Consider the following 288358-nt stretch of genomic DNA (forward strand, 5'->3'; position numbering starts at 1 on the left):
GTGTTCCTCCTGAAATCCAGATGCATCACCACATTATTTTTTTCAAAAACAGTTTCAATATAATATTTCTATCTAATTGCAATTTATGCATTTTTTCTTCATTGCATGAATGAAGGGAAAAACATCTTCCATGTTTACCTCTTCCCCTTAAACTACTTTCTCCAGAAGCTCATTCAGTAGAAACACTGAATTTCTTGATGTACAATAGGGAGATGGGTACAACATGCTTGTATTGTTTGAATAAAAAGTTCACACCAATACAAAACCATTACTCCGAAATCTTTATGATGGGCAGTGCAAAATCAACACACAGAAAAGTGGCTAAGCACGCTATACAGCCTCAGGGTGGAAGAGGAAGGCGCTTAACCTAACGCTGTGAACTGCTTTGCAGAGGCTGGCTAGGACACCCTCACAGTGACTGCGTCAGTGTCCTGCACAGTCTGTGTTTTGAAACTACAAAAAAGTCCCATAATGTAACACTAAAGGAAAGAAAATGATGGTGTTTCTGTGTACTCAGCCTTTCTTGTAAGAATCTGTGAACACCGTTAGCAACTTGCGTTTGCCTTTAATTCAGTTTCTTTCAATTGCCAACATTGCAAAAGAAAGGAGAAATAGTTCTGGGTACCCCACACAGCAGAACCGTAAAGAAACACAGATCTTCTCAGGTGTAGCTTATGAGTTTAGTTTGGAAGAACTTTACCATTTATCCAATCTCTGCAGGAGGAACAAAGCCCTCCTGGACTGCTACCAATTTCTATTTGCTCTGCAACGAGCCCCACGCATAGCTTGTGTTCCAGCTTTCTCTGAATTTCCCTTTTCGTTGCTTTTTTAGCTGGCTACATATACTCTCTGAAATTAAATGTGACTACAAGCATACTCAGTAACAGAATCAAACACCCATTGAATTTTCTGTTATCTACTTACATTTTATTACAGACTAATATGAAATCATCTCATATTCATACTAGAATTATTTTAATTACTCGTGAGCAAACTTAAACCGGTCTTGGATGTTTATATTTATTGCAAGCAGATTCATGTCTCCTGCTTATATATTCTACATAAGGATCCAAAATGTGACTGAATATAAACAAGTTATATTTGGTTATCTACAGAAATAAAAGTTAAAAATAGCACTGAAAAGAAACTTTACAGTAATGCATTCACACACTGACTCTTCAAATCAAATAAATGAAGTGGTATAGGATAATCTAAACATTCGATTTGAAGGCTGATTTATTTTCAAATAAATGCACCTATATTTGTACAATTAAAAATAAGTGTCAGAATTTGGTGCTGATGACTACAGACATCTTTAATGTTTAATGCACAGATAACTACCCCCCAGCCCCCATACAGCAACTTTCGCAGATTCTACTTTACATTAGATCATGAAAGGACATTTTAAATGCAATGCGTACATAGCACAGAATTTGTGTCAGAGACAAAACAGATTGAAATTCTGTGAATTTTCATAAGGTAAAAAATTAAAGCTATATAAATTGATTTTTAGGTTATTCTGCAAAGTAGAATCACGCGCTTTTTCACTTTCGTAATACTTTCACAAATTTCCATTAAAGCTTTTTTTAACAGAAACAGTAGCATGAGCACAATGATCCCACTGGCTTCCAAAAGAAAAGTAGCGCTGTTGCTCAGTTAAGCTATGTTTCTCTTTTTACATTTGCAAGCCAGTTGGGTCAAGACAAACAGGCTAATGCAAGCGAGAAAGTAAACTGTAAGCTTTTATATTAAGTGGCTGAACAAACAATTATTGTACATGGTAAAACAAAAAACTTTCGCCACAAGCCACTGCAGGAATATATGAACTTCAGTGGCCGAAAAGCTTGAAATACTTTCTAAGTAAGTCTTCACATACATTTGGTTAGCGCTTACCAGTTTCAAGACATTTATAGAAGCAGTTATGGAGACACTATGCTGTTAAAGCTGCAACAGTTTAAACAAGGCAAGTTAGGAAGTTACATAGATTTTTATATTTTTCCTCTTTAATTCTTTTTTTTTTAATACATAAAAATCTGTCTCCTTTCAGTGTCCCATCAATAATAAAACATCCTAATGCATTTTGATCTAACTTCTACTGTTTCATCTTTGTATTGGCTGATCCACTTAGAATGAAACTCCAAGTTAACGCCTGCTGCAGTGGACTAGGTTTGCAAGGCAACAGTAACAGGGACCAAAGCAAAAGCACATCAAGCACATTTGAGTTGGTTTTACATTTTTGCCATTAAACATTCTACTTTAACAAACAAACTACCAACTTTTAAAGGTAAAAGTATTGCTAAACCAAAGCAGAAACTTCCACTTGAATTCAAGCATTCTTTCTCCTCCAAAAAATGACATGCTCAACTAAAATTTCCCAAGCAGGTGTTTCAGCCTGAATAACATCATCAATAATTTCTAAGTGCAGGGCTACATGAAGTTTGCAATGAGCTGCTTTGTTAGTAGGCAGAACAGGAATGCAGCATTTTCAAAAACATCAAGCAAAAAATCTCCTTATTTAAGGCTAAAAGATGGAACTCAGAAAAGTAAAAAAGCAGGAGGCTTTACAGAGTAAAAAAGCTTGCAGTAATAGTATAGCACTGGAAGTACAGTGCTCTAATCGCCACGATCACAAATACCAATGAAACATTAACAGTTTGGGTGAGACTGACAGAGCAATAGACCTATATTTCTTATTTGACATTCATTAGAATTTTAACATTCAGCCACAACTCCACTCTAAGCTAAATTTAAGTGGCCAAAACTCATAGGTATAAAAAAAGCCTTCAAAACATATACTTAAAAAAAATAGAAATGGTGTGTTAACAAATGTATGCGTAAAACAGATTTATAAATAGCTACAGTATGAAAAATATTTCAGTGCAAAGGCAATTTTAAGATTTCTAAAAAATACATTACAAATAATTTGTTAACTACACACAAGAAATTTGTCACTGCTACTGGTATAAAATTTATACCCATATTAACTTTTTAAAAATATATACACCAGTGTTTTATGTAGGGGACAGTTCTAACTGACCAACATTCAAGTCTGCAATGGCAAGTATATGTACACACACCCACACACATATGTATGTATTTCAAAATGTTACTGCTAAGAGGACATTCTTTGAAACTTAAAAGTGCTACATGTTAAATGGTAAAAATACCTTCATCTGTGGTGCTCATCATTAGACTTTTAAAAATTCTCTTATCTTTGGTATACTGAAAATTTCACAACTCACTTTATCATCTACTTGTCCCAGGGCATTTTAATAATAGTTCACTGTTTGTTTAATGTGAAGATCACTCGAACTATTGTGAGGGACGTTTCCTAGTAAGTGCATTCTTTTTTATTGAAAAGTAAATTGCTAAGTAAACTGTTTTACCTCTGTTGGTTTTTTTAAACACAAAACGGGAAATAATTTTTCTCTGCCACCCTAGTCCATTCAAACGACAACTAACTATATCTTGGCCAGGTCTTCCAATAGAGTCTGCAGATCGGACTCCAAATAATTTGTTTTCACATTGAAATAACTTTTTAGCTAATGTCCTCCCAGAGGTATTTAATGACTATGGTTATTAACCAGTTCTAACCACCAGGCTGAAATTGGTTGAAATCAGATTACTCCTTCAGATATTTTTGCACCCCGAAATAAAACACTGGACTTAAAGAAACAAGACAAGGACAGAGCTAATACTTGAATTAGTGCAAGGTAACATAAATGTAGCAGAGAAAACAGAAGTGCAAGTTGGCTGTCATTCTTAAAGTAATTCAGACAGAATCCTTGCAGTCAAACTACTTTCTGTATCACAACCACAGCTCAACTGTTAGTAAACAGCCGTGTGCCACCTCGTGGTTTGCTTACCAAAGTTAACAGTTGCGTGCTTTGTAATACATCTACCAAGCCAATTAGCCAGGATTTAACCATACACACAACAACAACAACAAAAAAATAATCAAAATTCAGAGGATGAACCCCGATAGTAAAAGATGATTACTTGGAAAAACAGCCTTTCTTTTTTTAAGGAAAAAAATGTGTCTAAAAAGGCTTAATATATAATACTTTCTGCTATGCATATTTTACAATCATGGGGATAGAAGCGGGAACACCGGGTAATCTCCACCTTTGACAAATTCACAAAGACCTTTTAGGCATTCGTTTCTAGAGCAGATATCAACATTGATGATATTTACCTATTTAACAGCCAACTTGACTTCATAAAGTGTGTATATACTCTACACAAGGATTGCTTTGCCTATCTTTCTATGGGGGAAAACTAACTGAAAACCAGACACAGCCCTGATTTGGCCACTTACAAGGAAGTGAACATCAGAGAGTGTTTCTTGAAAGCAGATTTGCACAGAGGAAACACCAGTTTGTTCTACAGAAAGAGCAAAGAAAGAAAAACGACAGAGGAAAATCAGAAACAGCACTTGTTAAATACGCTTTAGGAGACTTTCATGGGAGATAACTGAGGTCATTGCTTCTGGCTGAAAATTAAAACTGTTGATCTCAAAATGTAGGTCACTGACTGAAACTATACACTTCAAGTAACAAAGAAAATTACTAAAGATGACAGAAGCAGTAAATGCACAGAAGTCTTGACACAGGATGAAGAGAATTTTTAGTGCTACCAGTCTCACAGTACCAGACTGTGCAGATTGATCATTGCTCCAGTAGTTCAAAACATAAAAAGAGGCCTATTTTCCTGGAAGGGTTCATACTTCTAGCTCTTGATCCTGTTTGTCTGAACACTACCTCAGACAGCCAAAGCCACATATAGTTTAATATATTTGTGACATGTTTGTTTCCTGAAAAAAGAAATAAACAAAATACAGTTTTTAAAGGCTTGACTTGGTGTTCTGTCATACAGATGTTTCCAAACCTGACCCACTGTAGCGGTAGCCTGCACTGGGACGGCAATGCTTATTTGAATAACCAAAGACAGATGGAAGTACTGAATAATCAACGCCTTTCCAGTGCGTAAACATCATTTTTTTAGAATGAGAATTAGACCTTCTTGCTGGGGAATTGCTGCAGTCACTGCTCCTGTATCTTGGGCTTTTCAGACAGGCAAGAGGTGTGAATTCCGAGATGTGCTCCTGACAGTGCCTCGATGCATTCTGTTAAAGGGAAAAAAAACCCAAACACACAGTAAATAAGATGATCTCAGAGCTAAAAGTCTACAATTACACTCTTTCACAGGGCCACTGTGCTTTTTCACTGGATCACCACTCAGGCTATTTGTTTCATGCAAAGGTATAACCCTTCATGTTGTTGAGCAATCAATCACTTTCAACATGATTATTTTTACATTAAGGCCTACAGAATCAGGCATAATTTTACGTAAAATCTCTACACCTGATAATGGCCTCTTTAGAGAACAGATGAAGACGCAGAGGACTGATTTCAAGTTGAATTGTTACAGATTGTTTATCTTTCATTTTGCCATCTCTCTTGGTACATCTTTTTATCTCTGAACTTCTTTAGTCAAGACTTCTTATGGGGAATTTTAAGGCAGGACAGATTCAAGTACTTTGCCCTGTACTTCCAAAGAGAGGGTTGTGCTGATAGATGAAAGTACTGGGGGTTTAATGCACTCGTTTTTGCATTGATTTTGGACTTGCTTAGGTTACATGTTGCATCTATACAGGCAATTTATACTACACATCACAATACTATTTTGGCCTAATTGTCCCTCAAAATTTATCTGTACCACATAATCAGTCCACTCTCGCAGAATCAGCACTTCCACTCAGGAATTACTCACAACTACAGTTAACACCACAACTGCATGAGAAGACCCTGGAACATGTGCACAAACTAACAGAAAATCAGCACAGCACCTTTCCCGATGAGTTTATCTAATTCTTCTCACTAAATGTACATATCATTTCCAGGTATAGAGGTATGGAGGTTATGTGACAGTATTTAAGATATAAATGCATTGTAAGTGTGATTCAAATCAATGTTATCAATCACTCTCTCCATGAACGAGATATAAGCCAGCTGATCCTCTGTGCTTCATCGCCCCCTTTCTCCTTCTCTGTTAACCGCAAAACAGTAGCAAAGGGAACAAAATCACAAAATAAATATTAATGATATAGCTTATAGAAGTCTGGCTGACATTTAATACTACACTTCTAATGCCAACCACACGCTTAAGACACTATTCTTCCATAACCGTGAGCAATCAGAAAGCTCTTTTCAATGGATACTCTTGGAAAAGTCAAACTATACCGAACTGCTCACCAACAGTGAGGCCTATGTTCTTTTAAATACATATATAGACCAAATACCACCATTAATACAGAAAAATATAGATAATGAAGTAACAGAGAGACTTTGTTTTGGAAATGTCAGAGGGAGTAGTCATACACTGTACAGTAACTACTTTTCCTAGTCTTCCAGCTAGAAAGTGAAGCATTTTAGTTACCATATGTATTTCTAAAAATCACGCTTTTTCTACACATAGCTCCAAGGCAAGTGTTTTCAATCTGCCGTGCCTGAAGCTACTCAAGAAAGCTGGGGGTTTCTACTAATACTTGTCTAGTAGTCATTAAATCAAAAGCACCCCTCAACCTCCTTCAAACCTTAGAGCCCATTACACTGCATTTGTCCTCTTCACATACTGGTACTTTGCACCTTCACTTGATTCCTTGTGTGCTGCTTTTGTGGTCAGGAGAGCATGAAGGGACTGGAGCAGATACAGCATCCAGGTGGGAATGTATCCGAGTAAAAAGTGGACCTTCTTATAGTTGTTGATGTGATCAGTGGTGTGGCAAGAAGATGAAGTAAAGCGGAGAACTTCATTCTGCTGCCCTAACGTTTGGAGGACTTAGGAGCTCACCACTCATGCTGCTGTCTGGGGTGTTTGGCAAGACTGCCATGCTTTTCATCCCAGGCAGTGATGCAGCAACGCGCTGGTCTATGCAGAACACATTACTGTGGTAGGTACCATCAGGTATAGAGCCCCTGTCTCCTGACCCAAGATCCTATTCACAAGTAACTCACTTCCTTTGTCTGGTTATCTTCTTGTTCTGCCACTTGCATTTGGTCTATATATGTATTCAAGAGTATGAGAGATGATGGATAAACTGTTTGGGTGTGAGAATCACTTTGACTTTATGTATTCTACACTATGGTGTAATGTGAGTACACTGCAATGACAACTGCAGTTCTTACAGAACAAATGTCACACCACACCTATATGTAACACAATCTATTTTTAGATCTTTAATAAGGGTATATTGTTTCATTGTTTTGCCTTACGTGAGGAAGTGTCTGAGAAAAAAATCTTACCTGTGGCATGGAACATCTCTTGCAAAAACTAGGCTCTCCAAGTGAAACATAATGATTTTGTATCAATATTGAAAAAGTACATCAAAAACTCTGGAGGAAACAGTTGATTTGTAAATAGCACAGTTCACCAATAGAAATTAATCCAAACTGGCAACACGTACAGTACTGTTACCTAGCTTTGATCTAATTATGGCTCGGAAGCTGAAAGATTTCCTTCAAGAAGTGGCCCATCGCTGTTCGCCAGTGCATTTAGGGCTGTTTTATGTCTCATACTCTTCTGCAAGGATGAGGAAAAACAGTGAGACTCTTGCTGAATAGAAGAGGGAAATGTGAATGAATTGTACCATTTAGTACAAATGCACTACTGTAAGCAAATTCCTGTGAAAGTGACAGATTTTCTGATAGATTTAAAATGGAAAGGTTGTCTGGTGTAAAACAAGGTTTCTACTTCTTGATCCTGAGGCTAATTAACCCTTTGAGCCACCCTGAGGATGTTTTTAATTCCATTTCAAACTCTGTTTTTAAGTAAAAATACTTAATTACTCTCAAAAGCACTTAACTGTACCATGACTAAGCACCATGGGCTTTGTGTCCTGCCCCTCTGACAACAACCTGTACTCAATGGGAGAGGTCCCCGGGATACAATGAGGCCAAATCGATTCCAAATTAAGGAGCGGACATCCCGCTTCGCTGCTCCCCAGAACAACTGGCCCACTGAAGGGGGTGCTACACACTGAAGGGTGATGGGGCCAGCGCTAACGAAGGCTGACTTACAGCTTAGTCATTACACCCTGGGGAGAGAGGGCAGGGGAGTTACCAAGGCAACTTCTTCCATGGGATTCAAATATTGCAACAGCAAGATCCATTTCTTTGTTTTCCATAGAAGAGGAGCCTGACACATGACAAAGGCAACAGTTTGCTGGTGACCAGTTTTCTAAGAGCCCCGTGCAGTTGTTCAACAGCAGCTAAGCCCATTGAGGAACAGAAGAATGATGGATCCCCAGAGAGGCTTCCCCAGGCAAAAAGTACCAGTCTGGGTTTCCCCAAGCGCAGCAAAGCGTAGAGATCTCGTAAGGAGGCTGATGGGCCAATCTTGTGGCTGAAGTGAAAGTGAAGTAAAAAAAACATCCATCAGAAGCGAAGAGAAAAATGTTTCTTATAAAGGGATGAAAGCACAGAAGTTATTTACAGCTCAGAATCTAAACACCTGGTATTTCAGCCACAAAATGCTTGGGATTGCTGAAACCCTGTCAATTGAAGTGACAATTATAAAAAGGAAAAAAGGATAATTTAAAGTGAATTTATATTTTCCCTAACAGAGCTGCTGAGCTTCTGTTATTAATGAAACAAGAATTTGAAAAAAGGAAATCTAATCAATTAATGTAGATTGGACACATTAAAATAAATACCCTACTGCTTTTTAAAGGTAAAGGTTGAAAGAAACCTCACAGCTGCACAATTTCCAGCGAAAGCACAAAATTCAGATTGTTTCATTGAGCCGCAGAGTCACTGGGACTACATGTATAAGAAACGAGCAGATTTTTGACTAAAATTACCAAAAGGCAACAGATTCCTCCAAAGCTTTTGCAGAATTCATGTTCAGAATTCATGTTTTAGCCCAAGAAAGACAACAGTTCATACTTGTGTGTATGCACATATATGTATATATAAAAATACACATGCGCATATATATACATGTACTTGTATGTACATATACGTATGTGTATACACATGTATGTGTTTGTCTCTGTGTGTGCATATATATCTGTCACTAAAAAGCTCAAAAACCCCCAGAGCTAAATCTGGAATGTTTAAAAACCTCTGAATGGTAATGATGGTAAACGATCATCCACCAGAGACTGGAATGACTTGCAAATAATTGAAAACTTGAAAGGCATCCAAATAGCTTCAAAGGCTTTATGTGATCTTACTGCCTGAGGAGAACTGATATAGTAACCTGGGAGGTGGCGGCTAGTCATGCGTTAATCTCTTTAACTGTTCCAGAAGCCCTTTTATTACAAATAAAGCAATATAGCTTATAAGAATGCAGTAAGTTTAAAAAGAATTGTTTAAAAGGTCAGCTCAAACCAACCCTAAGGCACTTAAGAGCCAATTTTAGCCAGAATTTTCAATAGTGAAAAAACTGTGTATTTTCCCTGTCACCTATGTAATTACAGCCAATTTTATTGACTATACATTTTTGAAGGGGGAAAGAAGAAGGAAATGTATTTTTTATCTTAACCAGTAAAGAAACAAAGATATAAAATGTGCAATGGAAACCAACAGTCTCCTAGTATTCAGCAAAAAATAATTTTCTTGCAGACTGTAGGGAAGCCAAGATTTACTAGCATTTCTTCTACATTTGTATTTTATCAAATGCCATATATTTCTGGATCTTGAGCTGTTTTTGTGCTAGAAAGAGCACAGAATGTCATAAAATGGAATAAGGAAAGCTCAGTTTCAAAATGCGTGCTGGAAATAATATATTAATAAAAAGTTGCATTTTCTTTTATCACAGCAGAGCAAATACATTAATGAATTCTAAAGACCACTTAAATGGTTTCCAGTACCACATTTTCTGTATGATGCTAGTTAACATCAGCATAATCAGAATTATCACTTCTTTGTGTGACAGCTATTCAATTGACTCGGGTACAATGCAAACATGACATGCATTCACCTACAGAGACCAATGACTAAAATGGGTATCTAAGAATCCTAGATTCTTGAGGCAGAAACATTATGTAAAATACAGTAACAACAGCAACAAAAATGGTAGTGATAGTGATGGATTCTGACAATGATTCATAGACTCTTTGAGATAAACAAACAGAAGAAGGAAAAAACTACGCTAAAAAGTATTCTTCAAAATATGAGTTGATGTGAATCAGATATGGAGATAATGAGTACGGTAAATAACTTCTGATGATAAACTTTACACTGTCCTTTGAATGAAACGGCCAAGCATGCAGAAAGGCAGGAAAAAAGTCACCTTTTGTTCCATTAGAAACTTAGACTGCTTGAAGTCTGAGAAAGCATAAAGATGGTGGACTGCTCAACAGAAAGGCACTGATGTTTAGTCTGATTTCCCCAGGAGATTGTACGAGGTAACCGTGCACATCATTTATGTTTAAAGCAAGGTAGCAGTAATTTAGACAAAGCAGATTGGAAGACAGGAAGAAACAGAGAGAGGAAAGAAGAAACACAAGGGATATATCTGGTTAAAAGTCAAAGATTTTCTACGAAACATTAAAAAATGAATACTGCCAATGTTAAGCCCACAGTCTGCTTTGCAATTGATTCATTTTCCAGCACTAATATACAATGTCTGTAAGAAATGCTTTCTATTGCTAGCTTGTTTCTTGCATTAACCCATCCTCATTCCCTCTCTTTAGACTTCTAAATTAAACGTGCAGAACCTATACCAAGATCAACTTCTTCCTCAAGTAGCATACATGGCAAAGAGATATCCATTAAAGACATCAAAATAGAAAACCACTAAATACTGATCTGCCTGGCAATGCTTTTCTGTTATTCTTTATTCTTTTCTGTCCTCCTGAAGTGGGCATTTTCACAACTATACATTCAAGGTACAAATGTCCAAAGCAATGGCAAGGGGTATGGAAATTTTACTTTCATTGGAAGTGAAGTTCCTTTATTCCTTTCCTCTTAATGCAAAGTATCTTCTCAAACATCAAAACGCTAACTAATCCCTACCCACACAGTTGCTGGTAAACTCATTACTTTAACCTACCAGTGGTAGTTGATGGGCTGAAAAGGGCAAGGGCAGTAGCATTAAGTTTTAGGTGCGACACCTCTACTGTCCTTCACCTTCTAACATATACAATATATGAAAGTTTGTTGGGGTCAAAAATACAGGTAACATTTTCTGTTGAGGCTGGTCTGATGGCCCCCGAATAGTACCATGCTTCCCACAGTTCCTGGCTTCCCTTGCAGCCTCGGCAGGGCAAGCCTGTATTTACACAGCAGCTTCTCCTTTTGGGCTCATCAGAAGAAAGGAGACTAGTACTCTTCCCATTGGCACAGCAAGGCACATTTAAGTGAAACAGTGTATCAGAACAGGCAAAATGTAAGTTGAAATATAAAAAGAGGGAAAAATGATTACTAGAATGTGAATAAGTTTTAATACATGTGTTTTTGTAACAGGCACAGCATCAGTAAAAAGTAGTGTGCTAAGAAAGTATCATATGGCACAGATCATGCAATATAAATGTTGGCATGAGTTTACTATATATTCCTTACCAACTTACTATATATTCATCACATTTATTTTAAGCGTATAAATTCTAGATTTGTTCAACACACATGCAGTTGTAGAGTCCCTTGGTATGGGATTGCAACTGCTTGTGCAAAGCCCTACGTTAAAGGGGATTTCAATAAAATCACACGCTCCCTTCCTATTAGTTTTATTTTGAGCTTATCTTATTTTAGCGGTTTTCCATTTCAGATAAGTATGCTCAGCTTGCACGGTAAATGCTAAAATGTCCACGTTAGAATTACATTTAGGCAGTAAAATGACTTGGTGTGAAAGATAATTACTTCAATTCAGGGGTGTGGGCAGTGCCTCTGAATACTCCAGAAGAGCAGGCACACTTGCTGTCCAGACCGATGGAAGTGCATCCGATCCATCCTCACGGAGTTCCCAGTCCCCTTGCCTTTATCTCCTCAAATCAGAAATCATGTTGAGCCATGTACCTGCCTCCCACCATCCTCACCAGCTGATTTCCTGGTGGTTGCTGGTCCAGAGGCGCAGGGTTTGCCCCAGGACTCAGGTAAATACCACCTGGCAGCATGTTTTACTGTACTGCTCAGAAGGGGCTGGTGTACAACCAGGGAGTGATATACACCTGTACTGGCTTCAGTGGTTAAACCACAACACCACAGATGGGGAACCTCTGTTCTAATCTTGTCTCTAATCTTGAAAGAGGTCTAATTATTAGAGAGTTGTGATACAAAAGACTAGCTTCACAATGAAAAATATTTTTACCTGGATTCTTTCTGTTGCTGTAGGCCACAACTGTCTGCATAAGACCTTCTTGAGAACATCTGGAAGAAGGCTGACAGTTATGAGCAGAATTATACCCAGCCACGCAGGACCACTAGACAGCATTTGCATGAACACATAATACATCCTCTGATAATTGAGAAAAGGCCTGGCAGGAAAAAGATTAAATAGATATTACACTTCAATACGCGAGACTGGCAACGTTAAATACAAAAGTTATGACAGTGATGAAATATTTCAGGGTCAGCTTCCCAGTTTGCGGGAGTTCACCCATCCCAGTTTTCTCAGGAGATCTAAACACGCACTGGCTAAGATAACTATCTTCCTCTTGACTTCCAGGCTGCAGGAAATACCATGTTGTCCTCTCTCCCATGCTGCCTCTCCCTTGCAAAGACAAACTAAGTCACATTTGTATTCTGTTTATGCTCTTCCATCTACTCCTTATCTTGCCTCAGATATTTTCCACCTTTCTTCTCAGTGTTCCACCCATCACTTCCCTCCTCTTTCCCAACGCACACTCGTTTGCCTGTATCCTCAGGGTAAGGCTTGTTGACCACACCTTTCTTCATAACTCTCAAGCTCCCCAAAGCATCTCTCATGGTGTCATGTTATGCTCCCTAACCTGTTCACCACGATGGTATGTGCCCCCACTGTCACTACCTTCACTTTTGTGTCTCCCTGTACCTCCATGGCAGCTGTGTGGTCATTAAAATGCCATCACTGTACAGTAACGGGAACCGGAGGCCGAATTTACTGAGCGCAAAGACCAAAGCACACTTTGCAGCAACACTGCAGTATAAAGGCCTCCTACCAGTAGGGCTGTTTCCTGCTAGTTTCCAAAATTTGACAGAATCTTTGCATTCTAAAAAGGTGGCCACATTAAACTACATTGCTACATGTAAATAGTCACATCTCTAATACACAGCAAGGCTGGCTGGAAAACATTATCAGGAGAATTCGTTTTTGCAAACTGTTTTCATTCTGAAGCTGAAGAAACTGAGATCTGATCTTAATGGGGGAAAAAAAAAAACCAAAAGCAACAACAAAACAAAACAAAGAGGCTACTGAATATCCAAGGAGTTGACAGGTGGTTACTCATTTGCAAAGGACACATTGAAATACAAATCCTTGCTCCAAATTAGATGGCACCTTAATCACCATGCAACAGTTAACCTCTGCTTTCTCTCTGGTCCCCTAAAATGTTTACTTATATCTACAAAGCAGAACAGCTCCAGCAGAAGAAGTCAGAAAAGGTAACCTTGTAACTTGGCACTCTACAGGTGAGAAATGCAAATTAAGTTCCTGATGGCTATCAGGCATAGTAAGAACTTGAATTTGTTTCAACTCTATCTCCTTCCCGAACATTTCTCTTTCAAGTAAACGGAATTTTTTAATAGATTAAAAAAAAAAAAATAAGGCAAACCAACCACTTTCAATCAGCTACATACAAGAGTTTACTAATTCTTAAAAAGCTTGTTACCAACAGTAGAACAAGTAGGTGCTCCGACATTGCTCATACAGTAAATCTACTTTGCTAAACAAGGGGACAAATAATGAGCTCAAACACAAGGACTCCTGGTCATCCACACAGCTTCAATGTGAGTTCCACTCCCTGTCTCTAGTTTACACTGCTACAGCTAGCTCCCTCCAAGACAAGCCCAGGAGGCGGGTGACTGGCCCCAGGCTGCATAGATGTGACCCACTCCATGACATTTTGCCTCAGATATGCAGCCTCAGCTCCTTAGACCAACCTTTGCACTGCTTTCCACTGACACTACTGAGTAGCCCCAGTAGCAGCCTGAAGTCTGATATTCTTCTCCTCATACTCTTCTTTAAGAGTATTTTAGCAGACAGTCAGTGAAAGAAGAGCTGAGCATTCTCTAATTACCATTACTGATGTGTTTAAAATGTGATTGCTATTGGGAGTTCTGCAGTATATAAAAGCTAAATTTAATTCTGTTTGCAACAAAAAGGTGAAATACGTAATAACTTTGTTTCTGAAACAACTTTTGCAATGAGATTTAGATTAGGGTTCATACCAAATAATTCCTCCCCAGAGCAGAGAAAAGATAATGTAGAATACCAGCGATCCCCAGATCATGAAGTGATTTATCCATGTCCAATAGTGAGTATCTAGTGCAAGCTGAAAAAAACCCAAATGAGATTATATGGTGTTATTACTATCTAGAAGCAACAGAACACTCAACAGGAAATGAAATAAAATGACATCCTTTGAAAAAAGGGAAGGATTCTGCACAGAATTAGCTAAAAAAAAAAGTTTTTCAATTTTGAGGAAAGTTAAGAAGGCACAAATAGCAAAATCTGTATATAAACTAATATGACAATGTGTGGTTGTAGAGCGAAACTAATATAAGTAAGCAGCAACTAGAAAACAAGCTCTAAGAAAGTTTCAATGGATAATACACAGAATAACTTACCTTCAAGGTAACCGTGAATACGAGCACAGTAAACACCAGTGTTCCAAAGGTCCAGTTTCCAAACATCTATAAAAAATGGTCCAAAGCAGTTACAGGTAATATTGCCCAATACTTTGGTGAATTGTACAGAATAACCTCTTAAAGCTATATATTGCTTTGTATCAGGAACTGACACTTAAGCAAAACTACTGAATTCTTACATCATTCTACCCATTCTATCCAGTGCAAAGTGTTTTGGTTTCTTGCCCTTGGGTGTACACACCTCAGATTTCATTTTCAGACAGGAAAAAACCACAATCAATGCACTCAAGCTGAAGATCACAGGTATGTTACTTAATAAGAATCAAGTGTAGCACAGTTAATGAATCACTGAGATTCACAAATTAACTGCTGTATTTTCATTAATCTTCTTGGACATCATCTTTTCTCTGATCTCCCTTCTCTGCTGTCCTTGGTACCCCAAGTTTCTTGGGAGGTTCAACAGCATGTTACACAGATGAGTAACAGTACAAGAAAGAATGTGATAACCATCAAAGCCAGGTAAGTACCTAAATGTTCTACATACATTCTAAGACAAAACACTAATACTAATTGTGGTTGATTTTCTCCCCACCTGCATAATGAAATAAAAACAGGGGGGTTTTTGTGTTTGGTTTTGTTGGGGTTTTTTGTTGGTTTAAGTGGGCAGAAATGATCATTAATGCTGATGGAGGGAAAAACTAGTGGTGAGTACGGTCAAAGAGGAGTGCCTGGACTGCAGCAGTTTTCAGATGACAAGGTTCCGGATCCAGAGGAACACTGGGAAAGTAAGCAACAGAGTTAGGTCACTGTATTTTAGGAGAAGACACTGTTTGATTCAGAGTATTGCATCCATGAAAGACAAGGGTGCCCAAGACAATGGAAAGATTTTGGAAGATACAACCGCTGAGGTCTCACGAACTCCCTTCTACAGGAAGACATGGAATTTCAGCAGAAGACACAGTTGGCCAAGCAGGATGTTTCTCAATGAACAAAAAGGCAAAATAGGAGCATACAACAGATGACAATATGGGCAGGCAGCAAACAGGTAGCATAAAATCATTACTTGGGTACAGAGGAACAAAGACACAGGGCACTGGGACAGGCTGCCCAGAGGGGCTGTGCAGCCTCCTTCTCTGGGGACATTCAAAACCTGCCTGGACACAACTCTGTGCAACCTGCTGTGGGTGACCCTGCTGTAGCAGGGGCTTGGACTGGATGATCTCCAGAGGTGCCTTCCAGCCCTGGCCATTCTGCCATTCTGTGGAGCCCAGTTAGTGTGGTTAGTGAGGGATGTTGAGGGTGACAAAAAGGATATTTACAGGTATCCTTGCTTCAAAAGGAAAAGGTATGTCCACTGATGGAGTGGTAGGACAACCTAGAGGAAGGTGTTGAAGTGCTTAAATATTCAATACTCTGGATATTAGTCTTCATGACCAAAACCTGCTCCTTGCATTTAACAGCAAAGCTGGGGAAGGAGCAGCCGACAGTGTGGAAGCAACAGGTTAAGGAGTTGTTAAGGAGGGAGAGCACTGGATGCAATGTATTTTGAATTTAACAAGGTGTTTGACACTTGACTTGGACAGCATTCTCATTTGGAAGGTTAGGAAGCAGGGGCTGGGCAAACAGGCTGCTACTTGAGTTGAAAACTTTCTGAACCACTGGACTCAAAAGTTTAGTGGTCAATGTCCTTGACGGTTGGCTGCTCTTGATCAGTGAACCACACTAAGGACTGATGCTGGGGCTGATATGGTTGAATGTCTCTGTCAGTGGCCTGGTGGTGACACAGAGAACATCATGAGCAAGCTCCCAGGTGATACAAAAAATAGAGAATAGTTGACAGTGAATGGCAGAGTTTCCATCCAGGGAGACGAGACCTCCACTGATTTGAGAAGTGGGCTAATAGACATAAATCAAACAAGGAAAAGAGCACAGTTTTACACCTATGGAGGAGTAACAACATTATATTGGAACTGACTGGCTGAGCAACCGCCCTGCTGCAAAGGAAGCTGCAGTGGGGTTACAGTGGACTCCAGGGTGAATACAATCCTATACTATGTTCTCTCTATACGTCCGGGAAACTGCAAACTGAGCTGTACTGGGAGGAACATGGTCACTAAAGAAAGGTTATTACTCCCACCTACCCAGCTACAGGGAGGTTGAACCTGGAATACCATGCCCAGTTCTGGGCCCCTCAGTTCAAGAGGGATGTGAAAAAAATTGGAAAGGATCAAGTGGCAGGCAACCAAGGTGGTTAGCAGTCTATAGCTATCCTGTGATGAGAGGTTCAAGGACTTATTTACTGTGGTGGAGGGGAGGTCAAGGAACAACCTAGTAGCTACCCACAATTATTTTAAAAACAATTACAAAGACGAAGAACTGGAACAAACCTCTCTTCAGCAACAAGAAAAAATCTGCTTAGGTATCAGGGTAATTTTTTTTACCATGAAGGCAGAAAAACATTGCAACAGGTTGCCCAAAGAGCTTATGGAATCTCCATCCTCAGGGATATTCAAAACTTGAAAAAGACTAGACAAAGCCTTGAGCAACTTGATTTTGATTAGCCCTGAAGAACGTAGGGAATTGAACTGGATCACCTCCAGGGTCCCTTCCCATCTACATTATTCTGTATGAGCTCACCCAATACCAGATGACAGGGGATCCACACGGGCAAGTGACCACATGAATGTGCTGCAGCAGGAAAAACTCTGAATGGAGACTACAGCCAGCCACAAGACAGAAATCTGTAGGAAACTAGGCTGAGATAATCTGATCAACTGGGAAAGGAAAATGATTTTTAAAAATAAACAAATGACTGGCTGAAGAAGATTCATTATTCTGAGTAACCATTTCATTATTTTAAAATTACTCAATGTGTGACCGAGTGTACAGAACACAAGATGAAGTGGAGAAAACCTTCAGCATTTTGACCTTTTGGTTTGGTATGTAATACAATAATTTTATAGGGTCATGCCATCACTACAGCATTTTCTGTGCCCTGAAAAAAAAAATCAACGCAGTTTAAACTGGACAGGAATCTGGTTCAGGAACTTCAAATTATGCCATTTACTGGCTTTCTTCTGCAGTTAAATTTTACAATACTCTCATGTCATATCTGGCATCTCTCAGAGAGCCTAGTGTCAATCTAAGTTTCTGCACACTGAACTGATGTGTCCGTACTTCCAATAAAAGCTTTGTGTGTCAGGCTAGAAAGCACCGGGCTGCAACCAAACGCTTCACCTACCCAGCTTTTTAGCTCAGAAAATGAGGTCATAGCACAGGGTCACCAGACTCCGTAAGGCTGCTAATTTGGCACAAAGTTAAGCAGAGCAATATGGGATGGTGTGAGTTACAAAAACTCACAATGTATTTTTTCAGCATTGAATATCTCAAGATACCACTCATGTCTTCAGGCTGTGAATCAGCCTTTTGTAAGTCTGTTTGTTAACAGCTAGTTTATTAACAAATATTTTTCTGTGCTCTGCTCCCAGCCTATACAAGACTTCCCCTCCTTCTTCTGTGACTGTATTTGTTGATCTTCCATGTTCCAATTCATCATTCTACTCACCTTTCATCCTTGCTGTTTTGTATTTCCCAGTCTGTTATTCCTTTTAACTCAGTTTCTCCTACCTATCTCTGAACCCAGATTAACAATTATACTTAATCCACACCACATCAAAAGTTAAAATAAAAAAAATCACAGAGGAAATACATATTCTCATGTGGGTAAACTAAGATCACATTGTCAACCTGCAATTACTTCTATGGGGCCTTCTTTTCTTCTTACCTTCCTTATGTAGTTGGTCTCTGACTATATGTTTTTATACCACCAACCGTGATGTCATATCCAGAGTGGAACACCATACACACAAAGCAGTATCACAAATCAATAGCAATTAGTAAGAGATAAATCTTTGGCATCTTATTATATTTACCAGGAAATGACAGGCAAACATTTAATCACTGAAATTTGCTTCATAAAAGTACACTTTTCTATTATGCTAGCAGTATCACTCAACAGCATGCAAACAGTTTCAAAGAAATTTCTAAATACTGAGAACCATCCCTGGGGGGATTATGCTTGGAAGCAAGCTTAATGGTATGCAAATTTTAGTCTGACACAGGCATCAGTCTAAGTGAAAGACATTGACTTTCTTCACTTTTTACTAGTTTTGCAACAATGCTGATTAGTTCATTTCTGGAGGGAAAGGTTAATTCAAAATTTTTGCTTCGGCACCCATTTTAACAGTTTGGAACCTAACTTGAATCATCTTGTATCATTAGTGTTACTTTCAGCTCTTTTATCCCCTTTCCTGCTTCCTACCTTTTCCTTGTTCCATAATAATGTTGTGGTAAACCTTTCAAACCTTCAAACATTTCATTGACTTTTTCCCTATCTGAGCATAATTTACGTGCTTGGAAATAAGCATCAACATCAACTAGCATTCATGTTATGTATGAACTCACATGTGTATCTCTGACAACAGTAACATTTGCAAGCCTTTACATATAGAATTGCAACTCAGTATCTGTAAGTTTTATACATACACATGAGCATACATACTGAATAATGATGAATTTTTTAACGCTCTCTGACACTCAAGAGTCAGAATGTCTCATCAAACACCACATTTATCATCAAATATTAACAAGGGTATCTAGTTGTAGATGTAAACATTCAGAATTTGGAAATCAGGCACTAGTCTGGCTTTAGAGCTTTAGCAAGAACAATTTGATTGAAAGTGGGCAACAGAATTAAAGGAAAATTTCAAAAAGGAACCCAGTCATAATATTTGCAATGCAAACCATTTACAAACTGTGTGCAAGTATAAGAAGTCTAATTCTGAGGACTATAAATACAAACTGACGCAGAATTTGAACATCTAACAAGACCAGGAAAAGAAGTGCTGCAGTGTACGGTTATGTCTGACGGAAATTCATTCTGTCCTTAGAAAAGCTCTTCCTAACAAGTGCTCTCTCACACACTAGCAGTTTATTTCCCTGATAGATGTCACAAAGATGGTATGTAATGATATTTGAATATTGCATTTCTAGCAAACATGTATGTTACATATAGTCAACAAATATTGTACAGTTTATTTTCTCTCTCACTTTGAGGGTCTTTTCTAAAGCCATTCAAGCAACTTATAGCAGAAATTGTAATCAATTTTCTATAGCGAAGAGGGTCAGCAACAAAATGTAGGTTACAGAAAAGCATAGAACAAAACAACAAAATGCAAGGAAGCAAAAAGCTTACTTATTTTTGAAGTTCACGGCTCTACCACACCTGATGTACCTTAATATACCTTATACTCCATATAAGTTCTTTATATTTTAAGTTACAAAGTAGCAATAAAGAGCATTTCTATCTATAGGTTTAAGTGATATTTTGAAATAACTATAGGAAATATTTAACTGCTCTTTAACAGTTTAATTAAAGAACAGTAAAAGATGAAATGGATATCATGACAAATCCACAATAAGTCTTACCATGTGAGTGCTGGTTGTCATTAGCTGAGGATAGGAAGAGAAGCAAGTAGCAAAAAGAAAAAAAGCACACAAATAAAATAGACCAAAATATCAATGGGTAAAATAAATAAAATGCAAAAGTTCTCAAAATTTGCATTCATGTGACTGCAAAGCAAGTAGATTATTTTAAGCTGCCATATGTAAAAAACAATTAAAATATTAAAAAGCTTGTTATATTTAAGCTTTTATGATCATTTGTAACTACTCTACCAAGAGTCTTTTGATACGTTAATCAAATATTCATCAGATGCATGTTAAGCATGAAACAGAAAAGTTACTATGTAAATTCTGAAGGAATACTTGGAATTTATGATATATATTTCTCCTAAGTTGTATCTAGTCCTATGCCTCTGTTTACTGACACACCGTACATCCTATTTGCATGGTTTCCTAAACAGACAACCCATCTATCTCACTATAATACATTAAACAGTTATCACCTGTGCTGGAAATCTTGAATAAAACAATTAAAACTATGTTCATAGCACAATCAACATTAAAAATATGATCTTTGATTGACTGATCAAATCCAGCACTAACCTGTCCATTGCTGGTCACAACTGTGTTGTCATACAAGAGATAGGCACCAAAGAAAAATACCACAGCATCAAACACTCCTAGGAATGTCCAATAAATAAATGCACGCCAGCGCAGCAAAGCATTCTTGGCAACATCTCTGTGTAAAACAGGATACATGCATTCTTTATCAGCATGTTCAAAAAACCTAGACAAATCATGTCACTCATACTGGTTTTTGAAGGAAAAACAATTACGAGATCCCGTGCAAAACTACCTTTATACAAAATATGTCTGTTTTCCAGTATTCGCTATGCATGCAATGATCCGTAGATTTTAAATGGAAACACTAGAGGTCTCTAGAGACTTTATTTCCCATGGGGTATTTTCATACAAAATATTCTAACAAAACAAAACATTAATTTTATGTGGAATGTGCGAAACAAGGATTTTGCAGTTGAGTTGAAACTTCAGGTGAAAGTGGATTCTTGAGTGTTTTCCCACAAAGCATACAGGGATTGGTCAACAATCAGACTGTTCACTAGCATGCATTTTCTTAATACAGAAAAAATTAAGTATTACAACTTTAATTCTTGCCCACAGAATGAGTATATATCAACTTGGCATATATCATAAAATACATCAACCAGAACGCAGTCAAATGAAAACCCTGAATTACAGAAGCATTTACTACCAATCAATATTTTCACTCTTATGCACTTTAAAAACTGTCTGACCATATGAAGTCATTTCTCCCTGCAGACTACCACTATACAGCGCAAAACCATATGTGGCTAACAATAGCCTCATCTGGCCCAGGACAACTGCACTATTGCCCAAAACAGCTTAGCAGTATCTGTTACGATATCAAAACCCAAATGTTTTTGACCAAATAACCTCTGCTAGCTTTCAAAAGCCAAAAAGGTCTTCCAAATTACCATTTCTAAACTGAAAACATTTAAGATATAGAAGAGAAAATAAAAATGGGGGGATCAGTTTCAACAGTAACATCTTGTTTTCCTTTGCAATTTCATAGGTAAGAACATATCACTGCATTGATTAACTTTTGGGCATCTAATATCACCTCTCTCAAAAAATGTTTTCCCTTTGACTATCTACTATTGCTCTGAAATGTACTGTGTTTGCAGCTACAAGAATCAAAACTGGGCACTATTCCTCATTTAGACAGCCACATGCAGTTAATTGGTAAGAACTGTATTTCAAGTGGCCAAGAAGCTAAACCAGTCACCATTTCAGTGCCTAGAAGCCAGGCAGCAATATGCAGAAGTCATTGTTGGACACCACACAGAACATATCCTATGATACAGCACTACCACTCAGTCCTCTTTTCTTTTAGAATAAAACATGTATATAGAAGAAACAGTATGTTTTCTCCTTTTAAATTATTTCTGTTCCCCATGGCTCGAGGACACAGTGTACTAAAACGATTCATATTTTGATTGGTAGAAGAGTAATTCTATCTTGCTCTCACTAACATAGCAAACGAATGGTGTGGATTGAAGTATGTAAACATTCATGTAACAATACATGTGTATCTGTTGTAGTTTACAAATTGTGCACATGGTCTTCAACCCTTCTGTTGCAGTGTATCTGATGTTCTACCGTAACCTTGCGGCACAGAAATCCTGAGGGCTTCCACTATAACAGAGCTAGATCCCACAACCAAACTGTCAAACTTTGGGGCACAATGTATTCATTTTACCTGTATAGGGAAGGCTCTCTCTTGAGTGTGTCTGCACTGACATGTTGTTCCATTAGACCATACAAGAGGATAGGAAGGGAAGTGAAGCTGATATTGTACAGGGTTAGATACGCAGTATCGTATAAAGTCTGTAGATGGAAAAGAACTAAATCAGCCAGTTTTAATTTTAAAACGCTATCCACTGCATGACACTTGAATTAAAATGAACGAGGCACCTTCTTCAGAAAAAACTAAAAAAAAACCCTAAAAAAACTATTATCACTTCAGAATTGAGGCAAATATCCCTGAACAGCTGCTAACTGATATAAGACACAATTCTGCACTTGTACCCCAACCCTCTGGAGGACAAAATGTCAACTAGAAGATCAATTTAATAGTCTGGTCCACATATCAGCCCCCCCCCTCCAGTTGTTTGAACCACCCAAACTGAACAACAGCGGATTCCTGTAGAGGCAGAAATGCCTCTCTGGCACATCCACCCCTCTTTTGTCTCCTCCACATGTATATGACATGGAGACATGCAGGGAGGATCAGGGAGTACTACAGAGGTTCTTCAGCTGCGGGTAATGCAATGAACTGTACAAAGGCACACCTCAACATGTCTTTGATACTTCTTCCTGCGAACTACTTTTTCATGTATGTATCATCATTGAAACTAGCCCTCAGACTTACCATGTCACCCCATAAAAAGGGTTGTTTTTTCCCAAAATCTATTTGGTGATCATTTATGCTGTAAAAATTGCTGTCAAAAATCCCTTTTTGATTTAGAATTACATTTAGCACTTAAAAGAACAGGAAAGGAACCTAAATTTTCATCAATGCATGCTTTCATAGCTAAATCCTAATAATGCTTGATAAAAATCTACAAAGGTTTCAGTGGTCATTTGAAATTAAAACCAAAACAGACCAAAAAAAAAATAGTTCTGTCATTTTTACTCCTCCTGGAGCTTTCTTTTGAGACATTCCACGAATTCAAAGCAACAGTACTATCTTCCAATTAAATCCTCCTCTCGACCAATTTAATCCTGAAAATATTAATCCTCTTTTTGTCTAAATCCGGTCATTCTTTCCTTTGTTTCTGAAGAAAGCAGAGGCAGACTTTTCTGCACAAACCAGACAAGAGCAAGCCGGAAAAGTAAATAAACAAAACTTCAGAGAGGAAAAATATTGTATCCTCTCCTGAATGATGGCCCTTTTCTGGTGAGCAGCAGTTCACTTTTTCTGTCTTTCCATGTTTATTTTTTCAACTAATTGAATGCTACTGTTTGTCTGAAGTTTGCAATTCATACCTGTACATGCCAGAGAAGACTAGTTTATTCTTCTATTTTCATTCTGAATGCTAAAAATGAACAACTAGTTCAATTACCTATCTTTCAGGATTGTCTCTGTCCACACTTAAGCTTAAACCTGAGAGACTCTAAATTTCCCACAGACATTGCACTTTGCATTGCCATTTTCAAATTTCGGTCTCCTGTATTCTTTGACTTTGAAAATAACATTGCTTTTATGATAATTCATTGATTTCTGTAACTTAAGTGCAATTGCCACTGAAAACCACATGAACCAAAAGCGATACTCTTCTTTTTACACTGTGTAAACTAACCTAGAAATTTTCTTAGCTGAACAGGCACCATGTTAAAAGGATCAATTTTTAAAAAAACATGCCAAAGAGAAAATGGGGCAGTGAGGGAAAAAGAACAACTAACCTGTTGTGAAAACCCACAGAAGAACTGATATAAAAACTGAGGAAAAATGAAGCAGACATTCTGAAAGACAAAGTGACACAGTCATCAAATGAAATACAAGCACTAATTTATATGGTATACAATGACATAGCTGTGTGTATCGTAATTTTATAACACTAGTAACAGTGAACATTGCAGGAACAATAGAAAGAGCTGCATACATTAAACATCAACATTCTCAACTTACAGTAGTACTGTTAAGAAAAATGCTCAAAATATTTTGAAAGCAAACTTATAAGGCTAGAGTTTCAAAATTCAAGGGCAATGAATTTTGTGACCCAGGAGCACAGCTCAGTCAGAGGCAAGGCAAATAAGGTGCAATCCGCAATAGGACACAAACTGTGATAAGCCAGCATGGACACTGTGGTTAGCCAGCAAAGTAATTTTAAGATGTTTCGAGCTGTGGTACCAAACTTCACCCTCTCCTAACTATACATATAGTTAAACACTAAGATGTTGAATTATCTTCTGAAGGCTCCTTGCAACAATTTTGCACTGTTTACTGAAAGAACCAGGATTGGATCCCAACATTTAGACATACAAACCTGTCAAAACAGGGGGATGCACATTATAAACTTTCTCCACCTACACTATCCTAATGAAGTTAGAAACGGATGTAAATTAAGTTATGATAAGTTCTCAAATACTATTTCCAACCTGATTTAAAAGGCCACTGTAGAGAGAACCCAGACTAGTAGGACAGTCAAGATGGAATTTGTAAGAGAAAGAGAGGGGGGCAGAAAAAAACAGACAAGGCAAATTTTGCGTTTAAACATGCCACAAATTGCAGAATATATCTATATAGAAGCTATTTCACTTCATGGTCTGAATAAAAACAATAATCCCATTTCAGCTTTGCATCTGTTACTCAACAAAAATCTATTTATGGAATTATTGGGGTTTTGTACCATTGACTGTACAAACTGTATATTGTTAGACATTACCATATAAGTTTTTCAGATTTATGTAATTAGAATAAGCATTCTCCTACCTTATAAAAGAAGTATTGCACAAGTTCAGATATCCTAACATAATAAAAATGCCCATGAACAAGCAACATTTTTTTCAAATGTTTAAATTTAGGTATTGCATAGTCACTGTTTCTTGCTGCTTGACGACCTTCTTTGCCAATGATTCCTTTTAAAAAAAGTGAAGAAGCTGTTTAATAACTGAATAACTATTTCAAAGAGACAATTACTTGAAAAATTAGGTAATAATGCTATGACATTGATCTAATAAGCAATCACCACTTAAAAAATTCCTGGGGTAAATTCACTAAAAGTTGTGTACAAAATGTATAAGCTGATTCTTTGAGACTACTTATTTTTAAGAAATACGTGTTTTTTGTCATTTCACTTGAATTAATATTCTAAAAAGCATACTTACCTATACCAACATGTGCTTCTAGTATCATACTGACATCATTTGCTCCATCACCAATTGCTAATGTGATAGGATGCTCCTTTGACAACTTGATCAATTTTACAATCTGGAAAAAAAATAGTTTTAAGAACTCTTCTCTGTAATAGTTTGCTTATTTGGCTTGAGTGTACGATTGCATGAAATCTAATCATTTCATCATATACATCACACAAAACGACCAACACAGTTATATAAGAAATTCTGCAAAGGGACACAAAACCAATATTACCCAATGTAACTACTATGTATAAAGATCACAGTAGCTTCTTCATACTAAAAGTATTTATTCCAAATATAAAATAACATTTTTCAAATATTTCCAAACTATTTTGAGAGAGATGGACAGGAGGAAAGAAGATAAGAAGAAAGGAAGATGTTCAGATTGCTTAATGCTGTGTAAATGCATTAATAAATTCAAATGGTTCCAGACAGAGTACAATTTCAAAGAAATACTGATATAAAGACTGAAAGATTCTGCTTTCTTAACTGTGCTGCCATTTTTCTTACTATTTAAGAAAAGATAATAGGAATCTGTAAATATCTAAACACTACTGACACAGCAACTGTCCAAAAACGTGACTTCAAATCTCTCCGTTACTAATGATCACCTCTGCAAATCTGGTACAGAGTCAGCTGCAACTAAAAACTTCTACAAACTTCCAGACAGTTAGAAGTACTGGCTACATACTTTTGTTAAAATGAATAAAGGCTACATATGCTGTAACTGAGCACTGAGAAAAAGACATGACAATTTGAAAGGGAAAGTGTATATTCCAGTGTTTGTTTCCTTTAAAAGTTCTTCAGCTATACTGAGATGTTTCAGTAATGGAAGGGTATGTTTTCACTTGATACATACTGGCATACAATAGTTAAGAAGTAGTTAAATATGATAATGCAGACATTTTTCTATCTGGATTCTTCTTTCTTGGCTTACCACTTATAAAATAGAGAAGAAATATCACTCTACAGTAATAAATAATGCAGGTTCTTGTAGTATCAACAGGTGTTAGACTATTCAAAGCTTGTTAGGTTAAAAAGGAAGCAATTAATTCAGTTCATTAATTATGTTTATTAGCATGTAATGACCATAAAATTTGCACAATATGTACGTAAATCAAATTCAGGTGGACAGCTGGGTGCCATTTTAGCATACCATTACCTAAATTGCTTGCCAGTAGAAATTCTCCCCTCTCCCTTTTTTTTTTTCTTTTTCCATTTTAGAAGATCCAGAAGTAAATGCTAATGTTTAAAGTTATCATAGTAAGTCACACAGAATATTAACCTTCAATATTTACATATGTGCACAGCTAACCAGCAGTTGTGAAATGAAATACAAACCTGTGCTTTTTGCAGAGGTGCCATTCGACAGCATAACACTGCGCTGCAGTTCCTACAAATTTCAAGAAAGAGCTCTCTGTAGTTACCAGAGCTCCCATCTTGCCTTGGTTTCATTATTAATGATAATGCTGCTCCATCAATAATTAAACCATAATCTTGCATATCAGTTGAAAGTCTGTTCAGGGATAAAATATAAACTAAGAGTCACTGCAAAATTCTCAGACATATTTAATTTATCTAAATTTATCAATTTAGTTCTGAAAACTAATTAATGAAAAAATAATGAGTATGGAATACTGCAAAATTAATATACCTTTAAAGGAAATTCCCTGTATAGGGCTGCTATATATGACATTTTAAAGTTTCAGATTATGTTGAAAATATTCACTGCTTCACCAACTCAAAGACAGAAATCTGATACCTCAGTTATTTCACCAGTGAGCATGACTGTATAATTAATGACCTTTCTGTTCGGTTTGAAAGGGCTCCAAGAACTGCAGTGAGGTAAACAGAGCCGTAGGAATAAAATTAATGTTGTGGCTTATTCCATAATACAGAGGGAAAAAGTAAAAGGGAAAGGCCTTTGGGACTCTGAAATCTACTTTGATGAGGAAAATCATCTTTTTTTCCAGAGGTCTACATTTAAGAAAGTAAACCACTAAAAGATACTTGTTGGCCTGGAGAGATAAGGCCACTGTCTACAAGTACAGTATGCATACTTCACATGTAGGGTGGTAGCCAAGTCTGATACAAGTATACATGTAATTATAATATTAAAATATAATCATTATATGTCACCTCTAATATTGCAATATATTGTTATATATATTAATCTATTACTGGTATACTTCTAATAATTTGGGAATTGCTAGAAGTGTAACTATGGTCCCGTGAAGCACAGTTTACCACAACATATGCTGAACAACGGGGGAAGATGGTCCGTGCTACAAGAGCAGATTTCTGCGGCATCCAAACTAGTTGTTTCCAGAGCACCCTTGCATTTGCCTGCATTACGGAGCAGCCTCCGGCTCCAGCTCAGCAGTAAGTGATACGCTGAGATTTACGTGTGCTCTCGTTTCAGTGCTTCAAAGTTATGCTACTGTGTGTGGGTTTTCAACGAACACTGTTTCACCAGGACCAATGTTTGTGAGGAAAACACCATATTTATTAATAATAATGCGTTTTAAGCATTTCCATCTTCACGACTAGAACACAAGCTATTTTTGACAAACCATATATATAAAGTACTGCAAGCCATACTTCATGGCAGTTCACATTTTCAGCACGTTATTACCATTGGCACAAATAGGGCAACACCATTGCTACACAATGATTTCAACCAAAAATGTATTATTATGAACTTCAGGCAAGGTAGGGAATGTTTGACATATTATAGTGAAAGATTATCAGCCTAAATTTCAACATCCAGGCAAAAACCTGCTATTACTATCTTAGCCCATTCTCCAAGTCTGGAGCCAGGTAAAAAATTCTGGAGTCTTAACGTCTACAAAACTGTCATTGCACAAGAAGTTAAACAAACATGTTTAAACACATCTCCTAAGGGCTGTGGGACTTAGGCTAAATGTGGTATAGATGACATAGAGAAGGATGACTTATTTAACTGAATATATGAATGGTCTTGATTAGTCTGATGAGGTTTAAGGTATAAGAAGAGCTAAGAAAAATGCTCTGGTCCAGAGTTTCAAGCTGCACAGCTAGAAGTTACAGAAAGTCTCTGCTAAAATAGTATCACAAATGCTTTTTAGCTTGTTGTTCCTTTACTACAAACTTACTACAAACGTATATGAAATGTACTTGTTAGCTGGTTCCATATTAAAAAAAGAAAAAACGAAACACAACAAAAAAATCAAGTATTCACTATGTCTGGAAAATCAGTAACTTCTTTTCTTAGCATCTTAAGATGGTACAAATGTTTCAGAATCTAATTCTTAGGTTTTTACAGTGGAAAAAAAGAGCAAGTAATGTGTACCAGCTATGAAGCTTCAAGTAAGTATCCTAATGAGTACCTGTATGAAGCACAATTTATCCTATACCTGGTTTTTGCTTTAAAATGCCATTTTCTATCTTATTCCATATTATGTTTCACTTCTGTATACATAATACCTATCATTCTACACATATTCAAAATATACACAAGTCAATGCTTTCTTTACAATTCAGGGCACTTCCAAGTATTTTTATGCACACCAGAAGATTTGGTACTATGCTGTTGCCTGACACCTGTCTGTAAATGGAGCATAATTTTCCCTAGAAAGAAGGCCATATATTTTTGCTTTCTGTGGCCTTGGCCTTCTCAAGGAAGTCACACCATACACGAACTCTGATTACAGGAATACATCACATCTGCTTCCTTTTTAAAAGTTAGGAACAGTATTTTGCTTTACAATCATTTTTTTCAAGCGCAAGTATTTTTGCAGTGGAAAAATATATAATGACAATGTCAGTTGTGATTTTTCTTTTAGCAGTTAAAGCAGTAGCAGAAATGAGACAGAGGAAGAACATTGACTGTGTATTTTTAACCTATTGCCATACAATAATTCAGACTTTAACAATAGAAACTGAAACACAGGATATTCCTGGTCTTAAGATAATTGATCCATCATTTAATTTTTTACGAAATGCACAGAAGCCCATCCCTGGCTTGAAAATTTAACTTTTTCCTTACCCTGAGAAAGTATCCCTGGTTAAGCTGCCATTGTGTCTTAGGACAGTTTTGCTTAGGTCAAAAAGCACATCGTGTAAACTCTGTTCCTCAATTTTCTTTGTAGTTAGCTCAAGTATTTGTGTATTTCTCCGGAAGAGTTTGCAAGCATAGCAAGTAGCTGCAGCAGTCTCCATTTTGTCTCCTGTCAGAACCCAAACTTTAATCCCAGCTTTCTGCAGTGCTTCAATAGTGTCAGCAGCTTTTTCTTGTAGTCTGTGGAAGTCAATTAACAATACATATTGATAGATTGCTTGGAAATGAGAAATTCAGAAGTCCTGATTGAAAGGTTTCCATAACCAAATAAAGAATTTCAGTAAAAGTTATCAGGTCTAAGAATCTTCCCCAAGGTGTGAATCTAAAAATGTTTAGGGGAGTAGTACATTATAAACAATAAGTTTTGATACTTCCGAAGTGCTCAAAGTCTCACCTTTCATGTATATAGCCTAAAAAACAAGATACTTCATTCTCCAGACAAGTACTTCAATTACAACTTTTCCAGTGCTTTCAGCTAAGGACATCAAACAGTGAAGTGCTGCTGAGCTAAAGTTACCTCCCAGTTTTAAAAGAGAGGTTTAAATTTTTTTTAAGACCTAAAGTTTCTTCTTTCATTTCCTCCATTTTGTAGTTCTTTCCTCCAAAACTTCTCCCTAAAATTTGTTCAATAAGGTAAATGGCTTGAATATACTGATTTTTGTACATTTAACTATTGTTACTACCTTACTAAATTATAAAGTTACCATGTGTAACTTTAGTAAGCTATGAGTATGGAATTCATTCAAACAAAGGGTTTTAATAAATTTTTAATCCAGAAGAAGAGTTAAGTGAGAGTCTTCAACAACTTTGTTAACATCACTAAACATATGAAACTAAGAAATGTACATACCGATCTTCAACAGCTGTAGCACCAAGTAAAATAAAATCTCTTTCTATCTTCTCATACACTTCTGCCAATTTCTTTTCCCGATCCTGGAGGGCCAACTTTGCATTCTGAAGCAGCTTCTGTGCATTGCTGTATTCTTCTGCTGTGAGCTTTTTATATGCAACGCACAACGTTCGCAGTCCCTCCTAAATAATGTAATAAAAAAAACAAAAGGCCTCTTAGAAAACTCTTCTTAAGACTTCTTGCTGGTGTTGATGCTGGAATATTTGAAAAAATGGAATGATTTTATATTAACATGAAGAGTCCCACTGCTCACTTTTATAGTGAAGCGAGTATAGTATAGACTAGAACATACGTCAGCTTGATTCTGTGCTGCCCTGGAAGCAGTTGTAACGTGGGGGACAAACCTCAATCCTCCAGAAGATGAACAGCTCAGCAACCCAACTGGATGTATGAGATTACCAGGGAAAAGAGAGTCAAGGTAAAAGGTTTCCTTCCCTATGTGTATAATTAGGCAGGATGAGTCAGTCTGAATAAATAACAATAGTATAAATAGTAGCTCTGCAGAGTCTGATTTTGATGCTGTGTTGCAGCAGAGAAAGGGACAAAACATCACAGAGAGTATCGAAAGTGAAAATCCGACCATGCCATTTCAGTCAAGTGAAAACTAGAATTTAGCTGTGGGTGTTTCAGACCGGATCAGACTTTTGGACTGTGTGATAAATAAGAAAAGGATTATTTAGAATGCAAAAGGCAGGGAAAAGCTGCTACAACACAGAATTTTGACACCTCAAATACATGGCCTCTCACAACACCATTTAACTGGCACTTTATCTTCATAAACTTTAATCCAGTAGGTCTTTACATAGTTACTTATTACCAATCCAAGAAGGATAAAATAGCTCCCTGACTCTTGCTATTGATAAGCGCAGGTGCCAGGTGGCTGCCTGTATCTTCTTTCAGAGGCTTCTGTACATGGGAGACATCCCTATTTCCAGTTATGCAGGATGAAGAAGTAACTGTTGGTCTGGGTTTCTTTCTTGACAGACATTGGATAGATACGATACATAAACACTTCTTTCAGTTTCATTAGCCTCCTTCACTTGTAATTATCAGACAGCTGTTTCACAGAGTAAAGCTTAGCAAAGCACTTTTGATGAAGAACTTTGATGTTTCCCTTCAAAACAAAAGCAGGTAACAATGTAGGTATTTTTTCACATACCTGTAATAATACTTTGTTTCAGTTTGAGTACTGGAGGCAAGCAGATTTTACCCTATTTGTAGGACTGGCAGTCATACTCCATTGCAATGGGTTCTGCATATTTTTGGACACAGCAAAATTCACTATTTTACAACTCCAAATACCACCTTTTAGGTAAAGCCAAGTTCTGAATTTCTTTTAAAGGTGATCAGGCAGTTCATAGCTCATTTTTAGCAAGCAAAAACATAAGGATGATCACTGCACTGGTTCCCCATAAGAAGCACATTTGTTGCTATACTGTGCTTTAATTGATTTTCTCTTTTAAGAGCTTGTAAAGCAATCAAAGCAGAAAATCGTAACTGCTAAAGATGAGGACTGAAAGTAGGAATGAGATTTTCATTGAAGTTTTTCACTTTACTTTCATTCAAAAGTTAATTCAAACCACCACAGCTGTGAAAATGTCATAGTAAAAAGCTAAGTGATGACCTCTGGAATAGCATACAATTGTGCATATCTAATGCACATATATGCATATCTCACCACAACTGCCATTTGGAAGGTGAGATAGAGGGCAGATTCAAATAAGGGAGAATAACCTTGGTGTCTGGGAAGACAAATCTGTTACCAGATCAAGCAGTAGGTCAGAACACTCAATTTATTTTTTTTTATTTTTCAATACTATCACATGAATAGATCAATAAACTGGAATCTTACCACTGCATTGCGTTCAACTCTGGATCGTATTTGCTCAATTTTGCCTTCTTTAACTCTAGGAAATATGGAAGAATCTGCTCCCTTACAAAACAGAAATATATCACCTAAAAGAGACAGCATATGGAATTCAAAATGGTCAAATATATCTTTCTTCAAAAAAACATCCAAATTACTAAGTCTCCAAAAATACTTCTTCCAATTATTTTATATAACATTTGCACTCATGCTGGTACCTGTTCCCCTTTTTTATAGAGACAGACACACAGACTGTGGTTAATGCTTAATTCTTTGATAAACTGGAAATAAATTCAAGTGAAACAAAAACATTTAAAAGAAAGAGAATGTGACAGCCCTACCTGTTGAAGATTTAACAATTACACTCATTCGCCGTCTCACAGAATCAAAACTCAAAACCTCTAATAATTCAAACCTGAAATAGAAACAGAATTATTTTTTAAACAACTCTGCTTTTCTAGATCCCTAAACTTATTATTATGACTTCAAGCATATCAATTACAACATGACTTCTAATATGGAAAATTATGTTGAGTACTATGGAATATGTAACTAGTACAGAATGAAACAGCAATACAAACAATACATAGGGGAGGCCCTTAGCTTCCAATTACTTACAATGCTTATAAAGTATATAAATTCCTTCTTATAGTACCTAGGCACAGACTTAGAACTTCAAATGAATAGGTGTTTACACTTAAGTCATTATTTAATATTTTTCTAATTTTGGCTACTCCCATCTCCCGACAGTGCTAATCTAATTTCACAAATCTTGCTCAAGTGTTGACTGACAAGTTATTCAAGTGAAAAAACATTTATTTTTACGGGTTTATATTTGCCATTGGTTTCACGATTTGATTTTATCCCATGTTCCTTTCCTTTCTAGGAGGAAAAGCTCCTGTTGTACTGTTTCTGTATCATTCATCAGTTTATATACTTTTATCATTTCTCTTACCTATTTCCTTTTGCCTAAGAAAGCCCCCCCCCCTTTATTTCCAACACAAACATAAGCATCCCAGTGATTAATCCCAATCTCTTCAGCATTCACCTCTCTTAATATTTTGCTTATAAATAAATCTGCTTCTTTAATTACATCATTCAGTTCCAAGTCCTTACAATAGTTTGGGATTCAAACCTCCACCAGGCCACAGGGTTTATTTCATTAAAAGCTACAAAAGGTTCTAACAAGGAGCTGGATCAGGCCTCTGTCTACAAACGGTGATGCACTTTGGAGAAAATTCCTAGTAATCACAGTGCTTTCATAAGTCAATAAATGACACTGACTCCAGTTCTTATGAGTTGAGCCACAAGAATCTGAAGTAGCCTTTGGGAAAAATCCTCCATATTCCCTAAAAGGAGGAAAAATAACAGCGGGGTTCCTATATTCATGGCCAAGAAGTAGAGTACATATGCAGGAAGACCCAGATATACAATAGACTTAACCAGCAGACATCTACAGAAGACTAAGGTAACATTTTCAAAAGTATGTACATCCCATTGAACAGCTGTACTACTTAGATGTTATTGAAATTCTTACTCATATTATGGTCTGCCAAATTTATTCCACATGTCAAAGGAAAATAACAAAAAACCAGTACCAGTACCCGTTTTAAATATTCTTTGAACCAGCTATAAAAAATTACTCTATAGATATTACCTTCCTGTAAATTATATGCATTATTTGTAAACACAAATTGGGTAGACACCATTTTCTATTAAGAAAATATTATTTACCATATAAAAAAGGAAAAATACACCAAATTAAAATTATCAGGACCTATTAGATTAGGTCATGAACGCCACATCACACCTTTGTTGTCATATTAATATTCCGTATTGCATATACTGTCAAACTAACAGACTAAGTGAAAATGTCTATTAAAATAGGGTCTATAGACAGGGTATATTAAAATTATCCATATTAGTAGATCATTTATTTTCTACTAGAATGTACAATTTCTGACTTTTCAGAATTAAAAATTGATGCACAGGGAAATAACAATTTATTATAAACATCAGCAAAAACTCCTCATCAGTTTATTTTGTTATATTTTTAACCACTCACTTCTCTATGTTATTTTCCCGATTTAAGATCTCCATAAAATTGTCCTTCAGCCTTAGATAGGTGTAACCAAGTCTGTAAAATCAAACACACAAGAGAATAAATACAGAAAATACATAATTAAAAAATACATTTTAAGCATGTCATAAGGATTTAAGGCTGAGCTTCTCAGAAAAAAAAAAAAAAACAAACACAAAAAACCCAACCAAAACCCAACCACCAAACAAAAACCAACATTTTTTTAATTTGATTTATAAGGATAACCATGACTGTGTTTTAAAGAAATCACCAGCTCTAGACAATTTGGCATTTGTTATTATAATTATTGTGCTGAAAACAATTTTGAACTTCAGTGATTAGATATGTAGATTAAAGCAGCGCAATACCCAATTACACACATACCTCTGTATTCCTTCAACTAAAGCAACTTCATCAGGTGATGACGATATATATATACAAGATCTTCTTGAGAGCTGGCTTTTCTTCAATCCATCCACGCTGTCATCATCTTTTACCTGAACGGTGTGGCAAAGACACAGAGCTCGGAAAAATAGTTCCTCTCTCTCCTAAAAAATAAAAGGAATGGTAGTCATTATGTTCAGGTATTGCTTTGAAAACTTTTCTTTTGGAAGGTTATTCATGTCACTGATTACTACTGTTTATTGTCAGATAAAGGCAGTGTCACAGGTCACCTGCCCTTTAGGGGGAGCCAAGTCTTTCCCAATGGTAACCACAAACTGCTTAATAGCTGCTAGGGCTACCAGCATTGCCACGCAACTCAAGCTGCTGGTGCCCAAAAAACCCAGTGTGCATCTCTGAGTGCCGAGATGTGGCTAAAGTTTTTTTTCTTTAATTTTCCTTAACTTTAACCTGTATTAAACACTAGTCAAGGTTCAATTTTAGGAGTTCTGAGTCCAGACAGAGGGCCATGGCACCTGGAGCACAAGTGTTAACAGGGTTTACAGATTTCAATTTCTTGTGCAGCTTGAACATCTCTCAGAGCTGTACAAAATAATATAGGAGTGTAGACGTTTTGGCAGCTGAAGCCAACAACTTCTCTTACGTCTCAGATGGTTTCATGATGACAGCTTCTGACACCACAAAGAGATTTTATTTCATGGATCCCTGGCTATGTTCCACCTGCATCTTTGTGTCTGAATCTTATTATTCTGTGCTGTTCAATACAAACTGTCTGAGTCACTGTAATTCCAAGATAGAAACAGAGCGTAGTATTTTGGGACCACATTCTGAGAGCCATGGGTGAGAGCCATAAAGCCGCTGAATTCCACCAACATATTTTAAGTAGCCTTGTTTTGCCATAGTGAAGGGTATGGCCAAGGTATAATTTGAGAGTGTGTTGATTTTATTTAAAAATATATTGTCCTTTGGCTATGATTATCCTGCCCATTTACATCCCGCCCATCAGTTGACTGGTGAAGTCTCCTTAATTTTCAACTAACTTTGCTTTACACAGCAAAAAGCCACAGCACATACATGCTGTGTATACCATATTTCAGATGTGGCTATATTAAGTCACATTTAAAAGTAACTTAATTTTATTATAATCCTTTCTCTGGCCACATTTTCAGCCAGTGATAACTAAGTAAGTGTTTGCACTGAGAACTCATTTTCCCCTTGAGGAGTTTCCTACCTTGCTTTCCCTATTGTCAATAACGTTAAACAGAAATCAGCTACTATGTTTCTTTAGCTGTTAACCACAAGAAGTTCTATACTTTTTTGGGTTTTATTTAATTAATTTTTACAGCTGAAGTAAGTTGGGAAACTTCCTATTAAGCATTTACATCTTACTCTGAACTAGGAAGACAAAATGTCTATGTTGTGATGCATTTTCTACAGTTACTTATTTTGATTAGTGAAATTCAAGGATGTCCTATGTTAAATATTGTCTTCATCAGCACAACAACAATTCAATTTTCATGTTTCACTGTAAAAACCAAGAACCTAGAAAAAGTCATCCTACCTTTCCACTTCCTCCTGGAGAAGAATCAATCATATCAATGCCTGTAGAATCATGGAGAACTTGGCCATTGCAGATAACATGTGGTACATAAACATGCCCTTCAATGCAACATTCTATGAATTCCATGTTGTTTTCAGTTAACGTTCCCGTTTTATCTGTGAAGACATACTCAATCTGCAAATGAGCACAAATTAAAAACACCAGGAATATGAACAGAAATTTTCCACAGTCTCTTAACAAAACTGGTATTATTACTGGGTTACATCTTCTTTTACAAATCCTTATGCAGGCTTCCTCAGCAAAGGAAGTCAATATCTTTTGGGAGTCATATTCCACGGAAATGTGGGCCCTGAAAGATTTTTTTCATACAAGAGTATCAGCAAAGCTATCTTTTGCCTCATAACACATATAAAATAATGTGTTTAACCTACTTTCACTCTTCTCTCAAGCCCCTTTCTGGTTTTTGATGTTTTTTCTTGCTGCAAGACAGCTATTTATGGAAACAAAAGGCACACAAATTCCTTTTCACAAGGATCATTATTTAATGTACGTGCCTGGATTTCGATCAGTTACTGTCAGAGGGTCCTTAGGGTAGTATCAGAATTCTCCACTACGTTAGTTTAAAGGATGAGGATTCTGAACTAATGGTCACATATAGTTATACACATGGGCACTGTTACTGCCCTGGAAACAGTCTTTTTGTTTCAATATTGAATTTTTCATTAATTTTATCTTCTACAATGAGCCCCAGCATTTAAGGATAACAACATCAAAAATAAATCCAAAACCTGAACTATAAACCAGAACAGCCAGATAGGCACAAGCTCGAATTTGGATATTGGATATAAATACTGTATACAGATCGTATGTACATATTTGATAAACTGAGAGCAGTATGTAAGGTTAGGAATTAAACACGGGAAGTAAGGCAACTCTTTAGTATTCATCAGGTAGTTAAACTTCAACACTTATGAAGTGCATCAAACAAAACAAAAAACGACTTTTTGCTCTCAAGTCATAAAAGAAGTTATTAAATATGTTAACTTTCCTCCTAGACTCACTTTTCTAATATTCATTAATCTGAAAAGACAAGTTTCCAGATTTTCCAGTGGTTTGTTATCTGTGGACACAATACCCATACGCAACTTTTTTCGAAGTGAACAGGATTTGTATGGAATTGTTTCATGTCAACTCCTATATTCAATTTCATAATACATTTATAAAATATGCAAAATGCTATCAAGCAAAGGTCTTTTGTTCATTCAGTGTGCTGCTCTGGGATCAACACCCTTTACATGAAAAGAGGAATAAAGCATGTATATCACTATGACAATATTTACTACAACCACAAATAAGGATTCGCAATCAATGCCTTCATTAGAAATACAATGTATAATTTTTTTCAAAAATGTAAAAGCAAAATTCAGTTCATTTGATTGGTATGGAACATGCCAAGTACTGATGAGAGTCACATTCCAGGGACAGCACTTCAATTTAGTAGTAGTAAGTTATTTTTTATAACAGAATCACAGAATGGTTGAGCGTGGAGGGCACCTCCAGAGGTCATCTGGCCTAAAGCCCCTGCTCAAGCAGTGCCGCCAAGAGCTGGTTGCCCATGACCATGTCCTGTAAGGTTTTGGTTATCTCAAGGGAAGGAGACTCCACAGTCTGCCTGGGCGACTCCAGTCACTGTGACAGTAAAATAGTGTTTCCTGATGTTCAGACAGACCCTCCTGTTTCAGGTTGTGTCCACTGCATTCAGTCTTGTCACTGGGCATCTCTGAAAAAAGCCTGGTTCCATCCTTTTTGCACCCTCCCTTCAGGTGTTTACATACATTGGGAAGATCTTCCCTGAACCTTCCCTTCTGCAGGCTGGACAGTCCTAGCTCTCTCAGCCTGTCCTCACATGAAAGCTGTTCCTGTCCCTTCACTATCTTTGTGGTCTTTCACTCCTTCCAGTAAGCCCCTGTCTCTTGTACTGGGGAGCTCTGAACTCTCAGAATGACCGAATGGTTGGGGTTGGAAGGGACCTCTGGAGATCATCTAGTCCAACTCCCTGCTAAAGCAGGTTCTCCTAGAGTAGGCTGCACAGAGTTGTGTCCAGGTGGGTTTTGAATATCTCCAGAGGAGGCTGCTCAGCCCCTCTGGGCAGCCTGTCCCAGGGCTCTGTCCCCCTCAAAGTAAAGAATTTCTTCCTCATATTCAGATGGAACTTACTGCGTACTTGACACAGTACTCTAGCTGTGGCCTCACCAGTGCAGAGCAGAGAAGGATCACCTCCCTCCACCTCCTGGAAATGCTCTGCCCAATGCAGACGAGGACACCATTTGCCTTCTTTGCCGTAAGGGCACGTTGATGGCTCATGTTTAACTTGTTGCCCAGCAAGACCCTCGGATCCTTTCCTGCCAAGCTGCTTTCCAGCTGGGTGGCTGCCAGAGCACACTGTGCCCTGTCACCCAGATCACTAATGATCAGGACTGGACCCAGTACTGAACCTGCTGTACACCGCTAGTTGCTGGCCTCCCACCACCCCTGGGGCTGGCCGTTCAACCAGCTTTCAGTTCACCTCATTGTCTGCTCAACCAGCCCATAATCCACCAGTTTGGGGATCGAGACAGTGCCAACTGCCTCCCACAAAAATAAAACACTTAGTACCATCTTTTATCCAAATAGGTATGTGCCCCTAAAAGCTTAATTACTAGTTTGGCTGGACAAAAATAAGGAAATATACCATCTTATTTGTTTATTTGAAAACCTGTGAAAACATTTTTCATTAACAGAGTGTCTAAATATTTTCTCAAAAAGTGATTCATGCGTATCTCTGTCAAAGTGATGATTTTCTTTACACAGAATATTAAACATAGACCTTCTTCTGGAAAATAAGAGTGACAGTCAATCATTTTACTGGATGAAACTTGTGTCTGTAGATTTGGTGTCAGTGTAGCCAAACAAAAGCGGTTTTTTTCCATCTAACTTTTACTCTAAGGAAGGTAGGCGCTTATATAATCTCCTTCCATAGTTAACGGAGAGAAATCATTACCTTCCTAGAGTGTTTATCCTTTACCAATACAGTTATACTAACTCAATTCCATTGACTGGCTGAGAAATCAGAATTTTTTATTCTGAAAACCAGACCTCAAATTTTATTTTCACAATTAATCAGCACTAAAGAAAATGAACACAAATAATAAAAAGGAACTGCAAAAAAAATAATTGAAGTTACAATTTTAAAATAAAAAAATATGGTAGAAACAACCAAAAAAATCTATCATTCAATGAAACTTACTTGTCCCAACTCTTCATTGAGGTCAGAAGTATTCACCAGTGGTCCTTCACCTGTGTCCTCATCAAACATTTCCTCATCCCATGTAAGGAAATAAGAACCAAGAAATTTCTGCATTTCCACAGTGACATACATGGATACAGGAATAATGTAGTTGAAAAGAACCATGAATGCAAGGAAGTCTGTAAAAGCTCGAAGAAACTGCCAAAGAAACAAGATGAAAGTATTGATTTTTCATGTACCATCAAAAGCTGCAAAACGACTACATACATTTGCAAATTATATTTTTCTAATGATTTTAAACAATAAGCAACACCTTTTGACAGCTCACAGGCACAAATGTATACCTTCACAATTTATAACATCACAACTAACTTGGCATGAAGAAAAACTTTTTTATTCTAAATGTACGTTTTTCTTTACAGACATACAGGTGTAGAGTACAGTTACACATCATTGTTGTAAAGTTCTAGAGCAACTAATGAGAGTGGTGAACACCTGTATGAGAACAAGAAAAACAATAAAATGTACATTCACAAATTACCAGAAAAATACACACAGTAACTCATTCAAGGATTACCAAATTACACAATTTTAATGCAGCATTTCCATTAATAAAGGGTTTCCCTTCCTTCTCTCAGTACAAGTAGAATGTATGCACATAACCTGGCTCAATTTTTTCAGTGGTGGAGACATGACGGAGGTATAGGCAACCTACTGAGCAGGTAGTGTTACTGGTGGTATAGAAAGATCTGTAACATGCCTGGCTAGTGTGCTCATCACGCGTTTAGGGTAAAAATGGAAATTTTCCTCTAGCCTGATTGGGACGCTCTAGTGAAATAATGCTTTCTCTAGTGCTGTATTGAGTTCATTACTCTGGATCATCTTGGTATCCACTCTGGACAATGTCCTTGCTCCTGTAAGGACATCAGACACTGGCAACTCTTGCTGGTCTGTAGTTCTCATGACAGAGTTACAGAGCTATATGAAACTAAGGTTTTGAGGGGTACTCTTAAAGAGATTCCCTACAGTGGATTCTTTTGAACATATCTGTTACATGATTGCCAAGAGTTGTGGGATTCCTTTCAGTCCTGTATTTCTCTGCAAGAGGTCAGTTCTTTAGTAATTTGCATAAATGACAGGAAACTCCAGAACTCTTTCATGAAGCTTTTTATATTAAACCAGACGTTTTCTCATCAGCTAAATTCACACATGCAACTTAAGTGCAAAAATTTAATACACAAGCTTTCTACAAACACACTGTCATCATTGTTAGCAAAAAAAAAGAAAGAATTTACGGTATGTAAGCAGGCTGTATATACTTTTCAGTAAAATTCTTATAAATTAAGGGTTTAGTAAAACTTTTTTTGTCTTTTAATTTATTTCCATACCAAATTTCTTTTCCTTTCTGGCTCTGTTTTCTGATTATACCATGGCTCATCACGAAATGGTTCGCTCTGCCAGACGTACTTCAGGACAGTGTTTATTAGTGCTTTACTGATGAGAATACAGAGGTATACAATAAGGAATACATTCATTGATCTAAAAAAAAGCAGCAAAATAAGAATTCCATTAGCATATAAACTATAGAGTTTATTAAAACATATTACACTTGTGCTTCAGCTTAAATTTGCTCTAAGTCTAACAATGCTGTGATGTTCAATAACTTTTCTACAGTGTTTTCCTAATGAAGAAAAAAACTACTGAGGACTATTTTCTATTTAAAATGTTAACAGCTATAATTGTTTCCAAAATGTGTGTGACACATTACCAAACCTAATATATTAGTGACAAAAAATAGCATAGATGGAATCACAACAGAATAACCGGGCTTGTAGCTGCAGACTTTTAATACCGTTCCTCTGAACCAATACAAAAACAGTCACGTAAGTACTTTCACAGAAATATAAATCTATTGAGAACACTTTGTTCTGTAGCTGTAATGGTTTAACTCTTTCTAGACAGATCTAAAAAAGGAAAGAACAAGAACACTTTCCATTTAAAATTATATTTTCATTAATGATGGGCATGAACTAAAAGCCATAGGTTACACATCAATAACAATAGAAAGAGACACATAATCATTGCTCAGTCACTGCGAAAGAGAAAGGCTGTCAACTGGTCAGTACACCTTGCTTTGATCAATGACACCTTTTTCACAGGGCTGGATACCTTACTCAGAGCTGATGATTTCAGACAGCAGAGTAGGACTAGGAAATAGTTTTCTCTGTTTTCAAAAAACATAAGCAAACAATGTCAGCCCATTTCTTGAGGATAGTGGTGTCTTCCTTTCCCATCACATATATGCTTGTATGGAACTTTTAATTTTAGCTAAACCATAGAAAACCTGGGACAGACAGACTTTTTGTTACTGTAGTTGATGCAAAGCGAAGTGCATCAAAAAAGGTTACTTTTACTGAATTCAGGACTTAACTGCAATGAAAAGAAATGTTAGGATATTGAAGTGTATAATCTTGGAAAACTGTCAGTAGGTGTACTCTAACCAGGGAAAGAAAAGTCTTCTGAACGTCAAAACATATCATATCTTAAAAAGGTAAGCATTACATCAAGGGGGCTTTTTTAAACATTTAATAATAATTCAGTATTGAGAACCTCATTTGTATGGCATTATGAAACTGATTTTATACATTAAAAAATTATAAGCAAAAAAAAGCAAATTTTAAGTCCCTCTACCTCTTTTTTTATTTAAAATCAACGAAACACACACTTCCAGGGAAAAAAAAATCAAATCTCCTTTTATTCACCATTCAAATATGTAGTTTTCCACCCCAAAAATAAATATTAGAAGTTTTACTTTTCTACAGCAGATCGCTTCTGTGATTTTGCCTGGTAATTTAATGCCATCTTAGTTTCCATGCCAGTGTAGATAGCAACACCTGAAATTAGACAACTAGTTTTACTAAAGATTGCAAAGTACAATAATTTCATAAAAGCAGGATTCACTAGATTATTATACTCTGTTATTTCTTTAATTCTCTGTAGGCTGAAGAAAAAGAACAAAGATTTGGATGATATGCAAAAACTAGAAATGGCTTTAATATCTTGGTTCTTACAGGGAAATTTTAAGCCGCATTTACATCCCATTCCAGAGTCACAGTTCCCAATCGCTACCATGTTGCTACGTATCAAAGCCAAACCTAAGCTGGGTTTTGAATAAATCCCCTTGTGTTTTTAAGTTCTTTTTTTTGGCTTTAATTTTAGAATCTAAATCATACATTGTAAAAGAAAATCCAGATAGGGCTAAACTACAGGATACATCCAAGCAGAATAAAAGGCAGCCAGCGATTTTGCTTGCTTCAGGAGAATTTAATAATTCATGAATAGAGTGATCTTTTGATTTCCCCACTTCCGGTTGATCACAAAAATAGGGACTAAACTTCAGAAGATTAAATACAACTAAAATAAGATGGATTTGAAGTACTCATTAAACCAGCATACCTGTACATTACTAAAATAATTTAGGATAAGGATTGTGCTGTGGTAATGGAAACAACCACTCATACTATCTCTGCCTGATACAGAAGTTAAGAGAAATATTAAATGCGTCCTCTGAAATTTACAGAAATACTACAAACCGATTATATTAGTTCATATATTTTAGATTACAATTAAAAGCAAAGAGGGAAAGTTTTTATTAATACATACTTTTCACACTTTTTTTGGAGAAAGAGTGGCAAGGACTTGGTACTTTAGGCTAAATAGATCACGGCCATCTATGATCTTCTTTCACGGGAGTATGGAAGTTGTGTATGATAGAGGATGACTTAGACCAGGGGTCCTCAAGCTTTTTAAACAGGGGGGGCGGCATGCGGATGAAGTGGCAGGCAGTCATCTGCAGCTGCTTGGCCTGCTGGGGGTTGGGGGGGTGCTGTGTGTCTGTAAATACCGGGGGCCAGACTGAGGACCCTGGGGGGCCATATCCAGCCCGCGGGCCGTAGTTTGAGGACCCCTGACTTAGATCCTTGTCCCTTTTATCACTAGCAAAGACTGTCTTGTTACAACGGAACTACTACTCCCACTAAGCTCTCTTGAAGAATTTCCAAAAACAGTCTCAGTTTGTGCTTCCTATTTCTGCTAAAATATTAGAAATTTTCCATGGAACAAAGACAATTCATACACACAAAGTACGCTGGCTAACAGAAAGTCTAATTTTGATCAGGAACTGTTTAAGTGATTTTTTAAAAATTTATTTTTTATTCAGCCATATTTATATCTGGTTGGGGTATCTGTCTCTTTTGACAAATGAGCAAAACGGATTCAAAATTTTTCAACAGGCTCGTTAACTTTTTTGGGACAACCACCTTAATTCACAGCGCTTGTTCAAAAGCCATATATTTACATGAAGAAGTTGAGTCATCTTGAGTCATCTTCACTAACCCTTGAAGACTAAACAATAAAATCCCCCTCCCAAAAATCTCTATAGTCATTGTACATCATTAATAGTTACTTTACTGCAATTATAGCAACAGTAAACCTTATAAAAAAGTTGTAAATCAAGTGTTTCAATAGAAATCATATGCTCAGTAATTGTAGGGTTGTAACCTTGTTTGATGTTTGCTTATTACTTCAGGGTCCATTTAAATAATCAATAGAAATATTTACCAAAGATTTTTTCTGTATTCTTTAAAGTGGCTCCTCTAAGAAGCAGATTTTCGGATCCTAACGGCCTGCAAGAGGTAAGTATTAGAGAATACAAACATTTAGAGACAAACGGCAGACCTCAGTGGAAGCCACATCAACAGGGAATTAGTTTTATTAGAATATTTTTTTTGTGTAACAAAATTACTGTGCATTTTTAAAGCTTTTAAGTGAAAATTAAAAATATATAGAGATGCCTAAAAATAAGTTCCTAATTTCACAACTCAAATCTTAAAGCCATGCATCTAAAACCCGCTGCTTAAATACTCATTGTCCTAATTGTAAGGTGCTTATTTTTAAAAATATGGATTCAAGTCTTTTTTAGACTTTATATAAACTATAGTGTCCTGCATGTTAGAATTACTTAAGGCAAATACATCCTTACATTTTATTTTAAGTATAAATGGCATATAAGATAGTTTGATACTTACTATGCGTTTCAAAGGATGAAGATGAATATAGGTAAAATAATTTATTGAGGAGTAGTGGAATTAATATAAGGATCCCCATGCAGTTTAAAATAATATTTTGGAACATGGTATGTAATGCAAATCACCATATGAGTGCAAAACCAAGTACTACTTCATAGGCAGACATCACGCAAAAATTGTCAGACTCTTATCTATACAGCAATGGAAAAAACCCAAGAACTAAGTTCAGTATTTTTGAATGTTATTCAAAGTGTTCTTGTGGTATGAAACCCCTAAAAATCAAGGAAATCTAAACAAACTCACTCCCAGGGCCATAACTCTGATGTAAAACCTGAAACTAGTTCCATTTAAACCAGAAGGGTGATGTTATACAAATTATTTGGATTATAAGACATTATACTGTCATATAGTAAAAAAATAACAACTGCTTTAATAGACCTGCCCAAGTAATACAAGTCTTAATGCCAGATCTTCATTTCATGTGTTACACATAGACCAACCTATTCCTCTTGAGATTAAAAAGATATTTTCTGCTTATTTTCCTTTCCTCTCCCACCAAAGTTCATATCCAACCAACTTTATTAGTCAAAAGACTCTTTAAAGTGAAAGCAGCAAAAAAGACAGTTTTCATAGCAGACTGTGATAGAAAATCATGTATCTAGACACATTGAGGTTAGGAAGGCACTTGGCCAGAATGGAGTAACTCCACACATGCTGGGGTCTAGGACATCACCCAAGCAAGAAGCTTTCCCCTTCTATTGCTTTGCCTCTTGGTGGCAAGGGCCTGAACAAAATCAGGTCCTGAACAAAATCAGGTCCAGCAAGTCTCTTCCCTGCTGGTAAGACAGAAGATCCTAGGTAGAAAATACAGGAAGACTTGTGCCTGTTTTACTGCTTCATTTTTCTTCTCTATTTGCTGGACAAGGAATGTCCTGGGCTACAGACTGCTCCTGAAGCAGAAAGCACCGCACTTCCTTCAGGCTGAAACCTATTTGGCCGGGGACAGACCCTTCTAGGTGCCAGACCCAGGGTAACAGATCATTATCTCCTACACCACGTACAAAACACATTTCCCTGGATGTTACTTTCCTGAACACACATAACATTGTGGACATTGTAGACAAACGTACAAAACTAAACATGATATTTGGCATGTCCAAACTCTTCATTTTCTAAGAAGAAAAATGAGAGAAATACACAAGTGATATTATTCATATTGTTTAGCACACTACCAAGGTCCCATGCTAATGGGGCAGTATTGTACAAGTACTGTCAACATCCTATCAACATCATTTACAAACCAAATAAATGTCAAATAAAAACTGAACTTGAATAAAGACATAAATATAAAATAAGAGAAATCTATTGATTAAAAGATGAAAAATTTAAGATATATGAAACAACAGCCTGGAAACTTCTAAGAGAATAAATATTCTATCAGTAAGTCAGGGCAGCACAATGTTGGTGAACCAAAGGTACTTCTCATTATTGATACTTATTCAGTCCTGAAAATGTTTAAATGTGTAGAAACTGGATTTTTCTTACCTTGCAGTAGGCTCATTCCTATCATGGTAAACATTTATTCGACCAACAAATCTGCAAGGGAAATATACAAGTAGTTTAACAGCACTCCTCATTTGATTATTCTTATGCATATATGTCCCAATATTTCAGTTTTTTTCATGTACATTACAAGGACATAGAATTCTCTCTACATACAGACATATATACTGCACATACATATTTAAAAACAAAGCAAAATATGCTCACTTTTTAAAATATACATGGGAATAGGTTATTTGAGAACTATTTTCTAGAAACACTTTATTACAGCTAGCAGTTTCCAATCGAACATGGTCTGATTATCCAGAACATAAACATATGTATATATCTAAAACATGTAAATAAAAAAATACACAGAAGAGTAAGTCAACGTAAAGTTTGCAAATAAAGAGATATAAGAGATTATGGAACTAGGAATAAAGCTTCTAAGTAGACCCATCAGCAAGAAATAACAAGAGCTCTTACTCCCTAAACTACCTGTGGTAAGCCAGCGCATTTACTATCCTTTACGAAACCTAGAACCTACAACTGAGTTAAAAACAAAAAACCCAAAAGCATAAAGCCAATAAGCAATTTTCCCTCTGAATATCTATCTCTAAGTACATGTTATCTGTACGTGGTGGGCTGACCCTGGAGAGCGACAAAGCACCCACTAGCTTCTTGTTCATTCCCTCCCCAGCAGGATAGGGGAGAGAACTGGAAGAGCAAAAGCGAGATACAAGATGACAGTTTAACAAGTGAAGGAAAAAACTCAACTGACACAAAGGCAACCACTCACCATCTCCTGTAAGCAGAACAATGCCCAGCCAGTCTCCAAGCAACAGCTACTTTGGAAATACTACCCCCCGCCGCCAAACAATTTTACTGCCGAGCATGACGTTATATGGCACAGAATACTCCCCTGGTCACGGAGGTCAGCCACCCTGGCTGTGTCCACCCCCAGCCTCTTGCCCACCCCCAGCCTACTTGCTGGGGGGCAGAGTGAGAAACAGAGAAAGCCTTGACACTGTGCAAGCACTTTTCAGCAACAGCTAAAACACTGGTGTGTTATTAACAGTCACAAATCAAAAACACTAAAACACACGGGCTGCTGTGAAGAAGATTTACCCCATTCCAGTCAGACCCAGTACACTGTGTTTGCAATACCACTGTCCAAGTGGATAAACTCAAATCAAAAGGGATTAAGGCAGACATTAGCATTCTGGATGGCAGAGGAAACTATGGGAGGAGCTGGTGCATCTGTTACCCTGAAAGGGAACCTCTCAGGCTCAGAGAACTGGTGACCTGCCTGCTGAGAGTATATACAACACCGTAGAGCCACATCTAATAACACTGTACAGTTTGTTATGATTCATCATGATAGAAAATGACCATGTGCCTTTGGAAAGGATCACTACTGTAGTTTGTTAAAAAGTGCCAAGTAAAAATTAGCAAAGATAGAAACTGTCTACCAATAAGCATCCTCGTGTCAACAGTTGTCCCAACAAATTCCACCATCTACAATAGCATGAGCTTCAACTTCCAACCATTCGCTTTATGAGCCAGATATTTAAAAAAGGATCAAGTGATTCACAGGATTAGTCTTCTAAAGGATCCATTCTCTTGCAGATTTATAGGCCAGTTCCTTGGTCACTGAGATCAGGGAAGAGAGATACCTCCACAATTCAGAAATAAGCAATGTTTTCTCTGCATCTTCCAACAGTGTTTGTTGACAAAAAAAGTGCATTTTAGTTTGTTTTCTGTGTATTATTTCAGCTATTTTTACTACAGCAGGAACAAGTGTTTCCTCAATGGTATGTGGGGGTTTGTCCTTCATTATTTAGAAAGAAACTCGAAAAAAGGCTTCTAATGTTTTATCATTAAGTTATAGTGAAATTTTGTTCAGCACTGTTGTTAAATATCGAATATTGCATGACTTTAAACATTGCTAAAAAACTACAGCTATTTTGCTTCATGTTCTGGATGCTTAATTTTTAAATCTCTTGCTAATCATGATGGCTTCATGCTGTCATTAGCTAATATCTTAAAGCATGTGTGGTGAGGTTCATTGTTAACAATAAGAGATGTAAATCCCTACTTCAAAGTGTCTTGACAATTTGAAATTTTTCTGGACAATTTCTTGTCAGATCTGATTAGAATGGCATTGGTTTTACCTTGTAATGTAGCTGATGTGGCTTGTATGTGATGTTACCTTGTAATGTGGCTCGTACCAGGAGTGGAAGTGTTTGCCCTTTCATTGTTGTTGACTTGTGCTTGCATTGTTAGTATTCAATCCATGGTTTCTTTGCAGGAATCTTTTTATGGCCACTTGACCATTTTGTGAGGGTTACTTTAGTTAAAACTAGATAGTACAACCCATAAATCCACTTAACCAGGCACACATAAACTGCAATACTTTGCAATATGCTGAAAGCACAGGAACAAGTGAGGGTGCCAATGGCAACCTCTCTGCATGGTAGAACAACATCTCCTCCCCGGATACTCCACATAAACTCTACGTGGCATGGGACTGACATACAGAGTAAGAGTGCCAGTGTCAAGAAATATATTAGATGTTATTTAAGCTTAATTTCTTCCTTATGTTTTAGATTTAAAAAACCAACTAGAAATAGAAGTTCTAAAATTTTCATCACACACCCCAGTGGATCATCTTGTGTGCTCCCCTTCGGAAACCACTGCACTAGAGCAGTCCAGCGAGCTACCTGCAGGAAAGGAGCATGGATGGAAGCCTAACCTGACTTCAAGCTCACTGTGGGGCCCACTCTAACCAGCCACATGCAGCCACTAGCTTTTCATTTTATTTTTATAATTTATTGTTAGGGTACCTTTAACGAAACAGGTAAGAATTACTTTCTTACTTATAAAGGTCAGGCTGAGGTTGTTCACATTCAATGGTAGCATGTAGTGCATCGATTTCTTGTTCATTGTGAAATGCCTTTGTATCTTGAACAGCATAGTAAGTCTGGAGTCAATAAAAAGGTGTAAATAAAATTTAGAAAGGAAGGACAGATACACAAGACATTAATCTTAACATATACTTCAGCTCAGCATGAAATAGATTTACTGACTTTTACACAAGAAATCATAGTTAAAATAAAATGCATCTTTAAATGCTCCTAACTGGGCATCTTTGCACATTATATGCAAGTATTTTGCAGTGTACTCAAATAAGGTCACCATGAAAGCATTTAAGTACAAAGAAGTTTGTGCATTATCTCTGTCATCTGCATGCCTGTACTGGACACAAACAAAATCACAACTAAATAAATTTTAAAGCTTCCCATAAAATAATGATATTTTTAGAAAAATGAAGTCAACTGGTGGAAACATAAGCTACACAACTTAGTGTATCTGCTCAGACATATAAGCATGAAGTCATGTTGCAACCTGCATAAAAAATTAAAAGCAAACTTTGCCTTAAAAAGAAAATGTAGAACATTTAATTACTTTATGACTGGATTCACCATCCAAACTAGCTGTTGTAACAAAACATGTTCCATCTCCTCTACTACTTGATAGAAATATTAAGTCACATGGGAATGTTTCATCTTCTTTTACCATTACAATATCTCCAACCTAGGGAAAAAAACACAACAAAATAAAATGCATTGATCATTTATGTAGCAGCCCAAATTTCAGATTTCAAAATCAAAACCTAGGTTCACTCAAATATTTTGAAAAAACATCAATCTTTATTTACACCAAGATTTTACCGTAGGAGCAGAGAACGACAGAAATATATCTGAAAAACTGAACTACACCTCGTCGAACATCTGAGGTCTACTGTGTACTAAATTTCCTCTCAGGATAACCATTTTGGCAAGTGCTGTCTTACTAAGTTTTGCAATGTTATTTGAGAGACAGAAGATACTATCCGCATTTTAAGACTAAATACAACAAAATATTGTTTCAAAAACAGCTAGAGATGTGAACTACTCTTGTTGGCTCTTGAGTATAAGCATCTAGCTCCAAATATTGTAATTAGAGATAGTTGAAAAAGCTAAGAATTCCAAGTCTGCCAATGAAAACCGGACACATTTTCAGCAGAATTTATGACTAGAAGCCCATCCTACTTTTATCCGTGTTTAAAGGTGAGCAAAGTAACTTTTATTCATGCAAACACAGGTACTATCTTACAGCATATTAAAGAGTGTCACAGAACAGTCAATCAACTATAAATTCAAAATATTACTTTAAACCACACATTTGAGAAAACCAGCCTTTGATACATTTTTGGAGGTATTTTTTTTCAAAGGAGAATATAAAAAAACCCACAAAACCAGAAAAGATCTATTACATGTTTTAAGAATGTTTTTCAAAGGAGTAGGAAAAAAAAAAAAAGAACAAAGAAAGAAAATATCTATTACATGTTTTAAGAATATCAACATTTCAATAAAAATCCCATCAAAACATGTAATTTTTGCAATTTTTCATGTAGCTCAACATCTGTTCAATATAATTTTATGTCATAATTCATTACCATAAGATTCAGCTTAATCATTTTTCTCATGATACACTTAAAAAAAGCTCAGTCCCAATATCCTTAGCAGTTGAGTTAAGCAAAAGAGTCTGATAACAATTAACAATAGTAACATCTAAAAATAAAATTGTGACAACTTAGATAAGATTTATTAACATGTACTGAAGAATTAGGATTATGACAACAAAAGAGATTTCACTTCTTGTAGATATGAAAAAGGTGCTTTTTAACCAACAGCAATGAAAAACTGCCGATTGTACATATGGCATAGAAGAATGCAAGTTGCTAAGCATACCTGCAACAATCAGGTATGAAAACTAATGGATACTTCAGTAAGTTATTTTCCATCTTTTGTGTAAATTATGGTGTCTTTTTGAAAATTATAAGCTGTAGGGTTTACTAATTTTCAGTCTCTGAACAGAAATTAGAGATGTATTAAAACAGCATAATGACAATTGGATACTTCCTTTCTAGAGCAAAAAGGCTGCACTTTTAACCGATAATAAAAAGTTTTGGGCTGTTCAAATGGAGAAAGGAATTAATTTCCTCACGTATTTCCTTTTGATTAAATGACTTCTCATGTAACATTCTGCAGACTCAGGCAAGTGAAGATAACATAGTGAGACAGAGAAGGGGTAGGTTTGGAACCAGAGGCAGTGAATGTCTCAGCTGGAGCCAGCCTGAACAACATACAGCCTTCACCCTGAAAAGCAGTGAACCTTAATGGACCAGACTACTATTCAAATTGCCTTATTCCTCCAAGACATGTTTTCAAGACAACCTGCCTTTTTGCCACAAAATCATTAATTATGAAAGACTATATAAACTATAATAAAGCCCTCTAAGTGAGAACGTTACAAAACCACTCAAAACACTGTTAGGCAATTATCTTGAATGAACTGTCAGGTGACAGAGAATTCATCTATTCCTAGAACAAACTGTAGGAACATCACTTTTTGATTTTGCGAGCTCTCTTTACCACTGAAAACAACATTAATTTACTTACCAGCTACCTAAACCACAGTGATATTACTGCAAGTTTAACCACCTCTACAGATGCCATAAAAGGAAAAATCAGAATTCTTCAGAACATTGAATCTAGCAAAAGAGAAAGTCGGGAGGGCAGTTTAGCAAACAAACCCCTCCCGACAGAAGTGTCACTACAAGAATAAGGATAAGAAAAAATGCCCGCTGTGCCTAGAGTTTTTGAAGTTGCCACTGAAAACATTTACACATCAGAAAGTGAGTTTTTTAGTCCAACTTATAAAGACACAACAGTCCTCTTCCTTTGATTTTCACATATCATTGTATTGAATGATCCTTATTATTTTAGCAAGATTCTCTCTGTAAGCCACAGCATCCACAACATCCTGCAAAAGCCAGGCACAATCTATAATACAACAGCCTATTAAAACAGAAGTTAATAATCTAAACACTATTCAAAAGAAAAAAAGGCAGGAATAAGGAAAAAACCCAAACCAATTAAAAGTACTAGCAAAGAGCATCTTAATAAAAATTTAAAAGGTGTTCTGTCAACAATTGCCACTGTGCCAGCTACAGGTGCAAAGAGGATGGAGCCAGGCTTATTGCAGTGGTGCTCAGTGACAGGACAAGAGACAGTGGGCACAGCTTGAAACATGGGAGGCCTCACGTTGTTTTCACTACTAGGGTGACTGAGCACTGGCACAGGTTGCCCAGGGAGGCTGTGGAGTCTCTCTCCTTGGAGATACTCAAAACCTGTCTGGACATGTTTCTGGGCAACCAGCTCTGAGTGGGCCAGATGACCTGCAGATATGTCTGCAGCCTCAACCACTCTGTAATTCTATGAAAAAGAAATGTCTTCTTTCAGCAATTCAAATGTCCACAGGCTTTAGGTGCAGAAGAATCTACCTTTATACTGTCTAGTATGTTTTCTTGTGTAATACAGGTTAGAGAATTTTACCCATTTACCCATACATACAGGTATCTCTTTCCATGCAAATATTTCCTATGTCTGTCTCTCCTACCATTTAATTGCTCAAAATACAGTCTCTGAAAGGCAAAGAATAGGGGCAAAATTGGGAAAATATGGGCAACAGACTAATTAATGGAATACAAATTCCAGTTATATGGTACTTGATTATTTTTATTTGGAATGTTTAACTGTTTAGTTACACACATGAAATACTCAGCAAGTGATGCCTTAACATTTTTTTTTTTTATTACTGAGAAGCCCTAGGCAGAAACTATCACACTGAAAGGGAAGGTCACAGCAGAAAGGCTATGAACTCTGTGAAGCCATTTATGCCCAAACAAGGCAGAGCAGAAAAAGATACCCCTAACAAAGATATCTGAAATAAGGAAATTCCAAACAAATATCCACCAAATTTGCTGAGTTCTAAAGAGAATAATGATGAAAAGTTAATCTGATTTAAAAAAAAAAAAAAAAAGCAGCAGCAGCAGAAATTAATTTCTGAAAATACCTTCAAAATACCAGGACGGGAATGTAGCAGCATTCAGAAGGCTGATGAAGAGATATGAAGGGTAATGAAGAAAGTATTCTGAATTTGTTGTATATGTAAGCGTTGGATACACAGGACAAACTCATAGCATTGACTATCATGATCAGGCTTAAATGCATTATTAATGTGCACAACCACAGAGCCAAAAATGGAGAAATGACAAAAGACAAATCACAAGTGAAATTTCAAGTTAAAAAATGGAAAATGAAAGGAACAGTCATGAGATGAGTTAATAACACAAAGATAAAAAAGAAATGTATCAAGCTTCTAAAAATATTTATTCAAAGGTGTTAAATTAAAAATTAGTATATTGTGGGCCTAATCTCCATTAAATGTAATAAAGGCTATGTCATCACTGCACTACATTTCTGTATAATTTGTTTTACAAGTGTGAAGCCTGACTCCTAAGATCTGTTAGAGTTAATTACTTACTCTTAATTTTCGGCTTTGCTTTCTAACCAGTTTACCATGTTGAATGAAATGAACAGGGCATTGGTTCATTGCATTGTCAGCTTTATGTCGAAGCCAATCTTCATAACCCTAGAAAACAGTGAAATGGAATGATGTAGTGATGCACATTTGGCTATAAAGACAAAGAACAGCTCTAGCTTGCAACAAAAAATTAAAAAGTTATCCTTGATCAAGATAAGGAAATAAAGAGAAAATATTCTCACTAGAACAAGTGAAATCGTGATACACGTCAGTAATACAGTCAAGTTGGACATATATGAAAAAGAGTATTCACGGTTACAGTTAGTCAACAAAATTACATATTTTTAATGAAGACTTTTTGATGAATAGGGATGTTTACAATGTGTAGAACTATTTCTGGTGTTCAAGTAATCACCTCTTGCTCATGCTTTACTGACTCTTGAGCAAGTGCAAAATACTTATAGAAACAGTTGCTGAGAAGCTGAACGTGTATAAAATCCATTTGGGAAGACTAGGACTCCATTTTGAAAGGTGATAAAGTGACAACATGACTGAAGGTGGTCATATTTCCTGACTGTCATACAATTATATCAGAATTTTTAACACTATATGCAATACATATAGTCCCAAAGAATTTTGTTTCAAGAGGCTTTGCAAGTAACCGATTTTGATTGCTCCATTACCCTATGAATTTGTGTTTTATACAAACAATCAAAGTAAAGGACAGGGAATCTGCAACTTTCCATTCAAAAGGTGCTGCCACGTGATAAAGATTGGGACTCACAAAGACACCAGTGGTTAAGAGATGGAAAATACCACTTGTATTCCACAGCATTTTTATATCTAACTCTCTTGAGCACATTTGAAAACTCAATGTGGAACAAAAGTGTCACTACCTTGGATGCTCTTAGAGATAATCTGAGAACTCACAGAGTCTTTATAAATTTAGTGTAACATAATTCCAGGGGCCTGTACAGCTCCTCAAGCAGGTCCCAAAGTCTACACCAGTTGCTGGGAGAAAGACTCAGGCTGACAGACAGAACTGCAGTACTAGGCACAGCATGTCACAATCCAGGCTTTGGTAGGGCACTATCAAACTACAGTAAGACTCCAACGGGTAACATTTTACATCTTAAGAGTGGGAAAGCCACACTTAAAATACTAGCTATTGCATGTATCACAACTTTTGCTCACCAGCAAAAGCTAAATTGTACTATAGAATATATTCATTGTGTATAGTTAGCACTGTAAAGAAATGGAAGCACTGCTTTCCATAGTTTCTTTGAAAACTAATGAAGGAAAAGTCTGCATTTATCATAAAGACTGTGAAGGTAATCAGTTATCCTGTGAAGAGACAATCCAAATTACCCGCTGCTCTGGATCTGGCTGGGATGGAGTTAACTTCCTTCACAGCAGCTCATGTGCTGCTGTGCTTTTTACTTGCAGCTAAAACAGTGTTGGTTACACCCCAGTGTTCTGGCTACTGCTGAACAAGGCTTGCACCGCATCAAAGCTTTCTCTCCCCACACCAAAAACAGGTCCGTTGGCTGGGGGCGGGCAAGAGGCTGGGAGGGGACACTGCCTGGATGGCAGATCCAAACTGATCAAGGGGATATTCTGCACCATATGACATTGCGCTCAGCAAGAAAAGCTCAGGGAAAGCAGGTAGAAACGGGTCATTTTTGCTGATGGCATTTGTCCTTCTAAAGCAAGCATTACACGTGCTGAGGCCCTGCTCTCCAGAAAGTAGCTGGACATCTGCCTGCCGATGAGAAATAGCAAATGAATTCCTCATTTTGCTTGGCTTGTGGTTTATGGTGATGAGCAAGCTGTCGCTTTCCCTATTAAAGTGCCACTAACGCGATATATAAGTCTTTTCACCTTCCCTCTGTTTTCCACGGGAAAGAGGAGTGAGCGAGAGGCTGGGTAGGTGTCTGACTGCAGGCCAGGGTCAATGCACCACATCCTCATTTTTCTTAGTCACTGTTTTATCATCATAGTCCAGAGGCATGTAAGAAGTACAGACTCCCTTCTACAAGTTTTGAGCTAAAATGAGGAGTGCTCTGACCTAGAAACTGCCTTGATGTTCCAACTACTTCATGGGACCTTTTTCCCCAAAAGACAACATTTTCTTGAAGCATGACATGAGAGATCTTTCTTATGCCCATGAAAAGTGCTAACTCCTTCAACCGTCCCAGCAAAAGACACTTAAAGTCAAGCTGCTTACACAGATTATCATTTCACATGCACATTCCATTCACTGAAATGAAGGAAAGAAATGGCTGGTATGCAGACCCAGACTCAGTGAAGACTGAGTCATGAAAAGGAACTCATTGTGCCACTGAGTTCTTACACTGATAGCTGTCCTGCAGGAACAAGTATCATTAAATTGGACTGAAGGCAAAAAGCCAAACACATAACAAAATCACTGTAAAGACCATTTATTTGTGTCTATTACTTCAGGAGCCCAGATTTTTAGAAACTACTCTGTAACTATGGTGAGATGTTACAGTAAAGGCAGAAGTGTTGTAGGCACCAGATGCAAAGTACTACTTATAAAATCACTTGCTAGTTCAAATTTAGCAAAAATTTTGATGAATTAACTTTGCACTAGCAAGGCTTAGGCCAGATCAGGTATCCTCTGTCCACCTGCAGCTGACCTGAAACTCACAGTCAACAAATTTGGCTCTGGCTAAATCAACAGAAGGGCAATCACGAGCTCATTTGACTCATTCCTGATACAGACTGAACTTGCAATATCAGAAGCTCTGATAACAAGCAGATATGATTGTAATATCCCCATATGAATTAAAACATTCTATATTAATCTATATTAATTTTAAGATCTTAATATTAATATTAAGATCCCATCTACATTTACACACTCATGTCAACTGTAGCACTGCAGCATTAGAGTAGCAAGCAAAAAGCTACCTTAATCTTTTGCTTTTGGTAGTACTACCTTGAAAGAAAAATGGCAAACCTATCCAATTCCATAACTGTATAATGTAATTCTATTAGGAACTTTTACATTCGATTATGTGGCAAGAACTAATTTCTAAAAAATACTTCAATTTTATGGATTAATTTGCACATTAAAAATGATAGAATACAATAGCATCTGTTCAGTGTTAATCTGTAGAAAGCATTGCAGCTATCGTTATGAACTGTAGATTCAATCAACGTATACTGAAGACTTGAACCAAAATTATTTTTGTTATCTGTTTATACTGTAAAGGCTAAGGAAACCGCAAAGGTAAGAGCAGATTTATCTTCTAAGTTTTTCAGTCTTTATGACTGAAATTCATTTTCAGTCATTATGGAAAAACCTAACAGGATGTAGATAGCTATTCAGAAACAAACAAAAGTCAAACTATGCTGAGTTATCACAACATGTAGATGATTCCTCAGAACACAAGGACATCAGAATTATAAAATAATTCACAAGCTTGTGCTGAATTAGTAGACATCATCATAGAGCAACCAATACTACTTAAACTGAAGAAACAAAAATAAAATTACTCTGTCAAAATTCATCGCAATCATTCTTTAGGCACCGCCCTAAGACAGCCTAATACAAAAAGGCAGGGAAATTGAAATGCAAAACAAATAACAATGTTCTCTTTAGTTTTACTTTTGCTCACTAAATTACTCACCTGTTTGATAGCTGTTACAGTGATAACAAATAAAAGTGGAAGTCCACTTGTAACTGGACTGGTAGGTGTATCAATAATTAACTGCAAAAAAAGGATCAAATATTTTCTGGTTACATTTTTGTGAAGGTAAGCACGCAATTTTTCAAGCAAGACGTTTCAAGTAATTATTCCACCAATATGCTACAAAGCACCAAGGAATTTTAATTAAAAAGAATGGTACTTTTAATATGGTTTTAAGAACATATATACTAAAACATTTGAAAAATTCCTATATGCTGTAAGATACAATACTGTATTTAGATCACATTAACATTCAGATATTAAAGTCTAGTAAAAATATTTGCTTGCCAAGACGTTAAGTAAGTACCAGACTGAAAAGCTGTGGCTTTGGAGGCAAAATTACTGAGCAGCATCAGAAATGAGCATGGCGCTGTTTTTACACATTTAACAATACAGCTGTTCTTATGCATGCAAGGGGTAAATCCTGAAATAGTGAGCTGTGGCTTCTGCAATTACAAAGAAAGAGGTAGAATCCAGAGAGGGAGTTCAAATCATAAGAAAATCTAAACTGTCCTGGGAATCTGCATAGCTTTTTATTTTTACAGAATCTGGTGTGCAAAGTAATACACCTTTTCACTTAGCTCAGTGAGATTTTTATTGTTTAACACATTTAAGTGATTGTGAAAGGTTCAGGAAGAAGAGACCTAGGAATTAGCGAACTAGTTTTCTGAGGTAATAATTACTAAAACAAATATTTGTGTATCACCCTAAGCAAGCCTTGTGTAAGCATCTGTATTTCTGTTTCTCTACAGGCTTTGATAACAGTGAGTTGGAAAGTTTCTGCAAGGCATCAATCTGTTATAAAATATTTAGCAAAACTAACAAAGCTTTATAATCAGAATAATTTATAGCAATGGTTTTACTGATGTGGATATTTGTTTATTACAAAGTAAAAATAAAAATTACACTCATTCTTTTCAATTTTATCAAGAGATGTCTTGCCATCAAGGTGTTAGCCAGGATGGTGTTAACTTCTCTTTAGGTTAGATTCACACTTACAACCTGGAAATGAAATAAAACTCCTTCTGTCACATCAACAGTGTAGAAGACTGTCCAGGCTCAACCATTTACCTCTGCAGTCACTAAACCCAGTGCATTTTTAAATCTTTTTCAACTCCTTTGTTTTTTAGGAGTAGTCCAGAAATTTGTTGAAAAATGGGGATAGCTTACCTGAACAAGGAAAATGATGAGAAAATAGAAGTTAGCTATTCTTCTGAATTGCTCAAACAAATTTTTCGGTACAAAGTTCCAAAATGTATACTGAAAACAAATGCACACGTTATGCGTGTTTGTGAGAGAAACAGTATTTGCATTCTGTGTTCTAAAACTCAAACAAATTCAACATTCACAATTCAAGATTAAATTAAACAAGAAGCAGGAGCATTTTTGTTACTTTAATAATTTACTGAAACAGAATCTTAAGTTGACAATCATGTATTCCTAGAATCACATCAATTTTCTGAACTGTGATAATCTTGGTACTAGCAACTGAAATAAGTTTTGACTAGCAACAATGCTCATTCAGAGATTTAGCTACAGAACAATACATTTAAAGCCATTAATGATTTTTTTAAAAATCTTAATCACTTCAAACAGCACTTTTAATTCACTTCTGTTTTGCATGCATGACTTGACGAGGTAGGTGGCACTCTGGAAGTGAACTATGTAGTCATAGCAAGCTGACCAAATAGAAGCTGTCAACCCCTCTTCTGTTCCTTGGCTTGGATGCAAACATACTCCTCAAAATAAACTGTAGCAGTGATTAAGAGTAAATGGCTGCATATTTCTCTACTGATCTTACAAATTATCTGAAGTTTAATAAAGTGACACAAGAAACAACATATAAAAGTACAAACAGAAAAAGCAAAACCTTCAAAGAAAAAAAAATTCATATAAGCGCGAGAGAGAAAGGACCTTACATCATCTAGTCCCCCTGCCCTGCAGGATATTCAAACACACTCTTTACAGAGCTCACTCTGTAACTCCAAAAAAAATTTGCAAGGACTGCTTATTGGAATGCATGTAAAAATGTGAGCTAGAACTGTGTGAAAAGGTACAAAAAATGGCTTGAGAGAACTAATACTGTATCATCTTATTATCCAAATTATCATTTGACACATAATAAAATGACAACTCCAATGTAACTTTCATTTCAAAGGAGATGGGCTAAGAAGCTTCTCCTAATTTATTTGCTCTGCTACAAATGTGCCTTGTCTCTACTTGGCAGACTGCACTGACATTTGCCGATACACAAATTATGCTGTGAGTTAGACATCATCTGAATTTGGCCCTGAAAGCAAGGACAGCCAGAATTGTAAAAGGAAAATACATCTATTACATCTGCAGATGAAAAGGATCCTTAAGAAGCATGCTTGAGTTGTACGTGAGACCACTATTACATCTTTTGACTTGTAGAGGGTTAAAGCCTGGAGATGTGTAAGCCATAGGAATGAAATGTTCTTTTCCTACCATGTGCCAAAAATCATTATTTATTCTAAACATGCCCAAAGTAAACTTATCCTGCTTAATAGTTAACTCAGTATTAAATCACCTGTGAGCAAGCCAAAACTCAGGCAGGCATACATGCAACAGCTGGAAAGTCAAGTGCTCTCATCTTGCAATCAGAATACTTTCCACCAGACTGGAATGATGCCCAGCTACTTACCTTGGAATTTTGAAAGAGAACTGCTTAGACTTGATTATTTTTTCTTGCACAACAGTCCTGATCGTTCAAAGCTGCTGTTGTGATATATGACAATATATCCTAATCTATGGTAAGTTTTAGATTTTCATCGTTAACTTATCAGCCAAGTTATCTATGTTTTCTAATCTTATGCATTTAGTTTTTATGAATCTCTACCCACTAAGAAGGAAAAAAGAATAGAGGTTTCAGTGAAAAACTTTTGTAAGTTTTTCTGTTTAGTTCTTTTAATAGAACAATTTCTCCTTGTTAAAGGATTTTTTTGACTGTTACAGTTCAATGACAAGCTCCCCAAATCACCATTCATAAAATAAAAATGTAAACTCTTATGCAATAACTTGCTGTTTAAATGTCCTAGAGGATTATTTGACCAAATGTGTGGTGACAGCACACTGTTGTCAGACTAGATAGTTAAAAGATCTGATTAAGGAAGTAAAGTTAGTTAAAAAAAATAACCTTTAAAAAGGTTGAAAGCTCTTCTTCACCCTTAGTACCTGATCTTTCCCATATGCCAACCTTAGTTCCCTGCTATCCCTGTCAAGCAGTGGTCTTGCCCACGGCTCCAGTTCTGGTCAGCGACCCTCTTAGCTGAATAAATGTGAATAACCTGGGAGCAGATTGCTTTTATAGTCTGAGAGGTGTTACTTGAAATGGATGCTTCTTTAACATAGCGAACTTCTTAAAACTTTATTTTTAAACAACCTGACAGACTTTATTACACTGACAGTGCCTGACAGGCACTTTATTATACTGGGTTTCAGACATACAAAGTATTATCTTTATTCTGCCTATTCCTCTTCAAAAGAGAAGTATCAATTTTTGAAGTTTAGGCAAGAAGACAGACCACTAAGATGTCTAGACAGACCTCCCCCTGCCTCAGCCATCATTAGCTCGGAGAAGCATCTAAAAATGGATGATTAATATTTAACCACCATAATCGCTCCCAGGAGAAACAACAGAGTGGCTGCCACTCAGAACAGGATTTATCTTATGACTGCATTCAAAGCAGTTTTGCTACTCTAGTTAGGCAGGAACAAAATAAAAACCATTGAAGAAGAAAACATTAAAAATGAAGACATTAAATACATCAGATTAGTGTGCTCAGACAGAGCGTTAATGCCATCTTTCTCCTTCTGATAATTTCTAGTCATGTTCTTTGTAAACTCTGAAAAGCAGTTTACATATACTTAACTACCTTTTTTCACTATAACTCACTTAAGGGAAATAAGTTTATCCAAATAGTTACGCACTTGAAGCTTTAAGGTGAGGAAGACTTAACTGATCTTTTTCAATTGCTGCAAAAGAGTTAGAGGCCAGAGCACACGCATGACTTTTGCGTATGGGAGGCAATATATGAGACACCAAGCAGTACTTATGTATTCAGCCAAAAGATGAGCACGCTGTGTGAACAGATGCATCTGAAGCACTGTGCGAAGAACTGTAAAATCAGTCTGTCTAGAGGCAAACCAGCATAATTCAGGTAGATTTTCTTCCTATATATAATCCTAATAGCACCTGCAGTGCTGGTGTATTTCTGTAATCATGTGCTTGGACTACTTATGCCTCACCTCCACAGTATTCCCGCTCATGCCCCTGCTTCATCTCACTGTGCCATGTTGCTTCCAGCTCCAATACTTCCTTGTTCGAGACAATCCCATGCATTCAAGAATGTAAAATAGGGTCTTCTTAGCAACGATTTAAGGTTTTAAACGCTTTATTTTGACCCTTTCATTGGAGATCTGCATGCCAGAATTTTGGCTCACATTTCAAGCTTCCCTTTCTCTCCTAAGAGGCAGATAATGTTCTGAACGAAAAGGAGTGTTTCTTAAGTAATCACTTGATATCAAAAGCTGGAGTTCTAAGAAATAAAGCACCACGTATCGCATTATTGAGTTCTGTCAACACCTCATTTCTTACAGCTATTTGTTTAAAAAGTCACCATCTCTCTTCCAACTGGCTCTGACTTCACTCCTTTCCCTTGACCTTTTTTACTTGTAAATGCTTAAAACTATTCTAAAGAAATATCTACTATATTGCTTCAGCCTTGGTTTGCAGACATCTTGCTACATCGATTCTCATCCCTTCTGCAAAACAGAATTAATCTTGAAGATAAATTCAGGGAATAAAAGATAAAAGCTAAACAATAATCTTGCAGTTACTTCCTTAAGTTTTTCAGTGCTTTTCTTTTAACAGATCAAGACACATACACAGAACTTGAACAGGTCCATAGTGACTTCAGTATTTGAAATACACATATTTATATAGGACCGACCAATTACCCAGAAACAATACATTGTTAAAGCTGACAGCTTAACAACTGGACTATGTGTGTGTGCATATATATATATGCACGTAACATTTATATAATGCCCTATACATTACTATGCTAATAAACAACCTAAGTATTATATATATTACATACAAATAATTATCCATCTTCAGCAGAATAGCTGAAAAAGGTCTGCTCAAAAGTTTAACAATTTCTTTAAATTAGTTTTGTTTATTAAAATGTTGGGATTTTTGTCTAACCCAGAGTAGAGAACACTATAGCAGTGTGTGAAAAAAGGAAATCAACCATTAGCTGAAATCATAAGAACCGAGTTGAGAGTATGGCTTGTCTATCTCAAGTGACTTTCTTACAAACACACAGGACATCTGTAGCAGAACTGATCTATGTTCTTTGATGTATTAAATCAGTTTCAACTCTAACTCCTTCAAGCAGAAAACTTCAAGCAGAAGACTTCTGTGCTTATATATGACTAAAAAAAAAATCGCAATAGTAATATTCATTGCAATGTTTAGGACAGTTTGGAATTAATGTAGAAATACACAGTCAACTTTATTTTAATAAAAAGTATTAACATGCATGTCACCTGCACAGTGATTATCACTCCACTAAGGGAGAGACCCTCCATTTCTCCACACTACATGATGTTGGGTAGTTCACATCACAGGGATCACTGTGAGCTCTATTACATGTAGGGCTTTTGCAGGTGACTAAGAGCCACTGTGCTGAGTGAGTGTACGCTCAAAAGAAAGTGTAAAAAATGAAATGTTTAGGGAAGTTGGTTCAAATGGTGCCTACACCTTTGAATGAACAAATATACATATTTCATCATAGGGTTCCCTGAAAACAGTTGCTGGCAAACAATCATATATTTTGTATTCCTTGATCAGCAATTCTCAGTCTCATCAAATAGGGGTTATATCTCCAGGAATTCCTCTGACAAAGACATCCCCAAGCATCTGGAAGATTATCTAATTACAATTTGAAAAAAACCCACAAAACTTACAGCAAGGATGACTGACTGAAGACAGAAGTTGCAGAGGGCGTCAGAAAAACAGAAGAAAGACTGTGAGCGAACACATATCACTGTGAGCAAGCTTTACTTCCTCACATATGAAGTGTAGAGAATGACACCTGTCCTCCCTCCCTGGGGTGGGATTTGGACCTGCTTGCTTGCTTTCTTTCCTTTCTTCCTCTTCTCTCTACACAGACTCCATACTGATATGAAAAACTTTAAAATTCTGTTTGGGGCAGTCCCAACAGAGAATAGAAGATCACTGTTAACTCCGGGCTGAGTCAGGGGAAAGGTAGATGGCTTCTCCTGGGAACACAAGGGAAGTTGCAGAGATCCTTTGTCCTGGAAATCCCACCCTGAGCAGGATGATCAAGAGCTAACAGCTCTTCCTTGCTCTCTCTAGGCACTGGCAGCTGTCCACAGAAGGAAACTGTGTTACTGTGTCTGGAAGGAGAATTGCACACCCATGCACTCCCATCCCTTAACAGGTATTGCTGTCCCTGAGCTGGCACCAGACAGAGTCCAACTGATTCAGAAGTATTTGAGATTGATTGGCAGTCAGTCCCCTTTACTCTTTTCATTGCTAACAGCTCCTGCTCCTTTGGCACGGATGGGCAAACCTGACTATTTAACCCTTGCAGTTAATTTATTTAAATAGTTAAATAAATTTAATTATGTAACTGCTTCAGCCAGTATGGCTGTGAGTCGGTGAATTATCTGGGCACAAGCTGAGAGCTCCGTGTTACAGCTGCTCTTAGAGCAGATCAGCATGCCCACGGTACAAGACTTACACAACATTCCCTGAACCATTACCTGTCCCATGTGCATTTGCATCTCCCCATGCTCTCTGTCCCCACGTCATGCTACACAAATATTTATCAACTCCACAAACACATGACCATGCCAGTTCCCACTGTGGGCTTTGGATGCTTTTTTGACTTTCAAATGTCATTGCTTAGGGCTGTGTTTGAACTCCTCATCTTGAGATCACTACGTCATGGTCCTGGAGAAGCCACAGAAATCTTTTCAGTTACAAAGCATCACCTTGAAAAGTTGTGGGACAGCCTAGGTCTCTTCTGCATTCCAAGTGGTTCATCTTGGTGGAGACATTTTACTATTTCCTTAAGCTTCAGTATTCTCATTTTGTTGCCACATTTAGGAGAAATGTTAAATCGCAGCCCCTACTGGCCTTTGTGTTTTTATAATGACACTAAGAGTGAGTGCTTCAGGGAAGAAGTATAGCACAAGGGCATGAATTTCTGCTGGAAGAAAGGAACAATTCAACAACATCCAGTGAAACATGACAGAATTACTTAACTTTATTTAACTATTAGTCACTGCAATTGAGATGACTCACAATTAATCAGATTAACATTGAAGGTAGCTAAGGTTTCCCTTGCAATTTATAGAATTCTCAGCATGCAGTATTATTGTTTCAGGCTATTCTCATACAAATCAATGTTTATATCAGTATTTGATGAGAAGTCCCAAGGAAACATGCAAAATACCATAAGATAGTATTATTTGTGAAACAAAACCGGGAACACTTCTGGTCCACGAATACAGTTGTACTGCATTTCAAAGCAGTGTTAATAATAGTACTGTTTTCCCATCTAAGTTCATCTTATTGCTTCTTTATACGAAGAACAGGAAATAAAAGTGACAGTACAAGTCAGCATTTCATAATGTCATATCATAAATTTGAATGAAATCTCTTTAGGGCAAATTCCTCAAGTAACAGTTCTGCATCCACTGTAGATTCAATTTTGCATTTCACTTAAGAGTCATATCCCGCTACTCTTCAGTATCATCTTTTGGAAGCTTAGGCCCCATTGTTTCCAGCCACATTAATGACCCAAGCACAAGTGGTTTTTATAGTTGTAAAAATTTCTCTTTATAAAACTGTGACTGTAAGTTTGCAGCTAGACAGACCCATCAAGGCAAAATACTACCTATTGATTACCCACAGACTGAAAAGAAAAATAAAAAAACTTTGTAAGTCTCTCTAACCCAGCTTTCTCTATGGGGGGTATGGAAAAAACAATCAGTCCTCCTGCTGAACATTCCTGGGGTTTTTAAGTTCATCAGTTGTCTCTGACACACCGGGAAGCCTCTAATCTCTCATTTAACAAGCTATTCCTATCTTGGCATCTTTGAAATTTTTCGTTCTTTCTTGTGGTTCATTCTTTAGGTTCTCTGTCAAAAGCAGTAAGCAGCTGTAATTAAACATGTTCTTTCAGAACTCCATATTGTTGCCTCAAAAAAGGTTTTATCTTCTATACAACTTTCTCCTCCGTTCAAAGAGACAAATGTGCACATCCAATTAGTCTTCAGTTCATTGATTCAGCTAGAACAGGAGATGCAAATACCTACTTTGTCTACAAATGAATGAGATCCTTGAAGCATAGCAGTTCTATAAAGATATCAGATCAACATCAGGAAAAGGAATTTGAATGCTAGAAATTATTAACAAATGAATAAAGAATGAAAACATCATTATGCTGCTGTATAAATCCATAGTTTGCCTACACCTTGAATGCTCTGTGCATTTCTCCATCTTAAAAACCCTACAGCTGGCTTGGGAAAAGGTACAGACAGACCAATCTGAGCAAAGGCATGAATTAGCTTCCACACAAGCAATTATTAAACAGACTACAGTTATTCAGCCTGGAAAGAAATATGGTGGAAGATCACTAACAGAATCAAGAAGATAAAGAGGGGTAATGGTTGTTCTCGGAGTCAAGGACTGGGAACGTGAACTGAACTTAGCAAGTGTAAGTTTCAAAATGAAGGTTCATAGTCACTTTTGGGAAATGTTTCTACAGTTTAACTGTGCCTTAACTATGTATTCTGAAAATTTACACGGGCTCAAAAAGCGTTGAAGAAATTCACAGAGGAGAAATCCATTAAAGACTTAGTAAATACAGAATCATCACTTTTGGCTCACAAATGGCCAAGTCACAGATCAGCAAATACTAAGAGTATTCAGGGGAAGTATCAGTCTATGCTCACTTGTTCTTGCATTCTTCCCTAGGCATCTACTGCTGGTGACAGCATCCTGTGCCATACAGTCCTTTGGCAACTCTTACCTGGTCAGGTACATCCATGTGCTCCTACACATGTACTCTGTTTAGCATACTGACTGGGATACTCCCAGCACAAAAATATGAAGCTTGGACCTTAAGGAAGTTTCATATTAAAAGGTTACTTTTTAATTTATCAGCCTTTAAAAAAAAAACCACCCTTTTGTTATCCCATTTCGGAAGAAGGAGTAAGTTGTTTGTCACCAAATTCTGTTAACTGCTACTGCTACATAGTTTAACCCACCTTCCTTTTGACATACCCGTACTACTAATCCGTAAACAATTTATTTAAGAAAAAAAGCAATCAACCTCCCTGCAGATACAATTACTTTTTCCTTCTTCTCATTTGAAACATTAGGATTTTCTAACAGCTGATATTTTGCCATGCTGCATCACTGTCATATGATATATTCAATCAAGGGCTTGCAACAGCTACTTTAAAGGCTAACACCCTAGGCAGCTGAAGTAGCTAAAAGGTAGATCAACACAAGGATCCACTTTATAAAGGTCACTGCCTCTAGAACATAAGCAAACTGCATGTACAATCCAAAAGACAGAATTTTTTGCCTTATATTATTTCAACACAGTCTTTTTGTAATGTGTTGTTAAAATCATAATTGAATTAACACATCAAATCAAAACAGCATTTTTTTGTCTGGCCAAAGTCTGTCTATGTATCATTTTTCATGACCAGGAATATGTCATTAAGCAGACAGAAGAGCATTAACCACTTTCCACAGCGACACTGCAATATACAAGAAATATCCCTCTGTACTGGAATCAAATTATTAATTTGCCAACACCAGGAAACCTCTGGTGAAGACAGTTAAGTTTACCTTTGGAAGGAAGTAATATGAACCTTAAGACTCTCCTAGTTATTTCAAGCTGCTGTCTTTTTTCAGGGCTTTACGACAGGACATTTGTTAGTATAGCAGCATACCGAGAGTCTAACTGATAAAGTTTCCTCATGGTTTTAAACCATCCTTTTTAGAAATTGTTTGTCTTAAATTGGTAAAATCTGTACTTGGAAGTTCAGAGCTCCTCATCCTTGAAGAGCAATCATATACTTTCTTATATAAGCATTAAAGACCTATAAAAGCACAGCTGAAAGTTACTGTCTGTCTAACTGATGGAAGACTAAGGAAATACCCTTCATGGTTGAGAAAACTTTATATAGTGTGCTTGCGTGTATGTATTTTTATTTTACTCCAACAACTATGGACCTCCCATCTTAATTTTGTACATCTGATCATTTTTCACAAGCTTACCTCTGTGTTTCCTAAGCTGTGGTAAGTGCCCCTGCAGAGTGTTCATAAGACAGCAAGTGACAAGGACAGTGAAAGGTTAAGAGTTAGCTTGCTTGCAGAGCCAGAATGAATGCAAGTCATGTCATGACAGTGCTTTATGCAGACTGTTTGGGATGAGGCATGCGAATAAAGGTGTTTACTTAAAAGAGACAGTACAGGCAAGACAGCATGGAAAGTTCTCACATAAAGACAACTGTCAGTAAAACTGAGCTTCCAGCAGTCTAAGAAACCGTTCAATATTATGAAGCATTTATGTGAACTCTGTTCCCTCCTGGAATATCACCATTGTATTTACTTTCACAAAGATGACATTGTTTTTTGCAGTGTAAGAAGTTTAATCAATAAGCAGAAAATTTGAGAAACACTGTATATATATATATAAACATTATTTCCACTATTTATCTTTTGTTTATGGAAAACTGTTTACAGATACAGTTCACAACTAAAGAGTTTAACATTTAAAACATCTAACTGAACATGCTCTATATCCAAATAAAACATAGTGAAGTCTTCTTCCCGAGCTAGTTGAAATCATACATATTTACCAAATGCTGGCAGGGATCCTCAGCTCAACCCAGTTTAAAGTCATACTTAATCTCACAGTAACTTGAAAATTCCAATATTTCATATCACAAAAAGATGTAAACATCCTGAAGAGTTGATGTTTTTCTTTCAAAAAGTATCAGCAGTAGCTTCAATGGCTTTATTTACAAATGTCCCAGATAAGATGCATGACATAAAAAATAAGAAAAGTGTCACAGGAATACAATAATTTGCATTAAATTTCTTTAGTCTTCAGTAATCCGAAAGGCTATAAATACAAATTAATGTGTAGAGCACAGTACCTCCCACTGTATTAGTCTCACTGTACTCCATCTGGACTATCCACTACATTACCTGTCAAACTTTCTATCTAATGAAAGGTGCCAAACTACACTGTTATTATATTGTCTCTGAATGAAGTACAGAAAGAAGGCAGTAAAAACAATAGCAAGGGAAGGTAGTAAAATACAAAATTTCACATAAGAAATGAGACACAGCTTGAGAAAAGCGTGGGGTTTATTACAGCTTTGCCATCATATTAATGGATGGCAAATGTTCAGATCCATCAAGGTAAGCATTCAGTTCCTTGAGATCACAATGCTACGAACGTTCTTAAAATGAGCATGTGGATCTGAGTCACTGTTCAAGAACTTTTTCAAGTAGAGGAGCTATTCTTTTGAATTCATTATTTCATAACTGGTTGAAGGTGTGTGATCATGAAGATTGAAGTCTAAGCACATTAAGAACTTGAAGTTCTTGGGGTGATAGCCATACAAGAAGCTGCAAATGTTCAGTTTTCTATGCCGTTGCAGTATGAACCTCTGGCTAAAGCAAGCCCATCAGTCTAAACAGGCCAAGAGTAGAATCATAGAATCATTTAGGTTGGAAAAGACCTTTTTGATCATCAAGTCCAACCATTAACCCAGGACTGCCAAGTCTGCCACTAAACCATGTATCAACAACCCAACTGCCTAGAGAAACCTCCTGAAACTCATGGAAAGATTTACTAGTTAAAGTGAGGACCAACAACTGGAAGGTTTCTAAAGGGCACAAACGTATCACAATGCCACGAGTAAGAATCATTTACTTGTATGTGTACAACAAAGAATATTATTTCTATGGGGTTTTGACAATATGAAGTTTTGAAGGGATGGCACTGTTACTGTGGAGATGGCTTCATTTGTTGAGCACTTACATTGATCATAACAGACCTACTACTATGAGGTATTACTTTAGATTATCAAGGATGCGGTCTTTCCTTGGGAAGATTTTCTTTACTCCAGGGTTGCCCCAAATGAAAATTGCTTTCTTATTCCTTTGCAGAAAAGCACAGTTATCACACTAAGACTTTATTACGTACTATAGTAAACGCTGGAGAAGACATCCTATTCTTGTTCACGTTCGAGGCAATCTGGCAATTTGTTTTTGTGGAAGAAACTTGAGATACCTTCATTTTACCTTTGCCAGTCATGGTAAAGGAGAAATATATACGAAGTATAGGAAGAAAATCTTGAAGGAAATAAATGAACACACAAAGAATAACATTTATAAAGAATGTAAATGAAGACAAGCAAATACTATTACCTTTGATGAGACTATTCGGTTATCTGGAAATCTCTGTGGAATGTACGCTTCAGTGCCTGGAGGTGGTTCACGATGCCCAACATAAATAGTCCGACTGTCCACCCAATTCTCTTCTCCAGCGCACTATGGGGAAAAATAGTTGTCATGTCAGCTCACGCAGTATTACTGCAGTAAAGTTGAGTCGCATGATGAGTTAACTAATTATGTGTCTGATCACCAACACATACATAGCCATCAGTGCATGACCCCTCACACTTCTCTGTATGATCTCAAGACCACTAAAACACATAAAACTCAGTCAACTGTCAAAATTCTGCCTTAACTACACTGCACTCTTCCTTAAGGCGAGACAGGAATTAATGAAAATCACTATTCTGACTTTTCAGGTTTATAACTTAAAGAAGAACCGCTTACTAAATATCTAATTTGGCTGAGAAAATTGTAAGTGTTTATGTGGTTGCTAGTCATTTTACCACTGAAAAATCAGTGGTGATTAAAATGTTTATAGAAATGACAAGTACATCTCATTTTTAAGACTAGACAGCCATAACTTGGTATTTTATTTGCAGCAAAGTGAAATTCTGTGTTTTCTGAAGTACTGATAAATACTGATTTTCCAGGTCCAAACAAGATCAGGGACACTTAGATTGCCCAGAAAAGACCTCAGCTTGTCAGCTCAGATCCCTTGCTCTTTAATGAAAGCTGTGTCTGCAACTAGAAAAAAAGTAGGTGAGCCAAAGTAAAATGTTTATATAGCCACATCATGAAACTTCATCACACCTACAGCTTCTCCAGAATCAGCACTTCTGTGCTTTCAATTGATTGTAAAAAACAAATATGTACAATTCACTGTGGAAAAGTATTTACCTAAAAACAAATTTATTTATTTATTTAGTAGTAGTTTAGTCAGGGTTGTTTTTTTTAGGGACTTGGATTATATAAAATGCTCATCCCTTTGTCAGTCTTACTAATTCCCATCTACCATATGAAAAAATATTTCTCAAGTATAGAACATATTCCTAATACGTTGTCCTACACCTACACAGAGAAGCCCAGGCACCAGCTCTTTTAACATCATCGTTAGGTCAAGTCAGGAGTAATTTAAATACTTAAATATGTAATTAATTTTAAACTCAAAACCTCTGCTTTATGTTGTAATGATGCATTTATATATACTTCCATTAAGCATATTAGAGGGAAGCTTCTTTTCTGCACCTTCAATAGCTACATCTATTTAGTATATTAAACATGTCCTGAAAGTGCTCCTGGGCACTGGTGCTTGATTGTCTCTAAGGGTGAACTGTCAGACTGCTACGTAGCAAACTAACACCAAACAAATACCAGGAGCAGTTTGGTAGTAAACACAAGGCAAAGCATCACTCCCCAAAGCATCTGGATGTAGCTGTACAGTTCTTGACAATAAGAGTTTAATTATATAGACATGATATTTTCTAGCTAGTTTTGCTGTCAGTAGTTCTAAGCCCATTTACTAGTACAGACTTGGCTAGTAAGTCTAGAAAAAAATTTAGGTTTCAAACTTTAAAAAATATTCACCCTAACATTTTCTTCATTGATTCATTTCTACATGATTATTCCACTGCTCTAAGCACAACACACAGGGGAAGAACAAACTTTCAACAAAGCTGAAATACGTTGTCTATACATATTGTTGAAACATATGTATAGAATCTTGCAACACTCAAAACCTGCAGCAGGTAATGTTATAAAACAATTTTGTATGTGATGTGCATGACTCTCTTGGGGGTGGGGTAGAACATAAAAAAAAATATAGAAAGAAAACATTCTGAACTCAGACTATTAACCATAGAACAGCTAAGTAGTCATGAAATAAAATGTGAAGTAAGAGGCTTAAAGAAAAGCAATTTCTGCTGTCTCATATCTAAACTGGAACTAGGATTTAGAGGACCCTAAATCATTATCGATCCTTGCACATCCCAGAAAAATGACAGCATTATGTTCAGAAGCAACTGAAGGCTAAAATTATAAAACTAGATATAAAACTAAAAGTAAAACCAAAGGGTTTTTTTAACCATTTTAATATATTACTCAGTATTTTGAAGAAGTCACTTAAATATTATATGAAGACAAGCTACTTACAAAGGAAGTAAAAGTGACAGCCATTCATAAGACATACCAATGGCCCACTCACAGCTTATGTTAAACTCTGTTTTATGTCCTTCCCTAATCCGTGTGCCACCCCTCAGTGTGAGTGCACATACAACATTTCTCACATACTGGATCCCTCCAGTGTGGACCTGAAGTTAGGAAGTGGGTTAGTTTAAAAATTACACTAATCTTCCAGCCGGACAACTCCTCCTGTATCACTGATTGGACTTGTCACGACTCAAAAAGCAAACCACCATTCAGCCCACTTCTGAAGGCCAGGCAGGATTCTTTGAGCAAGCCAAAACGCTTTGGACGGAAGTAAAGCAATGAAAAAGTCTCCATATTCCACCTTCCTTCTATGCCAAGAACAAAACATGTTATATTTTATCATTTTATTGGAACACAATGTATTTTACCTTGTCAGTGCACTTGAATGTACAACGCACACAAATGATTTATTGACATCTGTGCCAAGCAACACTCCTAAAAAAGCAGGAGAGTGTGAGATATTCTCAAGTAGTAGATTAAACTGTACAATGTTTATTAATTTTTTGTTGAGAAGGACATTCCAGACATAAAAGCAACACAAAGATTACTCCTGATACAGCTAAGTGCCTGAGTTCAGAGACAATTGCACAAAGGGCTAATGGGAATTCAACACATCAATCTTTGAACACCAAGAAATCCCTCAGCTCCTCCGTACCTCTACACAGCGCCAGCCTGACAATTTAACTCATCTTTATGGTAAGCCAGTCTAAGACAGCTTGACAAGGATATTATTAGTTCAAAAAAGCATTTTTTAAGTTTCACAGAATCACCTGATCTTTATCAAGCCTCAGTTAATACAGTCCTCTGACAAATTACCTACCAAGCTAGGAAGTACAAAAGACAGAGGTGTGAACAGCGCTCTCCTCCTGTCTTACTACGCCTGTTTAAAGGTCTGATGGCCATGGAGTATCACCTTAACATTAAACAAACCAACTTAATGCCACAACCTGGAATTTGTATCCCTAAAGAAAGGTTCTATAAAATCTACTTTAAGCATGGATATAAAAATCAAGACAATCTCTTTTGTTAGCTTAATTGGATCTGGTTTTATTATGAATTGATAGGTTCACCCCTGAAGAACAAAGCCGTATCTAACGATTTTAACTATCTGCTAGTGCTGAGCTTTTATATATATATATATATATATACATATATATATGTGTGTGTGTGTTAATAGAGAATAGAAAATAAAACTTCAAAACTCTAAAACACTCACAAACCAAGCGTAAAAAATTTAGAAGGGAAGAGTAAGGCTATGTTTTCCGGTGAGGTGAAAGTGTAATGCAAAAAGTAGCACACATTATTCAGTACAACCACAAGGAAACTTGCTTGCATGACACAGAAAAAGATGCTTTTAGGAAAACAGCCCTATAAGTCAGGACATGTGCCACTTAAGAGAAATCAAAACACACCAAGTGAACATCTGGTAATGCTAACCTACAAAGCCAAAACATGTTGATCCAAGAATTCTTTTAATGTTCAGGTATTGCACACAAGAGATCATTTACAAAATGACACCAAGGAAACTGAAAACAATAATCTGATGCTGCTGCCAGAACAATGCACTATATTCAATTTATTTTTTGTTAAATTCTATTACTTAAGTCCATTAAGGTTATGTCCAAGAAACCATAAATAAACTTTATATTATCCGCTTCTATTTATACTACAAAGCTCAATGTACTGAGACAGTTTCATTGGCACATCAGTGAAGAAGTGTTACTTAACTTTTACTCTTTCAAGCAGGGTCAGCAATACAGAAAGCAAAGACTAGCAAAAGACTAAGTCATCTTTACATAACACTAAATAGAACCACTTAACAGGATTATACCTTAAAGCATGTATGAGTTCAAATATTCATGCAGCTTATTTTGGGGATTTAAAAATCACCTTCATGCTGCTCTGCTAATTCTAATCTAAATTTAATTTAAATAAAAATACATTATCTGAACAGACAAGGGGGTTAGTATTCAACAGGTGACAGCAAAAAGATGATAGGAAGATGCTAGCAGTAGCTGCTGCAAAAGTAACTGACCTTGAAATATTCCAAGCCTTTCCAAGCATTTTTAGTAAAAAGATTTGACTTCCAGTTTGGAAATCAGGGTTAACACTGAATGGTATTTCCTGACTCTCCACATAATTAGTAGTATTAGGGCACAATTGGTAACAACAATCTTCAGTTCAAAATTATATTCTCTCTCCAAGCAATCTAAACACAAACTTCACTAAAAGTTAAAATGCATTAAGTACAGCTGAAAACTCAGCTAAAATTTGCTCTTGTCAGGCTGTGAGTACACTTTGTTGAACAGTATTCTCCCCTGCTTTTTTGCTAAATGCTGTCTCAGAAAGTCATAAATGGACAGTACGTTCAACCACAGGCTTAACAGCAATGAATTCTCAGCATTAGCTATAGCCTTTTTTTGCCCAGGCTGTAACTCAAGTTCTTTCACACAGAAATACTTCGCACTGTAGACACAGGCTTTGGCAACAGCCTGGTGTTTCAACAAATGCTACTATTTGATCTCAATAAAGCAATTAGCACCATTGTTAAAATTGCACATTGAACACACAGCTGCTCAATCACTTTGGAGTTTTAGGGTAACAGATACAGACACGCTATTATCATTCAAAATCTGCATGAAGAACTAATGCTGCACGGTGTGAAAAAACTTTCACATGTAAAATATTTTGCTCCTATCTAATTGCATATGTTACAACAGCTCTGCACTAAATGTCCTCAATTTCTCATTTTTCACTCAGTGGAGAAACAGCTTCAATATCTCAGGAAGCTGTAATTCGCTACAGTGAAAAAAAGGAACTCATTTTCCTTTCTAGTATCTTAAGCAAACTGTCTTCTTTACTTATTATGTGCTATTTACCAAACCATGAGATCATATAATCTTATCTTTGTCTTCATTTGTCAAATGTACTGAGTACCTGTTCTTTTTACACTTGACTTGGCACCATTCTGCGGGTAAATGTGCAACCATCTCCCTATGCAAACAAGGGCATGGTGTGCAAATTTTTACCTAACCTTTCCAAATCCAATCAAATCCACTGTCCTTTCAAAGGTAGATCTAATCTATAAATCGTAAAAAGCAGAATCCCTCTAAATAAATAGAAACAAAACCCTGTAATTGCTAGCCAGTAAAAGAAATTAAGAATTTAAATAGCCCACTTGGCAAAAAAATCTCATTAATTAACATGTATATTTCTTTGTGGATATAAAGGGTGAAATTCTCATCCACTTGAAGGATCTTTGTAAGATTTTTAAATGTTAGGGAAACTCACTAAGACCTACATAGAGCACTTAAGACTTATGTTTTGTTCACAGCTTTATATCAGCCCTCCATATGAATGAATGAAGATCAGAATGAATAGTAAATATAAAAACAACCTAACAGCTTTTAAAGTTCTATGTTTCATATGAACTGAGAACATCACAGTTAAAACCGCATAGGGAATTTATCTGGTAATTATATGTTTGAATTATTTTATGATCTGGAAAAGGACTACCTCAATATTAGGTACCACAAACAGAAAATAAATTATTTCACTCACCTGTAAGCCATGTAAACATATGTCATTAAACCACTAATTTAATGGAATACCAAAATGCAGCACTTCAGAGGCAACCACAAAAAAATCCCCAGAATAACTCTCTCCCAGAAACTCCTATAACTAAATAACACATTTCCCATGGGAGATGTCACTGTAAGGGGATCTGTTGCCTTACACTCTTGCTACAGAATACTTACTACCACACTTCTTTTCAGCAAATGTATTTTAAGTCCTTGCATGTTGATTTTCATCAGAAATAACATTTGAAAATAAAACTCTCCTAAAACAATTGCCTACAAATCAAACAAAGTTGGACATAATATCGGGAGCAGAGGGAGAAGAAAGAGAAGATACTAAACATTCTTGGACTTCAGATAGGTTATTTTATTTATGAATCTCAGGTAAAGGATGCAATTAGAAGAAAGCTGGGTATATCTGAACTACAGGAAATGCTGCTAGGTCCACAAGTAAATTTCCTGACCAAGCCATACCTATACCATTTGATGGATCATCTTTTCCTTCTGATCCTTCTTTCTATCTCCTGCAAGGGTCTTACGCATGCAGGTAGAAGGGGAATTGGCTTCATAGCAATAAGCTGCATAAAGTTTTCTGAAGTTGCTTGAAGTTGGAAAGAGGAAATGCAAAAATATCATGATGGAATTATGTAAAATTCTGTAATTCACAGCAGTTACAACAAACATTGTGACACAATAGCAAAAATTCTAGTTTCTGTAAAATAGTTAACATTTCTGTACGAGTACTTAATATAAATCTCAGTCTTCCAGTTCATGTTTCCTTGAGCTCTGTACTTAGAATAAAAGGTTTCTGAAGCTATCCTAATACAACTGTATTCCAACCATGTCACATCAGTTTGCACAGGGACATTCTAACATAGCATTCTGTAGACAGTCCAGTTCTCCTTTCTGATTTCCAGTTTACAGCATCACCTTAACTGAACTCCACATACTCTGTACTTGAGTGGTTGAATCATTTCACTTCATGGATGACAAGGCCAGTAATCTGTGTTCCTCCTAAAAAGAGTTACAGTAATTCTTTGTTTCAAATACATAAAAACTAACCCAAGTATTTCAAGCAACATTAAGATCTTTCCTAAGCAGTCAATTTAAACTCCCAAATATTGCTGACATACTGGCCCATTAGGTATAGCTATTTGTGCTGCCTGTGCTTTCTCTTCAAGAGCAAGAATCTTAAGTTTCCCTGTTTATTTCCAAAAAAAAGTAGCAATAAAAGTGGTACAGGTAAAAGTCTCCTACTCCCTTCAGACATGCAATTTCGAGGAACCACTGGGATGATGGTAAAAAGGTAGATCAGACATGCAATTTCGAGGAACCACTGGGATGATGGTAAAAAGGTAGATCAGACATGCAATTTCGAGGAACCACTGGGATGATGGTAAAAAGGTAGATCTGTGAAATTACTGGACAGCGAGAAAAAATGCCTTTGCTTCATTTCTTTTCCTTCCTCCCACTGTCCCAGTTCTGACACGTTTTGCATCTTGCTGCTAGTGGGACAGAGAGACAGTGTGCCTCCTTGCATGTCTCCCTAGCCCCAGTCAAGAACTGCTACATGGAAATCCTTTCAAGGCTGTCTCACTTACAATTAGAAACGCAAATGAGAAACAAACTCTACTGCAAATAGAAGTGATAAGAAAAGCTAGGAGGGAAAACGTCACATAAAGACACATGATATTTGACAGACTTAGCACAAATTAATTATAAATGAAGTTTATATCTAAGTAGCTCCAGACCAACAGCTGAAATTGAGGTTTGTGGAGAAAATTTACAGCTTCCTTAGGTGCTACAAAAAGCTGCAAAACAAGAGCAATTTTATTTCTTGCAGGCAGCTAAACACCACTAAGATTTGCAGTCAAAGTCAGACAGTATCTGTAGAGACACTGTTAAAGACAGAGTTGAACAGTTACTTCAGAAGGGGGGAGTGTTTTACTCTCCTAGTTGCCAGGAAATATTTCTATTTGCAGTAATTCATCAAGAAACATTCTAGAAAGATCAAAATTTTCCAGTCAGAAAATAATTGGAAATTTTTTAAATTTCATTTTTAAATTCTAAAGAAATAAGAGGATGGAGGCAAGCAGCAGATTGTTTTCTTTCATTCAAAAGTAATTAAAACATAGATACACCATACTAATTGCTTTCTTTTATATGAAGATACTAAATGATTAAGAAAAATCAAGTAAAAATACCTGCTGTCAATCTTTTCAGAAGCACAGCTTAATGCATATGGAGACAATATGCACTGGCAAAATTGCAAAGATCAGACGCAAGCAGAAGTCATTCCTAAGTGGTGTTCTTACAGGAGCTTTAGGTCATCAAAAGGGGACGTATTCTAAAAATACACAGTAAATTACCATCAGCCTTCACGTGTACATGATCAGAACTGGCCAGAGTGATACCACTTTCCACAAGGATTTTAGCAAACAATGAACCTAATGTACAATTTATTCACCTATCTTCTATTCACTCTCAGAAGTGCTGCTCTTCTTCAAGCAAGCACTGAACGAAACTCTCTGTTCCTGTACTACACCTATCCTACCTGCAATATGGTGGCAGTCTTGCCAGATCCTCAGACCAAAATCATGCTATGATTATACCTAAACAAAAAAAGCAAGGGGAAGAATCAAATTTGGGTCTTATGTAAATACTTCTCATGATTTTCTATAGTGATTTGTACATGTTTATATATTTATTTTTTACAATCAATTGAAAGCACAGAAGTGCTAATTCTGGAGAAGCTGTAGGTGTGATGAAGTTTCATGATGTGGCTATATAAACATTTTACTTTGGCTCACCTACTTTTTTTCTAGTTGCAGACACAGCTTTCATTAAAGAGCAAGGGATCTGAGCTGACAAGCTGAGGTCTTTTCTGGGCAATCTAAGAGTCCCTGGGGAAATCAATATTTACTAGTATTTCAGAGAACACCAAGTTTCACTTTGCTGCAAATAAAATACCAAGTTATGGCTGTCTAGTCTTAAAAATGAGATGTACTTGTCATTTCTATAAACATCAAATTTCTTGCCTGGATTCCAGAACAAAGACAATTAAAAGATACAGGCTTTCATAGGCTTTTTACACTTAGCACAAGGGCTGTCAAAATGCCTCATTTCTATGTTAGCCAGTTTCTAAATTCATCAGGTGAGCTGTGGACACAAAAAAACCAACTAAGTATTGCACTCTGCAGCCTGACGCACAGCTGAGCAGATCTCTCTATTCCTACTTTCACTAGAGAAACATAATGCAGTTTTCCCACAAAGAAAATACCCTCCTTCTTCCTTGTTAACCCTTGTCATAATATTTAGATCTAGAACAGAAGGTTCACTGCAAGGAGCTCACTGTTCTGATGGTCAGTTCTTGTTACAGTTATTTTAGTTCCTACGTAGATACAGAGCTAGTGAAACTATAATTCTGGCAGAGAGAAGGTGGGGCTATTTTGTGGTATGATCATATATTCTAACAAGTCTGACAATTCGTAAAATACTGGTCCTGCAGGCCACTGAGTCAGTGGCCAAAGAATGTTGAAATGTTGTTACATGAACTGTTCCATCCATAATAATCTCATTTATAACTCCATGTAACTTTATATATTTGTCTATTTAAACTTAGCTGATGCTGAACTACATACAGTTCCTTAGTGAACAGCAACTTACTATTTCACACTTTTTTTGCTACACAAAGACTAATTTAAAAAAATTAGATATGCTACTATACATACTTGAGGTCAGGCTGCAACCTTATCAGAAGCAAATACCCCAAGAAAAATGAAGATAACAAGCTATCACATGAGTGCTGCAGAAAGTGGTACAGCTAATGTAGTTACTACCTGTTAGACTTCCACATCCACAAGGAGAAACCTAAATCCTCAGCAAAATTAGCAGGTGTCATGTTTTGACAAACTTCCAAATTAAGATTTTGCTCACTTACTCCAGTCCCCAGCTTAGTCCCCTGAGTAAGGCCAGACTGTATTTGTCTACATAACTACCCACAGAAATAAATAGCTAAGCTACAAATGACAAACTTTCCCTGCATTATGGGTAAATTTAACAACAGGCTGGAAGCCCTGGCATTAGTAAAAATGACCGTATTATTAGCCAAATTTCTACTATGAGTAATTATATTTTGCCATATTCACTTCAGGGTAACTTGCAAATTATAAATCTTTCTTATGTACATAACTCGTTTTGAGCACTATTTAAAAAGTCACATCATAATCCTAGCATACCTATATGTCATCTTGCAGAAATCTTGCATTTATAGTTCAAAAATAACTCGGCTGATCAGAATAAGTGATTAATTATGTATCACTAGAAGCTACTCATAATTTTCCTTCATCTCTTTACATTTTACTGCATACCAGCATCAAATCCCATGTTAGGCAAATTCAGCTGGTTGAACTCCAACACATGGACACACACACTTTGATATGAGAAAGGCTCTCAACTACAGATGGTTATAAGGTTAACGTAATATTTATTTGGAACTATTTGGAAAACTTACTTTCAACAAACTTCAAACCCTTACGTAACTATACAATAGTATCTCAGTACAGTTCTGGAAACTAAAAGAATATAAAATATTAACCTATTACTTCTTCCAATACTGCAAAGCAATGTCATATGTTGAAGCATTTGAGGGAAAAGGCCATGTGGCCTATTCAAGTAAGAGCTCACAAATTCTATTTTACAGTTTTACCTTCTATCATACAGGTGTTGCTGATGAAATCACATTCAATCCCCACGCATAACAGTGAAGAACTTACAAATTTTGCAAAAGTAGCAGGCATCAGGATCTTAAGTCTGACTTCAGATAAAATTTATACTGATGAAAGACAAGAGTTTTAAACTTATAAAATGGCATGAAGGGCATTCGTTACCTTTGAGTGTTCATATCGGGAGCATGAGTAAGCCTACCTATGATGCATAAAAAGCTTTATGACACCAATAACCACAAGATTTTAGAATCCCTTTTTGTTTTCCCTGCACTTGAGGAACGTGGATTCCATGAAGATTAAATTACTTGACAATTCCTTTGATGTACTGAGCTATTTAATATTTACTTTTACTCTCAAAGAACAGATTTGAGGATTTGCAACTGAATATGAAGTACAATAAATACTTCACAACTTCTTACTTTTATACACATCAAAAGGTTTATTTCAAGAACAAATGCTTCTATGGTAACCAGTCAAATATTTATAAGAAGTAAACTCTAACAGTATTTGCTATTATTAGTTGTATTTTAAGTTAGCTATTCATACAAAATTATTTTACATCACAGCTATTTCCTTTGTCATATATAGTTTCAGAAAAAAGCAACATTTTAAAAAAATTCAAATAAATCTTAAAAGTCCACAACACATATTATACAAGTAATTCAGCAGCAAGCTTCAGAAATCAAAATAGTCAATGCAGCGTAGTCAAAACTGTGAAAAGAAACTTCTGTAACTAAACTCTTTGCTAATTAAATTCAGAGAAAGTCCAATACCTAACTAATCACTGAACAAGAGAGGGCCCTGGAAATCAGGGATGAACTTCTGGTTTTTACCATCTTCAATAGTTCAGTGAACACTGGTTGAAGTTTAAACCAAAATATCATAAATAACTCAGAGGGAACTTCTGATAAAACAAAGATGATGAATACTTAAATAAACCACTCTTTTTCCCAACATGTACTCAGTGTCCTGTTAAGGTACTAGAAAGTGATCCACAATGACCAGCTGTCCCGCACAGTAGTATTTTGCAAGTATGGAATGGCTAATAAAACCGTTAATGACAGTCAGGAAACTCACAGTAAGGTCAAAAAGGTATGCCCAACACACCCGAAGTCAGGTTCCAGTATACTCAGTACAGTGTCAGTGACCATCTCTTGATCAAAAGTACAGAGAACATAAAAATGAATTCATTTTAGTAAAAACTTAAAGACTGTAGCTACTTCACACTTTATAACGTACATCACACACTTCAGCATTTATCTACAGCTCTGCAAGCAAGGTCCTAAATAATGAGACTGGTATCAATGTAATTATAGAACATGGGGAACATGCTTTTGAAAGCTTTTGATGCTCCATGTACCCCTTTATTTATATATGAATGAAGAAATGTCCGCATTCCACTTTAATGTATCAAAACTGTTCTGTCCTTCATGCAGAAAATCAAAGTTATTTTTAAAGAAAGGTTTTTCTGTCAAGTCTAGAACTGTACTGTACATTGAGATTAACATATTCTGAGCTACAATGATTTTGATAATAAAGGCAAAGGAGGTTATGTAGCTTTGTCTGGGATGAGATAAGTGTAATCTCAACCTCCACATGTCTGCCATTCAGTGATACAGAAAAGGTTAACATTTTGATTTTGCGAGTTTCTATTCGGCAGCAAAAGCACACACAAAAACACAAGAGAAGGCACCTACTTCCAGGCTTTGATTTACTGCTGTGATTTCTTTCAAGAGGGGAGGGATAAAGGTAAGTAGTTAGAATACATCACTCCCTAAAACCAGCTTGTGATGGGGTAGTCTGGTTTTGCCTCTCTCTGGGGACCCTAGCAATCTAAAAAATTCCCCCTCTTTCCCCCGCAAGATAAACATACCGCACAGCATTAACTAATGTATTTAATGCGTTGGTGAAGAAATGCTTCTCAGACTTCGAAGGCTGAACTGCTATCCCTTCCCTTTGTCAATAATAAGCAAAGATAAAAGGAAAAAAAATCCAAACACATCTTCTTCTCCAATAGAAGACCACAAAGGAAACCAACATTAGCCATGAGCAGCTTACAGATGGTTCACAGTCTCCTATACCCCACATATTGGGAACTCCTACCCTAAGTAAACTCCTAGTACAAAGTACATGGTGGCAGGAAACACCTTTATTTAGTGAACTTCAAAAAGCATGTATGTATTTGAGGACAGCACAGGCCCCTACGGGCCATTCAAGAACCAAGTCAAGAATATCAGGCTTGTGGATAGCATCTATGATAAATTATCTTAGAAAAAAACCCAAGCCATCTTTAAACAGAAGAAAGATACCTGACAGGTGTTACTTCAACTGAACAAGTATCAAAAAACCTTTAAACCAGAATCATCAGGATTATCTATTTTAATCTGCTGTGTATGACAGGCTAAAGACCTTATATACTGAAACAGTGAGGTAATCATAAAAAGGAGAAAATATTTACTATTTTTTTCCTTTTGCAACAATTTGTTGTATTTAAGATGTATACACATACTTAAGAAATTATTACAACAGCAAAGAAAATATTTTAAATAATTGTTTCCTTTCTTTTATCTTTTTGAAAACTGTCCAATAGGCAGATTTTCTTTTAAAGATTTAGCTTTTATGCTCAATAAAACTCATCTCTTCCCAGAAAACAGTGTGCCCCCTATCTGTCTCTTCCTGACTAGGAATTCCTGGAATTAGTCCAAGGAAGAAAAACCAAAACTGCTTATCATCGGTTGCGGCAAAATTGGGTTAGGAAAAAGCAATGAGGAATTTTTAACTAACTTGTCATGCCTTTTTTTTTTAAACATACCTTTGTCCAGAAAATAAGTGAAGTCTAAAGTGAATATCCAACACTCTTATTATACTATATTATATATTCCAAATATTGCTTATTTGAAAAATACATGACCATAATAATTCTGTACTTCGATTCACCCTTATTCATAGATCCTCTCCAATGATTACAGATTTACTGAGCAATATGGTCTGACTTCAAAGTTCAATCAAACTGTAGAACTGTCCATATTCTGAGCACAGGTTTGAACAGAACAGCTTCTACAGGGAAGTTTAATCGGTTGCATAAACTGCCCGACAAATGCCTACAAATCAGTCATTTTAGGAGAGGTAATGTTATGCTACTTCTAAAACCAGCTAGCATGAGTTTAGCCACTACCAGGCCAGTTTCAGTAACACCTGTATTTGTAAACACAAGCCTGAGCATTCAAGATACTTATTCTATCAGGTAATATTTTACCTTAAGCCTTTTAAGACCACTGAAAGCCAAAGAGAAAACCAAAATCAAGTCAGAAATCATTGTTCCAGGCTCATTTTTTTGTTCCACCAAAAATGCAGGAAAATATCAGAAGATTCTACAAACGCTATTTCAGCCATATCGGAAATATACAGTCATAAAGAATAAGACATCTATGGCTCTTGCAGAAGAGCATAGTATCAGTTTTGTAAAATCTGCATGTTTCCAAATGGTTTTGACTACACGCTGCATGCTTCAGGACATGTATCCTACAGGCAGGATCAGCTATCCTGCAGGCAAAGAAGATAGGGCAAGATACCAAAATTACAGTGCCAAAAATAAAACTTCAGGTGATAGCCCAAGAAGTATTACTACAAATGAGATAACTAATCCTTGGCAGTGCCCTGGTTGGTAGTACAGTCTCTTACTGGAGTTATTTCTGTCTACTTCTTAATACTCTCCATTTTTCCCCCTCCTAAATACAAGATTTAATCCATAAGTAAGAGGCAGTTTCAGGAGGGGAAAGTCGTTTCCTTTTGCCTTCTAGAACCAATTACTCTTTCTTGGTTTTAGGAAGCATTCTATCGGACAATTCCTTGGAAATAAAATACAAGTATGTTTAATAAGTGCTGATGGGAATACCAGGCACAGATCTGATTTGAATCATCTTAAGAGGCATAGCACAAACGAAAAAAAACGCAACTCACCATTTCGCCTGATAAATAAGCAGCTAGGACTAAACCCAAGGAGAGCAGAAAACATTTTCACAATTAGTTTACTTTTTAGAATATGACTGCACCTGAGGCCTTGCCACAGCAGCAGTTTCAGTTCCATATCCCACACCTACGCCCTGGAAGTGGATAATAGCTGCTCTAAGTCTCATGCAGAGAAAGACCATGAGTCTACCAGTTACCTTGGTGGGTTTTTTTCTAGTACTTATGGCTCCTAAAGGGTCCATTATACATTGTAAGTTGAATTCAAATGGAGTAAGTATTCTGATTCTTAAGAGATAACAACTAACTTTGTTTCTTAATGTAAGTTGATTATGTGCTTACGCAAGAGGCTATCCAGTGGCAGCTGGAACTTTGGCTGAGCCACTGCCTCTAGTCAATGGGGCACTGTCAAGTGGAAATGGCACTGGACTTTGCTTCTAAAGGTAGGTTAAGTCACGTTCACCACAGTTTGACAAGTTCTGGCACACACAAGGAATAAGGTAAGTGCTGTTGCAAGTAAGTTAAATGTGCTATTGTTTTAAATAAAAAGAAAGCTTATAACTCTTAAAGAGATGTTTTATGGACAGTATTCAAATAGTCAAGAACATTGGGTTTTGTGGCTTTTGTTGGGTTTTTTTCAGTGAGGGTTCCACCTCTAATCTTACTAGGGACCATCTGAGCAGTTTTTCTAAGAGTTCAGGTTTCACTTACAGAAGTGTTTTTAAACTGTACACATCTGGATGAAGGAATTGGTTTCATGTGATCCTACTTTCCCGGTGTTAAAAGGGAAAAAAAAAAAAAAAAAAACAAACCACACACAAATGACCAATGTATTTTTGAAGGTCTGGCCAGACCAGCGAGTTCCACCTCTGCTGCACCCATGCAGCTGCCATGCTGTTTGATGGAGTGCACACACCACTGGGCATTTGGACTGACGCACAAAGCGTAACATCACTGCTACCAGACTACAAATGCACATAGGAAAGAGATTAAAAAATAAAATAAAATAAATAATAATCTCTGGGACCTCAACAGCAGCCACTGCTGTACAGTGTAAAAAAGCCGTTACATTCCAGAGCCTGCTGAAACCTTGGCTTCGACTCCACTACAGGTGATCTCACCCTCGTTTGGCAGCCCCAGGCACACAGGAACAACAACACTATATAAGAAAGAGTCACCATTGCCTCACACTTGTGACGAACGTGAGTGTACAGGCATACTTGTTCTATAAAGCCTCTTTTTCTCAAGGGAAAAAAATGGACACAGGAAAACTGCATCTTCGGTACAAAACTCCTGATGCATGCTAAAATTCTCACCGGTGACAGTACATCAGCCACTTTAGTGGCTTTCTGTAGCTCATGGCCACATGGTAGCCACTGCCATCACCACCAAAAGGTTGAGCAACACACAAAACAAGCTGCTTATTGCACACATTGTAAGATGAAGATTAGTGTCAGCTAAGAAAGCTTCTTAGATCTCCGTAAGATGCTGTGAAAGCAAACACAGAATTTCTACAAAAACAGGGCACCAGAGATGTTCATGAATTTCAAACTTTATTTACAGGCATGGAGATGGGAAAGTCATCTACCTAAGAAGGTCCCATCTAGTGAAGTACATAAATCAAGGAGATAGTATTTTTTGCAAAGTTTGATTTGCACTGCAGATGCAGTTTTGCAGAATGATTGTTGCAATAGCCTCTTGCTGTTGAAAGACACTGCAAGGAGTACTCCTTTGCTATTCTGGGCTTCTGAAGATACAAATATTTTCCCTTGCTGTAGAGAATAAATTGTTCCCTCCCACTTTGTACCTAAATCTATGTATGTATTTGAAAAAAATCAGACACATCTTAGCAGAACCAAGTATGTTTATTTTTTTTTTTTAAATAATTGCAATCTTGAGCAAGTGTCATGTGACATTTGAAATCACAAAGCCGCTAATGAAAATTAATCATTACTCTTTTCCATGGCAGCCTTAAATTTGCTGAAATTACTATTTTACCAGCCCCTGATAAGACTTCCATCTATGGGACCCCATTTCCTCTAAACAATGTATTCTATTAAAACTGAGTTAGAGTTACACAGAATAGCTAAAACATAATCTAGCCCCATATTGCTATGCTGTTAATCTCTCAAACTTCTACCAGTGTTTTCAGTTATAAGGTTTCTCAATACGGTGGATCAGTTCACATCACTGAATGAGTTAAACTCATATACTGTAATGGATAGCAGGAGACCATGCAGTCACCTCTCTGCAACTGCGAAAGGCTATGCCAATACTAGGTGTTGCACTGATTTCATCACACTTTCTATTTCACATGGTAAACCTGTAAAAAAAATAACCAGCAACGGCTGCACTTGGCAAGTCCTTTCCTTTAAGCACAACTGCAGTTAAGTCAACTGCCAACTGGACAATTTGGTTTGGGTTTTTAGAACACCATATTTAACCTGTATTCACAGCCTTTTAAAACTCATTTATACTGTTCTTAGATTACCTTTGTCTTTTATACTGGTATTCAAATTGCCAGAAGCTAATGAGGTCCCCTAAATTACAGTCTGAAGGTCTTCTCATACTGCATTTTACTTTTAAGTACTACACATCTGACTGCAGACAGCATCTTTGATCATCTTGCAAAACTCTTACATCTCTCCCACTTCATATAAAGCAAACATTTAGCCAGCTTTCTGTTTTAGTCTCTTCAGCATTAGTTAAGTAGTTTCAGCATCTTTGAAATGATCACATACTAAAAGATCTAAGAATACTCTTATTCTTTTGAAATCTCTCCAAAAAGGCTATTCCTGCTTTATAGCTAGCTTGTCATTATTCGTTGGTACCATTTCCTTCAAAAATAAGTAGCACTAAAACCTATTGATTTGAGAAGTTCCACTCGAGGGAGCTCACATTAAATTCAGACAAATGATGAAATATATTAGATTGTCCCATCACCTCAGTTCAAAAATTCCCTAGGTTACAGAACACTGCTAGGCTAAGAAATTACCTTGGTGATTCCTCAGAATTAATAAATAAAAGCGAAGGCCCATATTAAACCCTTTTCCTTCAAGTCACAGCAAGTAACAGGAAGCAATACACATCACACCTATCACCTCCATTATTTTTTTGCCATTCTCCTGTATTGAAATAAGAGAGCAGATCACAAGCTTTTACAAGTTAGCTCTAATTACAACCATTACTTCCGGTGATGCAAATAGAATCAGTTAGTGTCATGTGAGGCTGGTTTAAAGATATTATTACTACTTGTTCAAAGCCCCAGTATTGAAAAATTGACTAGCAGATGTCCATTTTGGGACGTTTTGAAACTCGCCCTCTCCAGACACTTTCCCTGCTCAAGCACTCTAGAACAAGCTTTCTCTTTAAACATCCCTAGACAGACATTCAATATCAATACACAAAGATTACAGGTCAGCATCGTGTCTAGTAGGCCAAATACGGTAACATAGACATTTCCACACACTAACTCTCTGTTGCTGCTTCTTCCCTTCACAAAAATGGAATAGAAAAAAGCACTACAAGGTACTTTAGTTTGCTTAGAATTACACCAATACCCAAGGTAAGTTTTTACAGGTGTTTTCTACAGATCATTTAAACACCAATACTATTTCTGAGTTTTAGTAATTACTGTGACAGGGGCAACATATGATACCTTTTTTTTCCTCTAGACAAGAACTCACCAATTTCATCATCACTTGCATTTGGCTTTCCTGTACTACCAGACATAGCCAAGAATTAACACTGCACATCCTGTTTCTGTTAAAGAGCATCTATAACCCCCTCAACAGCCTGGCATTTGGAAAAAAAAAAAAAAAAAACAAAAAAAAACCAACCAACACCAAACTTGGTCAGCTCAGCCTGTTACATATGTTTCATTAGCTACATCCAATATAAAACCAAACAACTAACTTAAGAGAAATGAAAAGTCAAAACACAACAGAAAGAGATTATACATGCTGATCAAGCAAACCTCAGAGCAGGATCTAAAGGTTTCCTAGCTCAGGCTCCAGAGAATTCAAGTGGACCAATTTCCAAGGTCAGAGGACCTTCAATATCCAACCTTCAGGCATAAACAGAAGAGAAGTCCAACACAAGAAAGGTGATTATGTCTGGGTAAAGGTTATTTGGCCCCAGATTTTTACAAAAACACTGCTAACCTTGTAAATTAAGCAGGTTGTCTCTTTGCTGAGCTATGAACTATGCTGTCACACAAACCCCTGCCTGCTCAGTGACTCTAATTAAGGTTTTGAAGGCTCTGAAGCATATTAGGCATGATAACATAAACATATTTGAAGTTGACAAAATGTGGTTAACTTTTTTCTACATGACACATCAAGAACAAAGACCTAGCATATACAAATGGAAGGACACATTAGTTCATGCTTCTATAAGGTCCTTTTATTTGGCATGTTACTGTAAACTCAGAAAAAAAACAACAAAAGACCAAAACACAAGTAGCCTCAAGCACAGATAAAGCACTTCAGTCTTCAGAAGGTCCTCACATTTATCAGCATCACTTCTATCTTCTACTAGGGATCTACATACTCCTGGATAAAATTACACCTGATATTACTCTTCACTGAGAATTACTGTAAAGCCAGTCAGTGACACAATATTAATTCTCGTTCCTTACTGTGCCAGAGGTCATCAGAACAACTTACCTATGTAATGCCATTTCCATAAATCAAATCAGCATAGACAGCTTTTTCACTGCACGTGACCAAAGGCATAAAACAAGCAACATAACTGATAAACTTTTTCATGCCATACCATATCTAAGTCTATAAGCTAATGAGACAGAAATAAAGTAATTTTAGGATAAACAGTGACTTGACAACCACTTTGCCACCAAAATCTTCCTTCTATGTAAGACACATACCAATCAGCAAAAATACTTCACTTTTGAGGTCAGGTATTTCAGAACTTCAGAAGTCTTACACACCTCAATCCATTTATATATATTTGGAAACACTTATTTTTACCTGGTGCCTTGTTTTGTTTTGGAATTGAACAGATACTCGTTGTATTCATCTGTTAGTTTTATGATGGAAAACTGCATTCCCTTTTAAAAATGGAACACTGAATCAAGTTGCACCTGGAAAAGGGAAGATCTCCAACACTGGGAGTTCCACATTAACTCTCCCCCCCCCCCCCCCCCCCCCCTTACTTTTCTCTCCATAACACGTGATCACTTCCAACTGTAGAAATCTTCATTTAAACATAGCATGAATAAAAATTCTAGAAGAGTAAATGACTCTCTCAGTGCACCTAACCTTTACTGTACTGATGGAAAGTAACCTGCAGCTCAGATTTCTGGGTTTAATGCTTGTTATGTATATGAATAGATTTCTCCCTCCCTGAACAATTAAACTACTACCAAGTCTGAAGTAGCGAGGCAGAAAATTTAATTAATAACCAAATTTTTTATAGTGTAGTACCTGATATTCACATATATGATGATACTATAGAAATAGCAATGTTCTCTGGCAGGCTTTGTCACCATCCCATGGCAAATGTTTCACTCCTAAGACTTGTTATTGCCCACATGACGCTTCAGTCAGTTGCCTTAATAGTTAAAAAGCCACAAGCCTATGTCCTCTTTATTTCAAGATATATACATTGTTATTTTATTGTGTATAGACTATTTCCTAAATATTACTCCATTTAGAAATCAACATAGAGTGAAGGGATAGAAACATTCCTGTAAACACAAACGAAATAAACCCACTTCATTACAGGCTTATGCTGGCTTTTTTTCTTCTTGGGAAAGCACAGCACTTGGAATTTCAAACTTCGGTTTCTGTGCTCTGTTAGTAATCGCATAATGAGAGATTAGACGTTAACAATGCACCAACTGTTACAGATAATAAGAATTCTGGAAAAAACAAGATATCTACTAATAGTAATGCATAAATCCATAACAAATATTTGCAAAAGGAGAAAAAGCTATTTATCTGGAGGAAAAAAAGCCAAAATGCAAATACTGCAGGTTTTACTCGAGGCATCAGAAAGGAAACCTTTTGAATCAGATCATCATATTAAAATACAGTGCCACATGGGGTCAAGTTAAAATAAAAAAAACCAACAGGGTTTCAAGTTTCTATACAGCTTCATTCTTAATTGTATTCCAAGCAACATGATCTAAGCAGCTGTGATGGGAATTATTCAGGATTATTCCAGAAGAAAAAAAAAAAAATGTATTAATAGAAATAGTTCCTCTTTCATGAAGGAAAAGTGAGCCATAGCATAAGCTGTTAAGTCACCCATACATAATACAATAAGCAGCATCCTCTTATGTAACGTGTCACTTGCTCAATCTTTAATATAGTTTAAATTGCCACAGCCTAGATACATGGAAAGGAAAATATAGCATACGACACAACCTGAACAGAAAACCAGTTTCTTTTGTAAGACATATGAAAAGATCTTTAAACACTACTTTTAGTTTAATCTCCGTGGTTTTGTTCTCTCAAGACTGCCATGCGTGAGATCTCTTTTCCCTAAAGAGTACCAGCATTTTAATAAAATCCTCCTCTGCTCTTCTACTGTTTATATTACTTATTTCAGTTATTAAAAGTTTCTTTCTATTGTCTTCCTCTTGTGAAAGCATTTTTCTGCATCCATACTGATGAAAGACTTCCATCAAAAAGCCAGTCTCAAACTGTGTTCTTGCTACTAAGTGGACTCATCCTGTTCCTTCCTGACACACAACTCTTTTAACAAAAGACAAAAAAAAATCTGACCATAAGAACAGTTTGACCTTGAGAATCTCCCCGCTAGAGATTAGAGTGAGTCTAAACACAAGAAACCAGCAATTAGGATACCATTTAATAAAGAGTAACAGAACCATGAGCTAGGTCCAAGATCAGACAAGCAGCTGGACCACACACCACACTGCAGCATAATGTGTTATTTTTGTTATCAGTCCCCCCCAAATTATTTAGTGGTGCACGAACTGCTTTGTGTGTGTGGTTTTTTTCCCCCCTATTCCACAAATAGAGAATCTCAAGTCTATTATCTTTTCCTCTGAACCATAGCAAGATGAGAAATACAGCCTATAGTTCTGCTTTTTACTACAGCAAACCAAATGAAATTCACAGCAGAACAACAGATCTGCTTTGCTGTGGAGAACTGCCTGATAGTGAAAGCCTGGAAGCTACAATGTGTCTGGTGGACGCTCAGCATGGCAAGTATACAGGGTGGCCAGCAAAACAAGGCTACATCTATAGCACTGGACTAACCAGGACTAGGGCCTGGGCAAAATGAGGATCACCCACACCACTATTCACAAATAATTATGGAAATGTTTTCCAGAGTAGTAGTACTTTTTTATGACAATAAAGTTGGGCACCAGAAGAGGACTGGATATTGTACTAGAAAACCTTGAAAACAATAGTAAAAAAAGCAGTAAAATTTAATCGGAGTACAAGCTGAAGCACTTCTAAGGACTAACAGCAAAATGTGGCTATAAACGGGCAAATCATTAGATGGGAGAGACAGTGGATGAGATGCTGCCTGTAGAAAAAGTACTGTACTGGTAACATTATACAAGGCATGGGTGGGAACTAAAAAACATTTATGATTCTGGCCCATCTATTCAAAAAGATCAACTCAAACTAAATGAAGTACACAGGAAGGCTGTATCAGTAATCACCAGAGAGCCTTTTTGATGAAAGAAGAAACTAACCCATCTTAAATCTAGGCAAATCTATGAAACCTAGGAATCTAGCAAATTTAAGTGTGAAAAAAGGCATGGTTGTCCTCTAAAATAAACTGGAATAAGAAGGAACCAATACTAAGTAACAGTGTAAGTTTGGTTTATGAACAGATGTGTATAAATTGTCTGTAAAGTTGGATTGGAAATTAAAAGAAGGCTTCCAAACAAAGTGAGTTGGGGTGGTTTTATGGTTTGCGTTGGGTGTTTTGGTTGGTTTGGGGGTTGGTTGTGGTTTTTTGGTTTTGGGTTTTTTTGTGGTGTTTTGTTTTGTTTTTTTTTTTTTGTTGTTGGTTTTGTTGTTTGGTTATGGTTGGTTTTTGGGTGGTTTTTTTTTGGGGGGGGGGGGGGGGGGGGGATTTGGTGATCAAAAAAGTCTTTCCAAAAGGAGAAAAAAGTACTAACAATTCTAAAGTTTGACCTTGATAAATAAACATGCTCTCTCACTGAGAATTTTTTTAAGCCACCACCAATCCGCATATTTTTTCCACTGAAAAAATGTTAAGCTCCTAAAATATTTTTCACTACAGAAACATATTCACTTGAAATAATATGACACTATTAAATGAGAGTATGGAGAGTATTTCAGAACACAGTTTAGAAAAAAATCACCCAACACATCTACTTTACTAGACAATTTCTACCAAACCTAACATATCAAGTTGCTCATCTAATCTATACTTAAAATTTTCTTCCACCCCAGAACACTTTTTCTGACAAATATGACTAGACAGATGACTACACCTATACATCTGTATTTATTGGGTATACCTATTGTGCAGTCAACAGAACTGGCAATAAGTCAGAACTGAAAACTAATGCATTCCTCAAACAAATGGAAGCAGCTCAGACTTGCCTTATTTCAATTATCTAAGCCTAGCAGGCTGTAGCCTCGAAGCTGAAGATCAGTACACTTACATTCTCAACACCATTTCAACACTAAGCAGTAGTACAGCCTCTTCTAAATGCTGTACAGCTTCGGATACCAAGAACAGCAAAATACATTAAGAGAATAGCACAGTCCCAGAATTGTCAAATTTTCAAGCTGCAGAACAATAACTACAGTTATTAAAATATCACTGGCTACCAATAACAATAGTAGTTATCCAATCCACTGTGATGAGGACCACCACAGCTAGATTTAAAAATAATTTCTACAAAAAGGTTAAGTTCCTGGATGAGTAGCAGTATTCAACTGAACAAAGTAGCCCAAGGTTAAAAACAAGTGCAAGTGACATGGCCTTTTTTTGCTTAAACAAAAACCTATCCATAAGGTGTCGGTGGATTCCTGCCCAAGAAAACAGTGCCCGAGACAGGGAGTATCCCCTAAGTATCATACAGGGATGACGTATGGTGTCAGAAGTCTCATAACATCTTCCTGTAATTATACTCACATTGTAATTACACTAGTTTTGCAACAGGATTTCTACAGAACATTTTCAGAGCTAAAAAGGTGATGAATTAGAAGCACTCTGAAAACAGTCATCACTGTCTGTAAACAATCTGTTCCTCCCTCCCAATTCCCTGTTAGAGCATTCATAGCCTGCAACACAGATAAATGAAGCAACTTCTGCTCTTGCTCCTGTACGAACAAGTTACTGCATCACGGAGTCAGTACAGATAAACAGTGCTCCCTCTCCTGACTACACAGCTGCTGCCCCAAGATACAGATAAGGAATGAGGAGCCAAGGGCGATTTCACAGAAGTTTCCTCTGCCTCAAAGGGTGATGGTGCCTCTTGGAGGAGACATTTTGTGTGTGCTGTAGTCACTGAATTTTCCAAGTGTAACAGGTTATTCTGGTGAAGGAAACCACAGCAAAAAATGGTATACCTGTCTAAACTTGCTAAGCTATGGCTAATGGAGAGCTACCTACTTCAGCCCCGAAAAGACCTATAGGTAACGTTTTGGGGTGTTGTCACATCAAGATTAACACATTTAATCTCCCACAAGCCTCCTCCACTGTAATAATGGCTTACCTGTAAATGAGATGTATAACCAGTGTGCTTGAAATCAAATACTGTTGGAAGCCTGCTATTTATTCACAGGCCACCAAACCCTGGTTTATCTAGTGGCTGCAGGCAACAATGGCTGAACTTTGAGCAATTACCAATATGGTACTGACCGTATTACAGCTAGGCATCCTTGATGGCCTCCTAGGTATAATGAGCCTAGGTATAATGAGTACTACAGAAACTGAACTGTGTTCCAACACTGAAAAGCTGACAATTCTTGGGTCATAGGAAATGAGTGGACAAAAGGGCCAGAAGATCAAGGAATGTGGGTTTACACCAAAGGATTACCTAACATGAGGTTGACCACACACCCCCTCCCTGCCAAGTGGCTGGGTCAGAACTTGCCCCGAAGTGTAAACAAGGCTTTAAATTATATCTTAACTGCTCACATGAACATACGCATGTAAAGCACCCAAAACCCAGCCATAACACCAACATGTATGGCACAGGGAGATGGAAAAAGAGTAAGAACACATGGAACATTTACTGTGAGGACACAGCAGTAAGCATAAAAATTATCCTAAAAATACTCAGCTGAGAGAGAGTTTACAAAATGCTGCCTAATTTTACTAACACTGTTAAACACTCTTCAGGTGTGACTATTCACCAGAGATAGCCATCAGAGGGAAGAACTACAGTCTTCTGAAACAAGACAACATAGATCTGACATTCAAATCAGGCTTGAACAGAACATACTCTGAACAAATAGAAGTGCTAAGCATGGGCATAGGAACAAAAATACAGTGTGTATAATGAGATGAACTGATGTTGAGGAAAGGTATCATCTCAAGAGGTAAAGTGTGCTCTGCGCATATGAAGATCAATAAGCTCAGTCTGCTCATTTTCCATGTAATTCCTAAGCCCCTCCAGGCAACAGTAGTATCTGTGAAATAGCACCACATTACTGAAAACCAGAAGCAAAAGACGATGGAATGAAGAGAAAAAATTGCTGAAGGAAAAAGAGGGGTCATGAAAGGGAAAACAGAAAATAGAAGTCCTTTGAGAAATGGTGTTTCTTCTGATTTACATCTGGCACATTTAAATGTCACTGAAATAAAGTTCTTGGTAAATACGATGCTGCATTAAAAAGGAAACTGAAACAAAAATAGAGAAACTATTTCTGACAAAAATCCATTTAAGAAAGAAAGGTTCTACTAGCAAATTGCTAAGTGGCACTGACACTCAAACAATACACAGATAAAGTATTTTAATTCATGTGCCATAATTATCTATGAGATTATCTATCATTTTCCAACGACTTTTTGTTTTGTGGCAGTAAACATATAGCAACATTTCTGTCACAACTAAAGAGATTTTCCTTTTATAAGGACTGCTAAAAATACTGCAGCCCACTTGCACTGATACTTCCATACCCTGATTTTAAAAAATGCCCGTAGAAGTTCTCTCAAATACGAACCCACATTCTTTCCACACATTAAATGACAGAATAGCGATGACTTCAGTTTTGAGAGGATATTCTCTAGCCATGAAATACTAATCATTCTGTGAACTACACAATTCTCCAGATCATTTCCACTGCACTGGCATGAGCAGAACATCAAGCAACACCTATTTTCTCCTGCTGACAATCACTAACACTTATTCAGAGTTGAAACAACAACAACAACAAAGAACAGTCTGAACCCTGCCCTTACAGGAAGATATTTTGAGTTTAAATCTCAACTGTTCAATATGTCCAATGCCTTAAGGTAAAGAAAAAAACCCAAGCACGAAGAAAGCAAAAACTGTTGAAAACCTGCTTTTCAGAAAGTATATCAGTCTTCCCCACTTCATACATTGTTCCTTCTGTTCAAATAGTAATTAAATTGTATACCCAGTGACCCACATTACACAGCTTTAGCTGCTTTAACAATACTTGAGTAGGAAAAGGGATTAAGTAGTTTCCTATGTAAATGGTAAACCACAAAAAAGACAGAAAGAACAGTAACACTTTAGTGGCCCCATTTCAGTATTGTATCAGACTCAGCAAACAAAAAAAAAGGATTCCTAATTATTTAATAGACATATTGGTATTTCAAACAAATATGGAATTATCAGGGTTGATTTCATAAAACATTTTGCCTAGAGATAAGACTGGCACACACACAAACTGCAAATGAGGCCAAATATTTTTACCTTTAAATAAATGATTTCCAACAGTCACAGTCCCTACAGGCAAACCTGTTCCAGCCCCCTGCAATCGTAATCCTGTCATAGCCGATTTCCACATGAATTCTTGCACAAACTAACAAAATCTTCATATAGGAAGATTTATTTTTTTTAAGTTGTAACAGCAGAATAGCAATGAATATTGGAACTTCAACTCAGAAACATTTCTAAATCACTTCTGCAGAAAACACAACCAGTACAAAGACTGCAAAACCACATTTTTATTCAAAAAATCTGAACCTGGTATGGATTAGGCTATATTTTAAAGTGGAGTTTAATTCCCCTCTAATAGAAAGCCTTGAAGAAATTCTACACATTCGAAGGCTGAAGAGTAGTGCTGTACCAGTACTGCTCTTCCAACTGCTCTGAAAGTCCAAACACGATTACTTAGAGGAAACATTTGACAGGCTTTTATAAAAGCTGAGTTATCTTTAAATAGATGAAAATAGAATAATCTTCAAAAGAGTTCACAAAAAATTAGAGATACCTGTATATAGGGGGGGTTTAATATTTATACCTTAAATATTGGAAAGTCATCTCAAGTCCAGTGCATCACTCATTAAGTGGGGAGGGTGGTCAGTTCTCATCTCCATATACAAAAATTTACTATTGTCTCAGTTCAACAAGTTAAAAAAATACATTTACAACGTTAAATAGACATCAAATTCAAAGTTAGATGAGGAAATGATATCAAGATAAAAAAAAAGCCAAAATCAAAAAATCCAGGCTGAATAGTTCCATTTTATTGCTAAGTAATTTACTCCATATGGAAAAAAGCTAGTCTTTCATAGAACTGCAGATTATCCTCAGTTGTAACAGACTGAAGCATACCAGACGTCTCAAGTACAACTTTCATTTCTTTTCACAGATTTTAGTTTGAGAGAGAAAAAACACAGTCTTTCAGAAGCAGTTCTCTTAAAAACCTTGAGTTTGTATCAATTTCCCTTTCTGAGCCTGTATTATATGGCTCTAGAGCATTATGTTTTAACTAGACTATCCCTGATTACGTCAAACTTAGAGCATTTTATTCCCCCTCCGCTAAAAAAAAGTGACTGCCATTTTATCTCTTCATACATTTCAGTGTTCTGAAATCTCTTCCATTAACTGAACTATTTAAGTGCATCTGCTTTAAATAATCAGTTGCAGAAAGCATTGAAAATAAGGCAACTTCCACACATTTTCATCCCCTTAAAGTTACACAAATTCAAAGTATAACTCTATTCATTCTTTTCTGCTCTCTCTGCTCCTCCTCCCTCCTAAAAGCAGGCCCTGAAAACAAACAAGATTTTAGGATTGGGGTTTTTTTAATCAGAACATTTACTACAGATGTAACTTTATACCCTGCAAAATGTAAGGAGCACTAAATTTATATCAAACAAGAAACATCCCTGAACACCTCTCTCAAAAAAAGATATAAAGGTGAAAACAAAGAGGAGAAAGAACCTGAAGCCACAGGGTCTACAGGCAGTTGTCTCCAGCTGTCTCTCTATAGTGGCTTACAGTGTGACATTCACCAGTTTTCACTCACTGTCCATACTATTTAGATGTTTATATACTACACCTACTGGATAACTTCTCTTTTGTTTGTATTACTCACTAAGTCTAGCCTTGTGCTTTACAAGGTATTACTCTTGTGTTTGTCAGTCTCCAAAATGTTTTTCTTTCAGTCCTAAATCGATTAGAAAGTAGCCAGAGATAAATGGAAATACCTATTTAAACACTTAAGTGTTCTCAGGTTGTCTTATTTACCAGAAACAGTTACTGACAATCAGCAAATTATATAGTCAAATAAAAAGCACATCAGTAAAAAGTCCTATTCTTATGTTAACATCAGTGTATACCCACACTATTCATATTGTCTGAAAAAAAAAAAAAAAAGGTATCCTCCTTCCCCAGTTAGTACCTACATTGTGAGTTATTTTAAAACTTGCACCTGCACTTCAGACACAGCTGAGGTTGGGAAAGAAGTTGACAAACAGAACCACTCATGTATGTGACAAGAATAGGTCAGACAAAGGAAAAGGAAGGGCTCAGTTAAACTACGTCTGAAATGGAGTAAATTACATCAGACGGGAAAGTGCAAAATAGATATTAGTTGATGAAAATGTAAATAGGAAAAATGACAATGTCAGAGCTCATTTTGAAATTTGAGAAAACTAACCCACCCCATTTCAAAACTCACAGTAATTTGTTAGATTATGGGATGATACACTGTTAGTGGGCTTCCCATTCTACTCGGAACAGACTGAATATATGAGTAAAGAAAAAAATCTTAATGCACACAGTTACACAACTCAATAGAGAAAAATAAATAAAACTGTTTCCATCAGTTTGAACTTGCAAGAGATACTGGTATGTTTAAAAAAATACTATTTTTCTTTAAAGTTAATCTTGGGATGGAAAAAGAGTTTTGAGAACTTTTTTAGTACCTTGTAACATTTGCTCAATTGCTTATATGACAAGATGATTTATTTTAACATTTCTGTCTGTAACAACATACAAAATTTGGGAGGTGTATTTGCCCTCTTTTTGTAATGCATAAGCTACAATTTATTTCATATTGCATCACGCTTAAATGTAAGTACAGACAGCATTAAAGAGAAAATCCAGAACTTTAAACAGAACTGTCTTCCAGAACTATCCAGTCCATCCAAGAAGAGTGCCACAAATTTTTTTTACTCAGCTTGTAGGGGGTGTGTGTGTGTGCAAGCGTGTATATATCCAGAAAATTGTGGTAGATTTCTGCTCACGTTTTGAGGAAATGAAAAGAAAGGTTAACAACCTCACTTCCTAACATCAAATTTAACATGAAAATTAATTTCTGGCCACTTACATTACATGATCAGCTTTCTCTTCTACCACTCATAGTACCTGACAGCAATCTATGACAGGTGCTCATCAACCACTACAGCCTACAAGGAGGACAGTATTCAGCTCATCCATGAGTCATTCAAGGTGACACACAGCAACATTTTCAATAGCTGAAGTTGTAACACCTGTATTCCTCTTCATAAAAGCAGCAGTGCTTAGCCATAAATCTGACCTAGAAATACTCACCACGGTCTCTGAACAGGAAACAGAATTCTCCCCTTTGTAAAGGTGAAAGTTACGGCCAAGGTTGTCACCTCAGGCCTGAAGGAAGGTGACTAAATTAAAGCTGCTCTGATTTTAAAGAGTCTTCACTACAGCTTCTGTTGTAGACGTTCAGGGCTGTAGGTGATTAGTAACTCTATTGAGAACGCTGTTTTCCAGGTTTCAAGGTTCGCATGCCCAAGTTAGCCCACATTTGTATTCCTGTATGTAGATAATGGAAGCCAAGATTTTTCAGGTGACTATGGTTCATAGACAACAGAATTACTGATACTTTACACAACAGCCTTGAAAAGCTAGCTATATTTGCATCGCTTTGGTTTCTTATATTTAGCATCAATTCTTAAATTGATCAGGACTTTTACCCAAGATCTTCCGTAACCCTCTCCATAAAATCCACTCTGCAATGTATCTTTCCATACTCATATAGTAATTCATGTAATGGAAAACCCCTTGCAAGAAAGTGGTGGGACTTGGTAGGGAAAAAAAAGCATGGAACCACATCCGTTGCATCCCTTTTCCAGAAGAGCCTCCTGTGTAAGTTTAACCCATAAACTTTCCTCTCACCGCACAGTCCTCTTTAGCCTTCTCTCAAACGGAAGTCATGCCATAGTCATTACCCCAGTCACCATTACCAGATTTATTCATGGTCTGAGACAGTGACCAAAAATGCATACAGTATCCCGTACACCAAGGAGTAACAGTAATGATCTTTTCTGTTCCATCTTCTACTCTTTTCCTAAACACTTCTGCCTTTTTTTCCATTTTGTACAGCTATTAAGCACAAAGCTTTTGCCTTCACAGAATTACCCACAGTAACAACACAGTCTCTCCCGAAGGATCACAACTAGGACTGTTAAGGCAGCCGTGATTTCATCCCCTTCCCGCAGTATGCAGTACTTTGCATTTAGCAATGCTGAATCCCAGCAGCCACTTATTGTCTAGTTTCTCTGTATGTTGAAATTCTTTGTTAACATCTCACAATTAATTTTGGATTGTGTGATTTTTATATTCCTAGCTGAATGTCAGCATACTTTATTCTTTTGTCTAGAATGTGTGAATTTGCTGAGAGCACATATCCTTGAAGATTCCACTGGAAAGACCTCTCTGGAAACTGATCATTTAGTCTTACCCTTTTCTCATCTTCTGACCAGTTATTAATACAACAGGAGGCAGTTCCTCTTAATCCACAACAGCTGACTTCCTTTAAAAGCCTTTGGCAAGAGATCTTGTCAAATGCTTTTTATAAATCGAAGTGCATTATACCAGCCATACACTTGTGCCCTCCTCCCCCGTCAAAGGATTCTAACTGCTTTGTGAAGCACAACTTCTAGCTAAAAAAAGCCATAATCTCTTCAGTGTATTTATGTGTTTACAGGATTTTTGATACTTTCCACTTCCTTGAAACTTTCAGTTCTACCTCTCCTCTAGGCCCCTATGGTATCACACTTGAGTCTTCCATTCCTCCTGATGCAAGGGATGAATTACATACTTAGGACAAAAAACGTGACACTTCCATATCTGAGGTATTTTACAGCTGAGTGAATATCATCTGTCAGCATGATGTCCTACTCATTTTACTGATTCACTCACAACATATTAAAAGACAGTTCCTCTTATCCATGCCTAAAAGAAACTCCTCAGTCTGAGAATTTCTCTATAGTCCTCCACATTGAACACTACTACCAAGAATTCCTGTGGCTTGGCTGCTGTAGCAGCACCTTGCTTGAGAATTCCCTGATGTGCTGGTCACTTAATGGACTATACCCCTCCTCAGATGCTTCCCACTGTCAGTGATAGGGATGTATTATCTTAGGGTTTTAATTTTAAATTTGCCATTGCCTTCCACCTCCTATTTTCTTAGACAAGAGTTCTGCTCTTTGAAGGATTACTATCATCAGCTTTCTTCATTCTATTTAAACCAGTAGATTCTTTAAAAAAAAAAAAAAAAAAAAAACAACCCCAAAAAAACCCCCACAACAAACCCAGAACTTTTCTTTATATACGTTACTTCAAAGTCTCTAATTTGCTGTCTTCACCTTGCCTCCATGACATATTTAAGACTCACGTTCACAGCTACACCTCTTCATTGCTTTTTACTTGGCTTCACTGAGTCTATGAGGCTTGCTCAAGTTTTTGGGAAGGGAAGGGTAAGTCTTATGAGATAAATTCGGGAGTGTTTTTGTTCGTACAGGAATGCCAAGTAACAATACAACTCAGATGATGTTTACAAGATGACTGTTGACCAACATCTTGAACCAGACCTCCTGCATCACTCAAGACTAAAATTTCTTCTTTGCACATTGAAGCAGATGATCAAAGAACATCCTTGATAGTTGAAAAAAATATTGTCTCTTCTTCACATTCAGTTGTGAGATTTGTTCTTCTTCCTCCCTCTTGACAGCAAATGAAATTTACTGCTATCACTAAAACATTTCCTTATGTTCTTTCATGTCTTCTGGCATTTTACAAACCAGTCAGTATTCTGATTATGTGGCCAACAGCATAGCTACACCATTAAATCACTCCATCTCCTTTTAAGGCATATTTCAATCCACACCAATTAACACATCTTCATTAAGAATTCACCCCATTCTCCTTAATCATAACAGCACCTTTCTACTAAAGCAACTCATCTGCAATGCAATTCCTACATATCTGCACCCAGATACTGCAGCCTCACTGATAATCTTCCTTCCATCAAGTTTCTCAAAATGCTTGTAGCATCAGCATGCTCCTTTTAAAAGTTATTTCTGTTTACTACCTTTTTTTAAAAGGCACACAGCATTTTGATAAAAACACACAACACTGCACTTAATCAGCTTATCTATTTTTATATGCACCATTTAAGAGGACTTAATTTGCTGACACATTAAAATTCAGGAAAGAGGCAACAAGAAATAAAAGGGACACAAGTTTTTTCCTTGGGCTTTTACCACCCAGTAAAATATCATCCAAAGAAACTTTTCTTCTACAGCTTTCAGTTTAAGGAATGATAAAAAATTTATTACAATAAAGCTAATGCTCTTTTTAACATTTTGTTGCAGCAGATTTTTGACAACAAGCAGAGTGCATCTCCAGTCCCCAGGACTAAAAAGGAATCCTTGCATTTTTCATTCACCTGTCCATTCACTGCTTCCTCCAACCCTTCCCAGTAGTTAAGTCCCTGGGAGGTCTAACAGCTCAGCACACTTTCATTTAGCAGTAGTGCCTCTCAAATACTGCCTTATGACAGCTCCGTCTCCAACAAATGTTTTTCATTAGCCATTTCAGTGTCTCCACCAGCATGCTACATCTAAGCACTCTGCAGTCATCCTCTCCAATACTACTAGACTGTTCTTGAGAATGCGTGAAAAGCTTCTTTCTTCAATGAGGCATGCCTTTTGCTCAATTTTGGCTCCTGTTTAAGATTTTTCTTTCAATTCCCCTTTCCTCTCATCGCTGCTTAACACTTCACATTGGCAAGCTGAGACACATGTTTGCACACCCATCTGTCTTATTTAAGGTCTGTTTGAACTTTTTTGGTTCTTGAAATGAACTAAGAGCATGGCACCAATACCACCACTTGTACTACGGTTTAGTGGCAGACTTGGCCGTTAGGTTAACAGTTGGACTCTGATCTTTTCCAACCTAAATAATTCTGTACCTTAGCATAACAGTCCAGAGGAAACTAGACTTGGATAAAACAAAACAGCAGATGAGTAACTAGCTACAGTAATGCCTAAGAATGAGCAACAATATGGCAAACAATCAACTGCACCCAAATCACAGAAAGCAAAGACAGGGACTGGGAGAATGAAGAACTGCCCACTGTAGGAGAAGATCAGGTTCCAGACCATCTAATGAACCTGAAGGGGCACAAGTCCATGGGACCTGATGAGACGTATCCACGGGTCTAAGGGAACTGGCCGATGAAGTGGCTAAGCCACTACCCATCATATTTGAGAAGTCGTGACAGCCTGGTGATGTTCCCACTGACTGGAAAAGGGGAACATAACCCCCATTTTTAACAAGGGAAATAAGGAAGACCTAGGGGACTACAGGCTGGTCAGTATCACCTCTGTGCCCAGTAAGGTCATGGAACAGATTCTCCTGGAAACTATGCTAAGGCACATGGAAGATAAGGAGGTGACAGCCAACATGGCTTCGCTAAGGGCAAATCATGCCTGAAAAACCTGGTAGCCTTCTACAACTGAGTTAGAGCATTTGCAGATGAGGGAAGAGCAACTGACATTATCTACTTGGACCTGTGCAAAGCTTTTGATACTGTCTCACATGACATCCTTGTCTCTAAGCTGGAGGGACATGGATTTGACAGGTGGACCACTCTGTGGATAAGGAATTGGCTGAAGGGTCACACTCAAAGAGTTGTGGTCAACAGCTCAATGTCCAAGTGTAGACTGGTAATAAGCTGTGTTCCTCAGGGGTCTGCACTGGGACCAGTACTGTTCAACATCCTTGTCAGTGACATGGACAGTGGGATCAAGTGCACCTTCAGCAAGGTCGCTGACCACTCCAAGCTGAGTGGTGCTGTCAACATGCTGGAGGGAAGGGATGCTGTCCAGAGGGATCTTGACAGGTGAGGCCTTGCCAACCTCATACAGTTCAACAAGGCCAAGTGCAGGGTCCTGCATGTGGGTCAGGGCAACCCCCACTATCAACACAGGCTGGGCACAGAATGGATTGAGAGCAGCCCTGAGGAGAAGGACTTGGAGGTGCTGGTAGACAAAAGCTCAACTTAGCCTGACATCATGCCCAGAAGGCCAACTATACTCTCAGCTGTATCAAAAGAAGCATGGCCAGCAGGTTGAGGGAGATTATTCTTCCCCTCTGCTCTCATGAGACACTGCCTGAAGTACTGCATTCAGCTCTGGAGCAGCCAGCCTAAGAAGGACACCAACCCTGTTGGAGCAAGTCCAGAGGAGGGCCACCAAGATGGACAGAGGGCTGGAGCACCTCTCCCTATGAAGACAGACTGAGAGGGTTAGGGTTGTTCAGGCTCCAGGGAGATGTTATAGCAGCCTTCCAGTACCTAAAGGGGGCTTATAAAAAAAGATGGGGACAGGCTTTTTAGTAGAACCTGAAGTGAAAGGACAATGGATAATGGTTTTCAACTAGAAGAGGGTAGATTCAGGCTAGGTATCAGGAAGAAATTCTTTACTGTGAGGGTGGTGACACACTGGCACAGGTTGCCCGGAGAAGCTGCGGATGCCCCATCCCCAGCAGTGTCCAAGGCCAGGCTGGATGGGGCTTTGAGCAGCCTGGTCTAGTGGAAGGTGTCCCTGCCCATGGTGGGGGGTTGGATCTAGATGATCTTTAAGGTCCCTTCCAACACAAACCATTCTGTGAAACTAATTTCAGCTTAGGTACTCTCTGGGTGGGATAAAGTTTCTACATATTTAGATGTACGCTTCCATAGAAAATGTTAGCATACAGAAAAATACTGGCATTCTATTTATTATCACATCAAATTGAACCACAGCACAACCTTTCAATTGTTAGGTATTTCTGATGTAGTTCACTAGCTGTCAAAGTCACTTGATGCCTTTTGTTGCATCCTGTTTAAATGTCAAAGCTTTATAACCTGCAGCTACTCTGTCACTTCATCTGACTTTGTATATGAAATAATGTAGTGGGCATCAGATCACTGAATTTGGCCTGCTTGAAGGGTGACAAATTTAAGTCACAGCTCAGAAACAAAGTAATGTAATGTGGCAGCCTTATATTAATAGCATGAAAGCAAGTAGAGCATGGAATAGCTTTCTTATTACACTAATAATGACATATTAGATTACAGTATGCTCATTTTTTGTCAGATTATACAGTCACTTGCTTCTAGAAGGACAGAGAATTTGAATCTTTGTCCAGCTTTTTAAACATGATAAATTTTTCCAACAGTGGGAAGGCTTGGTTTTGTTGTTTTAAGAACTATCATGAGTAGCAAACTACCTCTGATAAATATGCTGCTAAACAGAATTAAATTATTTGATCACAACTTTTGATTCTTGTTCTATTTCAAATTTCTATTGTGGCTAAAAGATATTTGAGTATTAAAAGGTTTAGGAAGCAATAAAAACAGAACCCTCAACTTGAAAATTAGAAGAGCTTTATTGTTCTTCTGACACTGCTCAATGCTGCCAGTTTCTGCTTTCCTCAGAGCACTGTCTTTCTTCCCCCTTCCTATGGAAAAAATACCTTTGCAAGCACAGGTTTAGACACACAGCTCAGCATGCCCTGACGTAGGTAGAACTTGCACCTATACCTGTGAAATCATGAAGTCACAAGAAAAAAGGTGAAGTCTGAATAACACTTAGAGCAGGTGAGTGAAGTTAAGACTACTCAACAGTTCTGCACGGTGACTGCAGCAGAGAGGAAGTGGAAGACTGCTCCTCCATCCACCACAGGCTCCTCTGCTATAGACAGTAAAATCAAAACAACAAACCTCAGGTGCTCACCCCAGCAGGGAGGAGTGTTAAGGAAACCCATAAATGCAGTCATATGCCCACTCCCTTAAATAAAACCACAGAAAGCCTGAAATTGCTTTGATTTGTTTATATTTAAGTAAACTACTTTATTCTGGAGAAGGGAAACCAGTTATTTTCCACATAAGCATTCACTGCTTTTTGCAGTTTCTATTTTCCTGCATGAAGCTTCCATTGAGCTGCTAAGACTAAATGCTCAATACCTATTAAAATTAAATACTTTGTGCATTATCATGCCACCAAGCATGATAGGTACCACACTACAGATAACTGAGTACAGTTTAAGTAGACAGACAAATTAGGAAGATGTACATCTAAGGCATTAGACATCTTGGTAGCACATCTCTTCTCGCCTCTTAGTCAACTTAACCTGCTTTTGTTTTGTTGTTCTAGTAACATGCTAATCATTGGCATGAAGGTGAACAATATGTATAAAAAACAAAGTGCCAGGCAAATGTTAAAAGGATATTTAGGAAAAAAGTGCACTTACAGCAACACTTGTATTAGGTATGAGACCAAACCTGAATAATCTCCGAGTTATTTGAAGTATATAATCTTGCACAGTGGCACTGAGTTTCACTCCTTGCCCAGTGTTACTCAGCTATGCTATGAAAGTCAGTTTCTTGAAAGGGCACATATAACTTTCTGTCTCTTGCTACACAAATTTTTCAAAACCACAACAGTATGGTGGTTTTAGCAGTGTCATCATTATAGGCATCTCTCTCTACAATAGTGAGATAAAAAAAGATGACAAGACATTTGGAAGGGACTTTTCTGTGAGGTTTTTCAGACAAAAGCACTCTCAGAATAAAGGCCAACTTGGCTGATGTTAATTTATCTCCTTAAGTAACATCTAACCAACTCAGTACATAAATTCTCAGTGCAGATGCAATGTTCTTTTCAGAAGGACTGCACTTAAATTTAAAAATAATTTTAGTTCATAGTACTACATTCATACATTTTATTGCTTGTTTTAAAGCTACATCCAGTCACAGAAGCTGAGTTTCAGTGAGCCATGATAAAAGCCATGAAGATGCAAAATTCCGGGTGTGACATTTTTTACTACTTACTAGTTTACAAGAATAACCTCACAATTTAAGACAGATGTTGCATAGCATTGTACTTCCCTTCCTTGCATTAGCGAGGGGGTTGAATCTGGCAGCCCAGTAGAGGGGAGGCTGCCACAACCCCAAGTCACTAAACCAGGAGTAAGGCTCAGCACATACTCCCCATTGGCACACACATGTATATACTTATATATCATAGTTGGCCAGAGAGATCAACACACTGATCGCTCAAACACATACAGGTAGCACCACAGCCTCATCCTGGCCCACTCTCCAGTCTGAGCAGGACAGAAATCCACTAGTGAAGATAGATCTATGCGTATGTAGATTGTGAATCCCTCCAGCAGTCTGCCTAGTAGCTAGCCCCAGGATCCCTGTCTCTCCAGTTGCTGCAACCTGGATACAACAGCCACCAGGACCACAGTCCCACTGCAGTTGCTGGTACAGACTCTCTCTCATGGGTCTGCACACACAGCTGGCTAGAACTCCCCTGATCCCTCAGTAGCCAAATCACTGTTGTCTCACCCTTAGAGACAAACACATACACAGGTCTCTCTTAGAAACACTCAGACCCCACCAGCTATCTGGCAGTCGGTGGGGCTCCCCTGGTCCCACAGGTAGCCAGCTCCTCCATGGTATCACCCTTAGTTATGCACATGCATGCACCTGTCTTCCAGGCTTGATCTTTGCCCAGTGCCCACATACTCACTGGCATGCCAACACTGTCCGCAGCTACTCACACCACAGACACAGGGGCCCCTGTCACCTGAGGTCCCACAACCAACTGGGATCTAAGTTGCTGGCACTTAGATCTTCTCATTCCGGTGTCTGCAGTCATTGGCACCATGGGCCCTTCCACCTGTGATCCCCACTCCAGTCACTGCACTCAACCCCCTCGTCACACACACCAAGGAAAAGAGAAGGCAATTTAACAAAGAGACAAGAGAGGCTCCGCTGGTCAGGTAAAGGGCATGGACAGGTAAACATTCAAACCAGCACACTATTTACATGCAACCAGCCTTTCTTCATCCCCTTATCCCTCTGTTTTCCCAACACCTGTTCTCCAAATGACCTAGATCCCCCTCTCACCTGCCTTTAGTTCATCCCCTAAACACCACATAGCAAGTCCTGTGCTATTCCGACATGCTCTTTTTCCCCCCCTCTCAATCCAAAAGGTCCTCAGGCAGGACCCACACTGCTTGGTTTCACTCCAGGACAATGTGGCTGAAGTTCTCTGGGACCAGCCCTGGGAGAGGTCTGGACAGGGTTCTTCTTTCTTGCAAGTCCCTAATTTGGGTTGTCCCTGCCCACAATTTTGTCTCTGTCTTCCTCCACTGGCTTGTGGAGATGGGCCCCCGAGGGGCTGATGCTTCCCAAGATGGACCTCAATGTAGGCAGACACGGTACTATTCCAGCACCTCCAACTATCAGTGTCTATCTGTGCTCCTATGCAGGTGCGCAGACAAGCTTTTATCGCATAAACTAACACTTTTTTTGCCTTTGTACACTTAGCTTGAAAGGTCCAGGAATGTGTGAGATTAGAATGGTGTAGTAGTTTTCATACATTGATGCAAGTGCTAGCAATTAGAGTATTACATCATTTATTTTTCAAATCCTGTAATTCAAAACTAGGCATCCTAAGCTGGAGCTGTGTAATTCCACCCATCCCTTTTAAAGTAACAGTGGTACACAGGAAAAATGAAGTTACTCACAGCTGATCTGAAATCTCAGCTTGAACACAGGTTGAGTCATTTTAAGACACTAAGCAGATTATGTTTTCTCTTAACTTGTCTTCAAAGTACAGACTTCTCAGTGCTAACTCCTGGCTAATGGTTAAATGGAAATCAGGTAGCAAGGAAGTGATAGCAGGCAAATAAGTCCGCAGTCCTTTCACTGCCATCACTGATTCACCTGACCTGTGGCACACCAAGCCACCCCTGCCACTCCTGTCAGCGGACAGACCACCTGCTGGTGCCCTGCAGAACAGATGTTGATGAAAATGATAAAACTGGTCCACTAAAATGAAGGTTTTAAAATCCAGTCTATTGAGAGCATTCACTGTGCAAATTCTAGTTTTTACTCTTGCCGCTAGGTTTGAGACACCCTGGCCAAGTTGCTTCTCCTGTCTAGAACTTAGCATTCACATTGCATATGAATTACAACTTGTCCAGCTCATCCAGATCTGGAAACAGAGACAGCAATTCACCAGCACTTAATTCCTTGGTAAGTCTTCAAACATGCCCAGTACTGACACCTAACTAGTCTCTCAAGGTCAAAAGTACAAGAATTCTTGCATGTATTAAATGAACTACATATTGGACTGTATTTGAAGGGGCAGGGGGATTTCTCTATTTCTAAAAAGCTTCCATTCATCTGATAGTAATTGTATATATGATGCCTTACCCTCCTGAGAACCAGGCATATGAATAGCTACTTCCTTAGAATTCAGCCCACAAAGAACCAGAATAGTGATCTTTGTTTACAACAAAACTGCTTGCTTCATAGTTGCTAACTAAATGTCTTACAGTTTGTTCTTTTATTTAGTCATCCTATAGGTTTTCTTGGGAATGTAAAACTACCAGTTGTATGCCATTTTCAGCTTTAAGATGCTCAGGTGACCTGATGTGATACCCCAGTCTTTGCTTTTGCCATTTACTCTTAAGGGCTTAAACCAGTACAATCTTGTTCTTGAGAAGTCTAAACTGCATGCCAGACCCCACTGAGTGCCCTTTGTTAATTTTTGGTAGCTTAGACTTGTCTTCACTGAAACTTCTCAAGAACAATTCAGATACAAAAACCAAAATTTCAATGAGCAAACGTTTACTTGACACTGGGAGACATTTGCCAAGCTCCACTTCCTCTAACAAGCTTGATAACCAGAGAAGCGAGAGCCACACTTCTCCCTTGAAGCAGACTCAGCCAGCTTCTAACTAGTACTAGTTAGAAGGAAGGATCCTGCACAGACAGTGTCACTGCTGGAGAACACAGAAAGGGAAAGCCATTCCATAAGACATTACAAAGCTGTGCCAGTAACGGAGAGAATGAAGTTACTTACTCACAATGCATAACAGCTGCATAAAGGATGCATTACAACATAAAAGCTTCCAACATGCACACACAAAGAGTAGAGATTACATTAGAGCCACATCCTGAAACATCTCTACAGTAAAAAGGTTGGGTTGGTTTTTTTGTTTTTTTCTTTTTTAATACATAAAAGCAGAGTAACATCTATATGTACCATCACAATACGTTGCTAGGGATTTATCCTAAGATTAAAACATTACTTTCTGAAGAATACAATACTGAATAAAGGCCAGTAACTGCCAAGAAAGTGAGCAAAGCTTCATTCAAAGTTCAAGCAATTTACTTAACCAAACTTGAGTGAATCTACCTTCTACTAAACGACATTGTTGTATGCAATACCACCAGATTCAGAAAATGCAGAAAGGAGAAAACCTTAATAAAATTTTAGAAAATATTTTCTAATTCCTTATACAGGCAACACCTTCCTCCTCCTACATTTATTTCCACCTCTATTGCAGCAATATCAGATCAAGAGTCACATTACTTTAGGTCATCAATTTTATAAATATGGCACTGTAGGAAAGAGTCATTACTATCTGAGCAGTTGCCTCTACTGATTAGGCTTTTATCAATATCTCAGTAGTAGTAGATGAGTCTAATGTTAGCACTGCAGTACACAGTAATATTGCTAATCAAGAGAACAAAATTTACAGTGTATTCATGAGGGAGGCATCTTTCAAACTAACTGTGCTGCAATAGAAACCTTCGGGGACTTCAACAGAAGCAACCAGAAAAACAATACTTACTTCTCTTAATTTCTAATATTTCTTGGCTCCTGGTACCTTCCAGATTCCTAGATATCAAAGAATTCTCCTCATGCAGGGAACACCATCTTTTAGTAAGTGTCCTAACAACCAACCTATGGAACCAGGTCTACACGTTTTCTTGGGTTTCATTTCTAAGTGTGAATGGATTAACACTGACAAGCATTTAATTCTTCAAGCATTTTAAATAGTTGAAGTATGAAATTAAAGTTCTAATCTACAACATGATATGACTTTCAAAGTTTCATTCTCTACCCACTTCTCCACCCAAAACTGCAGCTCTTCAGCTACCTACCACTTTTCCATCAAAATTGGTTTTATTTTATCAGAACTGGAAAAGTGCATGATCCACCCACAGCCACATTAGACCACTGAAAGCATGGAAAGAGTTCAAGGACAACACAGAAGTCTGCATGCACTAGCAACTAATCAAGCAAAAATATTCAAGACCATTAAGATCAACTACAAGAAAAGAAAATTTACTCTGTGCACAACCTGTTTCTAGCTTGTCTTTCCACTGAAAGCCCAGCTTGGTGATGATTAATCATTTTGGAACAATCTGCTTCATCACCCTTTCTCTAGGAAACTTTTTTAATCAGAAAGTCATCCAGAGCTAGTGATTTTCCCCTCTTATTTTTCTCTCTCCTCATTTCAAGGAGTTAAACATAGCAAGAACAGTACTTTATTTCAGCATTCCTTTCTTATATCAGTGTCCTTACAAAAACAAAAAAAGCAGGCTCCATTAGAAGAGGAGCATATTCTGAGGTTACTCTGCATATAAACAGAGTAAAAACTCCCAGAATTTACATTTGACTCAATCTTAAGAGTTTCAGCATTTTATTCCCTACAAGCAACGCCATTTTAGCGCTATGAAGAATCACAAGTATACTCAAGGTTAAAACTCAAAACTTGACAAAGTGTGCAGACCACCTAAGAGCTGAAGTCACGTCAATTCTGCTGTTAGCTGACCAAGTGGTAAAACGTGCTTTGAAGGCAGTTCCAGACTGGAAGGCTCCTACATAACATACAGGATTTTCCTCCAGGCTGGAGGAAACGCGCCTTCCTACAAAAGAGAAAACTAATAGCATGCTGAAAGAACTTCTACCAAGAGGTCTCAAAACGCAGACTAGAAAGGACAACAGAGAACTAAAAGCATTTGCTTATAAAAGGCTCTTGAGCATGAAACCCAGGAAATGAAAATGTTTCTCAGAAGCTCAGGCACAGAGGCAGGAAAACTCAAGCGTGTATTCAACCAGACCAGAGTCAGAAGTTGGCTTTGTTTTGTTAAGCCATTTGCTTTTTCTGCAGTAGACATGGCACTAAAAAAACTCACACACAAAACCAAACACATTGTTATTTGGCAGAAGGACAAATTATTTCAGAAGCACAAGAACTGGTGCACTGAAATAAGGGAGATGGGAAGAGCTACTCTGAAGAATATGGAGACTTGGAACAGTGAGGCATCTCTCTTTTGTTTACGTTTATTTCCTCCTCTGAACATCTTATCCTTGGTATCTACAGCACACAATTTGTTTCCACAAAAACAGTTTTGTATGTATTTGTGTGTATGCGCATACATTCACACAGAGTATTCAGTTATATGTTTATTCCCCCCCAAAAAAAAGACAGCTTAAAATAAATTGGCTGGTCTATTCCATGGGATGTTTCAGAACACAAAAGAGGAAGTCCAGGTCCAGCATTAACACGAACACATCTGCTATCATGTTTTCGTTAAGGATAGGATACAACAGCTGTTAGAAAGTTAACTAGCAGGGTCTATTTCAGTCCTCCAAGAGACATCCAGAGTTGGCAGAAGGATTGCATACCACTGGTGAAAGTTGCTTTCATGCCTCTTCTATTGAAGGATTATCACCATGAAAAAAGTGAGTTTGATTTAATCATATTTCTTGCATCTAATAATGTCCACCACTTAAATACACACCACCATCACATTCTGAAGCAAACCACAGTAAGATTTAAACCAAATCTAATGACCAATTAAAAAAATAAATCATTAAAACCTTTTTAATGTTGTTGTAACATATTTCATAGTATCCATGTGTATTTATTAAGACCAGGTTATACTCTAAAATAAAAATAAAAACAAAAAAACCTCAATAACAAGGATTTTATCTTCCTGTCTTACCCAAAATAGAAATAACAGGCTCATAAAACAGAATAACTCTCAGCATTTTCAGGAGGTATTACTTCAAGGCACAGAATTATATTGCTCTTCAATTACTGTTTTGAAAGCTTACTTCTACAGAAGTGGAAAACAGCCAGGTATACTCACATACGCACACACCGTAAAAGCTTCAGAATGAGTTTATCTTAAAGGAAGAAAAAAAAAAAAAAAAGAAAAAAAGAAGAAGACAGTACTGCAATCCCACTGAAATGCAATATAAAGGAGGGACTTCATTTTTATGGAACTTAACTTCCATGGGTGTTACTTTGCATCTGTCTTTCCCCATTTGCAAAAAACATAAATTATCCAAAAATCACTTAAAAGTTGCTGGACACATTCATGTATTTTTAAAGATAATAATGTACTTACACTCAACTTTTAAAAGGCAACTTATGTATGTTTGGAGCATAATAAGCAAGAAAGGAAACTAGTATTAGTACATAAAAGTAAATCCCAACATCAAAAGTAAACTGCAGAGTTGAGGCATGAGAAAAAGTGTGTTTGAGCTTTTTACTTAGAAAAGAATTACTCCTCTCATAGCCCTTATTTGTTTGCCAGGCAATCTTGCTTATTCTCTTTTTAATGCTCTAAGAACCACAGTGGTTTCTTACCAGACCAGGATTACATTTAAAAGCCTACAGTGAGCTGGGTAAAGACCATCTCAGTATGTGTTGCCCATCACTAGCACAGACTCAGTTTTGAAATAAAGATTTATTATTCCTCAAGAGAGCTGTGGTCCCCAGAAAAAAGATGACACCCACACAAACCTATGAAAATTGTAATGCTGAAAGGAAGCACGTTCTCAGCAGACAGCTACCTCCTCAAGTGGCTGGGCCTTGCTGTGAGAAGTAGGTAAGCTCCTACCTTCTTCAGAAGTCTGCATGTTTCTCCTCAGTTTTATCACTTCTCATGCCATGCAACAGAAATGAACGGTAATAGTGAGGAAGAGGAGAAGGGCCACGTACAGGGTGTCTCAACTGACAGAACATCCAAGGGCTTGAGCTTCAACCTTTATGTCTCAGGACAGAGGGGTACTCATACTGGTTTTTTGTTTGGTTGGTTGTTGAGGTTTTTTTGTTTGTCTGTTTTTGGGTTGGTTTTTTTTTTTCCCCTCCTCCTTCTGTAACAGCTTTGGTCTCCTTTACCTTTTACACCTCACTACTTCTGTTCACTTCTTCCCTAGTCTCAGTCAGTCTGAACACTTTTCTTTTGCATTTGAACAGCAAGGAAAGTAATTTTTGCATGTTCAGTTACATGCTCAAAGCATGAGCCACACTTGCTTCATATGCCTTCCCCTTACACTGAAGTTAGTATCTTAAAAAAATAGGTTTTTTAAAAAGGGGACAGTTCCATTGTTAAGACTTTCAAGAAAACAATTTGTGTTTTTAAGAAAAAAAGGATTACAATGCAAGATCTCCTAAAATTGAGTCAGCTGAAGTATGGAGCAACAGGGAGAATTTCTAACATATAACTTGTACTACAGCTACCATCTTGGATGAAGATATATCACTCAGCCATAAAAGTGGGATTATTTAGATTTTTGTCATGTTTAAAACCCACCTACCATTTATGCCTTAACTAAACTGAGACCATTACTCCTGCCATCTACATATCCTAAATCAAACAAACCCAGCCTCCTTATGTGCAGCATTTCATGAATAATTTAGAATGGCAACTTCATTTCCTTTAGATCAGAACTTTAGCCCGTTGAGACAAGAAATCTTTACTACTCTTATTAAATATTTACTATATGGCTGTTCTGGCATCATCACAAGAAACACTGCATATAAATGTTATGCATTAGAAAAATACAAAAGCTACATTTAAAACATTTAAAAAGACACTGGCAAGTAGACAATAGGTGGGAAACACAAATAAAGCTGACAGCCTAAATTTCACTGCCGATTCTTTCCAGGACAAAAAGCATCCACATAAGACAGCTTAACCCTTTGCTTTAAGGTCAACATGCTTCAAGTAGTTTTCCATAAAATGGGACATTTGTCAGTATCTGAAAAAAAAATTAAGTAAAAACATTTTTAGTGAAGCAAAGAGGCAGTCAACTTGTTTCCCCAGTTTTCCATCAGTGTGCAAATTTAGAAAGGTCACAAGCATTTACCACCTTCATGTATGCAGCAATAGTGTATCTATCCCACTCTGCCAGCGACATTTCTACCTTCAGAACAGCAAACCTAAGTAGGAGTGTAACATCCACAAGACAACCCATAAGATTATGCAGAATGCAGGGTCCTTAAAGTAACACATTATCTTCAGTATCCCATTCCCTGTCACTGAAGGAAAGTTTCAACCTTACATTAAATCTATGGTTTCACCAGGCTTTTACTGTCCTGGCAGTAGTCATATAACCATATCTCAAAGCAACAGACACATCACACTATGATGAGACTTAGTAAATCCATCGCAACTCACAGATTTAAAGGCACAGCTGCCCCCCAACCCACAGAGCTGCAATAACCACAACGGCTGGTAGGTATTTTTCTGGCAGGACTCAGCACACGCTGTAACACAACGCTTTTTCCCAGCGAGTCTCCTATAAACAACCAAAGGAACATGCTCCCTTCAGCCACTTGCTCTCTCTATCAAACCAATAGAAGACAATAATAAGTTATCACAATCTGCAAACCACACGCCTGTGATATCAAGCTTCCAGATTTTAAGTTTTGTTTGAAGTGAAGCAGTAGCAACCGCTGCCCTCTCAAAAACTTCCCAGCCTAAGCATCAGATTGTTATTTCAACAAACACAAATCTTCCAAAACAGACCTGGACAAGACCAAATTAATGCTGGCTGGGAATTTTTCAGGTGATTCTCCCAGGTACAAAGCTTGCTTCCTACCTAGTAGGCCAGGCTGAAGTTCGAAAGCCTTCAGTCTCCACACAGCAAGGCACCTATTTCAAACTATTTTATTTCTAACTTTATTTTCTAACTCCCTTCCTAGCAACAAGCAACCAGGCCACAACACTGACCATTCTGCAGTCCCTTTCTCTGAAAGCAGAGGGTGAACACACCAACACTTCCCCACTGTAAAGAACAAAGTATCTCTGAGCTACAGTAAGCAAATCACTACTGCGCTCAGCACCAGCTTTCAATCCTCATGTGCTGCCAGTCTGAATTGCCACCTCCAAATGCATCAATCAGACAGATACCCATTAAATTCAGAGCTGCACTTCTTCCTAGCACAGCCAGCCAGGACAGCTGCACCATCTTCTGTACTAATGACTTCAGAAGATTCTGAAAGAAAGTTCTGGCACTGATGTCCACCAAAAGAAGGTACTCCCATCATTACTGGAGATGGCTATATCCAGCGTGTTTTTCTTTTTAGTATAAAAAGAGTCATACAAATGGCATAATCCTTTCAATTATATGCTTCAGCTCAGTTTGAGGGAGATAACAAAAGCACATTTTGTTGGCTGTAGTTTTCCAAAGGCAGTTGGGTCTTCAAGAGAAGTGAAGGTCAATTTATCCCTCCTGCATAAGGATCACCACACCGCAACAGCTGATTTGGTCAGCTGGGGATCAGACGACCCAGATCAGACTGTGGGAAGGAGGGAGGCGATTTCTCTGTCAGGCCAGGAGAACTCATTTGGAGCTCACTATGCTATTTCCTCTAACTTCTCAAAAGGGATGCATATGAGAAGATGTGCAAAGAACCACACAGAAACCATACTGGCATATGATTACAGATTCAAGGAAGATAACTGTGGAACAAGGAACCAGGAGACCTGAGCAGAAAGAGACCTATAAGAAAGGCTTTTAAGAAGAAACAGGAACCGTAGTATGATTAGCTGAGGCAGCACTAAAAGGGAAACTGAGGAACTGGAATAGATGCATCTGGGCTTAAAGACCAGTATATTATTCTGAGATAGTGCGCAGAAGAACAGAGCATCCTAAACCAGCTGCAGAGGAAGCAGAGCTGGACAAACAGGGCTTTAGGAAGCCACATGAGGCTGTTAAATACCATGCAGAGCAAGGGTTGCATACTTTCTGGTATTGATACTAGCCAGTACCCAGGCTCAGAACTTAAGCCTTTTCAGGAGTGTATCCAGTGTTTTAAAGGCTGCTGCAAAACAGACTCACACCCAAGAACTGTGCAAGGTGAGACCAGATGTTTTCACACATTTGCCAATGAAATTAAACATTCTTAACAAAAAGCAACAGTTAATTTGTTTTATATAAATAAATGGAAAGACTGAGCCCAGTACAGACAGTATTATTAGTCCTTCAGAAGTCCTCTTCAAAGAGATGAAGAAAAATCTTCCTCCTGGAATAGTCTGTCAAAGCTTCCAGATCCTCTTTTAGAACATACATCTTAAGAGTGCATCCCACAATTTAAACCACTTAAGCTCATAGATTCACTTTGCCTTTTCTTACAGGCAAACTCCAATCAGAAGCAGGAAAGCTGGCCTAATTTGCCAGTTTAGTGGTCAAGCTGTAAATAAAACTTCCAGCAAGCTTCAATTGACCACGTAAGTGGAGAACAGAGAAGTATTTATAGCTTGCTCTCCCTCAGCCACCAGCTCAGAAACCACAGAAGGACACATCACACAACACATGACTTCAAGCACGTGATACCAAGCATTCAAGCTTCCTTTTCAGCCAAGGATGACTCCTCTCCTATGGAATATTCTTTGACCTTCCTTCTCTGTTTGATACTTTAAAAGAGAGATAGAAACCCATTGCATTAATATGCCCCAAACTATTTTAAGAAAATACAAGTCAGGAACACTGAGATCAAGGGAGTTTTACTTCCATACTTTCCTTCCAAACAGTCAAATAATCTTCACCACCTTTTACTCTACTTAAGGCTTCAGAACCTTTCCAAACTCTTGTCAGCTCTTAACCCAGTAAGAAGTCTTTCAAGAACAGCTTACAGCCTATTATCACAATCCAGTTTTCTTTTTTATGGTAATAGAATTGACTAAGTCTGTTTATACAGATGTCTAGAGTTGATGCTATTTTTATTTTCTGTTTTCTTGCTATCATTCCCACACCCCCATGCTGAACACACAGTTTCAACACATAAAAAATGCAGCTCCAGAATGACTTCTCAGAGCACATGCACCCACAGTCAGCACTCCACGGCAACACAACTATCTTGTCATGAAAGCTGAGACTGGCCAGCTTAAGTCTCAAGGGCACAAGCGTTTTCACACTATTTGTTACTAATTAAAGTCTAGTAGCTTTTCTTTTCCAGCCTCTCAGGTCACACTTATACATTACTACCTTCCAAATTAAGTTATAGGCGTGGAGGCTCTTCAAGCTCCAGAACAGTTTCCCATCGACAGCTCGCTCTGCACCTAGCTACTCACTGCCACCCTCTTTCACAGACTTCCTCAGATATTATGAATATCTGCATTAAGGAACATGAATCAGTCAGCTTAACAAATCACTCAGTAGTTTGAAAAAAATCCAATTTTTTATGGAAAAAGGTTTTGGAACAGCCACATGACCAATTAAAGCCAGTAGGGAGTGATGACAATAACTGGGTATAGGCTGACCACAATGATTTTTCTTTAACTGGAACAACAGGAACAAGAAGTACTTTAACCTAGCCAGGGTCACAGCTATTAAAGCCTCAGCTCCACCTACAGTAGTTTTTACTGTGCAGATAAACACAGGGATGTTGTTGTGAACCTCTGTTGAGGTAATCTTGAAGCATGAATGAACGAACACAACAAGTGGTATAATTACTGCTCAGAATAACAACCTGTGGAGTCTGTAGGTTATCACTTTTAAGATGTTACACAAGTTCATCCACAGAGCTTGTTTTAAACTAGGATATCTTACCATTACTGTCTGCTCAGAGATGAAAACCAGGATGCCTGCAAGAGAGGCAAAAGAGTATTTTCTCTTTTAAATTAACATTAAGCAGAAGTCAACAGTTCTTATTTTAGAACCAGAATAATGCAAGTTAGAAGGGATCTCTCCAGATCTACTCAATTTTTTTGCAAAGACTTAAAAAGTATAAAGCATTTTCAGACTAGTCTGACATTAACAGATGTTTTCTCTTGCCTGTTTTAGAAATACCAAGTTTAAACAATTATTTTCAGAATGAATTAATTCCAGATATCCTTAGCAAAACCGTTCACGTACACCTTATCTTCATGCAGAGAAAACCTTGATTATTAAGCATTTGACACTGGCCTTCACCCTAAACCAAAGGAACCTCCCTTTACCATTCACCCACAGTTGCCTGTGAAAGGGTTAAAGGTGCTTATAGGTTTTCGCAATGTTAACAAAGGATTCCTGTGCTGGCTAGCATCCTTATTTCAGTAAAACATGTTCTAATATACACATGGGAGGAAATGCTAAGCATATAATGGCTGTTCCATTTCCCCCCCTCCAAGTCATTATGCTTTGACTGCACTTAGCAGTTTGGGAAGGTCAAGCCACATGACACAAATGCTACTATAACAGGGTTAGTTTGGGAAAGAAAGGCTGGAGTTATTTCCTGGTTGGCTGGTTGTTTTTTTAAGTAACATTACCTCCAGTATGTAGACCCCCATATGCTTCTCCTCCTTCCATAAATCATAAAGCTTCTTGACATTTATATAAAATGTTAACTCCCATCTCTCCCAATTACTCCTTTTCTGATGCCAGATGCCACCCACAAAACAAGCCAGTGTTCCATGGATGTCAGCAACTTGTCAAATCAGCCCTGACTCATCAGTCATTGCTCCAGGATGTCACTACATCCCAGTTAGAAGCAACTACCTAGAACCCTGGCACTTGGCAGCACTCTCTCCCTCACAGTGAAACTTGCTACTACTTAACCCATTTCAGCTTCAAACCCTGAGCAACAGTTAACCTTTTTAGGAATGCATCCATACATATTCATTGCCCGATGGTTTGTCACTCAGTGAAGTAAAACAGATGTCTCCAACTAGCCAACAGCACATCCAAAACAGAAGGGAAAAGGAAGAGCAAAGCTGTCTCTACCGCCAGAGTCCCACCTGACAGCTCTCAAGAGCTATATGCCACTGCATCAGCCAGCTTAACATTTCTGCTTTTGTCTTTTCTACCTACTATGAGAAACTGAAGAGAAGTCCAGATCACACCTTTAATCTTTAACAAGTGATCAGAAGGACAGACAAGATGCAGCCATCTGTAGCCAGCAGCAGCACCACAAATATGCTTTTTTCCCACTCCTGTGCCGATTAACCACCCAGCACCAGGCAGGAGGCTTCCCCTATGCCTGAGTCCAGGGGCTGTAAAGAACACTTTTCTGCTTTTCCCCTGCTTATCTCCAAGACACAGATATGAATTTGCAGTGGAGAGCGCAGTGGCACATGCCCCTCTCATCATAATACTCTTCAAAGAGCAGCTAAGCGCCACATAACCAAACAGCTGCTATTCTACAGCAAAAAAAGTTATTGTAATCAGAATTAAGTGGTCTGACTCAGGGCAGAGGGAGAAAGCAAGAAGAAAAGCCAACGCCACAGTTCTACTAGCCTTAAAGGTTTGCAAGTATTTGCAGTTGTCTCATTTGATGACTCAACTACAACCATGAATCAAACTGTTTGGCTTTTGTCGTCATTTTTTAGCATACAAAAAAGCAAACTGAAAATAATAATGCATTTAAGATACTTATAATTTGTTATAGGCAGGAAAATAGCAAAGGAATACTGGTATTTTAATTCTACATGCCCAGCAGAAATCTAACTTCAAGTAATTTTTTTAACATATTTTAAAAAACATATATATACACTGACATAAAAGCTCTTTGAACAAGTTACAGCAGATACAATTAGAGTAAAAATATTCAAGGTGACCTTTTCACTTCTTAGCAAGGAAGTCAGGGGCTTAAAATCCTTCCTGTAAGAAAAAGAGAGAAGCCTTTCGAATTTGAGGCCTCCTGGGCTGAGAGACAGGAGATGCAGAACTACAATACAGGCTGCCCTTTATGAACTCATGATTATACCTGCCTGTGTTCGTGCTCTGCTTCACACAAGCATGTGAAGCTTTCCTATTGCTTCTATGTTGTTACAGCCATTAAGTATGGACGTTTAACATCCTTATGTCAGACAAAAATATAAAGCAGCAAGTAACATATTCATGGATCATATTAAAGTGATCATGCAGTTCAGGGCTGAGGACAGCGCTTTTTTAATTTTCCCTTCATTTCTCCCCTCCCAAAGCCAATACACAGGCACCTCCTAGGAAATTAGGCCATCTGGTCACCTGACAACTGCAAATAGCAAGCTGTCAATTAACACCCATTTAAGAGATTAACAATACTACAGCATTCACAGGTGAAGTTATGATAACCCTGTAAACTAGTTTTGGTTTTGTTTGTTATTGGTTTGGGTTTTGTTTTGGGTTTTTTGGGTTGGTTTTTTTTTTGGGGGGGGGGGGTAATCTTGGAAGGTGAAAGAATTTTGTAGTTGTGCTCAATGACTGTCATTAAACAGACTTCTTATCTCGGCTTTAACGCACTTGTCCCCATCCTCCCCACTACGATATTGAGGACCAGCCATACGTTTAAGTGGCTATGTATCTGTTGTACAGAGGATATACACTCCTGCAAAGAACTTAAAGTCAACAAGGACTAGTGTATTTGTTCAGAACTCCTAGAACTGCTTTAGTTGAAGGTAGTCAGGAATTGAAACTCTGAGAAAAAAGGATAAAAATACTCACATTCTTAGAAATGAGACAGTATAAGGCATTTTAAAATCTATGTATTGGATTTTAAACATTACATTAACTTGAAAATGTTTGTAATACTTGAGGTTACCCAAGAAATTATTTTTTTTAATTATTTTTTTAAGCCTAGGTGAACAGAAGGCTTTTATTAGAGTTAAGATTTCCAAAGTTCAACCGGTGATCAGGAAGCTAGAATATAAAAGACTAAGATAACTCTTAAGACCACATTTCCTATTAACGTAATTCCTCTGATAAATCAAAGAAAAGGAAACTACACATGATATACTAGAAAGGAATTGCAGCTATTCTGTAACACACACAAAACACCAACGAACAACAGCATTTCAGTATATTCCATGTTTACAGAGAAAATGCTGACATTAAACTACAGAAAAGCACTAATATTAATCAATCAAAACCTGCTTATGCTATAAGGAGTCTTTTTGACCAAAGCAAAATGTCCAGCCTGAACTTATTTACATCATATTTCTCCTAACATCATCACAGAAGTTAATTATTCTTTAGTTATGCTTGGTCAATAAACTGTTTTGAGCCTACCTTTGCAGCATCCTTTCTTATACATATCATATTTCACATAATGAAAGAATATGTTTCTACACAGGCACATTTTATAGCAAGATCAAATGGCAGTCTAGTTTTTAATAGCTTTCATGGCACTTAAAACTTGACAAAGAAAAATAACACTGTAGAGTAAGCAGGACATCAACTTTCCCAACATTTCCTCCACAATCGTTATACTCCCCCCAAAACACATCCAGTGATTGGTATGCCATTTCTCTTGCCAGCGCATTTTGATATTAGGACCATTTACATAGCTCAAATCATAATGATAGACTGAAAGGTACCAGGATTAAAATATCTGAAGATTGAAGGCATGTGAGGGCATAGCATCAAGCCAAAGCCATAGGCAAAGACGCCAGATGTCTTTTAACAGAAGACCACAACTCTCCTTGAAGTCAGTTTTGGGACCCCAGGAGCCAAACACTCCACTCATTCAGGAAGCACTGTTTATGTCAGTGAGATATTAGAGTTTATTAAATTCCAAGTCACCTCAAATACAATGAAATACCCAGACTTCAACTTTTTCTGAACCACCCTTCCTCAGGTGTACTATCATTCAAAAACAAGATTACTCCAGACTAGTATTCTGCAAGGAACAAAACTAAAGAAACTATGACTGTCAGTAACCTACCTACAACTGCTAGTAATAACTAGCAATTGCAAGAGCACTCTCTCAGAGGCAAGTGCCATTCAACTATCTTTGTAGCTTTGCAGTCTACTATCCACACTTGATAGAAGTCAGTTAGTTCTACCATTTACACGATGGATTTGGCAGCCAAACCTTCTCCACAATACACACAGCCATTCTTCCCCTCACATTAATCTTTATGCTGTCTTACGCACATCATACTCATTCCAGTAACAGTAGTATTTTTCATGGTTTTATTTTGTAATGGACTCCTGACAAATACAGCAGTTTAATGTTAGCTTTCAAATGCCACTGCTGATTCAGACCCACCTGAAGAGACGCCACATATTCATTGAGTGACATAAAATAGCTATACAAGCACAGATAATGAATACTAGTGTTTGTACTTCATTTAATCATTTGTGCAAACAATGCATTAATAGTACTTTGAAAAGATGTGAAGGGCTACTACATAAAATGCTAAGCATGAACTGCAAGTTACTATGCAATTCAGATAAGAAATCCATTTGAGTTCATCTACTCTTCTACTTCACGATGTAAATTAGAAGCATTAGAGACAAAAAAACCCTACTTGGTAAACAGTTCAGTTCCTCCACACAATTCTCACCAGACAAGTACTTCATACATAAAGTTTCTTTTCTGCATATAACCATTTTGATTATTAACATTAATTTTGCAAAACTTTACTGGCACATTAGCTGATGTGCTTTTCAGAGGATTTCACAACATCCTATCTTGGTGAAGTAGAGGAAGAGCCTAATTGTCCTTAATCCTCTATTCAAAATAGGTTAGATGAAATCCTCTTTCGACTGAGGCAAAGAGATTAGTCAGTGCCACCAGGAAAAAGAAACACTATTCCCCCCCTCATCCTGCCCCGTATCTAGATGAGTTTAATGATTAATGAAGGAAACAAATTAACCAGTCTCCTATTTCAAAAAAAAAAAGAAAGAAATCAGTCTACAGGGAAGAACAGAACAAATGGAAAAGTATCCCTATGAAATCTCGAAATTCTTAATTTTTCATGCTTGCAGTAACTACCATGACATGCCAGAACAGTTTCATAGTATACCTCAGTAATCAGACAGAAGAGTTAGCATGAAGCGCCCCCTCCCCTGTGTTTTTTTAAATACCAACACACTGGATCCCTGGTAAATCTTGGCGTAATTTTTGACATTGTCAAATGGTCTGCATACAATTCCAGGAAGTACATGTGCACACACCTGCACATGAATGCATGTGCATATATGCAGATGGAGGAATAAAGGGGGAAATCCGGGGCAGCAAAGGAGAAGTAGTGTAGAACACTTAGGTAACAAGAAAAACACAACCCTAAACCATAGTCATTATAGGCTTCTGTCCACAACCAGCTTCAGTCCTGCAACATAGTAATTATTACCTGAAAGCATTAAACTACCCATACAACTCCTCTCTGTGGAAAAGCTGGGTAACACTCTCATCCCCATCCTAAGGAAAAATAAATGCAGAGACATTAACATCCAGATCCACAAAAATATTTAGGTGCTTTATCAGCCTGTGGTCTTCTGTGATGTTCCAAACAAACTCCTCAGCCACTGCCTCGTCTCATCAGTCTCCTAGGACAATCCAGGCTAGGCTGTCAGTTCCTTCCTAGAAAGAGTACATTTTTAACGTAGTATGAAAAATACTCAACTTGCCACTTTTAAATCAAAGCTAAATTAAAAAAAAACAAACCAAAACACTTCTCGTGATGACTCAAAAGCATGTGTGCCACAGGCTTCTCAAAGTAATTTCTGAGAATGATGAAAAAAAGCAATCAGTCTCTGTATGACATAAAAAAAAAAAAAGAATCCTTGGTTTGCCTTGTCTACCTGCAGCTGTTGCCATAGCAATTACAGCAGAGAAGATAATAGCATTCCAGTGTCATTCTGCCTCACAGCTCAGGATGGGCTTCAACTAAAACATCCCTTGACAATTATACAAATAGAAATACTACATTATCCTGTGAAATAGTAAACCAGTAGAATAAGCAGCCTTACCTCTGGAAAAAATATAATCTGACTATAAAAGACTTACATGAGGAAAGGCAGCCTATTTTGCTAAAAAAAACACCAAACAAACCCACAAACACACCAGTGAAGTTGAATCCAGTTGCATAACAGGTGCTAAAACATCTGCTCAGTCTTTTCTGTGGCGCAGTTTTCTCCTGGTTTTTGCTCCCTGCCACACCTGCACACGGCATGGAGGAGGCATCTCACCGTCAATCAAGTTGCAGCTCCTCAAGAAACACAACTCCCTCCTAGTTGCACTTAACCCTAGTTACGTTAAACAAGTTTGTTATCCCCATCCCAGCACAAACATTAGTCATCTATGATATTCATGGAACATTTTACTTGTTAGCTCCCTTACTCTAAGTGTTTTGGCTTTAAAAAGCAGGCTTATTAGAAAATCCAATTCCCTCTTGCCACTTTTCTTGTTGCAATTACTATTGTATGACAGGAGCAAAAAATCAATGAGAACAAGCGATCTGAAATGTTCAGCTATACATGTGCTCTGCTGCACCGTGCCCTCTTCCATTCCCAAAAATTATTTTGAAAAAGCTCCCTGCTTTCAGTACTGATGCAAGGCATAAAAGCAGAACTATATATTTTTTTTTTTTTCAAAAAACGCGCTATCAAAAGACAAAAGTAACTATGCAGTTCTCAGAAGAGATTAAGTATTTTCAATGCTAAAAATGGCAAGGTTAAAAGTTCTTGATCTATTTTAAGTCACTGAAATACTTCTACAATTTAGATGCTCCAAAAGCAATGCTTTCTGCTATCAGAGATCATCTGATGAGTGCAGATGAGCAATATTTTGTAGTCAATAGCAACCAGCTTGTAATATGTACTCTGGCTTCCTGTAAGTGAGCTGTTTTACATATGCAATGTCCTATTTTCATTTGTTTAGTCTCAAAAGAAAGAGGAAATTATGTTTTTCTTGTGTAAATTAACTAATTGATGGGGTAAGGGGAGGGGAAAAACAAAGCCAATGCAATTCTCCATGTTTATTGCCCCTCAGCAGTAAGAAACTGATGGGGAAAGGGAAAGTGTCTGGGTTGTGGGGGGTTGTTTTGAGCCTCCCATTATACCGAAAACGTTACGGAACCAGAAAGAACGCAAGAGTCACTACCAGCACACAAGAATTAGTTAGATTTGCAGAAGTGCCAAATCCTGTCAGCCACAACCAACATTCAGCAGAATTAACTTCTGAGGTAAGTAAAGCTTTCAAATTTTGCTTTTTTTAGTGACAGGCTGAGAAGTATGCAGGCAGCACTCCATACAGACTCTTCCTCTCCCCACCCACCCCCCCCCACCCCGCCAAAAAGAAAAACCAATTAGGAGAATAACAAAGCAGTGGTGCTTGGGGAAACAGGAATTCATAAGTTACTCACGCTGTTAGACTCACTCCGTCACACCTTCCACACCAGGAAGAACTGGTACCCATAGTGAAGCAGAGATGTGAGATGGGAAGCATCTCAGGTTTCAAGAAAATGTTTTGACACTGACTTGCACAAGAGATTACAAAAACACATTACATACCAAGGATAGGCACAAACACTTAAGAAATGCAGGTTACTAATCGCTGACTTGTGAATACACACATAGGTCCTATTGTGAATGTTTTTTGTAGTCAGGACATTTTGCAGACCCTACAGAAACACATTTACATGACATTTAAAACTTAGTATTTTGTCGGGTTCTATCCCTGGAATTAAAAAAAAAACACACACACACAAACTTTTTGTCTTATTTTAAGTAACAGCTAGGAAGAAAACTATGTTTATGTTAACAGGACACTGACCACGAAGTATCTGGACAGCACTAGTTTGATACCAGTCTGCAAAGGTGCAGAAAATCTCGGTAACTACAAGCAAAAGCAAAAACTGGAATGCAAGGGTACCCTTGCAGGTATTAACTGAACTTCGATTAAAAACAGTAGGTCATCTAAAATGCTTGGTAAATGGACTGTCTTTTTAGACACAAATAATTCCAGAGCACTGAGGCTTACAATTTCACCAACTTTCAGGTCAAAACAGTTATCAACCTTTGCTGTATCACAGATAGGTGAGTGGGAAAAATCCTGAAGCTCGATATTAATTTATGTCCACTAAGACTATATATATGAGTAAAACACTTAGGAAATCTAATTGGAAAAGTTTTACAATTATACTGTCAATAAAACCAACAGAATTGTTTAAACCAATGACCAAAAGCCACAGGCCGTCATGAAATTTAATAGAGAACTTACTAAAAACCTCTAAAGTAATGTCATATTTTGAGAAAATGATTGACTAGCCTAACCAGGATTAAAGTTGACCCACTACTATGAAAGTGAAAAATAAAGCATCCATTTCTGAAATCATTTATTCCAACCTAAAAAAAAAAAAAGATTTTTCAGAAATATCTGCAGAACTAGTAGGCCAGCAGCTTCCCAGAGGCTAGAGCTGTAATAAATCACTGCTCCTTCTGGAATGAAATCCTGTCTGGCACTATACACATTTAGGAGATATTTACACAGGCAACAAATACTTAATATCCAGATTTGTAATCCTGAAGTAACAGGAGAGCCTGAAAGAGGAGAAGCAATAAAGCGGCAAGATCTCTAAATACACTACATAATACAGGCAAAACTGTTCAGTAATACAGACCTCTGACCCAGTACTATTTATTGTACAACAACCCAAAGCCATCAACCTGGGCAGGAGCATTTAGTGATGAGGCTCAGCTGTCTTACAAATACAGAACAGACTGTCACCATAGGCTGCAAGATGTTTAGCAACTACTTGGTGTCCAAACAAACGTATGCTAAAGAGTGACATTTTTCCAGATCGCCCAGATATATTCAAATCCACATTCAGCCATAAACAGCTATTGTGAACATACAAAAGATATATGCTACATGTTTTAAGGAAAGTGTCCATTTTATGAGAGACAGATGTCATCAAGGCTTGTTTTAAGATTATTAGCCATCCCTTGACTATAAGGAGGAAAAACTTTGGAAGTCCCATGATCAGCAAGAAATAAGTTACCAGAGGAAACCAATGCACATGCAGTTATTATGGGCAGAACACATTGCTTAATGATATCCACACAGTGTCCCAAATAATATGACGACAAAATGGAAGCTAATCTTGTATGGGCATGATTTTTATTATCATTGTATGTTTGGGTTTTTTCCCCTAACTAGTGCACTGCTTAATATTAAGCTAACAAGTTCCTCTCATTACTGAGTACACAGCAGGCTCTGCATGACACTTACAGGACAGCACACACTAATTCCGTATTCTCAGGCTGCTGTCCCTAGGGTAGCACACATCCTCTAGGGAATGTACAAACAATTCAAGAAGACAGAAAAGCATGTCGTTTGATGCAAAAGCAATATCCAAGAAAAGATGTTACATTTTTATAGAACATGGCAAACAGTATACTCCCTCCGACAGTTTTCATACTACCCCCACATAGTCATTATTTCCATTATTTGGGAAAGTAAATTAAACAATATAGTTGTCAAAGTTTATCTTATTGTAGAATGCTTATTCTGGTTCTGTGCTTCCTCATAGTGCAAAAGCTATATGCAAAGATGTCTCTATTTTATTACTTGAAGATACCTCTACTACAGCTCATACAGTTTGAAGCCATAAAATATATAGAATAATCTCATTAGATGCAATTAAGAAAAGCTACATTGCTATATTTCAGCTTGAAGGATCACAAAGCATTTAGAAAATGACACTGAACTCCATGTCAGCTGTACTGCAGTAAAACAAACACCTTTTATATAGAAAGTTAATTTATAGGACTGTTGGTGAAAAATGTGTATGGCTGCAGTAAAGGTAAGGAGAAGTAAGAGCTGAAGTGAAAACAAACAAAAAAAACCTTGCAGGATGGATATAAAGAGGCAGGCCAACAGAACGTCAGTTTAAAAATTTAGTAAGAGAAAGACATCACTGCCTCTGTCCTAAGAGACTACACCATCTCTTGGTGAAGAGATATGAACTACAGTATGACTAGCATGCGGAGCATGTATCTATTCAACACACGATACTGAACTGTTCCAATGCCTGGAAGATACAAAGGCAACACTCAAAGCAGGTAAAACAGATAAAAGCCAACAGATACTTGAAAATGTTAATCAGGAAACTGACTTCAACTTGAACTGACAGCACCCAGCCATCGTTATGCTTCCACAGGGCCTTGAAGATACATGCTATTTTGCACTGCTTCAGGACAGCAACTGCAGGAACAGCAAGGGAAAGGGGAATAGGGGGACCTTCACAATCAGAACAGGAATGCTGATATTAAACTTATGCCTTTATGTCCTACAACGTATAGTACAGAGAAAGAAAAAAAAGAGTGATGCAGAACTCTTGGAAACCATCCTATTAGAAGTGTCCATTAGTACATTACATAGCAACTGCTTGGTATCCCAAGATCATACCATAAGAGCTCCCAGCTACCTCAACTTCTCCAGACTGCATCAACCAAGGTTCTCAGGATAATTCAGAGACCAGCCTGCTCTGGGAAGAACCTGCAGCTGAACAAGTCCAGGACACAACTGGCAGAACAAAAATCCATAGCTGTAGAACTTGAATCACTGAATAGCTTCTGTAGAGATTTTAACTAAACCCAAGCTTAAGCCTACTTTGGTATAAGCACAAGATGTACCTATCCTCTACGACACTCCTGCAAAAATGTCAACGCCTTGTTTCCCTTATGAAAAACCAGCTTGAAAAGAGGCAAGCAAATCTACACTTGTGAGGTATGGCTGGTGTGTATAGTGCTTGGGTGAACTATGGAGTGATACTGCTGACGTGCATCTGCTGCTCATGTACAGCAGCCCATTTCAGGCCCAGCATTCAAACTATTTTCACTTTCACTGTGTGTAGCTGTACAAAAAATAGTTGAGCCATAGAGACTAAAAAGAAAAAAAAGAACACAACACACAGCTCACCAGATCTGAATGGCCTTACTGAAATCATGAACACTAAATTTATTTAGAGTAGCTTTTTTCAAATTGATCTTTCCTTAGAAGAAAAGATGTAAAATTAACTAACAAGGAATGCAAAAGAATAAGAAGCAACAGGTGAAAACACACAAGGCAGCCTGGAACCAGCTAAGCAATTATCTAGACATAGCCCATTGCCATACCTACAGTACAGTGAGTAGTGTGATCCAGGAAACAGGAACACCTCCTCACATGGGATATAATAATGTTTCATTTTGCTTTTAGACTGCTGAATTACTCTCATCAGCAGGCCAGGAAAGTGATGACAATCCACAACTTAAAAGCTCAAGTGCCTTATTTTCAGCATACTTTCTTCCGATACACATGTTCATCTTTTAAAATAACTACTTAACTACTCTCAAGCATCTTTCTTTCATATACAACACTTAAGTCCACTTTGAAATAAAGGTTAGTAACATTATGCAGAAGAGATTTAGAGACCACAGTATGCTTTGTGCACAATGAATGTGCTATTTGTACAGGCTCCAGATGTGAGCACAAACACACACATAAAAAAAAATCTTAAACCACATACGACAGTTCGATCAGCACTGACACATCACTACACCCAAACTGATCCTGCCTGCTTCCAAGCAGACCTCAGCACCGATCAGGAGCTTTGCATATCCATAGAGACTACTGCTTCTCTTATACCTCATTGTATTTTGTGTATTCTCCTTCCCTCAGGGCCACTGTCTAAGGATCCATACACACATAGCTGCTTTCAGTAGTCACCTCTCCATTCTCTCCTCATCCCATATAATAACCTTTTGAAAACAGGAAAACAAAATCCAGCCTTTTCTTCATCTCTGCTATTTTTCTTCGTTCATACTAGTCTTCTTGAAGAAGAAAGACTTCAGCCTGTATTATGTGGAGACAACATGCACAAACTAAGTGTATTTACTTGTACTTACTTTCATGGTCAGACCATGAAAGATGCTTCAAAGAGTACTCGCTGTGTAGGAGGAAGAGATGGATCTATCAGAAAATCCCAGTTCTCTCTCCCCATCTTTTTTTTGTTTGGTTGGGGTGGTTTGTTTTTTTTTCCTCTACACCCAGTAGCAAAAATCTCCAGTTTCCTGGTACTGGTGGTCCTCGACTCTTGTATTGTCTAACCTCGCACTTACTGGCATTCTGCTAATTTACTAAAGCCATTATCCTGAACATTTGTCAGGGGTTCAATGAAACTGCATTCGCACTCACTGATGCGCCTCTGCCTATGCTTGGATCCACTCTAACGCGCTACTGATTTGCTCTTTCGGACGGTACCGGTGGGGGAAAACATGCTGGCCAACAAGCAAGACCAACTCTCTTTCCCCAAAGTACACCCAGTTCAGCGTGTTTGCATCTTAACCACGCACACCTACAGAAACCTGGGACTAATCCGATCATTCCATTCGCCTGTGTATTTAAATTGGACAATTCCACAAAACGCAGCCTGACTGCAACAAGGTAACGAGGAGATAAAAAAAGGGGGGAAAGAAAAAAAAACAACTCCAAACCTAGAGGTTTTATCTTCCCCAATAACTACGCACCTCAGCGCGCTAAATTACAGCGCTTTGAACGCGGGTCAGCTCGTCCCGGTTCAGCGAAGGGCAGCCCGGCCGCCAGCCGCCCGGGCAGCGGGGCACCGGCCAACCACCGCGCACCCCCCGTGCTCGGGGGGAGTCCCGGGCAGCGGCCCCCAAGCCCCCGGCCGCGCCACAGGACCGCCCAGCTCCCGAGCGAGCCCTTCCCTCCAGCCGGAGGCCATAGCGCGGTGCGGCTGCCCCGCCGCGACTCGCACGGCTCCCCGGGGCTTGCGGCCGCGCCGCTTCCCCCCGGCTCCCCCGTGCGCGGCGGTACGGGCTGCGCTCCCAGGGGGAGCCCCGGACCGGGCTGCCTCAGAGGCCCACCCCGCGGCGGGTGAGGGGGGGCGGCCCCGCCGGGACGGGCCCGGCCGGCGGTACTCACGTATCGGCTCACAAGGGTCCGGAGGAGGCTGCAATCCATGGCGGCCGGCCGCCGCTGCCCGGGCACTCAGGACCGCGCCGCCAGGTGCTCGCCGGTGCCGCCGGGCTCCCTGGCTCGCCTCACTTTCCACATTCAGGGAGCCGCGCTCGCCCCGCCAGACCGCTGTCACCCCGGCCCGGCGCTCACCACCGTCCTCGGCTATGCCATGTGCTCGTCGCCGCCGCCGCTGCGACGCGGCGCCCCGCGGCCCCTCATGCCCCGCCGCCACACCACTTTCGCGGAGGAGAGGCGGAGAGAAAAGCCGCCGCCAACCACTGCCGAGTCGGCGGGCGCTCAGGAACGGCCCGCCCGGCTCCCGCCCCCCGCGCCGCTCTGCCCGCCCCGCCCGCGCCGCCCAGGGTTTATCCGGCGGGCGGGGGGTGGCCGCCCCCGCGCCGCTCCCCCTCACACGCGCGGACCGGCCCGGCCCCAGCCCGGCTCGCGCCGCTCCCGCTTTGATCTCGTCGGGCGGCCCCGGCAGCGCACGTCACGCGGGGCGGGCGGGCGGGCATGCGCGCGCCGCCACCGCCCCCCACCCCCCACCCCCCGCTTTTCCACACACGGCGGCGGGCGGGGCGCCCGCGGAGCTTCAGTGCGCTGGTGCCCGCCGCCGGGTAGGGGCTCCCTGGCCGGGGACTGGCCTGGCGGCGAGCGCAGGGGGCAGCCACCCTGCCGAGGCGAGAAAAGCGCTTAAAAACCTGTCGTCGCCTCCCCGCCCGCCCCCGGTGCTCCTCCGGGCCGCGCTGCCTGCCGCGGGTCGCGGCGGGGCGGCAGGAGCCAGGCGCCAGGCGGGCGCCCCGCGCCGGGGAAGGTGGGAGGCCGGGAGGCACGGAGCACCGGGGAGCGGCCGCCGCGCCCTTCCGGGGAGCTGCGGGGCGGAGGTGCGGGCGGCCCGGCGGCGCCCAGCCGGCCCCGGGCACCGCGAGGCGCCCTGCCGTCGGTGCCCGGAGCGAGGGGACGCCCGTGCTGCTGTGGCGGCCCTGCGGAGCGCGGCGTGCCTCGCGTCAGACCGCAGGCAGGCTCCAGTGCCTGTTACCGGTACCGGGCGGCAGGGCTGGATTGTGGTAAAAGCAAAGTCTCCCTGGCGCAGCCCTGCGCCGGTTCCTCGGTGTTCCGTCGTCCGAGGGGGGCGGCCCCGGCAAGCCGCGGCGTCGTGTCGGGGCGCAGAACAGGCGGAAACTTTCCCGTCCGGAAAGCGGAGCGGGAGCAGCTGAAAGAACCTGTGCAGTGTCTGAAGCCCCAACGTTAACAGCCCTCATAAGTCCGCGAACAGTAGAAATTAGTTGTCCTAGTTGAAGGGTTAAGCAGGAGTCAGCAAAAAAAGTGCACGTGGATAAACGGGAGCCTGGTTTTTAGTAGTTTATGGGGTTTTTAAGATGCCTGAAAGAACACGTTTAGAGGGCTTTGTTTTCCTCAACTGTTGTGTTTTCATGCCATTCATACCAAAGGACTCACTTAGGTTTGCAAGAGTATTGTAGCCTGGTACTACTCTGTACAACTCAATAGAAATCTAAGACTTTCTCCAAAATTAATTGGAAACTATTAATTTAGTAAAATTCAATGTTTTACTAAAAAGTTAATTCTATCAAAAACAAAATCAAAAGCATTTTATACTTACGAAAATCCATTCCCCCCCTTCAGCAGCAATCACGTAAGCAGGCCTTTATTACCTAGCTTATGGCCAAAACTTGGCAATTTTTGTTCCTTGGATTTCTATGTTGTCACAATTCAGTAGTTCTCTGGATACCATAAAATCTTTTTAACTGAAAGAGTACCTGAATTTCCAATATAACTAACTTACATGGAAAAAATTGAGATTACGCTATTTAAGATCATCACAAATACTAAGAGGAAGGACATATGACCGATTCTTTACAGGTCACCTTTAATTGAGATGCATTATATATGCTCAGCATTTTTTATTACTGGTTAGAGTGCAAAATGTATAATTTAATGCACAGTAAGTGCAGTGTGGTCAAGCTAATGTTGCTTTTCAAACTCTAAAGTGATGATGTTGGTCTAAAACCCAATTTTCTTCATTTTGGTCACTACTAAGAATTTATATTCATTTTGCAGCACCTCCCATTTTCATGCTTCTATTTACAGACTTGACACTTCTGTAACATAGGGTTTTGTACTTAGATTTCACTTTCAAGAAATTACCACTGGAACTGAAAGGGAAAAATGATTAGAAGAGCTACAAGAGGAATTTTTCTTAGAATTAGCAATTCTGCGTGAGTTAACACAAAACTGCTTATCTGTTTATTTACATGAGCAATTACATATTAATATGTATGTGCAAATCACCAGCCTTTAGGAAACTAGTTTATTACAAAAAAACAGACGAACCTAATTCGTGAAGATAAAGTGATAATGTCAAAATACACAGACTGCGAAGGTGGAAGAAGAAATTGTTTCAGTAGGTTTTTTAGGGTACTTCTCCGTCTGGTCATTCCATTTTCAAAGATTCTATGGAATATTCATATTTTGTAATATTTTTACAAGTTATTCTACTTGCAGTCTAACTGTGCCATTTAGTCAATCCAATGTCTTTAATGACATTGCTTCTTACCCAGATTTTGAATGAAAGCACACTTCCATATTATGCAAAAAACTGCTTTTTAAAGTTTTCTTCCTTGTAATACTTTCAGTAGTTTCTGTCATCCAAATACTGCAACAGATTCTCCACAAAATCATGTGTCATTTCTTCATAGAAGCAGGTGATCATCCCTATAGGTTAAAACCTGCAATATCTATACCCTGTTTCCATTAGAGAACCCGTGCGCGGTGCCCACACTGCTATGCACTGCACAGAGCCTTTCTGAAGGGAAAGAAGTTCATCTGGTGAGCCAATAACAGTTGACAGCAGCTCGGCGCTGAGTATGATCATCACCAGGATACTTCTGAGCTCCTTGCTGTCTCCTCAGCTTAGGTAGCCAAGACAGGGCTGCAAGAAACATTTTCCTCGGATCCAGAGCCTGGAGCCCACTCATGGGTGTAGGTCCCATATGGGATGGATGCAAAGGTTGGCTGCATTCTCAAAGGTGAAAAGGCGACCGCGGCTCATGTTCTTACTGACTCTTTCAGCCAAGGACAGTGAGGACACACACACTCAGGTATGGATTCACCATTTCGAGGCTACTGCTCAAGCTAAGCTGAGCCATTTTTCTGCCCTTCCCAGTGAACCTGTGGCACTACGCTGCCAAGCAAAGGAGAGAAGAGGAGCACAGCTGCATTCTGAGCACATACTGAGGTGAAATCCCAGCCTGCGTTAGTTGTCCTTTGTGCCCATATTTCCACAAAAAGGAAACCTAGATGTGTGGCCCAGAAAAGAGCACTGGTAGGCCACTGGAAGTTAATGCCACACACCCTTGCCGACTGTGCGTTGTTTGTGCAGATACACATGCCTTTTGGAAGTGACAAGCTCCTCCAGGGTTACTACGCAGCGGAGCATGGTGTGTAGGTCATACTTTCAGACTTTGGTACCTCAAATCTGCCTAAGTCGGGCTTAAGGTGCCTGAGTCTTTTATTGGATCTAGCCTGAAGTGACTTGCTAAAGGTCACATTGTGACTTAACAGTTGAGCTGAAAGAGGAACCTTGATCATATCTGTCATAGATCTGCCTATTATACAATGTTTCACTTTTAAGCAATTTATTAAACTAATCGTCTTTGAATATGCCATCACATTTATTTCACTCCCCATTTCTCATTTTAAAAATAAATTCCTAAAATTACCTGTATGATGTCTCTACCTTGCATGACCTAGCTGTCTTTTCTAAATTTCTTGCTTCTTTTCTGACTACAGATTAGACCTCCTGTTCTATTGCTCTCCATTTCTCCTTCCTGTTTTCCCTGAGTGACTCCTCCTGATCCATTACTGGCCTCTCAGCCTACCTGCCCAGCTGAATTACCAGATGCTCTAGATCTTACTACTTACCATGGAATCTCACATCCCTTCTGATTTACTTACTGTATCAGTACACCTCTGCTTGAAACATCCCGCTTGTTGTTTAAATAGCATCAGACATCAAGGTGAATATGTTAGTGTGCAGAAGATTTACTCTTCTTATGTACAGCTGCATTTTCTGCTACTTTGCAATCCTTATTGAGTTACCCTATTTCATAGTTGCAGTGAAAATGTTGAGACACTGGTCCAAGAGCAGCAGCTCGCTTCAGGCTGAATTCTCTTCTTGAGGGAGTGGTGTTCTGTGGTTTATTCCACCCCAGCTTTGGAAGGTGGGAAGGCAGGATTTAAAGCTGGGCCCCAATAAAGTTCCACAGTTACGACAGGCACAATGGTGATATAGTACACATTGATAATATGGTAGACATCAAAGGCACCAGAGTTCTAGATTTTAAGATGACATCTGTTTAGATTCATGCTTCCTATGTACCCCTAGTAGTTCTGGCCAAAGTGACTAAATACTTCATGAAAAGAACTGTAAGTGGTAAGGGTTGACTTGGGCATATGTGAGAACAGTGTGAGGAGAGGGAAATGACAGAGATTGAAAGGCCGTTAATTGTGTGCAGCTCATCTACTTGAGAAACTGGTGTATGCTTTCAAGTGAAATCGCTTATCTTGCAGTGTTCCTGACTTTTCCCCTACAAATATATCATTTCTTAGTTATGTCTCTCCCTCTATTATATTTCTGAAAAGCTAATCAAAAGAATAGCTTCTCTTCCTTGCATCTACACCATATATTTAAGCTAGTTAATTTGTATTAACAAGGGAATAATTCCCTCAGTGGAACAGATGTTTGTGCTTTGATCTATCGCAAATAGCATTTTCTCAGATCCTTCTGAATATTGTTTGTGAAAAGAGATACCAACACTAATTTTGATGTCTTTGTTTAATGTTAAAAACATTTCACTGCCTGGTGTTTGTGATAGATGTACTTAATTTTGGAGAAGAATGTAATTAATGGTTATTGTGATACTCTGAGAACTTACCTGCCCAGGAAGGTTAACAAATTGAAGGTGAAGCCAAAGTAAGTAAAACAGTCAGCATCAAACCACTGTGATGATAATTTTATTAGAAGTAGAGTGGCCCAAAGGACAGAGGATTAAGGACTGGAGATTGAAGATCACTTCAGTCTTGCTTGACATTCTTTGTCTAGATCTGTTTTTTCCAGAAAGTGCATGTGGAAATGAGGCATGTTTCTGACTCTCTGAGCTCTCTGTTTCTAACCTCTGGCAATAATGCATAACTTCTGTTACACTCAAAAGCTAAATGCACTGTCATTATGCCCACATCCTTGCTAACAAAGGTGACCTTTGTTTCCTCACAAAATCCTCTGAAAGAACAGAATTTGGCTTCAAAGTATTCAACATGATCAAGTAAATGCACGACAGTTAAAATTTGGCTGCAATCCTATGCCAGCTGAGGCAGTTCCCTGCAATTACAACCAAGAGTTGTTCATCCCCATTACCTGTGTATGTGCAACTTAATGAATCACAGGGAAATTCTGGTCATTATCAAATACATCTTTGTAGGAGATCCAGACCCTGTCTACTGCAAAGTAATCTTATTCCTCATGACAGGCACAGCATTCAGGACAGTCTTACTAGTGACACAGAACAGCAGAAGGTCCCATCACATGGACCATTTGAAAGACTTGCCCCATTACCATGGAAGAGTGTATTAAACTCATTAAAAGGAAGCCCAGCCTTTACCAGAGGAAGCTTCTCCTGGGATGAAATACTGTTGGCTGCTATGGTTACTAATGTGATCTTCCATTTACTTCCTTGTTCACTCACCTGCTTTCCTATTCAAACACCACACACAAGTGCCTTCAAAGATATTTGTTGGTGGAATAGTGACAAACCTCATTAGTGGCAGCCATGCATAACCAAAGAAGAAAAAAAAAAGATACAAATGAGCAGTGAATAAACAGAAGAAAGGAAAGTGCTGGAATCTGTAACTATTGTGAATAATGTTCTGTCCTTGCCGCTGTATGAACTTTGTGTTCTCTTCGCTTTGGATTTGCATTAATGTTAATCTTGCCTTATGTCTCTATTTTACACTTCAGTGCATTGATCCGGCAATGAACTCCCCACAGTCAGACTCCTGTGACTGGAGAGCTGAGTGCAGTATCAGGATCTAGATAAGGAAAGTATTGTGGTTTATTTTTGGTATCTTAAAGAGACAGACTGTTATTTTGCTATTTCATTTTATTTTTGGTAGCACTTCACAGGTCTGGTTCCCACCTTTACCTACATTTTTTTCACCTTTTTCATTGTTCCGATCAGCCTGTCTAACTGTGTAATAGTTCTACAGTGTGAAACTGTTAAATTCCAAATAAATTACATGTCTTGGCACTGCTTTTTTCCCCAAAAATATCAAGAAAAAAGGATATTTTTTTTAAAAAAAGCACATGAGAATTCCTCTCGTATTCCATGATAATAACCAGATGTACTAATTAGTATGACCAGTATTTGTAATAACACACTTCCAAGTTAGAAAATCCTTTTTGACAATATTTTTGAAATAAAAGAAAGCAGATGATCCTCCAGAAGGATAGTAAATAAAAAGGATATAACTTTCTGGCTTCTTTAATGTCATTTGTAAAATTACTTTTGCTCTGATGTAGCATTCAATCGAAGCTGGAAGAAATCTTTTAGTGGTTTGTTCTTTCCCACCAAATAAGGCACTAAATATAGCAGCATCGGCATTCTGGCCTTCAAAAAAGCTGTGGTTCAGGTTTCTCAAGAATATCTGCTTTTTCTCCTGACTGTGTTCAATTTGTTTTATAACTGTTTATTTAGGAAGCATGAGTAGTTACAAATCAATACATAAAGTACCAGAAATATTAAACACTACAAAAATGAACCTTTTGCTTAGATAAAAATGATGCAGTGATACAGTCATCAGATTTTCCAGTTTGAAAGTTACAGCCAGCTGGAGGACAAATTCCTAAGAAAGGGACACAGCACTGCGGTCTAGGGCGATCTGTCTTGTTCCACAGAGAACGGCCGGTGTACCTTTGCATCATTCTGCTCTTACCCTCCCTCCTGGTTATTCTTAGAACCTGCATTCTCATGCGCTAGGAGTGGACGCAGCAGGGGTGAGGTAGTGGTGGGAGGAAGGTGGGTATCTGGGAGGAGGTCCTTTCTTCACCTTTCCAGCCCTCCTGATGACCCCCGCAGTCAGCAGAGATGGAAGTAGGATGGATACTGTCCCTATTCTTTTCTTGCCTGTAGGTAAATCCCAGATGACAGTGACACAGACTGCACCTCTCTCATTTCCTCTGTCCAAAAGGCATCAGCATTTTCTCTCAGATTAGCAAAAATATCAGTATTAAAAGAAATGTTTTTAAAATAATTTTTGGCAATGTTTTCAATATTAATGCTCTATACATGGCTTTCTCATCTGCATGGAGCAGGTATTAAAACCTGCTTCCACAGGCACAGCTCATTCGATTGAGAAGTGGTTCTTTAAGATGCTGCTATGTTTTCCCTTACTGCAGCTCATCTTCCTGAGCACTGCAGAGGCTTGGCATGATCAGCTTTGTGTGGACTGGGAATCTTGCTGTGAGGGAACATGGTGAGACTTAGCATTTTGTAGACAGACTCAATGAAGTGTATGAGATCCCTGAAGCTTTCAACCATGACAACATTCAATTCCATCATGTCACTTGCTGTGAAATGTGTAATGGTCACAGCCATTGCTTTTTTTTCCTGCAGCAGTTTGCCTGTAATTTCAGTAAAGTTACTGTTACGAGTGTGTTCCAGCTTGTCATTTGTAGAAATTGGTTTAGTTAAGTAGGCAATAATTGTAGGAAGAACATTTCCTCCTGACAAGAGGTGCATTAACACAAACCTTTACATCCTTACAAAACGACTTATAAAAATAAAAATTAGAGTTGCATAAAAAGGCAGAAATAAAAATCATATTAACATTTTCATTGTCTTATCTTTCCTCTCTAGAGTACGGCCTGTTGACTTGTAAAATATCTCTATATTATATATGATTCCAGAATTTTAAAATCCATGTTCTCCTATAACGTTCCACTCTTTTAAATCCTGTAGAGAAGAGCAGGAAGGGGAGCCAGGCTGTCACAGAGGCTGGTATTCTCTGTGGACAGAAATAATAATTGGCAGATATAGGAAGCAACACACATCTTTTGGTCTCTTCACAAATTTTATGAGCAAGAGGAAATTCGTGTAGATTGCTGAGAGTGCAGAAGTAGATTTGTATCACTATGAAAATAGCTTGCTCCCATACAGCATGTGTGCTTTTGTTGTATTGGAAGTTTGGCTTTTTCTGTCTGTATTTATTTCACGTAATGGTCATATGGATTCCATGCTAATTAGAAAAGGATTAATAAACTGTTGTGACAACATCCATGCCTTGTCATGGCACTTCCCAAAGCTGTCAGTTCTGAACACAGGAAACCCACCTGACTTAAAGCTGCTAGGAAGCAGAGCCAGTCAACATCTACACAATGCAAAAAACCTGGCAAGGGACAGATTTTATCAGGAGACTGTGGTTTGTAAAGCACCAGTTTCTTCTGAGTTGTTAAGTCCATGCAGACATATGACTGCTCTGAAGAAGCTCATGTTTCCGTGTAACTGGGCTTAAGTTCTGGTTAGGCAAACCAAAGGTTTTCCTGACTTTGTGCTTACACTTGTTCTAACCTGAGACGTCTGTTTGCTGGAGTAGGCTGTCCTGGCAAGAGAAATCAGCTACCACCCTGTCAGCGGGTGAAAGTCTGCTGGATCCAGGCAGAGGCTGCTGAAAGAGGGGATTTGTCCTTCTAGTGTCCAGAAAAGTGGGATAGAACAACATACCCTTAGCTGAGAATTATTCTAGGCTTAACAGAAGTGAACTTACCGTGGAGGTGGATAACACTACCAGAAACCATTCAAGAGGGATGTCTCTGGTCGTAAGCTAAATACTATGGTTAAGTGCCACCAACAGTATCTGATGCTCTCTCTAAATAGACACGTATACTAGGGAAGTCCTGCAGCAGCCATTAAGTGTTGACTGATTTTAAGACAGTGAAGGCTACTGTTGCTTTGCCCCATTTTGATACTACTGCCTCTGCAAAGCTGGCTGGTGCTTTACAAAGCAAAGGAAGGGCAAAGTGTGACAAGTGCATGACTTGTATCCTCCACAACTAGTGTTTTAACATCCCCAGGTGAAAGGAGAGAATACAAACTACCTTACTTGTGGAATATGCCTTTTTTGCTTCCTAAAATGATAGTTTACTGGCAGTTTACTGCCTCAGATTAGGCCATCATTACAATAATTACATCATTACAAATGATCTTCAGTGTTTCTGCAGAAAGATGAATGTAGCTGAATTTTCCTGTGAAGATGCAGCTGTGATTCAAAGCCATGTGAAGTATGAGCGCTGTTCTGTATCGTTAGGCTTGCCCTGATGCATCTAAGCCGGGAAGTGTCTGTGCATGTGTGACATTTCTATAACTAATTACCCTGGCAGAATGAGTCGTATAATGGCTATTGATTTATAACTGGATGTGGGAGGGTTTGTTCATGTTTTCATGCTGCTGTTGAAATTGAATTCTATCAGTCAGTGACCATTTTGCCTCCTCTATGCTGAGAAGTACATGAGCAAAGAGCAATTGCAAATTTTTGCCTTAGGTTTCCATATTGCTTAGAGAAGGGAGTAAGGGAAATGTCAGCTTGTTCTATTCATCCCTTACGTGCCCTTCCTCCCCCTTTGGAAAAAGGAGGTGGCTCAGGCTACTCATCAAAGGCAAGATATTAAGGGAAGAATCCAGCAGCAGGAGGGGTGATTTATGAAGGCTTCCATGCTTTAAGGTCATGAGTCAAGGATTCCTGCCTTGAAATATTTAGCCCTTAGGCTCCCTTCCCATCTTTGCCTGGTACTATGTAGCCCCATTGACGTCAATGGGCTGACATGGGTGTAACTGAAATGAATTTGCTCCTAACGTTCAGCACATGTTACCAATTTGAATGGGTTCTTGGATTTCTGAAGAGCTGCTTCGAGGGTGCAGGGTGGTAACGGTAGAGACAGAAACAAAGCCTCATGAAAACATTTGATCAAAACTTGGGTAACTGCTAGCCAGACAGAAGAGAGATGGGGGGAAGGGAGGATATAGAACAGAGGAGGGATCGGTATCTGATAGCTCTTTATCAATTAATTGCTGACCAAATTGTTTATAAATGTGTACACAGCCACATGCATACAAACGCCTTCTTTCTGTTTAACTTTTTGATTAACAGCGAGGCCCTTTAGTACTAGTCACTGTATAAACACACGCACGGTGATACAAAATCATGGCACCTTTCTAATAATGCATAACCCCGTAGCTGATGTATTACATATATAGCATATATGTACAGAATGATGCAATGCGTACACATATGCATTACACTATTTATAAAGAAGAACTTGCTGCTGAAAAAGGGTTGGAATACAGTAGCTGAAACTGTATTACTACATTATATTACATATCCCTTAAGTGTTAGAGCTGTGGGACAAACAAGCTAATTTTAGTCAAGAAGCAGCATATGTTGTCTGAGTTCCATGACTAGACTGCTGCCAGTACCCAAACTAGTGAGCGTAAAGAGAATTTGGATGGCCCCATTACAGCTCTGTAGTTTTTAGACAAGCCCTTAATGGTACTGAAACTCCGGATAATAAAAGCATTTGTTAAGTCATAGTACTTTCTATTCAGTCTCATACTCAGTGGGCAAAAGAAGGCTGTGGGAATACTATGTTACACTCAGTAAATTTTAAAAAGCAAACAAACATAATTTTATCTCATGGCTGTGCGTCTGCTGGTATCAGCAGGACGTATTTTGCTGTGTTTATATAGAAAGTAAACAGGTAATTGGACTTCAACAAGAATCATTGAAGTACTCTGATGGGATTTTTTTAAAGAAACATTTTATTTTACAGTGAAAGCATGGTTGGGCATTTTTACTGCATGAAATTGGAAACTGCTAGAAATATGATTATTGAGCTGGTTTATTCTTGTGTTCATCACAAACAAAATACTGCAAAAATAACTTTACTGAATAATGCAAGAAAATAATATTTAGTAATAAAAACATTTTCAAAGGCCTAAAGAAGTATTGAGGTGCTGTATATGCCTATAATGTTATATGAATGCACTAGAAAGCCTACTCTAGAAGTCCGCAATTTTATTTTATATTATATAAATTATATATATATTTATATTGATTAGTGGACAAAGAACAGCAACGAGCAGTGAGCACTACTTTTATTACACTTTTAAAGATGTTCTTACCCCAAAGACCAAATGCACAAACATTATTGCTTGAAATAGATACTACTTATTGCTGCTTTTACTTAAGTATTATTTTCACTGAGAAAAACATAACTGTGCTTCCTTTTTGCCCATCAATTTTCCTCCTTTTGTGATACAGTGATATGATTCTGCATAACATCTTGCACTATATATGGCTTCCAAGTGTTCCAGCCACTACTGACAAAACCTAACATGTCGTCTCTTCTTTTATGTAGCCTGCTAAGTTGGCCAGGAAAAGGTGAAGACAAGGAACTTTTCTCCATGACTAAGTTAAAAAAAAAAGTGCTTCTGAGGATATAGCCTTTCCTTTTTCAATAAGCTTGCATGTTATTCTTCCTATAGTAATAGGCTCCCACAGCTTTTTTAATAAAAGCTAGGAAATTTGGCATGGCTTCCCCTCAGCCCTGAGTGGATTGTTCATACATCTGATGTAGGCACATATGAGGCAACTGATTTACGCTTGAATTTTTGTGTCCTTGACATATATATCTTAAAATCAAAACAGCCTGGAATTGCACAGCACTTCTTGCAAACAGGGCAGTGTGTCCCTGCAGACTTCAGTTACTTAGCGTGGGTTTAACGGTAAGGGGCAAAGAGCTGTAAAGTGGCATAATAGCACTCTTCTCACTTATATGGCATATTCAAAACTCTGGAGATGTATTGTTTCTGATAGGTCAGTATCAACAGTATCATAATTTGTTGTCAATCACACTCAGGTTAGTTTTTTAAGATCCGTTTCAGGGCAGGATTCAGCACCAACCTGACAAGGGGGAGATAGGGGGCTCCAGTTGTACCAACAGCAGAATATGTCAAATACTGTCCTACATTATTTCTTAGCTTCCGTTCAACAGGTGAAGAAAGTCCTAGTCTGTCCTAATCTACAGTGGTAAACTGAAACGGGAAGTGAAGGGTAAGCAGGGGTAAGCAGATAGCTCAAAATGGCCTGACTTACCTAAATCTGTCCAGTAAAAGTCATCTTTTGTATTAGCAAAATCATCTGAATTGTTAGGTAACAAAAAAGGAGAATCCACAAATGCTTCAAAAGACCATTTTTGTCCTATTCATGAAAAGGATTATTAAAATCTGTCTCCACAGCAGACAAAGGAATGGGTTGACTTTCTAGAGTGGTCTTAGTTTCAGGTCACAGCCCTGAGAAGCATTACAGACCCAGGAATACAGCTCAATGAAACTTTAAAGGACTTGGCCAGATTTACGGAATGACTTACTGAAAGTAAATCTCTGATGGAAGGAAACACCGAGAAGGCAAAAACAGTCTCCTGGCATCTATTAGGCACTACAGTCCCTGGCCAAATTATTCTTTGTGCTAATATGATTTATAGGACGCCATCAACATTGATACTGTATGCTAGAAAAACTGATGCTAAAGTTGTAATGATTCTCACGTCACAGGAAAAGGCCAAATGCAGATTAAAAATGCATCTATATATTCAGGCCAATAAAAAGGGAAAGGGTCAATTCCATAATAATATTCAAGGAATATAAATGAAATTTTATTAATCCTGCATGTTGTTGCTGGTGCAGAAAGATCATTGGAAAATGTTACTATGCTTTGTCCAGAATTAATGTGCTGGTCCTGTTTAGAAGAGACAGGTGTAATGATAAGCAGTTAAATAGCATATAAGCTGTCAGATAAGAATATTATGGCATACAGTTAAGAGACAAACAAAATTTCCTTGCTTTTACAGGCTTTTACCTTGTTTCCATATCTGATGCTACCAAGGTTTTGCCAGTGATTGGAGCTTGAGATACAAAAAGCTGAAAGTAACTTGTTCTCTGAAGAGTGGAGGTGGTCAGTCTTCCTGAAGAAGACAGGAAGATCAGGAATATACATGTTTTTTCAACCTCTGAACTGACTTTCATTATGGTGAAGTTCTGTCTGCCATCTTATTTGAGATCCTTTCCTTTAAGAAAACTCTGGATCAGGGAATATTTTAGAGATTAGACAAGGCAAGCCTAAAAGCCATTATTTTCCAGAAGAAATAAATTTAAAAAGTAATTGTTCTACAGAAGAACATAGCAAACATTTAAATGTAAAGGACAGTTCTTTTCCTTTCTGTGGAACTTTAGAAAACACACCTATTTCTGCTCATCTTAATTTGTCTGTCAGAGATTCCATTCTTCTAGAAATACTTGCATCCAGTCTTACTTCTACTGTTTCTACAGATCTCAGGCTAAGTATATAGCTGCAACTTCCACATATTCTGTATTCTCTAATACCCTAGATATTAAGGTTTGATGAAGTATTAAAAGCTGGGTTAAAAACTGGCTGGATGGCCAGACCCGAAGAGTGGTGGTGAATGGATTTAAATCCAGTGGGTGACTGGTCAGAAGTGGTTTCCCCAGGGCTCAGTATCGGGGCCAGTTCCGTTTAGTATCTTCATCAATGATCTGGACAAGGGCATCAAGTGCACCTTCAGTATGTTGGCAGATGACACCGAGTTGGTGGGGAGTGTTGATCTGCTGGAAGGTAGGAAGGGTCTGCAGAGGGATCTAGACAGGCTGGATCGATGGGATGAGGCCAATTGTATGAAGTTCAACATGGCTGAGTGCCAGGTCCTGCATTTGGGTCACAACAACCTCATGCAACACTGCAGGCTTGGGGAAGAGGGGCTGGAAAGCTGCCTGGTGGAAAAGGACCTGGGGGTGCTGGTTGACAGCCAGCTGAACATGACCCAGCAGTGTGCCCAGGTGGCCAAGAAGGCCAACAGCATCCTGGCTTGTATCCAAAACAGTGTGGCCAGCAGGACCAGGGCAGTGATTGTCCCCCTGCACTCAGCACTGGTGAGGCCGCACCTTCAATGCTGTGTTCAGGTTTGGGCCCCTCAGTGCAAGAGGGACACTGAGGTGCTGGAGCGTGTCCAGAGAAGGACAACAAAGCTGGTGAAGGGTCCAGAGAACAAGTCCTGTGAGGAGCGGCTGAGGGAATGGGGGTTGTTTAGCCTGGAGAAAAGGAGGCTCAGGGGGGACCTTATCGCTCTCTACATCTACCTGAAAGGAGGCTGTAGCAAGGTGGTGGTCAGTCTCTTCTCCCAAGTAACAAGCAATAGGACAAGAGGAAATGGCCTCGAGTCTTGTCAGGGAAGGTTTAAGCTGGGTATTAGGAGAAACTTCTTCACAAAAAGGGTTGTCAAGTGTTGGGACAGGCTGCCCAGGGAAGTCATTGAGTCACCATCTCTGGAGGTATTTAAAAGACATGTAGATGTGGTGCTTAGGGACGTGATTTAGTGGTGGACTTGGCAGTGTTAGGTTAATGTTTGGACTCTAATGATCTTAAAGGTCTTTTCCAACCTAAGTGATTCTATGATTCTATGATTATTAGAGGACCGTTCCCTTCAAGCTAACTTTTTTTGTAGTGTCTCATGTTGAATCCACAAGCCCAGATGTACCAAATCCACAACTTTTTGTTGTGCTTCATGTATATAGCTTGATTTCAACCATGTTGGACTAAAATTAGATCATTTCATTCAGTTCAGAAAATTCTGCTAGTTCAGCCAAACTACAGCTTAGTGAAACCCATTTAAAAATACGCTGGTACTGCCAAGAAAATGAGAGTATATCCACTGCTCTGCATACGGTTGAGGCTTTCCCTTTAATTTATTTTTCAGCTGTAATTCAAACTTTTGTGACCTTTCTACAACATTCCTCTCTCAGTTGGGTATGATTTTATGTTTACCAGGTTTAACTTGATGTCATACAGGACAGAGACACTTCAAGAAACTCAGGATAACAATCCTTTCCTGGAATTTCATCAGATTTGCATGACTGTTTGCACTTCGGCTTAAACAATTTAACAGCTATTCTTTACCATATCTAAATATTCCTAGTTTTAATAAAGAAAAACAAAAGAGCTACTAATGCGATTACTAACTTCCTTGTGGGTTAATGCTCTTCCAGTGCCCTGTTGGTCTACATTGATAGGGAGGTAATTGGTTTATGTGCTAAGAAAGCTGATTATGTTGCCCAGACCCTTACAGGTCTGAGCAGGGGGAGGGTCTGAAAGGTGTAGAAAAGATGTAGACCAGAAGGATCCCCCTGTGGGAAGATACCTATGACCTGTGCAAAATCTTCATTAATTTAAAATCTAATTTTCTCTTACATACTTCCTTTCCCACCATGCTCCATTACTTATAAATGCTGAAGATGATGTGTACAAGATGTCTTATCTTCCAGAGAAAAGCAAATGGAACAAAATACGTGTCAGAAAGGCTGAAGATGCTGAGGATGAGCATGGGACACAGCAGCCTGAAGTGCAGACAGAGAGGGAAAATCATAGGCTACAGGAAATCAGGAGAGGTCAGAGTGGTAATTAGCCTAGTATTTGAGAGCCAGGGTTTCTCATTTTCTTGAGCTCTGTCCTGTCTCACAGTTTGAAAAAGAGTAAGTCTGTACGTGACTGCCTGAAAAAGCAGGACCAGGAACTGCTATTCCCAGCCAAGCTCCAGTGTAATACAGAAGGAAGTCAGGCACACCTCTGCATGCTAATTCAAGTAAGGCCCCGCTGGAAGGAATTTTTAAAACCAATCAGGCCAGACACTTCAAGCACAAAGAAGAGGAGGCCTAATACATTTATATCGTAACCATTGCCCTGCTGTGACAGATAGACTTTAGTCCGTCGGTTCATATCAAGTTAAACTATGAAAAAAATTCAAATCCTGTTGCTTCAAAGGCACAGTGAGCTTGATACTGTCTGATATGTCATGCCGGAATCACTGACATGCAAATCAGGATCCAAACATTTGCTCTTTTATGCTCAGCCAGGTGCAGGCAAGATCAAAGAGGCTGCTAAACCTTTGATTTTATTGAGGTGAAATTGGGAAATTAGTGCAGAGCTTATAGAAGGGCAGAGAGGACTCTGAGTAGACAGAGTGGCAAGAATGCAGAACACACAGTGATAAAAAATTCTAGGCACCTTTTTCCTCACCCAAACCATATTTCTTAGTCAACATTGCATTAGTGAAATTCTGAAGAATCTTTGATTGACATTTGTGATTTGGTAATGAGGTCTCTTACAACTTCATCTTCAAAATTATTCAGAAAGTATAAAGGACTGGGATATGAGGGTCTTTGGATACCACAGGGCATAGGCTTTTTCTTAGGGTTGATACTGCATGTCCTAGAAGATCAGAATACTAAGGCTGAAAGTTGCCTAAAACAAACACTGGGTTTTTTTTTAATTGATAGACCCCCAAGAAAAAGAGACAGGGAAGTAAGACAAATGTGTTACAAATTATCCAAATTTCTAACTACCTACTCAATTGTTATGGAGCTCAGTATAGGTAAATTTTGCTTATTGTTTCTTCTAAACTAACAAGATTTTCAGTCTTTTAATAAACATTATTTTGGGGAAACCATTTGAATCATACCTTGTACTTTGGATTTACAAGCAGAATGATTTCAGGAATGAAACAGCACTCAGTTTCTAACAGGGTTAGACCTTAAAACATTAAATCTTAAAACCTTAGATGCTAAACCTTGGTGTCTCCCACTTAGCATTAGACATGAAAGGAACAGACAAAAAAGTACTCTTTCTTCAGTATCTTCCTACAAGAGCATGGGCTAGAGGACATAAATAACCAGCATTAACAGAGGATATTATACTAAAAATACTTTCAAGAATGCATTGAAATTTGCTAGACTGCTAGCTTTGTCTCTCCTAGCTTTGACAAGCAAGAAGACCACAATATTAGGTTCTGTGGTACCTGCCTAAGAAATGGAAAAATTGACAATGGTAAGCAATAGTGTACATCCAAATCTGCATTATATGAGCTTTTATTTAACATGCAAAGACTAAGAAAATATGCTAGAAATTTCAATGGCTTCCTAAGATACTTGTCACTTTTATCTATAAAGAAGTACTGTAATGGTCCACAATTTATTTTTATTTTTTTTTTTTTTACATCATTGCCTGGAATATATTTTGTCTTAGCACAGCACTGTGAGGCAGAGAAAGTACTTTTCTCCTCATTTGCCAAAGGAAACTGAGAACACCCATGGTGCATTTCATATGTTGTTCTATGTCTTGATTTTAGCTCAGAATTTCCATATTATTTCAAAGCAAGTGTACACCATGACATGAAATCCAGGAGTACAATTCGACCTGCTCTGTTTCAGTGTCTGCACTGTAAGAATCTTCATCTGAACAACGTGTCTGAACTCTTGCTATAGTCAAAGGAGAGCTAGTCATTGCAGGCAGAGAACTCAGGAAGGCTTTCAATTGCCCAAATTTGTTTTTTTTAGCATGAGATAAATTCTTGTCTGCATGTATTTGGTCATACTGGCCTGTTGATTTAACTGAACTGTAGACACTTGTCCATATGCAGACATTTCTACTGTAGACACCTAAAGTTTGATCAGGCTGAACTCTGCCCCAGGTAAACTGTAGGGCAGACTGGGAGAAAAAGTAGAACCAGACTAGGCCTGAATGCAACCCCAAGTGCAGTCAGATAACTTGGCATCACCGCGCCCTGGCTGAGCCCATCACAACTTTCAGCAGCAGCACTTTTCAGTGCATCATGTGGCTGATCCAGAACGGACAAGTCAGCCAACGAGTCTTGGCTAGTGTGGGAGTTGCCATTGCCCTACATCATGTGTGGCACAGACAGCTGGGGTCTGTAGGTAGCCAGAGTTCAGGCTGCCTCGTCCTTTGAACAAGGTGGTCACAGGCCAAATACTGAGTTAGGCAGATAGAGGAATGAAACTCTGTCAGGAAGTATTCTGGCCATTACCCCACCTTCTGCCCTATGGGATAATACGGATGTAAACATAGTGATTCAGATCAGATCCCATGCGAAGCAGGCCCTGAACTCCTTTGGGACTTTTGTCACCACATGAGTTATTACAGGTTATGTAGGAAGTCTTTGAGGCAGAATATAAACAAACTCTGGCATCTCAAATCTTAGGTTAGTGTTTTGACACCTAGATCATCCATGCTGAAGTGTCTCATGTATATTTTTTATTTTTCTGATGTATATTGATTTAATATTCTACCAAGAGATTAAGAAACAAAACGAACTGGCTGTTAATTTTCCCCTCTGTTTTCCTTGAACCAGGAATCATTTTAGATTCTGCCATTTTATTAAGGAGCACCAATCTGTCACAAAAAGAAAATACTAGGTGAGGGAGAGGGAAGAGAGACAAAATTATTGCCAGTTTCAGTTTACTTTCTACTGGAAAAATACCTTTTATATTGTGCCTAAACAGCAGACTGTTAAATTATACCTGAACATTTAGAAGAGATTAAGAAAGGTGGAATTACTGATTTGTTCTCAGTGATGTTTGTACCTTTTCATACTTATCTGATCAAGTCTGGAAGTGTATTTTAAATGGGCTTGAATACATTATGCATTTCTGGTTCCTTCATCTCAAAAAGGGTATTAGAAAAGATATAGAGAAGGATGACAAGGTTGATCCGAGATGTGGAAGAGGCTGTGAAAACAGATTAGGACACTTCAGCTTGCATGATAAATGACTAGGCAGTAAAAACTTTTAAAAATCATGCATCACAACAATAATTTCTTACTTATATTCTCATGATACAAGAGCTAAGTGACAGCAGATTACATTACCCAATAGCAAGTTCAAAACAGCGTTGAAAGCACACCTTTTCATGGGGTGTATAATTTTACTATGGAAATTATCATCACAGGCTGGTGCAGAGGCCAAAAGTTTAAATTCAAAGAGTGATTCAAGAAGGATTTTAAAAGTTACAAAAATAATGGAAGAAAAATCCATTAAGACCTCCTAACCAAAAAGATAGTCTCTGATTTAAGAGGTGCCTAAGACTCAGAGTAGAGGAAGTATAGGGTAGAGTCTTACCCTATGCTTGCTGTGTACACCATGGTTGGTGTTTGCATCAAGGATATTGCTTGAGTTTAAATCAGCTACAAAATTGTGTTGTTTTTTTTATGCTTCCAGGACAATATAATTAGAAGAGGCAGATGGGTGGTGTTACATGTTCTTTGTGCCTCTGTAAAGGTGCTAAATTTGCTCAATTCAGGGAAAAAAAGCAGCACACCGCACCACGGTTGTAGCATAGGTAGAAAGAGGGTATGTTTCTGGCTTAGGATGGGAGGGACGTGGAAAGATGACTGTGAACAGTACGCATGAATTCAGTGGAGCAGAAGATCACATGGGTGGTTTGTGAAGTTTAGTATGTATATATTATATCATGTAAGGCAGATGTAGAAAACTTTTATGCTCATAGCCTTAGAATGTGCAGCAGTATGGAGATTTTGGAAGCAACTTGTGTTCCCTAGTGTTGCACAGTGCCTTAGGTACCTTCCCCTTTCTGTTGCCAAGGGTCTCCTGTTGGCCCTTCTGGACTCTGCCTTTCCCTCCCAGCTCTGTGCCCCTGCCCTGAGCTGCCCCACAGCCTCCATCCGTTTCCCTAGGTGCCCCACATGATTGTTCTCATGCTGTTATTCCCATGGCCTCACGCCAGCAAACCTGCTGCTGTGGTGGTAGTGGGTTCTGCTGGGGAGTAACCAAGACTGACCCCTTCGTGCCCCTGTCCCCCACCCCTTGGTTGTAGCAGCTGGCTGACCTGAGGAGGTCCATGACTGACTGCACAAAGTTTACCCACTGGTCAGCATACAGATTTCAGTGGGCATCCTAATCAACGCTGACAGCATCATACGCAGAAACAACCAATAGGACCTGGGGCGGGTCCCAAGGTCACCTGGAGCATTACTGCAGGGAAAGCGGGATGATGGGAGGTACCAGCTGTCCAGGGGAGGATGCTTACTGGGGGATCTGCCATCCCTTTTTTTCTTAGCTGGCCACTGGGAATTATTTTTCTCCCTCTCCTCCACTCTTCCCTTCCCAAAAAGTTGGCATTCAACATAAGAGCTACTGTATGTCACCAGCTGCAAATAATCGCCCCTGATAATAACACTTTGTCCGTGCGAAACTGTCTCAGCATCCTCTGTACAACAAACTTTATCTTTGTTAGTGTAAGGGCATTTTAGGTCAACATTCTTGCAGTCTTTGGCTTGGTAAATTCATTTAATGATATATTGATGCCTAATTATTGAGAGGGAAAAGTATTGCTTTTAAACCTCTCATCATATCCATTTTTTTTCTACTGCACCTTTACATAAATGCATCCCTACTCTCACAAATTAGCCTAACTGATTTCTGATTTTCGTGCAGGAGGAAATGTTGTCTTCACTTAGCAGTAGGAATATGGAGCTCCCTGTCCTCAGTTATGAAAGAAAGAGATGTAAAAGCTATTATTTCCTGGGTTGCTTGCCTGGCTGGGATTAGAAGACCAAGTCTATCATATTTACCCTGGCATTGCCTCAGAAGAATCTAAACCCCGAAGAGGTATAAACCTGCAGGGTAACTACAGGTTAAATCCATTTTCAAAGTAACTTCATGCTGTCAGCACTGATTTTTCTATTTACTTCAGAAGTTAATAGATATTTAGATCACTGGAGGTGGGATTTAAAATCAGCTTCATCTGATAGAAGCTCTACAATATGCGTAACAGGGTATTGCTGTATAGCCTTGGACCAAAGCATCTTGATTTTATCTGCTATATTAATCATGAATCTTTTTTGATAGAGAACATTTATATTGTTGCTATAGGAATGTGTAAGCCAGGACATTGTAAAGGCTGGGGACAACCATGTTTCAGATGGAGAAGCTTATTTTCCTAATATTTGAAAAGGGGTATATTTAAAAGGCTATGATATATAATAGAGTAGGAAATAATCACATCTCTTGTTATGTAATGTGCAATTAGTTTTGTATTTAAAATCAAATATAATTCTCTATTAAAGTCAGGTCATTCCTGACAATCAAACATAAACTGACATTTGAGAGAGTGGTGGCTTTTTAAAGGACAAATAAACATGGTTATTTGGAATGTTGTTCTTAACAAGATGAAAAGATCTAATTCCTCATCCATAAGAGAAAGCTGGTATTATTTTTCTTTTATTGGATATATTTTTTAAAACTGGTCATGCCCATTAAAAAGATTTGAAATCCAATGCAAATGCAAGAACATTAAATATTTTTTATTATTTTACTTTAATACAGTAAATTTAAGTTTTTGTCCTGTCCACTACAGCTGATACACAGCTGCTTAGCATGAATAATATTCTATAGACATCTGTGGCAGTTAAAAAATCTTAGAATTATGAAAGCTAAGCCAAAATGGTGAAACTAATGGAGCTTGCTAATTCATTTTACATAGTAACGCAATGACAAGTGACAATTTGACCATGCATTTTAACTGAGTACTCATTTTTACTTGTGATTTCATATGAATATCCATTCAAGTGTTTAAAGGAGAGTACTATTAGAGTAGTCTTTAAAATATTTGCTCTGCTGTAACCATATTTTAAGGAGAATTTTTTGTTTTGCATTTTAATTCATGTTAATTGTCAGTCTATGACATGATGTTTTAGCTGTTATTTTCCACTTTAGCCTTTTTCCTAATACACATCTCATTTTCCTGTGTATCATAAAGATATATGTTCTATATCACTGAGCTGCATATGATCATACAGATTTATGATCTAGATATTTGTATGTCACATACATAAAAGTTGTTTTACAGATCAAACAGCTTCAGGTTATTGCCCTGATTTAAGGCATTCTACTATGACACAATTCTGGCCAAGTTCATGCTCCTTCATGATATCCCAGGGCAACTTTTAATTCTTTGCACTGAGAACTCTTCAAATCTTGGTTAACTTAAACACTAACACAATCCAAGGAAATGACTGTAAATCTTTGGAACTCCTAGAGGTACGGCTGATCCACCCTGCTACTAGCTGTAATCAAGTCATAGAATCATTTAGGCTGGGAAAGACCCTTAAGATCATTGAGTCCGATGGTTAACCTAACATTACCAAGTCCACTAAACCACGTCCCACATCTATATGTCTTTTAAATACAAGCCATTGAAATATTGATTAAAAGTGGAATATAAATAATGTTAGTGTTACAATAGCATACCTGCTTTATACACATCATCTCAAAGAAGCATCTCCACTGACACTTGGCAATACTTCTGTGTGAAGGTGATCAGGAAGTAATAAATGTAATATAAAGGAAGAATTAAGTTGTTTAAGACATAGCTCTGCTTAGAATTATTTAATGTCTACTACTAGTGACAGCCACCACTAACATAACAGGTGAACCTTGATATTATTTTGATACTAACATGATATGGTTCCCTTTTCCCCTTACGTATTTGCCCTGTTTAGTATATTAATAAATCCAAATAACATAATTTGAGCAGTCAGCACTTTGCAGGATCAGAAGCCATTAGCAAGAAATGTTTACTTTCTATGGCAACAGGGCCAAAAAGGGATTCCCCCTCCTCACTAGAACCTTTAGGCACAACAGTTAGGATAGTAGCAGTTATGGTCTCCTTCATTTGACTACAATAAATTCAATGACATGCATTCAATTTGCTGATATAAAACTGTTGAACTATTGGGATTATAAAATAATCCTGTGTATTGAATTTCTCGATTTTCTTCTTTGAAATATGGATACTTTGCTACTAGTTTATTGGCAATTGGATGCAATATAAAAAACTGAGCCTCAAGACACTATGAAGGACTGACTGGACAGGCATTGTGTAAGAGAGCAAATCTAGTTTTTCAAAGTTCAGATTAACTCCTTGATTTGATCTGTATTTGGCAAAAAAATTTATCATGGGAATATGATTTTAGAAGAGGAAAAGTATGTGGTTTATTTTGTTCCTAGTACACAGTGGAGAATGGTCCAGAAAGTTACCATATGCTGCAGTTATGCAGATATCTATAGTAGATAGCTGGTACATTTAACTGTGTTTCTAGGTAGAAGAGCAACAGGAAGGCTTATAGCTGTTACAAAAGCGCAGGATGTCCATGGAGTTCCACAGACTCCTGTGGAAACTGAGAGCTAGAACCTCATGTTCTTACCTGCAGTACTGCTGTTTCTGCAGAAAAGTGTATAAAATATTTAACCTCGGGAAACTCCTGCAGGTACTGGCTCCCATGACAGAATTTTTCCTTTAGTGGAAAAGAACAACATGGTCCTTCAGGGAATTTCCATCTTGTCTTACAAGTCATCTGTGCTGAGTTGACAACTTGTTTCACCGCATTTACAGTGATGTTAGCCCTGATGTATTACAATATTAAAATATTCCAAATTTAAGAACTGTTGTTAGTTACATCTTTACATTTAAGGATGGAAAACTAAAATGTCTACTAGGTCATCATATAGGAAGAACTCTGCTAGAACATCAGGTAGGAAGAAATGTGTAAGACATTACTCTTTTTTTTTTCTAGATTTTAATAATGAAATACAGTTATTCTCACTGATAGGCTTTGTTCTGTGTATCTTCAGACCAAGGTAAGTATCTCTGAGTAATGTAACTGCCCTAGAGTACCGTGGGTGTTTGCATGCATGTGGCCAGGGCAGGAAGGAATACATCTTTCAGAAGAGGACTTAACTTCTTTCAAAATATCTAAAGTAGATATATGTTCTTTCAAAATCCTATCAATTGTCATAGTCACGGGAAGATGTTCAGAATTAATTTAATGCAAAATCTTTCTTTCTAGTTTCAGACTTGTAGCAGCTGGAGCAGGACATTTTCATTTTATATGAGCAATTGTCATTCTAAATGAATGGAATGTGGATCAGTGTTTCCATATTAAGAGATGGTTCTGCCACAGCTCATCTTTTCCATAAATAATAGATACCTGTCACTCCTTGCAGTTAAGAAGTCCTAGCTGGTACTGACTGTTTTCAGATGTGTTTCAAAATGAGACTTTGAGCAAAGGTTCTTCTGTTAGCAACTTGAATCATTATTTGACTTTACTCAGTTTGCAGATGCAAATAGGACATGGCATAAATACTCAAGCATTTTTACAATGTACTTTATCCATTCTTTAAGTAAGAGATCACCTGTTCACCCTAATCAGTACCATCAGGGAGCAGGAAAAGTCAAGCTGCAGAAGAGAAACATCTGTAGGGGACAGGATGAAAGTTGAGACTCCAGGACACATGTATATCTCCAGAGGTGTTCTTTACAGGAGGACTAGGTCACAGCAGATTTTTAATCAAACAGAATGACCCCTATCCATCTTCTGCATAAGTGAGAAAAGCTATGCTGAAGTCCATGGAGTTGATTCAGGATTAAATGTGGACTGTGAAAGAAAATGAGGTAGAGTCCCAGTGCCACAAAAAGTTAAAATAGACTTGTGTGGTATGTACGTAGTCTTTATGGCAACAGCTGTAAACTCCCAGGAAAAAGGCCAAGGATTCTATGACGGCTCTCAACTAGGCAAAACAGATGAGAACCTCTTCCTAGCAGTAAATAAACTTGCTCATCTTGTGTCTGAGTCCTCAAAACTTGCATATCAGGGATCTTTTAACTGTTTGTCCTTATTCTTGCCTACTTTTCCTGTTAGTGAAACATAACAAGTATATATAAATAACTTAATAAAATGATACACATCCAGAAAAACATATTCCTATTTTTACAGGGTGGATTTACAGAAACAATTCCTTCTTGGGCTTCTATCTGCAAAGGTATTGTTATCGGTCGGCTTTTTTGCTTTTTCTCATGCATGCACATAACTCTTCTGAACATGGTCATTTCAGATCTTAAAATAACATTTCACCTACGTTATTCAGCACAGCAGCTGAAAATTCACATGAGAAGAAGTATGTTTCTACTGATTTTGAATGTTGAGATATTTATGCTATGAGTTAGCATGCATGTCAAAGGAGAAGTTTGGGAAAGACAAAATGTTGTGCCTTTAGGCTTCTGAGATACTACATTATTTTTAACCAATCCACCTTTTTTATATATTGATGTGAGTAAAAGGTTAACACTACTTCAACTGTAATGATTAAGGGGAAAGACCATAAATCTTGTGATAGAGAAGCTGATGATGGTCTAAAAGGACATAGTCTCCAATTACTTTGCAGATCTCAAGACTAACACAAGGACACAGTATGTCACAAATGGGAACTAAAATGTTCCTCTTTTTCCTGACTGCTTCTCCAGTTGGAAGCCAGGGATGTTTTTCAGCCAGAAAGTCTCTGCCTGCAGGGTAATGTAAGATTATGAATCTGTTTTGTCATGAAATGCCTAAGGGTAAACATGTCTTTGCTAAAAGTTCTGAAAATGGTAATGCATTATCATAACTGTTCATTTAAATTTGTTTTGTCCTGATCATGTCATGAACAACAGAATGTTGCAGTAGAAACATACACATGGCAGATTGTCCACGTATATAGGAGGCTCACTGGATGTAAAGGAAGTTTGCTGTCAGAGTCCTCAACTGTATCAACAGTTTGGGATGTGACCACCACATAGCCTGTGGGAAGCATGAGTGTTGATGTTAAAGCTCAGTGTTATAATGTCTGTTCTCTCTAGATACCAACTACATATGTTTCTGTGATCTCTGCTGAGATGCACGTAGCTTTTTCTTAATGCATACAACACATACAATGCACAATTCTGTTAGCACAGAGCTAAACGTGGCATGATTGCTACAGAGGCTTCTCTGGCCAGAATTCCTGGCAAGAATGTTTAAAGAGTTTGCTTGCAATTAGCTGATAGAGGGTTATAATCAATGATTACTTGCAGCAGAGAGCACCGTAATCCATTCTCATACTGTAATGGGAAAAGAAGATGGTATCTGTGAAGAGAAACCAAGTATTATATCATGATTGGGTTTTATTCTCAAGTGTTTACAAAATTAAAGCAAAGTACACATGCTATGGTTGGTGCTGTTGCCCTTGACTCTTTTTTTTCCTGTTACTATGAAGCTATGTCTTTTAAGAAAAGTATATGAAATATAGTTTAGATGTTGTTTAAAACTATTATAGATTTTATTTTGTGCATCTTTTGGTAAAGACTCATGGTATGAAAATAACTGCTGATGGATGCACAGTTTTTAAAAAGTGTTTGGCAAACCAGATATCACAGAGAGTTAGATAACAAGTATACGCTGGGGCCTCTCTGTGGGATGGTCTGGGCTGTATCGGAAGCATGTGCCCACATTCTGGAGCTCTGAGTTCAGATACCATTGAATGTGGGCAGATGATGGTAAGATAGTTAAATAGTTTCCGCCCCTACTTCTTTGCTGAAAGCTTGTATTTCCGTGATAAGGGTAGGTAAAGAGCCTAAAAGTGCCTTTAAAATTGCATGGGCTTCAGGTAGAGAAGGTGGCTGAGGTGTCTATATTCCTTTGTGAAATGTGTGTCACTAGACAAAAGCGAAGAAGCAACTGAAAACCGAGTGAGGTCTGAAGCTCTGCACAGCTTTCGTTTCCCCTCCAGTACAGGCCAGATAGATCCTATTTTGTTTATTATTAAAACTCCTGCTGAACTTCTGGAAATTGATATCAGGGAGGAACATAATTTACGTGGAAAAGTGCAGTAGAATACCAGTGAGGAAAATGCAATTGCGAGTGACAGTGGGAGTGTGTTTATTTCATCCAGGTTTGAAATAGGAGAACAGGATAGACTGCTGAAAGCAACTCTAGCAATGCAATATCCAGTATCGGGAGAACAAAATCCTTTTGTTTCCTGATCTTGGCCTCATCAAACAAACCAAAAGAAAGGTGTTATTGAGTTAGAGGAATCTGTTTACTGGAAAGAGTACTGAGGCTCTACGATGGCATCTTACAGTACAAAAGATGTTGGAACAGAACAGACCTATTCTGGAAAAGACAAGCAGCAACGATGCACGGATGACAGCAAAGTCACAGAAAATGAACTCACATGAACTACAAAGTAAACCCTGACGATAATTCTGATTCCTCTGTTTGGCTGACAGCTGTACCTAAAATTGATCTGTTACACTGACGTAAGATGTTCTAAGGACTGTTTAATTGACATGTGCATTTAATTCTGTGTTAAATATGCTTGTGCCTTCAAAAATGCATGATGTAGTTGAGTGAATAATGGTGAAAAATACCTATTCAAAAGTAATGTTAATTTTTCTGTGTTGTAGAGTTAATGAAGCTAACTGTTTCTTAGTGCTTTCCTGCAATGGGCTCTGGAAGCTGCTGATCATCCTGCTGTAATATCAAAGACTTTATTTAGTATTTGTGCTTTGTTTTCCCTACCAAACAGCCTTCAGTATATGAATATTCTTATACTCTATATCTTGATGTCCATGCTTTGGTGGATGTAATTAATCATCTAAGCTATGTACTTTGCCTCTTGGCTGGATGATACTCTTTCAAAATAGGAGAAATATAGTGTATCATAAATAATGCATTTTCACATTAGATTCTTGTATTAATTTCCTTAATTATATTAAGCTTTATGATTTTTCTGGAATTTATGACCACTTTTGAATACTTACAGATCGGTGTCAGTAACAGCAGCCAACTGAATTCTCTGCTTTTATTCAAAATCACTTCTGTTATTAGTAAAAATATAAATATCTAAGTATGATCCTACAAATTCTATTCCAATATATTATTAAGACATTTCTAAGAAGTATGTACAAAAATACATGCGACAAAAAGAATTTTTTTAATAATAGCCCAAAAGTTATTAAATGCTCTTCTGGTTTATTTCTTTACCTTTAGTGAAATTTTTTTCCTATAAATTACAAGATGGAACTCATAATCTGAAAGCAATGATACTTTGACTTTTCATAGACCCATTTCATCCTGTGGATGAGCTACACACACCAAAATATTATCAGCTTTAACAAAACATATGCAATAAATCATACGACCCTTCCTCACACCTGCAGAAAAGAGTTGGGTAAGCAGTTGAATCTTGCAGGGTGTTCTGAAGGTCATCGTCTCAACCTCAGGCTCTCATGCACCAGAGCAGAGAAAGCAGGTGTCCTGCGTACCTTGTCTGTTCACCCTAATATGACATTGTGCCTTTTTGATTTGACATAGTTCCTTTGGCATGCTTGACAGTGTCATGTTCTCTCATGCACTTGAGGAATTTGTTTATATAGGAGGAAAAAAAGAAGATCAAATATCTGTATCTCCCCTGCAGATCCCCAAAGGGCTGGGACATAATGCATTGATAAGACTCAGGGGATCAACCCAGTCTAAGAAGTATGTCATTTTATCAGGTATCTAAAGAAACAGATGTAGGAGGTGTACAGTTCTGTATTTTCTATGGTTAGATCTGACTTCTTCAAACCCTTTCTTAGCATCTCAAATTCAATATCCTCTTGATGTTTAAATTCTGAATGTTATTGTTTCTCCTGACTGGCACTGATGTCACAAGCTGAAATCCTGGATACCTGCTGAAACAGCACTGACAATTTGTTGGATTCTGAAAAGATTTTAATTCTTCAAATTTTTTTTTTTGTACTTTTTCTCCTTTCACAACCTCTTCTCCTCCACCACTTCTAGAGTCCTGTTATTCTGGATTACATGTGGCAAAAGAATGGAATGGCAGATGGGACTGCTCCATATTTAATGCCTTTGGGGAGAAGAAGAACACAAGGGCATGCAGAGCACATGTGTGGTCCAATATCAGTCTGTCAAGTCAAACTTTCAGAAATATGGGAAGCCAGTGCCTGAAAAATGAGTTACACAGACCAACCAGCTCGAAAAGCCACACCTCTGGTACAAGAAAGCTCACTATTGTCTTATGAATTTATAAAGCATTCAATCTGATATTTTGTAAATCAGAGTTTTTGCTCAGAAGGCTGGGGAAGATTTAGAAGAGAAGGCATGTGAAAAGGGATACCATCATCTCCCTGTTTCTCCCATGCTGGGAGATGATACAGTGGTTGGGCACTACCAGTACAAAAACTAGATCATAGCTGTACTGAATCTTTGAAGCTGTTCTTCAATGTGACCTGTGTACTCATGGACAGAGACCTGCTTTATTATGTTCATATATGCCTTGTCACTGGATGTTGTTGCATTGTTTAATGATCAGCACAAAATCCGTCTTTTGCCTTAAAAGCAGTGATTTGGCTGGTGAGACAGGGCAACACTGAACCCTGAGCAAGCTCTGCAGATGGAAGACCTTTTCCCCTTCCAATATGCTCTTCTCCAACTTTCAAAGCAGCCTCACTGTAAACTTTTCCTGGTCTTCAGTCTGTTCTGTCTGGATAGCTGTACTTGCTGTGAGAAAAGAAGGGGACTCAGCTTCTGGGCCAGTCACGAGGGGATGACAAGTACTCCTCCCTTAAGTGACCAACAGTAGAAAGGAAAGAAAAGCATCCGTCTGCTGCATCACACATCTATATTTTTTAACACCTGAGATGATTGTGAGCCTGCAGAGCTAAGATGCTGTTGTGGTGTTCGCCTGAGCAGAAGCAGAAACGCTTTGGGAAGAGCCTGTGCCCTGGGGGTGGGGGTGGTATAGGGATGTTAGTTTGGTGTCTGGATAAGTCTGAACTGTCTCTCAAGTATGCGCAAACAGCAACAGTCTCAGACAGTGGGCAGAAACCAGGAATATGCGGTGAAGAGTTAATGCATCCTGTAACAGCAAAGCAAAACGGAGCAGCCCTCTTCTAAGCCTGCATTTGAAAAAATCATACAGGCCCTCTATTAACTAGGTAAGGTGGTGTGTGCTCTTCTCTTCATCCCTGCTGATCTCCAACGGCCACTTCAGATAAATGATAACGTAGCTGATGATGGCCACTGGCAGGGCAGTACCAATAATCCTGTGCCCCCTGCATTTGGCAGAGGATCCCGCTGCAGCAGACGCAGGTTGCCGGAGGGAGCACCAGTTTTTTGACAACTGCTAAATTCTCTTCGCCTTCTGTAGTGCCACCTGGCGGCGGCTCCTTGAATGGGGATGAACGTCAAACTTTTTTTTACAAGGCCCTCTGATCTTTTGCATGTGGATCTTTTGAAGGCCTAAAAGATCGCCCCTGCCCGACCTTTTGCATTTTCCCTCTGTCATTGCAAACACACAACCAGTGAGCTCTAGTGTTTGGGGGGAAAGCACATGCTCCCACTAACTGAAGCCCTCTTTCTGCCAGCCAGGGATATTCCGAACAAACCTGCTTTCACATTCTTACACCATCCTCCTTATAACAAAACTAGCATTAACAGTACTGCTTTTACTGTTCCATGCTGATAAGCAGCAGCAGGTTTGTAATACAGCTTACCGATAAGTTGCTGTGTCAAACAGAGAAAAGGTCTCTGTGCAACCAGACATGAGCTCTGATCTGGTTTAGCGTTGTTCTGTTTTTTACAGCAGGAGAATATTAGATTCAGATCCTGGTGCTTGTTTTACCAAATGTCATGTCTCAGTGTTGGTGTTTTACTTGTCCCAGTCCTGTCTCTGCTGTGGTACTCCTGTGTAATCAGGTTGCAGTTCAGCTGCATCCTCTGAAGCTAGCCTGGCTAGAAATAAAACCTGGAGTGCTCACCAGGAGAGATCTCTCCCAATAGGCTATAACTTGTTCTTATCACGCAGCCAAATGGGCTCATGTTTTTATTACATTACATTACAGAACAACAATTCAGTTTTAGACATCAGGAGTCCAATTTGCTCATTATTTGCTCTTTCCATCACTTCCAGCTGAGAGCTGTAGTTTTAAAAGTGTTAGCTTTCTCTGGACAACTTTGCCCATTTCCAAACAATGATTAATTTATCCTTAAAATGTAATAGGTGATTCAAATGAGGGAAAATGTATGATTAGCAGATGCACACAGTACATTAGCTGAGCCAAGTACTTATTAACATAGTTTCCTTATTACATTATTTTTTTCAAACATCCCCCTCAGACTTGTTTCCACTAGTCTGCATGAAGATATATGAAATCTGTCATCTGGAATTCTAACTACAATGACATAAACCATCAGAGTCACTTCTCACAAACATAAGCCTCCAAGTTCCCAGCTCCATACCATACCAAGCCCTGGGCACCCAGCAGCTTCTTCCCTACACCCTGCTTTCCATGTAGAAGCAGGCAATATGCAGGACCCAGATGTCAGTGATGCCACACTCCCAGGTTCCCAGCACCACCTGGCTCTCTGGTAGCAGGTTCTGCAGCTGTGCTGCAGCAAACGTCAATGGATAAGCACAGGTAAGGCTGTAATACTGTGGTACATCATAAGGAAACATGTATTTTCTCCTACTTACCGAACCTTTTAAAGAGTCAATACCAATGCAACACAGGTAATAAGGATGGGCTAGATAAATGCGGTGGTGGTCTGTTGTCTTGGTTAAAGAATTGTTATAGCTTTGTATAACACAGCGCCTTACACAGTAACAGCAAATGGAAATTGAGAACCCTGAGCCAAGGCTGAATGCGGGGCAGTACTCCTGTCTCACATATGCAGGGTAGTCTATAACTACAGAGCCACAGACTTTCTTTTTTTCCCCCAACAGCTTTAGATACTGTGAAGTCCTCCCACGACAAACATGACTTACCTTACTCTTAGGCAAACATAACTAAGGCACCTGGAATCCTAAGGTGTCCATAACTGAATTTAGATGTCTCACATTATATTAGACAATTCAGGAAAATTTCTGATTTTCAGTAAACAATGATTTTCTAAGCATTAGCTTATGTCAGGTTTGTTGTTGAAATCCTTTCTCCATTCAGTAGACTGTGTGGGAATTACTCAGTGTAAGGTTTTTCCCCCTTAACTATTTGATAAACAGTTCTATCTGGTTTCTGTCCAACAAAGGAAATGACTGGGAAATGAAATGAACCTGCACAGTATCCTGGACTGGACTCTTCTTTGTCTGATTATTTGGTCACATATTTGGTTGTCTCACAGTGTCTGTATAAGGCAGGAAAATAACCTTTCCTATTCAGTTCTGTAAGAAATCAGAAACAACTGAAGGCAAATTTCATTTCTTCAGATTACCAGCAACACATTCTGAAGAAAAAATACTTCCAAACAAGATTATTAGAAGACTTTCACACAAAGATTGTTATTATACTCTCTCCTTCATAAAGCAATAGTGATAACTGTAATCATAACCCAGTGAGTTCCAATCTTCACGAGAAAAACTATTCTTCCTAAATTATTTGGAATGTATCATTCAATATTTTTTCTTATACTGAGGATAAAAGAGTTTTCTAACTTTTAAAATGCTTATAGCATTAGAAAGATAATAATGACTTATTTTTTCAGGTTTAGAAACCTGAACAATCTGTTCATACCAAATGTATACTGCTGGCGTGCCTTCTAGAGATGTGCTGAGTACATATCCCCATCTTTAAATAGAAAGCAGTCAAAGGATAATTGCAGCATTTAAAAACACTGAAAGCATTCTAAGTAGGAAGGAAACATGATTCTGTGGTTAAAGTAAAAGAAAAAGAGAATATCTGGGTTATGTTCCTGGGCTGGGCAGATATTTCCTTTACAACCTTGGGCAAAATGCTTCATCTGTACCTGTCTACATTTCCATTTTTTATTCTGTATAAAATGAGGATTCTAAGCCTTTTCTGCTTCAGAGAATACCATGATGTTTTGCCTAGGGACGGACATCCTGAGATGGAAGGTGTTATCTGACTGTTATTATAAATGGAAACATGGGATATGTCTACATAGGCTCTCAGTTAAGAGCTGATCTAATCACACAGAGGAAACCCAAGGAATAGAGTCAACAAACCTCATTCTCAAAGGCTCCAGTTACTATCTGATTGTATTTGTCATGTATTTATGTCTGTCTCTGGGAGCCTGACTCTCCTAATATGCTTTTAACTAGCACAGGTTTTCAGGATGGAGGAAGTGTTGAGATGAGATCAGTTTCTAATCCACCAGCTATTGTATTTAAGAAATCTTGGAATAGTATAACACAAAAGAAGTTACCTACAGAAAAACTACCCTGCCGCAGGACAAAGAAACCTTCCTGCAGATGGGAACCAAATGTGGCTCCCCTGCTAAATCACACACCTAAGAATCAGTACATATTTGTAGCTCCAGTGCTGTTCTTTTTGTCTATAGCCCCTCTATCGCTACCAGATCGACAGTGGTAATAATAAGCTGTACTTTGAAATTCTATAGCATCCTCTAATCAGAGCATCTGGGAGCATGCAACGTAGGCTTGCATTCACAAAGACATTTACAAGCCTAAAACCCACCAATGTTTTAACAGCTATGGGGACACATATTCCTACATCCCTTAAATTCTGGCCTTAAAAGTCACTTCGTTAGACCAATTTATTGCACCTCATAATAGAATGTGGCAGCTTTTTAACCAGGCATAGCAAAATGATGCAATACTTTAATGCAGGAAGCAGAGAAAAATACCATATTCACTAATTTAGATACACAGGATATTAATCATCAGGCTAGAATGTGGCAGGCAGGAACACTAAGAATTGTTCTTATTCTCTTAAGAACGCTATGAATTGAAGTTTGTTTATGGCTTTCCTTACAAATACATAGTAATATACACACACTCCTCCTAATACTGTGAATGAAGTCAGTAATCTTTTAAAGAATTGTAATGGAAAAAAGCTCAGGCTGGTATGAAGTGGACTTTAGGAGACGGATGATCAGTTTCATGAATATGAATGGCTCACTAAAGTGAATAGCAGGTTTTCTTCCAGTGTTTGTAGGAAGATGAAGCTCAAGATGTATTCTGCAGGGGATATTGTTACCTTGACAGTAATTTTTATCTGGAAGTATGGTACATATTGTAACAAAGTGACTAATTGCTATACTCAAATCTGCAGGCAAGAAAATGAAAATGTTTTGCTCTATTTTTAACATTCTTTGCCCTATACATTTAACACAGCTAGAGATATTGCTAGGTTCATCATTTTCCTGACTAGTTCACTGGAAAGGAAAAACAAGTATCAGAAACTCTTCAAACACTGAAAGGAGAGCAGAAAAATCAATAAACATTTTAAAAAGCATTACAGACTGAAATCTTCAGACTGACCTCTTGAAAAGTACAGTGTCAGTAAACTGCCTAAATACAGAGTTCAAACACAATCACAAGATTGTATTTGCTTATCAGTTTATGAGTATTTTTGACATTTAAAACGAAAGCATGGGAAAAATTGGTTCCTCCTTTGCCAACTAGTTGCTGTCTCTTGTCCCCTGTGATATAAGAAAAAGCCCAGACCTTGATCTTGAGGCTTTCAGCTCACACAGGTGTGAGTTACTATTGGCATGAGATATATGCACCCGGGGAAATGAGTCAACAAAGTAAGGTTAATAAAATAAATAAATGTAAAAAAACCCCACCCTCTCTGATCTTGCTGCTTTATAGTGAAATTAGCTAAAACATCACCAAAAAAATATATTGATCCAAAAACTTCAATTACCTTGTCATTTCTGCTTGCACAGTACTGCAATGCTTTGTAAAGCTTTCTTATTGACTTATGCTATATTTATAGGTTACTTTTACCTAGTGATATTATCACATTTATAGAAATAATCTCCTTACAAATACATTAGTACATCTTTTTTCATTGGTCTACCATATACCATTTTTGTTTTCAGTGTCTTATTTTGATAGTTTCACCTCTTCCTTTGTCTAGGGCTGAGAAAGATCAAAAGCTTTGCTCTAAAATACTGAAGATGGATATGGTCAAAACTCCTACTGAAAAGCTGATGTTGTACACAAAATGAAACATATATTCGGAAATATTAACCCAGTTTTATCAGATTTTTTTTTTATTTATTTATTACAGAGCTTCATTTTCCAGGCTCTGTTCCAGAACTATTGCTCTGCTTTTTAAAATCAAATAGTTGTCACAAAGTGGCTTTAACTTTCAAAAATATTTTGACAGCATTTTGGGGGATTTTGACAAAATAGAAGCATTCTTGTAAAATATTTTCACCGAATCACTTTCTGGTAGAGAATGATTTGATGTGATTTCTTTACTGCAGCTCCATATATGTAACATGACTAATACTATGGGCAGCACAGGAACTTAGAAACTGTCAGGTAGTTTTACTGAGCTTGTTGGAACACCTGTTTGCTGGCTGCAGCTATACTTTTTAATTAAAAAGATATACAATGCTTTCGGCCCCTCTGTGACCAGTAACATTTATACTGAGTGGACTTCAATGTGTGTGCGTCTGTACATCTTCACATTGGAAAGGAATTCTGTTTATGGCTAAGAAGTACTGGACTGATAAAAATGAAATATATCAGATAGTTGAGGCACCACCAGAAGACAGACAAGTGTTCTGAGAAGCAAAACATTAGTACTACTTCCAGTTTAATAGGATAGCTAGTATTATTAATCTAAAATTGATATTTTACTGTAAATTCTGGGGAAAAAATCCAAAATAAAAAATGAAAATGTCCTTAGTTTTGCCCTTATTAAATCATGGTTTCTGGCATCTCTTAAGTATTTCAAAACACAGGTTTCTTTTTTGATATACATGCCAATTCAATGGACTTCCTGTAGGTATATGGCATTATGGAACACACTTCAGGCTCCTTAATCAACAGAAAAACAGCTTAAGTGAAGAGTAAGAAACAGAGAGGTGGTACTAATATTGTGAAAGTCAGAATAAGTTGGCTGCAACGCATAGCTAATGCACTTAGGAGGGTTAAACTGTTTGGGTCAAACTCTCTCTTCATCTGAGCCCTACTTGTACACAGGGAAAACATCTAACTGACATCATCACAGCACCTCATCCTAAAACATATGGCCTGTCAAAAATTAGATCTGTGGGCACCTTTAATAATTTGCTACTGCAGACTCAGCATAGCAGGGCTTTAAGCCATTATAGGGTTGCCTGTGTGGAAAATATATGCTTAGGTACAGAAGTCAAATGGTGCTGGACCTAGAAGAGACCCAGCTGCTGCTCCTCCAGGGCTGCCATATGCTAAGTAAGGCACAGGCAGTATCCTCTGCTGTCTCCAGCCACTGTAATTCTTGACATTGGTTATATGACAGAAAAAAAGGTCTATCTGGCACAGTGAAATGCTGGAGGTGTCAGCATGATGCTCTACTGATTTTGGTGTGTTCCACCAACAGCTATAGCTATCTAAGGTATTGTGCCCTCTAGACATAACCATAAAGGAGTTAAGAAAACCAGAGCAATCAACCTTCAGGTATTTCATAAGGGTAAAAATCTTTTCTTAGCATTATTGCTTAGCTTTAGAAAGCTTAAGACCAAAACTACTACAATGCCCTCCAGTCCAATCTTGTGCACAGCACAAACACAATTCAGTCGTTTCTGTGTCAGTTTGTATCTGGTCACTAGGCCCATACAGAAGGGTGATTTAAAATGTCTGCAAGCTGGAGAAAGTGCCATGCTCTTAAACATATCTCTCTCTCCTGATTGAATACCCTTATTGAATTAAAACCATAATTTTTTCAAGCCTTATTCTGGCAAGCTTCAGCTTCCATCTCCTGATGGATCTCGTATGTTTTTCTGTCATAAAGCTATTTACCATCAGAAATACATTCTTTATGCAGGAGCTCTAAATACAAGTCTCTTTAAGATTCTATGGGTAAACTGAATTCCTTGTAAGTCACTGTCATACTTTTAAAAGCATGCATTTAACTATGCTAACTGATGTATTTTCTGTACTACAAAAATTCTGAGCACCAATTACTTTTTTTTAATTGTCCAATGCTCAGAGACCAAGCAGCAAGGTGAACTCAGCTTAGAGCTACACAGTAAGAAAAAAAAAGGTGATTATTTTTCTTTCTCGTTTTTAAAAAATGAAATAAATTTAGGTATGATTCTTTATGTCCATAAAAATGCTGGGGGACATCTTAAGCTGATTTAAGTGATTACAGCTGTACTAGAGTAGGTAAAACCACAGTAAACTGCATATGCTAGCAACCTGCCTTATCAGAATTAGCATTTCTAAATCGGATTCCAGGATTAATTCTTTTCATCAAGAAAAAAGCAAGGAGGTCTGTCAGCAGTAGAACTAATGAAGCTTAGTTTCCTCTATTTCCCGGCAATTTGCATCCCTCCTGCCTCTTTCTGACTACTTTCCACATTATTTCCGGACCTCTCTGTCCCTTGCACTTTCAGTTCCTGCATCATCCATCTATCAGGCTGGGCAAGATGTAATTAAAAAAAAGGAAAAGCTTCTTCTGATTTTAAGCTGACAAAATATTTCAATATGAAGCCACAGAGACAGTATACAAATATACCAGTACTGTAGCTGGTTCAGAGTTAGGTGTATATACCTAGCTGTCCAGGGTGTGCATACCAATCAGCTGGTTTGCCAATAGCAAACACAATAGGGAGACCTAAGTTCTCCTTACCTTTCTTTTCAAGGGGGCATTAACTTGGACCTTAGTACTCTCCACCATTGAATTCCATAAAATTTTCATTAAGTTAATATCCTTAAGAACTCTATCCCTCTGTTTAATTTGTTTAAAATTGGTGAAGAGATCCAACAGTTATGAGGAGGCACTGACACACAGAATAAATGAGCATAAAGCTCATTTCCTTAGGAAAAAGAAGCTAGAAATGAAAGAATACATTCCCAGTAATGTAACAGAATGGTTAGCTGTTGCAGTACTTCAGAAGTGTAACATAGGATGTGGTTTTGCTGAAGGTGAAAAGCTTAGATTAGTAATTGTACTTTTGCTTGCAGGTGCACAGGAGTGAGCCCGTTTTAATGAGATGTTCTTATTGTGCTACTCCCTAATGTGTTCTGATTTCAGAATGGTGACACAATTGCCACAGGTAAAATGACCAAGCATGACTAGAAAGAATTAATATACACGTAAAAGCAGTAACAGGATATTTGTAAGTGACTGGATTCCCTTGGAATGTAAAGATTTTGTAAAGGAATGCCACTTCCTGAAATTATTGCCAAAGGTTCTTTTTCCCATGTGAGCAACCATACTTGCTGCTTGACAGATTAGCACCTTCCATGATGGAATCTAAATCTGAAGTGATAGTCAGCAGCAGTGAATCACCAGCTCTTTGTAGAACGACACTGCATTTGCCTCAGGCAGAGAATGGAACAGAGGTTCTTCTGCTGCTCCATACAAAAAATGTCACACCATCTTTGAAATCTTTCCTTCAGAACTACTAGAGATGCAGCTTACATCCCCTCCTTGTTCATGTGGGATAAATTCTGAAAACTTTGTTAATTTGGGGTTCTACCTTACTTCTCAAAAGAGTCTAAAGAACTTATCACTAAGATTTGAAGAGTTATAATGTGAGTGGTGAGACTATGATGGTTCTACTACAGTATTTGAAGTAACAGAAAAACATACATCCTCAATGAATTTCAGTTCTTGGCTTGCCATCATGATTAGTTTCTACCAGTAACACTAGCGATAAGCCATCTTTTACACCTATAATGTTCCCATAATGAAAGGCCTGCATGTGTATGTCTGCAGCAGGCATACACACAAAATCATGGCTACACAAAGATAATGATGCCAACAGGGGCTGCCAGAAAGGAGTGTGTTGCACAGCAGGAATATATTTCTTTACAGCCAGCAGTGCGCCAAGCCCACCTGGCTGCTACAGCGTTTCAAAGCACCTCTTACGGGACAGAGCAGGGGCGGGTTAGACATGGCTCCAGCAGCGCAGGGAGAATAATTATTCCCCAATTATGTATTTTGGGCTGGGCCCCGCACAAATTTAGTGAATAAAAGAAATGGAAGACAGACCCCTTGGGAAGTTGGTGTCAGCGTTGGGGTGCCATGCCTGAGGAGCAGGATGCGGAGCACGCCTAGGCCCGCCACGGGCTGCCCCCACAGCCTGCTCAGCCAGCCAGCTGCAGGCCCAGGCCGCCACAGGGCCAAGCGGCGCAGGGAAGATGTGGGTCCAGGATCTTCACACATTTTTCCAGATCCGCACTGGTTCATAACTTCTTTGTGTGGAAAAGTTGCCCAGGTGCCTCAACTCCCCATGGCAGTGAACTGCAGCCAGTGCAGCCACCCCACGGCTTGTTTTTCTCTCAGGAGAAGTGAGTGAGCCTGATCTCTCTGCGTTTTTGAGGGACGGGTGAGAGGGCATTCCCAAAAATGCAAAGCTGTTGCAGAATGGGAATTTTCTCTTTCCATTTCTTGGAATTTGGGGGACATTCCTGGCCAGGGCTGGCGCGCACCACAGGCCTCGCAGCGGTGGCCTAGGCCGGGCCACCGCCGCATAGCCTCAGGACGCCCGGCCATTGCTGGCTCCCCGGGTGCCCCCTCCCCGGGCTGTGGCAGGCTCGGCTGCAGCTCAGCCCCCTCACGGGGCGGCCGGGGGTGGGCGGCGCCTGTCCCGGAACCTCCAGGCGGGGGCGGCAGCGGCGCGGCGGAGCGTGTTCGCCGAGGCGCGCTCCGATGCCGCCCCGCGCGCAGGGGCATTGTGGGTGCTGGGCTGCCGCCGCTGCGGCTTTCGGCGGTTCTGTTAAAATGGCGCCCTGAGGCGGCGGGCGGCGGCGGCCGGGGCGGGAGGTGTTGCCGGGTCTTTGCGCTGCTGAGCGGGGGCGCTTCCTCTCCTCCCTTCCTCTGTCATCCCGCCGCGCCTTCGGCTCCGCCGCCCCCTCCCCACCCTCGCCCCCTCCACCTCCTGCCTCCCGGGCGGCGATGGCGACTCCGGACCAAAAATCTCCCAACGTTTTGCTGCAGAACCTCTGCTGCCGCATCCTGGGCAAAAGCGAAGGTAACGGCCTTCTCCCGCCATTCTCCCCGCCGACCGGAGCCCGCGAGCGGGGGACGGGGGGCTGGAGGGGGCGAGGAGCGCGTCCGAGCCCGGGCAGGGGGTGCCGGGGGGCGGGGGGGGCTCAGTCGCCGCCCGGTGCAGCGGTGCCGGCCCCGCCAGACCGGCGGCCAAGGGTGGTCCCCGCGCCCGGCAGCGTGCTGGCGCCCGGCGGGGCTGGCGGAGGGGGGGGGCGGTGCTGGCAGCCCGGGCCGCCCGCCCTGGGCCTCGGAGCGGCGGGGCGGCTGGGCGGGCGCCGGGGGAGCCCTGTGGCGCCCTGTGGCGGGAGGTGGGCTGGCGGCGCCTTCGTGTCCTCCCCCTCCTCCTTCTCCCCCGGAGCGCTCCGCTGGCGGGCGGCCTGGGGCCGGGGGTGGCCCGTGTGCACGCGCTCCGAGCCCCCCGCCTCCCGCCGCGGGCATTGGCATCCGCCAGGTCCGCTACAGGTCCTCTGCGTCGTGATGCTGCTGTGGCCCTCCGGCGAGGGAATGAATGAAGCTCTTTGCATAAGTTCCTGTCTGTTGCAGTCAAGGCAAAGACTGTTTTAGTAAGCAGTTGGAGAGCGGGGAAAGGGAGAGGTGCTTCTCTTAAGTCTCTTTTTTTAAGTTGCTCTGTTTATAATCGTTGCTCGCTAGACAAATTCACGCCATAGCTTTTTTTGTATCTATTCTCTTGTATGAGAGATGCTTTCTTCCTTATTAGTGGCTCTAAAGTATCTTATGTGTTTGTTTCTCTCTCCATGCCACTTTCTTCTGACAAGTCACTCCTGGATGCCTTTATATATTTCCATGACAGTAATTTGTAATTTTGAGTATTGATCTGTTGTAAAGAACTGGGTTCAAACTGACTAAAATACGGCGTATATGTGAATTATTGCTATCTTGGAAGTCTAGAAAATGAATGTCAAGGTGCAAATATACTTCTCTCTCTCTAACCTTCTGTTGCTGTCTATTGGAGACAGGACCTCATGGTCTCACACACCATCCTTGTCTCTAAATTGGGAAGATACTGGTTTAATGGATGAACTAGTTGATGAATAAGGAACTGCCAGGATGGCCACATCCAGAGTTGAAGTCAATGTGTCAGTTTTGAAATGGAGATCAGTAACAAGTGGTGTCCATCATGGGTCTGTATTGGGACTGATGCTGGTCAATATTAATGACACACAGTGGGATTGAGTACGTCTTCAGCAGTTCTCCAGATGATGCCAAATTGAGTGGTGTGTCTGATGTGCTTGAGGGAAGAGATGCTATGCAGACAGACCTTGACAGACTGGAGGAATGGGCCCATGTGAACCTCATGAAGTTCAACAAAGCCAAGTACGAGGTCCTGCGTCTGTGGTCAGGGCAATCCCCAGTATCATTACAGACGGGGGGGGGGTGGGGGGTGGGGGGGTGAGTGGATTGAAAGCAGCTTTGCAGAGAAGGACTTGGGGATACTGGTGGATGAGAAATTGGATGTGAGCTGGCAATGTGCTCTTGCAGACCAGAAAGCCAATCATATCCTGAGCTCCATAAAAAGAAGTGTGGCCAGCAGGTTGAGGGAGGCGAGCCTCCCCCTTTACTCTGCTCTCATTGGAACCCATCTGGAGTACCTGTGTTTGGCTCTGGGGTCCTCAGTACAGGAAGGATATGGACCTACTAGGGCATGTCCAGAGGAGGGCCATGAAGGTGATGAGAGGGCTGGAGACGTGTCTCATGAAGACAAGCTGAGAGAGTTGGGGATGTTCAGCCTGGAGAAGAGAAGGCTCCAGGGACATCTTATTATGGCCTTTCAGTACTTAAAGAGGACTTAGAAGAATGGCAGAGTTTTTACCAAGGTCTGAAGTGAAAGGACAAGGGGCAATGAGAGGATGGGTTTGGACATAAAGAAGAATTTTTTTACAATGAGAGTGGTGAGACACTGGCACAGGTTGTCCAGAGAAGCTGTAGATGCCCCATCCCTGGCAGTGCTGAAGGCCAGGCTGGATGGGGCTTTGAGGAACCTGATCTAGTGGAAGGTGTCCCTGCCCATGGCAGGGGGGTTGGAACCCGATGGTCTTTGAAGGTCCTTTTGGACCCAAATCATTTAGTGTTTCTGTGATTCATCTGAGAAGCTTGGAAGAGTTGGTAAGAGGTTGGAAACTTTGTCTTCACTGAAATGTTGAGTAGGGACTCCTTCACAGAAACATTCTGTTGATTGGTGGAATTCGATGATCTTAAGTGTAAGATCTTTTTCAAATCTCTTGTGTGTGTGACTAATGTAAGGGGGAAGTTTTGCCCAAAATTATGGTAAGCTACTGTGTGCAACCTAAGTGGCAAGGAAACCACCAGACAAGTTATTTAGCATCTTAACAGTTTTCCAGGCTTGTAACTCTAATTTCCATTCAGCACAGGATGTTTGAGTATGGTGTTTGTGGGTGGTTAGTAGCCTATATGCCGCTTCTCACCTCCCTGTGTACTGATGAAGTTAGGCTGCTTTGTATATACATCCTCACTTCTTTGAGACAGACTTTAAAAGTATTACCAGTTTAGCCTTCATTAAGTAATTTATGATGTTCAATTAATTCTGCAGAGTTTAGGGAAAAAAAGCTTAGATGCTTAAGGGATCTTTACATTTATTAGAGAAATTTCTAGTAATTGTGTAACAAGAAGCTGAAGCTAGGTACAAACAGCCACCTTTAACCATGTCTGCAGTTAGCCTGCTGTGAATTTCTTGAAATACTAGCTTTTGATATGTTGCTGGAAAAAGTGCTCTGGTAAATTACAAGGTACTGATGTAATGGGTAAATAATAGAAAGGAGTTGAGATTTGAGATTCTTCCTGCCTTTACATTCCCTGAGTTTGTACTTCAGAATGTTTGTTCTACTTGTCTGTGTTTCTTCTCAGCACTTCTGTTTTATTACATTGGTGAGGAAGCTATGGCTTCAGAAGGAGCTGAAGGATTCTGTTTATATAATGTCTGTATTGTAATAGTGCATTTACAGCTAATCTTGGTTGAGTGGTTTTACTCTGCATCCCTGCCTATATCCTGCAATCCCGTGCCTGAAGTCCTCTGTAAATGCAGCAGACAACAGGCTCCATCAAGGTTTTCTTTGCTTCTGCCTGTGATGGCCTTAGAAGGCCTCTACATTCCCCACTTGTTAAAGATTTATGTTGAATTGAATTTGTGTTATAGAATGTGACTGCAGAAGCTCCCAGTGGTGGAGTTATCCTCTCTCTCTTCCCCCTTTTTTTAAACCATCCGGTAAGTAGATGGCTGGCTTTGTTTCCAAAATCAGTCATCTAGGTAGGTCTAGTTACTGTGGTTTTTGCAAACAGCTTTGCCTCTGAGAAATTCATTACAAGGTCTGCTGAGTTACATGGAAGAACTCTATTTAAAATAAAAAAAATAATAAAATCTACATCAAACTTTTTTTTGGCAGTCCTAAGGTTTGAAAGCTGTCTGCTCCTGTGCTTTAGTCAGCTCTCAAGTAAAGGCTTACAGCTAGCTTCCCATGGCATTGTGTCTGCAGTCACCCATTGCAGTTAATCGGGGGTCTCTGTGTGGTGCAGTGGGAGCTGTTGCTGACCTCTTTCTTCCTTGTGTCCTCACAGTGTGTATGACCTAGCGTACTAGGTCTGTGTTATTAGTCTTCCTGTGTTTATCCAGGGTATCTGCCTGACTTTTACACTTAATATCTGATCTTACGGAGAGCTTGTCTGCCTGTGCAGTAATTTCTATGATTCCCCCCTGCCACCCCTTATTTGTGGACTCCAGCAGTTATACAGGGTTGTATGTCTGTCTTTGGACAGTGAATTTAATCCTTCTGACAAAAAGCTTCTTGTTCGTAGCTGCCTTTCACAAACCTCTTGGTATTCTTCGTCAGAGACTTTGTAGACTGCCATACAAGCTCATCAGTTTTAAGAACTCTCAGTGCCTCCAATGGAATAGTGGTATTGCTGTAAATATTCAAGCTACATCTATTTGATTTTGAGTCCTAGAAAGATTTTTGTGTGCCAAAGTACTTCTGGAGGTATGTATTCCCTAGAAGGTAGTATTTCAGTCTTCAGAGCAGAGTTTACTACCTCAAGTCCATGCTATGGCCTTAATTTAATCTCTGTAATGTCAGTGGTGGGTTTGAGGTTGCTGTTTGTTTTGGGCCTTTTACGCCCTGAATTATTGGAGTAGATGTTAAAATTTCATGGTGGGGGCAAAGCATAGAGTTCATTCAAAAGGTGGTTTGGAGGATTTTTTTACCAATGCTAATAACAGAAGCAAATACAAGTTGGCAAGTTAGGCAAAAATTCAGTGAGGGAAAGTTTTGAGAAGATTGTGTGACCAAATTGCTGCTGATTGTCGAGTGGGACATTGCTCAAATTATTCAATGACAATACAATAAAGGCCAGAAAAATTAACAGAATTAAAGAATAAATATGTTTCTTGTGCTGTGCTTCCAAGTTTGTGGACGGTTCCTACCTAAGGAAAGACATGGAAGCGTGTGCGTGGTTTGGGCTTTATTTTGTGGGTTTGTTGTTTTGTTTGGGTTCTTTTCCTTTGTGGGAGAGGAGTGTGGAGACTGGAAGGATGGTTAATTAAGAATAAATTTAAATGCTTCACATAAAAACTTGCCTGAATAGAATATCTTTACATTTTATACTTCTTTGCTGTTACGTTTTCCTTCTAAAAGAAATAAACTTACATCAGAGAAATTTAAGATAGTTGACTAAAGCAGAAGACTGATACAAAATTAAACATTTTCAGGAGTGCTTCAAAACTGGGCTGGTCCTAAAATTGCACTTCTCAATGTTTTCTATAGGAAGAAGCAGTTTTGCTTACAGTGTGCATAGATTCTCTTCAAGAACAAAATAGTAACACTAATGGCATTCCAGACCAATGTTTTAGTTTATCAGTATATGACATCATATTAATGCAATTGCTTTTTTTTCTGGGTAATAATTCATACTGATGTTGAACTTCTGATATAGTTAGAAGAGAGAAGATAGGGCAGCATTACTGTGTTGACAAACACAGTATCTGTTCATTGTATATGTGAGAAGGTTATCAAGTCTTACAGCTAGCTCTCCATCCAGGCTTAGTTTTACAACAGTAATACATTAGCTATTTAGCAAACACTTTGTTACGGGAAAGGAGTTTTGGGGTTTTTTTTCTTAGGCATGTTGTCTAGATGGCAGCAGCTGTATCTGAGTAGTTTGCAGCAATAGCTGTTGTTGGTCAGTGCCACTACTAGACCACTGAACGCAGTTTACAGTGTACTTGTTTTACAATAGTTTTGCATCTTCATTTAAGCAAAACTGTTGTCTAGGGTGACAAACAGCTGACTGGAAGAAGAGACAGTGAAGAGCGTTTGCTAATCTGAAGCCTTTCAAGAAAGTGGTTACTGTTTGGCTTAGCTAAGCTTTCTTTAGGATTATCCTGTAGTTTGGAAATTATGCTTACAAGCGAACTAAAATAACCAAATGTCATCTTTCCAGGAAACAAGGGTTCTCACAATCATGGTACATAAATGTTTGGAAACACTGTTTTAATTGCTGCTTAGGTTTTCAGGACCTCCCCCCCATAGCCAACAGTGTTAAAGAAATGTATGAGACTAGGCAGTGAACTGACATTCACTTTACAAAATTATAGGTAATATTAGAAGCTTTTTTTTTTTTTTTTAGCAAAAGACTTGCTGAATTTCAGCATTTGCTTTGAAATACTGGCTTCTTGAAAGTGTATTGGCTAGCTGTGTCTTTGTCTCTTGAACTTTTCCTTTAAACTTTCTTTTGTCCTTCTTGTCCTTTCTTTACAACCATATTCTTCCTGTGCACTGCTTTTATATTTTTTTCCATGTGCTACGCTTGTATTTGCTGCAGCTTTAAAATGCTGTTATCTTCCTTTTGAGTAGTTCAGTTTTAATACTGCATTGTTTGTAGGACACTTTGAATGGCTAGGTAAAGTATTGCTCTGCTCAAAGGAAAGGGTTTAAAAAACTTTTTTTTGTTTTTTGTTTTGGTAGTCACAAGTCCTGTTTCTTTGTTCAGCTGTATGGCCGCTTAGTATCATTAATTGTATGTGTCTGTGTGTATTACTTAAGAGAGATAGTCTGTGGGGGAGTGGCCATCTCTTACCTGCATTCACTGCTCTGATCAGACCTCTGGAAAATGAGTTGTGATCAGTGTTTGGTTTTCCTCCTTTACCCCACAAACAGCTGCATCAATTGACTATGTTGAACTTGCTGTTATGTAACAGTTATGCCATAATCATTTTTTGATGAAGAAGGATGTGCACATACATAGAAGTGTTTTTTAAGCCTGTCTGCTGTCAGAATGATTGAGGAGGGAAGCAATTAAATGTGTCTATTAGTTATAAACTATGTGAATCTTTATTTTATTGACAGATACCCGTATTAAGTTATGTTTAATCACTTTAGGTACTTAAGTTATTTTACAGGCTCATAAGAAATAATTTGCTGAAGAAACTCCCACAGCAGGGAGTTTTCTTTGTAAAAGAGAAGCTGGAGTTGACATGAATAAAACATGAAAATCTGAATAAAACATATTATAAAAGCAGTCTTGGTACGATGTTATTGAATCACCAGTGCAAATCTGTATGTATAAAGACCAGATAACTTTGTTGCATGCTGTTAGTAATGTAACAAGTTTAATCAGAATTTTTTGGATGGAATTGTAGTCTTTCAGCTAGAGATCTTTCTCAGATGCCTTGTTAGGGCTACAAGTTTCTATACTTTCACTAGTCTTGCTATGGTTGGTGTTGAAATAAAAGGTTATTATAGAAGGGTATATATCTTTCTTAAAACTTCCCTGTTACAGGAAAAAAACCCTGCTGCTTACTATTAATAATATGTCTTGTGGGTTTTTTGTTAGATCAAGACTTAAATGTAAGTCTTGAAGGTTTTTGTCCAGAAATTTTCACATGTATTTCTTTGTCTCTTGGTCTTGCCACCAATATTCCCTTCTACCAAAGAACGAGAAGCATAGGTATCCTTCAGTATCAGAGGCAGATTGGAAAACGCACTATTGTGCTGATTGACTGTATACCAAGCAAAAATAATTCCAAATCAAATATAAGAATAAATGCAGTTTATTATATTACACTATAAAGGAAAAATGGCATGCAATATGATAAAAGGAAACAGTACTAGTTATTACAATAGGATAAAAGAGCAGCAATAGGAGTGAAGCATCAGATCATTTCTGCAATGCATTAACAGAGAGTAAGGAAAGGATACATCACCAGTTACCACCTTAACACTGTCCAGGCCCACATTTCGGCTGGGAAGCCCTGTTGCAGCCAGCACTAGGAGTCTCTAGGTAACTGGGAAAATTTCTATGCAGTGCATCCACCCTCAGGTGAGGCTTCTGGCCCGGTCCTGGAGCTTGCCTACCTTTATAGTCAGTATAAAGTGAGTGTATGGAAACTTTTAAGTTTAGGCTAAGTACAGGCATGTGCTATCTCATGATGCATAAGTTCACACATGCCAGGGATTTGCCAGATGCCTGGGCGTGGTGGAGTTACTGCCATGCCATAGTTGCACGCAGTATTTATTGTCTGGATGCTCCTGCTCATATCTTGCTTGTTCAGGGGGCTCAAGAAAACCCACCTGCTCGTTAAAGTTGTCCTTGAGCTCCCTGAGCTCACTGTCAGAGTTAAGCAATCCCTAATTAAAGACAAAGGCTTTTTCATAAACAATAGTCAATTTAATAAATTTTCACCACACACACAAATGGCAAAGTCCATGATTTTCTTCTGTTATTTTGAGGTAAATCCCTACTAAACTTGTGGCAATGTATAGCCATCTTTCTGGGTGAATTCTTTGGGACAAGGAAATTCCAGAGAGACCCTAGAGACTTTGTACACATCTTTGCTGGATTTTGTAGTTGCTTCACCAGGTAACTAAAGACAGTAAACCCACTTGAGTTCTCATCATTTGTATCTTGGTTTACTTGAATGTAATGTAAACCCTGTTGTAGTGTAACCTGGCAGGCAGCTAAGCACCACACAGCCACTTGTTCGTGCTTTACCCCCACCCCACCCTGTGAGATGGGGGAGGGAATTGGGGAAAACAAAAGCAAAATTTGCAGGTTGAGATGGAGACAGTTTAATATGACAGAAAAGGAAGGGAAAATGGTAATAATAATGATGATGATGATAAAAGAATTAGAATATACAAAACAAGTGGTGCACAGTGCAATTGGTCACCACCCACTGACCAATGCCGAGCTTGTTCCTGAGCAGTAGCCCCTGCTCAGCTTTCCCCCTAGTTTATATACTGAGCTTGATGCCATATGGTATGGAATAGTCCTTTGGCCCGTTTGGGTCAGCTGTCCTGGCTGTGTGTCTTCCCAGCTTTTTGTGCCGTCAGCCTACTCACTGGTGGGGTGGTGTGAGAAGCTACAAAGTCCTTGACTTAGTGTAAACGCTGCTCAGCAACAACTGAAATATCAGTGTGTTATCAACATTATTTTTTCTCATCCTAGATCTAAAACACAGCACTGTACCAGCTACTAGGAAGAAAATTAACTCTACCCCAGCCGAAACCAGGACAACTCCCAAAACCACAGGGAAGAACAGAGAGGAAACAAGCACTTAAATCTTTTTGAAACGCTGTTATGAAACATTTTGTTCAGAAACCAAAGAGTTTTCAAAAAAATGAATAAACATAGTAAATACAGCATTGCTTACATGGGAAAACTGTGCATTGTCGTTCAATGTAAATAAATAAAATGTAATGCTCTGATTTTAAAATTTTTCTGCAAACATTAAGCTTGCTGATAATCACAGTATAAATCATAGCATATACTGAAAAATTAGCAGAAGCAGCTGAATGAATAATGCTCAATTGTCCAGACATAGCAACATAGCAGAGTTTTTTTTTAGATCAGCTACAGATTTTCTTATTCAACATTCTTATTAAGATAAACATACTGTGATACGCTGCAAGATCATAAATGTATAGGAAACAAGTTCATTCAGTAAAGTTAAATATCCCTTTATTTCCTGTGAATTTTTTTGCAAGTCTTCTCTTCAGTAAACCCCTTGCATTCCTCAGCTGCAATACTGCCGGCTTGTACTTTCATTCCCTGTCACGCTTCAGAAATGCCTCTTCCTTTATCCTGTGGGTCTCTGTTGTTTGGTGGTCTCTGACTACAGTCCAGACAGGAGGCAGTATCCTGATACTGCTAATTCTGTGCAGGCAGGTGAGAGGGAATAACTAACCACAGATTTTTTTCTGAAATCTTTCCCCCAGGAAGAGTTATTCGGATATTTGTTCTGTCCATCCCCAATTTCTGTGAAATCTGTTTAACTTGATATCCCTGAGACCTCTTATCAGTTCAGTTTAAAAAAAAAAAAAAAAAAAAAAGTCGAAAGGCAATCCCTAAGGGACAGAGTGATGCAGGTGGACATAGAACTTAATATCAGAATATTATTTTCCTTAGAAAGGGAGACTAATGCATCTAATGAGTGAGGAGGAACCGTAGGGGGAAGTTCTTGTGGCTTTGTCATGGTTGGGGTGTGTGTCTGTCTGCATGTTTGTTATTTTGGCCTTTTGTTTTAAGGCGACATCTACTTAGGTTTTTTTGGTTGCTTTTTATTTTTTTTTATAACTTGTATTAAACTAGTTTACTGGAGATCCATTCTCTCCTGCTTTTTAGCGGATAATCAGTGAGAGAGTCCATTATTTAATCCTGATACATTTTATAACTGATGAAGTATTTTGGTATCTAACCTTGATCCTTCTCCTGACTTTAGTTCATCCTAAGTGCTTAACCTGGAACTCTTGGCGATTTTATTTTTAATTAGTAGCCCACATTAAGTCACTATAACAACATGCCAAAAATAAGTAAGAATTACTAGAAAAGCCTAGCTCTTGCCTAATTGCTGCTAGGTACACAGTTGAGGAATTAACACAGGACAAAACTCCTGCTATTGTCTGGGATAACTTAGTGCTAGTATTTGACTTTAATGCACCTTGCAGAATACTTTTGGATATCTTTAGTTGTTATGTAATGACAGACATTATGCTGAGAAACACTTCCTCATACTTAACTCTTCCCACCTAGTTCATCAGTTCAGTTTAAGCTATCAATAGCCAAACTATTAAATTATTTCATATTTGTATTTTCAAGTCCTTATTGCAAATAGAAGGTTGCTTAGTCTAACAGTAGAACTGTTATTTCTGGGAGTCATGCAGGTTTGTGACGTTACAGTAGTCTGGATATTGGCGTTATCTTCTCTGAAACCAGAATGATAGCCTTGCTCTTTTTGTAGACCAATGTTGTAAAATACTGTTAAATAATAATGATTATGTCTGAGCAGATTTTTTTTCTTGATTGTGTGCGCAGTACTGCTTTGTGTGAACTGGTTAGTGTTCGCTGGTCTACAGTTGTATTATAGTAGATTAGGTCCAGTGGGTGGCGTTTATATCACGGTAAAAAATGGGCATTCAGAAAGAATGTAGCACATTCTGATTTCAAATTTCTCCTTTCCATACATTTCTGAAGACTTTCCTGCATTTACTCTTAGTATCTCCCAGGTAATTTTTTTCAATTGTAAATATCAGTTAATTTAAGAGATGATTCAATGCTTAAAGTATTTCTGCTTCTAGTGGACTTTTACCCTGTTCCATTCTTCTGTTCCTTTTCTGCTTATTTGTGCAGGCCAGCATCCTTTTTTTTTTTCCCCTCAGCTGAACCATTGCTGCATTACTTAAGCAGTCAACTTTCAGCGAAAATTATTAACTGACTAAATAAAACACGTGAGGAGTCTGATGGATTTGCACGCTTAACTGTTACATGCAAAATAGACTTAATATGCAGAATTGCTTAGATTGTTTTTCCCTGAAGTCAGGATGTGTAAGGATTCAAGTAGCTGACGCAATACATTTACACTTACTTTTTCTTAAGTATCTTTCCCCTCATGTTATTACAATTATTCCTGTATGAGGAGTAGAAATTTATCTGACATTTTGTAAGGACGCTTGACACGTCTGTAGGGTTATCATTTGATTGATTTTTCAGGCTGATAAATGGGAACGTGACTAGGCTCTAGAGACATTAATACTCTGGCCCTATCTCAGCGTTACCAGACTTAATCTTACCAGGAAGCAGAGATACTTGCACTAAAACAGTACTGTTCAGCAACAATATTAAAAATGGAATTACTGCATGAGGAATGAGCAGTGGAGGGAGGTCACTGGCTCACAACCTCTACATTAGTATCTACATTATGTGCTGGGATAAGATGCTTCTATCTCTGAGCTAGCTTTGAACCTAAGTGGTGAAACCATACAAACTGTTTGAAAAACAAAACCTAAAAACTACATGCAAACTGGTAAAACCACTGTTGTGGATATCTGAGTAAAGATCCATAGGTAGGATAATCCAGTTTGGGTGCCTGTTAAGAAAGTGTGCCTGGTGTGTATTTTTCCTATGTGAGAGCTGAATTCTGTGACTGTGCCAGGTCCCCAGCTTTTTGGTCTGTGGGGAAGGGCAGAGCCCATTGAAGTGTGCTAGTGCTCTCTGCTAACTGGGTAGGCCTAACTGTCTTCTGTCAGCACAGAACAGGAAAGACTTATTTGCAAATTTAGGTGCGGTTATTTTGCAGAGTGTATACAGGTAAGTGTGTTTGAAGTATAGCTTTGGGGTAAATTGGACTTTACAGCCCTCTGGTTAGAAGTATGTCTAAGCATTATAGTAGAACATTATCTGACCTAAGCCAGGTACGTTTACACCAGATTCAGCCATAGCAATGTAATCTCATGTCTTAACTTTTTAACAAAACTTATTTGAATAGAACTGTAACACTCTGCTTAACTGAGAGGGTTTTCCTTTTGCCTTTCAGCTGATGCAGCCCAACAGTTTCAGTATGCGGTAAGAGTTATCGGAAGCAACTTTGCTCCTACTGTTGAACGGGATGAATTTCTTGTAGTGGAGAAAATAAAGAAAGAACGTAAGTGCATCTTTGCTTCTTCCTTAGAAATAGGAATGGAAGTTCTTTAGGAAGTTATTTGATTAGTTTATTCCTCTGAAAATGGGACAATTCTGCCTCACAGATAGTTATCTAATCTGTTATTAATGCTCACTCCCTGAAAATCTCACAGTGGACATTCCTTTAATTCCCTAGTGAGTATTCCTGAGTGGCTATTTGTATTCACAGCTCAGATTTTTCTGAATGCTCATCTTAGACTTCCCTTGCTACAATTCACTTTGTATCTTAGCCACCATGACCATAAAGAACAATTAATACTGCCTTCCTTTCACTTTAATAGTACTCAGACTTTATGAATTCTTTTCAGAAGCCTGATGTATTTGTGATAAGCACTTCAGAAATATTTCAGTTTGGCACAATTAACTTCAGGAACACCTGTGTGACTTGCTGAATGAATATCCTGGGAATTGATGGAGTTGTTTATGTGACTTACCTGGTATTTCTTGCCTTCAGTTTCTCTACAAATTTTCTGCAACCACCTTGTCAAAATCAATACGTTAGTCTGTGACAGTGTAAGTTTCGTTCCAGTTAGATTCCATTGTGCTCTATGCTGCTCTGAGTCAAGTGTTGCACCATATGAATCCAATGGAGATGTGATGCATTCTTCCTGAAAAGCCAGATACTGCTTTCAGCAACTATCTGCTCTACAGTAGACTGTCCAGAAGCAATTACTTGAAATATGCTAATTATATCAAAGCTTTGTATTTGAGCTTTGACTATTTGGTCAGGGAGATTGAATTAGGGTAACTGAAGTCAGGGGTTGTAACTGTTTTAAAATACAGGTGTATTCTTTGCTAGCACAGGGCTTCCATGGATTGCTGACAGGCAAATCAGCCCATCAGAATTTCTCTAGATGCAACTCCAAAGCACTGGAATCTACAGTATACTCTTTCTGCATGATGACTTTCTACATGCTTTGGCTAGTACTAGACAGCACAGTATATATTCTTTGGGCTTATTGCCAGGAGTTCTGAAGAGGGCTAACTCCCTCATCTTCCTTCTCCCCAACTTCAGCCCCTAGGCTGATGTTAGTGGTCATGTAACAACTGACTGGCTATATCCTTCTAACTTTACATTTATTTTGGAGTTACCGTGCAGGAAGTGACTTATTTGGCAAAGTGTACTTAGCAGTGGCTTTTTATGCTAATTAATATTTCTAACGTTTAACAGCATTTTTTTATTATTGCAAAGGTTTCTTCAGATGTTTCTGTTTTATCTTTTTTTAACGTGGCTTTTCTGAAGACATCTTAAAGCTTGAAGATGTTTTTCCTCTGAGTAAAGACTTCTGTTATATAACTTGCAGTGATTGAAACTTCGTTTTCTTAATATATAAAAGTTGTGACCTTGGAATTCTGCTTGACTTCGAGCAAGTGGCATTACTACTTTTGTTTCTTGCTTTTGTTGCCTAAAATAGGAACAATTACACTTAGTTTTTTGAAGGGCTCTTTAGCATTCTTTAACCCTGATTTGAGTTATGTTTTAATTCCTTAAACCTACAGAATGACAGACTAGACTTTAATAGGGCACTTATTTAGAATGTATATTTTGATTGCTTTAATAAAAACAGGTCCTTACGTTGCATTAATTCTGATGCAAGAATTTGCTGGAAGCAGATAACATGAAAACAGGCAAAACTGTATGGGTAAATAGAGTTAGGCATCAGAAACAGTTAAGCATCATTAAGCTTTCTTGGGTACATTTTCCAGTTTACTAAAAATACATAATTTCTGACATGAGTACTACTTTCAAATTTTTATTTTTTTTTTTTCAGTTGTGCGACAAAGAAGGGAAGCAGATGCTGCTCTGTTTTCAGAACTCTACAGAAAACTCAGTTCGCAGGTAGTGTAATAAATTTGTAAGAGTAAAGAAACTGAAAGCACACATATGCATCCTTCTGACATTATAGAGTTGTTTTGGAGAGTGCTCGCATCATTAAGAATATTTTTACTGAGGGGATGGTTAAATACTGGAACAGGTTGCCCAGGAAAGTTGAGTCTCCATCCTTGGAGACAGTCAAAACCTGACTGGACAAAGTCATGGGCAAGCTGCTGCATATGACCCTCCTGTGAGCAGAGGGGTTGGATTAGACTGTCTTCAGTGGCTTCAGAGGTGCCTTCCAACCTCAACAGTTTTGTAATTTTTGTGAATACATTTACAAGTTACGTTTGGTTTTTTTTACTATGAGCTGTTTGCTATTAACTAAAAATTATTTTGAATTTAATTGTAAATCAGAAGAGAATAAAAAGTGCATATTTAATTTGAGTCCAGTTACATGTGAAGGGGTGTCATATGAAGGAAGGAACTGTCTAAAAATAGAAGTAGTAATTTTATATGTAAACCTGATGAATTTTCTCATTGTCATTTATTTTACAGCAATGCCTTGCAAGTATACAGATTTTATTAATCTAGGGTTCAAACAGTCCTCATACTTCTGAATTTTTAAGTGCTCCTAGTCTTTAATGTTGAAGGTTAAGGGTTTGCTGACTTTGGTTCTACTAACACCAAAGAATACTACATGTTGATATTCTGACAAAAGATGTTGGTGTATAGCAAGCCCACACTGCAGGAAGATGGATCAGGTGAAAGGGAGGAAGGTTGCAAGTTTAGAAATTCAGCTGAGGTAGGTGAAAACCAACTGCTGCTAATCTGTCCTGAATTCTCCATAAAATTGAGTATTTAGCAAAGCAGAATATGGTGGGCAGTAATAAAGTAAGATCTCCAGTTGTCACTTGCACATACCTAAATTTTGACAACAAAAATCAGTTAATGTAAAAGACGATGTTTTCTGTATAACAGAAAAAATTGTCCTTATTTTGCTCTTTGTATTTAGGAGAAGTATTTTTCTCTGTTCTTCTGCTCTTTATTCAGTAATTTACGTATAGATTATAGCTGAGTTTTACAGGATAATACTAAGATTTTAATGTTAAAGAAAATTGATTCTGTGGAGAGTATGATTAGTCAGAACTCAGTTCTGCTCATCCATACTTAACTTTATGCATTAGTTGTTAGTGCATGGCTAAAGTGACTGTTTAACCCTTCCTGTTTTCCTTATCCTGTGGGTTTGTGTATTATTTACATTGGTTTGTATAGTGAAGCAAGTATAATTCGTTTGCAGACACCTGTTCAGATGACATCAGCCTTTGGTTTTCGCCTCTTCTTATGTGTATTGCACTATGTGATCTTGCTTTTTTAATACAGATTTTCTTTGTTTTTGTAGCTTATGTGCTATGTTGCCATACTGTTGCATTTGGCCAGCAACATAGCTGCAGAGCATAATGGCTGTAAACTTTGAAACAAAATGCCTTGTCTGTGTTCATCAGTTTGGTTGTTCTTCCGAATGTAATACAAGTGTACATGTATCTCATATTTTGCTGCCTCCTCAAATGTTTGAGGTTCTCTTAACCTTCTTTTTTTTTTTTTATTGTGCTAGCATCTTGCGTACATGAAATGGTATCGTCTGAATACTGCCTTCCTTAAAAATCACTGTGCAATTATTGTGCAGTCTGCTGTTTTATTACTAATGGTGGACAGTAATTTCTTTTTCCCATGAGCTTAGGAAAGGGCACAGAAGGAACATGCATTTTCTGAATCAATAAGGCTTTTTCTTCCTCCAGCAATTCTTTTGAAAGCAGCTCGGAGAAAGAAAAAAGCTTGTGTGAATCTGTTGTAACTTTGTTTCATCCATTACTCTAAAAAGAAAAGGAGGTCAGTGCCTGTTTCAGTGGCAGCTTGCCAGTTGAGCAAACTGTGCTTCTTGAGGCGCTTAAGCTTAGTCTATCCTGGCTAGTAGAAGAAGCAGTAACATTGCTGCTGCTTCTTCACCAGTCGTTAATGTGTTGCTGGACTAGTTATTTGCGACAGATGCAATACCTCTACTTTTTGCTTGTTATTGAAATCAAAGCAGGAGTTAATATGCTTCTGCTCTACATAATCATATAGAATGTCTCTTCTTAATCTTACGTAACCATACAGAGCTTTGGTAAGTTTGGTTAGTGGGCTCTGGTTCTGAAAAATGAAATGTTCTGTGGCCAAAGTTCTTGGGCTGTGTAATATATACACACAAATTGCATAATTTGCAAAGAAACAGGAAAAATAGGAAAAGATGAGAATGGAAGTGTGTTTAAAAAACAATTTCAAAATTACCTTGAAAGTCCTTCTTGCAAGACTGATAGCACTGAGTTACATTGCTTCGTAAGGGATGGAATCTTTGTTGAATCTTGGTATGACTAAAGTTTCCTTTCTATTCAACATTGCTTAGTATTCCAGACCGTAGCCTGATCAGTATTGAGAAGGGAACATGTTTGAGTTTCTTTGACTTAGTCCACTCCTTAATGTCCATTACGAGGTTCTACGTTCCTGGTCAATACAAGTGCAAGTGTTAGTATCACAGAACTACAGAGTAACAGATCTACAAGCGTATGTGTATTTAAGACATTTTAATATTTGCTGTAACTCGTCAAAGTGTTCTTTTTGTAGCTTGGGCTTTAGCCTTGTTCTGTCTTCTGCTGGTAAGCTTTCTGCTGAAACCTAAAGCTGTTGAGAGTGTTATTCCAACAGTCTGTATGTATCTGTCTGTTTGTTTGCTAAAGACTATCTTGAATATTCCTCAAGTTTTGTGTTAACTGTATCTATCTTAAGCTGTGAAAATTTTGGTAGCTTTCTTAAATGACATTTAAAGTAATTAGAGATGGAAACAAACTTCTGAAGCCTTCCTATAAAGGAGAGTGAAAGGGAAAGTGGAGAAAAGACAGTTCTTCGCTTAAAATTGTACCAAGAGTTTTCCTTCTTTGCCTTTGTGTTAAAGTAGCAACTGCATCTGAGTAGCATCAGCATCTGAGATGTTTTAAATAGTGAGTGTGTGTGGGAATGCTGGTAAAATTTCAACTCTGTATAAACCTTTTTCTGAATAGCTATGGATTTTAAATTGAGTGTACTTGCTCATCTCTGAGCAGATGAGAGTTTGTGATTTGAAAACAGTGGAGAAAATTCATAAGATTAGCAATACAGAGGCTGCATTGCACATTCCCAGTTTACTTATATGGGTACATTTTATTAGGCTGGATAATCTTAAAAATAAAAATCCATTATTACCAAGAGTGAAAACAAAGTCATTTTTGTTTGTCTTCATCTGTTTTTTAAAGGGCATTTTGAAAAACAAATGGTCAATACTCTACCTCCTGCTTAGCCTTAGTGAAGATCCACGTAAGCAGTCTAACAAGGTGGGTAAGGAGACCTTCGTTACTTCTGAGAAACAGTAAATGTGTCTATTTTAGACGTCATTAAGAATCACTATCCAGACTTTAACAAACGCTTCAGGTTGTGCTTGTGGTGTTTGTGTGAGGCTGAAAGGAAGAACACACTTGAAACAAGAATGTGCAATTTTTTTCTGTGTAATTTTTTTTATTCTAAGTAAATATATAAATACGAGCTGTCCAACATTAGTAGCTGAAGTTGTAACATTGTTAAATGGGTGGGGGTTTTGTTTGCTTTTTGCAAAACAAATGGTATAATGTCTGCTCATGTACTAATGAGTTTGAAATGGAGTAGGGAGAGCAAAATTCCTTCTTCGGTTGCAGCTCTGCTAGCACCAAAGTGCTTTTTGCAGCTATTGCTAATGACAATTTGCAGGCAAAAATAAATTATATTGCTAAAAATACTTTTGCTTACTGTTAGGGACTTGCTTTTTTGTTTTTATAATTGTAACAACGAACTTTTTGTTGCATGAACATGGCCTTCAGTTATTGTTTGCATTCTTGAGTATTACACTCCTGTTAACTAGAGACATGACTTAAAGCAACTCACAAATCTTTTCTTTTTATTCCTCCCTTTTCAAATCCTTTCCTTTTCAGGTATCAAGTTATGCCACGCTTTTTGCTCAAGCATTGCCACGGGATGCTCACTCAACTCCCTATTACTATGCCAGGCCTCAAAGCCTTCCATTGAATTACCAAGACCGCAGCGCTCAGTCTGCCCAGAGTTCCTGCAGTATGGGGAGCAGTGGGATCAGCAGCATCAGCCTGTATGCCCTGAATGGGCCAACGCCCACTCCACAATCACTCCTTCCAGGGTAAATTAAGATGTTCTGCCTTACAGATAGGTTTGGAGAAGACTAGAGATTATCTGGATTTTTTTTTCTTTTTTTTTTTTTTTTTTCCCCCTTTCCTTCATTCTTCCTATTTTTATGCCATTGGAAATTCCACTGTAGAAGCATAGGAACAGTTCTCAATAGCAGGTGCTGTCATATGACCATAGAAAGCCATAAATCGCTGGCCAATTGTATCCATTCTTAAACTTAATCATAGCTGTCTACTGAACAGCTGATATCTTATTGGATCTACTTCTTGTGGATTCATTCTAGGGCCAAGTTCTTTTCCAGATTTCTCAGTTCTCTGAAATCATTTAAAACAGTCTTTATCTTTCTTCTGTAAACACCTTAGATTTAGAGTCCTCACTCAAGTTCCTTTAAAAAAGCATTCCTTATCTGGTGTCAAATTAGTAGACTTGACATCCTCCATTTTCAAATCGGTGACATTTCTTGCATGGTCTGACTTTCTTATAAACGTGTTCACAGCACACTGGCTGCTGTACTGGAGCACTCTCGCATCTTGAGTGAATAGGGTTTTTTTTGGGGAAAAAATTGGTAAAAGAGTTAATTACAAAAATTACCTTTTAGAAAAAATCCTAAACCACCTGCTGTTCAGCAGTGGTTGAATTGTCCATTTGTACCAACGTGAATCTACATATGGAACCAAAACATGCAAATACCAAATAGTTCAGATTTTTGAGTAAAATCTGGCCGTTGTAAGCCATGATTATCTATTGACTTTGTTAAATAAGCTAACACAGAAAGTAATATGCTCAGAATCTGAGCCCTTCTTGTGCCATTGGATATAATGTTGTATTACTCTTACAGCTCTACAAAGCTGACAGATGCACTGCACTGACTCTGTGTTCTATGGAGGGAAAATGAATGTATGTTCGTAGTCTGTGAAAGAGAGGGAGTGGTTCAACAGTGACTCTGCAGTTTGTGCCTGGAAATGCATTGCCTCATAGAGATCAAGCATGGAAAAGTAAACAGAACGTTATGAAACTTCTGAAAGTGAAGGTTATACTTGCCTTCATAGCTGTTTCAACCTTGAATGAAAAAGTCTGGAAATAAAGCCTTTGTCCAAAAGTGATGGGGCGGTACTGCTTTTCAGAAACTGTAGTTAATGTCAAAAAGACACACAAGAACTTAAAAGGGAAAAAAATAATCTTAAGGGGTTCAGGAATGAGTAAAGCCCTATTATTTTGTCCCAATAGAAGTTTCATGGGTTATGATTTGACCAAATTCCTAATATAAGGCTAATTTATGGAAATTTTTATTAATTTCTTTCCTTTCTCATAATTGGAAAAGAGAATGATACCATCCTCTTGTCTCTTGATTTTTCCTTCCCGCCCCCAACAGTTTGGAAACAAACACAAATTCACAATAGATGCATTTTCAGAAAGTACCACAGCTTTATTTGAGTTGAAGATTTTTGTTTTAATACATTGTATTTGACATGATTAAATTCATATTATGGAAATAATCACTAGTGCTGACATAACTGGATTTTATTGTTATTAATATGCTTTGCAACACACATACTTATTTCACTTTGTCAGTACTAGGTTTGTATGGTGTATCTGGGACACATAAGTAGAGGATTTCTTTTAAACTAGGAACAACAGGGGAGGACTCTGCCCCACAACTGAGTAAGGAAGTGGGTGGTAGATCAGATTAGTAAGCAGAAGGTGATGTGGTCGAGAGACCTTAAAATTGGCAGAGCAGAAGGGGATCACCCAAGTGTGTGCACACAAGTGAGGAATGTGGACAGGACAGCCTTATGGGGAAATTCTCCTGCCTTTTCTGGAACATCAGCACAACTTTGCTTGAGTGCCTGCCACACTAACACATGCAGCATGGGGAACAGACAGGACGACTGTAGACTGCCTCTTCAGGAGGAAGCAGGCAGGATCTTCAGGCAGCTGGAAGGAGCCTTACATTTGCAGGCCCTGGTGCTCATGGGGGGCTTTCATCACAGCAATATCTGCTGGAGGGGGAGTGCTGCAGGGCGCAACCAATCCAGAAGGTTTCTGAAGGGTGCTGATGAGAATTTTTTGACAGAGGTGATTGAGGAGATGATGAGAAGGGGTGCTTTGCTGGATGTGGCTTTTTTACAGACAAGGAACAGCTGACTGGGGGGAGCCTTGACTGCAGTGATCATGAGATGGTGCAGTTCAGGATTCTGAAAGGAAGACGCAGAGCAAAAAGCAGGATCCTATCCCTGGACTTCAGGAAAGGAGACTTGGGCCTCTTCCAGGATCTGCTTGGGAGAATCGCATGAGACGCTGCCCTGTAGAAAAGAGGGTTTCAGGACAGAACAGAATAGAATAGTTCAGTTTGAAGGGACATAAAATGATCAGCTGGTCCAACTGCCTGACCTAGGAGCTGGTTGATATTCAAGCATCGCCTCCTTCAAGCTTAAGAATGGTCCACCCCGACAAGTAGGAATTCACACAGCAGTGGCAGGAGGCCTGCATGTATAAGTTGCTCCTGACAAAACTCGGATGTTAAAAAAGTATAAAAGATGGAAGCAGGGTCAGGTGCAGTGGGGCATCCAGGGTGCCCGCAGGGGCAGAGGCACTGAGTGTGCAGGAAAAGCCCAAATTTGCCTAGAGCTGAATCCATCAAGGGACATGAAGGGCAATGGGCAACAAGTACATAAGCAGTAAAGGAAGGCTGGATACCTGCTGCTCAAGGGGCAAGGGCTGTGATGACAGAAGATGTGGAAAAGGCTGAGATACTTGGTGCTTTCTTTGCCTTGGTCTGTGCAGGTAGTACCAGCCTAGGACCCCTAGGCCCTTGGGAAAGTCTTCATTGCTCCCAATTTACCTTTGGCAGAAGATGATCAGGGCCCATGGGACCTGATGGGATGCATCCACAAGTGCTGAGGGAGCGGGCCAGTGTCATTGTGAGGCCACTCTTGGTAATTCTTGAAACATGGCAATTGGTGGAGGTTCCTGAAGACTGGAAGAAATCAAATGTCTCTCCTTTCTTCAAGGAAATTACAGGCTGGATAGCCTCACCTCAACAGTGAATCACACTTGAATCCACAGTTTTGTGGAATTACATTTTTTTTAAAAAAATGTGTTGATTTCCAAATGTTTACATTCAGCTGGGAGAAGGGGGAGGAATGGTCAGCAGCAAAAATCCCTTGCATATATTTTCAACTTTATTTTTCATCATTGTGGTACAGAAATAATCAGAAAGGTAACTTCTAGTTGTAATGTTTTTCATGTTGAAGACTATTTTTTGTGAGAAGAATTGACAAGTTTGAGAGGAGGGGAAATTGGAGCTTGTCTAGATGTTCCCTCCTTGATCACATCTTCAGGCACTTGATACAAACTATCCTAAACATGGTGCAGCAGGAAAGTGAACTTTCTACTCCTCCTACTCCTCCTCTATTTTTCTTTAGTTATTTGGCATGTAACTACAGTTTCAAGTAATAACAAAGCTTAAGTATTGGTTGTTTGTTATGACTTTTTTATTATTATTATTATTATCGTTGGCTTCACTTTTAATCCCTTTCAGCATGTCTACACAGTTCGGTGTGGACAAAGTCAGTCCTTGATAGGAAGTCTGTTTGTCAAATTCATGCCTCCTTTCTTTTCTACAGTTTGGTATTTTTTAGTTGGGTTTTGGTTTTTTGGAAATGTAGGCTTATAGATTTATTTTTATATATATATATATATAAATTGCTTGTATGTTCTGCACCTTTTTTTGAAGGTTCCTTTATTAAAGAAAAAAGACAACCAAGCAACAAAACATTCACAAAAAGTAAACTCAAGCTTGGGGCTTTTTTCAAGATTTGCATACCCCAAACCAGCTGATGAATCAAAGAATCAAAATTTTTAAAGTTTTCATGTTTTTGTCCTTTTAGGCAATCCTATCAAGCTCCAGGCGTCGGAGATTGCCTCCGTCAGCAGTTAGGGTCACGTCTCGCATGGACTCTAACTGCAAGCCAGCCTTCTTTACAAAGCACTACCTCAAAAGGTTTTTCAAACACAGTCTCCCGTGGCATGCCAAGGTCAAGGCGAGAAGGGGATACAAGTGGTGAGCAAAGATGTATTTGTTAAGGACACATTTTTACAATTGTTACCCATATCCTCCATTATTTTTTAATGCTTTTCAAATAGTTTTAAAGCATGTTTAATTTTTCAAGGACTGTTTTGCTAAAATGTATTCAATAGAAGAATATAAACAATTATGCAAGGCTAGTATATTTGGCCACTATCTCTTTGGCTGGTTAATTTCTTTTTGCAGCGATTGGTTTGGTAATGTGTTCTGGTCCTCTTAAAAGGCTGACTTCATTGCAGTGTTTGTCAGAATCAAGTGATTGCGGTTTATAAATAATGATCACTCTTGATGATCAGAAGATGCTACTGTTTTTAGAAAGTCAAAGAGAGCATAGTGAATAGAACGTGTTGAAATAGACTCATCCATTTGTGATTCTGTTTTTGAAAACTCAGAAATGTGCACTGTAATATAGAGCTCTTAAATCTATTTTTCTTTAAATTAGCACACTGTTTACATTGGTTGTATTTAGAGCAGTTAACAAAATATGGTCAGTTAAATAAAAAATAAATGTTACTAATTTATTTGCTTGATTAATTGGCTGTAAACTTGAAACTGATACCTAGAGCGTCTATTCTGAAGTTACACAAGTTTAACTAAGGAGAAATTGTTTAACAGATGAACTCTGTGGCAATTGTCGATAAGTTTCAACCTACTCTAATTTTACAGTAAAAGTGGGAGACTTCTGAATAAGAGACCTAATGGCAGATGTTGTCATCTTAAGGTGCTGTTACTCTGGCAAAGAAAGATAAAGATTTGTGGGGTTTTGTTTGTTTGGTTGTTTTTTTAAATAATTCCTATATAAAGAAGTGTAGATAGTTAGAAGCTAAAATATAGACTATCTGCCAGCCCCTGCCTCTTTCTGAGTAACCATGTACAAAGCCACGGCTCATAGACCAAAATTGTACTGGTATATCTGAAGGCAGCATTTGGCATTTAGAACCTAATTAAGAATACTGTTGATGTGCAAGAGGATGTGCATATATAAAGTATCTATAAATATATATATATATGTATATATAAAGTCTAGCACTGCCTTTTATTTTTGCTGTACTAATTGCCATAAAGAGCGGTACAAACCTGTTCCATTCGGTCAGCCAACAGCCGTGACTTTTGATTCTTATGTGGGATGGGTATAAGGACTGGCAGTTGTCTTAAATGTAGTCAGTTGTTGATGCAGAAGTAGAATTAGGACTGCATTCAGAATATAAAAGGCTGTTTTCAGGAAGATATATTTCTATGCATATAAAATTCTTCTAACTAATGAAAAGGGTGGGTTTTTTCCTCTAAACTTGGTTGCTGTTAATTGGACTTTTCTTATTGCTACATTATGATCGAGAGCATTGTGTGGTTGATATTAGTACCTGTTGTATTATTTACCAATTAAAGAAATGTGCACTTGAATTTTTTACCATTTCACTAAAGAGTTCCTCAAAGGGGCTAGCTGCTCTTCTGCACATCATAGTATTATGAGGCCAGTCTGAATTTTAAACAGCATCTTGAGGTGATGGTTACTTTTGCCAAAATAAGAATAGAATTTATTTTTTGTTGGTTTTATTCTAAGAAGGTGGTTCATTGGGGAGGTAAACTGATGAGAGTAAGAGTGCTGTCAAATTTGGGAGAAGCATGTTTTACTGTCTCAGTTTCTGGATAGTTGTTGAAATTGTTTCATTATTGGTATCTTAAATGACTTTACAAAAGTAGAAGGTGCTGTTTTGCCCAGAAGAGGTGGGCGTTGTTGGTGGCCTGCACAGCATCTTTTTTAATCGTCTGTTTCCTTTAAATCAATAAATACCCTAATTCTCAAACATAATCTAATGTCTAACTAGAGATACGAGCCAGAAGCAAACTGTATGCTGCAATAGCAAAAGCTTTACTAAATCAAAGTTGTATCTGTCTTCAGAAACAGTATTTATACTTTTTTGTTTGCCAGCTCTATAGCTGTTATGCAGCTGGCAGTCTGATTTTTACTGAGCAGTAGCATGTGATTGAAAGCCAGTATTAAACAAGCAGCTCTTCCTTCTGGATTAACTCTGTTTTCCTAGCTGAATGTAGAGGAGATTATTCTGTAAGTCCCATTTAACAACTTCAGCTGTTCCTAGAAAGGTAAAGTTATTACAGTGCTTGCCTTAGAACTTGCAGTGGTTATTGAATCAGGAAAGATAACAAGTTTAAGAACTGGCTGAAGTGTTGGTTCAAATATAACATGCCCAGTGTCATACAAGCTCACTTGCTCTCAGAGAATTCCAGGTACTGGTAGAGGCAGATAAATGGAATTCTTGCCTTTCCTGTCAGGTTGTTAACAGGACTTAAAACATTTCTTTACAGGGTATAAACATAGGCTTTCTCTTTTCTTTTTTTTTTAGCTAGGGTTCTAAATAGCTTATTGAAATTGCAATCAAAACTACTTGTCTCAACAAATCTAAATACTGTTGTGTTTTTTCTTTCTCTTCCTAGGCTCTGTTGAAATAACTGAAGCAAATCTTGTAAGAGATGTTTTGTATGTCTTCCAGGGGATAGATGGCAAAACCATAAAAATGTGCAATTCTGAAAATTGCTATAAAGTGGAGGGAAAGGTACTGTATGGTGACTTGCATTTCATATGTGAGCAGAGAGGTATATGGGAGAAAAATAGCCATGAAAAAGATGTAAAAAAGTTAAATACTATCACAAGTCTTTACTTCCGCCATATTTTTTCCCTTTTTTTTTTTTAGTACAACAGAGTACTTTCAACAGTATCAATTTAAAATTGATTGTATAGATTAGGTCCCATAAAGAAACGGTAGCATTTCACAAGATGTGAATAGACTCCAAACTATTAAGCCGGTAGAAAGAGGCCTAAATTATAGCTTAGTTTGAGGATTTTTGTCATCATTTCCCCTCCCCGTTGTATAAGAGTGAATATAAAGCAGATGCAGGTGTTTGACCACATTATTACTGGATTAAATTTAACAGCCTGAGATGTGGGATGAATGCTAGCCACTTGATGTTATGGTCTTGATAACAACTTATAAGTGATTAGATGGGATCATGCTGATCACCCGAGAAAAGACTGGTGATAGAACTGAAGAAAGTGCTTTCAGCCCCTGTGTTTGATAGAAAATCCAACTGTGTGAATTTGAAGGAAGGTGTCAAATAGCGGGCAGAGGAACAGGAGAGAAGCCTGGGAGAAAGATCTTGTTTTAAGGTGGTGAGATGTTAAGCATATTTGCAATATGGAAAAAAACAAGGGTCAGATTGGGTCAGCTGAGCAAACAAAAAAAATTGGTGCTAGTTGCTTTAGCATCTTCTCCTTATTCAGTATTTAGACAGTACTGCATCACAGTTCAGTTTCAGCTGGCTAGTTGGTTTTTATGTTCTTGTTCAAATGGAAAGACAATGCTTCCAATTTTCACTTGTATGAAGACCTTTATACCACAAGAATATGATGTGGTCCTAAAATGGTGGGGAATTGATTCTGGGCCATTTCATGTGCCAAGAAAACAGCAGACTTATCTTAATCTTGATAATTGAACTAATTTTCTTTCCTCCATAATAATAATAGCAAAAAGTGAAATATATAATTGTTCCTCCTGTTACGTTATGATATTTAGACTTGCTTAATGGAGGGAAAAATGGAAAACACAAGTCTTTTTAAATCAGTTAAATTTTGTTAATAAAAAGTTTCTTAAGGATGTAATCTTATGTACCTGTAAATGCTGCAAAGTTTGTAATTCCTCAACACCTGCTCTGAGTTAATTATGTTCCATATATGTTAGATTATATATGGCAAAGGAGAGGTAGCATAATAGATTTTTATGGAGGAATGTGCAGAAAACTGGGTGATTGCAAAATTGGCACTATCGGTTTCATTAGCTTTCTGTGTAGTTTTTTATAACAAATAGGCTAGTTTGAGGTGAAAAACTTTTATTTAGTTTGAATTCCCAATTCTGTTAATACAGGGAGTTTGATTATTCAGATGGTTTGTTGTCAATAATGCTTTTTCCTGAGAACTTTGTGTCTTCAGTTATTTTTGTGAAGTCAGTTGTCTTCCATCCTTCTTCATTATGGACATTTGTACTGAGCTGCTGGACCTAGTGAAGATGAAATTGACTGACTAGAGCTGCAGCTGGAACTTTTTCTGATGAAGACCAAGATCATACTTCCTGTAGCTGTGTTGACTACATTAGGCAAAATAGTAGTCAAAGCATGTAGTTTTTCTTCAGCTGCGCAAAGAAAATGTCATGGTACACAGTCTGTTTTTTGCAGAAACACACTCCCCAAGCTGTTGTTCTTGCCTGAATGTTTTCTAATGTTAGTGTTAGTATTAGGTCTGTTGGTGACATTCAGCACTGCCTAAGCTAGCAGCTTCGGATTTGGTCTAAGATATACAACTGTAGTAACACCTAAGCAAGTTTGTTTGTTCCTCATTTGATTCCAGCAGATGTGTATTGTATTTACAGTCTCTGTATTTACAAGTGCTCTGTAGTTGCAGAATTCTAAATACTTCTTATGTCAGCTCTTTGGTTTTAGCTACAGGAAGAGTTTCTAACTGTGTCCAATTATGCTTGTTTGGGCTAGAATTTATTCTATAGAAGTTGTTCAAGAAGTTAAAACTGTGCCTGTAGCTAAACAAGAGGGCCAGGGACTGAACTCTGGACTTGCAACCAAACGCTGCTGCCTGGTTCAAGCCCACAATTCTGTGGCTAACACGCTCTGTAGCTGATTTTTATTTTAGAGAATACCTGTACTGCTGACTGAAAGGCTTAAAGAATGAGCTTTATTTCTAGTTCTTTGACAATACGTTTAGCTTGTTATTGCATTTCCTTGCTTTGGTTTGGACTGTTCCAGCTGGCTGTCCAAGTTAAAAATTGTCCCACCTAGATAGAGGTGAGATAGTCCCAATTGCTGTGGGCAAAAGTCAATCTTTGCCTCTTGGCCTAATCTGTTAGTCAGATTGTTTGGGGTTTTTTTGTCCGATAAAATGTTGAAAACTTGGTGATGGCGTTCTTGGGTAACGTGATAAAATGTGGTACAAGCAAATCTCAAGAAGGGACAAGAGGAACAGTGTCTTATGTATTGGTAAAGGAAGAAACATGCTGATTCAGATGAAAATTACAGTAGTAGTTAAATAAGGGTGTTGGGACTAAGGTAGGCTTGCAGGGTGAAGTGAGATACCTGGTGTAAGAAAAGTAGAAACAGACTAGAAGAGCTCAGAGGTACATGTGATTAAATAGCTTATAAAAGCTGTTACTGTCAGATTAGCCTTGGAATTTGGATTCTGTAAGTTTTGGTTCCTGATACAAAGTCTGACATTGGGTCGTTTGCCTTCTATTTAAGGTTTGTTTCATATGAAGTAATAACTAATTATTTTCTCTAGGTTTCTTCATTAGTTTCAGTCATTGACTTGTCTTCCAAAGCTCTAATATTTTCAGTCTTCCTGATTGTCAGGAAAAGATGAAGTGCAATTCTACATACTAACATTTCGGTTTTCTTCTGCTTTTCTGAAGGCCTTTTTGTTACTGCTGTAACTGCCTAATGTAAAAAGAGCATATGAATACTGTTACATTAAGATTTCCAAAAGGGAAGGTCACAAAGTTGCCAGTAGGTTTTTTGCTGCTGCCCTTTCAACACTTACGTGTATAAATTTAATGCAAATTACATGGTTGTCTGTCTGTTTGGCAACTATATCTACTGTAGAATGTAAAATGATTGTTTCCTGGCTGGCTTGTTCTGTGAGAGAGGCTTTCATGAAGAAACAAGTATTGCCATGGTTGATTTGACTTAATTGCAAGTTATTTTTTCTGTTAACTTTGTAGGTGAGTTTGTCCAAGTCTCTCAGAGATACTACAAGTAGACTTGCAGAGTTGGGATGGCTACATAATAAAATAAGAAAATACACAGACCAGAGGAGTTTGGATCGTGCATTTGGACTTGTGGGACAGGTAGGTCAGCTAAAAAATTGAATTCTGCTATAATATTTTGGTTTTGTTTCCCCCCTTAGAAACTACTGAGTAAATGCAGTACTGGAATGATGTGCAAACTTTGGATCTTGGATCATTCATCCTTTGATTTACTCCTTTTATGGACTGCCACTCTTGGTATGGGTCATAGTATGAGGGCAAGGGAGAGACATTTGCTCTTGCTGGTTGTAAGGAGTTGCCCCTGTCATTTGTAGCTGGAGAAAGTCTCATGCATAGATTCCTTTTCTTAATCTCTTTTTTTTTTTTTAATCCATGTGTTTTTTAAGTACTCGTGCATGTTTGTAAACATTGTTTAAATGGGATGGTGGCATCCCTGAGCTAATTAATCACCAATTCAGTTGTTAGTGACCTATGCAGGAGACGCTCATGTCAGCTAATGTTGATATTCATGTGTTAATACTGTACTAACTTACATAAAATGCAAATACCCCATTATTTTCTGCCCTTTCTTTTGAATACAGCATCAAAAGAATATTAATTTTTGTTTTTATAGGTTTCATCATCATGATTTGTAGTCTACAGTAACTTCACAGCTGCTGTAATACCCAAAACCACATTTACTGCTAAGGCATTCCCGTTTCCTCTCACTTGCTCCCTCTGTAAAACTGGATATTATCCCTTCTGAGTCGACAGAAATGTTATCCTTGCCTCTAGCCATAACATCCTACATAATCTGCCAAGAAATTGAAGTGCTTCTCCCTTCAATCTAATTTTTCTTAAGAGGTCAGTAGAGACACTGTAGTGCTTCCTACTTTTCTAATGTTTTATTCTGTTCCCTTCTGTCTCTTATTCTAAGTAACCCTTTTAGTTACATATAAATAATTATTATTCTAGTGATCCAATGCTGATTTCCATGTTTTATATGGTAGTGCTACTGTATATGCATTTTCTTCAGACTCTCCCCTTTATATCTGGGTGAAGTTTCTTATTCTTTATTTAGTAGCTTCCTGCTTATGCTTATTTTTGCTGTATCTGACTTTAATCTTCAAGTTTACAGTAAGGGGAGAACTTTAATTCTTCAGTGAATTTAAATGTGCAATATCTTAGCTACCATATGCAGGTTTCAGATCCTGTGCAGAAGGCTGTGCAGTTATCTAGCTGAATCTGCATAGCTTTAATGCTGATAATTTTGCTTGAGGCAAGCACTTATATGTATTTCTAGGACATAATTGTACAAATAAAAACATATATTCTACTCCTGCTGTCAGTATCTGGGCGAAAAGCATATATACCATTGCTCATCAAGGCTTTTATAGCTGACAATTTCAGGTGCTGCACACTGCATTAAGAATTTAGCACAAGAATATACTGTACATTCTAAAGCATCTTTTGCTTAACGTTTTAAAAGAATGCTTACATAAGCCCCTGTTTAAACCACATGTAGGAAAAATCAGTCACCTCTTCTATTATGATTCTGGTGACTGTGTTTTACCATGCAAAATGTCAGGTATTGACAATTATTAGGAGTAGAGATATAACAATATACTACACTTTAACATTATATTCTATATTCTTCTACCTTTGCTGCTTAGTATCTAAGTTCTACTTTATTCTTTTTGCTTTCTGAGGGCAATCAGCAATGAAATATGACTTGCCTTCTATTTTGCCATTTTGCCCATTTAGATCCAGTTGAGGTGTGGGCATTTTTTTTCTCTTGAATTTTTTTCTCTTGAACAAGCATTCTGCTTCCTTCCTGAATTCTCTTTTGCTGTAGACCAAATCAGAATTCTAGGATAATGTCCAGTTTTCCGTAACAGTTTGGGAAACAAAAATTGTAGTTTGCGATGCAGGAATTGGCACTGGATGTAAATTTTAACTTCTAAAGCGTCTCTGAAAAGTTGATGGCCAGTTAGATCCTAGATCATTTTGGCTACTAAAGTCAGTGATTACTGTTCTCACTTTTTGAGTAGTCGTATGGGGCCTTTGAATGTTTTCTTGGAGGCTTTACTCTGCCCTCTGTCTTGGCAAGTGCTAATTTAGTAGGTTAAAAAATGTACTGAAGAAGCAAGTGAGAAGAAATGAAAAGTGGAGTTACACGCAAGGGGATTTCTTTTTGCCCTTCAGTATCCTCTGGAATAAAATTAATTTCAAATTTCTTTCTAATTTATAATGTTGAGTTAAACAAAGGAACACTCTTTCCTTATAAAGGAATGGCAAGATTAATGTGTTTTTTGGTTTTTTGTTTTCTGGTTGTTTGGGGGTTTTTGTCCCCCCTAGGCTTCTTAGCCTCTTAGCAGTTAGGTCTCTTAGCAGGAAAGATGATTTGTTTTCTCCTTGTGCTTATAGCAATGATTTCTCCTTTGTACATACTGTATTGAATAAATATTTTACTTCAAGCTCTTGGGTTCTTTTTGTGAGGTTTTCTTTATTTTTTCCAAATTATTTTGACTGTGGTGACCTTTACAAGGGGTTGAGGGAGTCCCGGGGAATTTCCTATTAAAAAAATCCATTAAAATGGGTATCAAAACCATGAGCTAAGAATTGGTTAAGAAATCAATTCTGAAGAATTTATGTGTGCATGGAATTACTCTTAAAAAACAAACAAACAAACAAAAACATCTTAAAAACCCCCAAAAGTGCTTAAAGTCCAAGATTTTCAATTCAGTCCAAAATTAACGAGCCATATTTTTAATTCTGTCTTAGAAAATATGTAGCAGGATTTTTTTTAGTCTGTATGTTAGATTAAGAACACTACAAAACCAAAGCAAAATCCCAGGACCCCAAACTGTGGAAAACTATCTGTTACTAAACAAGTATTCTTCCGGGAACTGTTTTTAAAATCTGCCTTTATTTATTTTTAAACAACCTAAAGTAGCTGTCCTTCATTGTTTTACGAAGAAGAATCTTTGCTTTCGTTCAGGCCTGTTAAGTTCTGCCCATTTTATGGATTTCTTAGGCTATACTTGGTGTTATTTGTTTCTTCAATGCCAAGTGAAGAATTGTATACAAATTATAAAAGACCAAAAATTTAGAGTACTCGATCCAGCAGCACTTACTGGGAGTATTCTTTTATGAGCATTGTATTTTCTCGTTCATCTCATATAGTCTATACTGTAAATGTAATGATGGTTGCCTAATGTCTGTGTTCTGTTACTAGAGGCCTTCCTGAAATTGAAACTCTTACTTGTACTACATACTATATTTTACATAATCATTAAAGAAAACTTGTGGGTCATGTTATGATTTGCACATTCCTATGGTAATTATTAATGTCTTTATTGAGATGATATATCTATTTGGAGAGTTATGCTTATAGTTTAATATGTTGATAGAATTAAGACAGCAAGAAACAAAGTCACTTGACAATGCGTATGTATTCTTGGAAAAGGCCTGTGCATCTTTTAGGGAAGTACTTAGCCTTTGGCCAGTTTTCTAAAAGTTGGGTTTATGCTGAAACTTGTAGCTTGATTCCTCTTAGGAAATACATATCTACCTTCACAGTGTGGTGATAGGATAAAAGTTATCCTAGATTAAACCATGAAGACTTTTCCTGATTTTTTTTTTCTTCTTTTTCTTTTTTTCTCCTCTTTTTCTTACAGAGTTTTTGTGCAGCCTTACATCAGGAACTTAAAGAATACTACCGACTTCTATCTGTTTTACATTCTCAGGTAAATTAAGTGGTTCTTGTTTAACTTCTTATTTTGCTTTACATTATCTGAGTATCTCCTAAAAGGTATGCCTAGGCATCCCATTAGAAAGGGGAGGAGGTACGGCACTTTCTATTGACAGTAGATGCAATTCTCTAACTTGTACCTTTCTTACTCTTTGGATATATGTACCAATAAATATTTTTCTGTTAGAAAGTCACAGTTATTTGATGTATTACATAAGCAAGGAATGTAATCTGTATTTCTAAGCCTCTGTCCCTTTTTTGCGTCCCTTTTTTGCATCCCTTTTGTCAGTTTCATCTTGTGTGATATCTTCATCATTCAAATCCCAAACAGCATGATACATCTTTGAAGGGAGGAAAAAAAAATATCTTTCTGTATTTAAAGCAATGTGTGGTTCAGCAGCTAGCAACAACAGTTCCAATTTTTTATTCTGTCTGAGGCAGTTTGTGCATTTTCCTTGACCCTTCCATTGTCTTGAAAGAGTAAGATGTTCCAGTGTTTTATTATTTTTCTGTGATGTATAGACCAACTCAGTGCTGATAATCTTGCAGTTTGTCCACAAGTATTTATAGGTAAGTGCACCTAGAGGCTAGCACTAAAATAAAAATTAGATATTTTTATTTATTCTGCTTGCTTTTTTTATATGGGATTTTCAAGGAGTTCTTTATTTGTAATTGAGAAAAAATTAGTCTTGATAATTGACCTGAGTTAAATTAAAATGCCATTTAAAATTCCAGTTTTTAAAAAGCTTATAGTTTTGCCATAGGCTTCTGTAAACATTTTCAAAGCATATATTCCTTTTGACTTTCTTGCAGTTCTTTAACATTCTTGACTTTCGGACTGCCTGTCATAGTAGTTTTTGCTCATTTTTACTGGCTACTATCCTGTCCTGGTTTCAGCTGGAGTAGAGTTAATTTTCTACTTAGTAGTTAGTACAGTGCTGTGTTTTGGCTCTGATGTGAGAACAATGTTGATAGCACACTGATGGTTTTAGTTATTGCTGGGTGATGTTTATACTAAATCAAGGACTTTTCAGTTCCTTGGACCCTGCCAGCCAGAGGGATGGGGAGGCACTGGAAACTGGGGGGGGACACAGCCAGGACAGGTGACCCAAGCTAGCCGAAGAGGTATTCCATACCATATGACATCACGCTTGCTATATAAACTGGGGGAAGAAGAAAGGTGGGGACATTTGGTGTTACGGTGTTTGTCTTCCCAAGTAACTGTAATGCGTGATAGAGCCCAGCTTCCCTGGGCATGGTGGAACACCTGCCTGCCCATGGGAAGTGGTGAATTAATTCCTTGTTTTGCTTTGCTTGCATGCGCAGCTTTTGCTTTCCCTGTTAAATTGTTCTTATCTCAACCCTTGGGTTTTGCATTCCTTTCTGATCCTCTTCCCCATCCCTCTGGGTGAGGGGGAGTGAGCAAGTGGCTGCGTGGTGCCGCCTTCTTCTTCTTCTTCCTTCTTCCCCAAAGAGAGGTGCTGGCAGTGGTTTTAGTTGATGATCTGGAGAAGGTAAGGCAGCGTGAAATCTTCCAGTCTGTCAATGAAAGCTTGCTAACATTGGTACTCTGGATGCTCTCTGTGGCAAAGAGCAGCATGAAGCTGTGTGAGTAAACAGATGCTGGGGGGTCCCAGTATGGGAAATACAAAGTTTTTATCTGGAGGAAAGCTACTCTAATGCATGCTTCCCCAGTACTGGACTTGGCATCAGTAGGCCAAATTTGGGAAAAGCCTTGGCATCCTTGTAGGTGGTTGTGTGAGCTGCTGGACATGGTGTGCATATGGGTGCCAAGGAGATGTGCGCTGCCTGAGAAGGCAGCAGGTGTCGGTGTGATACTGGAGCACTGTGTGCAGTCCTGATGGCCTCTCAGACAGTGGGGAGGTAGAGAAGGAGAAAGTCTGTTAGAACCCTCAGGAGCACAGGGCAGTTCCTGTGTGTGGGGAGCAGGGAGATGGGCTCAGTCTCTTGAGGCTGAAGAGGAAAAGGCACAGGGGAGCTGTGGCTGAGGCTTCCAGACTGATGAAGGATAAGCAAAACACAAAGTTGTGGGATTTGATGAATGGCTATGAGAGGAAAGGAGGCACTCTGTGAAAGAAAGAAGAGGTTGATATAAAACAGAAGGGTAGCCAGTTTCCAAAATGTTTGCCTAGGATGTCATGGCAAAAGGTAGAACCAACAGGATGAGAAAGTGTGTACGAATTTGTGGAAGGCAGATCTGTAAACTGCTTTTAGAAGGGCTGAGCAAGGATGCATCTCTTTGGCCACTGTTTGCTGTCTTTCAGGATCTCTGCGCGCTCTCTCCTTTTTTCACTATTTATCATCTTGTTTTCTTTAACTTTATTGGCCTTTTTGCTCTGCCTGCCCTGTGATACTTGTTGCTGTCCTTTTACATGGACTTGATTCTCTATTTCCACTTGTGTGGTTCTCAGGTTTTGGCCCAATGATTTAATGAGAGAGCATATACTACTGGGTATTTCAAGTGAATTAGTAAAAGCTAACTTCAGAACAAAAACTATGAAATACCAGTTTTGCCAGTTTTGTTCCTTGATATGTCTTTCTGTTTTTCTCATTTGATCAGCTGCAATTGGAAGATGATCAGGGTGTGAATTTGGGACTTGAGAGCAGTTTAACACTTCGCCGTCTTCTAGTCTGGACATATGATCCTAAAATAAGGTTAAAGACCCTTGCAGCACTTGTTGATCACTGTCAAGGTCTGTTTAATGTTAATATTTCTGGGGAAGATGTGTAACTTTGGTTGTGCATGCCAAAGATGGATATCAATAATATTACTGTAATGTTTTTTTTAGAAAATTAAGTAGCTAATCCAGAGGATATTCTTTCTTTTAGTTCAAGCAAAAAAACCTGAAAAATTAGTGCTGTTTGATAACTTACACTTTTTTGCTTTTTTGAACTAGAACATGCTTGAGAAATCCTTCAAATTTTAAGCACACACTTTTAATGCTGTTTTCAATTATTTCAGTTTTAGTCATCCTTCAGAGAACATTACACTGTTAAAAAAAACATTATGAAATGGTTGACTTAGTCTCTTCTCTATGTATGAGCATTATGCTATTCCTCTGTGTATAATGGCACATAGGAGTAATTTGCAACTTGTCTGCAGACTCATGTGAAACAACAGAACTTTACAAGTCTGCAAATAGTGTGTGACTGTGTTGGCAATCCATAAGAAAACACTGAGGAGTGGTGAAAACTTTGACCAGTAACTGACCCATAGGCTATGCTTCACCCTGAAAGTACTTCAGCTTTGCTGTCTTTGAAAATAAATGGAGATTGTGGCCCTTTGGAGAGAGCATCTTAACCAAAAAAGCTTATAACATCTGTTTTACCTTGATTATTGGAACTGGTAACAATTCTGAAAAAGAGTGGGCTTTACTTTAAGACGTTCATGAAAATTTTGAATGCTGTGGCTGTAAGAAACCTTTAAGCTGTGCAGCATAGCAGCAAAACAAGTACTAGTTCTATTTTATTTTTTAAAAACACTTTTTTGACAGGCTCTTACCTTTCAGTTGTGAGAAGACAGGAGATACTACCTAAAGGAGGGAACTACATGGGGAAGCTAAAACCAAGAAGTAGGAAATGTGTTTGTGTGTGTGTATGCACAAAGAACATCTGAGAGAGAGTCAAGTACAGGAGAGAAGCACAATATACTAAGGCTCCTGTAACACTGTTGTGGTGGGGAAGAAGAGAAGCATAAAGTCAACCTTTGTGTAATCTAATGCCATGAAATTTGCAGTCCTCCAAGCTACTGTAAAGTAGACAGAATATGGTGTCAGAAAACTGTGCTTAATGCTTCAGTGAGATTAATGATTCATGCCTTTAAAAACCTAGGAATTCTGTCAACATTAAAAAAAAATTATATGTACTTTTGCTACGTTTTAGAATTGTGGTTCAGCAAGCTGTGAGTGACATATGACTAGCTAAAATCACTGAATGCTGAATGTAAGTGTGGTATGTATATTTTTTTCTTCATACAATTCTGTTCCTCTGCTTTATGATCTTACAGGGAGAAAAGGTGGTGAACTAGCCTCAGCAGTTCATGCCTATACTAAAACAGGAGATCCCTACATGAGATCTCTGGTTCAGCACATCCTTGGCCTAGTATCCCATCCTGTACTGAATTTCCTTTATCGCTGGATTTATGATGGAGAGCTGGAAGATACATACCATGAGGTAATATATGTGATACAACAAATATTTTATCTCTGTTCATTTGCTTTGTGGGAGTATAATCTGTGGGAAGCTTAGAGGAGAATTTGAAAACTGGACTGTGATGGAAACATATGATGTATAAGTAATACATGCAGTAACATGAAATGTGGCTGTCCTCATGGATTCAGTCAGCATGATATCTGGAGGTTGCAATGATGCAGTATGTTGTCTTCAATGAATTATATCCTGAGTCTGTTTAGTAGAGGCAGAATGGTGGACTAAAATCAAACGCTTGCTTCTGAAGAGACAGTCATCTCTTATCTTTTCTTGCTTAAGTGTAATGATAGTAATGTATGCAGAGTTCTTTGTGTTCAGAGCGCAAGACTTGTATTTGTAATAAAGTTCAGAATATTTTACTGACTACATACTGTTATCCTCAGCTTCATAAATAACTTTGGTTTGTCAAATTGGGCAGAAGAGATTTATCATTCCAGAGTTCCTCTAGAAACTACAGTTATTTGTTCTGAATTCTGTAACAGCAAGTTCTAGTAACTGTTCTTTTTCTTCTTACATATGTTTTTATGCCTTTTGAAGCTCTCCCAACGCTTTTTCCTATCTCCAGCCAGTACAGCCTTGTTAAGGTGACATTTTTTTGGTTGCAAGAAGCCAAAAAAAATAATTTATTAAAAATGAATTGAGCACTTCTGAGACGCATCTGAGTAACTTTATTTTAGTGTGAAATACGCTGTCAGATTTCTGAAACTGTCCATCTGGGTCAAAATTAAAATGAGTATAAATATCATCCACAGCTGATCTTCAAGGTCAGGATTAGGAGACTTGTATGAAATGTCTATGAATCTTTATGGCTAGAAGTGTAAAATAGACTACTCTTCAGACATGTGAAGTATTGTCTTTTGGGGGTTTTATAGCATTCTTTAGCTTTCAACTTTGTTTAAAAATTTACGTGTGGACTGTAAGACTGTTCTTAATACTGAAAATCACTGTTGGAGGTCCTACACTGAAAGCTACAATTTTTATACCATAGACACAGTTTTTGAACAAAGACAATTGGCCGTTCTTGGTGGAAGTGGTATTTGGAGGCAGTGAAAAAAGTTCTTGTCCAAAAATGGCTATCTTGTTTCACAAAATGAGGACAAAATCCATCCGCAAGTCATTTTAACAAAACTAATTTTTACACATAAAAGTATTCTCTTGCATGGAGTTGAGAGACCTTAGCATTTGATCACCTGTTCAATTGCAGGATTTCTTGGGTGTGGGTTTTGTGGTGGTTTGGTTGGGGGATGTGTGTGTGAGTGGTTTTTTTTCCCCTCCTACAATTCTGGATCTGTTAAAATAGAACCAGGAAAATAAAAGCATGTTATAGTCTGAACTTCATCTCCTACGGTAACTGTACAAATAATTGCTGGAAAATGCTGTACGCTTCTGTATTTCATAGTGGATGTTTTATAGATAGTGCACTTCACTGTATCCTGAGGTAGTCAGGGTTTCATAAAGTACAGAGGAGATTAAATTATTTGAGTTTATCTTTAACTTTTTTTGTCAGAGTTCATATTGGTCAGCATTGAATTTACATATCAATTGCCAGGATAACCCTGCAAGTTAGCTATGAAAATATTTTTTTTCTTTTTTTAGTTAAAGGAACAACACAGAATATTTTTACAGCTTTCTGAATACAAAATGAAACAGTAGGGGAGAGAGTTTACATTAATCTCTTGGTTTTAATGTTTATTTCAATCTACAGTTTTTTGTAGCTTCAGATCCTACAGTTAAAACTGATCGGTTGTGGCATGACAAATACACTTTGAGGAAATCAATGATCCCTTCTTTTATTACAATGGAGCAATCAAAGAAGGTATGAATTCAAAAGTTAATCTGATTATTTGTTTGCCATATCTGCTGCTTAGATTTCCATTAAGAAAACAGACCAAATTTAACAACAAATAATCATCTTAAGAATTTTAGAATTCTTTGCTGAGGAATTAGACGCTTTCTCCTTTCCATTCGCTAACTGATAGGCTTTGTTTAAGGAGATCTGAAGAGGGGAAAAGAAGTTTAACACTTTTGTGTTAGCTTTGAAGTTCTGGATTGCTGTGGTTGTATTGTGAGGCTAAGAGCACAGAAAGATGACAAAATACCCTGTTGCCCTGGTGGTTGTGGGTGGCTTTTCTGTTTGGTGTGTGGTGTGGGGTTTGGTGGGTTTTTTTCTTGTATGCAAATCACTTTTTAAAAAAAAATAATAATCCTTTTTTGTTCAGGTCCTCCTAATAGGAAAATCCATAAACTTCTTGCATCAAGTTTGTCATGATCAAACTCCATCCACAAAGGTGATTGCTGTGGCAAAATCTGCAGAGTCTTCAAAAGATGGTAGAGTATCAGTGTTAGCTTCTTCCCTTTGAACTGAGTTCTGTACAATATTTGGTTTAGACTATAAATTGATATTTTGGATAGGTGGATAGAAGGGCGTACAAAAGTCCCATCTGCCCTAGAATACAGGTATTTTAATGGGTACTTGCATTTTACAAATGATGTATGAAAATGCATTTGTGTAATTTTCTTAATTTGATAGGTTTGCTGGATGGTTGTTAGTGTACTGGATTTCTGAATTAAACCACTGAGAAACTTGCCTGCCTTCAGCTGACTTTTTTTGCGAGGGCTGCAGTGGGGGCAGGAATATTCTTGAGTGCTGCAGTTAAGAATTTTGTAATTGTGACTTCTCATCAAATGTATTTCATCATATGATTCCATAATAATACTGAATTAATTGTAATTAAAAGGTAATAAATGATCAGATAGTTGTAAATAAGAGAATGAGCAGTAGAACTTGACAGGATAGAAACCTTCCTGTAAATGCACTCTACTGCTATAATATGTCTGAAGGAAGTTGGGTTTGTGGAAGGTTAGTAGAAGTCATTAAACCATCAGAACATTAACTATCAGAATTCCTTTAGGTTATTTCTTTCTGTTTAGAAAAGATATCAGTTTTAATGAATGAGAACTTAGATATATTTCTGGTGCTTCTTTGAAATGAAATTAACATTGTTATGATGAAAGATAGCAAATAAACACCTAAAGCAAGGAGACTTTATGTGTAAATACTAAGCAAAGCCAGTAAGCTAATGTGTAGGAAGTTGCTACATCTGGGAGAAAGAACAACTTGCTTTCTTCTGAGGAAGGGGGTATTTTACTATAACTTCTTTTTATGATTTGCTTAATATGCAAAAGAGAGTCTGATTGTTAAGATGTATCACTGCGATAATTTCTCTGATGCTAATTTATACACAGTTTCTAAAGGTATAATGGTGTCCTACTAGTATATCCAGCTTTTTTACCAGAAGAATAATTATCTAAACATTGTTTTTTCTGTCAGGTTCTTTACTTAATTTTCGAAGAGCATCCTTTGTGCTTTTTGACATCTTGTACAGTATCTTTTCTGTTATTCCTGTACTCAAATATGACTTCAGTATATATAACTTTGAAGCTTGGTTTTGTGGGATTGTCTTATTTTTTACTACTTTTTTTTTTCTCCCCTCCAAATTAACCTTGGATTAGTCTTTATACTAACTCTTCACCACATGGACTTTTAGCATGAGTACCTCCATTAAAGATGTTCTAATAATAAAATCACATTCACGTCTGCAAGAATATTTCATCTAATAATGTGATTTTTGTGCCACGTGCACCACTTGCCTGGTCAAAGATGCACTTAAAGTGCAGAGAGGGGTCAGGGTTAGGTGAATAGGGACTGTAAATGCATTTCAACCATCATCTTGCCAGCTGCTCCTGGAAAAGGCAAAAACATTCTTTGGCTAATCTACTTTCACCACTTTTGAACAGTGTTTATGGCCATGCTTTTCCAATGTGTTTTTTTAATTTGCACTTGTTTCTCTCTCCTTGATTGAATGGGAGATCTGCACAAATATAGGCTCCCTGTTATGTAGGGGACAAGAACTTCAAAGCAGATCTTAAGTGCTGAGAATACCCGTTTCAGACAGAAGCATAGTTTTAGAAAAGGATGTTACCTGCTGTTATCTGCAGTGTGCTGAAGGTGTGCTGAGCTTATGGTCTGCAGCCTAAATACCTCGTGGTATCGCACTGCCTTGATTCTGTGCTGAACTGCATTTGTACTAAGGGCATTTGACCTGTTCAATCCAGAAAGAACATTCTGTGTCAGTGATTTAGGAAATGCATCCTGTTGTCTTTGTTTGTGCCATCTGACAACATCGTAAGAGTCTTTTCAGATAATTACTTATAATAAGGTGATGAAAAGCTAGGATGCCAGTCTCAATTCTGGATGCTTTTTCTCATTTTACATATGAACGTTTTATGCGTTTGGCTATATTTTTTTAATATTTTTTTATTTGCTTTGGAACTTTAACTCTCGTGTTTTCCCAGTTTCCTTTTCATACTGAAGTAATCATGATGTAAAAAACTGCCTGAACATGTATTAAAACAGGAAGTCAGAGATGAAGAACAGTGTAGAAGTTGCTCATCTTGCCTGGATCAGGGGTTTGTAGCAGGCACTTGGGGATCTCAGCTCCAACCTCTAGCTGTCCAGTTTGGGAACTTCTAAACCAGGAATGACATGACACCAGTACATTCAGTAGCAACTCGTGGACCTGTTTATCAGTGCTTTTTGCCAGACCCTTTCTTGACCCATTTCTGGCTTTTCAGAGTGTCCTGAGATAATTTTGCACAGTGTTAAAAACTTGTGTCTAGGTCTCATGTAAGCAACCTTTTTGGTAGTTTTGCACGTCAGACAGGGATGTCGCATTGCCTGTGCTGGTGGGCATGTATGTAGAGATGGTGTGTTTACATGTAAACTTGAATTTTCCAGTCTCAGAGATGAAGGGCTATGGCGAGGTCATTTCCCTCAAGGCAAGGGGGGCAGTACTAAGGAGAGGGGAAAGGCTTTTGGGTTTTTTTTCTGCTTGGGATAAGAAGTTGAGACTGGCTCATGTGTCCTCAGCTTTAAGTAAGTACTGCCTTACACATGCTTACCCCTACTTGAGCAGAGGCAGGACCAGCATGTGTGATTTTGTAGGCTTGCCATAGGCAAACTAGGCAATTGCCTGCTGCCTGTTCGCTTTGCCTGTGCCTTGTGCCAGTCCTAGGCTTAACGACTGTGTCCAGTAGCTGAAGATCATAACTCTCTGGATTGGCTTGTTCCCTCTTTTGTTTTGCCCATTAGGCTTCCAGTATCTTGTGGAAAGACACTTGCAGGAACAGATTATTGGGGTATTGTAACTTACTGTGTTCTGTCTGTGAAACTCTTCCAGTCTTTTTTCCCTTCTGAAAGTTCTTCTTTCTTCCTATAAAGCCAGCAGTGAAGCCATGTGGCACATCAGATGGCTGGTGCCACTACACATACAAGCAGCCACACTCAAACCCATCTTTTGAAGACAGGAGGGCAGGATCTCCTGATGGGGAAAGAGTAGATGAAAGTCAGAACTGATTGAATATTCTTACTGCCCTGTTGCCCTGTACCAGTGAGACAAATGCATTTGCATGAACTGATGTTTTTTCCTTTTTCCCCGTAGTGGGAACACCGCTGCATGCTTTCTTACCAGAGCAATGCAAGAATTGCATTGCCAGATCACAGATTTCTGCCTTGACCAGAGAGAGCAGAGACCTTGGTGAGCTGTCTCTCCCTGTTTGCTGTCAGTGACTGGAAAGAGGACTTTGAGGATTCCTTATGAGAGTAGAGGCTGTATTAATCTCACATCTCCTAAACTTGATGTGTGTTACTTGACTAAGTAGTCCTTACCTAATGTAGGGATTTTGAACGCAGCAATGTATTAGACAAGTGTCACCTCTTTGACATCTCTGCATGTGCTTGCACTTCTTGTCTTTTATGGAGAGTTTCACAGGTTAGTGATTGAGAGTTTGGAACCCTCAGGGAATTTCATTGAACCAGACGTTGTGAGGTTTCCCTCGTTAAAGAGTGACTTCTTTATTAGAATCATTGTTAATTTCTTCATTTTAAAAGTATTATATTAATTGAGGCTGAATCTCATCTGAACAACGTGAAACTTGGTTTCAGTGCTTCCTATCTGCAGTACAGGTTGAGACTAATCCTGGAGCAGGTGGTGCACTCTTACACTAATTTGGTACCTGGATCTTAATTTTTTCACCTTTAGAGTAATAGTTATGTAATTAAAAATCATTGAAAGTGGGAGTATATCCTTTAATGCTGAGGAAGGTCTGTATCTTACAATAGTTGACAGTCCAGTATTTGAAGTTTTGCTGAAGAGGCCACACTTCTTGCTATCTTGTAACAACCTTATCACAGTCCCTTTCTTAAGCCTGTAGTTGTAGAAAAGAGTGAAATTTGCTTTCTACTAAAGGGTGATGTCCTACTTTCTGCCCCCAAAATTGCCATGCATTGAAGGTGGAGAAGAAAACATCAGGTTCCTGGCTGTCCCAGGTAACACAAGGACATTCCTTCCTTTCTAATTCCGACATATAGGTAGGACCTCAGCTGTTGAATGTTCCAACCGATGATTTGATTTATTTTCTCCCTCTCCCACCTTAGAAGTGACTTCTGATTTAGATCTCCCCCAACAAAGTTTTTCCCTAACTTTTAGATCTCTAAATTGTAGTATTGGAGCAAGCTAAAAAAAAATAAATATCACTTTCTATGTAAAAAGCAACAAAATACAAGCTCGTGGAAAGTACAAGCTGGGCACAGATTAAAAGTAATAATGTTGAAGTATGGGCTGCTTTAGACTTGCTTTCACTTTGGTTATGCCAAATGTGTAATCAGAATAAATAGCAATTTCTCTGCTTGTATGTTTCAATCCAAAGTTTGTTTGGCTCTGTTTTTGGAAAAAATACTAATTTAATTTTAACTATTTCTTTATTTTTTTTCAGCTGCTGATTTGTTCACAGATCTGGAAAATGCATTTCAAGAGAAAATTGATGCAGCTTATTTTGAGACTAGCAAATACCTTCTGGATGTTCTCAATAAGAAGTACAACCTACTGGAACATATGCAGGCCATGAGGCGTTACTTACTACTTGGTCAAGGAGACTTTATCAGGCATTTAATGGACTTGCTCAAGTAAGAGAGTAGGAAGGATAACTGTTGAATTTCTGATGCTTGCAAACGTGTATGACCAGGACAGAAATTGTTTTGCTTTTGGAAAGGAACCCTTTAAATATAGTATTACGCAGATTTCATTGAACTTTTAAACTCTATTTTGGGTTTAGTTTTTTTGACCCTGAGGCTTATACTTTGTTCTTCATTCTTTGTAGGAAGTATATACAGTACCATTTCACAATGTCTTGAGAAGTTGCATTAATATAAATGTCTTTACGCTGGCCTTGTGACAGCTTCAAGATTGTTAGTACGTCTCTTGTTCCTGTCAGCAAGTTTAAGGAGAAAATTCCTGTTGCTCTTGATGCTGCTAATTAGCATTGCTGTGAATGTTAGGCTTCTGTATTTTGGAGGTGTTTGGTCAAAACACTGTGACAAAACCCCTCGATGTATTTTTATAATTTTAATTGATGCCTCAGCAGCCTCTCTTTTAAGCACTCAGGTGCACTCACAAGTATCAGTTTTGGTTCTTAAAGTGTATTTGCAAGCTCACTGTTTCTACATGCTGCTGCTACTAATGAAACTTAGTCTATCAAAAATGTCCTTTACACAGCTTTCCTTTCGTCTAGAAGGCAGGTTTTGTAATTGATCTTCCATTAACTTGTTTGTGAATCAAAGTCAACGTCGTCTGGTGGCCATTTGTACGTAACCATGCCTTTTAAAGTGAAAATTAGTATGAAGTAGAATAAGGTTGGTTTGTGGAGTCAATATTACATTTGAGGCAGAAGTAGTAAGGGGCTTTCCAGTACTGATCATGGGGGGAAAAGAGCAGGGCAAGGTGCTTGTTACTTGCATGTTGTAACTCATTGGAAAGTTTAGGTTACATAGAGGGCGTGGCTTTGTGTGCTGCCAGCACTTTTAAGCCTGTGAGATGGCTATCAGTAAGTCACTCAAAACTGAAATGAAATTATTGGTTTGATATGTTAATGATGTAATCTGCCTCATTTTAGATATGAATGCGACTCAAATTACAGAATAGTTATGCTAGCAATCCTGGTAATTTCAAATTACTGGCATTAAATGAGGATAAACTTACTCTTCATGCTGGTGTTCAGGTGTATAGCTGCACAAAAATAAACATACCCTCAGTATTTTGGGCTCAAATATTTTGCCCATTAATTTTCTTCTTAAGACAGAAAGAGTAATTTGAGAGGTTTTTCAAATCTGTCAGAAAAGTGTTTCACTGTGTGCTGTAGTTACTACCAAATCACTGTTGCAGAATATTTCAGTAATATGCCATGACTGTTTACTTCATAACCACCAGGCCAGAGCTTGCACGACCAGCTACAACCTTATATCAGCATAATCTGACTGGCATCCTTGAAACAGCAGTGAGGGCAACTAATGCCCAGTTTGACAATCCTGAGATTCTGAAACGCTTGGATGTTCGACTTCTGGAGGTATGTTGCATCATGATAACTCTGACCTGAAACATACCTTTTTTTTTATATATGTGTATATGTGCAGATATCTATATGAAAACAAAATTTCATGTGTATATATAGTAAATACATTTCCCACTCCCTTTCCATTGAAGTCTACTTTGAATTATGTAAACCTTATGTAGTAAGTCTTTTTTCTTCTTTTCCCATTTCCTGCCTATTGTCTATTTGTACTTCAAGCTGTGGGTTTACAGCAGTTTCATTGACAATATGAAGTTGAGTTTTTGGGGTCTAACACTAATTCATACTGGTGGCCCTGACTTGAGTTTCTGCAAACATTTCCTACTGCTGTTACTCTTACAAGAATCTGGGGTTAGTCTCTGTGTCACCAGCAGTTAAAAAGAGCCAAGCAATGAAAGCATGTTTCATGAAGGAGACCTCTGGTAAGTAACTTGAGTTAATGAGAAAGCTCCAGTCCCAGAGGTGTGAGTTAACTGATGATCTGTAACATCTGAAATAAGTGTATACCTCAGACTGAGTCCTGCCTAAGAAGTTTTTCCCTCCCTTCATTTCCTCTACAAGCTCCAGTGAAAAAACATTAACATTACAAACATCAACATTTGAGTAAGATGAATCCCACCCTTGTTTCAAACTTTGATTCATTTTTGCTTAATCTACTACTTTTGACAAGGAACTCCTGTATCTCGTATTGACGTGGATGCTCATTTCTCCATAGGCTATGGAGAATGGAAAAGTAAGCGAGAGTTGGTCTTCAGCACAAGTATGCTCTGATTATACACTGAAAGTAGCGTATCTTTTTAATGCAGGTATCTCCTGGGGACACTGGATGGGATGTCTTCAGTTTAGACTATCATGTTGATGGCCCAATAGCAACGGTAATGTCATATGTCATACACTGCTGGCTGTGAACTGGTCTGAATATTGAATTGAATTGCTAAATATTTTTTTTATTGAAATAACTTTTTATTCTGGAGTGTAAAATCAGGGAGACTTTTTTTTTTTTGGCATCTAGGATGTACCCACTGTATAAACAGTTAAGCCAAAATATCAATTCTTACAAATTAACCATTAGTGCTGAAAAGCTACATTTAAAACAATCATTACTGAAAATCAGTATTTCATTTGTTCCAGCAGAGATTTTAGCAAGTACTTAATAAATGGAGTGCTCCTCTTCTTCCATTATTGCTAGTCTGTAGCTGCTAATTTGGGATAATTTGCAAGGAACTGAATAATATGTTTGAGGAAAACCTGTTTGTACTGTCTAAATGAAATTTGATAGGTAGTGTTTGTTAAAGTACTGAAAAAATAGCTGTACTATCAATCAGAATGCATTTCGTTTTTATAAAGAACTTGTAAAGATTATTTTTTTTCAAACAGGGCATCAAAATGTGAGCCTGACCAGCAGAAAGAATTTTCAGGTGTAGATTAAAAAGAGTTAAACGTTTAGGCTTTGTCATGTTCATCCCTCCTTATGCTTCCTGCAGTACCCTGTGCCTGCTTGAGTGTTAGTTAACCCTGTTCAGCCCTTGAGGGAGGATCTCCAAAAACTCTGGGGTTTCCAGGGATTTTGTTTTGACAGTATTTACCAAGAAACTGCATGGCTCAGATAAGATGGGCTCTGAAGAGGTTCTTGGTCCTTCAGAAAATAATGGTATGTCTATTAAATTTGTACTGATATTTTTTGGTTTGCAGGTATTTACACGTGAGTGCATGAGCCACTATCTAAGAGTATTTAATTTCCTTTGGAGAGCGAAGCGAATGGAATATATTCTTACTGATATATGGAAAGGGCACATGTGCAATGCAAAGCTTCTGAAAAGTATGCCAGGTGAGAGAAGCCCAAATGGATGACATACTTATAAACTGGATTTAGGTGAATGCATCTTATTTTAAACTGTGTGTTGGAGGGTGGTGGGGTGAAGTCTGTTGGGACAGATGAATCTTACATTTTATTGCTTCTCTTGACTATTTAATGGTAAATGATAGTGAAAATTTCCTGTTTGTTCTACTTAATCTTTGGTTGTGTGTTTTTGTAGCAGTGAGCAAATTAAACATCCCATGTCTCTGGAAAAAAACAGTTATTCTTCCATCCCCTTTTATTTATCATCCTTGTTGGCTTCCTATCTGTATCCTGTGTCTCCCTCTTCCTTATGCTGGAAGTAGTAAGTCTCACACATGCACACTTCTGAATTTACTAGTATAACTGTCACTCATTCCTTGTACTTTTGTTTAGCTAAGAAGAGAACAGATGTTTGAGAAGAAATAAGTTAAATAAGTTCTGGCTCTGGTGTATGTTTAATGGACTGGGACTTTTTGATCCTGCTTCTCAGCTGAGATTGTAGTTGTATTTGTGAGCATCTGTACTGGCTCACTCTTGACTTTTTTCACCTATTGACATTTCTCTCAGTAAAAAATAGCTATTGAGGGTTCAGCTTCTTTGTGGCATAGTAATATTTCCAAAAATATATTCATGTTTTTATAATTAGGAGCTGTTTGGTGGGTAGGAGTGGACACCTTGGCCTCAGAAGGTCAGTGGGAGACAAGCTCTTGTAAAGTCTGCTCTAGTGCACAAGACTGATCTCTGGAACTGTACAGGATGACTAGGTTTCCTTTCTGCTTCTGTGAGATAGGATTTGGTTTACCATCATGTCCCTGTCCCAAATAAGTGCATTTTTGACTCAAAACATATGGTCTATTGCATTACTGCTTTCTGTTCCCTTTGAGACTAGGGTGCAGGTAACAGATTTTATTCTCATCACCTGAGGGTCTTCAGGCTGGAGCTGCCTTCCATTGCTAGGGTCTCATTTGTTCTTTTGTTCTCAGGACGAAGTTTGTTCCCCCCCAACCCTTGGGAAGCCTTTCTTATGCTTTACCATGGAGCAGTCTTCTGTAGGTAAAAGCTCAGTTGCTTGTCTGTTTTAAGAAATGCAGACATTTGAAATGCTGGCCGAACTGTAATAGCTGTAGTTGGCAGAAGGAGTTAATATTTCTCAGTTTGTGCCTCTTGACAAAGGAGGGTATGTTTACAAAGAGCTGTACTGCCTTCTGCCTGGAGGCACAGGAGTCTGTCTTGCTCACTGGCATGTCTAAGCTGGAAGCTGAGAGTAGAATTTTTTTTCTGAAATACGTGGAGAGTCTAACCCAGCGCTGATTTGTGAAGAAGTAATAGAACTTTTATTTTCTCTCCCTCCCTCCAAAACAGTTTCTTGCCCTTCCAGTCACAGAGCACCAAATGGAGGACAGTAACTGATAGGAGGAAGTAGCTGCAGGGTCTTTTGTTTCTCAACCACAACGACAGAGCATTGACTTTCAAGGATAGCTTTATTCACAGTTCCCATAAAGTCTTAACTGACAAGGATTTTAACACTTTAAGGGAGTACTTCTAGACAGTAGCATCAGGCTTGCTCTTTTCCTGTCTGTAATTGGCGAGTTGCATATATCTGTGTTGTTTCTTCCAATGTTGAGGAATTTCTGTTGTTTAACTAATGTGGAGGGGTTTTTTATTTATCCTCTTAAAAGTAGATGTTAGGGATAGTTTTCCTGCAAAGGCATAAGAAATGAAGAACAGAGTAACTTGTCGTAATGTCTTTCAGATCAGTAGATGGTCCTGTAGATGAAAATGTAGAATTCCTTTTGTAGTAGTCTCATAGCTTGTCTGCAGTGGCCAATTACTGTGGCAGCTTTTTAGAAATTACTTCCTCTCTCTAGATATTTGCCTGATTCCAGAATGTTAAGTATCTTTATTCCAGAGAATTTTTACAGTTGGTGGTAATCTTGATATTACCCTTCCGCAACAGAGGTACCTCCTTTTACAGATGAGCAGCTGAGGCAAATCTGTGGCCTCAGAATTTCAACCAAAAAAACCACATGGGACACTAACTGTATTTTGGGCTCTTGGAACTGAAAGGGTCTTTTTCCCTTGTGATACTCAGCAAGTTTCCAGCACTGTCTGAGCACAGTCGGTGTTGTCTTTGATTCACATTTTCTGGGAGTTAATTGTGCAATGTTCTTTGCTCATCTGTCACCAGCTGGTATTGCTCCTACCATCCAAGATTAGTGGCTGTTTTATGAAGTATTCAGTTTGATAGAAAAAAATTTACCAAGCTGGTTTGATGGCTGTGCCTGTCCTTGCAGTCTTTAACATGCCATCTCTTTGGATTTTTTTACAGAGCTTTCTGGGGTGCTGCATCAGTGTCACGTTCTGGCATCAGAAATGGTCCATTTCATTCATCAAATGCAGTATTACATTACATTTGAGGTATACTCTATCCACCCAATTAGTTGCTTAAAAATGAAGTACTTTTAATATTCTGTATGTGTTGTGTGTCTTAAATTTCAAAGAGCTTGTCATCTAGCAAATCAAAACAGCCCAATCCTGAATCATTGCTCCAGGTGCTTGAATGTTCGTGGGATGAACTCTGGAACAAGGTTCAACAAGCACAGGACTTGGATCACATCATTGCAGCTCATGAAGTTTTTCTAGACACAATCATAGCTCGGTGCTTGTTGGATAGTGATTCCAGGGTAAGTCTTCTTCTTTGCATTAAATTGTAGCTTTGTGATCTTGGCTTATGTGTTAGGAACCACCTTCACTTTATGTTGTAGGAGCAAGGGGAAGAGTTCTTTTTATTCCTCTGATATAAGACTTTATTATGGTAGGCTTTGTAGATACTCCCCAGCTGCAGTGTCAGATGCTGATTATAAAACTTTTTACAATGTGGGCCAGTTGGTTTTGGTCCTAAGAAACTGTGTGATCATGCAACAAATGACTTCAGGCTTTGGAAAACAGTCTCTCCAGCTGTGTGTAAAAAGATTTAATTTACTGGTGTTCTGAAGAACGGTAGTAACTTAAAACTCTTTCGCTGTTTTGTTGCTGAACTATCTCACAGGTACTTCTCAACCAGCTTCGAGCTGTTTTTGATCAGATCATTGAGCTCCAGAATGCCCAAGATGCAATGTACAGAGCTGCTTTGGAGGAGTTGCAGCTGAGGCTGCAATTTGAAGAGAGGAAAAAACAGCGTGAACTTGAGGTACAGTAAGGATATTACTAGGACTTGTCTTTTGATATGTGGAGGGGTTTAGGTATTATGTAGAGGTACAGCAAAAATGAAAAACGTAGTTGGGACCAATGTAAAAGTCATCAGCATTAGCTAGTGAATTCAAACAAAGCTGCTGAATGGTGTTTTTCATTTATGTCTTGCCCAAAACCTCTAGGTGTGTAGATTCTCTGGTGGGCTTTGGAGGATAAGTTTAGGGCTGTTGTAGGTGAAGGAGATGGAAAAGGCTTTAATATTCTGAACCCTTTTGCAAAAAATGCTGTAGCTTCATGCCTGCTTTCCTGCTGTCAGTCTGTGGGACATGCAGTGCTGGTATGAAACTCACCTGCTTTACTAACCTCTGATTTCTTTCATGTGCTCTACAACCACCAAGGGGACTGACAGTGTCAATATTAGAGACTCCATGTTTGGCTTTCTATAGTGATGGTTGGTTTGTATAAACATGGTGGTTTAGCTGGGCAGAAGGTGGCCCAGTTAGCAGCTTTCATCATGTGATGCTTGACCTAACTCGTTTGGTCTCTCTGTAGGGCAAGTGGGGTGTAACTGCATCAGAAGATGAAGAAGAGAGCAAAAGGATGAAAGAATTTCAGGACTCAATACCCAAAATGTGCTCACAGCTGCGAATACTCACTCACTTTTACCAGGTGCCCCTTAAATATTTTTTTTAAATATGCCTGCCGAGCTTTGATATGTAGAAATCAATTTCAGATATTAAGTAGGTGTAACTTCTGTATTCATGTGTACAGTTTGTGGATCTAGTTCATTTTTTTTTTGCTTCTCTACTTAAAAGCCTGTATTCACTGTTTCTCAGTAGACAGTAGATTTTGCAACTGTGTGTGTTCCCCTGACAAAGGGGAATAGTCTCTTCATGTAAGTATCCTCCTTCCTCCAGTAGTGAAAGTAATAGCTATCTTCTGGCATAACCTTAAAAATAAATAAATGAATAAAATGCCTTCTGCATTCCAATCTTTCTCACCATCTTTGCAAGTGTTTAGTAGCAAAGACTGCAGAAAGGCTCATTATTAAGGGCCTAACACTTGATTTTAAGCATGTTGAGATGGGCATTGGGTAAACAGTTTGGACGAACATGCACAGGCTGTCTTTTTGAATGATAATTATTCTGGCTTTGTCTTAATTTGTTGTATCTGATTCTAAAGCTCCCATTCCCCAGAAATATCAGCTGTTAGATTTCAGGGAAAGCATTCCAGAAAGCAATGAAAGTGAGGGACACAGCACTGTGTACAACAGCAGCCTTTCAGGATTAGACCCCAGATCAACTGAAAACCAAAACCCTATCCCAACTCATCCTTGACTTTGACACATGAGATATTCCTCATGTAAAGTAGTGTACCTTTAAACTTCTCTTACCACCTTTGGCATGCCTGAGGTTCAGATTTTTTTAGGAATGTTGAGGAGCAGCTGAGGGAACTGGGGTTGTTTAGCCTGGAGAAAAGGAGACTCAGGGGAGACCTTATTGCTCTTTACAACTACCTGAAAGGAGGTTGTAGCAATGTGGTGGTCGGTCTCTTCTCCCAGGTAACAACTGATAGGACAAGAGGAGATGGCCTCAAGTTGCACCAGGGGAGGTTTAGACTGGATATTAGGAAAAACGACTTCACTGAGAGTTGCCAGGCTTTGGAACAGGCTGCCCAGGGAAGTGGTTGAGTCACCATCCCTGGAGGCACTTAAAAGACGTGTAGATGTGGGGCTTAGAGGCAGGGTTTAGTGGTGGACTTTGCACTTGATGATCTTAAAGGTCTTTTGCAGCCTAAATGATTCTGTGACTTAAAGCTGTAGGACCTGCTTGCTTCCATCTTGCTGTTGATATTTCTTCTATCTTTCTTTCTTATTTTAATATCCATAAATATACACTCAGACATCTACTAAATGCATAAATGTGCATTGTTTCCCTAGGTAAATGAACGGGGTTGGAATGGTTTTGCTGGGTTGTTACCCATACCTTGTAAGAGTATAATTGGTTTTTATAGCAGTTATAGTTGTGACTCAGCAGCTGTACAGCATGAGCAGGGCGCATCCCAGTCTTCCTCTCTGGTGGTTTGCATCAATTCTGTTTCTGTATGCCTATAGCTTTGCCAAGCTATAGCTACCCTGAATGAAGTGCTGCACTGTCAAGAGTTCAGTTCACATGGAAGTTTGAAGGAAAACAGAATAGTACACCCAGGTTTTAAAATACTGGTGCCTTTTCTTGAAGGCTGTAGAGATCCTGAGTTTTGATGTGACGACTGCAGTTCTGGGAGGAATTTGCTCCTGGGTCCAAATATTGCAGTTCTCCCTTCCAGAGGAAAATGGAGCCAAATTCTTTCAGCGTAGGCAGTGAATAGATAATCATTTGTGTACTCTATAGGATTGCTACAAGTTGGCAGTGTAGCTTTTGCCTGCATGGACTGTATTCCTGCTGAACCCTACTATGGATTTTTGATGTAGGACTTCCCTGGCCAACTTTGGTCATCTTTGGAAGTAATGGGGTTATCTAGTTATGGGCATGTCTGCATTATTAGTATTTAGTGGAGATCAAGAATAAGCCCTTCAAGTGAGTCTTCCCATCCTCCCAAAGTCCTCTTCTTTCCTGCATGCTGTGGAGCTCCTGCAGTTGCTTGGCTAGGGCCAAATGCAAAGATGAGCTCCAGACGCATGCCTCCCACGTGTCAAGTGCAAAACCACTCCAAGTGCACAGACTGCCTGTTGGGTCTGCAGCACCGACTGCCCTACCAGGCAGATGCTCTGCTGGGGGAGGGGGGTGTCACTTGCTGCGGTGGGTGTGCCCTTTCCCGGGTTCCTGTCGTCTCCTTGCCATGCCTGGGCAGCACCTGGCATCCCTGTGCAAAACACACCAGTGATGTTGTCTTAGGTGTCTCTTGGGGTTTTCTTTCTCCTTCAGGGAATCGTCCAGCAGTTCTTGGTCCTGCTGACAACCAGTTCTGACGAAAGCCTCCGGTTTCTTAGCTTTAGATTGGACTTCAATGAACATTATAAAGCAAGAGAGCCACGGCTTCGTGTATCGTTGGGCACTAGAGGCAGGCGAAGCTCACATATGTGAAACAACTGCTAAGGACTGCTCCTCGGTATCCAAAGGACGTTGAACCTCTTGTTGGACAGGGCAATCAGTGTTGACATAGTACAACCAAACCGTGTGTGACCGGTGTCTACCATCTCTGCAGGCAACATGTTTTCAGTCATGTGATTGTGTGACACTATATAGCAGAAAGCAAAAAACATAGGGTTTTTTACACTTGACATTTCTAGAATTACCCAACTAAATGGGCTGATTGAACCTCCTCCAATCAACTTCTTAAATCATCCTTTTAAACAAATGCCAATTTTATTTGAAGCTTTCTGAGCTCTCTCCACTGTAACTTATATCTGTGTCAAGGAAATCGCATCTTTTGTTTATAGAAAGCACCACTTCCTTTTTTAACAAGAAGATCAGAAGGTTATTTTTTCTATGTGTACTTGTTCTATTTGAAGAGTGCTTTTGTTAAAGCCAACAGATTAGGACCCAGACCTGATGTCCTTGTTAAGAAGCTATACAGCATTTCATTATGCTGATTTTCAGTGTTGTGATGTGTTTGACTGTGTGAGAAACTTTGTATTGGGAGACATAAACGTTTATTTAATTTTTTTGTTGTTTTCAAAGTTAACAAACAAATAAAAAAATAGTAGGGAAATTCTATGGTTACTGTACAGAATAAAACTATAGAAGCAGAGCAGGAGTGTATCTGTTGCACATAAGATCTAAAAAATGAAGTTAAAGCCTCAGTACTGTGAACGGAAAGTGGCGGTTAAGATTGAATTGAATTAAATGATGTTCAAAATTGGATGTGCAAAAGCAAACAGACTTGGCTTATGTTGACTTCATTCTCTTCCCTTCCCTATTTTTTCATTGTAAATATTTATATATTGCTGTCCAGATGTTGGGGAGAGGGGGATTCTTCTTTTGCAAAGTTGTCATTATATCAGGTCATTTATTATGTTCCACAAGTGCAAGCTTAGAAAAATAAAAACACGATTATCTTTCAAACAAGTGTTTTACTTTTTGTAATTGAAAGATTATGATTTTTTTTCCACAGTGTAAGAAAGGAGAAGCTTCCAGTTAAGAGTGTATTGATTTACATATCCCTACTTGTTACAGGATTTTGGTACTAGTCTTATCTCTACTTGTTGTGTGCAGTTCATTAATTAACAATCACCCTTAGATCAGCCGGGTCTGTGGCCTTTTTTGTCTTTGCCCTTACTTTGCTTGAGCCCGCGGGAAGCAGAGGCACCTGCCAGGCCATGGAGACGAGACTCCTGTGAATCACAACAGAGGTGAACTCTCACGGGGCTGATGGAACAACTTGCAGCCTTGGACTAGTGCATTTGCCCTCCAGACACCAGGATTCCCATTATTGTGGAGGCCTTGGAGTTCTTGCTTTTGTTAAATAAAACATGTAAGGCTTTTAACCCTGTGCCATTAAAGGACCTGCTGGTGCATCTGCCTTCATGAAGGGGTACTTGCAGGCAGCATTTCAGCTGTAAGAATATGTGGACTCTGAAGGCAGTGATGCTCTGTGTGCCAAAGGAAAGCTGAAAGATGTTGAGCTTTGAGGCATCACACGGTCGCAAATCACTTGACAGGCAGGAGTACTCTGTGTGGTTGGAGCGTATTCTTGTAAAGTCTGAAAGAACTGCAAAGCTAATGTGATTGTGTTTTGACCAGAAGTGTTGGGGGGGGGGGGGGGGGAATAATTAGCTGCATGGGCACTCTTTTGGCCATTGCCTTGCGAGGCATGTTGCATCATCCCATGTGTCGTTGAGATAATTCACAGGCCAGAGAGGCAGCATCAGTGTCAGAAGCAGAGGGCCAGTTCCGAAGAAAGGTTTACTTCACTGCTAAAATGAACCCAGTAGTACACAGGAAACTTGCAGCAGTGGCCATGCCAGGAACAATCATTTTGATGTGATTCCACAGAAACCAGTCAATCTGGGAAGAGTCCTCACTGCTGCAGGAGTTGTTCTGGCTGCTAGGCTGAGGGGGGTGTTTCACATGCAAGGCACAGAATACCTGGGCAGGTGGGGACCTGCCAGTGTCCTTGGTGCTCCATTGCGGGTGGAGACCAGTCTTTTATCCCCTAACCCAGCAGCTGTCATGTTTTATTTCCATCTACATGGGTTTTGTAGCTTCCAATCCTACAATTAAAACTGTTCCGTTGTGGTGTAACAAGGACAGCTTGAGGAAGCCAGTGACCCTTTTTCAAGTAAGGTGAAAAAATGAAAAATATATACACATAAAAAGATGAATCTTCATGATTTGCTATTAGCCCTATACTGTTAGGGCCAGTTTCTCATCAAAAGAGTGGATTAAAAGTTGAGCAACAAATACATCAAATCTTCCTTTGGGCTTGGAAATAACTGCATTAACAGAATTGTCATAATAAATTACACAAGAGCACCAACGCTTCAAACCAGAGCAGCAAATCACGACTTCATGCATCAATAAATATTTGAAAGGTGAAGCATAGAATAAGCTATCCAGCTCTGCAGGAAAGTGGACAAGAACCGGTTCCTGTCATCTTCAGTTCCTCAGGCAGTGACGTCCATTCTTCTCTCAGCAAATGTTTTGCCCATGCCTGTACCCGAGGAAGAGCCATCACCGCTCTTGGGCCCTCTCCAACTGCTAGGCTGGGGGGAAAGTAACTGGGTGGGGTAACTGGGGTGGAGTACTGGACCAGCTCTGCTGGAAGATCCCCTGGAAGTGGATGGGAGCTAGCAATGTCATCTATAATTTTTATGACAATATCAGCCATTTTTTCTCCTTTTGCTGATCTGTGCTTTGCCTCCACCTGCAGTTAGGTCATCCCTCTTTAGGGCACTGTCAGCATTACCTAGTGCTGCTTCTCTGCAACACAAAGCACAGCTTCTGTAAAAGAATATTCATCAATGTGAAGGAAGAGACTGATTTTATAAAGCACTCTCAACAGAAATGCTAACAGAGCTGCTCACAGCTAACTGCGCTCCAGGATGCCATCTCTAGTAATGCTCCGTTGCAAGGAGCAGCCAACCAACCAAGAATTCGTGGAAAAAAACAACTCCTCGCCTTTTTCTTCAGCAGCAATTTAACCAGGTAACCCAAAGGTGATTTTGGAAGGATAAAGTGTGGGAAAATAGTGAGATAAGCAGATAAAAAGGGCCAGTAGTGTGTAAATAGAGTACTGGTCAGTATGGTTTTCTAGCCTTGCCCTAGCATTGATCAATGCAGGGTGCAGCCTGTCCTGTCTCCTTATTAAATTTCTTTCCTTTTTCCTGGGTGTGTGCAATGGAGATCTGAGTGCAGCAACTGGACTGGGATCACGGGTGGGAGGTGTGCCTGTGGTGCCAGCAGCTGCAGACACTGCAGAGGGAGAGGGTGGGTGTATCTGGAGGTGAGAGGATCCAGAGGTCAGCTGCTGGCTGGCTGGACTGTGTGTGTAAGCCCAGGTACTGGAGAGATCCACGATTGTACTGCCAGCCTCACAGAAGGTGTGTTCAAGGAGTTAGTGATGTTGAACGACGTGTCTGCTTTACTGAGCCTCACACCTGGGGCTTGAGCTGCCTGAACGTCAACATGAGCGACGAGTGTATGGGAGCCTGATGGAGTGCCCCGTGGCAGCCCATCTGCGTGCCAGGGCATGGGAAGAAGGGAGTCCTCCATGGATGGGACCTCCACAGTGCACCGTGATAAAATCCATCCAGGCTCTGTCCAGACCTGCACAAAGGCAGGGTGCCTAGCATCTGAAGGGGTTTAAGTTTTACTTGCCACCCGTATTCCTCTTTTTATCCTATTTATATCCCTAGTTTTATTCTGTTGTATTAAAACAGGTATTTTGTTAAGCCATTTGTTGTCAGGCCTTTCTTACTCTGATCCAGAAAGAACCCTGCACCCTTTCTCTCACTGACATCCTGGTGGAGAACAACACTGCACTTACAAAAAAAAGTTTTTTTTTTTTATATATATATATATATATATATACACACACACACACACTACGTGTTAGTGGATTAGTGGGAAAAATATATATATCTCCCACTAATATGTAATATCTCTATATGTAGAAGAATGGCTGCAGAAGCGTGGCCTTAGAATCTCTGAAGTTCTGCACAATCCAGGCCTGGTATTAGAATAGGCCTGTAATCAGAATTGTACTGAAGTTGCTGTGCTGAAGTTAACAAGAAAGGTAGCCTTGAGCTATTCTTGAATCCTGAGACCAAGTAATTATGTTGTGCCAACAGGCCGTGGCTGTAACAAGCTACAGCTGCTGGGAAAGCAGGTGCAGGGCCAAGAGAGATAGGGACCGGTATGGGAAAATAGGGAGTAACAAACTACAAGGCTAAAGCATAGCAACACAATTAGCTACATGGAAAGAATGCTTATTTTAGTCATGATAATTAGGGGTGTTGAGAACCATGCGCGCTTAGAGACTAATAACCAATTATATTTTTGCTTTACGAATATGCATGTGTATCGATTCTATATAAGTAGTGTTAGAAACTAATAAAGTTGAGCAAGATGCGTAACTCATATTGAGCGTCTTCTTGACTCCAGCGAACCCTTCTTCCAACATCTATATCTCCCACTAATGGACCTCCATCCAGCTCAGCCAGAGAGGGGAGCAGGATGAGGCCGTTGGTGCTGCCTGTGTTCATGTGAGTGCTGTGTGTGTCTGTCGGGGTTGATCTGCGCGGCCAGCCACATATACATGCATACATACATACATACATGCTGCGTATGTGTTCTCTGTGTGCATGTCCCTATGGGGGATGCATCCTGAGCCTTGCTACTGGTTGGACCCAGGCCCGTGGAGCTGTGGCAGCCTTGCCTCTGTCAGGCTGCTGGATTCAGGAATTCCTAACAGAAGTGAGAGAGAAATGTTCTTACGTTTCATTTGTGCCTGGAGACCAATACTGAGTTCTATATAACTGTGCATACTTGGTGTGATGGTTGACAGCACCCTCCTGCTGCGGCTGCAAGAGCCGCTTACCTTGCGGTGGGCAGCAGCAGCACGTCTAAAGAGAAACACAGGAGTTTTACCTTTTATTTTTTAACACTGAACTGCTTACCTGCTACAAACAAATGTTCAAGATAATAGTTCTTAACAACACCTCTACTATGCAAGGCTATTCTTCGTTTTGTGAGGTGTGTAATGCAGGCTTCTGGCTGGTGATTTCAATGTTTTGTGGTTGGAGCTACAGTGTCTGAACATAGAGAGGGCTGGGGGCCCAGGCAGCACACTGATGGGTTTGGTTGTTGCTGGGGGATGTTTATGCTAAGACTCTTCACTTTCTTGGACCCTGCCAGCGAGAGGGCTGGAGGGGCATGGGACATTGGGAGGGGACACAGCCAGGACAGCTGACCTGAACTAGCCAGGAAGGTTTTTTTCTCTTATCTTGTTCTAATTATTAAATTGTTCTTATCTGAACCCTCGAGTTTTACATTTACTAATCGAGGCTGCTTCATTGCCCTTCAATCTTTTTCCACAAATTGCCAAGAGAGAGGAAAAGAACACAGTCTTCTTTGCTTTCTAACAAGGCACTGCATTCACTCCTTAAAAGAGGGGTTTTTTTCTGAGTTTTACCTCTTGTCTTGTTTCTAATGAACAGTTCTGAAGGGTGTAAAGAAACAGAGGGAAATTACAGACGGGCTTACAACAGCAACTAAAAAGGTAAATGAGAACTTTCCTTTAACAACCTGGTGTGTAAAAGTAAGAATTAGAGCATATTATAATGGGCAGAAAATGAAGAAAACAAAATTATCTAGAAAACAAGCAACTGAACCATCAGGTAGAGTAAAATTGTACTGTTTAGAGGAAAACAGAAAGCATAAAGAAAACAAAATGTGGGGTGAAAATGATATTTGATAAATGAGAAAAGCAGGACAGTTCCCACTTACTGTGGCTTTGTTAACACAACTAACATTAAAGACAAAAACAGAGTATGTTTTTGACAGCTGTGATCCAGATTATTAAAACATCCTTAAATAAACTGAAATATTTCATTTATTCTGTAAAAGAGACTAATGCAGTATAAGTGTGTACATATATATGTGAGTACACAATACATACATGTAATTAATAGAAGTGCTAGTAGACCAATAGGAAAATACTTACTATGTCGTTTTATTTGCTAAGGAAAAAGATATGATACAGATTTCTCAGCTACAACAGAATGGATGAGCCAAAACTGTTTTTCTCCAAAGTGCCAGATAGGGCATTAGACAGAAAATTGGTTTCATAAGCACTGCAGACAACACAAGCGCTGTGCTTCTGCAAAACCATTTGCAACTTAGCTGCAAGAACAATTGGAGATCAGTGTTTCCCAAAACAACTAAGAGGAAATGTGGAAACTTTACTTCCTAAACCTCTTATGGTTCTTGCTTTCAAAGATGATGGAGAAATGAACAAGATGAATACATTCTGAAAATGTCATGTCACAACTTTCCTTTCACCTTTGTTTCCCCCCCTGCAGCAGCCTCATTTCTCCCTTTCAAACATCTAGGGGAGTTCTGGGATCCTTGATACAATTAGGAAGGAGAGTTTGAAGAATCTTATAAATGCACTTCTTGACAGATGAAGTTAGCCGAGAGTTGCAGGAAAGGTGGATCCTTTAGAAAGCCTTAAATGAACAAATAACCATAACTTCAGCATTACACAAACACTCCCTCTGAATTTCCCAGAAAACCCTCCTAATAGCATTCAGACACTGAAGAGTTGTGTACTGAGGTTGCCTTTGTACTTCAGCATCATATGGTACAGCCTTTACAAGCAATATACTCCAGGGCTTTCGTATTTCCGTCACCCAGGTTACTTCATTGCTGGCAGGAGCAATTAGTGGATTAGAGATACTATATAAGCCCCTGTGGACAAAAGAAACATAAACTTTTCCCAAAAGTCTTTAGGGGACACCAAGGAAAGAGGCAAAAGTAGTTTTGGCATTGTGAAGAGGCACCTTTACTGGTAAGATGTCCCAACTTCTAGGAGAAAAGCAGCAAAGCAGCTGTGAGAGGTGGAGCAGAAGAGGAACGGTACCTGTCAGATTCAGACTCATTCTACCGTTAGAACATGTGCACAGGTTCCAACATTTCACGGGCAAAAAGTTTTGGAAATTGAAACAAACCAAAGCTCCCGCAAATCAAAAGAGCAAAACAGACATTAGTAACAGAATAGGAAAGAATTACAAAAAGCGTAATTGGATGTTAGCCAGGAAGAATAAAAAAAGGAACAAATGTTACCGTTTCCTTAATTAAGACTGTTAAAGGGCAATACTGTGAATGACTCAGAAAAAACAGCTGCATAGAAGTTTACAGGAGCTTATGACTTAAACTATAGGGTTTCTTAATGGGCAATTATATAATTATAGGCTTATTTTAAGGCTTGACCTTTCTCCATTATAAATAAAGAACTCCTCAAGAGCACCTTATAAAGGCGTAGGTAGGAACCAAACAAGATCAAATCTTCAAGTTCATCCTGGCAAGCTGATTTGGATGCACGTTGCTATTTCCAGCAGTCACCGGGACACGCTAAGAGACTTCAACGCCTCACCAGCAGAGTGAACTGTATCAAGATCAGAAATAATGGAAATCCTGCTGATCCCACCCCTTGCCAGGGCCAGCCATGCTGCTGGCGCAGCATCCCACACCTCACAGACATGGTCCCTCCATGTCCCTGGTCAGACCCATCTCTTGTAGCAGCTTGCAGAGCACCAGCCGAAGTCTGCATAAACCTCCCCACATTTCTTCGACCCGCTGGCCTGCGCCCTGGTACATGGACACAGAGCAGAAGCAATTTGCTGTTCAAACTCCATGGCTGAAATTCCTGAAACAGCCTTTAGAGGACAGCGGAGAATTGCAAATGACACATCTTCAGCTGTGGCCTAGTAGTACAGGTTCCTTTGGGGTTTTTACCTGAATTCTGAGTTATGATTCAAAGTGCAGACAAAGTGTAACTTCTATGATAATGTGTCTTGTTTGTGTGGTATGGATTTCTGAGGGTGGGGATGGTAGCAGCTGTGTGTTCTTGGTTATATTGTAGCCTTCTCTATCATTCCGCCTGGCTAAGCTATAGCCTTGCTGAACAAACTGCTGCATTCTCAAAGGGAGCTCAGTGCTTTGTGGTCAGGTCTAACGGAAAAGGGAACAGCATTCCCAGAAGAAAAATACAGGTGACCTTTGCTAGAGGCTGTGGTGATCCTGAACTTCGACATGGGTGCTTTAAATCCGTAAGAAATTTGCCATTTGGGTCCAAATATTGTGCTTCCCTCTCCCTGGGAAAAGTTGGGCTAAATTTTTAAACAGCTGTTAGCAATGATTAGACTGTAGTTGGATTTTTCTCTAAATTGATAGAAGCTGGCTGGGTCAGCAGCACCGACTGCCCTATGGGGCAGATGCCCTGCTGTGCAGGGGTGCCACTTGCTGCTGTGGGTGTGCCCTACGCCAAATACCTGCTGCTGAAGCAAGCAGTGGTCTAGTGCTGGCCTGGCCCACATTGTAAATGCAAGGTGGAAACAAGGTGAGGTCTCCTGTTTGCATGGGTTACGTCCTGGATGGTGTCACGGCCGTGGTGGAGCTGTCCTGGGAGGGCTGGAACAGTGGTACAGGGGCATCTCCCCTGCAGCGTGGGAACCTTCAGGCAGATGGAGGGTGCCAGCAGGGCACGGGGAGGGGGGGCAGGTGTAAAAGATGGAGCTGTTTGCACTGGAGAATCTGAAGATGGTGGACATTTGAAGATAAGATGAATCTCTGGGGTTTTGCAGAAAGAATGAATCCAGCAGAACTGGTTTGTTAACAACTGGGTATAAATGCTTGTGCTTGCCCTTTCCCAGATTCCCACCGTCTCCTTGCCATGCCTGGGCAGCACCTGGCATCCCTGTGCAAAACACACCAGTGATGTTGTCTTAGGTGTCTCTTGGGATTTTCTTTCTCCTTCAGGGAATCGTCCAGCAGTTCTTGGTCCTGCTGACAACCAGTTCTGACGAAAGCCTCCGGTTTCTTAGCTTTAGATTGGACTTCAATGAACATTATAAAGCAAGAGAGCCACGGCTTCGTGTATCGTTGGGCACTAGAGGCAGGCGAAGCTCACATATGTGAAACAACTGCTAAGGACTGCTCCTCGGTATCCAAAGGACGTTGAACCTCTTGTTGGACGGGGCAATCAGTGTTGACATAGTACAACCAAACCGTGTGTGACCGGTGTCTACCATCTCTGCAGGCAACATGTTTTCAGTCATGTGATTGTGTGACACTATATAGCAGAAAGCAAAAAACATAGGGTTTTTTACACTTGACATTTCTAGAATTACCCAACTAAATGGGCTGACTGAACCTCTTCCAATCAACTTCTTAAATCATTCTTAATGAATGCAATATTTAATTTGGAGTGTTCTGAGCCCTCTCCACTGTAAGTTGGATCTGTGTCCTGGAAATCATGTGTTCTTTTGTTTAAGAAACTAACCTTTCCTTTTTTAACAAGCAAATATGATTCTTTTTCTATATATACTTTCTCTATTTAAAATCACTTTGGTTAAAGCCAAGAGTTTTGGACTCAGACCTAATGTTCTTGTTAAGAAGCTATATAAAGCATGTAATTATGCTGATTTTCAATACCATGATGTATTTATGCCGAACTTACATACTTTAAATTTTTTACTGTGTTTGTTTTCAAGGTTAATATTACAAATAAAAGTAATTTGGTAAGGAAATTCTACAGTTACTGTACAGGAGCACACTTGTAGAAGAAGAGCAGGAGTGACCTCATTCTGTATGAAATATCCTAAGAACTGAAATTAAAATCTCAACACTGTCAAAGAGAAATGTTGTTTATTTTCAGAATCTGATGTGTTAGAAAGAAAATGGCTTGGGTATTCAAGACTACTTTATTTCTGTTTCCTTGCCTATTTTTCTTTTGCAAATATTTATATATTTCTTTCCTGATATTGGGGGAGGACATCTCTATTTTTGTTTGCAAGAATGTCATTATATCAGGTGATTGAAGTATCCATATATTAAGTTCCACAAGTACAAACTTAGAAAAAGAAAAACACAGTTATCTTTCAAACACTTGTTTTGCCTTTTGCAATTGAAAAACATTCATTTTTGAGCAGGGTAAGCAAGGAGAAGCCTCCAATTTGGAGTGCAATTTGTTTACAGATCTCTATAGCAAACAAACCCATTACAAGGCTTTGGTACTAGTATTAACTATACTTATGTTGTATTGCTGTGTGCCATTCATTAATTAGCAATTACCCTCAGATCAGCTGTGTCTGTGGCCTTTTTTGCCTTTGCCCTTACTTTGCTCGAGCCCCTGGGAAACAGAGACACCTGCCAGGTCATGCAGGTGAGGCTCCTGTGAGTCACAACGGAGGTGAACTCTCGTGAGGATGATGCTTCAAACCCACAGGTCCAGACTAAGAGGTTCTCCCTCTGGACATCCAGACACTGCTGGTGGTGGAAGCAGTGCTCCCCAGTAGGTTATCCTGCAGGATGACCTGCCTTTCCCAGGATGGGTGGACACAGTTTTCAGTTGCACTGTGTGGTGTGAGAGGGATGGAGCTGCAGAGAAGAGCTAAAGTTCAGGTGGGGAGTCCTGGGAATGGGAGTGGCACAGAGCAAGGGAGGTGGAAATTCAGCCACGATGTCATTTTCTTCCTGGACAATTAGACCTATCATTCTCAAGAGGAAGCCTTTTAAATCAAAATGGGCAGATTAACTTCTTAGCAGGCTGCCAATCCCTTGAAATAAATCCACTGACCAAGACTTTGCAGATTCTGTAGTCGAGGTATAGACACAGTTTTGCCCCCTCTGAGCTCCAATATAACATACCCTGTATTTTTCACTGGAAGGATCTGGGTGATAGGACCTGCAATTTACACTGCCACTCTGTTTGATTTGTCTCTCATTTTGCTGTCTCACAGATAAGAGTAATCTCAGCATTGAGTCGTTGATTTAGGCCAGGCAGGAGCACCTCCCTGATGATGCAAAGGTCTGGCATAGTATAAACTTAAGCTAAATTGGTATTAGGCTTCTGAAGCAGTCAGAGGTCAATCTCTAAAGCTAAGTAAGCAGTTTTACTACCAGTAAAGAAGCCTGCCCTACACCATCAGCTTCTTTCCCACGGGCATTACAGGGTGGCTGAGCTCTGTCCTGGTAAGCTGTTCTGAGATTCTGATCTTTGCTTGGAAACAGTTATTTTTAACAAGATAAAATGCAAATCTCCAAGTTCTGCAACAGAAACATTCATTATGGCAAAGCATTTGACTAAACTAATTGTCACCTATGTAGAGGATGGAGACCTGTAACACCAAACTGTCGTGTCTTTCAGCGTCACTTGCAGGTCGTGTGCTTGTTTAATGAAGAGAGTTTGTCTCGTCTTTTGTCCTTCTCCCTTTCCTCTCTTTTGCCCCCTCTTCACTCCACTAAGCTAGCTTCAACTGAATTTTTGCACGTCTGCCCTCCTGAAGCTGTACGTCCCTCTGCTTTTCCCCCACTCCTTGGAGATCTGCAATGAGCTCCTGGGACTTGCCTGGTGCCTCCCCAAGCCTTTTAGCTGAGACCTGGGGATGGACTTCAGAAAGACTTGTTTCCCCTTCTCTTCTGGGATCTGTTTTTGTTCCTTTTAGCTGTAGTTAGAGCTATGTTTCTCCTTTAAACCAGACATCAGACTTTTTGCCTCCTTCTTCTCACTATTCCCTCCCAACTAACTAAACTCTGCATTTCTGTTAAGTTGTTTTAGCAACTCTTGGTTCACCAATTACAGTTATAAGTTCAGACATGTTTTAGGAATAAGTCTTTCACTTCTGCGAAATAAAACATGTAAAGTTTTTATTTCTGTTCCACTTCAGGGACCTGCCAATGTAGCTTTGTAGGAGCAGTTCCAGGCAGCATTTCAGCCAAAAAAGCACTTGGTCCATGGGGCAAGTGTTGTTTTCTGTGCAAAGGAAAAGCTGAAGGATTCAGAGGATTCTGGTTTAAAGTATTGTCAAATTAAGTTGCCTCTGGAAAGCCAAATGCATTGTCTGGCAAACATTGTAAAGGGTTTGTGAGAGGCTCGGTCTCCAGGATAGGCACCTTCTGTCTGTCACCATTACAGTAACTGTATTGCCACTAAAGCTCTGACCATTTGTAAAAAATATTATTTTACAGTATGTTTAAATAATTTAATGGTCTCTGTATGTACTACTATAACTGTTCTAGAAATGTCTCTAGAGCCCCAAATATTTATTCTCTGCCAACTGATACCATATAGACAATGCTTTGCAACAAGTTCTATGTTAGTGGACACAAATACCCAGACAGAAATCACTGCAGCCACCAAGAATGTGCTCCAGTTTAGCCAGACATATTTATTCTAGAGAAGAAAAAGGAGATTAGGTTAGGTTCTTTCTCTCTGCTACTTAAGATGCTCTTAATATACAGTTAGTTCTAATATCAGCAAGTACCCATTAGAAAAGCTTTTTTTTTTTCATTAGTATGATTATAAAAAAAAAAAAAGCTGACTTTCAGCACTCGTAGGACCAAGCCACAGTCACAGCAGGTAAAATTACAGATGCTAAGCTCTCATGGTACAAAATGACTAGTACTAAAATGATCGTGTGAGGTTACAACTTCTCCACTGTTGTAAGCAGGCACTGTGGTTCTTGTAAGTTTTCGTTTCTGAACAGTGGCTGTAGATAGCAGGTATATGCAAAAGCTGCTTATGGTTTTGGGGTACAGTGGAATTGCAGAAGTTCTGGTCTTCTCATAATTTGCTTTTGATGCTGAGTTAGTGTAGGATGTCTTGTGAGCAGGCTGCTCTTCTGAAGCTGCTGAGTCCATACCATTGCCCTAGGATTCTTCTGCTGGCAGTTACAGACAGTTGGCTGCAGTTATTGTTGAGATTTGCATTTTGTATGGCAACCACATCCTCTTTTTGCTTGTGTTCTTGAGTTTTGTTCGTGTTCTTCTGCTTTTGATTCTTTTCTTTTACAGGCAGAGTCAGTAATAGTTAATATTTGTCCTCTGCTCTGTAACATAAAAATGTTACAGAAAAGGACACTGTTATGAATTAAGAGGCCAATTTTAAAAAAAAAGGTCTCATCACAGTTTTGCTAACTGCTAACATTGCACTTGAGTTCAGTGGTGAGACTATAACTGTAAACACTTAATTGCTAGTATCAACCTAATGAAGAATCATGGGCAGGGAATCAACTGACTGTTTCTCCATCACTGAAGTAACTTCTGAAGTCAATGCTGTCCCAACCAATATGAAACCAGAGACTGGCACAGAGACTATTATATGGTGGTTTCATATATCTTTATGATCTGCAGCCTTTGTGTTCCTCCTGTCTGGAGGGAATCATGCGATCCATATGTTAGAGGAGGGGATCCTGCATTGCTGAAAATCTCGCATAATGTTTGATGTTCTTGTGTAATCTTGTATAATCTGTCTCAACATTGACAGAAAATGTGCTTTTTCACTTTGTTAGTGTCTCTGAATGAGTAAAAATCCTGGAACAGCAACATTTTCTTGATTTCAGTAGCAACAAAGGGAACTTCCAAGTCATTGCAAATTAACATGCTGTGGAGCTTCTCTGTAGACTGTCTCTAGAACCGCTTTTATGGCTATGGCAGTTCTGACTGTTTTAATGATCTGATTCAGTGAGGTGCAGCCACATTTGCTCTTGTCCTTACAGCCTACCCATGCCATTCCAGAGAGGGTCAAACAGAAGGGAAGCCATGGCTGTCTTCCAACATAACTCCTTCCCGTGTCAGGTGCTGAAAGCTTTCTTACTAAACAGTGTGGAACTGGGGCCTTCCAAAAACACTGGAGAGCTGTAACTTCAACATTCAAAGGATACTTGGCAAGCTTTGTAGCAATTTAATTTTCTGTTGTATTTAATGGGTTTTTTTACCTCTGCACATGCAGTCTGGGCTCTAGAGCACAGGCCTGGGCTGAAAAGCCGCTCCCCCAAAGGGGACCTTACCATCTCGATTGGGAGGCTCCAGGAGGAAAGACCTCGACAGAGCTTGCCAGTGCAACCCACCCTATTGCTACTGCCATGTTAAAGGATCTTCTTCCATCAGTGGACTCAGAACTCAAGGAGCAACTGGATGACTCTCTTAGTCATATGGTTTAGTTTTAAGTAGTCCTGAGAGGAGCAGGGAGTTGGACTCAATGATCCTTGTAGGTGCCTATCGACTTAAGGTATCCTATGAGCTTGATGCTCCAGAGCAGTGAATGCTGTTTCTTCCCACTGCTCCCACTGGAAGATCCATCTGCCACTGAATTACTTTAATGGTTACACGTCATTGCTGTTAAAAGAAATTTTTCCATGAGCAGCTTACATATATGTGTTTCTAGGTCAACATGAGCCTGAAGGATAAGATTCTCTTCTTCCCTCCTTGTGTTCACACAGGACCACATAAAACCATGATTATCCTTGGCCTGCATTTGGCCCTTAAAGCATTTTTGGACTTTTTGAAAAAAGAAAATATCTTTTTTTTTCCTACCTAGTTTGGTACGACTTCCATTTCTCCAACACAGAACTACCCTTCCTTTGCAAATCCAGAGACTACAGTAACAAGTTCCCTCCTTTCGATGTTCATGTTAATTCATTCTTCTTTTCATATCTCTTTCCTGCTTTCTTGTTCCTTTCTATGCTACCTGTTATTTTGGTATTGCCCTCTTTCTCCTTTTCAACACTTTTTAAAAGCAAAAGAAGTGAGAGGCCTTATAGCACTCCTTTTCTTGGGTTGACTAATCACTGTCCTTAAGAGTTTGCTACAACAGTGTGGATATCTAATTCAAGTGCCTGGAACACCTCCTCCTCCTTCTGACCCTGGTGTTTGCACTGCTGTTTCCCACCTTTTTTTTTTTATTCCTTTGCCTGTTCAGTGGTTTTTGCCCTTTCTTAAACATATTGTCACTGAGGCGCCACCAGCCTCACTGATGGGCTCAGCTGTGGCCACTGGTGGGTCCACTAGAACTGGCTGGAAATGGCTGTGTCCAGCGTGGGGCAGCCCCCTCACAGAGGCCACCCCTGCATCCTCCCTACTGCCGGTCCCTTGCCATTTATACTCAACACACCATATTCCTTTGGCATCCAAAAATCAGCTTCATAATGGATCTTTATGGGTAAAAAATGGAGTATAAATGAAGATATATCAATGTAGTAGAGGGAGACTTCTGAGATAAGCAGTATTTCCACTGGGCTCCTCCTCCCTCTGTCCACCAGATACTGTTCCTGCCCATCTCTCTGTAGTCTACTACCTACAAACTAAAAACTGTAAGCTTCCCACTGAAGATGTGCTGCATGAGGGAATCATGTATCATATGCTTTTACTGTGTTGTTGTTGTTGTTATTATTATTATAAGAGCATTACTGCATTTAACTTTCTTTGTTCTGTAGAATCCATTTCAGCTGAAAAACACTGCTCAGCTAGACCCATTAGTGAGCTTTAATTTGTAAAGTGGTTTTTTAGGGTCTGTTTGATGAATTCTCAAAACAAATTTGCACAGCTGGATTTCAAAATTAATGCAGCACATAGACCACTGGCTTTGTGCAGTGTCTCATTCTCAGTTCTCACATCTTGCCTTACTGGAGTTTTTCCTTGTATTCTAAATGACTCAATAACAACAATAAAATCTGCCCTGCTATTTCTGTGCTGAGGTCACATAGCAATAGAAAAAATGTTTGTTGTCTTTCAGCTGAAAGAAACCCAAGTATAATCCCCAAAGCAAGGGTTCAAAACCAGCATGAGGATAGCTGTATTTTACTAAATTAAGAAACACAGGACCACAAGGACAGAATGATACCCCTCTTGTATTGGGTAAGACTCAGTTTAACTACACAGCCCAAATTTGCACAGAGATGCAAACTGAAGTTCACAGCTCCATTTGATAGTCTACATACTAGTATGCAAGCAGTCTTCACTAGATGACCTTGGGAGATACTTTGCCTGGTGAAGTGTGAGAAATATTTCAAGCTGAAAGACCTTGGAAACAGAAGATGTCCCTGGAGCCTTCTCTACCCTGGCCTGAATAACCACAACACTCTCAGCCTGTCTTCACAGGAGGGGTGCTCCAGCCCTCTGATAATTTTTGTGGCCATGTCTTTCCTGTGCTGAGGACCCCAAGGCTGGTTTCAGCACTCCAGATGGGGTGTCACCAGAGTGGAGTAGAGGGGCAGAACCACCTCCTTCGACCTGTTGGCCATGCTCCTTTTGATGCAGCCAGGATACATTTGGCCTTATGGGCTGAAAGCACACATTGTTGGCTCACATCCAGCTTTTAATCTACAGGTACCCCCCAAGTCCTTCTTGGCAGGGCTGTTCTCAATCCCTTCGTCCTGCACCCTGTGTTAATACCAGGGGTTGCCTCAACCCACTTGCCGGACCTTGCACTTGGCCTTGTTGAACCTCATGAGGTTCACATGGGCTCACTTCTTGAGCTTGTACAGGTGCCTCTGGATGGTTTTGCCTTTATAACTTCATAATTTGCTCTCTGAATGTCTTAAGAGAACATTTTAAGTCAAATCTCACCTGAATAAAATATTTTAAAGTAGATTTTTATTCTTTCAAATGTATAGCTTTTTAATACTTTACTGTGGAATTGACCCAAGACAAATAAGTACAGAAATTATTCCCAATGTAAATTTACCTTAGTAAATTGTACAGCATTTAACATGTCTTTGCAACACTGAAACTGAGAAGTCTGCATCTTCACATAGTATTGTATTGAGGAAATGTTAGAATACCTATGAATAATTTGATGGTCCTGGAATCTTGTACTGGTTTCCTTAGTTACAGAAACAACATAAGTAAGTCTGCAAGCGTGGACACTGACAGCAGCAGAGACATGTGTGTGGTATATCAAGGGTCTCTTGTACATCAGGAAGACCCCTGTGACAGAGAAGCAAATCCTAAAATAACTTACTTAAGGAAACCGCAAGGACATGCGGAAGTTATTACCAGTGAAAATGCCTGCAATAGAGTGGCAAGATGGCAGAAAACTCCCTGTAAATAATTCTGAAGTGGGTATTTGGGAGTGTAAGCAAAACATACCCTTGTGGTAAGAAATGGGTATGTGCATGAGGTCAAAAAGTAAGAACTACAAAGGTCTGACATCTGACGTTGCATGTCTGCTATACATACAGGAGCTATACAATAGCTCTCTCTACATACACACACACACATATATATGTATATATACACACATAGCGCTATAGGGCCACATGGTACCATCTACTTTGCCAGCAACAGAGAGTGTGGGAAGCAACACACCCAGCTGAAAGAGAAGCCAGGATGCCAAGACATGGGTGACCTTGCTGTTCAACATCACACAGGACAAATAATTTGCACAGCTTCTGCTCTGTGTAGGGTCAGAATTACTGTGACCGGCCAGTACTGTCTCACTGACCAGAACATCCTGAGTTTGTGGGATAATTGCATTGTTTTATGTTATATTATGATTATTGTCACTTAATGAGTGATGACTTCTTCAGTCTTCACAGCATTTTATGCACATGTGCCCATTTTGGTTAATTTTCCCTGACAGGAATGAAAAAAGAATCTCTGCCGTCAGCACCTCTGTGGTTACTGGGTGCGCATAGCCTGGTTCTTAAGTAATGCTGCACTTTTTCAGGGGATGCTGTGAGGTGGTTTCCAACTTCAAGAGAGTATGTCCTTTAAGTCACCTAAGATGGTATTTGCAGCGGCTGTTCAATTGCCTAACAGATTTTTTACATGGCTTACACACTACTTTGCCATTATTGTGGTAGAAACCATGGAAATTATGGAAAAGTCGGGGTTGGGAGAGAGTTCTATAGATCATCTACTCCAACCTTCTGCTGATATTTGGGTCTTCCAGGACCCTGACAAGACACATCTTGAATAGTTCTAGTGAGGGAGAGTCTACTGTGTATCTGGCCAACCTACTTCAATGTTTATTTGTTCTCACAGCAAAGGCTTTTTTTCTTGTATCCAGACAGCATTTCTCCTGAAGTAACTTGTGTCCATTGCCTTTCATCCTGGTACCATGCATCCTTGTGAAAAGAGCACCTCTGTCTCCTCTCTAACTCTGTTTTAGGTATTGGGAGACGGTTATTAGATCTCTCCTGAGCTTTCTCTTCTCAAGGCTGAGAAAACTCAGTTCTTTCAACCTTTCTTCTTATCATGTTCTTCAGACTTCTAATCATGTTTCTGGCTGTCCATTAGATCCTCCTCAGTTCTTCAGTGTTGTCCTTGAACTGGGGGGGACCAAAACTGGACACGATATTCCAGGTACCAATAGCAGTGAAATAATCAAGTTCCTGGAACGGCTGACTGTGTGCTTGTAGACACAGCCCAGGAGGATCTTTGCCACCTTTGCTGCCAGGGCATGCTGCTGGCTCACGTTCAGCTTGCTTTCCCCCAGGTCATTTCAGAATACCTGCTTTCCAGGCAGTCAAACCCTCAGCTGTACTGCTGCTTGGGATTATTCTGTCAGGTGCAGGGCTTTATATCTATTGTCCTTACATCTCATGCAACTCTTGTTGGCCCAATCTTCCAGCCAGCTGAGGTCTATCTGTGTGGTGGCTTTTTCCCAGTTTGGTGTCGTCTGCAGCCTTGGCAAGGGTGCATTTAAATATGTTCGTCCATATTGTTTGTAAAACTTTGGATAGTGTTGAACCCAGTATTGACTCCTGAGGGACTCCACTTGTAAGTGGCTGCCAGTTTGACTTTGAACCGTTAAACACCAGTTTTCATCACAGCAGTTCAGACAGTTTTCCATCCATCTTCTGGTCCATCTGTCTAGTTCATAACTTTCCAGCTTGTCAGCAAGAACATTCTGGGAGATGCTGTCAAACGCCTTACTAAAATCAAGGTAGTATTCTCCACAGCTCTCCCCTCATTTACCAAGCAAGTTGTTTCATCATAGAAGGCTATCATTGACTGTGTGGCTTTTCTCAGTCATCTTCTTGTTCTTTGTTTGCCTGGAAATACCTTCCATGAGGGCTCAATCCACAGTTTTCCCAGGGAAAGAAGTGAGCCTGACTGGTGTGTAGTTTCCCAGATCTTCCTCTTTGCCCTTCTGTAGATGAACATAATATTAGCCCTTTCCTACTTGTCTGGGACTCCTTGACCTGCATGGTCTTTTGAAGATGATAGAAAGTGGTTTTGCAATGAGATCAGTCAACTCTTTTAGCTCTCTCAGCTGCATCTCATCAGGTCCCATAGGCTTGTAAATACTGAGTTTGTACAGATGGTCCCTAACTCAGCTCTCTTCCACTACTGGTAAAAATTGTATATCTACATTTCCTTTTCTTCTAAGCCCCCTAATAAATTGCACATTGTTAAAATGAACATTCCTTGTCATTGGACCTTTTTATATAAATGTAGTTTTTAATTTTTACTTTCATTTGATTCTGATTATGATTATATAATTCACTTATTAAAAAGAGAGAAGACTTCTATGCCATTTGACACATCTACAATGCAGCTGCAAACAAAAATACTTTTTTCTCACATAGAAGGCATTAAAATATTTTTTGTAGATGAGTAAATCCAGGTTCTGCACCAAGAGCTTGTGATACCTGAATGTGAACTGCCAAAAAAACCCCAAGAGGAAACAGTAAATAACTGTGTGAGAACAATAGGTTGAAAAGGCAAATGGCCTTTATTTTTTGCAGCACTATGTCTTGCTTGAAGCTGAAATTCAATAGTAAAAACAAAGCAGAACACTCCGCCATGGGTCTGTGCGAACTTTGAATGTGTTGGGATGATGAAGGGGGTGCAGTGCCATCAGCAGCAAGGCAGATGCTGGCACAGGCAGCGCCAGTAGCTGCAGATGTGCCATCTGCTGGAAGTGTGGGACCAGCTCAGGGGATGACATCTCTTCCAAGGCGGCTTGGAAAAACATTTTCAACCAACACACTGAGGCAAAACACAACCCAGTGAATAGAAGAGGAGAGGAGGGAAAGGCACAGGCACTGATATGGCCACATGTAGCCTACATGGATTGCAAGGAGAGGGTGGTGTAAGCAGAGGAGTTCAGCTTGCAGGCCTGGCCCCTGGGAAAATTTCCCTTGAATTCAGTGGAAGTTCTGCCGATACAAAACCAGGACTGGTCCCACATGAGGTTGGCACAACCACCTCACCACACCCATGCAGAACAAGGCATTACATTCAGCAAGGATATGCAAACCCCAGCGCTAAACCAATGACAAAGCTGATTTTGAAATGGATTTAATGATAGACCATCTGCATACCAATTGGTTCATTTGCGTATACAATAGCTTGGAACAATACCAGAGAAATATGTAAAAAGTCTGCAATGCTGTATGACAATAGCTTCCAAGTATGCTGACCTTCGGTAAATGGAACAAATGGAAAGTACAGTACTCTTTTGATGAGGCATTAATGAAGGATTAAGAGCGGATACAGCTGCATCACATGAGCACTTTGTTAGACACGGTTTTCACTCCACGCTTTTTCCGTATTTACAACAGAAACACTGTGCGAGGCAGGCAGCAAGCATACGCTCTAAGACATTTCTATTTTACGACAACCAGGCGGCAGGGAGCAGCGTGGTGTGGCCTGCCCCCCCACCAGCCCCACACCGACTGCTGCGGCACCCACCGGGTGCTCCAGGCCAGCTGCCCTCAGGGCATCCCCGAGCGGGGGGGACCAAGGCGGGTGGCAAGGGTCTCTGCCCGCCGCCACAGAGCGGACATCTGAGATGCATCCAGGCTGGCCACACCGCTGCAACGTGGGAAGGTAAACAGGAGGCAAGAATATGAAGCCTGGGGGGAAAAAATACATTAAGTGAACGGGAAGGACACAAACATTCATGCAACGGCTTTGTCACCAGAGCTCTGATGTTGCATGTAACAGCTGCAGAGAGCAGGGCTCACAGAGGAGTTTGTAGGCTGGGCCACAGCCTTTCTATGTGCAAGACAATCTTCTAGCTTGCAGTCACCCCCATCCATTTCAAGAGATTCTAGCAGTTTGAAGTGGTGCTCAAATCCTCACTGGGTGAGTAGTGCCTACTTATGTTTTTGCTCTTACCTTGTTGCTTTCCCTTGGTATCCACCTCCAGAGCAGGGACGCATGCCATAGCTGTATGAAAAATAAAATATATTTCCATTTTTACATCATTATACCAAATTTCTTCCAAAGTTATTTGTGAAGAATGAGTTGAACAATATTAAAACTGCTAACATGCCAGGAGGCTTTCTATTTTAATGAATTGACTTCAAGCAGTTCAGTTCAGACACTGCAAGTCTGCTTCCTGACTCTCCACACTGCCACATACCCAGGATAACTCCCATGGAGCAACTGTCCCAGGCAAAAGGTTGCCCTTTCTTTTTTCATCCTTTTCTTTTTCTTTTCTTTCTTTTTTTTTTTTCTTTTTTTTCTTCTGTAGAGGCATATTCTTCAATTGGGTCCCAGATATGGCTCTAGAGTGCACCATCCAGACTAAGAAGCATTAATCCTGCTTTTCGGCTTGGTTAGTATTTGGTGCTTCCGATTCCATGCCTTGATGCTGTTGTTTATAAAAGTCTATTGGGGTCCAGCTGGGAGCTTAATTTTCACTGGCATTTCCATTCCCCCAGTACCGAGTGTGGGTGATGCTTGCTTTGGCAGCAAGTGTAAGCTTTGGCTGCCTTGTGGTTCTGCCGTCTGTGTGGCAGAGCAAGGTTACTTGCCCTTTCCTCCAGAGAGTCCTGACAAAGGTTGCTGGAATGGGGTGCTGAACCTCTTGTCCTCATTTATTTTCAACACAGGGCATTTCGTTCGTCTGCCTTGGAGCTTATCCAGGCTACCAGCAACGTTGGCAGAAGTGCAAGTGAGTGCAGCAGAGGCAAGAAAAGAAACATATACATCTTAAAGGTATGTATTTTAAAGTTAGATTTCATGTAGAAGAAAGTATTAGTAGCAACATCAGGAACCATTTGAGCCACAGCCACAACAGTATGCTTTGAACAGGTGTTCAATATCTATGTTTCAGATGGCGAAGTTTTATTAGAAATGATTTCTTGTAGGTTACAGAATTGCCCTAAGCCAGTTGCAGATCTAAGATAAAATCAGATCACTGAGATGTGAGTACTCAGCATGTTTAAGATGTTTGAGGGTTTCTGAGCAGTTTAACCTTACCACTGCTATTATTTAATAACTTCCTGGTGAGTTTTTCAATGGAAGCTGTTCACATACATCTTTTCTGTGTCAGTGACTACTAATTAGTGCAACTTGAAAAGCACTAGAATTTGCTGAAAATGGTCAGGGCAACTACATGCTCCATATTACTATATAAAGCTATACAGGCAGATACACATTGAAGCCTTTCCTATGCTGAAGTCATTCACAGCTTTTTGAAACAGTCCAACCAACATTCATGCAGTATTTCAATTAACTGCCTTGATACTGAAAGACAACATATGAGTATAAAATTTTCATAAGATGAAATTTGGGGCCATCTGTCAAGCACTTGGGAAGACAGATTCATAACCCAGAATGATTTTGACAAACTGATGAGGTGACCTGATGTTAAAAAAAAGAACAAATTTAATGTGAAATGCGTAACACTACATGTAAGAAGAAATCAATGCCCAAATGTGGAGAATATGTATTATCTTCCAAAGTAGCAGCATCACAGGAAAGGATCATGGATTTCCAAGATATCAGAAGCCTAATCTGAATTAGTGATTCCTTCTTCTTCCAGAAGCACCTAATTCTAGGTTGTCTCAGAAGAAACATCAAATGTAAGACTTGGGAAAATGTTGGTGAAACATGTGGTGGAATCCCATGACTGGCTTTGTACCCTAGACTTCAAGATAGAAATAAGCAAAGAAGACTGCCATGGCAGTGGTCTTGAAGTACCTAAGAGGATGGATGATTACACTGTCCTGTCCTGTGGGAAGCTGTCAAGAAGCTTAGTTTTCCATAATACCTTTGTAGGCTAATTGTAAATAAGATTCCTAAAATAATTTAGGCAAGTTGATTTTCTGAGAACAGACCAGCTTGACAAACTATGGCCTGCTGCTGAGTTGAACCCCACTCTGGAGTGGTGTAGGTCACTTGGTCTCAAATTCCTGCCTGCTGCCGCTTCATTTGTATATGCTATGGCCATGCCTGAGCAATGTCTGCCTGGAAGTCCTATCTTGATCTCACAGCAGTCCATGGGAAATGGACTATACAACTTCTTGAGGCACCTTCCAGCCCAACACTGATATTTCTAAAACATCCTTCTCCCAGTCCTCAGTTACTGCACTGAATCAGAAGTCTGTACATTGTTATATAGCCTATATATAGCCCTGATAAATGTTAAGATGGTTGCAGTCAACATAAATTCATCCAGAGCCTCTAAGAGAAATCCACAGTTCTCAGCTAAGCAGGTAGCAAAAAGTGAACAAGAAATTACATTTTCATTGGATGCCAAAGATATAATATCTTATATGGTATCTTATACCCACCTATTTTAATAAGAACTACAGTAAAAGACCCTCCTAACCTACTAACTTAGAGCACCTACAAGTCTGTGGCAGACGAGCTTTCCGGCAGACACTGTCAGCTCTCTGTTAGCTCTTGAGATGTGCGCTGGGTGTGAGGTTACACCAGGCAACTATTTTCAGGCCTTCTACTTTTTCAATTATTTTTTTTTTATTTATTTTTTTGTATTACCTGCTTTTCAATTCTAACGCCATCTCTGTACAGACCCATAGTTCTGCACAAGAAAACAAAAACACAAAATAAACTAGCATTAAGTATCTGTCATTCTGTATAAGAAAGAGAGAAAAGCTGGCTAATCTGTCGCCTTTGATAATTGTCCTCGTTCCTGTAGAGCTGGAGAAGTAGATTAGAGTCAGGTTCAATTCCCTTTTGCAGGCCACCAAAACATGTAAACTTTGCTCATGACTCTGTCAAGCTTTACATTTCCTCTTCTTTGTGGTTTGTTTTTTGTTTTGTTTTGTTTTTTAAATTAGCTTTATGTTCAAGGAAACTGTTCACTAAGGCTTTTTAGCACACTAAGAGCTCTTTGGTAAGAGGTGTGTTGGATACTATCAGGATAATACTGGATAATCCACCCCAGAAGGAGTTTACAGTCTCAGAAAAATGATCACTAGAAACAGTAGGGATGTCATTTCTGATTTTGGCTCAGTTATGGGAGTAGTTTAAAAATACCTTGTGAAACCCACTGGAAAATCTCAGTAAGTGAACTAGAGGCATATTAGTGGATCGATTGACAATAAAGACCCTGCAAACTCTAAACTTCTGGGAGTCAAAAAAGTGAAAGGGAAAAATATAACCTATTTGAACTTTCTTGGTAGGAAACTTAAGATTAATCATATTGATTATGAAGATTGGTCCAGAACATCCTTGCTAAATAACCAATACCTGACGTTTTAGAAAAGCATGGAGAAATCTTAATATACAGTCTTCCCTGTATGGTGGTAAATAAATCATGACCAGAATTTTATATGCTTCAACAGCTAAAATACAAAATTAAGAAAAAAAGAGAAAACCATTATCTGCAAAGTAGACCACCTTTGTTCTTAACAGATACTTCCACCTGGGCTACCTTTTGTGAATGAGTATTACCTGGTTTCAAACAGCAAGCTTTAAAAAGGCTGGGCTGATTTTCCTCCTCACTTTGAACACCCTCTGAAACACATAAATTGCTGTGCTGGCTTAGCCCCCGGCTTCGTTTATCACAGTGCTCTCTACTCCGAAGGAATCACAGAAACGCAGCTGATGATGGAGTCTCACCCTGTACATTAAAACAGGTTGGAGTATACCCAAATTGTTTGTGAGAAATATCCATTTATCCTGTTCTTAAAGACTTCTAGCAGTAGAAGTGCTGCAGTGCACTCAGTTGCACCTTTCCAGTGTTTTGCCATTGGGTTGGAAAGTTTGTTTACTACCCTGAATCTCCAGAGCAGAATAATCTGCAGGGGCTCTCTTCTCTTGCTTCACCTGGGGGATTTTCAAATTAGTCAGAGATTTCAAAGTAATTCAAGCAAAAGGGAAGGCCTGAAGGTCAGTAAATTACAGATGTTAAATGCCCAAGCAAGAAGTGGTGGTGAATTGCATAGCTGGAAGTGGGTGGAAAAGAGAAGAGGTAGAGGTGATTGCTTAGAAAAGGTGGTGAACGGAGATTGCAGTGACTGAAACCAGAGGCTTTGGCTTTCCACGTTTCTTTCCAAGCCACCCCATGCTTGTTTCAGGTCAATTGAACAGAAGCTAAACAGAGCTGTATGGATGTGGATCTGGACAGATTCATGCATTTTGCTAGGAGGGTGCTGATGCTAGGTATAATTCATGTTCCTGGCAGCCTCCAGTAAGGAAAAGGAAAAAAGCCTGGGGAAAGTGTCCAGTGTGACAGAGAGTAATGGTTTGTTGAAGTTTAAACATCTTTTCATAGAAAGCCAAGTTAAAGGTAACTTGCATCACCAATTTCTGATTTTATTAACTTTGAGAGTATACTTAGATATATGTAGAAAGAGACCTGCAATTTGGCAATACACCCTGCATACAAAGTAATAGCTTGTTTTAAAACACAAATGATGCCAACTATTATAATGTGAACTGTTTTCCAGATGAAAAGAATTAAAGGCATGTAATTGGAGAAGTATGCAACAGTGGCTAATATGCTATTATTTGCAAGGAGATATTACAACTTATAATCTTCTTTCATGGGTTTGTGTTGTTAGTGTTTAATCAGGCGTGTGAGTGTATTCAGGTGTTAAGCCATTCTATTAACTAGGAAAATTGCACTATTATTTACTGAGCTGTTTGTTATTGTTGTTGGTTTTTTCACTTTCTATTTCTTGTCTTCATGCAGTTTATGTAATTGTCCTTTCTGCTTTTTTCTTGTAAAAGGGCTTGTAGTGTCACTAGGGCAGATTAGCCATGTCAAAAAATCAGTGTTTTCTTTTAATGTCATATTAATTTATCTTATTTCCTATCTTGGTTTATTGTAAAGCACCACAGCTATGAGCTGGTGCCTTTGAGATTTTATCAACTTTCCTCTGGGAAACTGAGGAATGTCTGGCAACCTCAGTTATCTCCAGTGCTCACCAGTGATGGCAGAGTGAGAGAGGAAGGGCTTGGTAAGATAGTGTTTGCTCCAGACACAGGTCATTGGGAAGTTTCTGGTGATGAGGATGGGCCAAGGCCAGCCTATGGGCTGGACTCTATAAGTCATCAGCTGCATGGCCAGGCAGGGGCAGGGCTGCAGCGCAGGAGGAGGGATTGTGCTTAGGGGGTTTCTAATGCAGGGCATCAGTCTCAGAGTTAGGTGGGAGGTATCCACAGTTGCCTCAGCTCTATGCTGTGTGCAGGGATAAAAGAGGACATTGGGCAGCCCATGGCTCTGAGCAGTCTTCCTGTCTCCTTGGAAGAAAGGTGGCAGGATGGATGGACCAGTCCTGTAAGCCAAGCAAGAAGAGGCAGTGAATTGCATAGCTCTATGAATACCACAGGACAGATGCCGATTTGCAGTTCTGTATTTGGGACAAGCTTGCCTGTAAGTTCCTGAATAGGAATGTCTTCAAGCATGTGATAAAAGTTTTCTGAATCAAAACTGGGCCCTGGGAATTTGTGAGTTAAGCAGATGATGATGACAGCATTGCCCCCCACCTTGTCCTGGATGAGTCATCAGGACTTCTAAGCAGACTTGAGTTATGTTACTTTAAAAACCCTAAAACAATTCTGCTCCTTGTCAAACTCTTGGGTCTTTCTTTGTCCTGAAGCTTGTTGAGATGCCTGCAGTTGTGCTGCATATCACCCAGAGCTGCCCTGACCCTGTTACCTGCCTGTGTCTGATCTAACTCAAGGGGAAGTTATTTACAAACACTTGGAAAGCCTAAATGGGTAGCTGTGGTCCAAACAAGTTTTCTGAAGTAAGATGCAGTAACTGCAAATGTGCCTGTGTCCATGTTTCAGCTGGGATAGTAGTCTTCCTCGTAGTTGGTATGGTGCTGTAGTTTGGATTTAGTATGAGAATAATGTCAGTAACAATGATGATTTAGTTGTTGCTAGGTCCTAATTCAAAGACTTTTCGGTTTCCCATGCTCTGCCAGTGAGCAGGTACACAAGAAGCTGGTACATACATAGCCAGGACAGCTGACCCAAACTACCCAAGGGATATTTCATACCACAGAACGTCATGCTCAGTATATCAACTGGAGGGAGCTGGCCAGAAGGGGCCGGTCACTGCTCGGGGACTGGCTGGGCATTGGTCAGCGACTGGTGAACAGTGGTATTGTACATCACTTGGGTTTCCTTGGAGGGTTTATTTCTCTCTCTCTTTTTGTTGTCTCCTTTTTTCATTACAATTATTATTATTATTTATGATTATATTTTATTTCAATTATTAAACTGTTCTTACCTTAAGCCACAGGGTTTACCTTCTTTCTGATTTTCCTCCCATCCCACCGAGGGGCGGGAAGTGAACAAGTGGCTGTGTGGTACTTAGTTGCTGGCTGGGGTTAAACAACAACAGTTCACTTCTTAAAAAATGACAGTGGAAGATCTTGGATGATAAAGAATTTGTGTGTTTAAGAGGAGACCTAAAGAGCTAAGATTGCTTAGTCTAGTTGAATGAAGACCAGGACAGGAATCTGAATTTTGGGGAGTAAATAATAGGAAAGATGTGAAAAACACCAGCATATTACCTTATGGGTAAAAGTTGTTTCTGAGTAATTTTAATCTGAAATGAGAAGAATGCTTCTAATCCTTGGATGGACTCTGAACTCCGGTCTGTAAGTCAGCACCCTGAAGCTAGGTGCACAATTACTTGACTTGTGGGTACATGTCATCTCTTTGGAACCAAAGCCTAGTTAAACTCTGATTTTTTTATTTAATTTTTTACTCGAAAGTGTCCCCCTTGCCTGTTCTGTGAACTCTGATTCTATTTGTGGCATGTCTTTCAAACTAAAGCTGTGTCATGTCACTTCCAGTCTAGACTACAGTGTCTGAGTGATGGGGTCTGAAGGGAAAGGCAAAGGTAATGCATGCATTGCTTCTAACCTTAAAAATGGAATAAAATTTCCAGTAAAGCCCCTGCTGCACTGGAGACCACATTTCTGTAAATCATTGGTGTAGCCATATTTTACATCATCACAAAATGCAAGATGAACCCAGTGAGAGGCGAGACCAAAGTCTTATGAGTATAGGCAGTTCAGTTCAAAACAACCTTCCAAACAAGACCAGTCCAATCACGGTTTGTCTTTTGGGGGATTTCTTCAAAATCTCTTCTTTGAAAAGGCCTTTTGACTAAAAAAAAGCCCCAAACAACTCTAGTACTAACCATTGAATTGCCAGCCTTCCACCCCATCTTTCTAAAAGGCAATAAAATTGAAGAGAAAGGAAAAATATTCACTCCAAGCAGAAATTTTTATTTGGCAAAGGGAGAAAATTCCATGTTTCTATTAAATTTATTCTCCTGTGCTTATACATTTCTGATGCAGAAGGGAGGCATAGACATTTTCTTAATAAGCTCATTGTTCTATTATAGCAAAGCACAAAGGATGGGACTAACTGTAAACACTCATAGGACATGATATCATTTATGCATCTTCTGAAGAGCTAGTCACTCAAGGCTACTTTATGATCAGCAGGGGGAAACAGTCATTTACAGATCGTGACTCACCTTACCCACTTCACTAACACGAGCATTGATGTTCAAGGGCCCAGGCAGACCTTTTACTTTCCTTTTCTTTTTCTGCCTTCCTTCTTTCATGAAGTTCATAGATCTCAATTTTTGCCTCAGTGTTACCTTTCTGTACCCAGTTCATCTTCAGGCATATGCACACTGTAATTCCTGACACACATAAGAAAACACACTGGTTATTATTTACTAACATGCAACAAAATTTAATTAAAACCATAAAGTTTTTTAAAATATGTAGAAACATCTATTACAGAAGAGAAAGCACATGCTCCTTTCCATCATGTTAGCAAAGGATGACACATAGAGGCCTGATGGTGGATTGACCCAGTGTGGGTGGAAGTGCTGGAAGAGCAATCTGACTGCGGAGCTAACCTGTCTTAGCCAGTGCTTGATGGAGACAGTCTTGGACAGACCAGTTCAGGGAATGCTGTCAAGAACAGGGAAGAATCAGTGTACCAGTATACTAACAGATTCAGGAGCCCATAATGTTGCCGGGGGAATACTAGGGGATAAGACACCTGCTAGAGTACCCATCAAAAGCTAGCAGCACCCATGAAGGCACTGAGGACAGAGATCATCTCCTCTGCCCTAGTTTCAGGTCTTGCCTTACATAAGGAGTGATGCATGTCACCTAAGTGAAGCCTCTAGTATTTAATTACTAGACACTACCACCAACTACTCAGAGGCCAGGAAATTTGCTTCCCTTGTTCTACAACTACTTGTTCGTAGTTGTAAACAACAATGCCTCCTTGGGATGAGTTGTACTGCTGCTGACAGGGAAAGTGGAGAGGAAAATCCCCAGGACACAGGCAACAGAAGCAGCAGTCTGTAGACACAAGAGCACACAGCTCAGTTACACAACCCATAAATATAAGGACAGCCCCATTCTATGACAAAGAAAAGAGAAGCACTGCTACACCCTATAGTTAACATGACAACATGTAGTTAGAGTATTTAATGATTACCAGTCATTTAGCTCACTTTTCTCACCATTTAAAGATATCACTTGTTTTATACATAGTATTGAAGCCTAAAAGGAACTTCCTTCTAAAATGACTTGGTCAGATGGATTGAAAAGGTGTAAGTGTGACGGGAAATGAGGGGAGATCTTGATAGATTCAATACAGTGACATTGAGTCACGGACAGTAAAACTGATTTTCACACAAAAGGGGGAATTGTCACCTCACTGAAGGTGGTGGAAAGACTCCTGTTGCTTTTGATCGAGCAAGGAATTCTCCCAAAGTGACTGGATTTTTGTTAGGAGCTCACGTGAAGGAGAGGTGTTAGGACTGGCTCTTGTGGAGTGCTCAGCCTTTACAGCTCTTGTGAAGGTGCGCTGAAGTACGTACAGACCCTTCTGCTTACATCTCAAAACTTGCTTTTTTTAGGTCACTTTTTCAGTCTTTGTTCAGATAAAACTTTTCAACAGAGAAACAAGATTTCAATCCACTATTGCAGTGATTTCAAATGAGGTGATTCTGACCAGATTAAGTAGGGTGGATAGGCTGGATCACATGAAGTCTGGGGACGGGCTCAGTAGGTGAGGTCAGGACACCCCAACAGAGAGCCTTTGGGCATGGCACCAGCCTCTTCGTTGTGCCCCCTGCGGCTGCGGTGAGAAGGGAGGTAGTAATAGACAGGAGCTTTACCTCCAAAATTCCTCACAAGATAAATAGGTCTGGTACACTGCTTGCAGGCTGTAAGAATCACATGTAAGACGAAAACCAGAGGAAGTGTAAAGAGTGACATCTTTAAATGATGAGAAACACCATCTCCATGCCTGTACTACGCTGAAAGGAACCTTTTAGGCCTGTTCTCACTAATACAAAGATTTAAGGGTCAGAAATACTGTTGTTTGTTTCTTTGCTGTGGAGGAAAAGGCCTGTGTGAACATTTTTAGTAAATACAGTAATAGAAACAAGCCTTGAAGTCTATGAATTTTGGCTGGCAATTTATGTCTGAAAGGGCAACAAACATTTTGAGATGAGTGAGAAAGTGTTTGGCCGAAGTTCAGTGTGTTGTTATGGGAAGTGTTTTAACTGGGTGAGATTAAAACAGTCTTGAAAATTAACTTTGAACTTCAAACTCGCCATGGCTGACAGAGTTCCATCTTCATCTGCTATACTAAGAAAATCTACTGAAATGCAGACATTTCCAGAAGCTACTGCAGTATTCTTTATAAACTTTTGGTTTCTTTGCTAAACCTCTGGTCTGTCAAACATGATCCTAATTGTCCGATGTTTAATGTCATCCATCAGACCAATTTTTCATTCCTCACATGCTGTTTCAAGAATTCTGATCCCTAATTTAATTAATGAATCATTTTTTCCTGAATGATTAGCTGCATCCATTCCTCTTAATTTTTTTAAATAATTGCAATATTTTTTCACTCGTCTCCTTGAAAAGATATGCTGCAAAATGGTTGTGATGCTCAAAAAGTGCTGTTGCTTTTAAGCCATACTTCACTTTCATTCAACATGGGGCTAAATGTGACCCCTTTAATGCCTTCAAAGCTCCCATGGGGTCAGAGCTTGTTGCAAGCTGTTCTATGGGTAGGGTTTCTTCTATGTAATGACATCCTGGCCCCAGTGAAATCCATGACCATTTTGATACCTAGTTACTCATATTACAGCTAATGAATTAATATCTGTGAAGCACTTTGAAGCACTTATTATTTAAGATTTTTCATTCTTAACTCACATGAACTTTGAATTAGAGGATTTCTCTCTTTGTAAGCTGAAATCTGTCTCACCAGAGACTGACAGACTCTTTCCCCTTTTCAGAACACGCCTTCTCAGTTTTGGCTTAACTTTTGTACTCACTAAATGAAACATGGTGAAAGTGTGACCTCATTAAAGTCAACAGGGACCACAAGCCCATCCAGAAAATATCACCTCAGACACAACTGAACTCTTAAAGTGCGCACAAGAAAGATTTTAGGAACTTGTATGAAGAGCCAGGGCTTAACTTCCCACCTATGGGATGTGGTCAGGCTTCCTGCCTTTGCTCCATCAGCCTCTCACTCCAGCACTGTGGTAAGAGCCAAACTCAGCCAGCTTGGGCTGCCATCTGCCATAAGGCTGCTGGAGTCAGTGATCATGTTTTTGGATTTACAACTAGTCTAATTGCGCTTAAAAACTAGCACTAGTTTGGGCAAATGGTAGTTTCATCCAGAACTTCCAAAAACTTACCCTGATAAGTGCTTGAGGAGGTGCCATAGTTCACCATAGCTATAACAATTTATTTTGCAGGAATAAGACTGAGCTCTTTAAAAAAGTAATAGAAGGACCTAAGACCAGAATAATTTTCATCCAAAAGCTGTAGCTTTCTTTTAACTTGGTTGCCTGAGTTGTGCTCCCAGGGGAAACCAAAGTGAAGGTGATAAGATGGAGGACATTGTGCTTAGGTCTTACCCCTGCCTGGGTACAGGACATGGCCACACTGTCACTTAAGATCATAAGAGCATTCCTGTAGAGGCTGGTTCTGAACAGGCACTTCTCAAAAACCATATTTAGAAATCATCTTAATCATGTCCTTTGCTAAAATAAGTGGTTTTATCTTAAGCAGCGATATATTATTATTATTTATGTATATTATCATACTGCCTGCTTAGACTTGTATGTTATTTGAAAGCTAATTATACCTCCCAGCCCTTCACAGTCTCCACTAATGTTCAGTTTTAATGCACTAATGTGTTCTTCTTGTATGACGTGTATCCTGGATGCAAGAATAAAAATTAAATTGAAATCTTGTGGTAGAAAGAAGGTTCATCTCAGTTAATTAATATTTACCTCCAGCAAAACGCTGACTAATTACACTGGTGCCGTAGGGAGGGAGGAAGCTGGTTACCCATTATCTGCCCAGCCCCTGTGAGCCAATGCGAGTCCTTGGGAGACTCCCAGCTGCAGCAGCAGGAGCACAGATGCTTTGTCCCTCCGTACCACGCCTGTGCTGCTGAAGAACCAGAGCAGAGCCGGCACCAGCAGCCTGAGGCAAGCAGTCCAAGGCTCTGACCAGACATATTTTGTGGCACCCAGCAGCGCCGTGAAAGGGTGAGCACCTCTTTGGATCGCAGTGTGTGCTGGGGAGGCGGGTGAGGTATTGCAGGTCATGCGATTCACAGCATCACTTCTCTTGGAGAGGCTGTGCCCTGGCTCCTGCAAGTGTCTACCAGTGCATTTAAATCTTAGGTTCAAGAAGAATATGTCAGACTGGGTCCTTTTGACAGGTTACTGACTCTCAGGATAAGATAAAAAGAAATAGTCCCATTAAGTGGTACCTGCCAGTACACCCTAGTGTCCTTCAGTACTTGTTGGGCCTGATCCTTATTCCCTTAAGGTAAATGGGTTCTGTGGTCACTGGGAAGGAGCAGTGGGATAGGGAGTGCTGGTGTCACAGACCAGATGACGTCTCTGCTGTCTGTGTGCTGTGACCCTCCAGCACAGCAGCACCATGATCCAGCAGACAAGGACCTGAGCTTAGGAAAAGTGGGCTTCAGCTCCCAGTGACACTGCTTCCCTGTTGATGTTATTTGGGGCAAATTATTTCAGCTTCTTCTACACCTAGAGCTTGCCAGCTGTAAAATCAGGTGAGGTCTGTCCAAGGTCTACTGATAAAACAGCTGCATGGTAGCCCTAGGAACAGGGACTTTCTCATGCAGATGGTCTTGTGAGTGCCCCTGAGAATCTGGCTGTCACCAGGAGAAGAAGACCTGAGTGCACAGCTGTGAGAGTCCCACAGCTGGAACAGGGGGAAATGGCTGCACTCTTAACATACTTTCCGCTGGCACTGCTGGGATGGCGATTCCCAGGCATGTCCCCTCACTAGAGCTAGGACATGTAATCGCTATATGGCCAAAACAAAATTCACCCTATTTTCCATTGAAAAGATAATTTCATATGTATCTCCAGTAGGTTTTCTGACTTGGTTCCCTAAAAAACTCACAGGGTTGACATTTCTCTAAAACACTCTTAACAGATCATCTCAGTAATCATTGCTGATTTAAATAGTTTGATCCCACTGAAGTACGTAGAGCATGCATTCAGCGACTGACTTAGTTGTGGAGTCATCAGTTAGTCCAGAGGTTAAATGCAAAGTTGTATTACACATAGAGTATTGCAAAAATAACTCTAGGCTTTTAGTTTTGATTTCTACTTTATTGATTTGCACTAGGTAAATTTAATTCAAAATCTTACAGATGGCTGAGATAGTCATTCAATTTTGTCATTGTAGTGAAGAAACCATTAGGAAAATGGAGAAGTAAAGGTCACAGTAATCTTTTCTAGAATGAAGAACCAATTTTATTCAGAGGTCAGATTCGTACCAAAAACTCTGAAGCACTCACACTAGGCCACTATGCCATTATTTAAGCATTTACAAAGTTTCATTGACATACAACATTCGTGAAACACAACATTGCTCAACAGAAGATAGAAAAGTGGGCAGCAGCTTCTGTCCTTCCATGCATGGCTTGTGAATTTCCCATGTTATGCAAGCAGGGTAATTATCCATAGGCATTTTTGTACTCCTTCATCCTATGGAGGTGTTTGTATTGATCCTGTGATCTCTGACTATGATGTGGAGAAGGACCTTGAATCTACCTCAAACACATACTCATAAGCTCACAAATAATCGCTTTTTTCTTCTGAGCAATCACTTTTTTCCTCCAGGGATACGTAAAGGAAATACTTTCTGATGTATGAGATAAACTGAATTTATTTGCTTTAATTTTAAACGTCTTCTTCTTGCACATGAAAGATATTCAGCGTGTTTTTACAAAGTGGTTTTGCATTTAAAAGAAGGTAGCATAAGTATGAAAGTTACATATTTCTTTCTTGGAAAAAAGACTGACTTTTGCAACCACAAGGTATTGTTGAGTGCCTGAAAACACCCTGTAAGCCCTTAGCATGTAAATGTTGGAAGAAATTAAAATGCCTAAACCCAGGGGTCTAAAGCCAATGCAAATGGCCTCAGGGCACCTGACCTGGCTCCCCAGCTACCCTGTAAGGATAAGGATAGGTAAGATCCAGTGGGTCCTGGATCAGACCTGTCAGCCTCCCGGATGTCTCAGCTGTGCAGGCTGCCCGATGGCAGAAGGTACCTGCACCACTTTCCCTTGAGCTTCTGTGCTAAGGGGTGCGGGAGGACTGAGAGCGGGCGGCCTCGGGTCAGAGCTGTCAAAACCCAGAGGTCAGGCAGTGCAGAAAGCCGCATCTCAGAATCCCCTTAGCTAAAGACTTAACTACAGCTGTTTGCCTGTGTTAGTGTGCTCCACCACACTGGGAGCAGAGTCTGGACGGCTGTCCTAAAAGATAATATTCACTTCATCCACAGCCAGCAGCTCCATTACCATCTCATCACCAGTTCGGACACCAGCAGCAACTGAGCTTTGTGGCCGCATCCAGATTGTGGTGAACCGTTGCCGCCCAAAGCCGGGTACCGGCCATGCCATGCTGAAGAAGGATGTTGCAGCATCAGCTGTTACTGTGTGGGGTTTGGTCTTCTCCGGCTGCAAGGATGCAGCCCTTCTGTATTAACAAAGCATGGTTACAGAACATGCAGTATTTGAAGCCTCCTCCTTGTTGTGGTACTGCACAAAAGGCCACTCGTTACTGGATGATTTTACTTGTTCCCCTCATAAAAGTCCTCACCAGTAGCTCAAGGTATCATTGGCTACTGGGGCTAGAAATGGAGTTGAGTAAATGGAGCATTTTCTGCGTAAATTCCTACCTCACTCTGTCAGTCTTACAGGAAATATATTGTTTTACCACTTGCTGTTGCTTTAAATTTGTTCACTATGAACAGAACACCCTTTGCCTCATTTAGCCTTGTTTCTTACACCTTTTACCTTCAATCAAGATGCTGATATCCTACCTTGTACTCTTCACTGTGTCCTCAGTGCCAACAACCATGAACCTGTGGCATACTGCACACTCACAAAACAGAGAGGTAAGTTTGCACACTTTATTACAAGAAAATATAATATAATATATATTTCATAAATATATATATATGTAAGTCATAGAGTTTTCTGCAGGTTTTTTTTCCTTTGGAAGAAAGCAGTAATCCAGAGAATACTTGTGGATATTTGAACTATAAGCCTTAAGTTTTAGTTGCATTTATTGAAATGTGGTTTTAAAACTGATGGGGACAGAACTAAAGGAAGTAATAACCACGAGCATCTTGAGGAAGCCCTCCCAAATTCTGCTCCACATGCATTAATGGAAAAGGGTGCTATAATTGCATTGAATTAAAAAAAAAAAAAAAAAGCAAAATAAAAAAGCAAAATAAAATCCCCTTTTACATTTGGTGCCACAGCAAGTGTTTACAAGCCTTATTATGTTTTCATTGACATATTACAATCCCCTGACTCTGTTCCAGGTAACGTGCGGCTGGGAACTCTGGAGAAGGGAATACCCCAGTTCATACAGGAAACAAAGGGAAAGGAGGCACCTGGGTTTGAGAAAAGTGGCACATAGTCAGGGCTGATAAACTCTGCTTCCTCTAAGCTTTCTGTGCTGGCTGCTCATAGATCACCTCTTTACCCTGACCTATTCAGGGTTCACATCTCTGTTGGCCACTGCAGTATCCTGCTATCTTGCTTGCACTCCCAAATTTACTATATTGCAACTCTTACAATAGCAAGCATCTCTAATCTCAGGCATGTTCCCAGGCATGGTGTTGATATTGTATGTGTCGAAAGAAAGGGACTGGTGAGGTGTCCTCCTGGCTTTTTTGCAGACTGTTTGTGTAAATCTGGGTGAGCCCCATGGATGCTTCTTCGTTGGCCAAAACAGGACTAGCAACGCACCTGTGTTTCCTGATGTTGTGATGAAGATTATTCTTTTCTAAAAAGATGTGTGAAGGACTAACTGCATGTACCTCTCCCTCTTTTCACACTGAACTATCACTGAACCCTATTATTTTAATTCTTATATGGCTTATTATCATGAGTGGGCAGCAGAGGTAATGATTATTCACTTAATAAAAAATGGCATATATTGAGGACTTCACTTTCTGCTTACTGTCCCTTCCATCAGGGTGCCTTCCAGCCTTGCATCCCACAGGACTGCCCCCCTGATTTTGGTACTCAGATACATGCTCCTGGTTGTTTCATCTGATGTGTCTTTTTAAAAGGAACAATGTGCATAAAGACAAATATTCTACAAAAGCTTGGTGATAAATTTTTATGTGGTTTAAATGAGCGCCAAAATCAAGTGCCTAGAAGTGTGTGAAAAAATATGCTTTCCTAAAATTTCCTTAAAAGTCACTATATACCTATTGTATAGTTGATATAATCATTTCCTCAGTTCTACTGAATAAAAGTAAAAATACTTTTCATTATGCCAATGCATTTTAATTGATATCATATTGCATTAAATCTTCTGGTCTAGATTTTAAGCCCTTTTATGCTATTTATGTGCCAGTGATTTTCTACTGTTACCTTGGATGAAATACAGAGTAAAATAGAAAATGGCTTCAGAATCCTGGATTAGCTGTCACTGATGGCATAAGTCTGTCAATAGCAGCCACTAAATGCGGGAGACTGACTTTTTCTTCTTATTTTTATTTATAAATTCCATTTCAGAATAGTAGAAGACACTGCAGACCATGCATTTTGAGGGGATTATTGCACTTCTCTTATGACTAAAGTCACTTGCCCTTTAGCCTCGTGTCTTATAACACCTCCTGAGGTGTTCAGTAGTAGTCCAGAAATGCATGGCATGCTGTGTCTTATAGCTTAAAAATATTTAGCTTGATTGTACAGAAAAATAATGATAAAGTAAGACAATGTGCAAGGAACCCCCCCAGCTATTCCATTCTTTCTCCATTCTTTTTTAATCAACTCATAAGTAAAATAACTTGCAGATTATCAACCGTTTGTTAAAATGTACATGAAACATGGAAGAATTGTTTCCCTGTTATGGTTATGGTATCTTGCAGTATATATGAAACACCAAGCTTTTAATATAGTTTGGATTGTTACACAATATAGAAATACAGCTAAATTCTTAAAAGGGTTAAACAGTTCCATTCTGCTTTAAATTACCACTGTCATTCAATTCATTAGATGAGTTTATGGAGTTACAATATGTCTGTAATTTATAGCCTGCTTACTGACAAAGCTTAATGCTAACATATGCCTAATTTGCCAAGGTTATCTCAAGTCCCATTCATCTCCCCCACTAACAATATGCTGCTGATTCCATGCTTCATGGATGAGGTACATGCGGTTTCATATTTAGTGCTATCAATCACAAGTAATTGCCTCAAGCTCCCCGCCTCAGTGTTCAAAGTGATTTCTCTTCAGCCTCCGAGGCTCGATGAAAAGGGGATGCGTAGCCAGAGGAGGGCATCCTCCTCCAGCCTTAGCAACTGCAGACCTGAAGGAGCTGGAAATCAGAGAGGAGAGGCATACCTGCAGCTGACTCTCCCAAACTTTTCTTTTCTGGGGCACACGCTTTTTGCGGTCAGGAAAGCACGCTCCTGGGTATATGCTTGCCCAGCAGTGGCATCCCTCCATGGGAAGTGAGCCAGCTTCTGGGCTGGCACCCTTGGGATTTCCCCAATGGTATGCTGGACTGACCTGGGACACCTCCAACCCAGCACCCCTGTGCCCCGGATCGCAGCCTGGGGATGCGCCACTGTGCCCCTGGGCCCTTAGTGTGGTTGCACCGGCACTGGGATGTGGCAGGACTAGGGTCTGCCGGAGGAGACTGCAGTTCATTTGTATATTTTCTGTACCTACTGAGTTTTCTTGGTGGGACTCTTATACCACCAACAAATTATACCTTATAAGGCATAACATTTCAAAACGTAAGAGCCCCAGTCCTACCAGTTCTTAAACCTGTGCCCAGCTTTGTTCCTGGGAAGGATCCCTTCAGTTTGCCTTGCAGAAGCATTCACAGTATCAGGGTCTAAGGAGAGCAACTAACTCATGGTTCTCTATTCTATTCCTCTTTGTCTGCTGGCTGATATTTTCTGCAACTTCACATTAAGCTATAATGGCCCCTTGTATCAGCATGCACGTACCCCTCTCCCTAATTAGGATTTTTTTATATGGCTGTAGTCGCCCTAGAAGCTGAACACTGAATGGAAAATTCAGCTGAAGTGTCTGATCCTGAACTGGTTATGCACATCCTTACTGCAAGCCATGGGGATTGCTCACATTCCTGTATGAGTACTAGCATTTGTATTTATAGTATGCGAATCAAAATCTTTGATTTTATGAATGTGAAAAAAATGCTGGCATGCGCACACGTCTATCAAATAAGCTGCTGAGCCATGCAGTTATGTAGCTTCCTGAACCTTTACATACATTCTAGAGATCTCTTAGATCGTATTAGAAAACACAGAGAATGAGTTAGCAAATGTATTTTGCCTAAAATACATGTCCCACTTCACTCTGGGCTTCGACAATCAAGATTATCTAGGAAAAAGTTTGTTCTTGGATAGTCTGCTATCAGACAGCTGTAATCTCAGATAATCAAGGATGTTGCTGTGCTTGATATTCTGAAACTTCCCCAGGAAAATGGAGACTGTTTGGCAAACTCAGTGAAACTCTCTGGTCGCATGAATGTACTATAATCTGCAGTACTGAAAGAAATGACTGCAGCTAAAACAATCCTGAAGGGATGAACAGATGTATAGGATTTAAAGCCAGAGTGATATTCATTAGTTTCACTGCATAGGAACACCTCAATTTTAACATTCACTTGAAAAACAAAACATGTTCTGGAGCAAAAAATAAGTTTAATTAACAAAACTGCGCATGCTGATACTTTTTTTTTCTATGAAATGAAAATCACTGTCCTGTATGGAAGTGACAGGTGACGATATGGAAACTGGTGTTACCTTCTTTTAGGAATCTGGGTATTTTTGTTTGGTTTCTGTGTTGTGCTGGAACTCAGGAGCATGCCATGAAAGACTAGCAGTCATGGGTTTCACATAAGTTTATTTAAGAAAGAACTAACTCTTATAACAATTGGAAAAAAACTATTGCACTTGCAGAGAAGAACATTTCATGGCTGTGTGGTTAATTGTGGATATGCTTGTTATGAACTCACATTTGGGTGAATTTAAAACTGTAGTGATTCTTGCTTAAATCAGCTTTTATTTCTAAAGAACCTAATAGGACAAAGACAAAGAATCTGCTAAAAATTTATAATCATTTTACTTTGTGCCCTCAGATAAAAGGTCAACCATTTTATTTTTATAGTATAGTTCGAACTTTTTCAGTTTACTTTTTAGTCAAATCAAGTGAGCACCAGAAATACATGCAACACTTCTCCATATAATTTGTATTAACATGACTTACAATTCAAGAGGACTGCCCTGTATGGGTACAAAATAAATTACATTTAAAGAATACAGTATTAGCTATTAATTAGAGGGGTTGTGGGATTTTTTTCTATTTGGAATATCTGAAATAAACATGAAAACAAATAAATCAGAAAATTTATAGAAAACATTTTTGAAATAGAAGAATTTTTAAAGATTTTTTTTAACTTAAGCAGTACTAGCCAGTAAAAGAAGATAAATATTCAGAAAAGGGGGGGGGAGGTGTTGGGTTTTTTTTGTTTTGTTTTAAATACTGTTTCTTAATCAGTGGCTGGAAGGAAATGTCTTTGTGAATCTTTGCATATATTCCAAAGGGCTCTAAGGCTAAGTGGCTGCACTTTGCATTGCGGCTGCTGACTTCCCATTCAGAGCCTCTCTGACAAGCAGGGGGACTGAGGGGTGCTGTGCTGTGGTTTGTGGGAATAGGCTCTTTCAGTTCTGGTTTATTACATGGCTAATTAACCAAGGTCACCAAGCTCTTTTGTAAGTCTGCCAATAGAGACATCACTGGTGCTTTAACAGATCTGTTTATCATATTGCACGCCCTGGTAATATGACAATGATAAAAAAAAAATATGGGGTAGCATTTACCTGGAGCATTGTATGAATATGCAAACATGGGAAACAAAAATAAAACTGAAATAACAGGCACCACAGTATTCTAGATTTTGGCATGTTTAATCTTAAAGCCATTCTTTTTCTATGTTATTCCACAACGGTTATGTGAAGCAAGCATGAATAATGACTGCAGGAATTTATAAGTTGTAACAGTAACATGTCAGAGTAATAAACTGGTTTACCTGTGACACAGGATCTTCATCAAGATTACCGCTGTGTATACAAATTAATGAGGAATGCATGGTGGTGAATAATTAGGGAGTAAAACAAGGGACTGCATCTCAGGATTATGCACCAGGTTAAGATAAGCCTCGGTGTCCCCAAAGCTGCCATGAATGCAGAATAGAGCTGCTTACCACTGACTCTGTACAGAGCCATCTTGCAAGTGCTATGCTCTGGTCCAAAAGTTCAGGGGTCAGAGACCTCCTGAGGCTGTCCTTGGCATGCGCAGCGTCCCCACTCCTGCTCCAGCCCTGTGTATGAAGCCAGGCGTGCGTGATGTTGTCCCTGTATGAATGACAGGTACAACACTTCCCAGGGGACCTTCGGCAACAGCTCATCAGCCCCACAACACCCAGCTTGTACCTGCCTCTGGGAAGCCCGCAGCAGCTGTTCATTGCTCCTTTGTTATCTGCCAAGACTGGCTCATGGAGGTACTGCTGCTACATGACAATGTGCTTAACACCAGCAAAGTAAGCCTCTTCTTCATGGCAGCCTCTCTCCAGCTGTGAGATGGGCTGCAGCCCCCACATCTGAGACTGCTGGGTCGCTGGTGGTTATTGATCCTGCTTCTGAGCTGATCCATATGAAGCGTTTTTTTTCCGTGGCTACATGGATGTGTACATGTGCCTCCCAACTCCCACCTGGATGTCACCCTGGTGGTTTGGCCCCCACAATGCCACTGCCTGAACCAGAATGGTTTCAGGATGACCTTCAGGAAGGCAATGGATATGCAACCCAATCTTAAGCGAATGGTGGAAGGGTCAGTCTAAGCAGTCATATCTGGGGAGTGCTAATCTGCGCTTGCTGTAATGTTGGATTTCTGTAGGGTCCATTTTCTAGGAGAGGGCTGGCAGGGTCTGGAGTGCACCCCAAACACCCCTTAAAAATTTCTGTAATGTTCACAGGGGGCGGAGGCTGTACTTTTGTTTCTTGGCTCCAGCTGCAATTTTCTGGGCTGTGATCTAAGAGGCTGGGTGCCTCTGTGGCACCAGATGCATGTCTTGAGTACTTCCAGGGTACTCCAGGGCAGGCAGGCAGCTGTAATTCCCTACTGACATCTCCTGTATTTCCTCCAGAGACCTCCAGTGCACTATGGGAACCATCTCTAGCTTGACCTCCTCAGCATCTCTCTACATGCCATTCCCATGCTTATCCTCACATCCTGTCTTGGGACCAACAGGTGAGCTGTTTCGTTGCCGTTGAAGACAAGGATCCCAAAGGGTAGTGCATAGTCTGCTGAAAAGGTGGCCTCTTGGACCATAATGTCCCTCCACAGACTTGCACCTTCTTCTACAGCTATTTCCTGCCTTGCTTGGTACTGCTAGGAAAACTGCTACCTTCATTACTCACTCAGCTTTCAAACAAGCATCTTCTTGCTCTCTCCACTTTAGAAGAAACCTTCTCCTGAAAATTTGCAGTTCATCTCGTTTTATCCGCTCTCTTCTTGATGTTCCTCTGTTATGCTTATAAAGATCCTGTAAATGGTTAGTCTGCTAGTTTACAGACACCACCATCTCTTAAAAAATGTAGAAGCCACCACCCCCTCCTCACCCACTTCTCATGTCTACTGTATTCTCCTAGACAGGAGACTCCTACCGGGTAGATCTCAGCACTGGATCAGGGTACTTGTACTTAGATACTTGGATATGTACGTGTAGGTGCCACATATGGACTAGGAGCCCCAGCCTCCCTTTTGGTGGCTGCGTCTAGCTGATACAGTCAGGGTGATACAGCTTCCTCAGGCATGGACACTGAGGGCTTGATTCATCTACCAGAACTCCTGGTAGAGTTGGTGCACAAGTAGGAAGCCTACTGCAATGCGTGTAACAAATAATTAAAGCCATAAAGGGATCCTAAAAGCAGAAGGGGGGGGGGGGGGGGGGGGGGGAAGCAGCAAAATAAGAATTCTTCCTTCCGTTATCTGACCAGAAGTCTTTGCTCCTTAGGAAATCCTAGAAACTAAAGAATGGTTATCACTGCTTTTTAAAATGAGTAACATCAACACTGAAGCTGGTGCTGGTCATGATGGAGCACACCTGCAGTAGTCACAACCAGCAACAGTCATCACTGTAGTCCTCCTTACAAGGACCTAAAGCAGCACTAGGCAAGATGCAAAGAATCACAAAGACTTTCCATAGTCTTTTACAGTCCACCAGGGAAATCACTTCATCATAAATCACACTTACATAACTTGGTTTCTATTCCTTCCTGAGACCATTTCGAGTCGTGTCTCAGACACAAGTATGGTTTGTAAACATATGTTGTCAGAATGAAGAGTGAAAAAGCCCAGAACAAAAAGAAACCCACCCCAAAACCCCCAAACACAAAGAACTACACCCTGTCACAGAGAAGCGCAGGTAGGAATCAGAGGTCTGACTCCGTGAAGATCAGGCAAAGAGAAAACTTTTTACTTTCTGCCCCCTGTACTTTACCATTCAGAAACCTTAGTGGATCAATCTGGAACTGTATTTTGCTCTTAGGCTGTTTAATATCCTGTAACAGTCCTTGGAACATGGGTCAAAATATTGTTCTTTTAATATACTCTGGTTTAAGCTACTGTCATAGCCAGCGGGGTATAGAGACATGCTAGTGACCTGGGTTAGATTACAGAGAGACACTTACCAGTTTGCAGCTCATGTCACATGTAGATTTGCTTCCTCCCTGCCAAGAAAGAAATTCAAGCACGTCATTCACGTCCTGGTGAGCAAAAGGATGGAACAACTCCTTCTCACATTTTTAAAAAGGAGAAGAGTGATGGGTTCTCCATTTTTTATGAAACAAAATGAGATGCGTCTTATTTGATCTGATTTGATTTCGAATTTAATGGTATTGTTACTTACAGGGACCTAAGTATTTCCACATGTAGTGAGGGCAAACAGGCTATTCTTTCAAGGTGAGAGGTTACAGGAGTTACAGAGAAGTTTCCCACAGACTTGTATGCTGGGACATCCATGCAATCGTGCCAAAAGTTTAACTCTCTGGAGATGACTGTGGTAAATGGAAGATTACAAATGGGTGAAATAGGGAGCAACTTAAGATATTGGCTTGTTCACCACCAGTATAAAATGTGTTAGCCTTATCAGAATTATTTTTCCTATGATGTGCTATATTTTTGATTGTGGAGCCTTTGATGTAAAGACTGAATCAGCACAACTTTTTTCATATCGGTACTGAAAGGTCAAACAATAGAGCCAAATACATTCCACTGTTACTCACAAATATAATTTGAAAGGGAATCTCACTGTCGCTGCCACTCCAGTTGTAAAGGCAGTGTATTTGCAAACATTTAATTACCTACTTTGTAATTAAAAATCTGAAATAATGTTTTATAGGAAAAATCTAACCATGATATTTCTGGAGAGAAGAATGTTAAATTTTTTTACTTTCTTCCAGCAGTGCCTAATATCTAAATGGAATAGATTTAAATCACTTCTACAAAGCTGTTGAATTGAGTAGGCCATGCCAACCATTTTACCAATAATTTCTTTTCCTTCCACATCTATAATTTGTCCAGTCATGTGAAATCTGCCCTGTTCGTTATTAACTTTCTGCAATTCTTTGGGAAGAAAGAGCAACATTATTCTTATCCTCATCATCTTTTCTGCTGAACATGATCATTCACGCCCAGCTAATGACTTAATGCAGTATGAAAATTTAATCAGTTAATGTCTGTTCCCAGTGTTTTCAAGAGTCCTTTTCATTTTAGACACCCACACGTGACTTCCTTTTGTAAAAAAGTGTTGCTTTTTCTTTAAGCCCCCATACATTGCTTGCTAAATCCTCACTGAGTTGAGGGGTTTACACCAGCAGGATTGGTACATGTAGTCCTCTGAAAGCTGCTGTTAGAGCACTTCACAAATGTGCATAAAGGCATTGTCAGTTGCAAAATACCTCCACGTCTTGGATTTTGAAGTTCTGTTAAAGCACTGTGTAACAGCAGTTTTGACTTCATTCTCAGTAACAAAATGGTGAACTTTATGTTACATTAACACACAGCTGAAAGACCTGTTTGGAAAGTTCTTTAAGCTTTAAGGTCTTTAATTGAGGTCTGTAATGTCTAAGCCTCACTTTTTCAGCAAAAAATGGTTTGAAAGGCCTCTGAGCCTTCATTGCCCATCCTATCTGCTGATCCTAAACCCCAGGCACATTGTATATATATCTCACAAATAAGCTGTGCTTGGAGAACCACTACATACCCGAAGTGGGCTTCCCATCGTGCAGCCCCGTATAATACTTTTGCTTCTTTTTTAAATCTACTTGCACTGCCTTGTGCAAGTGGAGGCCAATCTCCTGTTTGTTGGCTGGTCAAGACCTTGCTACAGTCATTTAGTTTTTTGAAAACCAGAGCTCACCTCTCCCAAAATTGCCATCAGGTCAGTAAAAAAATTTCTTTAATGGAAGCCAACACCAAGGGTTATTTGGCTTCTTGAAAAAGGATGAAATATCTGCTGAGAGGACCTTCCCTGAGAGATCTGTGAGGTTGCTGAAACCCTCAGAAAAGGTGCCTGGAGCTTCTCTTCTTGCAACCAGAAGAAGAGTGAGAGGTTTGTATACAACCTGAGGAACAGAAAGGACATTTAGGACTTTCTTTGCTTTGATCCAGCAGGCAAGGGCCAGTGGGGGAGACAGGAGAGTTTGGGACTCTTGTTTGCCTTGATTGGAAAGAAAGGGAACTTAGGACTAGATAGGCCTACAAACACGCTAAAGGTCTTAATTATTAACCCAAACTGTCTTGGAAAGGAAGGTGGTGGTTAGGAAAGGTAATTGGCCAAAGAAATATTTCAGCTTCTGGAGCAGATTCCACTTAATGAGGTAGAGATGTCTGTACTACCTCTTACAATTGCCTAATCCTTTCCATTATAAGCCATTATTTTCTTCTGTCCATAATTCTGGCAAGCCTCAGTGACCTGAGATGAAATTTTCTTTGCCTGCACATTGCCAGTCCCTGAATTTCCTGGGCAAGTATTTTTAAGGAGAGACAAGACTTTTCTGTGAACAAAGTCAGTAAAAGTTTTTGTGAACTATTTCAAATTTTCTATATAAATCTTCACCATTTTCATGGTTTTTGAGCAGGTATTTGGAATTTGTCATAAGACATGGCCTGGGATTAAGGGAGATTTTTGCTTTCCCATGAAAGTGCATCTGGATTTGAACAAGATAGGAAGAACTTCACTGTTTTTTTCTATCATGGGTCCAATCTCTCAAAAGTCATGATTCATCTTAGTTGTATCAGATCTTGCTCCTCTTGAGATACCTGAAGGAGGTTGGGAACCAGTAAATTATTTAACAGGGCCACTTACCATTTTCTTAGATCTTTATTTAATATAAAAGGAAACTCTTCCAAAATATTTCTGCATCCTCTTCTCTGCTACAATTTTTCTTTTAATTTTCCATGTAAGTATTTATCTACCTATTTAGTTTTTCCCTTTAGCCATTTGTATTTTCTTTTTACACCTCCCTTTCCATTTTCACATGGAAGTATTTTATACTGTGGAAAAAGAACGTATTTGCACTTAAAGCTATTCCATCTCTAATTGCATATGAACCTCTGTATGTGTGTGCTTACTTAAAAGTTGTGTCATAAAGTACTTAATGAGATTACTTTTTTAAGAATCATAAGCATGTCCATCTTCATACTTGAGGATAGGAAATTTTATTTCTTTTTGTCTGTGTATTTGCCCTGGAAGTGGAACTCTTTTATAAAATGAGAGAAATATTACTGGGCCAGCAAGGGGAAGTGGCTTTCCAAACCCCAGCCTGAACTCCGACAGAAAGAAATAAAAGCATAATTAATCCTTTACAAGTTGGTCTGAATCAACATCTTTTTCTTTTTTTTTTCTGAATGAGAAAACTTACTTTAAAACTAGCATTCAGTTACTACTTTTACCATTGACTAAATCATCTCCTAATTCTTAAATACCTCTTCTGACTAGCAAAAACAATGTTTAGGCTTGGAGAAGTATTGCAATCATGTAAAAATTTCAGTCTCTTATAAATAAATCTTCTCTTCAGAGGTTTGTTAAATCTCTCCCAGTTGCAGAAGTGATGCTCGTCAAGCTAGGAAATAGCTGTAACATTATGCAAACTCAAACTAAAACTCACATTTCAGACTGACTATTGAATATGAAACATTTTATTAAAGATCTCACAAATATTTTAGAGTAAACATAAACAGTAAAATTCAATGCTTATTATTTGAAATTCTCAAATAAACTTGAAATAGTGGAAATATTCAGTGAATAGAAAAACAGATATTTTATTGTGTAACCAATAGCTGTGAATTACTCATCTCCATGAGATACAGAACAGCATCTGAAACTTGTTTTCATACTCTTGGTGATCTTGGGTAAAAGGCCTTTTTATGTTTTATGAAACTTTTTAGAAAGGCAGCATTGTAGTAAGAACTGAGGTATTTGGTTTTGAGAGTTTTATTACACCACTGTGTCAAGACATCTTCAAAAATGGCACATAGAATATTTGAATTGCCATTTTTTACATCATCACCCTTCTCAGTACTTCACAGGTGGCATTGGTCTTCTTCTGTCTTGTGACCTAAAATAAATGTTTATGTTCTGTATGTTTCAGAGCTGCCAAATTTCTCCAAAATTGCCTGTAGCTCTGTTTGCTCAGTTCTGCATGCAAGGGGAAGACAGACTCTGATTTTCACCCTGTTATGTGTACATTTGTTAGTTGTTTGTATTTGTTGTACTTCTATTCTGGGCTTTCATCCAATACCTTTTATTAACATTTTTTCTTGGCTGTCTTTCCTGTTCCATATCCTATTTTTCATTTATTTTTAACTTATTCCCACACTTGTAGTTTATATATATATTTTTTTTAGCATCTCCTGCAGTCTTTTCTGCTGTTTGCTGGAGCTGTTTCCTTCATGGCGTCCCTCAGCAAGGGCACTATATCTCAATTACAATGTTCCATTTAAGCTCTTGAAAGAAATTTTGTTGTGTCATTGCCCAGTGACCTAGGATCTCCCTATCCTAATGCTTTGAAATGGAGTATATCATGGTATTCAGCTTAACAGTGATCCTTGGTGACCAAAGATTTAGTTTTAATTGAACAGAAATAAGCTGAGATTGGAAAATTTATTTTAAAAAATGCCAGGCTTCTTATTTAATAGAGCTATTTTCCACCTTCTAATAGGGTACTGGGGAAACATTGCAGCCAAGCCTGTCACATTGATAATACATTTTTACATTTCTGGCCTGGAAGGTATAGTTCAGTTCTCCTTCAGATTTAAAGAGCTGGAGAGAAAGATCAGTCCAATATCAGCACTTCTAACCATCTCTGGTTAACCTCCATCTTCTATTAGGCTCTCATTCCATTTCCTCATGGGCTAGGAGCACATTTACCAGGAGAATAGGGATTTGAAACCCTGTAAACTGGAAGACATTGGTGCACAGGCATGGAAAGATGTGAGGTCTCTGTGTGCTGGGGAATGCCTCATCCTGATGTTTGTCTAGCCTACTTTTCTTTATAAAGATGGCCTTCTTGAGAGGTGGCAACCATGGAGGCTGCTGTCCTCCACAGAAGCACTGTCTTTGTGGCCTGGCTGGCTCAGACATCTTTTCAGGCTCTAGAGACCTTTCCAAGGATGAGAAGGCAGAGAGGCAGTGGGCTCAGGTGCCCTTCCTGTTTCAAATCCCAGCTCCAGCTGGCCTGGGGCTCCCTGACTTTCAGAAGCTGCAGTCAGATGCTTGGCCAAACCTGGACCTGGCTGCCTGGGCCCATGTATTACCAGCATTACAGGGGCTTGGTATTGATTCACTCGTACTGTGAGATTAGGGCCCACAAACCACCTGGGTGTTCGACTCCTACCCCATGAATGGATGTACCCATGCTTGCTTCAGCCTGGTGGGAGCCACACTGTGGACCCCTCCAGCTAGAAAAGCACTTGGGATTGCTAGGCGGCAGGGCGCTTTTCATTCATTCTCTCTCACAGAAGGTATTCTTTCATCAATTGAGTGTGGTAAACAGAGGAAGAAGGCATAGTTTGCTTGCTAAGTTTGCATTGATCTAGGTTCAAACAGTGATGAGTGGCATGGGGCAGAGCAGAAATGGAAGCAGCAGCACCATCAGCACCACCAACCTGCCACCTTGGCTGGTGTTATGTATCCCACATTCAGGGCCTACGGGAGCATGTAAAGTATCTGGAGTTTTGAGCGAGACAACTTCGCTTTCTTTTAAAAACAATTCACAATGTAGCAACCTTCAAGTGTTAGCAAACAAATGTAGTCAGAGAGTTGCTGAATCTTCTGGACTTACAAAGAAACGGTAAGTTTCCTAAGGAGGACAGAGGCATCTCAGGTGAGGTAAATAATCTGTTTGTATCTGCCTTCCATCCAAAAGATATTACAAAAATATCTCTCTTCGAGTAATAAAGGTAAAACAAGTCAAGAGGTGTCAAGAGAAGATTCTGGAGCACGTTAAGTAGAAAGAGTTGCACAACATGCATTCAGCAACCATAAACAACTAAAACAGGAGGTAACTGAGCTGGTAAGGAAACCATGGTTTCCTGCTGTTAAAATGTATCTGAGAATGGTAAAGGTACATGTTTTTAAGAGAATCTTTTAACTGGGCCTCAGGAATTGTAAACCATTTTTCCTTCAGTACAAGAGAGGGTACTGCCAGGGCAATGGCTAAGGACAAGTCACAGTACGCCAGAGATCTAATATCTGACAATCAATAAGGAAACCTGGTGTGGTTTCCCTGAAATAAATATTGTGCTATTCAGATTTGAGTCCTTTGAGGTAGTCAAAATAATTACCTACAAACCCACTTAAGTATTTGGATTTTTTAAATGCTCCTACAGTTTTGTGCAAGAAACCAAAACCCACAGTACTTTTACAGACATCTCACCCAATACTTAAAGGAGGGATAGACATGAGTGGGACAAAATAAATATTGGCTAAATAGGATAAATGCTGTCAGCACACCAGTAATTTTCTGCACTACTGTTTTATTCAGGAGATGTCAGGAGATGAACACGACCATCATTTGAACACAGTGTGAAAATGAATTATACAGAAGGGGCATCTTGACTTCAAATTCCTGATCTCTAGTGCAGTAATTCCTCAGCTGCTTAACAGTCATCTGTCTCATGCCAGTAAAATGCTGCCCTCCTTTAGGTGAAACACCTATTTCTACACAAAATCTGAAGTGCTTCAGAGAGTTGGATCTGCTTTTACTGTGAGAACTGTCTACAAACACTATCTGCCCCTTACAGTCTCTTTGTTTACCTATTAATTGGTGAGACTTGCTGCATTTTTCATAAATGAAGTTTTTTAATCTGAAGTCATTTTAATTTCACATAACATGGCTGCAAAATTTGGAGTCAGGATTTAGCATTCCTATTGTTGTCTGCTTATGCCTGCAAGATATGAACTGGGCAGAAAATAATAACTCCGATTTTTCTAAATTAGAGATAAGCTGCTTTTTTTTTCTTTTCACTTTTTTGTTCTGTATTTCTATTTTATATCTTTCTTGTAGGAAACTGTCTCCCAGACTGGTGAAAAGATCAAGATGTACTGGAACAAATCATTGTCCCAGGTATATGATGTGTAGGCTCTGGTTTTCCATCTTTACCTTCTGATTCCCTGTGCTCTGCTTCTTGTAGGGAAGGTGCTGCAATGATTTGAGCCACCAAATGTGGCAACATTGTCCGCTTAGCAGCAGTATGTCCAGCCCAAGAGGAACAGCACTGTTGCCCACCAAAAGCCTGACTGAGTTTGAGAGGGAGGTAGGAGCAAATTCACTGAGTTTTAATCTGAGTGAGGCAGAGCTGTACTGAAGTAGGAATGTGCAGGAACGTATATAACTTGGGGGAACAGAGATCTCACTTCTTGGTGAGTATTTGCCTATCTTTCCACGTAGCAGTGGCGGTACAGAGGTGTGTGTACTACCCTCTGTCCTTCTTGTAAGGTGTGGCAAGATAGGCACTGCCTTCCCAATTTCTAGAGAGGTGTATCTCCTCTCCCTGGGAGTATCCTTGGGGCTGGCAAGCTGTCAGGGAAGGCACAAGCAGGTATGCCACCTGAGACAGGCCATCCTGGGACAGAGCACTCCCCAGGACTGCATCTACACTAGCACAGCTCACCAGCTTTCCTGATAGAGTGCAGCAGTTGAATGTTTGAAATCTACCTCCTTCATGTCTCCTTCCTCCCCAGGACAGAAGAGGTTAACAGGCACTTGAGCGGGAAGTCCCCAGATCTGGCAGTCCTAGTGAGACATTCAGTGGAGCACTCTTGACTCTGGAGCTCTCTTCCAAGGAAGCCCAGAACTGTTTCATTGACCTGCAGGGCACTGTGAAGGCCAGGCTTTCACCTGAAGGAGAAATAGTTGAGCAAGCTTTGCTTTGGAATTACACACATTAGAAAGATAAAACTACTGTGTGATGGTGATTTGGTGAACTATGTGCACCCATTCTGTGTCAGGCACACATTACATGTGAAATGGAAATTGAATGATTTCCATTCGGTAACACAAGCCACATATTAGCTCCCTATCTCCATCTTCTAGTTTGCTTTGACCCCACAGTTTTCAAAGATGGGATTAAATTACTGTTCCCTGAATTCATTTATCCAACCTACTACCACCCCAAAAGACTTGCCCTCTCAAAAACAGAACAAAACCCAGCTGAATGTCTTACTTCTAGTGTCCATTCCATTAATCTGTGAGTTGGACAATGGTATTAAAAACTACTCTTCAGTGTAAGTGTTGGTAGACAAATATGTTTTCATAACATGGGTGGCCATGCTGTCCCAGTTTAAACAGACCCTACTGAAACCCATTGGTATTTCATGGACTCCAAATGGCAGAGTGCTGGAAAATCTATTCCTCCTCTTCTTCCTTAGATTTTTCATTACCTCAGCTAACCCGGAGAAGAGTTACTCAGTGTCATTTACTCTGTGATGGATAGACTACACAAATCTGCTAGCATGCTCTTCAGCTGTGGATCATTATTGAATTAGACGTGCAGGCAGAAGAATCTGAATGTCAAGCAACGCCAGAATTTATAAGCCATGGTTTCATCTTGGTTTGCACTTTACAGCCCAAGCTTGTATGTAGGTGTATCTCCAGTGACTTCATTTTTTTCTGACTTCACTAAAGATTTGCCAAAGAGAAATCTGGTTCTTTCACACTGGCAGGAGCTCACAAACAGTAGGCAGCGATCCCATGGCAACACTGATGATCAAGAATTGGAATCTAATGGAGAATAACCCATGCATGTGCCCAAATTCAAGCAGAAAATTGAACGTCAACTTTTATTTTCTAAAAACAGAAATCCGGGGGGGGGTGGGGGGTGGGGGGTGGGGGTGAGGGTATCTATTTATGTTTGTATCTGAAATTTTATTTAAATTATTACAGTTGGCTTTGGTGAAGAGTACAGATGTTTTGAGAACTCCTGGGCTGCAATTGAACTGGATGATCCAGAAGAGTTTTGCAGGCTCCTAGATTGGGATATAAACATTAGTTGCATTTTTTGGTCCGTTTTGGAGTAAGATGTATGTGCTTATCATAACATTGCTCCTTCTCTAGCAAGGGAACTTTTGTATATGGGCTAAACAGGAGCTACACCAAGTTCTGCAAGATGCCCTCTGCAGACAAAAGGTATCCAGTCAGGATGCAGGCTTTATCAACACAAATGGTGCAGAGATGCAAGCTGTAGTTGCTTTATTCACAATATACTCAGGGGATAATTATGTTATTTTCAAGCTGTCTAACCCCAGTAACTTGAAACAGCTTGGGAGGTGGGCTTAAGAGAGAGTTAGAAAGGGAGAGAACACTTCGAATTACTTCCTAAATAATTCTGGATGAACAAATATTGTCAAGTATTATGCCATCAGCGTTGCTTCCCATTGATAAAACTGATCATACTTTACATGTCACAGTGCAAGGATGTACATGGAGGGGCTTTAACATCTTATGCAGGAAAGGACATGGTGTGCACAAGTCTGAATGTCCCCAGATTGCCTGTGTATGTAAATTTCCTTTCACACTGAAACTCCAACTTGCCAAGACCCCCAGAAGCCCCTTCTAAATGAAGGGATGAGGCTACAAAGGTTTGGTTCTGGATGTTAACAGCTCCTGGCTTCATAATCTCCACTGATGCCTGTGCTTGGAGCAATTTGCATTCCTGAGTGATTAAGGGATACTTTGTCCTTCAGGTTTGGTAGGTCATTTCATTATTAGAAGCTTGCAATATTTTTGCCAGACTCTGTCTCTCTTTCCTTCTCTATGTCTCTCTCAAAAAAAATAAAAAAAGAAAAAAAAGTCCTAATCTTTTTATCTAGGACCTTATAAGAGTCATTGGTGAGCTCAGAAGCTTTAATGGAGTTGTTTATTGTAGTTCAAATAATCTCTAGTGGCAGCTTCCTGGAGCTATAACAATGAAAGACTATTTTATAGCTTTGAGCATAATAGTGTCCTATGGGGGGCGGGGAGGGGGGAAATATTTATTATCTCAAACTTTCTGTCTCAGACTTGAAGAGCACACTAGTGAGACATTTTTATATACCTTTAACTCAATACTTAATAAGAACAGAAATAGACCAAAGAACAATCTTTACCTAAATTACTGAGCCAACAAGACTTATTACCTCTCTGTGTTTCAATATGTGCAGACAGTCTGAAAATGAGCCACAGCTCCCAAGATAAGTAATTGTTTTAATCTTTGTCCTGGAAACTTATTGCATTTACTCTTACAGAGGAGCCAGTCAGAAAACATGGGCAGCTCAAGTTTGCTTTTTAAGAAAAAGTCCCCATGTCCTGCATGCTGGTCTTTGGCAGGAGCCCATCAGACACCTGTGCTCCCAAACCTGGGCTGCTAGAAGTGCCCACTACAGATGTCAGAGCTCTTTTGTTGACTTCCTATTAGTCACCACTTAATGGATGTGAGCCGAACACAGCTTTGCCTAAGCACTTATCAATAGACAGCAAACATTCTTCTTTCAGTGGGCAAAGGGTCAAACTGTTTCGCCTGGCTATAAAGCTGTGCCAGATAATTGCTGGTGATTAGCAATTTTAATTACCAGGTGCTAGGGGTCGTTGCTTGTGGAGCTTTTTTTACCGCTGCTGTAATTGGGCAGGCTGTTAATAGGTATGGCTTATTGTACACATGGTGTATATTTTACAGATACATCATGGATCCTTTTAAAGCAGGTAAAATAAAGTCAGTAATAGAACCCACTTCTGTTTGCATCTGATTAGTCGCATAGTACTCCAACATGTTTTTTGATAAAACTTGTCTGATAAAGGAATCTTTAATACAACTCACTAAAGCAGCTTTTAATCCTCTTGTAAACACTTGTATGTACTATTGTTACTGAAGAGAGGCAATGATTTTAAAATCTTTTCCTGCTACATTGGTCATGTTGGAACTAAGCTTGTCAAACACGTTCTACCTCATTGGTTTTGCATGCAGACTTTTAGGGGGTTTTCATAGAATCACAAAACCAACAGCACAATTAGCAGTGAACTAATCTCTTCCCATATTCAGCAGTGAAATGGGTTCAAAATAAAACTGACACAAAAGGCTCTTCTCTGATCTTCCTCACAGCAGTGAGAAAGTAGGCAGCTATAATGCTTCAGTTTCTTTTCTTTTTTTACTAAAACTTCCATTTGTTTCCCTCATTTATATTATTTTACATCACAAGCCCTGCAGACATACTGAAGTCTCTGAAAACTGAATGTACTGTTTACTAATCTACTTGGGTTAGTAGATTAGGCTTGTTCTTTGAGGGAATACAAAAGATAAATACCTCTGTAGTATGGAGTTCTAGTTCTGTTCTTATTTGTTCTGCAGTAATACCTCGTGCCCAAGCTCGGATCACAGCTTCATTTATTCCAGCAATAGCCAGGCTGTTGGTCATGGGCTGCTTCTTGGCTGACAGAATAGGGCTGTGCAGACTGCTCTCTGGCATTTTCTCTCCTTGGGAGCAAGGAGGCAGAGGCAGCGCTGGGCTGAGGGCTGCATCACTTTTTCTGACCCCTCAGCCAGGCAATATTCTCTCCTGAGTGGTCCCCAGAAACAAGGGTATGCATCCAGCCCTGGGGATGGGATACCGGAGTGTCAGGTGCTGCAGAATTCACACCTGGGTTATGTGAGTGGGGAAGTGCTGCAGTGTAAGGTCTTGCCCGAATCTATTCTTAACCACACAGCCCTGTCCTGTAAATACAGGAATGGAAAGGGGACAGATTTTGGGCTTTTTTCAGTAGAAAAGGCAAATAATCCCCCTCTCTCCATTCTGATGTGATAAAGTCTCACTTGAGTCTCTGGACCCACTGCTTTCACTCAAGAAGGAAATTGCCTGGGGCAAGCGTAGGGCTGGTGCAGCTGGCCTGTCCTCAAAGCCATTGGCCAAAGTTGCAGCTCCATTTGTCATTTCTTCATCCCTAGGTAGGGATATTTATGGACCCCTATCATTATGGCAAATCCCAGCCTAGGAACCTGTGAATTCCTTGTGGAGCACAGAAACACACAAAAGCGAAGAAATACAATGCATGACAAGCATTTTGAGCCAGCTGTGAAAGTATCAGCTGTCTATCCTAACAGCTTGCTTCAGAAGCAATGCCATCAACTTTGAAGGCACCATTTGAGTCATCAAGAGCTATTGACCATTGAAAATATTACTGGGCCCTGGCCCTAGGTGCCCGTGGCCGTAACTCAACTGCTATGGATTTATGCATTCAGGATGTGCATTTTCACTTTAAGAAGTGAAAACATTCTGTAGATTTTTCCTCAGGAATTGCCAGACAAAATCCTGCGGCAGCAGCTGCCGTTGAAATTGAGGGCAAAGCTTTGCCTGGCTCAAGGAGCTGTGAGACTGTAGTGCCAGGTCCCTTTTGTGTTAAAAAAATGAAGATGTCTTAATGCTCGAGATTACTATAATGGTGCCTATGAAGCTCTTCAATCTGACACATCCTGCAGCTACAGATTAGCCATACTGGTTCACCTTCTGCCTCTAGTTAAATTAATCAGAGCTTTGAAATCATTGAAACCTGAAGGAAAAAAAAAAAGAAAAAAAAAGTAGTTAAATAGATAGTGCACATAGGAAGATGCTACTGGAGAGGAGGACATAATGCTCAGGGTGCTCCTGTCCCTGTGTTTCCATGGCACAGCTACAGGCCCTGACACCCGGTGGAAAACACAGAGCCTTCTCCTTTCTGCTGACCCCAAAACCTGCGGACAAGCTGCAAGACCCCAGTGCCAGGCCTAACACCACTCCAGAGAAAGCTGCAAATAACCAACATTCCTGAGAAGTGGGGCAGCCCGGGGCAGAATTTGATTTCCTGAAGTCAGTCTTGGAGCAGTGGGGGATGTAGGGCCCTGGTAGCAGCTATTGTTGTTAGGGGCTAAATATTTTGGTTATGGGACTAACACACACAGCCACGATGGGTTGATTGGTTTCCACAAACAACCCTTGTTTCCAGGTCTGAAATCTGATCTTCATTGGAGAAACAAATTTCTTAGCTCAAGTATGGCTAGGTTGGTTATGTTTCCCTCTGCATCCACCTGGAAACAGATTGTTTTGCTTCCTATACCATATTCTTCTTTGCCTACAATGACAGGTTCTTAATAGTGAATATGACTGACGCTGTATTTTTTGTTTGGTTGGTTGGTTGTTTCAACATGGATTTATATCCCCTCCTTTTTCATGCTCCTGGTAATTACCATACAAAAAGATACAGAATCCAACATCAGACTGGTTGTTCCTGTTGCCACAAGAAGTTCACGGAATAGGTATTCTCCTATCTCTATTATCAAAAAACTTCAATATGCCCCAAAGAGTAAAGAGAAATATGCCGTCATCTAAATGCCACTTGCCCCAAAGCCCTTTTGCAATTATCACAGCCTGCTCCTGAATTCCCAGGTTTCAGACTCAAGTAAATGCAAATGCCAGGAGACAGTATCTGTACCAGACATAAGACAATTGATAGAATCTGCATATAAGTATAATGGTGGGTTTGCTTTCTCTCAGTGTCTGTGTGGCAACACGTAGCTGCAGACTTGAGATGAAAGTTCAGCTGCATTCATAATGCAATTCCTAAAAAGAACGGATTATGAATAGAGTTTAAGCCTTAACTTTGAATTGCCTTGCTTTTGTGGATTGAAGTTAGACCTGTACAACATTACTTGAACATAGTCTCTGGTACTTTGTCAATATTAGTTACCTGCTGTGACACACAGCACATGGCATTTTCATTTTTGTACTCTGTAAAATACAAGTATTGTACATCTGAATTATAATCATGCTGTGATAATATGCCTTTATTGATTCAACAAAACAAGTTGTCTATTTTGTCTTCACTCAGACATCGCTATGAAGGAAAGACTGACAATCAGAAAGGTAAATATTTTGGACTTCACATTTTGTGGCATGATGAAAAAGATAAAAGTGCAGTAATTTTAAAATGAGACCTTGCAGACAATGCCACTCCATTTGAACCAGTGAGATGAACTTCTTATAAAAAGTGTCTATTTTACAGCAGTGTTGAAATGCTGTAGATCAATCATTTAAAAATGTATAACACGAAAAATGGTCTATTTAGTGATGTACTACCATCTGAAGTATAAATATGCAGGAACTGAAATGCAAAATAAGGCTGAATTTTGAACCTTCACAAAATGGATGCTCTCAACCAATGAACTACAACATTTCACTTTCTACAAGGATTTTGTGTTTATTACAATACACTAAACTCAGACAATGTACAGGTTCTGAAGAGAGAGTTGTATTCATAGACCACTAATTTTAGTGTATTCCATGAAAATTAAAATTAGAAAGGTAAAAGCCATGTAGTTTTCTTATGAAAGATTTCAGTCTCATTCTGCAGTGGCTTAATTTTAAATTTTTATTTCCATAAATTCACAGCCAATGTGTTGCAGTCCTGATGGAGCTGTACCCAACAGAGTGCCCTTGGCGATGCTGATTTAGAAATACCCCTATATCCAGAGCATGCCAGTTCTACTGTAAGAAGCCAGAATTCAGCCCGGGCCAGTATTATTTGACAAGAAATATTGGAGTGCTTTTGGAAAAGACCTGTGAAGTCATGAAAGGATCTCTTCTGGCCCATCTTTTCTACCCAGAACTTTTACTACAGGAGTGGAGGGTGGCTGGAGGCTACACAGCAGCACAGCTGGAGGCTGCACAGCACATCTGGCTATCCCCACGTATGTGCATAAAAGGATACTGCTACAAGCCCCAGGGCACTCAGATTTCTGCCTGGGGGTTACCAGATTCTGGGTCCAAAGGCCAAAAGAAGCAAGCTGGGCAGGCATTGGATTTGGCCCTCCTGCCACCTCAAGCGCCATCACTGAGCCTGTGTAGCCTCAGGAAATACCATTTTTTCCTGTCTGGCACTACCCTATGCACAGAATGTCTCTGTTACTAACCTTTCACTAGCACCCGCACCGAGTCTATGCAGCAAACTAGGTAAATGCATCTTTCAGTGGACAGTCTTGCAGTGTTTTACTGGCATTTTCAAGAACAGGTGTTATTTAAATTACACTAATTCAAGAACAGGCATTCCTAAATAAAACTCGAGTGGTCAGACCAGGAAAAATAATCCAATAAAGACATTTATAAAAGAGCAATGAATCAATTGCTAATGGTCTTTGCATACCTAATGAAAGCGTTGTTCAGGTCCCATGAAGACAAAGGGGGCTCAAAACCTCTTCAGAGGTGGAGAGAAGCCCAAGGTATGCTTAGGAAACCAGAGCAGATGCAGTGCTGAAACATACTTTGACTCAGTAAATGTCTGCTGAAGTTCAGTTACTGTTCTCAAGCTCTTCACTTCCTCACCACTGCTTGGTACTAATGCCTGCAGAGCAGAGGGAGAAGGCTGGGCTGGATCATGACCTGTCCTCCATGTTCTTCAGAGCGAATGCTGGCAGCCTAGTGGCAAGCCCAGTTTTTTGTGTGAAGCTTGAGGAAGGGGTAAAGGTGTGCTCACCTTTGTTGTGCTGTGAGAACTGGGGGAATGGTAACCTGTGTTGGGACAGTGTATGCCAAGGGGACATGGAGAGGCATTCTCTTTTTCATTTCTCTGTGCATCTTTTATGCCATCCCAAACAGAAAGGTAATTCCACAGAACATGTGTACTACACGTTTCCACCACCACATATCCCCCCATATGTGATTATTAACTGGAGTGCTCATGAGGTAAAAGCTGGGAAAGAGTAGGTACCAGCAACTGAGGTGCTTGTACAAGGGATTGAACCCTAATTCCTGGCCTTGAGGGACTACCCCACTAGGATGACAGGACTGTACTTCTGTGAGTGGTTAGCACAGTCTGGGTCCTGAAAGTGTGCTGAAGGAGAAAGTGTACTGCCTATACATGCCAAAGATAAAAGCATCCAAACACAGAGGTGTAGCGAGGTGCTCAGGAGGTGACCATGATGTGGTGAGTTCAATTAAATAAATTGTGTTAAAGAAATGGGAGATGCCTTCTCTCTCATTCCTTATGGTGAAGGAAACAATATATCACAGCTGGTAAGGGCACCATCCACTGGAAGCAAGAGACTTCAGAAAGATGCCTGAATCCACAGCAGGAGAAAGTCAACAGAAAAAAGCTGATACACTAATAGGACTTTCAGGGATTGGAGGGGAAGGAGAGTTTGTGGTATGTAAGCATAAAAGTAATGTGATGAAAGATGTTAATGTGGTAAATGCCTGTGAGAAAGAATAAAAGAAGAAAGTCTAAAATGAAATAAGTATAAGATGAAATTGTGATCAATGTCTTACAAATAGCATCTGTTTTTCTAGCCAAGGCTTATTCCTGAAATGATATAAGGATGCAGAAGTTTGCATACAAAGATAGTATGTATCAGTGACTTTTTAGAGCTTTTTGCATGTGTGTGAGCCATAGTGACTACAGGACAAAAATGTGGCATAGAAAGGGTTGCCTTGAGATATATCCACCCTATACGTCAATGAGATAATGACAATCATCTGTTGCCCTACTTATTGCACTATCCTGGTCCTTATATTTTTGAAACCAGACCATCAGTGCCCTCAATCTTTTCTGGCCATTGCAGTCCCTCCAACTACTCCTTTGCTATGACCCTGATCAGGGGTCATCTCCCCTTTAGACTCCTTCCAGCTTCAGTGAAAATCAGTCCCTGTGAGTGGACACAATGCTTTAGCTGAGGCTTTACCAGCCTCAAGCAAAGCAGAGGATTACTTTGTGTGTCTTACAGATGACCCTCCTGTTTACACATTCCAGCGTGTTGGGATTTTTTTTTCCTTGCCACATTATGTCTTTGGCTGACGTTCAGCTTGTGGTAACTCCAGATCCTGCAAAGCTGTTAAGTAGTTAGTCATTTCCCGCTCTGTATTTATGTGGCTGAAATGCAGAAATGAATGTAGAACTTTGCATCCAATTTTTTTCAGACGATTCCAGTTTCTCAAAGCTCATTCAGAGTCTGACTCCTGTCCTCCAAATCACTTCCAGCTCCTCCCAGCTTAGAGTCAGATGTAAATTTACAAAGTATGCTCTCTATTCCATCTTCCAAGTTGATAATGCAAATATTGAATAGTGCCAGACACCGGACAGGCTCCTGGGAAACCCCTTTCAATACATCCTTTTAATTTGATGGTAGACCATTGATAACTAATTTCTTAGCGCAGCTTTCTGGCCAGTTTTGCATCCATCCTATGGCTGCTCTTTTGTTACTGTCCTGCAACTGGGGGCTGTTCCTGTAAGCACCTGCTCTTTTGTCAAAAAATGCTTTTTTTTTTTTCCCTCCCCCTGTACTCGCATGCTGGTAACCCCAGGGAACAGTAGCCAAAGAGGTGGTGAGCACACAGTGTCTGAGGAGCTCTGCTGAGCCCTTAGACAGCCAATTAGTACAGGATAAAAAGTTGGGGTGCCTGTGGGCAATTTGTCTTTTCATTCTGTCAGTTCATTTCTATTCAGTGCTCCAAAGATATGCCCTTAGTGTTTATGCAGGGATTTTTTTCATATACTGCTCCTATGTCCCTTGGAGGAAAGAAAGTATTTGTCTGTCTGAGAGTGAGCTAATGTCAAACACAAGTTTGTGGTTGGTTGGGGTTTTTTTTAACTTCCTAGTACTTTTTCTTTAGTATCAATATTCTAATACCATCTTTACTATCCAAAAAGAATGTAAAGAAAGGCTATGTGAATGCTGATAACTCCAACACGCTTTGGTCTGCAAGCCTCAAATGCCTGTTTGTAACTGATTGCTCAGGTAGAGAATTAATACTTTGGAAATTAGAAGAAAGCTTTTTGCTTAAAAAAGTAATTAACCAAGTATAACATCAGATCTGTTTACTGTTCAGCTCTTTTTTAACAAAGTTGCCAGTAATCTCTCTGGATGTTTTAAAGCCCTGGACTGAGTCCTATATTTCATTAAATGAACATACCCTGTAAGTTAAGTAAAAGACAGTGCTTCCCAGAGAGGACTGATAATATTTTTTTAATAAGCATCAAAAGTTTGGATATGATTCAGGGACAACGGGCATTACCAAAAGTCAGACTGCTGCTATGACTATCCAGAGCAAACGGAGATGGTGAATCACAACATTTTTGCGTATTCAAAGATATACTTCTCAGAAGGCCATTTTATTTCCTCATCTTCTACAAGAGGAGCAGACATGAGGTGGTAAGATATGTTCTGAGACATAGTTCAGGAGTCACAATTTGCAGAGTAGCCTGTAAGAACACAGCCCACTCTGGGCCCCACCTTAAGAAAACAAGTGCTTGTGAAACAGTTTTGATATTTAGAAGTACCTCAGGTCTTGCCATTACAACATTTTAGATGTCAAAATCATGGATGGATAAATGTGAAGAGCCTTTATAAAAGCTGTCTTTCAGATACTGAAGTTGCAATCCCATATTGAATGAATAATCCACTCCAGAAATGTGGAAAATATTTAGTGAACAGCTGGAGTGACTGCAGTCAATTCATCACTGTTTTAACGGGGGTAGAGGTCAGCAAATGCTAACTATGTTAAGTGGGGGTATGAAAATGAGTATAATCAAGAATTTTTTTAAAAAATAAACCATCTGGTTAAAGCAAGAGAATCAGAGGATAATTTTCCAATATCAGAAGCTAAGCTAAGGGATAATTAGGAGAGAAAAAATATGAATTTTGAACCACTGAGAATATTTCAGCTATCAGCAGAACACACAACGAGGCTAACACAAGCCCTAGCTCTAGTTTTAGCAGAGTGGGGGACTGACATACTTCTTTTCACCCCAGGCAGCACAGTGTTTCCCTGGAGTCAGTGAAGCTGTTGGTAGATTCCAACTGCTGAAGAAGCAGCATTGTGCAAGAATCTTTCTGGCATGTTGCTTTGAAAAGGAACAGTGCAACACTGGGACTTCACAGAGCAAACTTTCAGCTGGGCTGTGAACACCAGTCAGAAACACCTGCCTGGTGGAAACTGGTTCCTATTCAACATCTTTACTGTAATTTATTATGGGCTTTCCTGTTTTCCCCCTGCAGATTTGGCCCTAAATGAGTAATATACAGGTTTGTACAAAATCAGCAAAGCTGTAGATCACCACCAACTAAAATAATAAAGTCCCTTCTAGCATCTTTAATTTCCAGTCAATTAAGAAATGAGGTTATTGGCTGAATACGGGTTAGAGGATTGTCAAGCTTCTTAATTCAAGCATTCTTCTGGTCTGACTCAGCTGTCAGAGCTGACTTGAAAGGAATGGTTGAGACAACACACAATCTGAGTTGTTAGAAGGCAAGGAAATCTATAGAATGAAAGCAATGATTATGACTTCCCAGGAACATTGATATGCTAAATCTGAGGGAGAAAGATGTCTTGGATAAGAGTTTTACATAAATTCAAGATTTTTTAAAAAAATTAGCTTTTGAGGCCCAGAAGAAAAGCTTGCATTTGAGATGTTGGCTGCTTGGATACACCTCACCTACATGAATTGTCTTGTGTGATTTTTTGGTTGCTAAGGATGCTATCGCAAACAGACGGAATTTCAGTTGGAGTCTGGAGCACGCAGCCTATTTCTAGTGAGATGTTGAGTAGCCTGTTCTCATCTGTTTATTATTACTTTCATAGCAAGGTATCAGTTCCTGGAACTGGCAAAGTAATCTTTCTTGGTATGAAATATCTTCTTTTTCAGACTGAGGAATTCATAATACTACCATGTGAGTTAAATTATTTATGAGACTTACGTAAAAAATTAGAGCACAGCATGTTTCCCAGGTCCAGGTTTTGTTAGGCTATGTCCACATTCGGGCCACAGCAACACAAATAGGTGCATTCAGCCATAGCAGGTCATGACTGACAGTGGAACTGAGGCAGCACAAAGCTCAGAAACTGTGGCCAGCAGGACTAGGGCAGTGATCATCCCTGGTACTTGGCACTGGTGAGGCCGAGGCCACACCTCAAATCCTGTGTTCAGGTTTGGGCCCCTCACTGCAAGAGGGACTCTGAGGTGCTGGAGCGTGTCCAGAGAAGGGCAACAAAGCCGGTGAAGGGTCTGGAGCACAAATCCTGTGAGGAGCGGCTGAGGGAACTGGGGTTGTTTAGCCTGGAGAAAAGGAGGCTCAGGGGAGACCTTATGGCTCTCTGCAACTACCTGAAAGGAGGCTACAGGCAGGCGGGGGGCAGTCTCTTCTCCCAAGTAACAACTGACAGGACAAAAGGAGATGGCCTCAAGTTGCACCAGGGGAGGTTTAGATTGGGTATTACAAAAAATTTCTTCACAGAAAGGGCTGTCAAACACTGGAACAGGCTGTCCAGAGAGGTGGTGGAGTCACCATACCTGAAGGTATTTAAGACATGTAGATGTGGTGCTTAGGGACATGGTTTAGTGGTGGACCTGGCAGTGTTATGTTAATAGGTGGACTTGCTGATCTTAAGGGTCTTTTCCAACCAAAATGATTCTGTAATTCTATGGTTCAGTGAAGGTCACAGGTGAGACAAAAATCACAGTAAACACACTGAAATCGGTCACATTAGGTATCATGGTGTCATGGTTATACAGCCATCAAAACCCAGTTAGTTTTAAGTTAACTGCAATGCAAACACGATCTTTGTGCGGATTTGCTGGGGAAGAATGGTCTCAATCTTCTATTTCAGAAGAGGTAAGTACAGATGATACCTAAACTACTGT

The 288358-nt window shown here is 39.2% G+C and overlaps 2 protein-coding genes across 10 annotated transcripts; one reads left to right on the forward strand and one right to left on the reverse strand.

The window, feature by feature from the left end:
- Positions 1-900: 900 nt before the first annotated feature.
- On the reverse strand, positions 901-132438 carry ATP11A (ATPase phospholipid transporting 11A). 9 transcript variants are annotated; one of them, XM_055801850.1, is made up of 32 exons: positions 132109-132436; positions 70223-70345; positions 58873-58962; positions 57643-57723; positions 53987-54094; positions 50021-50149; positions 49432-49535; positions 46556-46606; positions 44544-44608; positions 42736-42817; positions 41312-41462; positions 39924-40121; positions 36638-36811; positions 35059-35222; positions 34660-34731; positions 32936-33009; positions 32580-32683; positions 30668-30849; positions 29746-29997; positions 27060-27234; positions 25686-25788; positions 25291-25436; positions 24261-24320; positions 22555-22682; positions 20856-20991; positions 20277-20300; positions 14769-14834; positions 14370-14473; positions 12313-12478; positions 5019-5125; positions 4319-4383; positions 901-1944 (listed from the first exon to the last, which is right to left on the reverse strand). In XM_055801850.1, exons 1-31 carry the CDS (start codon positions 132145-132147, stop codon positions 4332-4334), a joined length of 3510 nt encoding a protein of 1169 aa, XP_055657825.1. In that variant the 5' UTR covers positions 132148-132436; the 3' UTR covers positions 901-1944; positions 4319-4331. The 9 variants fall into 9 exon arrangements, 8 of the variants coding, with proteins under 8 accessions (XP_055657825.1, XP_055657822.1, XP_055657823.1 ...); XR_008746835.1 differs by having other exon boundaries at positions 4319-5125; XM_055801852.1 differs by lacking the exons at positions 901-1944; positions 4319-4383 and adding an exon at positions 7477-7581 and having other exon boundaries at positions 132109-132438.
- Positions 132439-171564: 39126 nt separating this feature from the next.
- Positions 171565-225437, forward strand: TUBGCP3 (tubulin gamma complex associated protein 3). Its single transcript, XM_055802333.1, has 22 exons — positions 171565-171907; positions 183764-183871; positions 185682-185749; positions 189052-189129; positions 189760-189977; positions 193876-194048; positions 196527-196645; positions 199868-199993; positions 203572-203640; positions 206227-206359; positions 207673-207839; positions 209581-209691; positions 210095-210203; positions 214710-214899; positions 216200-216335; positions 217145-217213; positions 218031-218166; positions 220508-220596; positions 220731-220862; positions 221228-221368; positions 221923-222039; positions 224295-225437. Exons 1-22 carry the CDS (start codon positions 171832-171834, stop codon positions 224451-224453), a joined length of 2724 nt encoding a protein of 907 aa, XP_055658308.1. The 5' UTR covers positions 171565-171831; the 3' UTR covers positions 224454-225437.
- The last annotated feature ends 62921 nt before the right edge of the window (positions 225438-288358 follow it).

This window comes from Falco peregrinus, chromosome 4 (genome assembly GCF_023634155.1).
Source record: "Falco peregrinus isolate bFalPer1 chromosome 4, bFalPer1.pri, whole genome shotgun sequence".
Classification (NCBI taxonomy): domain Eukaryota; kingdom Metazoa; phylum Chordata; class Aves; order Falconiformes; family Falconidae; genus Falco; species Falco peregrinus.

Excerpts from the sequence above, each read along its gene's own strand:
- ATP11A (XM_055801847.1), bottom strand. The coding sequence starts at position 132,147 with ATGGATTGCAGCCTCCTCCGGACCCTTGTGAGCCGATAC. Across the intron at positions 41,463-42,735 it reads AAGCGATCTGCTGTAGAAAA|ATCAATGAATGTATTCCTTA; the intron begins GTAAAACTTCTA and ends GCTTTTTTTTAG. Across the intron at positions 22,683-24,260 it reads TCTGTGGGTTTTCACAACAG|ACTTTATACGATACTGCGTA; the intron begins GTTAGTTGTTCT and ends TTCCATCTACAG.
- TUBGCP3 (XM_055802333.1), top strand. The coding sequence starts at position 171,832 with ATGGCGACTCCGGACCAAAAATCTCCCAACGTTTTGCTGCAGAACCTC. Across the intron at positions 189,130-189,759 it reads CACGTAAGCAGTCTAACAAG|GTATCAAGTTATGCCACGCT; the intron begins GTGGGTAAGGAG and ends TTTCCTTTTCAG. Across the intron at positions 217,214-218,030 it reads TTGATGGCCCAATAGCAACG|GTATTTACACGTGAGTGCAT; the intron begins GTAATGTCATAT and ends TTTGGTTTGCAG.